General features: G+C 39.3%; 2 protein-coding genes, 2 long non-coding RNA genes, 1 other non-coding gene and 1 pseudogene across 8 annotated transcripts; 4 read left to right on the forward strand and 2 right to left on the reverse strand.

The window, feature by feature from the left end:
* Window positions 1-2649: 2649 nt before the first annotated feature.
* GALC (galactosylceramidase) lies at window positions 2650-127302 on the reverse strand. 4 transcript variants are annotated; one of them, XM_063793026.1, is made up of 17 exons: window positions 127290-127302; window positions 58087-58155; window positions 57776-57839; window positions 56100-56213; window positions 54003-54142; window positions 51823-51861; window positions 45960-46090; window positions 37941-38096; window positions 35119-35243; window positions 33006-33133; window positions 20311-20400; window positions 19497-19583; window positions 17382-17532; window positions 15204-15384; window positions 11040-11203; window positions 9549-9625; window positions 2650-4513 (listed from the first exon to the last, which is right to left on the reverse strand). In XM_063793026.1, the coding sequence occupies exons 4-17, from the start codon at window positions 56191-56193 to the stop codon at window positions 4367-4369; spliced, it is 1710 nt and encodes a 569-aa protein (XP_063649096.1). In that variant the 5' UTR covers window positions 56194-56213; window positions 57776-57839; window positions 58087-58155; window positions 127290-127302; the 3' UTR covers window positions 2650-4366. The 4 variants fall into 4 exon arrangements, with proteins under 4 accessions (XP_063649096.1, XP_016782020.3, XP_016782022.1 ...); XM_016926531.4 differs by lacking the exon at window positions 127290-127302 and adding an exon at window positions 62599-62975; XM_016926533.4 differs by lacking the exon at window positions 127290-127302 and adding an exon at window positions 61934-62616.
* LOC101059553 (shieldin complex subunit 2-like) lies at window positions 22259-24912 on the forward strand (annotated as a pseudogene).
* Window positions 65978-66081, reverse strand: LOC112205419 (U6 spliceosomal RNA). The gene has a single exon (XR_002939382.1). It is a non-coding gene; the product is annotated as a U6 spliceosomal RNA (small nuclear RNA).
* Window positions 74754-81713, forward strand: GPR65 (G protein-coupled receptor 65). The gene is made up of 2 exons (XM_054666206.2): window positions 74754-74869; window positions 80022-81713. The coding sequence occupies exon 2, from the start codon at window positions 80481-80483 to the stop codon at window positions 81492-81494; it is 1014 nt and encodes a 337-aa protein (XP_054522181.1). The 5' UTR covers window positions 74754-74869; window positions 80022-80480; the 3' UTR covers window positions 81495-81713.
* LOC129136997 (uncharacterized) lies at window positions 106490-169646 on the forward strand. Its single transcript, XR_010150994.1, has 3 exons — window positions 106490-106578; window positions 153575-153693; window positions 166101-169646. It is a non-coding gene; the product is annotated as an uncharacterized LOC129136997 (long non-coding RNA).
* Window positions 169647-202572: 32926 nt separating this feature from the next.
* LOC107968226 (uncharacterized) lies at window positions 202573-216522 on the forward strand. Its single transcript, XR_001709279.3, has 3 exons — window positions 202573-213330; window positions 214527-214650; window positions 216250-216522. It is a non-coding gene; the product is annotated as an uncharacterized LOC107968226 (long non-coding RNA).
* The last annotated feature ends 24878 nt before the right edge of the window (window positions 216523-241400 follow it).

The following is a 241400-nucleotide window of genomic DNA, read 5'->3' on the forward strand; positions in this document are numbered from 1 at the left end:
GAATGGGAAAAAACTGGAAGCATTCCCTTTGAAAACCAGCACCAAGGCAAGGATACCCTCTCTCGACACTCCCATTCAACATAGTATCAGAAGTTCTGGCCAGGGCAATCAGGCAAGAGAAAGAAATAAAGGGTATTCAGATAGGAAGAGAGAAAGTCTAATTGTCTCTGTTTGCAGATAACATGATTCTAAATTTAGAAAACCCCATCATCTCAGTCCAAAAACTCCTTAAGCTGATAAGCAACTTCAGCAAAGTCTCGGGATACAAAATAAATGTGGAAAAATCACAAGCATTCCTTTACACCAACAATAGACAAGCAGAGAGCCAAATCATGAATGAACTCTCATTCACAATTGCTACACAGAGAATAAAATACCTACGAATACAGCTAACAAGGGATGTGAAGGACCTCTTCAAGGACAACTACAAACCACTGCTCAAGGAAGTAAGAGAGGACACAAACAAATGGAAAAACATTCCATCCTCATGGATAGGAAGAATCAATACCATGAAGATGGCCACACTGCCCAAAGTAATTTATAGATTCAATGCTATTCCCATCAAACTACCCTTGACATTTTTCACAGAATTAGAAAAAACTACTTTAAATTTCATATGAAATCAAAGAAGACCCCGTATAGCCAAGAAAATCCTAAGCAAAAAGAACAAAGCTGGAAGCATCATGTTAGCTGATGTCAAACTATACTATAAGACTACAGTAACCAAACCAGCATGGTACTGGTACCAAAACAGACATATAGACCAATGGAACAGAACAGAGACTTCAGAAATAACACCACACATCTACAACCATCTGCTCTTCGACAAACCTGACAAAAACAAGCAGTGGGAAAAGGATCTCCTGTTCAATAAATGGTGCTGGGAAAACTGGCTAGCCATATGCAGAAAACTGAAACTGGATCCCTTCCTTACACCTTATAGAAAAATTAACTCAAGATGAATTAAAGACTTAAATGTAAAACCCAAACCATAAAAACCCTAGAAGAAAATCTAGGCAATACCACCGAGGACAAAGGCATGGGCAAAGACTTCATGATGAAAATGCCAAAAGCAACTGCGAAACAGCCAAAATTGACATACGGGATCTAATTAAACTAAAGAGCTTCTGCACAGCAAAAGAAACTATCATCACATTGAACAGGCAACCTACAGAATGAGAAAACATTTTTGCAGTCTATCCATCTGACAAAGGTCTAATATACAGAATTTACAAAGTACTTAAATGTACAAGAAAAAAACAACTCCATCGAAAAGTGGGCAAAGAATATGAACAGACACTATTCAAATAGAAGACATTTACCTACCCAACAAACATGAAAAAAAGCTCAACATCACTAATCATTAGAGAAATGCAAATCAAAACCACAATGAGATACCATCTCATGCCAGTCAGAATGGCAATTATTAAAAAGTCAAGAAAGAACAGATGCAGGTGAGGCTGTGGAGAAATAGAAGTGCTTTTACACTGTTGGTGGGAATGTAAATTAGTTCAACCATTGTGGAAGACAGTGTGGTGATTCCTCAAGGATCTAGAACCAGAAATACCATTTGACCCAGCAATCCCATTACTGGGTATACACCCAAAGGAATATAAATCATTCTGCTATAAAGACACATGCACACATAAGTTTACTGCAGCACCATTTACAATAGCAAAGTTATGGAACCAACCCAAATATCCATCAACCATAGACTGGATAAAGAAAACATGATACATATACACCATGGATACATATACACTACACAGCCATAAAAAAGAATGAGATCATTTCCTTTGCAGGGACATGGATGAAGCTGGAAGCCATCATGCTCAGCAAACTAACACAGGAAGAGAAAATCAAACACTGCATGTTCTCACTCATAAGTGGGAGCTGAACAATGAGAACACAAGGACACAGGGAGGGGAACAACACATACCAGGGCCTGTTGGGGGGTGGGGGGCGAGGGGAGGGAACTTAAAAGAATGGGTCAATAGGTGCAGCAAACCACCATGGCACACGTATACCTATGTAACAAACCTGCACCTTCTGCACATGTATCCTGGAACTTAAAGTAAAATAAAATTTTTAAAAAGGTGTAACTGCTCATGGATTTGAAGGGTCCATATTAGTCAGATATCAGTTCTCTCCAGATTTATCTATAATTTAAATGCAATCACAATGAGAATTCCATCAGGCTCTTTGTAGAAATAGAGAAAATAATTTTCAAAACTTTAAAAAAAAAAAACATGTATCTGGAAGATGTAAAGAGCTCTTAAAACTCAATGGAAAAAACAGAATTTTTTAGATGAGCAAAATATTTGAATAGATATTACATAAAACAAAGTACATAAATGTCCATTAAGTCCATGACATCTGCTCAATAGCTTTAGTCATCAGAGAAATGTACATACTATACACCCACAATTAAGGGTTAAAATTAAAAAGAATGACAACATGAAGCACTGACAAGAATGCAGAGTAACTGGAACTTTTAAACATTGTTGATAGAAGTGTAAAACCATACAATCATTTTGGAAAACAGTTTGGTAGTTTCTTATAAAGTTAAACATAAAATTAACATAAGACCCAGGAATTTCACTCCTCAGTATTCATCCAGAAGAAATAAAAATATATTTGACACAAAGATTGTAAATGTAGACAGTTTTAATTGTAGTATCAGAAACTGGTGGGGAGGAAACAAATTGTGGTATATTCATACAATGGAAAATTCTTCAGAAATAAGAAGGAACAAACCACTGAATCACACAACATGGACAAATCTCAAATCATTATGCTGACGGAAAGAAACCATTCATAAGAATACATAGTACATGACACCACTTTCATGATGTTCTGGAACAAAGAAAACTAACCTATAGTGATAGAATTCCTATCAATGGCTGCCAACAATTGGGAGTGAAAGGAACTGACTGAGCAGGTATACAAGAGAACCTTCTGGGGTGATGGAAATATTCTGAAGCTTGACTGGAGTGTTGGTTACATGGGTATATCCATTTATCAAAACTCACTGAATTGTATATTTAAAGTAGGAACATTTTATTGTAAATAAATTACACCTCTATAATGTTAGTTTTAAAAAATATTAGATACATCAGCTGGAAATCACTTGGTTTTAACAAAAAATTTTCTCTGTAATCTTATTTATTCTAGCACTTATCTTCTTGTCTTCAAAAGCAATGCAAAACTTCACTGTAGCTAAGCCTATGTTAGACTCTTACAAATTCCTAAATAGTAGAATTAGTTCAATGAGTAATTCTTATAAATAATTCTAGATTTACTTTACCTACATGAATAACTGATTTGCTACTTAGAGCCACATTAATGCTTAGTATAAATCATACAACATGATGAACATGCTCATGTATATTTAAATATAAACATATTTGGACTTTAAAAAGTAAGTACATCTTAGGAGATGATCCAATTCTGGGAGTTAGCAAATGTCTAAGTGCTCCCCTCCTTCCACACATAAGGAGAGAAAAGCATTCATCAGCTGTGTGAGTCTGTTACCAGTGCACATGTGAGGACAGACCACAGCACAGTGAGAAGAGGCTGAGGAAACGACTACAACAGCATTGGCTATATCAGGTTTTCTTCCTTCTTCCAGCCACCTGGAAAAACGTTCACAGAGAGTTATAGTGGTTACAAGACCAAAACTTGGAATCAAAAAAATTAAATAATGCAAATAACCCAATTAATCTGCTAATATCTATTACTGCAGAAATAGTGTTAGAGGTAGTTTATTAAAGAGGCATTTTTAAAATCATCCCACTCATCATATCCTGCATTTCAAAAGTATCATCTTAAAAAGGAAAATAAAAAAATACTTTTTAGAGCATAAAGCATAACAGGTTGAAGTGGTTTTCAAAAAGCTACTTCTAGTGTTCTACAGCTTTCTATTATGGCAGCATCATCTTGTGATGAAGACATTGGCTCACTTGGACACACGGTCAGCATGCATAAATACATCTCAGTGATGATCAAGTTACTGCCATCTACAGGACCGCTTGCAAATAAGATGAAGAGAGCTACCTCAGTGTTAGCAGCAAGGCTTCGAGGTCTGTACTACTCAAACCACTCCTAAGGGTATGGCCAATGCACAGTTTGAATGTTAGGGAACACACCAGGTAATGTTAAAGATTCACCAGTTTTCCCCTTGGAATTAATTCTAATAAAATCTTCCACAGGGTAAATTAAAAATAAATTTCTCTCCCCTTTTACTCTTCATTATTTTTAGCCCAAAAGCCTCATATACTGTTCCAATGAAACAAGAACTGGCTCTGAACCAAAACCAAAAAGAAGGGAAGAAAATCCAGAGTATTCTATGATGCCCTGTTAAGTATTAGCGTGTGGCTTCCACAAGAAAGTTGTCAAACTGTGCAAATTCAAAGGAGTGAGTTCCAATTGCAGCCCAGCCATTCTTTGGAAAATTCACAGGGATGTCTGTCCACAGAGACTTGTCATTCAGCATGCCAGAGGCGAAATGACCCTAGAGTAGAAAGAAACACATTCCTTGAAACCATATGAAAATGGTCCTCTGAAGTCTGTTTCTTGATCATGTATGGCCCACTACTTAGTGGAGCAAATGTACTACTCACTCAAGACTTAACCACAGCAAAACACAATTCCACAAGTTTGAGCAAAAGTTTAAAATACAGAAAAAAACTCTAGGAAGAAATTTTTATCTACCTACTTAAATCGTTCCCAACGTACAAGGAATACCTCAATATTTCCTGTGCTCCACCAAAATTTAAAACCAACAAAATGCAAAACTTTTCAGGCATTATTATAAAGTTTTAGAGAAAAGCTCATTAAAATTTAACAAAAGTTATTTATAAGTAGTCACATGTACAAGTGGTGTGGCTAACAGCCACCAGCTCTTCAGACATGACTGCTGGAGTCAAAACATCTGCTTCTACCTCATTGCTTCCTTAAGGTTTTCATTAAGGAGCCTCTGCCCAGCCAGAAGAAAAATAATTAACCTTAGTTTTTGTGTTTTGTTGCCATGAATAGAATATCACTTCAAAGCCATATGAAGCTCCTACCCTTAAGTTGGAAAAACAGTAACCATCAGTTAAAGTGATGATGGAGTAGGGTGCAGCGGGTGGAAGAAGGGAGGCATCTATAAGGTGTGACTTACTGGTCACTGACAGTGAAAGAAAAAATTACACCTTCCTCAGAATGTTGCCATTCTACTTAGCTCAGTGCCTGGCACATGGTAAACAATAAATCTCAGCTCTTATTATCTTTATGATAGTACATTTATGAGCACATATTCACAGCATACTAACTACAGTCAATCATATAAAACTAGCTACTCTCAGAAGGTGAAGAGCTCAAAACTCAAAGCACTGGGCCAAGAACCAGAATAAATCTGCTTTTAAGTCTTGGAAGTATAATGTAATGGACCTTAATTTAGTTCTTTTATTTTATGCATGGAAACACTGAGGCTTAATAGATTAAAGCTCAAAGTCACAGGTTTTCACTCCAAGTCACCTAGCTCCAAATTCAGAGCCACATTCCTATTACTACAGACTTGCACAGCTATCTTCAGCTCTAGAAGTGCTTACTGAACATCTTCTGCTGCCATCAAACACTCAATATTAACACCGAGCCAAGGGACTCAAATCACAGATCACATTAAGCACAAAACCTGTCTAACAGGACCTTATCTCTCCTGACTCCCCAGACTTCAGCCACCCCAGCCTCCAGGCTGCTCTTCACACAATGTCAGCTACACCTGCCTTTTGCACCTGCCACTTGGTCTGCTCAAATTGTTCTTCCCAGCATTCAGGTCTGCACTCAAGTACTACCCACTCAGTGAGGTCTTTCCTCACCTCCCTGGTTAGAGAATCAGGGTAACAGAGCTACTTTATCTCATGACTCTATTTTTTCTTCATAATCATTTATAAACTTATTTACAAGTTTATTATCTCAGGATAGGGCTCAGCAAACTATGACCTACATGCCAACCGCCCTTTTTTTAATAAATAAAATCTTACTGAAACACAGCCACATCCATTGTCTATGGCTTTTTTTCTCATTATTGTCTATTGTCTATTGTCTATGGCTTTTTTACTCATTACAATAGCCGAACTGGGTAGCCACAGCAGAGACCACATGGCCCACGAAGTCTAAAATATTTACTATCTGGCCCTTTACAGAAAAAGTTGCCAACCCCTGTCCTAGAAGAATATATGCTCTAAGAGAGCAGGAATCTTGTCTGTTTCGTTCGCTGCTGTATCCCTAGGACTTAGTAAAGTGCATACAGTAGGGGCTTAATAAAAATGTGTTGAATATAAGAATGAAACACATTTAACCCTCAAAACAACCTCACAGAAGTTATCTCCATTTTGCAGATAAGGAAACGGATACTCAAAGAGGTGGAATAACTTGCTAGAAGTCTCAGTATGTGTTAGTGAGGAAATATGAATGCTGGTCTGTCTGGTTCCAAACACTCCTACTCCTAAAAATATTAACTTGACTCATTAAGTGCTTACCACATATCAGGTACTACATATATATATATTTATTTTCTCATTGAATCTTCATAAGAAAAGTGTTCTTCATGATGTCATGGATGGGAAAATTGAAGCTGTGCAATATAAAATACTTGCAAGTAGAATATAGTAGACTTCAAAGTCCATTGTGCTACCCACCATGCAACAGAACTGGGACAAGTCACCTGACAAGTGCTGAGAAGAATTCAACAGGTGACTGATAGTCAGTGACAAAATCCTCACATTAGCTGTAATTTGGAATATGGGCAACATAGAAGATGATGTTTTGTTTTTTTTATTTACACAAAGAAGATTTATATGTCAAATACTGTTTAATGCACTGGGAATTTAAGATGAACAAGAAAGACAAGGTCCCTGCTCTTATGGAGCTTATATTCTAGTAGAAGGAGATGGACAGATATGCACACACACACAAAATGAGAGCTAAAAGATAAGTAGCATGTAAAAATTAAGCCAGGTCAAGGTGACAATGGGTGCCTGACAGACTACTTTAGTGCAGATAGTTACAGAAGACCCTCAGAGTATGTGGCAAAAGCTGAGATTCAAGAGGAAACAGAATGCCCATAGTTGATGAAACACAAAATAACAGGAGTAGGGGAGTGAGGTGGGTGCGAGCCAGCAAAGTCCTATCCATCCTAGTAGCAAGACAAGAGCCAATTTTTAAAAGTAATGAATCACATTATATTAAAGACACACCAGAAGAAACAGCTAAAATAGTGAAGAGTGGCTGTATCAGAAGTACAAGACACAGAATGGGGTCAAGAAGAAGGAACAGGATGTGAGGCAGGATGCCTCACATCCTATTGATATTTTAACCAGGTATGAAAAGTACCTGAAAAAAATTAAGAAAAATTTTAAAATCTCATTCATGATTTCAAAAAAACTCATAAAATTACTAAAACAAACCTAATCAAAAGTTTGCAAAAATAAAACTGAAGGACATAGTGGCAAATCTTAATAAATGGTGAAATATAGCATGCTTTTGTTCCTGTGTTCTCTCATGGGGAAACACATTATTGTTAAAAAAAAAAAAAAAAGTCATTTTTTCCTAAATTGATGTGTAAATTTAATGTAATACCAGCACCATTTTTCAAGTAACTGAAAGTTTGTTTTTTAAAAGTCAAATCGAATAATATATATAGTGGAATAGCAAAGATAATTTTGAAAAAGAAACAATGAGGAAGTTGCCCCACCAGATATCCATTCATTGATTTACCAAGTATTATTCGGACTCTTGCTCTGCCTGGCTGTCAGGCACTTTTCTAGGTGCTACAGAGCCAGCAGTGAGGAATATGGAGAAAAGCCTGTCACTAAAGGAGCTATGTGCTAGTGAAGGGAGTAGGAAAACACATGAACAATTAACAGAATATGTGTGATGTCAGCTTGGGATAAAACTTTTGGAGAAAAATAAAGCAACAGAAAGGAGTTAGAGAGTGAGATGGGGTGCTGTTTTCTATCAAGTGGTCAGGTAAGAAAACTCTGAAGGAAGCAAGGGAGTAGCTGTATCATCAAAGCTTTTAGAATGTGAACACCAATTAAAAGTGTGATTTTGGATAATAATAGACAAACATCAATATGGAGAACAGAAAAAAGTTCAGAAACAAGCATGTGCACATGTGCTGATTTGTTACATCAAAAAGGTAGCCTTTAAATTATGGGCAAAAGGATAGTCCATTGTAATAAATGATGGCTATCCATTTTTTAAAAAATTATATTCAATACTTCCCCTTACAATTCACAAGTAAATTTCTGACGTATTAAAGACTTACACATAAAAATAAATCCTAAACTTTGTTTAGCTTGGGGGAAAAATGTTCCTAACCTTGAGAAACAAGAAGGCCTTATTTAAAACATGAAACATAAAAGCAATGAATAAAAAGTGAAATATTTGACAGTACCAAAATGTAAAACTTACAATCATCAAAAATACCATAAGCAAAATTAGAATACACATGAGGGAAGAGCATAGTTGTGACGTATGTAACAGACAATGGGTTACTATCCAGAATACATACTAAATTCACACAAATTTGCCAGAAAAAGACAACACGATAGAAAAATGAAGAAAGAAGTGAACAGGCAACTTCAGAGAAGAGAAAATACAAATAGCCAGTAAACATTAGATGTGCAAGCTCCCTAATTATCAAGGAAATACAAATCATATCTATGAGTTTGGAAAAAATCTTCAAATTCAATAATAGTGAATATTATTATAATTGCTATAAAATGGCTACAATTTGGCTAGTGTGGTATAGTTAAATAATCTATGCTACATCCAAACCAAATCTTCAATATACATATTGTTAATGCTAAAAAATAATTAGTGCTGTCATTTTTGGTGGTTGAGAGAACAAATTCCAAAGTTATTGGAATCTGATTTTTAATTTCTATTGCACTCTAAACAAAATTGTGAGAGAGCTATCTTGGGAGAGACCAACACATTATACACAAAAAATTTATCTGCACAGCATCCCTTGGAAGCACTGTCGAGCAGTAACTCATGGTCACCCAGTGATTCTCAGGAACATTTTTATATTTCTATTATACTAAAATTAATCTGGTATTTTCTCTGACTAAAATATTCATGGAAACCAATTTCTAAAAATTATGCTTATAATTGAAAACCAAATTATTCTTAACCATCAAAAATAAATGTATACGGCTTTGCTTACATCTATAAGCTCCATGTACAGTCTTGGTTCAAGCAAACTTGAAAAAAATAGTTCAATTATTGACTCTATCAATTATGCCTCAGTTTAAAAAACAAAATAAAATTTTTTAAAAAAATAGTGACCTGATAAAGTCAACTGCTGATGGTTCTCACATAGGTTACCCTCACACATGTAACTATCCTAGGGATGAGTGGCTTCCCGGCACCAAGGCAGATTCTTTGTCTCTCTTCATTATATGTCACACTTTCCCCCTCCTATTTTATAACAGAAAATTATAGAAATGCACAACAAAAGAGCATTTTACCTCCAGACTCCAATCAGCAATACTTACCTTAATAGTCAACGTGAGTGTATACCATTTTTTTGCTGTAACTTCAACACGTCCTAAAGCATATATAATCCATCCAGCTGTAACACAAAAGTATTATCCCAATAGATATAATTTTGAGATCTCAATCACAGAATCATATAATTCAGTGGGGTTCTCGAGTGGCATCTGTATGTAGTAAAGTCAGCCTCAACAGAGAGCTATGTCCCTTCATTCCCAGATCTACAACTGAGTTAAGCCAAAACATTTTTCATTTAGCCATGCATTTAATAGCATATACTGAGATCCTACTCTGAGCCATATACTATATGTGAGCTCACAACAGAACCAGTGAAATAAACTTAAAAACAAGTGATAGTATGAGGTGTTAGCATCTGTAGTTCAAGTACACATTTATACATGACTGGATTGAATATGGAAGACAAGAGAGACAGAATATAAAATGTCCAGCCAGTCTAATTGGTCACATGGTAATAGTATTAACTTAGAGGGAGAAAATAATAAGTTAATTTTTGGAATTAGTGTTATTTGAGTGCCTATGAGAACCCCAGGACAAAATTTCAAGTAGGCGGTTTAAAACAGACAATAGGGACTGCAGACACAGATTTAAATTCCTAGTTCCAGTTCTGCCACTAACTAGCTTTGAGTCATTAGGCAACTCAATTAACTTCACTGGTTCTATGTTTTCGATTTCAATATCACTGAGGTAAGTTCAGATTGGTAATGCTATGAATATGTAACTCTTGTTCTAATATCCTTACTACCTACTTCCTCTTTAATTTTTATTTTATTTATGGAGTCAAAGCAAAGAGCAGAAAACTATAAAAGAGATATTTTTAAATTAAGGTAAGACGAAAGTCAAGAGACTGAGAATCAAGAAAAGTCACTACCAGTAAGGTCTAGCTTCAAAGGAGTGGTGTGTATCAAAACCAATCTGAAGTGGATACAGTTCAATCTGAACATATTTGAAGCACCTATTCTGGATAAAATATTATCCTACCTAACACAAGGGCTGTAAAGATGACTGAGAAAAGTCAAGCTATTTTCAAGTATTAACTAAATTCAAAAATGAGATTTTTCCATTTTAAGCCGATCAATTCCCCTCCTTATATTTCTATAGGTACAGCAGCAACAGCCTTATACTCTTGCTTTTATTTATGATGCCTCCTGAGCATTCTCTCCCTACCACCACTACCTCAGATGGTTTTGATACTATCTATGCAAATCCTATCCTCACAGCCCAGTTCAACTCTACAATACCCTTAAAAGCTTTGTACAATTATTTTCCCTTCCACAGAGCTGCCCCCATCTCTAGGAATTAAATAACTTTCTATAATTGTAAACTATTTGGTATTTGCTTACATCCCTTCCCAATTAGACGTCCAAACACCTTGGGTTGAATTCTTTTTATCACTCCCACAAATAACAAGTAGGTGCTCAAAATAACATAGCCCATAAGTCATATGCTATTTAAAAAAAAAAAAAGTCACTTACCTAAATCACCTGTAACCCTGTAAGATCCATTTGCAAAAATCCAGAAGAAAATTCCTCTGGCACTTCTAATCAAAATACCACCTTTATTTACTCTTCCTGCAATGAACACACCTCCTGTGTCAGGGGTCTCTATGTAAACATCACACTTTATAGTCAGATTGGTCCTGCAAAATAAAACAGTTGATTAGTACTCTTTAAAATATGCCCTTTGTAACATAGTACAGATATGTCATTTCACAGCACATGCTTCCAAACTTCTAATTGAGGTGAGAATGTGATTTGCTAAGTCTAAGCCTGTAGCAGAGATGGGCTTCAAGAATCTTTATTGACAACAGTTTTAAATGTTACATGACTTAAGTCATTTCATTGCCTCTTTAAATGATTACTGGACAATAACAGTTATGATTTTTAAGTTTCCTGAGAAAATATTTTTTCTACAATAAAACAACTTCTCATCTTAAGAATACAATATTTTAAAATGCCACTACTGTCTATGAACACATTAAAAAGTAAAAAGTTCCACACAATTCTGAGGGAAAATGTTTATTCAAACTTCCATCAACAAAGAGAGGCAATGAAGGCAATGCTAGGAGCCTTTGGGAGAACATAAGCTATTCCGGGGCCAACTTTTACATTTAAATCTAACAAAACTTTAAAACTCCAGAAGAAAAGATCTAAAATTATTTTTCTGCAAAGACCACAGAGTTGACTCTCTAGGAGGGCTTCTCACACCTGAACAGCACTGAAATCACCTGGAGGGCTTCTTAAACTCAGTTCACTGGCCCTACCCCACAGCGTGATTCAGTACATCTGGGGCAGCCCCTTGAATGTGCATGTCTAACAAGTTCCCAGGTGATGCTGATGCTGCTCGTCCAGGAATGCCACTTTGAGGACCATTTTCCCCTATGAAGTATCTGTCTATAAGGAAGCAATAAAATCCTGGTTCTAGGCTCACTGATCCACAGCAGTCTATCAAAGATGGGAAAAGATTCAGCTGTCCAGGGACTACCAGAGCTTTTACAGTGAGCTCTCCTCCAGGTTTCCTCTTACAAATGCTACCAGGTACAACACTTTCCTTCTGGAATGCTACAACCACCCCAAACCAACATGATCTCTGAAAATATTTCACTTCCTACTCAGTATCTAACTGCAAGTGGGAAGAAAAAGAAAGCCTGCACATAACCAAGTCATAAATCAAGCAATATATCTCACATAAAACTGGAAACATCAAGAAATCCATTCTGGAAATGGGCTGGGGGGAATGAGATCTAGAATTATGTGGCTTTTACATTTCTGTGTCTTATCAGTGAATTTTGCACAGTGAAATTTTACTACATAAAGGAAAATATTACAGAAGTACCTACATCAGCTACACAGGGAGGACAATCCACACTTAATTATCTAAGCAGAGCTGGACTACTTTACAGGAAGATAAATGCTAAGTAACTCAAGCCCAGTCTCTCTTGTATGTCCTCTGACATCAGAGGGAGTTTTCTCTCCATAGATTATCACCAGCATGAAACCACTGGCAATCAACACTGGTACTTACATCCCTTACCTCCTTTCTGGTTCATCAGAAGTTTGAAAGTGCTACAAATACCATCAGCACCATAAGATTATTCTATTTAGAGTTGGAATGAGAGAAGATCAAACTTTCCTTTTCTATATACCACATTCCAGAATAAGTGATTCTTGCATCAGAACTTTCCAGGCAATTTCACAGATAATGAATGAAATGGAATAAAAGTGTGGTTTATTCTTCCACAGCCACAATCTCTCAGTAATGCTGAAAGAACAAAAACTAGCCAATACATACGGCAAATTTGATCAAAGAGAGTTCAGCTGTGTGCAGGGAAAGGTAATTTTGTGACTGTCTTTAAAGGATTCCAACCAATGCTCACTATCAAGATAGAAGTAGCCAGTTATAGTACAATCTATCCCATATAATCAAATTACTGTGCTGGTAAATTACTAAATCTAGGTATAAGAGAGGAAGTTCTACTCAAAACACAAGTCTGAAAACTGTGAGTAGTGTGCACACATCGAGAGCAGATTTACTAAAATAGCACTACAGATAAACTAAACAAATTTCCCATTTCCTACCTTTAGGAAGAAGATGATTAAAATGAGGCTGTGAGATGTACGCCAAAGACAATGGGCTACTCAGTCACACAGACCCGGCTTCTAGCCCTGGTTCTGCCACTTACAAGTGAAATATTGGGTAACTCTTATTCCAAAGATGCAGTTTCTCAGTCTGCAAGGTGGGGACGATGATATCTCCACCATAAAGTGGTTGTGTGGGAAATCCATCAAAGTGCCTACTATTACCCAATTTTTATTCCCTCCTTTTCCCACAATAAGTGGGCACAGCAGCCAGACAACAGAAATGAACAAGGGATTTGTGTGGATCTCTGAGCAGATCTGGCTGCCTCAAATAGAGGGTGGAGTACTGGAAAATAACACATAATAGATGAGACCAAATTATAAAGGGTCTTGGAAATCAAGCCTAGAAGTGGAAAACACAGGTAGCAGGAGAGAGTCACTGCATCTTCCTGAGCAGGGGAATAACATGATGAAAACAGGGCTTCAGAAAGACGAAGGCAGGCCTTTCCTGACACGCAAAACCGCAACCTCCCGGCTCCCTTCCTTTCAGAATATGTCACTCTCTTCCCTTCTACACCCTTCCCCATCCCTCGTCCCCACCTCCTTCCCCACTGCAATAGATCCTAGTAAAAACTGAGTATTGCTATTTAAATTGTGAAGATGTATATGAAGATTCAAATATATGAAGATTTGGGGGAGTAAATCTTTGGATGGTGTTATATCTCACTTCTATACTACAATTAAGGGGCTTCTCAATCTTTTTGGAGACCCAGCCAGAAATAAGATTGAGTTTGAGTTTAGAAAGAGCCCTCTATGGTATTCAAGTGCATGGGGTATAGGGGATGTCACAGAAAAAAAAGTTTCCTATACGGCGACTTCAAAACTGGAGATCAAAACAATGGGACCCAGGCCTTGGACACTTAAACCCAGCCACTGGACTTACAATAAGACCATCAGTCATAAATAAGGATGCCACCAACTCCACTGCCATAATCGGAAAATCTAGGTAAAGTTTCCACCTCAGAGACAATGGGACAAGCAGAAATTCTGTGTAAAAACACAAGCCACAAATGTCATCCTAAATTAGGAAAGAATTCTTCACTGCACCTCAATAACTCTTCATAGTGTTATAAGGGTTCCAGGGGCTCTGGATAACTAAAAGTTTCTTAAGACTTATGTCACAGCTTGGGACTAGAATCAGGATTTCTAACTGGGAGTAAGGCACTTCAGGAGGGATAAACACTTTCTGCACACTCCATAGACAGGCAATTCAAGGCTCTTTTCAGAATTCTTTTCTCTTCCCTCTCCAGTTTCCAAGCTTTGGATATGGCTTTTTGGTGGCTTGGTATTACTAGTACTAGCTCTAAACCTGGAATGTTTATGTGTCTTTTTTCCCACAGTGGAATCATACTAGTTATAGGAAAAAATGAAAAAGAAACACATAAGACAGGTGGAATAAGTCAGCACACAGAAATTCTGTAACTAAAGAGGAAGGGAAAGTTTTAGTTTGGCATTATATTTTATGTGAATAATATAACTTGTCTCTTTACCAGATGACTAAATAAAAAGTTAAATTCACTAGGCGACTAAAGCTGATTAGCTTTTTACTATTGCCATCTACTGTCACCTGGTAAATAGATTTTTTAATAAGGCTAAGACGGTGTAATTCTAAGACTGGTCCACTAGATGGCAACACCAGATCAACAAATCAACTCTCCAGCGAAACTAAAACTTAAAAATACCTCACAAATCTGTCCATTTATAAACAAATATTAAATTATAATTGGGTCCAAAAGTCCTCAGTTTTTATACTGGAATCAAATTGTTCCTGTAATAATCACTATTAAATAGGGCAAAGATGAGGGAAGGACACTGGGGCAGCAAAACAATTTGCAGCTTTGTGGTCATCACCATACTATTCAACAACCCTTAATATTACATATTACACATCTATTAGGTTCTTGAAACAAGAGGACCATTGAAAACTCTTCACTTCAAAATGTACCTGACAATATTACAAGGGTATTTCAGCCAGATCCACATTGAGAACATCAATCTTACCAGTTGTAGTCTCCTATAATACTGATTGTGTTGGATGCATCGGCAGCCCACGTAATGGGTCTCTGGTTGAGAACTTGGCGTAGCGTGAAGTGATGCTCGCCAGGGTCTTCAATATTTGTAAAATATTCAAATACACCAGTTTGATCAGCAAAGTTTGGAGCTTCACTAAAAAATGGGTAATCTGTTCAGAATATAAGAAATTCTCTGTTTAGTATCAAATCCTTCAGAAGCTCTCCTTGCTGATATTTTATAGTATGTCTGAAACACTTCTGAAAGCTTTTAAATAAATAAATAAAATCTAAACCAAAGTTTAGGGCCTAGGTCTAATAAAGATACATTAATTTTTGTATCATCATTACTAAATATCAAGATGATGAGTTCGACATATAGATGCTGCATAATATTTAATCCAGGCATCTGGTGTAGAGGAAAGGTCATGAGTTTTGAAGTAAGACCTAGATTCAAATTCGAGTTCAGTCTGTCGCCCTGGACAAGTTATTTAACTGCCCTGCATCTAAAGTTTCTTCATTTCCAGGTTTGCAGGAGGACAAGAGAATTAAAGAAAAGATAACAGGTACATAAGCCAGCACCTGGCAAGGGCTCAATAAGGGATAGCTTTATTATTTCTAATATCTGTCAAGCAAGGTTCCAAATCATGCGTCACAATCATCTGCCAAAAGAGCATAAGAAAGGTTTACTATATCAAGCATAAAATTTACAAATTTTCTTCTACTTCTAAACTGCAGCAAAAACCAGTTTTGGGCCTAAGTTATCAATCCCTTTTTAGTTTTACTAAATTAAATTATAGTCTTACAATAATGAATGCTGTAGAGGAGAAATTTTATATATCTTATAGCTCTTATACCTCATGCTTTTCCAAGTGTTTTTGCATTCATTACCTCATTTGAGACATTTAGAACCCTAACAAGTATCTCCAGAGCCCAGCTTATAATATTTAACTTTAGTTTTAAATTTATATTGTAGCTCATAAAGTATTACATTTTATATTTGAAGGTTTGAAATTGCCTCTTAGTCTTCAGGGTCACAAAATATTGGTCTTGGTGCTGGCAGAAGTTCTTCAATCTCATTATCTAGGCAATATCCCACACACATTCCTCACTTACTGAAGGCAAAAGTCACTTTTGCTAACAGAGAACCAAGCGAGCAACAGATTTTAAGACCCTGTGTTTCACAAAATTAATGGGTTTATCTAAGAGGCCATTTCAAAGAGCTGCAGAAAAACAAACCACCAAGCTCCCCCTGAGGATCACTGTTGTCTGTATTATAGTTGAGAGGACTCCATTACACAGTCCAAAAGGCCTTACACTCCAGCCAACTAGATCATTTCCTGAGAAAGGGAGGTGAGACCCTGTAGCAGTGACTGGGAAAGGGTGATAGGAGTGTCCATCTTTGGTGGAACAAGCAGCTCTGCAGCAAACAGGAGCTTCAAGTGATGCTCCAGCAATGCCAGCTCCCTCCCTATTACTCTCCTGCTGCTATAGATTTTAGGAGCAGATTACAAAGCCACCTGACCCTGTCTGTGAGACCCATAAACCTACAGAACACCACCAAGCAGTCAACAAATTTTGTTACTTACTCACTGGGAATATAACTACAATGACCATGTCTTCTAACTTTTTTCCAAGTGGTTTTCCTAAATCACCTATAACCAAAAACTTTTCTAACAACTTTAGGACAGATCTTCCTAGAAAACCAAGAAAGCTCAATTAAAAAAAAAGCACGGGATGGTATATAATGAGTTGGATCACCCAAGGACAACATAACTGCCCATAAGCACTCAGTTCACTAGCACTGCAGAAAGACAGATATGAATGTGTCTTAACCTCCACACAGAAGGAAGATGTCAGTAATGGCTAATGGGGCAGTAGCAAAGTTACAAAGTTTAAGTTTCACCAAAAACAAATTAGAACTATAACTTTCATTCTAACAATGAACCCTATATTTTTTTCTGAAACTGAAAAATACAGGGTCCTCAAATTTAGATTTACCATAAAGTAATGCAAAAAATTAGCCCTCCTTTTACCACATATGAGATGTAGGAGGTAAATGAATGTGCTTTTGACAGCCACTCCATCATGCACCCAGTTTGACAGGTAGAAATCAACACACTACTGTTAAATATAGAGACCAAGTTAAGTTTTAGTGAAAACTACTCACCAACATTGAAATCATCCTTATAGGTACTTGGGAAGGGCTGGGATTTTGGAGGAAGCGGGTAGCTGCCTTTGCGACCAGTGGTGAGAGTGGTGAGTGTGAACAGCTCATCTTCATGCAGGCTCAGTGTGAAACTGCCATCGCTGTCAAGGAGCTGAAAAAGAAGACACTACTGTATTCAGGACCAGGTACTATAGCTCATCTCATGTGGACAAAATAGCTTTAAAAAAATTAGCTTAAAGAAAAGTCCAAATCATTTCTGTTAGAACTTCCTAAACATTTGTGGAAAACTCACCAATATCAAGGCCCTTGGAATCTTTTTTTCCTAAGTATTTTAGAAAACTTTATAAAATTATGCTTTATAATTTTAAACAACCTTACTTCATGGAAGCAAGGACTAAATAATCTCAAAATCTATTTCTATTAGCCTATTCTTTTCCACTACACAGTAAGCTCCTTAAAGCTTGGATATATTCGATACATGCAACTAAGAGACCTGCTTTTTTCTCTCAGTAATTTACTAAGGTAGAGAAATTCATAAAATATCACTGTCGACCCAGCTGTTAATCACAGAAATCCTTTTACAATTAAGAGAGAAAAATCCTGCTCATTTTATGATCAATATATATTTCAACTAGCAAGTTAGGCTTATGTCACACTTACGATCTTGGCAACTTAATCTCTTTAAGTCACAATCTCCTCATCTACAAAATGAGGAAAAAATACATACCTCATAGACTGCTGTGAGGATTAAACCAGATAATGCTTTTAAAGTGCTAAGCCTAGTGTGTGACCAATGGAAAACGCTCCCAGTTTCAAAGTTGTTCTATGCTAAATGTAGATCTCTGAAGACACTGGAATCCTTTTATGAAATTTGAACAGTTTTTTTCTATTTTGAATAAAAGGAGTTATTATCCTTGTTTTAATGGTAAATTGATGATCAGATCTATGAAATACCTGACGTTATATTCAGGTTGAAGAATAACCCCAAATGACATTATTTTTCTTATGAGGAAAATCAATTTTATTATGCCATTCCTAGCAATTTGTTACAAAAAAAGTATGAACTTTTTTTCAGAACTTAATATATAATAAGGTGTTTTATCACTGTTAGTGACTAGTTGGTTATCAGAACATTAATAATAACCAGAAAAAGTGGTAGACTTGTGTCAATTAAGTGAAATAATGTGCTTGTTTGGGCCAATTCGTTCTTTGAAACCTTTCCCCAGAAAGCACCATGGATGAAGCACTGTGGGAAGCACCTGGGATATAAAGCTAAATAAGGCAAGGCTCAGTCTTCAAGGTGTCCAGTGGCGCAGCAAAAGCATTTAACTAGGTAAGCACATGGCCCTAGGTGAATATGAGCTAAGACTGGTGAGGAAGCGTCAGAGGAAAAGACACTTGAATTGAGCCTCAAAAGATGACAAAGATGAGGAGAGGCCATTCTAGGTGAAGAACACAGTATGTGCAAAGTCACAAAGGTAAACAGACAGGCATGCAATGCTTTGAAAAATGTAAGTTTAGTATGTGAAGAGAGGCCAGTTTAGTAGGACACACCTCTAGGAAGAAGACCAGTCTTCTACCTTCTGGGAGGATAATGAGGGCCATGTGCTACACTAAGGAATGTTAACTTCTAAGAAAATAATCACTGAGGTCCTCTGAGCACAGTGGTCACAAAAATCAGATCTGCATTTTTGACATTTCACTCTGTAGCAGTGTGATGGGTGACCTGGAAAGTCAGACTGGAAAAAGAAGAGGCAGTTTCTGAAATCCAGGAGAGCGATAATGAAGAACTGAAACAAGAAGTAACGGTGGTAATGGAGAATAAGGAGTGAGTAAGAGAAATGTGTGGATACAATCGTCTATACTTGACCACTGGCGGGATACAGAGGGTGAGTGGGAAAGACAGAGAGTCTCAAATGGGACTTAAATTTCCAACCTGGGAAGCCAGGTGATGGCGTCACCATCCACCAAGACAAACTAAATGTCTAAGAGCTAAACACATCTATAAACACACAAACTTATAAAAATAAAAATTCTTAATTAATGACATTTCTGTGCCCTTTTACTGTTTTACTGTTGGAATACCCAAAATATAAGAATTTACTTTAAAATTACCCATAGAGAATCCAGCTGCTTAAAAAGAAATCTTTCGGATGTTTTTCCAAGTTTGGTATACCATACCTGTAGCTCTGGTATTTCACTCTGTAAAGAAAAGACAAAAAAGCATGGCTGAGTAATGCATCACATCCTCTTTGAGGATTTCCAAAATCAGTACCAGCAAGAATGTACCAATGACAATATTATCTCTAGTTATCAGGAGAAACACCTCAAATATTAAATAATAATATTTTTAAAAATAGGAAAACATTGTTCAAGCAAATACTTTATTCTCCAAACACTAAAGAATTTTGGCAAATGATAAAAAAATTACAGTGTCTTTGCTTCAAAAACATTCATTACTGTACCTGTGTAATAACTTCTAAATTAAAATAACTTTCTGGTATTAAAAAACAATTCTTATGCCATTAGTAATCAGAAAGGGTACTGCAGTTTCTCAATTCAAACCTAACAATTCACAGAAATAGCAAGTATCTGGTACTTTTAAACAATATTTTTGGCATAGTATACTGTAAATATCAATGCTTGAAAGTTCCCTAGACCATAAAATGCTTCTACCACCAAGAACAACTTTCTTGCAAGTGACTTTTGTAAGTGTTCCTCAAAGTCACAGAGCATTTTACCTCCTACTGGCTTCTGTCCTGTTAGATTAAAGCAAGTCAGAAGACAGAAGACACCAGGGCCTCTGTCAATTCATATGCAAACTGTTAAAAGTTCATAATATAAGGCTTCACTTAAGAACTACTGGCCTGTGACAGAATATATAAATTCTTAAATCAAAACCAAAATAAAGTTAAACATATTTACTTACAAAAGATCCCTTAAGAACAAAGGTGGCAAATTGTTGTGACACATTGAAATAAGGAAGAAATGGCCGTATGCACTTAGAATGTTTATGACTCTGAAAAAAAAAAATCACATACATTATCCAAATGATGTATAAGCTACCTTAGGGGAAAAAAAGTTCAATAGTTAATGCCCAAGATTAACAGAAATTTACATATACTAGATAACAAATATGAGTTTATTTCACATTTTTAAAGACTTTTTTATAATATAATCTTTACTGAATGTGTATTGTATGTTCCTAGTCAAATGCAAAGGTCAATGGCGTTTCAACTGGATCAAATTTTGAATTCATAGCTAAACTGTAGAGACATATATGGCATACAGATTAATTTTTTGTTATAACTGTTTTCCAACTAAAATACATCAAATAAAAAGCAAAAGTAAGGATGTTTTCACTGAAAAGACATCTCATCTAAATATAACTTTCGTTCTCATGTAAGAAGTAAAATATATATATATATGTATGGGTGTGTGTATATATAGTATATATAGATATCAAATATACACTAAGGTCAGCTAAATATATGTAACATAGTTCTCACATTGCCATCACTGTTTACTAAATAGTCACAACTATGGGCTGGGATCAAAAGAAGTATGAGACATAATCCCTACTTTAAGAGATTCCACAGTCACAGAATACTTACAGTACACAGTTCTATTTCAGGCTTTGCAGACCATTAAAAAATTACTTTCATAATCAGAGATTTCAAAATCCATCTCTTAGTAATTGATAGTACAACTAGATGGACAATCAGCAAGGATATAAGAGATTTGAACAACACTACCAAACAACATGCCATCTATAAATGCCTCCATCTAGCAACAGCAGGATGCACATTCTTTTCAAGCGCACATGGAACACTGACCAAACTACACCATACTCTGATCCATAAAGCAAGTCCTCATAAATACAGGAAGATTCAAGTCACACAAAGTACTTTTTTAACCACAATAGAATTAAATCAGAAATGAATAACTGAAAACCTTCTGGAAAAGTCAAAAATATTTACAAACTATCAAATTTCTAAATAATCAATGGATCAAAGGAAAAATAAAAAGAGAAATTAGAATTTTCAGCTTTATGAAAATGAAAACACAACATATCACAATTTGTGGTATGCCACTAAAGCAATACTTAGGAGGACATTTACAGCGCTAAATACCTAGATTAGAAACCAAGAAAGGATTTGAGAGTTCAGCTTCTGTCTTGAGATACTAGAAAAATAGGAGCAAATTTTAAAAGATTACAAATTGGGTTCAATGTATACTGCTGGGGGATGGGTGAACCAAAATCTCACAAATCACCACTAAAGAACTTATGTAACCAAATACCACTTGTTCCCCAAAAAACTGTGGAAATAAAATTTTTTTAAAAAGTAAAAATAAAAATAAAGAAAAAACCAAAATAGGCAAAGAAAATAATAATGAGCAAAGAAGAATTAAACAAAAACAAATTTAAAAACCACAAGAAAATAATAAAACCAAAAGCTGATTCTTCGAGAAGATCAATACAGTTGAAAAACTTCTAGCCAGACTAATAAAAAATCAGGTTAAGAGAAAACATACATTTCAACAATAAGAAAGGTGACATTACTAGAGATTATAGAGATTTACCTAGGGGGAGAGGCAAGGCATGAAATAGCTTCAAACCTTTTCTTAAAGGAATTGATATTTGACACAGAGCATAGAGAGGTTTAAGACTAATGTTGTTCTAAAAAATAATGGAGGTTTTGGTGAAAAGAAAAAAGAGACCAGTGGCTTCACTATAGGCATAAGCTAAACCACAGCCCTGCCTAATATCCTGTTGAGAACCACCCAGCCTAGTATCCTGTTGCTCCACTAAAAATGACAGTATCACAAGACACAGTTTCTTTAATGTCCGTTGCTGACCCCTAGAAAAAAATTCAGCTTTCATACAGTCAACATTCTTTATATCTGAAGGATGAAAAACAGCACAAAAATCTTGAAAACTATGAAGTCCCAGAATCTATTGGTTCTCCAGATCTTAGTGGTCATTTCTTACTTAGCAAACTGTATGAATAGACATGTTCATGTGAAAGATGACTGTACATTCTGTTTCTGAAACACAGAATATAGAATCCCAGAAGATTCACTCCTCTAGACTGAGTGAGGTAACGAGCTCTAATATGCAAATATGTGGATTTGAAAGCATAGTTCTGCATTTAACTGAAAAGTATCAAAAGCTTCTCAGTGAAAATAAAATGATAGATGAACAGCCTAAACATCAGTCAGATATATGTGGTCAGAACTTTCACTCAAATTTGTTTCAGTTAGGCCACAAATGTGCAGCTATGTTGGATTTGGTTTGTAGTACTAAACAAATTAATATAGGGCCTGAAGTGGTATAAAGAGAGTGTGTGCCAACAGAATATCATGAAATACAAAATCAGTGTTTGCGATTATTTTCCTTGAACACAGTAGATAAGCCAAGGTCTGAAGCAGCAGTTAGGAAGGTCTCAGACCTTAAAATGTCAACTGATACGGAATTTCTCTGTATAATTATCTCCAGCCAGGTTGCTTTTTTAGCTCAAAAGAAAGATAAAGGGCGGAGTCCTATAAATAAAGGGAATGTAAACATGGAGACTGAACCAAAGGCAAGTTACGGGAAGATAAGAATATCTGAAGAGAATTCCATTCAACTTGATGATTTTACAGAAGCATATGAAAGTGGACAAAACCAAGCATATTCTCTTGAACATTTTAGTCCTGTTTGTCCTAAAACAGAAAATAGCCACATTCACATAAACTCTGACAAAGGTCCTGAAGAAAATACAGGATCTCAAGAACTTTTCAGTTCTGAAGATGAACTGCCACCAAATGAGATACGTATTGAGTTGTGTAGCTCAGGAATACTGTGTTCCCAACTAAACACCTTCCACAAAAGTGCTATTAAAAGAAGCTGCACCTCTGAAGATAAAGTGGGCCAGTCTGAAGCTCTATCTAGAGTCCTTCAAGTAGCTAAGAAAATGAAGTTGATTTCTAATGCAGGAGATTCTGTTGTAGAAATGGATCAGAGGAATGTGTCTGAATTTAAGGGTATTTTAAAAAGTCATTAATAAAAAACTGTGATTCTAAAAGCCAGAAGTATGATTGTTTAGTCATGGTGCTATCTCCATGTCACGTGAAGGAAATAAACATAAAATTCGGACCAAATTCTGGCCCTAAAGTGCCTTTAGCAACAGTTACAGTAATTGATCAATCAGAAACTAAGAAGGTTTTTCTGTAGAGGACTGCAGCATTTTGGGCATATACAGTGTTTCTTGGAGATATAATTTTACTCGCAGATGTTGTTATTCATGAGGACCAATGGGTTGGCGAGACAGTACTACAATCAACATTTAGCAGTCAGTTATTAAATCTTGGGAGTTATTCATCTATTCAGCCTGAAGAATATTCCAGTGTAGTTAGTGATGTTGTACTTCAAGACCTACTGGCACATGTGTCCTCAAAACATTCCTACCTCAGAGATCTTCCTCCGAGGCAGCCTCAGAGGGTGAACAGTATAGACTTTATAGAATTGGAGCACCTTCAGCCTGATGTATTAGTCCACACAATACTAAGAGTTGTTGATTTCACTATACTGACAGAGGCAGTATACAGTTATAGAGGACAGAAGCAGAAAAAAGTTATGTTAACAGTGGAACAGGCCCAAGATCAACATTATGTGCTTGTATTATGGAGTCCTGGAGCAGCCTGGTACCCTCAACTTCAAAGGAAAAAAGGTTATATTTGGGAATTTAAATATCTTTTTGTTCAGCGCAATTACACACTAGAAAACCTAAAATCGCATACAATGCCTTGGTCATCCTGTGAGTGCTTGTTTGATGATGATGTAAGGGCAATTACATTTAAAGCAAAATTTCAAAAAAGTGCACCCTCCTTTGGGAAGATATCAGACTTAGCAACACACCTAGAGGATAAATGTTCAGGAGTGGTTCTAATTAAAGCCCAGATTTCAGAGCTGTCATTTCCTATTACGGCAGCTCAGAAGATAGCTCTAAATGCTCACAGTTCTCTGGAGAGTATTTTTTTTCTTCTCTTCCCAACATCATATATACTGGCTGCGCAAAATATGGATTGGAACTAGAAACAGATGAGAACAGGATCTACAATGTTTTAGCTGCTTGCCATTTACTATGAAGAAAATATACTATAGGCCAGCCTTAATGACTATAGTTGATGGAAGACATGATGTTTACATCCGTGTAGACTCAAAGCTGATAGAGAAGATTCTTCTCAACATTTTTGCAGACTGCCTCAACAGAGTGATAGTTCCTTCCTCAGAGATCACCTATGGGATGGTCATGGCAGACCTGTTACACTCCTTGTCGGCAGTCAGCGCAGAACTTTGTGTATCAAAGATTCAGAGCCTTTTTGTGTTAGATGAAAGCAGCTATCCATTACAACAAGATTTCTCCCTCCTGGATTTTTATCCTGACATTGTAAAGCATGGAGCCGATGCCCTTCTCTGAGGCCAGAGGAAGAAATTGCAGGCATTTCAAGGAAGAAGTACTGAAATGCTTTGTCTTTTGAAGTAAATAAATGATAGGGTTTTTGCTTTGGATTTTTTATTAAATACATTTTACAAAGAGAATTTCAATGAAAACTTTTTTCTAAGAAAATCCTGTGAGGTTTAAAAAGATCATTTTTGTTTTTTGGTTTCTTCCTTTCTTCTGGAGAAATGATCTACCAGTCAAGGCAATATGTAGCAGATCCCTGGGAATTAAAGGTTTGCCCATTTGTTCACTGTATTTAGTCCCTGCTACGTTCCAGGCATTGTACTAAGTATGAGGAACCACAGGGAAGACATTGCCTCAGAAACTGCTGCAGTGCTTTTACTTATCCCTACCTAAAAAACCGTCAATGTGAAATCATTTCCTTGATTACAACTATACATGATAATGGATTAGTTTATATAAACCTCTGTTTAGACAAGTTCAAGACAAGCGTGTCTTTCTATAAAAAGCATTGAAAACGAAGGAAATGAGATCATGTTTCAATTTATTAAAGCGGGGAAGAGCGTTCTGTGGTTAGTTCGTGTCTAGGATTTGAGTGCCTTACTGAATGTATTTACCAGCAAACATGTAGCAATCTGTTCTCTCACTGTGATTGTAGAAGAAGCTCATGTAAAATGATAGTCATTAATGAGGAAGTATAGAGTGGTACTTATTCTGTAAGTTCAGAGTATGCCGAGTATTAATAGATTATCATACTGCCTGAAAATAAATTTATGATGAAATGAAAAAAAAAAGTGACAGTTTAAAAAAAAAATCTCCTGTGGTCAGAAGCAAACTAAAACACTAACTTCAAACCACCCCTGAAAATGAGCTGGAATTTAATTGGATCAGTCTTTGGAACAATTTAAGTCCCCAGGGCATTGTTTAAAACGATACAGAAATCCACCAGCAATTAGTGTAACTTACAGTGAGGTGTGATCAAGGAACCAGACAGAGTCCTGGAAAAACAAATGTCACCCCAGGGTGACTGTGGATATGCCCAAAGCCACATTCTCCAAGGAGCAACATTTCAGGCTTTACAGTGTGTGGAGGGGAAGAAGGAGGGAACAGAGTTAACTAAAATACTCCAGCAAATCACTAAGTAAATAAACAAACAACAACAAGCCTCAAGGGGGAGAGGATCAATGCCCAGAGTTGATAGCATATATTATATACGAGTTGCTACCATATATTACATATAAGGTCCAGTTTCCAACAACACACACAAAAAATGAGACATTCAAAGAAATAGGCATTATTTCATTCTTTCTATGCTGAAGAGTATTTCATGATGTGTGTATATATATACATACACCATAGATATATATACACGCACCATATATATATACACACACACCATATATATATATATACACACACACGCACACACCATATATATATGGTATATATATATTTCCTTTATCCACTCATCAGTTGATGGGCACTTAGGTTGATTCCATATGTTTCAATTGTGAATTGTGCTACACAAACATATGTGTGCAGGTGACTTTCTGATACAGTGACTTCTTTTCTTTTGGGTAGATATCCAGTAGTGGGATTGCAGGAATGAATGTCAGATCAATCAATTTAGTTCTTTGATAAATCTCCACATTGTTTTCCATGTAGGTTGTACTAACTTCATTCTCACCAGCAGTGAATAAGCATTCTCTTTTCACCACATGTATACCAACATCTATTGTTTTTTGATGTTTCTTAATGGCCATTCTGACTGGAGTAAGGTGGTATCTCGTTGTGGTTCTAATTTGCATTTCCCTGATGATTAGTGATGTTGAGCATTTTTTTTAACTGTTTTTTTGGCTATAGACATATCTTCTTTTAAGAAATGTCTATTCATGTCACCTGCCACTTTTTAATGGGATTTGTGTTTTTCTTGCTGGTTTGAGTTCCTTATAGATTCTGGATGCTAGTCTTTTGTCAGATGCATAATTTGTAAATGTCTTCTCCCATTCTGTAGGTTGTCTGTTTACTCCAATGATTCTTTGCTTTGCAGAAGCTTTTTAGTTTAATTAGGTCCCATTTATTTATTTTGGTTTTGTTGCATTTGCTTTTGGGGTCTTAGTTATAAATTATTTGCCTAGGCCAATGTACAGAAGAATTTTTCCTAGATTTTCTTCTAGAATTTTTATGGTTTCAGGTCTTAGATTGAAGCCTTTAATCCATCTTGAGTTAATTTCTGTATACGGTGAGGTGAGAGGTAGGGATGCAGTTTCATTATTCTATATGTTGCTATCCAATTTTCCCAGAACCATTTATTAAATAGGATGTCCTTTCCCCAAATTTATATTTTTGAATGCTTTGTCAAAGATCAGTTGGTTTTCAGTATTTGGCTTTATTTTTGGGTTCTGCATTCTGCTCTGTTGATACATGACTGCTAGATCTGATAAATGAATTCAGTAAAGTTTCAAGTTACAAAATCAATGTACACAAATAATGTATATAAATCAGCAGCACTGCTATATACCAATAATGACAAAACTGAGAATCAAATCAATAACTCAATCTCTTTTAGAATAGCTACAAAAATATATAAGAATATACTTAACCAAGAACCAATAGTTCTAAAAGGAGAACTATTACACAAAACATGGCTGAAAGAAATAATAGATTATGCAAACACATGGAAATACATCCCATGCTCATGGATTGGAAGAATCAATATTGTGAAAATGAGACCACAATGCCCAAAGCAATCTACATATTCAGTGTAATTCCTATCAAAATACCAACATCATCTTTCACAGAATTAGAAAAAACAATCCTAAAATTCATATGGAACCAAAAAAGAGTCCAAAGAGCCAAAGCAATCCTAAACAAAAAGAACAATCTGGAGGTATCACATTATCTAACTTCAAATTATACTACAAGGCTATAGTAACCAAAACAGCATGTTACTGGTTTAAAAACATATAAATTTATGTATAAAGTAACAATGTCCTATTGAGTTCGCAGCACGCAGTGTTGTGACATGTGTGCTAATAATAGAACAAAAGGAGAAAGGGAACAGAGCAACAAGGGAATTCAGCATAATCTACTGTAATACGGTTAGTTTAAATCTGAAGTGAGTCCAATAAGTTAAGATGCATATGGTAAGCCCCAGAATAATCACTAAAAAAAACTCACAAAAATATAGTGAATAATTAATATTGTTAACACAGCCATATTACCCAAAGCAATCTACAGATTTAATGCAATCTGTATCAAAATGCCAAGGACATTCTTCACATAAATAGAAAACACAACCATAAAATTTATATAGGAACACAAAAGACCACAAACAGTCAATGCAACCCTGAGCAAAAAGAACAAAGCTGAAGGCATCACACTACCTGACTTCAACATATACTAAAAGGCTATAGTAACGATTAATAAAACAGCATGGTTTGGGCTAAAAGCAGGCAAACAGACCAATGGAACAGAATAGAAAGTCCAGAAATAAATTCATGCCCTATGACCAACTAATTTTTAACAAAGGTGCCAAGAACACGCTAGGAAAAAGGACAGTCTCTTCCATAAACAGCACTGGGAAAAATGGATAGCCCCATGCAGAAGAACAAAACTGGACTCCTATCTCTCACAATATACACAGTCAACTCAAAATTGATTACATACTTAAATATAAAACCTGAAACTATGAAACTAGAAAAAAAACAAAGGGAAAGTGCTTTATGACAATGAGCTGGGCAAGAATTTTTTAAATAAGACCTCAAAAGCACAGACAACGCAAAAATAGACAAAGGGGATGACATCAAACTGAAAAGCTTTTGCACAGCAAAAGAAACAAAGTAAAACAGCCTACAAAATGGGAGGAAATATTTGCAAATTATACATGAGACAAGGGGTTAATATCTAGACTATGTAAAGAACTTAAACAACGACAACAAAATAGCCCAGTTTAAAATTGGGCAAAAGACTGTAATAGACATTTCTCAGAAGAAGACATACAAATGGCCAATGGGTACATGAAAAAATACTCAACATCACTAATCATCAGGGAAATGCAAATCAAAACCACAATGGGATATCACTTCCCTCTACTTAGAATGGCTATTACCAAAAAAACAAAAGAAAACAAGTGTTGGTGAGGATGTGGAAAAAAAGAAATACTTACTTCATGTTGTTGGGGTTGTAAATTGGTACAGCCACTATAAAAAACAGTGTGGAGATTCCTAAAAAATTAAAAATAGGCAGGGCACGTGGTGGCTCACGCCCATAATCCCAGCATTTTGGGAGGCTGAGGCGGGCAGATCACTTGAGGTCAGGAGTTTGAGACCAGCCTGGCCAACATGGTGAAACCCCGTCTCTACTAAAAATACAAAAATGAGCCAGGTGTGGTGGCAGACGTGTAATCCCAGCCACTTGGGAGGCTGAGGCAGAAGAATCACTTGAACCCAGGAGGCAGAGGTTGCAGTGAGCCGAGATTGCACCACTGTACTCCAGCCTGGAAGTGCAGAGTAAGATTCTGCCTCAAAAAAAAAAAAAAAAAAAAATTAAAAGTAGAACTACCATATGATCCAGTAATCCCACTACTGTGTATATATCCCCCCAAAATAAAATATGTATGTTAAAGAGGTATCTGCACTCCCATGTTTATTAAAACACTATTTACAATAGCCAAGATATGGAATCAACCTGAGTGTTCAACAATGAATGCATGAATAAAGAAAATGTGATATATATATACACAATGGAGTACTATTAGTCATAGAATGAAATCCTGATATTTGCAACAACATGGAGGAATTTGGAGGATATCATGTTAAGTGAAATAAGCCAGACACAATAAGACAAATACCTCATGATCACACTTACATGTAGAATTAAAAAAAAAGAAGAGTTGATATCACAGATGCAGAAAGTAGAACAGTGGTTACCAGACACTGGGGTGGGGCTGGGAAGGGAAGGACAGGAAGAGGTCGGTCAACGGGTACAAAGTAACTATTGGACAGGAGGTGTAAGTTGATATCACAGATGCAGAGAGAAGAACAGTGGTTACCAGACACTAGGGTGGGGCTGGGAAGGGAAGGACAGGAAGAGGTCGGTCAACAGGTACAAAGTAACTATTGGACAGGAGGTGTTAAGTTCTGGTGTTTTCTTGCACATTAGGGTGAAGATGGTTAACAGTAAGGTTTTGTGTATTACAAAACAGCTAGAAGAGAGGCTTTTGAATGCTTTCATCACAAAGGAATGATAAATTCATGAGGTGATGGGCATACCCTGATTTGACCATTATACCACATGTATGTATCAAAACATCAAATTGTACCCTGTGTCAATAAAAAATAAAAATATGACAAAGTTGAAATACTCACATTTCCTCACTTCAAAATTTATCAGACAGCTACAGTACCTAAGACAGTGTGGTGCTCACGTCAGGACAGATATATAGGTCATCAGAAAAAAATTGAGGTTCTAGAAATAAACCCTCAAATTTATTGCCAATTGATTTTCAACAAGGATGCCAAGACAATTCAATGAAAAAGGAATAGTCTTTTCAAAAAATAGTGCAGGGACAACTGGATATTAAAATGCAAGAGAATCAAGTTGGACACACATATAACCCCAGTTAAGAAAGAAAATGGACCAAAAACCTAAATTTAAGATTTAAAACTCTAAAACTCTTAAAGGAATACATAAATATAAATCTTCAGAACCTTGAATTAGGCAATAGCTTCTTAGATATGACACCAAAAGCACAAGAAACAAAAGAGAAAACAAAGTGGGCTTCATCACAATTTAAAACTTTTTTTAATTCAAAGGGTACCATTAAGAAAATGAAAGACAACCCATACAAAGGGAGAAAATATCTGCAAATTATATTTCTGATAAGGAATTTTTATATAGAATAAAGAACACTTATGACTCAATAATAAAAACACAAATATCCCAATTTAAAAATGGGCAGAGTTTAAATAGACATTTCTCCAAAGAAGATATACTACTAGCCAATAAGCACATGAAAAGATCCCCACATCATTAGTCCCTAGGAAAATGCATATCGAACTACAATAACATAGCACTTCACATTCACTAGGATGGCTATAATCAAAGGCATGGACAGTAAGAACTGTTAGGGAGAATGTGGAGAATTGTAAGCTTCATAAAACTGCTGGTGGCAATGTAAAATGGTGCAGTAACTTTGGAAAACAATTTGGTAGTTCTTCAAAATCCTAAAGACAGAGTTACCATGTGACCCAGCAATTCCACTCCTACATACATACCCAAGAGAACTGAAAACACGTTCACAGAAAAACTTGTACACATATGCTAATCCACACCATTAGTCATAACATTCATGATGGGGTTCAAGACACACTCCCCGCAAATATTTTAAAGTGAAATAATTTGAGAAAAATGTAGAAGCAGGAAGTTTACTCTCTGACCTTCTCCTTTCTCCTCTGAAGCAGGTCATAAGACCCTCACTCAACAGGTGCTCTCCCTATATTCCCTATCTCTGAAGACAGTTTCTGGTGAAGAAGATGAGATGCCTACTCACTCTAAGAGCCTGCAGATGAGATCCTGAGACACTGACAAAAAGGTGGCAGAAAGGTTAAGAATTCTCACCAAGGCCTGCTCTTCTGGATCTCTGCCTGAAGTACCCGATCGAGAGAAGACAATTAAACAAACAAACAAACAAACAAAAACCTCCTCATCCCTTCCTCTCCAAATGCAGATTCGCAGAAGAAAAACATTCGTTTGGTTTGTGACTCCTGTATAAATTTAGTTTTGGGTGCTCATTACCTGTAGATCCCTTCCTTCCCAGGGTCAGCTATTGCTTTCCTATTTGTCTCATTTTGTGTACTGAGAACCTGGCTTGACTTCCCACCTGTTAGGGATGTGTGAGCTGTCAGTTTTGTGTATGCAGGCAGCCAACTTCAAGTTGGGGGCCCCAAGAATATAACCAGACAAAAATGTGATTTGCACCCTATTTGCAGCTAGTTTACCAACTATCGCCAGCTCTGACAGGGAGTGGGGAGTAGGGAGGTTATCTGGGTCTTTCTTTTGACTATCCTTGGGAGTGGTTCTAGGTCTTTGGAGGATCACTTCTCAACCTTTTGACTATGATGAAGTGTAGATTCTGGGAGGGCTGCATCTTTTTACACCCTCTTTTGAGGATCCTCTTCATCCATGGTAAGACATAAAAGGCTTATTGGTTTGTGTTGTGAGTCACTTAATAGACACCTTTGGTTTGAAAAGATCAATACTGCCAGGAATATTTACTGTTTGTCCTGGCTCAAACCTGATAGTAGGATATTTGAAAGAATTTGTTTTTTAAGAGTCTATGGTCAGGAGATGGCCAAACTGTAGGCTGACATTCAGAACCTGATATGATACACACACACACACACACACACACACACACACCATTTTTTTAAGGCTACTCTGTTCTCTGTTTTGGATCTTGCTTCTCCCATGGGAACTTAGTTGCTAGAAATCCTTCTTCACAAAGCCCTGCTGACTATATGCACTTCCTATTCTGTCTACCTCCTTCTTGTTGGAACTTCATTGACCTCTTTGGGAAGCTTGAGATCTCCCCACACTGGCACCTCTCAGACTTCTTCTTCTCTCCACTGGCTTCTGCTTCTGCTTCCATGTTTTTTCACCTTCATTCTTTCATTCAGTTCCCTTGAATCCTTGATATGTCTGCTTTCAAGCCCCTACCTCCTCCCATGCCTCTGTCCACCTGTCAGACCTATTCCCTTCCTACTCAAGCCCCTCAATCACTTGAATTTTAAGCTCGTTGCTCTCAACAGACTTAAGGTCTCCCCAAAACAACCTGAGGATGAAAAAGGAAAAAGCCACAGCCTCCATAAGGTTACATATCAGGGCAAGGGAAGGTCGTCTCCACAAATATTGGTACACAGGTAACCTTAATTTTATCCCAACTGCCAGGAACAAAGTGGAGAAAAGATGAGAGCCAACTATTTTGTACAAAGCAGTGAGTTGTGTGCTATGTTTTACGACTCATGGTTAAAATTTTTTAAATGAAAGCCATAAGATCTTGGCATCTGTCTGTATGCTTATGTATTTACATGTAAAACAAAAGTATTCAGTTTTATATGTTATTTTTCCAATAGTAAAGAAGTGAGTTAATCCAATAGCAACAACAAAAGTTTACCATGGTTTCAATGATGATGGTGAGGTTCCCTAAGCCATCAGTCAGAGCTACGTAGCTTCCTCCTTTCTCTAAATGGCCAACTGTCTTCAGATAATACCAGCCAGGTTGAGTAAACTGAGTGGTATGAGCTATAGAAAAACAGAAAGTTCCAAATAAGACAAAAATGGTAATAATATTATTTCTTTTGGAAAAAAAAAAAGCTGTATATCAATTTGACTCTGATTCATCCAAACAAGCTATTTTCTATTTTGGAGGAATATATCCGTCAACCTCATGTTTAAATTTTTAAATAATTAATCTAGATAAATGGTACAATTGCAAGAAGATTCCTGGAATGATGGGTAAAAATAAATGAACCTGTCAGTTCAAGAATATGATCAGTCTTTTTTTTAAGAATAAAATAGTTATTCCCCCCCAAACTTGGTTCATCACTATTTAACCCATCCTAAAATAGCTACCAAAAAAAGGTTTAAAAAGTTAATAATGAATTTCAGAAACTAACTTTATGGTTTCAAACATATTTATTTCCACCACATGTACATTTATTGGTCACCTCCTAAGCTCGTCCTGAAAATGCACTAAGCAATATACCATGTCCCAACCCTTGGAAAAATCACAAAATTAAGAGTACATTAGTTCATCTAGATAATGTGGGGCCGAGAATTTCAACATTCAAGGGGCTGATATACAAGTCTAACCTTAATTTTCTCATATAATTCTCAATATTAGAATGTACAAGTCCAATATACAAGTCTAACCTTAATTTTCTCATATAATTCTCAATATTAGAATATACAAGTCCAATATACAAGTCTAACCTTAATTTTCTCATATTTTTTGGAGGACAATTTAAGGAGTTTAGAATAATATCATGATTACATGATTAATATGATTACAAATCTGTCTTAGGAGAGCACAACTAAAAGGGAAAACCACCAAATTTAAGTTTAAAATAAAAACAAATTCACTCCAAATTCATAATTTTCTTCTGAAAGCATTTTACCTTTAAAATTAGCTTTTTAGAAAGATTGTTAGAATTTTAAAACAAAATGGTAATAAATGTTTATAATCTTTTACAAAAAAACTGCAGAAAAAATTTCAACATTATTCAGCAATAGATTTGGTTATTTTGTTTAAAATATAATCACTATTAGTATGGTTATTATCTCCTCATGAAAAAGTGACACTATGCCATCCATCCCTGCATAATCTCAATTTCCCTTGTGACTAATGAATGATACTGTAGTAAAACTTTTGTGTTTCAATAAAAACGGATGTATTATCTACAGCCCTGTTCATTGTCTCTGAGCTATGTAAATTATGTCTTGTCTGGTAGAAATTTAATTAATTTCTTCCCTGTTGTGGGAAACCCAATTTGCCTCCATTGACAATTCATCTCCAATTCCCTTACACTACGAAAATTTGTGCTATGTTGACTTTTCATTTCAACTGTTTCTAACATCTGCCATCTGCCAGGATCCTTCATATCATATGAGTAACATAAAATCTTCAGTACGTGCTCACTTTTAAAATCTTTATGAGCTTTACATTGTTACCTATTTTGAAATTTACCTTTTCACAACCCACACTTCACAGATTTAGGGGACAATATAAAGCCATATTTCACATAACTTTCATATTTACTTATTCATTTGATGATTCAATAATACAGTATGTTTAATCATCTCCCTTTGATTTTGCTAGCATACGATTCTAATTGAAACTCTATTAATATAAGAGAACAAAATGTCTTCAAAGCTAATCTTAAGACTTCTACTCTGTTTATAAATACATAATCTTATTAGCAATTATCATCATTTGTAATTATATCCTTAGATGATTATTTATTTCTGTCTCTATCACTACACAGCTCCTCCTTTTCCTCTCTCTCCCCCTCCTCTCCTACACTTTTCTAAAAGCCTGGTCTTAGAATAATCAGAGAGTAGTCTAGTTACCCAAAATATTCTTATAAAACACTGGCAAATCTTGCTTAAAACTTAAATCTATACTTAAAACACGCATAGACACACAGTTTATATAATCTTCTCTAAGTTTTTTCTGCTTTGTCTCTTAGAGAAGAATTTAGGGAGTGAGAGATGGAACTGAACCATACCTGATACCCAGACAGGAGATTCTACCACGTAGTGCCCACTCCATGGCTCCTGGGCCGTCATCAACCCGCATCTCCCATAAGGCAACTGTTCATAGTAACTAGCCACTAAATTCCATGCGATTGTGCTAAAAGATTTGATAAAAAAGAAACACCAAGACAACTTGTGATAAAAATGTAAATGTCTAAAAACCTGGAGTAAAAAGACTTTATCATAGTAATACACATCTACATAAATGACAATAAAAGGATCACCCAAAATAAGAAAATATAAGTTGTCTAAATTTATTCACATTTTGAAAAATCCAGTGTGGGGTACATTGTAATATTTTTAATGGTGAATCACATGATAAAAAATACAAATGTATTATGTGCAAATTTTTACTGAACTGTGGTATAGCCAGAAGACGAATCATGCCTTACCAATACCCAACACATCACAAATTTGAGTCAAATACAAATAAAGGCTTTGTGCATACCTACTTTCAACAGTCAGCCTTCTTAATGCCCCAGTTTTATGACATAATTTTTATGAACTTGACTCTGAACTGTTTCAAAGTTTTACAATTGAGAATTATTAGAGTCAGACTGCCCGGGTTTAAACCATGGTTTCACCACTTAACCTCTCTGTAAAATGAGGATAATAATTATATCTCTCTCATGTGAGTTTGTAAGGATTAAATGTACTAATGCATAGGAAGAGTATGGAACAAGGTCTGGGCTGTAGTATTGCTATTAAATATGATTCCACTTCATCTATAAGTAGTAATTGGATCTGATTGCTGATCTGCTTTGTGGCCCATTCTTTCTCAGATGATCAGGCCCTAACAGTCCAGAGCAGGTGCTAAACCCTAAAACTTTGACTCTCTGCTTCTCAGGAAATCCAAGGACAAAAGGGAAGTTCTTGAACTTGGTATTGTTGGGTCCCTCACAGATTAAAAAAACAAAGCTTACCCACAGAATTTTATTTTTCCTATCAAGTCCTCATCCAGTATAAAAAAAGAGACTGACATTCTTAGCAAATCAAAGCCTTCTAATTCTATCAGTACAAAGTAGAAATAATAGTCCTAATTTTCAAAACACCTTACTACTAGTGAATATTTTAAGTTCTTATAATTTTGCCCATGGTTTGCAAGATGTGTGGTATCCCTTCTGGCTAGTGATAGATGTATAACTCAAGACAAGCTTTCTGGAGGGCATTTTGTAAAATACATACAAAACCCTTCAAAATCTATGTATTTCTGACCATTCCATTTCTAAGAATACAGCCTAAGAAAATAGTCATGGGCATATACAAAGATATTTGTATACAATTGATCATTTCAGTTTGTACAAAGCTATTAATTAAAACATAGACAACTTCCAATTCTAAAAGAGGAGAATATTCAATAAGCAATAATATATTTTCCACATCAGTGTTTCCCAACTTGTGTGGCATCAGAATCACTTGAGGGCACTGACTAGATGGACAGAATACCAGGAGCCTTCCCTGTAGATTCTGATTGACAATGTCTGGGCAGCTGTCAAGGAGAAGGTGTAACAACAAGTGTCTCGGGTGCTTCTTAAGGCAAGTCTGGGAAATGGTGCTTTATGTAACAAAATATTTTAAAATGCATTAAAAATGATGAAGTAGAAATATAGGTAAATGTGAGAAAAAGTTCCTAATGTCGTGTCAAGTGAAAAGCAGTTTTTTAAACAGATTCTATAGTATGGTCTCAATTTTGTATTTAAAATGTATACATGCCAATATAAAACAGGAGGACGTTCACTAAAATTGTTAAGGATGGTTAGCTCTGGATCATAAGACTGTAGGTGATTTTGCTTCTTTCTTTGTACCTATCTTCAGTTTTCTAAATTCTCTGCCATGAAGATGCCTTACCTTTAAGACCAAATTAAGTTATAACCAAACTCTCCTAAGTGTCTTTTCTTTCACAAAGAGAAGAAAAAGGACAAATACAATATACAGCAACCCACATTAACATCACAACAAATATATAAATATTGGTTTGCTTTTGTTCTATTTATCATTGTTTAAGAAAGCTAATTGGAATCTATTCACAATTCAAGTGTTTTTCAAAGCATTTAAGAAATGCTTCCCTTAGGAACAAAAAAAGTTGTGTTCTCCCTTAAGAACATCTGTTTTTTAAACAAACAATTACACATATTAAGTGATGCCATGAGGAATCAATCAGACAGGCTGGGAAGCAGACAGTCCACAACACAACCAGCCTGGTCTTTTCAACAGATCACTGTCATCAAAAAGGAGGAATAAGGAAACCACTCTAGATTAAAGGAGACTTGAGGGGTGTAACTTTTAAATGCAATATGTGTGTGCTTGACTGTTCCTTTTCTTAAAAAAAGCTACAAATGACATTTTTGGGAAACAATTAGGAAAATCTGAATATAGACTGAGAATTAAAAACACTCTCATGTATGAAAACATGATACTGTGATCATGTAAAAGAATATCCTTATGTTTTGGAGACACATGCTAAAATATTTAGAGATAAAGTGTCCTTACATATACTATTTACTTTATAATTATTAAAAATACATGTAGCTTGTCAAAAATCAGAGAGCTGCATGTATTTTGCTACATATAAATTATACCTCAATAAACCTGACTTTATTTAATATAGACTATATTCAAATATAGAAAATTAGATATAGATTAGGTATAGGTATAAAAATAGAAGACGCTAATAAGGCAAAATGTTTACAATCATTGAATCTAGGCTGGAAGAATAAGGAATTCCATTTTTTTCTAACTCTTATGTTTTTAAATTTTTTATGATAAGAACTCTAAAAGGTTTTTAATAACTTACGAAGTCATATAGCCATTGATATAATTCTGATTTAAAATGCGACCCCAGCAGCCTGCACCCATGTCACTATTTAAAGTGCTAAAGTCTTCAGAAGACCAAAGCTTCTTCCCAGTCAACTTTGCATCTTTTGCTGAATGGGTTCCAGGATAATGAGCCCTAGAAAAAAAAAGGGTGGGAGTCAATGAAAAAAGGTCACGACGTGGCACTTATATACATATAGATTTGTTGAGTATATAAAAATACGAGTCTTCTCCAAGGTTTTCTATTTTAAAACAGTTGGGTAGCTTCCAGGTAGATAATGAATCTAAGCATCTGCTTTATGCCCTTTTGTCTCAGCATGCCATTAAAATGACAGCAAAGAAAACAAAAGGGGATAAACCTACAACAGCATACAGGATAGGAAGGAAAATCATCAATAGATAAGAAATTTCAATCTATTTCTGGAGCTCACAAGATGGATGGAAGCATGTTGAAGGATGGAGGTAGCAGAGAGGGCCACAGCCTAGAACACTCCAAGAGGAGAATGAAGTAAAGATAAGATTCTGACTTCCCAGGGGAAGCTAAGGAGCTTGGGACAATAGTAAACGAGTGAGGAGGAGGCCAAAAATAAGACTAGTGAAACCTTTATATAAAGTAGTACTCTCCCCACTACTCCTGTCCTTAGAACACAGAAAGATAGCTTGGCATTTACTCCCAGGCCAAAAACAAAAAACAAAACCCACACATGGTTATTTCTTGAATAAAAAGAATAAGCTACCTTGGGAAAACTAAATTACTGTATCAGAGCAGTGGCGGTTCTCAACCCAGATGATTTTTGTCCCTGGAGGGAATATTTGGCACTATCTGTAGACATTTTTTTCAACCGTCCCACCTGGGGTCAGGGATATTTGCTACTGGCATCTAGAGAAGAGAGGCCAAAAATGCTGCTAAACATCCCACAATGCACAGGACCAACCCCTACAACAAAAAAATTATCCATTGAAAATATCAATAGTGCAGCAGGTGAGAAACTGCCCCAGAAAATGAATGCCTCCTTCACTCTATCATTCGATGGGAGGGGAGTCAGTTGGTGGAAGTATAAATGCATATTCATTACTGCAAGAGTAAAATACTCCCATAATGATGATTGTGGAAGACACTGATTATAGGAATAAAAACAATAAATTTTAAATGTAAAATAGAAAATAGATTGACAATCCAATAAGAGAGCACACTAGCTAAATAACTGTAGGAATAAGAGCATCTACTTTTTAGTTTAAAAATTATTTACAAAAAACAATGCAAGCAAAATAATGGAGATTAAGTTATATCATAATTCTAATCTTTGTAGTTCGGTATAGTAGTATTTATAACATCAAAAGAATGATTGTGAATACTTGTTTTACTTTTTAGTTATTTAATTCCCTTTTAGGTCACAAATCTTTTAGGAAAAAATCCTATTTGGTAATTCTTTATACCTAGTGAAGATGAATTAGGGCACAATATCAATTTGGCATCCCAGGATTTCATGAGTAAGAAAATAATATACAATATATACTGGAGAACATAAAAAGAAGTATTAGAGAAAAATGAGGTTCCACTAAGATTTTACTGAGTCACTAAACTCAGGTGAAAGCAGGCATCTATTCAATATTGCAAATCTACACTACAAAGATACCAACAGAAATCTAGCATCTAACAGGGTTAAGCAATCATTGTTCTGGAACTATAACGCCCAACCTGAAAAATCTGGCTACTAGTCTTTTAAATAATATAAATTCAAAAAATTACACTTTAGATTTATTCTTCTATCCCACAACTCCATTCTATTTCCATGAAATTCAGCTTTGGTACCTCAGCCAAATGTTAATTTTTAATACTCATCTAGTTGTCATCCAGTTGTCTAGTTGCCAAATGCATGTTTGGTGTATTTGGTTAAAATATATTTCTGTATTAAAGAAAACACTGTAAAGTAATATGCTAGCATGTTACCAATAATCAGTAGATGTTAGGATTATGAGTAAATTCTATTTTTATACTTTTCTACATTTTCCAAATTTTCTATAATGAGCATATTATATTTATAAAATGAAAAAGTAACTTTATTGAAGTTATAGGAATAGGTGATATATCCTTCATTCAGAAAATGATGAAACTGTTACCACATTCAAAACCCAAATGATTTATTACATGATATGAGCAAAGAAAGGCAGAACTAATACTAAAATCTGGGTCTTTCTTAATGTATAGATTTATTACTAGTACAAAAAAATGTAAAGGCTCTTTAAGAATATAAATTTTTATTGGGAGGCCAAGGCGGGCGGATCACGAGGTCAGGAGATTGAGACCATCCTGGCTAACATGGTGAAACCCCGTCTCTACTAAAAATACAAAAAAAAAAAAAATTAGCCAGGCGTGGAGGTGTGTGCCTGTAGTCCCAGCTACTTGGGAGGCTGAGGCAGGAGAATGGCGTGAACCTGGGAGGCAAAGCTTGCAGTGAGCCGAGATTGCACCACTGCACTCCAGCCTGGGCGACAGAGGACAGAGTGAGACTCTGTCTCAAAAAAAAAAAAAAAAAAAAAAAAAGAATATAAATTTTTAATGTATATAAGTAGGCAAACATTCTCTATCATTTCACAGCATTATTTTTCAAACTTCAATAACAGACAAAATTAAGATCATTGAAAGTAAACCAACTTTATAGTTTATCCTAACAGAGGAACATATTTGTACTTTAAAAAATTAGAATTTCTGGCCAAGGCAGAACATGACAGCAGCCCAGTTTCTGAAGCTCCTCAGTACTCCTCCTGAAACCAAACTGACCAACCAGATAAGGGAAAGGAAAAACTCACAGATAACACTGCCATCAAACCAGGTGACAGGGACTCTCCCCAGGAGCCTCGCAGCATCAGAAACGGCCCAGGATCAGCAGATGGTATATGGAAACTAGAAGTGAAAGGGGACTGGCCGGTACTCACACAAAAGGAGTAGACCCTACCCTAAGGGGGAGCATAGAAGACCAACTCAGGAAGATGGGAACATCTTCACAGGCTTGAAGTTAGGGGTCAATGCTCAAAACAGTGAATTCATTAGGAGATCAAACCCAATACTGTAACAGTTCAAACCAGATTTGTCTGGTAGAAATATGATATGAACCACACATAGACAATTTTAAGTTGTCTAGCAGCCACATTAAAAACCAGCAAAGGTCTTTACCACAATAAAACACATAAATGGAAAAAATTTAATTGAATTTACAAAGCAGAAAAACATGGAGAACATAATTTTAATGATATATTTAACCCAATATATCCAAAATATTATCACTTAACATGTAATCAGTGTAAAACAATCGTAAATAATATTTTTATATTCAATTTTCAAAACCCAGTGTATATTTTATACTTATAACACATCTAAACTCAAACTAGCCACATTTCAAGTGCTTCCTAAACATATGTGTCTAGTGGCTACTGTATTGAACAATACAGGTTTAAGCAATAACAATTTCAGGAGAAGGTAGCAAATAATCAGGAATGGTAGAGCTTCAACATGAAAATAAGCTGTTTGAAGTAGAATCCAAGTTGAATAAGGCAGGAACACTTTGTTTGAGGGAGAACAACTTTCAGTCACTAAGAAGAATGGGGCCCAGCAGAAACAGACCCTAGAAAGTACTGTAACTGTAAAATAAAAATCTGCAGATATAGCACAGGCCAAGCACAACATGAATGAGGCAGGGAGGAATAGTCTTCCTATGAAGATGTGAGCCAAGAAATATCTCCTGAACAAAATTCCAATAGCCAAAAATTGGAAACAGTCTAAATGACCATTAAAAAATAATACACAGATAAGTTGTGGTATGCTACATTTAGCATCCAACAATTGGATGCTAAACAATAAATATGAACTACCTCTATATATAACAACATGCATTAATCTCACAAATTTATATAATATTGGCTGAAATAACAGCTACTATAGGATGCCACTTAAATAAAGTTTTTAAACCGGCAAAATTAGTCCATGGTGTTAGAGGTCAGATTAGTAGTTATCTTTAAGGCAAAAAGAGAGCTTAATTATTGGAAAGATTTCCAAGGAAAAATCTTCCCAAGAGGAGATATCAGTAACCAAGCTTCTTGGGCACTGATAATTTTCTGGGTGGCTGTTACATAGGTACGTTCACTTTGTGATAATTCATTAAGCTATTATCCGATGATTTTTGTACTTTTACATATGTATGTATGTATGCTGTACTTCAATTAAAAATTTTAAAGATGAATTGTTAGCAATATAGGAAACTAAAATGAGAGAATTATAGAAGAATTATTTTTAAAAACACACTTTGGAAATGAAGGCTAAACTAGAAGGAACATAAGACAGAACAGACACTGTGGAAAACAGTGAGGAATATAGGATAGTAAGGATAAAATAATAGAAAACATAAATGAAGAGATAGAGAAAAATTCAGAGAAATACAAAATAAAGGCATATGCAAATAAGACCAAAGTATAACTGGTGCTTCTAAAAAGAAAACCAAAGTAATGGAGTGGAATAATGATTTAACTTATAACTTAAGTAAACCTTATTGAAATAAGAAAATACTTAAATATAGACATTAAGAGAGCATATACTATATATCTGGAAATGGTAAAGTGTATACAACAATTAAACTTTAAAGATGAATAGAAATATTCTTTGGGCATAAAGGAATTGTGTCAAGTTACTTATAAGGAAAAGGAAATATCTCTGGAGTCAAAATTCTCAATAGCAACATTTTATGTAAATAACTAATGGAGCAAATTTTATGATATATTTACACATATTTGAGAATTAAAAAAGGATTATATCCAGTCAAACTGTCCTTCAAGTATAAAGGTCATAGATAAACATCAACAAACATCTGAACACATCAAGAAATATTGTTTCCATTAGCACTTTCTGAGACATTTAATAGATAATTACACTTCTGATATCCAAGAAAATGAGGGAGAAACTTTGGCAAAAGACTTGAAGGTGAGCATTTAATATGTTTAATGGTAGAGCGAGATTAAAATAAATAGTAATTAAATTATATATATAACTATTACACACTTGGCTAAAGTACAACTAATATAGCTACATGAAATAGGACAAGAGGGAAAGAAGGTGAAATGTAAACTAAGTTTGCAGATTATTTGGGAGTAAACAGTTAAAACTTGTAGCTGTCAAATCAATATAGTAGAAGCTTAAGTTCATGTAAGAGTACAAAAATTAAAACTAAGATAATTCTGGTAATTAAAATTCCACAGTACGGGAGAAAAAGGGAGGAAGAAGTTATCAAATAATTTTAGTATTGCTCATAGTAAACCAACAGACAATAACTAAACCAAGAGTATTAGTATGAAGCAGTTCCTCAACCTCAGCACTATTAACAGTTTGGGCTGGATCATTTTTTGTTATGGGAAAACTATCCTGTGTACTAAAGGATGTTTAGAAACATTCGTGGCCTCCATCCATCGGATTCCAGTAGCACCCCCCTACCTATTTGTGGCAATTAAAAATATTTCCAGGCATTGCCAAATGTCCTCTGGGAGGCAAAATTATTCTCAGTTGAAAATACTGGTATAAATCAGTATAAATGTAATTGATAGAACAAAAACCAAACCTTGCTAAATAACAAAAGAAACACCTCCTTAAATAAGTGCAAAGTAAACAAATCACATAGCAGAACAGCTTGTATTAGTACATGGATAGTATAAATCATTCAATAACAAAAGACAATATAGTAGTATAGAAAACACAAACATCAGTTATATTTAAAAATGAGTTTAACTCATTCATTAAAATATAAAGATTTTCAGAGGAACTTTAAAAAAGCAAAATCTAACTCTATGCTATATGCAAGCAATGCACATAAAAGAAAACGGCCTTGAAAGGTAAAGAATAAAAGGGCAAAAATATATTAGGCAAATCCTAATGAAAAGAAAGCACAGATCTCTTAGTCACACGGAAAGCAGAATTCAGGCCAAGAAGCTTTAAACGAGACAAAGAATGGCATTTTCTAATGATAAGAAATAAATCATAATGAAGATAAAACATTCATCAGTATTTACGTACCAAATAACAAAGCAGAAGCTTCCAGTATTTACGTACCAAATAACAAAGCAGAAGCTTCCACACAGCAAAAACTGCCTAAGATTGAAAGGAGAAATAGACCCCACTAACATAAGGAAACAAACACACCTGGGTAGCCCTGAACAGTTCAAGTGGACAAAATCGTTAAGATACAAAATACCTGAACAATATAATCAAAAAGGTAGATGTTATAAACTCAATTCTGTATCCTAATAAAGAATACATCTTAATAAATCAAAATATGCTCTTGAGATAGTCAAGAAAAAAGCGAAGGTATTTTTTCAGATTTTTTTTTAATAAGCTCCTGAGAAATTTCCCAAAAAAATGTAAATAATACATTTGGTATTAAATGGCCACAATGCAATAAAATTAGAAATTAATGATAAAACAGCCCTATGAGATAAAACTAAAGCAGTACTCAGAGGAAAATTCATTACATTAAAATACCTACATCAATAAAAAAGAAGTACATATCCAAGTCCTTCATGAAGATACAGTAAAACCCATATTTTCATGTAATATTTTTATAAGAAAATATATTTAAGATTAACACAACTTTGTTTTCCTTCAAGACTTCAACTATTTATGAAAGCTTTAACAACAGCAAAACTTTCATTTTAATTTCAATGTATAAAATGTTTAAATATAATTAAGAAATTTTATCTTGCAAAAAGAAATTAAGCCTAAATCTAACCTAACCTAAATCTAACCTAAACTACCAATTTCAAAAACCACTGAAAAAGGATAGATGAGCAAGTTATATTAAACTGTAGGGGTTGAAATCAGTAAAATCCAGACTGACACAAAGTTTGTAAGACAAACAACCCCGTTCTTCAACAAATTAAAAGAAAGAAAAAGAGCAAGAACATAAAGATTAGAACAGATTTAAATATCAACCAATCACAATGCATGAATTTTAAATGGATCCAGATTCAATCAACTAAAACTATAAGATAATAATAATGGATATTTAATATCAAAAAACTATTACATTTTAGGTATAATAATGGTATTGTTTATGGTAAGTAAAAAATAATCCTTATCTTTGGAGACACATACACAGTAATATTTTTATGGAAGAAATAATGTCTGGGATTTCTTTCAAAGTAATGTAGGCAGGAAGGGAAGAGGAGTAGATAGACGCATGGATGAAGAATTGGTCATGGAATCACAGTTCAAGAGGTTGAGTGATAAGAACATAGATATTCATTGTATTATTCTGCCTATTTTTGTGTACATTCAAAATTCTTCATTAAAAAAATAAAGCACATGGAGAGATCAATCAGTCTTCACACTGGATAAAGAACAAATTCTACACACATACATACACACACACACACACACAAACATACATATCCTATTTTTCAAATGTTTATATCCTGTGTCATGGTAGAAAAAATGTAAATTCACTTTAAAAAAAAAATGAACCCAATGAGGTCAGGGCCCAGAGTGCTAAAAGGCAGAAATGGAATAAAGAGTAGGCGTCAAAACTATACTACTAAGGAGGCATGACAAAAGTTATTGTCAGTGATCACAATGAACCATTTACAAAAGTGTTCATGCAAGAACTTCCAACCACAGAATATCTGAGAGTTTGAAACTAATTTCACAACTTTGCCTTTATAATTTCTAAAATTAAATACAGGTATTACTCTGCCCCTTAATCTAAAACAAAGCCCTGTTTTATTATTCCAAACATCAACATGCTTTTTAAAAGCTATCAATACATGTTTGTCATAGAAAGATCCTAAAATATATTTAAAAGAGAAAATAATGAACTATGAGCCATGCATGCTTCAGGTAAGTAAATACAGGGGAGCTACCTTCTGAGAATGTAATCAAATGGGGAGAAGGCAAGAAAAAGATAGTCGATACACAGAGCAAGCAATCAGAAACTGCTAGTTTTCCAAGTAAAACATGCCTTACCCTATAACATCAACCACCTTGAACAGTTCGGCATCAAGGAGCATGGATGCAGAGATGGACTCCCAGAGATTATCACTTGCTATGATTTTCACTCGCTGGAGACCTTGATAATTCAGCATTTTTCTTAATATCTTTTGGAGTAAGAAACAGAACATATGAAAGGATACAAATGAATTTTTAGCTGTTGAATCTATGACCAAGATAGATAAAGTTATCTTTACAAATCAGCGTTCTGGATAATAGCTTCTTTTGTTTGTTTGTTTGTTTTTCTCAGACAGAGGCTTCTCTGTCGCCCAGGCTGGAGTGCAGTGGCAGGATCTCAGCTCACTGCAACCTTTGCCTCCAGGACTCAAATGATTCTCCTGCCTCAGCCTCCCAAGTAGCTGGGATTACAGGCACGCGCCACCACGCCTGGCTAATTTTTGTATTTTTTAGCAGAGACAGGGTTTCACCATATTGGCCAGGCTGGTCTTGAACTCCTGACCTCATGGATGATAATTTCAATACTATATTTTCTCAATAGAAATATCCCTCCTACGGAAAATAAAAGCATTACCCTTAAGATAACCTACTTCACTAGGAATGTAAAAAGAAAAAAAAACACAAGGGGTAAAATGTTTTAGAGGATTTTCACTTTGACTTTAAAATTACGTTTAACCATAGAAATATGGGGGGGGGGGGATGAAACAAAAATAATCAAATGGTACTACCCTGAAATAACCACTATTATTTTGCTATGCATTCTTCCAGGAAGTCTTCTATGCAGACACAATAATAAAATGGGTAACATACTAATCATACCATTTGGAAAAATGCTTTAACTTATCATTTTAAGTATTTTCCACAGTCTTCAAATATTCTGCCATTATTAAACAGGAGAGCAAATAAAATTTACCTGTAGGACTGTCCACCCACAAAAATTAAAAGTAACAAGCTAAATTCTAACAGGAAATAAACAAAGCACAAACAGCACCTACTTTACTACTCAGTACTATGCTTGGGTCCCATGAGGACTCTAAAAGAAGTATGAGAGGGAGCCCTCACCCTTAGGTGGCAAACACACTCAACAGGACACCAAAACTAACAAGGCATACTAGAAAATCAAAAGGCAAGTACATACCAAAATGTATGGATTGCCTATATGTAAATCAAGAGCAGAGAAAAGGAGACATCATTTTACTCAGGATCAGGAAGATCAGATTTCATACCACAAGCAGTTCTTGATGAATGGATACAAATAAGCCCACTACTATAGCCCCCAAGGACTCGGAAATCTCTGGCACATAGCAGCAGATGCTCAATACTACTGGTGAAGAAATTAAGAAAGAACAAAGAATTTCACAAGCTCTCTCTTCACATTCCAACTTCTCTGAACTAGGGCAATTTCCAATTAATGTGCTCTTTTAGGACGCAAATAATAAAAGCTCCAATTAAATCCATGGTATACTTTTCAACAGACGGTTTCTTAAAATAGATATATTATAGGATTTTAGAAAACGGGGTGAAAATTAGAGGTGGCAGTCTAAGTTCATCTTTCAAACTGGATCAGTTGAGTCCTAGGACACCCTAGAAGTCTACAGCATGAACAGATCCTTCGTAGCAAACCGAGACCAACTCTCAAGATTCAGTAGGATTGAGAATCCCTATCCCCCTAGCAGGCGGATCAATCCTGAATTTCATCACCCTGAAGTTCTTCCTTTTCTTTGAGACGGAGTTTCGCTCTTGTTGCCCAGGCTGGAGTGTAATGGCATGATATCGGCTCACTGCAACCTCTGCCTCCCAGGATCAGCAATTCTCCTGCCTCAGCCTCTCGAGTAGCTGGGATTACAGGCATGTGGCACCATGCCTGGCTAATTTTGTATTTTTAGTAGAGACGGGGTTTCTCCATGTTGGTCAGGCTGATGTCGAACTCCTGACCTCAGGTGATCCGCCACCTTGGCTTCCCAAACTGCTGGGATTACAGGCGTGAGCCACTGCACCTGGCCTCTTTATTCTTAGAGAAGAGGAAGAGCAACTTAGTCAAATTTGCATTTTTCACTACGGATGGATCTAGTCTTTCTAGTCCTAGTCCTAGAAAATCCCAGTAAGACTGCTTACTTTTTTATACAGTGTAGTTGAATAACATTCCAAAATTTACAAGTCTACATGCTATGATTTCTAAATAAGTTTCCATCCATAAGTCATTACGAACAGCAGCATTCTTTCGAGCGGTTGTATCTAACATATTTTCAGATTATGTTTTTGTTTTGGAACTTTCTCATCCAGAAAAAGCTTAAATATAAGCTCTATCTATAAGATAAATGGAAATGAACTTGTTCTGGTTGAAGTGAATGAAGGTCCAAAGACCCACACTTCCATTTCCATCCACTATCCTCAGATCCTAGATGAGATTTTCCAGACACAATTTAGAAAACTTAAGAACACCACTGAAAACCACGATAAATCATACATATCAGTAGCAAAAAAAAAAAAAAAAAAAAAAAAAAAAAAAAAAAAAACTTTAAAGAAACAATACCCTTGTCATCTTTATATAAATTGCTCCTTTGTATTATATTTATTTCTACTATTAAAAACAAATCCTTATTCTTTCCAGGGGTCATCTTATTATCCCATAAAGAATATATATTCATTAAGGTTATCCAATCTGAGCACCTATATTCATCATTATTGAACTCTTTGTGATAGGCATTTCTTTTTTTTTCTTTTCTTTTCTTTTGAGACAGAGTCTTGCTCTTTTTGCCCAGGCTGGAGTGCTCACTGAAACCTCTGCCTCCCAGGTTCAAGCGATTTTTCTGCCTCAGCCTCCCAAGTAGATGGGATTACAGGCGTCTGCCACCAAGCCTGGCTAATTTTTTTCTATTTTTAGTAGAGATGGGGTTTCACCATGTTGGTCTGGCTGGTCTCAAACTCCTGACCTCAGGTGATCCACCTGCCTCAGCCTCCCAAAGTGCTGGGATTACAGGCATAAGCCACTGAGCCTGGCCTGCAATAGGCATTTCAACAAACGGAACACAGATCCCAATAAAATCTTGCTGGAAAAAAATGGCAAACACAAAGTAAAAAGTTTTTGTATCCTGAGAGATTTTACTGCAAGAAAACTGAAGGTTCAAAAAAAAGGAAATGAAGTCTGAACTGTCTGAAACACTGAAAATATGTCTTAGAGCAACAATTAGTCTTTCAAACCACGTTAGTTGAATTAGAATGCACCGGAGTCAGCAACAGACTCTTAACAGTAAAAAAGTTCAAATAAAATAAAATATAGCCCTGTCTTATTTCATTAGTTTAAAAGAAAATGGATACCGTAATACTTTTAATGTTTCCCTCAAATGAAATGAACACAAGAGAGACACGTGTACAATCACAAGAAAATAAAACTTAAGCTCTGAAATGTCAAATTTGAGTATTTAAAAAGTTCATCACCTTCCACTATGAAGATGCTGTAGCAACACCATCCACCTCATTACAGAGTTATCCACTATACATGCACCAACTTGGCTTCTGCTCTGTCCCCTTACTGCTCTTATCAGACCTGTGCTCACAGCAGGCATGACTTTCCACTTACAATCCCTGTGCTCCAATCTTATTAATAGCTCCACTGCCCCACCTCCCCCACCCATCCTGCTCCCACCACCACACTCCCATCAGCATACCTCAACCTGGAATTGCCCTTGAGTACCTAGCTCTGGCTGCAATAGATCTTCTCAATCTATGCCTTCTCCACGCCTACAACTACAGATTAATTAAAATATGCCATTATTGGCTGGGCGCAGTGGCTCATGCCTGTAATCCCAGCACTTTGGGAGGCCGAAGCGGGCGGATCACAAGGTCAGGAATTCAAGACCAGCCTGGCCAAGATGGTGAATCTCTGTCTCTACTAAAAATACAAAAAAATTAGCCGGGTGTGGTGGTGGACACCTGTAATCCCAGCTACTCAGGAGGCTGAGGCAGAGAATTGCTTGAATCCGGGAGGCAGAGGTTGCAGTGAGCCAAGATGGCGCCATTGCACTCCAGCCTGGGTGACAGAGTGAGACTCCGTCAAAAAAAAAAAAAAAAAGCCATTATTCCAGTGAATACATTAGCTTACTGATGGGGGTCAGTGCCCCCACTCTTCCTCCATTGTCTAATCCATCTTTCATGGCTTGTTTTTCCCCCATATCCCTTTACCTCTCAATCTTCAGTTCTTTGCACATGCTATGCCCCTGCCTTAGCAAAGTGGAGAGTTCTATCCATCCGTTCTTGAAGATTCAAACTACACATCACCTCCTCTAAAAGACTTCCCTAATCAACCCAGGCAGAGGTGTCATCTCCTCTGTGCGCCTTTTAAGAACGCTGTAGGTGTATTATTCCATTATTTGACACATTCCAAATTATGACACATTGTAATTGTCTATATCTGACTTTATAACCACCCTCCCCAATACAAAAAATCCTTTTGGGCAGAAAACAGTATTCTCTATCCTTATATTATAACCATACACACAATGCCTGACAAACCAGTGTTGAGCAAATAAATGCTCTATGATTAACTGAATGAAGAGATGAAAGAAATGTATTGAACCTTATCTACTTAAGAACATAAAACATCCAATTCAAAGAGAATTTTTTTCTATAAACACGCATGTGCAAGTATCTTTTTTGTATAATGACTTCTTTTCCTCTGGGTAGATACCCAGTAGCAGGATTGATGGATTTGTGAAAATATGGAAATAGCCCAAATACCCATCAATCAGTATGAGTGGATAAAGAAACTGTGGTGTATGTATACAATGGACTACTACTCAGCCACAAAAAGGAATGCATTAATGGCATTTGCAGCAAGCTGGATGGGATTGGAGACTATTATTCTAAGTGAAGCAACTCAGGAATGGCAAACAAAACATCGTATGTTCTCACTCATAAGTGGGAGCTAAGTTACGAGGATGCAAAGGCATAAGAATGATACAATGGACTTTAGGGACCCAGGGGGAAAGGATGGGAAGGAGGTGAGGGATAAAAGATTACAAATTTGGTTCAGTGTATACTGCTCCAGTGATGGGTGCACCAAAATCTCACAAATAACCACTAAGGAACTTACTCATGTAACCAAATACCACCTATTCTCCAAAAACCTATGGAAATAAAAAAAAATTAATATAAAAATTTTTGAAAACTTGAAATAAAATACTGTCCCAAAATTATATTTCTTAGAGAAAAGATACATACAAGAAGACAAAAGGAAGTGAAAAGTAAACTAGAGATTAGCTCCACCTGAAAAGTGAAACTGCCATTTTTTTTCCAATGGCAGAAGTTATTATTCTGTTTTTCCTTTCCTGAAAAATAGCAATTACAGTAGTTACCTCATAGGTAAGGTTGTGAGAATTAAATGGAGATAAATAGGAAAAGTGGAACAAAAATAACACAATTGGCAGATGTTACTGCTACCTCTTTGCTAATCACAAAGAGAAACATGTACTATAACACACTCCAATAGAAAACAAGAATTAGAATATATGCCATAAGTTTTGACAAAAGACAAAGAAAAAAAGCTACATTTCTTGAAGTTCTAAAAATCTAAAATGATAATTGTTTCATAAAATTTATCAGAATTCCAAAACTAATGAATTTTAAAATAGAAAACTTCAACACAACTCTTTAGACAAAGGTAATTCGGGGCTCACAAAGAATTACATATGCTTTAATATCAGGAATATAAACATTGTTAAGATTTTGCTTGAATTTTATGTCACAACCAGCAAAATAAATAACTGTAGTATAAAAAATATCGTGTTTCCAACACAAATTGCCTACTATTTTCTGTGTTTGGAACCATAAGGAATTATTCACTAAAAAGTTAAAAACAGAAAGATACTAAAGTTGTACACACCTTAATATAATTGGCATTATATGACCTCTCATTCCAAATCTGCAAAACAAAAAGTCAAAAAAGTCTGAATTGAAAGTTACAAAATGTCAGAAACTAGATTATCGTTACGATGCCATTTCTCTCACCATCTTTCATATTATCTGATAAGCCATTTTTTAACTTTATGGGATATCCTGCCATAGAATTTATAGATAGTTATAAGATAGCACAACTTTTTAAAAATTAAAATATTATTTTTAAAAACCTTAAAATATTTAGTGGGTATTTTTCAAAAAGTAATTTATTCCAAAGATTTTCAACAATGGAATATTCATTAATTCATTCAACACATACTGACAGTACAATGTGTGCCAGAAACTATACTAGGCATTGGAGAACTAATAGACAGGGAAACTGTTACAACAATTATGACAAGATCCCTGAAAGCCAAGTATTAATATGTATACTGTATAGAAGGCATATTTTTAAGCATACACAGAGAATCACAGCAATACACTAGTCACAAAAGCAACTCTGAATGAGGATGGATAAAAGGAACATATATACATCTATTAGGTTTAGAGTCATGAAGCATGGGGTTTTAGAATTGAAAGAACTTCCATAACTCCACAGTTGAGAAAACTGTTAATAACAAGAGATGATTCTAGAATCCAGGTGCAGGTCTTTTTACTCCAATGATACAGGAAAGAGTTTATCAATGAACCTCCTCATCATAGCATTTGTTATCATGAGTCTAAACAAGATGTGAATCACCCATTACTTGTGACTGTAGCATAAGAGAAAGCTATTAGACCAAACCTACATTTAGTCTCACTACAGGTTATAAATGTCCTGACATTTAAGAAAGTTCTCCAGCCAGGCGTGGTGGCTCATTCCTGTAATCCCAGCACTTTGGGAGGCCGAGGCAGGCGGATCACGAGGTCAGGAGTTTGAGACCAGCCTGGCCAACATAGTGAAACCCCGTCTCTAATAAAAAGAAAAAAAAATTAGCTGGGTGTGGTGGCGGGTGCCTGTAATCCCAGCTACTTGAGGCAGGAGAATCACTTGAACCCAGGAGGCAGAGGTTGCAGTGAGCCAAGATCACAACACTGCACTCCAGTCCGGGCAACAGTGTAAAAAAAAAAGGAAAGTTCTCAAATATAAACTAATTTTTCAGTCATAATTTGGAAAAGGATAGCAAAAACTAGTATATTCTTTCTTCTGACTTCCTGCAGCCCTTGGCTCATCCTCATGCCCTGTATCATCATGTAATATTGCAGTTTATATGTTCCAGCATCTACTTCTCTTACTGAACACAAGAGCTTATTAATCTTAGTAGCCCTCAAATATTACAGTCACAGTTCCTGCAACACAGTAGGAACTCAATAATTGTTTGCTGATAATCTAAGTCATGATTGCATGAAAATGTTTAAGTATTAGTTTTAACTGATGGTATATTAATAAGCAAATGATTATGGAGACCCACTATGTGTGTGTTAAGGCTCTGTGGGGTACGACGCAGCCTGGGGCATGCCTTCACCCAGCCAACAGACAAGCTGGACATGATATCATTTTTCATACTTTTCAAATCCTTAAAAGGTGTTAACTACAGTTTGTGACAGGTGAACGCAGATTTCAGCCAGCCTGCCAAATCTGGCCCATCATCTGTAATTTTACAACTTGAGAGCTAAAAGTGTTTTTAGTTTTAAACAGTTACATTTTAAATGGCTATATATTTACCTCAACATCCTCAATATTGCCTTTTGGCCCACAAACCCAAAACTATTTATGCTCTGGCCCTTTAATAAAAAGTTTGCCAATCTTTGGCTTAAGACAACAAGAGGATAAAATGAGACTAACCCATAAGCTGTATAGGAAACACAACACTGTTGTAGGAACCAGAGAAAGTAGGGAAAGCTTTGAAGGAGAATTTGAGTTGGGTTGATACAAAAAAAAAAAAAAACCCAGCTCAGAGGAAGGAGGTATACACTCAACAGTTTTCAAAAGTGGGAACACTGGGATGGGCAAAGGGGAGCAATTAAAGGTCACAGGTACTTAGTTTGTGTTATTATCAGACACCATTAGAACAAATTAGCCTCATGACATACAATGGTTAGTCAAAAAGTACCACAGAATCAAATTATTTTTTAAATTACAAATAAATGTCCAGAACTGAATCATATTTTAAATATATTACTAACTCCAATATAATCAATGTCCAAATCATGGTAACGCTTGGCGCCCACAATCCAGGTCACGACATAATAGGCAGTCAGCTGAAGATTGACATAAGGCCAGTCGAAACCTTTTCCCAGCCATCCAGGGAATGACCATGGCAACCCTGCAGAGAGAAGGGAGGAGGCAAAGGTAGAGGAGGTATAACGGTGCTGGCGCTATTGAAAATAAAACAAATTTTTTTTAAGAAAAGCATTCAACTAGCAAAAAACCAATACAGATCTGACTAAAGGAAAGTTTATATACCATATAAAAATTATTGAAATCCTTTCCAATCTATAGACACTATAATTCCTTATTGATCCCTAGAGTCAGGTCCCATAATTTCAAATGTTCTTTCCAAGAAGAAGAAAAATAACAAATACAAACACCTCTCTCCAAGACCCTTACCAATAGAAAGAAATGTACCATATGTTTTAACTTAACATGTCCACTCACTGTTGGAATGTTCAATATTCAACTTCTGTTCTTTGAGGTCAAATCAAATAATTCTAAAAGGCTTATGCCAAACTACTCCTTTGAGTTATGTATAACACAAATTTATCATTCAATTGTACATCTTCTTACAATTTAGGGTCCTTAAAATATTAATCAGTCAGGCAATCTAATTTAGCAAAACTAGTTTGTTCTTATATCACTATAAATGACAATGACTCCATAGAGAAATATACCCTTGTTAAGTGATACGCATCAAATAAGTCCATATTCTTCCAATAATTCTGATTATGTTTAAGTAAAAAAATGAGAAGAGTAGAAAAGTACTTATTATAATTCTAAATTTAACTTGCTACTAATATATTAAAATAAGCTCAACAGTTAAGTTCCTCAGCAATAAATATATTACCAAACTAGTTCACCACTGAAAAAACTAAAAATCGAAATGACAAAATGCTTATTTTCTAAACTCAGGAGGAACACCCAAGTGTATTACATAAGAAATGTGACATTAAAGTAATAGAATTCTTGAAAACAATGAAATGCTAAATGCAATCTGAAGGCCTACCAAGTCTTTGTTAGGACATGGTTTAGCATGCCATATTTTCTACATTTAAATGAGGTCTGACCTTGGAAGCAGTCTAGTGGATATGTGCTGAATTCAGTGATGCTTTTACTGCTCACAGCATTTCTGGAATCTCTTACAAAAGCCCATTTATAAAGAACATACTTACTCCTAATTTCTTTTAACTTAGAAAATATTACTTTTCATTAACTTGATTGTTGAGAAAATTATTTTTTAAATAACTAGAAATCAGGTCTTTAAAATGAATCATTAATTTCATTTAACTTAGTTTGAATTTAAGCCTGTTTCAAAAAATCAAATTCATTTCAAATGATGAAAGTATCCCATCACTCTGGATGTTTGAAATACTTCACAAGCTCTGTACACATTCTCACAGAACTGTGAAATGTACATAGTCCCATTTAAGCAACTAGCCAATGATCCTCCCAATAGAACCTAAGCCCCACAGGTGCAGGAATTGGGGACGGGATTGGCTTCCTGAGTCCCAGAACAGTAACCAGCACATTATTGAAGTTCAAAAACTAACTAATAAACAAAAAACACTTTTGTATGTACCTTTTCTAAAAATAGGGTTCACTACTACATGCAATATACAATTTTGTAACTAGTTAGGTGTACTACTGCATGTAATATACATTTTTGTGAATAGTATTACCCTTTTACAAGTACTGATGACAGATCTTGTGAAGGAAAGTAGTTTAGCATCATAGGAAACATGGAATTAGGTGCGAACACCGATTTTGCCATTTACTAACTGTCTATGACCTTAGGTCAGTGGCATAATCTTTCTAAGCTTCTACTGCTTCTTCCTGTAAAATGGAAAGAGTCATGCCTTACTCCACAGGTATTATAAGGATTCAACATAATATACAAGGGCAAAGAAAGGATCACCCCTGGCACATGCTTTGCTGCTGGTAGCATACTGGTAGCATTAATGACATTATGAGTACTTCCGTATTAATAGAGATTCCACCAATACGATTCAGAATTTAAAAGTTAAAGGAAAAGAGACTGAAGAAGCATTGCAAACTTCATTTCTTACCAATGAGTGTAATATTGGGATTCCTCTTCTTAGCTTCTTTCATCAACCACCACTCATATCCTCGGAAATAATTCTCATCTAGTGCATAGTGCATGTGGGAGGGCTCAGTGCCGTCTGAATAGAGGAGAGCAAAAACGGAAGTAATGATCCATGAATGGTACTTCCTAGGACCATCTCACTCCCCACCCCCACCCCAGACACACACTTCACAAAAGCAGTATTCCAGTTCTAATCCTGAAGTTGGGGAAATCATAATCTTACACAACTAAAGGATGGATGATAAAAGCATATCATTTCATCCTTTTTTCATTATCTTAAGCATTGTAAAAGTCTTAATAAAACCACAACCTTCTATTACAAGCAGTACTGAGAGAAATGTTATCACCTCATATAACTAAAAATTCCCAGTATTCACGCTTCTGGGCTTTTGATCTCTCTGTAGTTTTCAAATCCCCATGTCCAACTTTAAGTTCTGATTACCTCAACTTTCAGCTTTTCAACGCTGGATATGAATCCCTGGACTCGTGAGCCCTGTTCTCAGAACCCACACCTTTAGCCTATAATATGTCTTGATATAGGAAGAGTTTTGAGAAAAAAAAAAGGAATGAGTATACATATCCACTCTAAAAATAACAAAATTCTATACTAACATCTGCAGTTAGTAGAGGTTACATTGTCTTAGCACTGAGGTAGGTAATTGCTATCAAAGTCCTCGTATATTCCCACAGTTCACCAACATCTGCCCTTGCTAAGTAGGGCCTTCCGAGAGGCCCTTGCCCATTTCTTCTTAAAGGTAAACATCAGAATTCACAAGAACTGCCTGTTTATGTATCTCTACCTCTAATTTAGCTTCAGCAAGTGAAATTAGCCCATCATTGTCAATTCTGCCTAAAAGGTTTTAACAGTAAAACGCAATAGCTTGAAGAAAGTTTCTGTTATGGGGGTTTCTTTTGTTTTTGCTTTGCACTTTTTCTTCAACATAAACACTAATACCACCACATAGACATATCTGTTCAACAAAGAGTTACTTCCAAATCACTAGCAGGAATACAAGTAATACTCTAGAGTTCATTATAATGGAATCTGTTCTGTAAATAATAAGCTATATCTAATCATAGAGAGAATTTCTTTTCTTCTTCCTGGAAACAAAAGGCCTATAAACTGCCAGTTGATAACATGGACTACATAAAGCCAATCAAAATAGTGACAATGAAGACTGAAGATTTAGTGATTAAAGATAAGTTTTGTTTTTAAAAGAAAAAAAAGCTGTATCTCTGAAACACTGGTTACATACATTTTTACCACATATTTTAAGTTAATAACACTTTTTTTGTTCTATACGAAATTAAAATCTTTCTGACTGCTCAATAAAATTCAAAACTGTCCCTATGCTCTGTCCTGTAGATATAGGTTTTAGAAAACTGTGGATTTGTTTACTACCGATTACTTCAACTAAATAAGCAATTTGAAGTTTGAATATTGTTTTTGATGGACCAGTCATATTCTATATAATATTTTTAAATAATTACAGTTAAAAAATGAGGAAAACTCTAATAAGCAACAATCAATCTCAAAAGTGTTGGTATTGTTTACACATATTCTGAAATCACAGTCCATATGCTGAGGTATAGATTAAAATGTTGATGGGAGAAATCCTATCTCCCAAATTCTCCTACCTGTTGTCTGCCCATCACCACCTATTTCCACTTTTAAAATATGCAAAGAGGCACCAAAATTCGGCTGTGAAAAGAAGTAACAGTATTAACATAGTGTTGTATTGTATGAAGCTTCAAGACAATTACTAATTACTGCCTTAGGTTTTACAGACGCAAAAACAAAAGCAAAACTTCAAATAGCGATTTATTCCAAAAGTAATGTGCCATTTTTTCAAAAACTAGAATTGTGAGGCTAATAAATTCTATGGTGAAATTCACCATCCAATTTCTAAAATATCACAGGTACCATGAAATAATTATGTTTTCATTACCTTAAAGAGATAATCCAATATCTGAGAACGATAGGGCTCTGGGTAATTTACTAGAAGTCGGGAGGTTGCCTAAAAAAAAAAGTTTTCAAAAGTATGAATAAAAGAAATCCAATCATGAATATTTGTCTACAGTGTTCATGCACACCACCTGGTATACACATATTTAGCCTCAGGCAAGGTCAGGCTGAGGAAAAGTTCCTCACAAGTTGTCTGTCTGCCCTTTCTGTGCCAATCATTGGGCAAGTAGGGCTGCTGTCTGTCCTACAGCTAAAAAGTTCTCTTCTTCTGGCATGAGGGCTAACTGGGAGGTAAGCTTGCTAACCTCATGATCACAAACTTATCTTGAAACTCAGGTTTTCTATCTTGAGACCACTTGGCAACAATATCTCAGGACTAAAATGGGAGGGATGAATGTCAGGTAATTTTTCCCCTTAATATCTTCTGGAAAAACATCACAAGCAGCAATGCTGAAAGGAAGCACTACTTTCCCCATCCTCATAAATTCTACCTGTTACTATTAAGAATAACTAGCAATAATCTCCAGACCAGGCTGTACTAAGAAAACTTAACACAAGAGTGGCATCGGAATGCATGGAAAGACAAGGGTAGACAGCGCAGGGACCAATACTGGATCATGCCAGGACCATGGCATACAACTATTTGAAAAAAGAAATCACAAAACCAGTAATTGACCCATAATCTATCCTTTGGGAGGCAATATAAGCAAAAAATAAATAAAAAGAGGCCGGTTTTTGGCATGAAACAGTAGCCTCAGGCTTGTAAACCAGACAGTCCTAGGTTCAAACTGCTGACACTTTGCCAGGTCTATGTATGATGGTTGGGACAAAATACTTTTATGGGGTTCAACTTTCTATTTTATATTCTCATATATGCTACTACTGACATTCTGGTAAGTGCCCATATCTACTCTGTCACACCCAAAACATCCCCAGTCCCTACCAGTGAGGCAAAGACCCATGGAGCTGCTCTCTAGCCACTCTTCCCATCTACCTCAATATATCCCAAACCAAACATAGCACTTTTGCATGTATCTGCTCCTTTTCCTGAACTTGCTGTCTCAGTAACCAACACTTGCCGAAACCATAAACTTGGGCCACCTTTTGTCCAAACTTCCCATGTACCCTCAGTCACCAAGATATCCTTAATAGCTCTCAAATCCCTCCTCTACTCTTCAACCCCACTGACTTACCTAGGCTCTCCTCACTTACGAGAACAGCATAAGTGGTCTCAGGACATCCCCTCTGCCTCTCCCTGTATTCTATCTTCCATGCTACTTACGAGAGTAACCTTCCCAAAATACAAATGTAATCACGAAACTCTTCTGTGTAAACATGCTAAGACCGTCCCTTTCCCAAAAGCTTTCAGGATAAAGTTCAAATTGCTCAATTTTGCACCCAAATCCCTTAATTATTTGGCTCCTAACCCTGATACTTTATCCCTTATCACTCTCACACCTTCTATCTAGATGTATCAAACAACGTTTTCTATTCTTATGCCTGGAATGCACCCCACATCCTCTCTTGGACAACTCCAATTCACCTTTCAGCTCAAATTCCACCTCTGGAATTTGAAGGAAGGATGCCTTCTGGCCCTGCTCACTGATTTGATGTAAGCGCCTCTCCTTTGGCACCAGGTCCATATCTTTATTACAACACTTTGAACCCTGGCACTCCTTTACTTTTCTGACTCACCTCTTAGTTCCTTAAGGACATGGACTGTATCTTATTCAAGTTTGTATCCTCATTCTTTGTTATTCAATAAACACTTATTAAATATTTTATGGGTCTTTTGTTGCACTGGTACTGGCAACATAAATAAGAGTCTTTGAGTCAAATGGAGTTTGTATCCTGATTTCATCATTAATAAGCTATGTAATCATAGGCAAATTATTGTAAAGTGGGCTATCTTACTCATTCAACTGCTGTAAGACTAAAATTAGATGTATGTAAAGGACTTGGCACATTACCTGGCACATAGTGAGTTCTCAATAAAGGCAAGTGTTATATACACAAATTTTTTAAAATACATATTTCTCAAAGAGCTTACAACCTAGCAAGGGCTCCAATATTAAAATAGGCACTCTTTAAATGAACACTGTATAGGCACACTAATATATCCTTGACCCTAGGTAAACAATGCTTCCTGTCCTACACTAAGCCATTAAAACTGTGCGTTTTGCGGTCTAGGGTTTCTTTTGCCCTCTATGCACTCCCACATTTAACAGAGAAAGTATCGGCTTTAGGCAAACACACCAATCATGTTATTGCAAACCTATAGCCGCACCTAACACAACAGCATAAGTCAAAGGCAATATAACCAAATGTTAAAATGCACCATCTAGCAATAGCAAATCATGGGATTACTAACCACACTGCCTGAATGAGGCCTGGAACTGTTTACAGGCCCAGGAAAAAGCCTTGGGGACATTTCATCATTCAGTGGCCTTGAAATAACTTCCTCCTCCCTAATCCCTGAAAATGGTTATTAACCAAAATTAGTAACGGGCAAGACATCATCCTAAGTACTTTAGGTCTATCCTCACGGCGCTCCTACCATGCAGGTATAACTGTATCCCAAAAAAAGAAAGTGAGGCAGAGAGGAGTTATAATAGATAACCCGCCAAGGCCATACAGTGAAGTGGCAGAACCCAGAAGACACTCTTGGCAATCTTCTCTTTAGTCTACATTCTTTTTGTTTTGTTTTGCTTTGGTTTGGTTTTTGGGTTTTTTTGTTTGTTTGTTTTTCGAACGGAGTCTCACTCTGTCGCCCAGGCTGGAGTGCAGTGGTGTGATCCCGGCTCACTGCAACCTCCGCCTCCCGGGTTCAAGCGATTCTCCTGCCTCAGCCTCCCGAGTAGCTGGGACTACAGGCGCGTGCCACCAAGACTGGCTAATTTTTTGTATTTTTAGTAGAGACAGGGTTTCACCGTGTTAGCCAGGATAGTCTTGATCTCCTGACCTCGTGATCCGCCCGCCTCGGCCGCCCGAAGTGCTGGGATTACAGGCGTGAGCCACCGCGCCCGGCCCTACATTCTTAACTACTTACTGTACCATACCGCTTTCCCTCTCTGACATGAAGAATAAATGACAGCACTCTAAACACTTACTGCCACAACCTGGGCTAGGGACCGAGGACTCCACAAAGAAGTTTAAAGTGGTATGCAAATATAATGTTGCAAGAATTTTCATTATTTAGTGAGTTCCTATGAGGAGTAATGAACTATATAGGGATACTAATAATTGTATATTCTATCAGATTAGATAGGAGTTTCCTACTTTGAATTACGAAATGATTCTTCTCATCTTAGTAAGTTTAAACTGGGCTTAATAAACCTAATGGAAACAAAGACTTCCATTTTTCGGTAAGCTCTTACCCTAGATATAGTATCACAAGTAAAGCTATAAAAAAGATGGGGCCTCACTCCATGAAATATTGGCTGTTTCAGGTTTAGCCCAAAAACATAAAAAGGAGAATAGTAGTAGCAAAGAATAAATGCATTAACTCATCGGCCCACAGGTTTCCCCTGAAATACACATCAGCACGGCTGGAGAGATTGCAAATTAGGGAATGAAAACATAAAAACCAAAAAGGATCAGCTAACTCCAGGGGGAAAAAAATTTCCCCTAGCAGAAGGTTATATCTTGTGGTCACATACAGACCAGGTCATCCTTGCAGCAGGCATTCAAGCTTGTTCTGAGTTGAATGTAAGGATGCAAGCTCCATCCAACTCAACCCCAAAAATCCGAGTTCAACCTTAACATTTTCAAGAAACATTAGCCCTAGATGTAATTTCGGATACAAAACCAAAAAACAAAAACCTTCTCACCCAAAGGTCGGCCACCATGAAGCCCATGGGCCCAGAGGGAGTACCCGGTAGTTTCAGGCCGCTCGCTTATCTTCCTTTTAAAGAGACCTTGAGGCACCAGTCCTGCCTCCAAACGAAATCCTATTCGGCGCTACCCTTTCTGGAGGAGCCCATCCTTACCCTGCACTAACAACTGCACGCGACTTACGACTCCACCACCCACCAACTCCCCCTAAAGGAAGAGACACAGCCAAAGCATCCCACTGGGGCGTTCTCTTTCGCACACGGACGCTCCCGCACTCCCTGGCCCTTTCTGGAGCGACGCTCCCCGACTGCCATCTCCGCGATGAAGACAGCCTGTGCCCCACTGCCTGGGACGAGGGTTCCAGCCCCGGCTACTTCACTACTTAGACCTGTCACTTTACTCTCTGCACCTATACTCTCTGGACCTCCGGATCCTCATTTGTTCAAACCTAACTGCCTGTCTGGTTCGTGTTAAACGAGAAAGCACCCGCCCCAGCCCCGCAGCGGGCCCGCCCCAACCGCCTGCTGACTGGCACCCTAGGGGAATGCGGCGGAGAGTGGAGCCGGTGGAAACGCAGGGCAACGCCGCGGGGGCTTGTGGGGCTGGCCCCACGGGGCGGGCTCTTGCCGCCCCCCGCGTATCCCCGCAGCTTGCCGCTCACCCCGCCGCCGCTGACCGCGCCGATGCCGTCGAACTCCCGGCCCAGCCCGTCGGAGTCGTCGAGCACGTACGCGCCGCCGGGCGCCAGCAGCGCACACAGCAGCAAGGGCACCGCGGCGCGGCCCGCCGAACCCGCGGCGGCAGTCATAGCTTTCGCTCGGCGTTGCCAGGAAGCCGAGAGTAGCCACTCAGCCATTGTGTGGGTCACATGACTCCGGCGCCCAGGGAGGCGGGTCCCGTCGCCGCCACGATAGATACGGGCAGGAGGCCGCTGATGCTGACGCCGCCGCCGCCATTTTGAGTGCGGGTCAAGGGCCTCTGACGCAGCTGGCGGAGTGTTGAGGAAAGAAGCAGCGAGCTTTTTCTTATCGCTCGCGTGTCTGTGGTCAGCTACTGGATTTCACATGTACTTACTGCTGGCTTCTCTTCCGGCGTCACCTGGGGGAGCACTTTAACGCAGGGAAGGTGGATTCCAAGGTCCGCCAAAGGAAGAGGGCCATGAGTGGCCCTACCATGGCTCTTCCTCAGCATCTCAGGGAGTATCTACCTCGTGCGAGGACCAGGCTTGGACCCCAGGTCCCGATTCCATTGTCATCTTGGTGGAATCACTTTGCTTTTGGAGCCTGAGTTTTCTCTTATGTGAGATGAGGCGAGAAGAGCAGCAAGCAGAGTGAGGGACTGAGAGAAAAGTTAATAAGCACTCAGTACATTTGAATGCATTCCACAAGTGGCAAATAGCTGAGAAGGTTCTCCAGTCTGGTAACTACCCCGGCATATTCAAAGCTTTTAGCCTTGAAGGAGTTAATAATATACCACCTCAAAATATGCTGCTGTGGCATATTGACTATTTTAAATTAAAGGCACTTAAAAACAGCAGGTGCAAGATCACTGTCATGGATATTATGTGTCTTAAAAGGAGGAGATGAAATTCCCATGTGAAAGATGTCTTCCCTATAAAATAACATTGTTATCTTCAAGGACAGAAAGTTGAAGTCGAGGGAAATGTGTCCAAACAAAATTTGTTAATCCCTATCTTTCTAGTCGCTTCTTTACCCCAAGCCCCTTCGCCTTATCATGTTTCACAACTACTATTTTTTGTCCATTTCACTCTATAAGCAATTGGCTGTTAACTGCTGCTTTAGGTCTTTTTTTTTTTTAATGAGGGCCCCCGTGCTATGTAAAATAAACATTTGTGTGGTTGTCTCCTGTCAGTCTATTAATATCTTAAATCAATTTAATACTAGGGCCATGCTGGGACCCTACAGGGACGAAGGTGAAATTTTGCCTCCCCTACAATTTTATAAACTATCTTCCACTGTCAGTTGAAGTGATTCCAGACAGGTAACTCTAAATTGGTAGGAAAGTTGTGAATTGCCCTGAATTTCTGCCACATCCAGCACTGTCCTGAGATTTCTGATTTCCTTGTTATTGAAGTAAATTAAAGAGACTCTGAAGAGCTGCAGAGAAAGATTTTCTGATCCCCAAATTTCTCTTAGCAGAAGTATGGAACTGGTTATCATTGCCTACACAAGCCCCTGAGATACCACAGTGGCAAGGAAAAGACCCAGAGACTTTAGGACCTGTGGGATTTGTCTGCAGAACCCTATTTGGAATCTGATTATTTTGCCCCTTAACCACAAACCTAAATCTAAGTTTCAAGAACTCAATTATACTTGAAGGTCAAAGCTCTGGGCAATCCAATAAATATGCACATTAAGAACCCGATATCCCTGGGTTCTTAATGTACATTAGATATGTTTGTTCTTTCTTTCTTTTTAAATTGACTCTACGTCTATCCTGGTTTACTAAGGACAGTCACAACTTTTGTCTAAACATAATTACTGATAATGCTCCTTTCACCCTCAGTAGTCTTCTGGCTTGGATCATTTAAATAGTCCCCTGTGTATGAACCACTTATTTTCTTTGGTTTCTTCTTTCCGCAGTACAACACGAATCTGAACTCTCTGCCTTGCCACTGCAACCAGTTTATGATGCAAGTCAGTAATTTTCAGTTCTGTGGATTTACTGTTACAGAATTCACTCTGATCCATTTGTTCTAACACAGTATTTTAAGCATGAGCTGGAGCTCCTGTGGATACAAGCCATAGTAACCATTCCATCAAGTGAATGTTAAGCTTCTCTTACCAGCTCTTAACAAGCGCATAAGACCCACTTAATACCGTGACTAGATGGGAAATACCAAGGTGATGACAGAGGAAACTACCTTACACATAAAACTAGGAAGTTGCATGATGATGTATGAATACCCAGCATACACCATCCTGTAGCACGTCATTGTGAAACGGGTCAGTGGTCAGTGGTCTCGTTGTCCGAGGTGTTATCCAAGCTTGTTGTCTCACAACCAAGAGAATTAAGGAGTGTGGACACCAGAGTGAGGTTGAAGAGGAAGTTCATTATATGAAAGAAGAAAGCTTTCTTTCTTTGCCATTTTGCCACTTTTACAGTTGAATCCAAAAGCTTTTATAAGAAACTCCTCTCATCTCTGTAGCTGTTTGCGTAACTTACTTGTAAAGCTGTCTGTGCAGCTCCCCTTATCTGTGCAGCTGTGGGTATGTCTTGGGTAAGGATAAAGTTCAGCTTCTCTTGTTTGTGTAACTGTGGGTTCTAGGTAATCACCCTCTCCACCCCCATGCAAGTTCCCACAGAGCCCACCATGTATGTGCCTGAAAAGGGGAAGAAACTTTTTCCTGGGAACCTGCTAATCACACAAAGAACAAAAGGCTTCTATGTTGGGCCTTCCTTTCTTATCAGGGCAGCTGTTGCCTGAGTTTTCCCCAGGCCACTCTATGTGTGCCTGTAGCTTGATTTTTCAGGCTGTCTTTCTGTTTAAAAGAATTTTACCAAAGACCAACTTTAGCTGTCTGCCCAACTAAGTTTTCCCTTTTCTCGTCCCTCAATTGCACCTTGTAGTTGGAATGCACGCCACAAATATTTGAGCAATGTGTGAAATCTACAAAAGAGGAAGCATAAACTCTAATGGAAAAGGTAGCGTCACTTCCAGGAAGTCCCAGTAGTTCCTATTAGTTCAGTTACCAAAGAAATTGCTTACCAGATAAATATTTTTTGTTTCTAATTTCTGATCTATATTCATGAGAGCAGACATGAGGTAAGAAAGTTTCTAATAAAAGGCCAATAAATACATGCTGACAGAAATCCTTGGAGTGCTGGGCACGGCACTCAAATGTGCTCAAGATGTGAGATAAAGAAAAATGACAGTTACCCCACAAGTGATCATATGCTTAGCTTCCCTTGTGTCTGTGGATCAGGGTCAGTGAGATAAGACGGTAAGAAAGGAAGGTCCCAGTTTTCAGATTTTAAATGAGTTTAAAAAGTAATGACAGTGTTTCTCTCTCTGTCTTTTTAATCTGAAACACTTCAAGAATTTGCATGTCATCCTTGCTCAGAGGCCACACTGATCTCTGTAACATTCCAGTGTTTGTAAATGTGCTGCCAAAGGAAACATGATGATTTTTCTCTTAAATAACAGGTGTTTCTAAGTATCACAACTATACTTCAGCCACCCCAAATCTCTCCTTTTTCTAAATAAAATAATGTGATCAAAATCAAATAGTCTCTTGAGAAGGATCAGAGATCTTGCCTTTTAATGAAAATTTATTGATAAACTCTAATAGCAGTCTGGATTTTTTTTTTATTTCCCCAAGACTATCATAAAACAGTATGATAGCAGTCTGTTGTCTCACTTCAGGAAAAGGCTTTACTTTTATAAATCAGTCCACCTCCCCTTCAGTCTACCATTGATGGGCATTTAGGTTGATTCCATGTTTTTGCTATTAGGCTGTCAGAAATTCCAGGGCAGAGGCCAAGTTTATTTCTTCTTTGTATGTCTTAAGCACAGTGCCCAAACTGTGCTAAGTACTCAATAAATATTAGTTGAATTGAACTAAAAGACAAATCACTGAATGGTCACATAAGGGGATACGAAGAAAGAATTATTTACAAAAGGATTTGGAAACATTTCTTAAAGTAGGAATCCCCTGGGACATAAGAGTGTGGAGTGTTTTCTTGAACTGTCCTGTAACATCTGCTATATTTTTTAACTTTTATTTTAGGTTGAGGGTGCATGTGCAGGTTTGTTACAAAGGTAAATTGCATGTCCTAGGGTTGATGTACAGATTATTTCATTACCCAGGTAATAAGCATAGTACTCAATAGGTAGTTTTTTGATCCTCCCCCGCCCCCCATCCTCCACCCTTAAGTCGGCCCCAGTGCCTGTTGTTTCGTTGTTGTTTGTGTCCATATGTACTCGATGTTCAGCTCCGTCTTATAAGTGAGAATATGCAGTATTTGGTTTTCTATTCCTGTGTTAGTCTTCTTAGGGTAATGGCCTCCAGCTCCATTCATGTTGCTACAAAGAACATGATCTCATTCTTTTTTTTTTTTTTTTTTTTTTTTTTGAGACAGAGTCTTGCTCTGTCATCCAGGCTAGAGTGCAGTGGTGCGATCTCGGCTCACTGCAATCTCTGCCTCCCAGGTTCAAGCGATTCTCCTGACTCAACCTCCTGAGTAGCTGGGATTACAGGGTGTGCCACCACACCTGGCTAATTTTTGTATTTTTAATAGAGACGGGGTTTCACCATGTTGGTCAGGCTGGTCTCGAACTCCTGACCTCGTGATCTGCCCGCCTCGGCTTTCCAAAGTGCTGGGATTACAGGCCTGAGCCACAGCACCTGGCCTGTCATTCTTTTTTATAGCTGCATGGTATTCCAGGTTGTATATGTAACACATTTTCTTTATCCATTAATAGACCACTGATGGAGATTTAGGTTGATTCCATGGCTTTGCTATTGCAAATAGTGCTGAAATGACCATCCACTTGCATGTGTCTTTATGGGAGAATGACTTATATTCCTTTCAGTATATATCCAACATCTGCCATTTGTCTGGTCTTTCAACTCTGGACATGTTTCTTGATGGCAACTGTTAGTTATACTGCCCTACTGAGTGACTTCTCTCTAAAATATGTTATAAGGCTCTATTCATTCAAGATTTTATATAAACAAAATGAAAATAAGTCAAAGGACAGAATCCACCTAATGAAATAAATTATAAATTGCTTACTGAACATTTTCTTAAGTATAACTACAAATAAAAACTTCTATAGCAAAGAGCAGTGTAGTATAGTAGTTAGAATACTGGCTCTGGAGCCCCAGGTTTCCTGGCTTCAAATCTTTCTCCTATTGCTTAGCAGCAGTGTAATTTTGGTTAAGTTATGTAACTTCTTTGGGCTTCAGTTTACCCATCCATAAAATAGAGATAATGATGGCAATACATTAATGTGAACATTGGACAAGCTAATATTTTTATAGCACTTAGAAGAGTGACCCACACATCCTATGTGTTATATAAGTGCTTATTATATAAATAATAACATAAATGACATACCTATATAACTATCGTACAACTTTTGAGTTTACTGCTTTCCCCACAATTAATTCTGCAAAAACAGATTATTCCTGTCTTTGTATTGGTCTCAGTTTTTCTTTTTGCTGGGTTGTTGTCCACAGTCATCCAAATCTATGTCGTGTGTGGCTGATTCCTCATAGTGAGAGTCTTGGTGTGAAAGAGAATTCTGCCTCCTTCAGAAGTTAAGGAACCAGATCCTCTCTCTTACTGTCCTTATCAGTACAGTCTCTGACAATGACCAGGCTTTCTCAATCAGTTTCTTGAACCTGCAAATTTGACCTTGGAAGAGTAACTAGATGTATGCACAGTTGAGAAATCCCACAAGAGCCATATCAGAGTCCAGAGGAGGCAGCTGCACAGAGGCTCCATCAGAGGTGGCCTCAGATACCTAAAGTAGTGGGATCAAGCAGTGCCATTCTCACCTGAATGCTCAGACAGAGTGACCTGGCTATCTTTTTGGTCCTTTGACTCTAGCCCATTTTACAAGTCTTATTCTGAAGTTTCTGCACCAATTTGTTCCATATCCTCATTTCTTTCTTTCTAAGTCATTCATTTTCTGCTCAGGTAACCCACAGATGGTTTCTGTTACCTGCAGCAAGGAACCCTGATGGACACACCCGGTTATAATCCAAAGCTGATGTGATAATTGTAAAGAATTATCAGGCTCCATGTCTGCATTTCTCCACTGTAAAAACTGCCTTCACCACCTGTAGTCCTTTTGCTGGTAATTGTTACAGCATAGATTTGCTCAAATAAAGGAATTCCAAGAAATTGTACTGTCCTCCTATGCTTTACCTGTGATGTTTCTACTCTTCCTTGTATTGCAAATACTCACTTTATTGCACTCCCGCCAGGAAAAGAATTTTAGAGTCCACCTAGCGCCAGGTCTCAGACATGAAGAAAATGACAGTACAAGAGGTTCTCACCACTCAAAATATTTTTGAAACATCTATCACAATGCTCTTCAACAGAAATATACCCAGTAGTGAGACTGCTGAATCACATGGTAGTTCCATTTAGTTTTTTGAGGAACTGCCAGTTATCCACAATGGCTAAACTAATTTACATTCTCACCAACAGAGTGCATGGGTTCCCTTTCCTCTACATCCTTGACAACAACATCTTCCTCTTTTTGATCACAGCCATTCTAACAAGTGTGAGGTGATATCTCATTATGTTTTCAATTTGCATTTCCCTTATGATTAGTGATTTTGAGCATTTTTTAATATACCTGTTGGGCTTTTGTATGTATTCTTCTGAGAAATGTCTATTCAGCTCCTTTGCCCATTTTTAATCAGGTTACTTATTTTCTTGCTATTGAGCTGAGTTCCTTATTTATTTTAGATATTAACCCCTGAGATGTGTGGATTGCTTGCAAATATTTTCTCTCATTGTGTAGGTTGTCTCTTCACTCCGTTGACTGTTTCTTTGGATATGCAGAAGCTTTTTAGTTTAATGTAATTCCATTTGTCTGTTTTCACTTTTGTTGCCTGTGCTTTGGGGGCCATATCCAAAACGTCATTGCCCAGACCAATGTCATGGAGTTTTCTTCTGTGATTTCTTCTATCAGTTTTACAGTTTCAGGTCTTACATTTAAGTCTTAACCCATTTTGAGTAAATTTTTGCATATGGTGTGAGATAAAGGTCTTATTTCATTCCCCTGAATGTGAATATCCAGTTGTCCCAACAGCATTTATGGAAGAGACTGCCTTTCCCCATGTGTTCTTGGCACCTTTATCAAAAATAATCAATTAACTGTAAATGTGTATATTTATTTCTGAACTTTTTACTCTGCTCCATTGATCTATGTTTCTGTTTTAATGCCAGTACTCTTTTGATTACTGTGACTTTGTAGTAGGTTTTGGAGTCAAGTAGTGTGATGCCTCCAGCTCTGTTCTTTTTGCCCAAGATTGCTTTGGCAATTCAGAGTTATTTTTTATTCCATATGAACTTTATGGTTGCATTATCTGTTTCTGTGAAAAATAGCATTGGAATTTTGATAGGAATTGCATTGCATCTGTAGGACATTTTGACAATATGGACATTGTCATTTTAGACATTTTGACAATAGTAATTCTTCTAATCCATGAGCATGGGACATATTTCCATTTATTTGTGCCTTCTTCAATTTCTTTCATCAGTGTTTTATAGTTTTCAGCATACAGGTCCTTCATCTCCTTGGTTAAATTTATTTCTACATATTTTTGTAGCTCTTATAAATGGCATTGTTTCCTTGATTTACTTTTAGGATAGTTCATTGTTAGTGTATAGAAATGCTGTTCATATGTGTGTTGATTTTGTATCCTGTGACTTTACTGAATTTGTTTATTAGTTCTAATGATTTTTTGGTAGAGCCTTTATGATTTCTTATATATAAAATTATGTCATTTGCAAACAATTTAACTTCTTCTTTTTTAATTTGGATATCTTTTATTTCTTTCTCTTGCCTAATTGCTCTGGCTAGGACTTCCAGTACTATGTTAAATAGAAGTGGCAAGAGTGGACATTCTGTCTTGTTCTGATCTTAGAGGGAAAGCTTTCAACTTTTCACCATTTAATATGATGTGAGCTGTGGGTTTGTCGTGTATGGCCTTTATTATGTTGAGGTACATTCCTTCTACACCTAATTTGTTGAGAGTTCTTGTGAAAGGATGTTAAATTTTGTCAAATGCTTTTTATGCATGTATTGAGATGATCAAATGGTTTTTGTCCTTCATTCTGTTGAAGTGATGTATGGTGAAAGATCCTGTTAATGTGCTATTGTATTCAGTTTGCTAGTATTTTGTTGAGGATTTTTGTATCTTATGTTCATCAGGACATTCGCGTGTAACTTTTTATCTTGTAGTGTTCTTGTCTGGCTTTGCTATCTAGGTAATGCTGGCCTCATAAAATAAATTGAGAAGTATTGCCACTTCTCCAAATATTTTGGAAGAGTTTGAGAAGGATTGGTATGGCTTCTTTAAATGTTTGGTAGAATTCAGCAGTGATGACTTCCTGGGCTTTTCTTCGGTGGTAGAATTTTTATTACTAATCAGATTTCCTTACTTTTTATTACTCTGTTCAGATTTTCTGTTTTTTTTCATGTTTCAGTCTTGGTAAGTTGTATGTGCCTAGGAACTTCTCCGTCTCTTCTAGGCTATCAAATTTCCTCTTCCTGTAAGGACAGCAGTCAGATTGGATTAGGGCCTATCCTTGGGGCTTTATTTTAATTTAATCACCTCTTTAAAGGCTCTATATCCAAATGCAGCCACATTCTGAAGTATTGAGGATTAGGGCTTCAGCATATGAATTTCGGGAAAGGACACAGTTCAGTTCATAACACCAGCTAAGATTTAGGGACTTTTCATGTTGCCAGGACTGGAAGGTGGCTTGACCCTTGGTTCTCAGAACTGCCCTCTATCAATGCTGGCATCTCCTGAGACACCCCCTTTCCCTTCTGGTCTTTGGTAGTTAGCCCAGGTAGTATTAACCTGAGTTGTCCCTCATCCGTGACTACAAAGTGCCACACTGGGCCACTGAAAGTGCTGTGAGATGGGCTGAGGCTTCCCATCACTTCTTTGTGCCCCTCATTCTACTCCACCTGTGCTATACGGGCACAGAGGGACTTGATGAGTGTCTTAGTTTGTTTTGTGTTGCTATAAAATAATACCTGAGACTGGATAATTTATAAAGAAAAGAGGTTTATTTAGCTCATGATTCTGTAGGCCAAGAAATTCAAGGATGTGGTCCCAGCTTCTGGCAAGGGATTTCATGCTGCATCACAGCATGGCAAAGAAAGTCCAAAGGAAAGTGGACACATGCATAGAGGGCCGGAGAGGTATCCAGGCTCTTATAATAGCCCACTCTCTCGAGAACTAATCCATTCCTGGGAGAACTAATCCAGAAAGAGAACTCGCTTACTACCTCAGAACAGCACCAAGCCATTAAGGAGGGATCTACCCCCATTGCCCAAACGTCTCCCACTGGGCCCCACTTCCCACTACTGCCACACTGGGAATCAAATCAACACCAGCTTTATAAAGACAAACAAACCATACCCAACTATGACAGTGAGGTCTCTCAGGTACATACTCCTGAGTCTCTCCTTGGAAATGAGGCACAGGTTCACTCTCCTCCCCAGATCACACAACTCATCTAGGGTGTTTGTCACCCACCCCTACCTCAGGGCTTGCTTGGAAGTGAGTACAGCAATCAGGATGCAGGGCCCCTTTCTCAAGCACTGACCACATCTAACTCTTGAACATACTTCCTCTCTCACAACGTTAAACCCAACCCCCGCCAAGCAGGACAATCTTTTTCAGTTTTGGGGGCTGGGAAGCTTTACTTTATTTCAGCACATATTCTCCCAAGCATAGTGTCTGTGCCTCAGTCTTTTCCAAGGCCTTGAATTTTTAAAAGTCAAAACTCACATTGTCTTCTTTTTTTTCCCCGCTTGTGCCAGAAATTTCCTTGAGGCAATAAATGCAAAATGGCTCACTGATTGTGTAAGGGTAGGGCTAGAGTGAAAAGAAATGTGGCTGGGAAAATATAGCATTATTTCAAAATCTTACCCTGCCATATTTAGTTGCCGCTTTAGCTAGTGAAATTACACCTAGCAGATAGTGTGGCCTCACAAAGGACCCCTTCATCAGTAGAACACACTCTTGCACTGTCTGCCCAATGGAGAAGTTGGAACCAGGTAGATCCACAATCTCCTCCCCATTACCCCATGAGTAGCCCAACTGGCCAGTGTTGGGTCCCCAGATGGTGACCACAGAAAACCAAATAATTGACTGGTCAGAAATGCCAACCCCGTTAAGGCAGTGTTCTGAATAACAACTAATTGTCTTTATCTCATTGTTATGTTGTTAAAATGTCACAGTGACTCAATGATTTAAAATTTCTAACCGTTCATTATAAAAGATAGCCCTATAGTTGAAAATACAGTATTGCCATATTTTCCATATTAAGAAGCAAATTTCTTAAAAGCTGGTAAATTTCTTATTGTGTAGAGTTGGCAAGGTTTTAGCATAGGTCAGCTCCAGCTTTTTCTCCTGTTTAATCAGAAGTGAAAGTTTGTGTTTCTTATGTTTCTTAATTATAATCTTTTTCTTTTGAAAAGCAAAATACATGAATATTAGATATGGACATGAAAATACCCTTTCCCTAAAAGCAGAAGTATAGTCTATTCAGATAAAGTAAGAGATCATCAGAGTAATGAAATACCTACGTAACAATGCACTTGTACCCCGAACTTAAAAAAAGATATATCATGTATAGAAACCACAGATAAGCAGATGTACGAAACCAAGCAAAAATGAGAATTTTGAATTACAGTCACAAGTAAACTGAAATCGTTACTTTTCATTTTTGTAAAACTTCAAGACATTTATTGTTAATTTTTTACTTTATACTTAATTTTTATTATTTCAGTAACAATATATTGATTTATAATTTACTATATGCTAAATTACTTTATAAACTTTCCTGTGCTTTATAAATGTAAGGTATTAGTTTTATTATTCTCAAAGAAAGACCTACAACGGAAGTATTGAAAATCTTTACATTCCTGATATACCCTGATCAACTTCAATATGGAAAGCCTTGCTTATATACAGGCTAATCTTTTCTATCTCTGGGTAGGGAGAAAAAAACAACAAAAAAAAAAACACCAGCAACAACCCTTGATGTCCTTTAACAAACACAGATTCAAAATGTCCTGATTACATCTTTAAAATTAAGTCAAATGTTTTCATCCCAAATAAATTCTGTTCTTTCAAATAATATTCTCCCCTCATTTCTAATAAAAGTTTATGAGGGCAAGATTCAAAAGTGATATTTCTGACTTTTTTATATATCAATAGTAAGAAAGTTATAGGAGCTAATTTCACTTCATATTAAACCACTTATAGATTTGGCATTAACTTTAACTTGCTAAAGTACAAGAGTTTTTATAATAACAATGTAAGTCTTTCTAAAATAAAATTTTCAAGTTTCATAAAATTATTTGTCTCAGCTAGTTAATTCAACTGGTTTTTAGCCATCTCTGTTTCCAAGAGGAGAGAATCAAAGGAGAAAATAGTTCTACAATCAAATACTATATATCTAATCCCATTAGTCTCTCAAAAAAAAAAAAAAAAGAAAAGAAAAGAAAGACGGTATGAGGTTGGCTACCTTAACCCCTGCCTTAAGCAGCACAATAGCCATCATTAAACCCCTCAGCCTCAATTCTCCCTTTTCTGTTTTTGTCCCAGGAACTTTATCACCCTGAATCTACCTACAATATCCTCCCCTATCTCACACATCCAAATGGTTCATTCTATTTTATCTGTACCCCTCTTGAAGTACTTCTTCATTTTGCCATTGCATTACAATCATTATTAAACATGTCTTTCTCCTTTACTAGGTAAAAAAAGCTGCTTTTGGTTGATAGCCAGTTCGTATACATCTCCCCGTACACTGCTGGCATGATGAGTGAATGAATGAATGAATGAATGAACAAATAAATAAATAAAATATTTAACATATATTCCATTAAGTAAAGGGCATATAATATAATATCAGTACATACTTGTAATTAAGATGCAATGAGACAAGTGAGTTATAAAAATTACAGTACAGTAAACAATAAATAAAAACATCTTTAAAAGTATTTAAGAGACTTTTTTTGTTCAAACTTGGATAACGCACATCCTTCTCATTGAGATGCTGCTTCCTCATTGGTTTGTGCTGAAATATGAGTGCAATTTCCTGTCCCCTCAGCAGTGTTGGTTTCTCTTCTTGACTTGATGCAGGCACAGATTTATCAAGCTCCTCGGTCAACAAACACATCACCGGAAGAAACATGGGTAAGTATAAGATTAAAAAATAAAATAATATTTTAAAGTAGATAACATGCTTTGGCATAATTGTCAGCGATGTTCGCAACATTCTACCTGGTTTAGGCTGTATAAATGTGGTAATGCAAAGCATGATAAGAGAGAAAGAAATGAGGAAGACACATGGTTTCCTCTACTTTGAGCAGTGGTAAAGGGCCAAACTTTAAATTTAGAACTAATTAGGCAAAACCATAGATATAGAAAAAGGGGGTTGTTCATACTTTATTTTCTTTTCAGGAAACAGTGCTTTGGCAAACTTCAGTCAGTATTTAGGAAGAAGCCTACCAGCCCCTGGCTTTAGAGCTATCTGGCACCAATCCCTCATCTGTACAATGGTCCAGTAAATACTTTTTATATCCATCAGAAAAAAATGTGATATTAGGAAAGAATATTTCCAGTATTAATAAATGTCAAGTAATAATTATTAGTTAATAAGTGACTACCACAGTGCCTGAAATATATAGTAGAGTCTTAATAAGTAACTATTAAACTGATAGATGAAAGCAAGCATTTTCTATAACACTGTAGGAAAATATTGTACTTTTGGTCATCGTCATCAATGATTTGTACTATTTTTAGATCTGTTCAAGAATAGATATACTTTAATATACTGTAGATTGTCTTTTTTGTCATCTGGTAAAAATTTAAAAATTAAAAACTCACCAAAATTTCTCAGTGCTTGTTCTAAAAACAATTTTCTCAAAATTTGATTAAAGGAGGCAAAATAATATCTGAAAAAATATGTGAATACTGTAATAGGAATTATATACAGTATTCCACTAAAATCTCAGATCCACCCAAATTAAATGAACAACTATTATCTGCAGAGCCTAGTATTATACGTGAAGTGTTACCATATGAATTACACTCTGAGCACCTCCAGCTTTTCTGCTATGCTCTGGCTAGATGACTAAAGATGATTTCTTTTCAGAAAATGTAGGGGACAGCACAAAGATTGGTGCAGACTACCAATGTCATTAAAACAATATTACCAGCTAACGTACAGTGAATGCCTACCATGTGCTAGGAACTTTGCTTCATATGTCGTTTCATTTAACCCTCACAACAATCTTAGAAACTGGGTACTAACTTACACCTGTGAAAACTGGAACTTAGAGAGGTGAAGAAACACCAATGGGCCCAGAGTGCTGTTGAGAGGCATTCGAATTGTCTCCAGAGCCCACGCTCTTAACCACAAGCCTGTACTGCCTCTGCGTCACTACAAAGAAGAGGGCCTCTGCTTCATCAACCCATCCTGTCTTGTGGTTAAGTCAAGGCAGGAAATGCTTTTACAGCTAGAGAAATGTATTCCATTGAAAACTTTATAAACCTTTCTAAAAATCATTTTTTCATTTAATCTGTCATACCATTTTTAAAGAAAATGATGACTATCTATTGAGTAACACGGACAAAGGAGGAAGAGGCACATGCTGCCCATTACCCGACTTTCTCGGTCCTGGTCTTAAGGGGAGGATGTTTTCATGGTTCAGGTGTTCTTCCCAAGACACATGAGCCTGGTGTTGGACGTGTTGTGTGTGCATCAGAGTCCCATCCGCGGGGGCTGATTCAATCTTCCTGCATCTCAGACATTACCCTAGTGTCCTTTTCCTACTTCAGTTATATCCTTTAGAAGTTTCTTTAGTGGGGATTTTGGATGTAAATGTTCTGAGTGGTAGTTTACCTGAAAATGCCCTAATTCTTGCTCTGGTCCTTGAAATTTAGTTCTGTTGAGTATATAATTATAGAATGACATATATTTTCTTAGCAATTTGGAACTTTTAATCTTCTGCTGTCTGTTATCGCTGTTGAGAAGTCTTTTGTCCGTCTAAATTCCATCCTTCATAGGTAGTCCATCTTTCCTCTCTGGCTCTGTTTTCCTTAGTCTTTGGTGAACTGCAATTTTATTGCAATGTGTCTAAGTATAGGTTTCCATTTTTGTGTTTTTAATCCTATTTGGGATTTTCTAAGCTTCATAAATCTGCAGATTTCATGAGGATTGAAGATGCATGAGGATTCTTCATCCATCCTCAAGATTCCTTCATCAGTTCTAGAAAGCTCATCATCTTTGTGAATATTGCCTTTTCAACATTCTCTCTTTTCGATCTTTATGGAATTCCAATTATGTATATGCTACCCTTTTCACCTTTTCTCCATATCTCTTATATTTTCCCATGTCCTTAACATGCTGATAATTTTGTGTTCTTTCTTTATCTCTATCTTGCAATATACAAATTTTCTCTTCAGCTGGATCTAATCAGTTGGTTACTCCGTGTTTATTTTTAAATTTAAATTATTATTATTTTTATTTTTAGAAAGTCTTTTTCAATCTTTCTAAAAATATGGCTTGTCATTTTTTAATCTCTTCCTCCTTACTCATGTGTTTAAATCCCTTCTTTTGTTTCTTTAAACATATTAAACATATTTTGTGTTTTTTATATATATATATAAATTTTATCTCTAAAGTTTTGTGGATCTGGTTTACTTTGTTGTTTCTGCTCAATCTGACACGTAGTTGCTTATTACTCTGTGTGTGTGTGTGTGTGTGTGTGTGTGTGAATAAGGTCATATTTGTTAGAACTCTATCTGTAGGATTCTTTGAGGCCTGAGTTAAAGAGGACTTGTTCAAGGGGGGATCTGTGTCAACTTCTTCCAGGAGCCTAGAATTTATTTTTTCATATATAGTTAACCTTTATTTTTGGTGAAGTTATTTTCATAATTAGGTAAATTATTTATTTATTGTTTTCTCTCAATTACATTTTATATATGAGGATAGAAATAAAATCAGATTTCTTAAAAAGGCATATATGTTCCATCTGTGGGTAAAACAGATGTTTGTTTGTCAAGATGCTCTACATGCCATCTCACACAGCCTTTTGATTCCACTCTTTAATGTTTCCATTGCAATACAATACACATGCAGCAAAATGCACATATCCTAAGTGTACAGCTTGATGCATTTCTACAAACTGAGCATGCTCATGGAACCAGCCACCCCTATCAAGAGATAGAACATTGCCAAATCTCAGAAGTCCTCCTCATGCCCTCTTCCAACAGTACTCAGCCTTTCCCCAGAGGTAGCCACTACCCAGACTCCTAACATCATAGATTAACTTTGCCTGGTTTGTATCAGATAATACATACTCTTTTGTGTCTTTTTTTTAATCACTCAGAATTATATTTGTGATCTTCAACCATGCGATTGCATGTAGCGATAATTTATTCATCTTCATTGAGGTGTAGATTTCAGTGGTGTTACTATATCCCAATTTACTCATCTATTATACTGCTAGTGGGCATTCTAGTTAAGGGATATTACAAGTAGTGTTACTGTGAATATTCTAATTCTAGTACTTGTCTTTTGGTTAACATATGTATGCGTTTATGTTGAACAAATACCTAGAGGTGGAATTGCTGGATCATATGGCATGCATAAGTGCCTAGTGTTTTTTTTACTCAACAGCATATGAGTCAAGATGTTCTATTTCCTTCCTAACACTTGATATTTTGTCTTATTTTCATTTCATTTATTGTGTTGGGTGTGTAGTGGTATATCATTTTAATTTTAGCTTGAATTCCTCTGATGACTAATGAAGTTGAGCATGTAGGTTGGCCTGAAGTTTGCAGGATCAAACTAATAATGTAGACCCAGACCTAGTTTCCAAGTGATGACCCCACAGGCCACAACTACTTAGGGTAGAATTTTTTATTGTAACTCCTCACAGAAACCAAGCAGAGGCAGGGAAATTGCCATCTTTTCTCTACTGTCTGCAAACGTCTGTGGAATTTATTTTATTTTGTTTATTTTCTAGTTCACCCTTTCCCTGACAGCAGAGGTTCTGGATCCCATGTGTTTGGGATGGTCAAGGACCCCTTCTTACCTGCATAGGCCCAAGTTTTGTCTCTAGTTTCTCTGATCCCTAGTGAGTTCCTCCAGATCTACATATGTCTTCAGGCCATCCAGAGCTCCAGCGCTCACTCACCTCCCTGATAGCAGCTCCCACCTCCTTTCTTCCATCACAAATTTTTCCCCCCTTTGGAAGCTTCCCTATTTATTTAAAAGGCTGTTTTTCACATTTTATTCCTGTTTTTTAGGTTGATAAAGCTAAAAGGTTTCAGGAGTTTTAGTTACCTGTTTAAGAGTGAAATATGATACATTTTCCCATATGATTTACTCTGCTAGTAGAATTCTTGTGACTTGTGATGGCAGGTCTTTTTGTGCTCAGGATTCATCAACAGTTGGGAGGGAGTGATTCTGGTGCCCTGAATAGTGTTTCTAGAAAGCTTTCTGTGAAGGTATTCACCATGTAAATAATCTCAGCCACCAGTAGGCCTCAGCAGCAAAGGGATATAGACAAAGTATTTCTCTACTCCAGTATGGAGAGAAGGATGGAACCTTTACTCTTATGTGAATCTATGACATCATAGCTTTAAAAAGACACTAACCTCTTAAACCATCAGATATAAAGGTGGAAATTAATGATTCCAAGATTTTACCCAGAATGAGAACATTCTGTCCTCTCATTTATAAAAGTATAAGAAAAATAAAGTGAGTTAGTCTACAAAGGAAATAAAAAGATAAACAGAAGTAGGATTGTCTAATTATATGCTAAGGCTTAACAAACTGCTACATTTTAAAATTCTAAAACTTTATTGTATTTCTATTATAGTATTTCTTTGGATAATAAGGTGATTTTTGAAAGTGCCGTACACCTAGATTGCATATGAAATTAGAAATTTGAAATCATATAACCATACAGTTGATCACACATGCAAAAGTATTTACCAATCACAGACAAATAACAGAATTTTTTATCTTTAGCTGCTGAAATGACTTTTTAACTTGAGTTTTGTGTTCTTGGGTTATATCCATTGAGAAATATAATTCGCTCTAATCTAACATGCCTCAGGTAATTCTTATTTGATATAAGTAAAATGTCTTGACTTGATTTTATTTACTGAAGTCAATAAGATAATTTTCCCATTTTAAACACCTTCACTGTAACTTAATGCATTTTCAATATCTTCAATACATGAAACAAAAAGGGATTATTTCAAAATCCTGATTGTAATGAAGTCATGCATCTTAAACATCTAAACAATTTTAATTCATCTTTCATTACAGAGGGAAAGGAATTTTAAAAGGAAATACCAATCTTTGTGCAAACAAAGCCTTGTATATTCATGTTTGCACCAATCTACTGTGAGATTTATGAAGAAAAACAAATTGCGGACAACTCTCTATGTACACTTACAAATGCCTCAGTTGATCCTTGTGGGCTGTTTGTCAGCGTTCTGTGATAATGAACACATGGACTTCTGTTTATTAAATTCAGTTGACCCCTTTAGCCAATTGCCAGGAGCCTGGATTTTTACTTCCAACTGCTGATATCTGTGTAAAAATTGATCTACATCCACCCTTTAAAAGCATTGATGAATTAATTAGAACTTTAGACAACAAAGAAAAATTGAAAAAGAATTCTCAGTAAAAGCGAATTCGATGTTCAAAACAAACTACAAAGAGACAAGACTTTTCTGTTTACTTTCTAAGAACTAATATAATTGCTACCTTAAAAAGGAAAAAATGAACAGCACATGTATTGAAGAACAGCATGACCTGGATCACTATTTGTTTCCCATTGTTTACATCTTTGTGATTATAGTCAGCATTCCAGCCAATATTGGATCTCTTTGTGTGTCTTTCCTGCAAGCAAAGAAGGAAAGTGAACTAGGAATTTACCTCTTCAGTTTGTCACTATCAGATTTACTCTATGCATTAACTCTCCCTTTATGGATTGATTATACTTGGAATAAAGACAACTGGACTTTCTCTCCTGCCTTGTGCAAAGGGAGTGCTTTTCTCATGTACATGAATTTTTACAGCAGCACAGCATTCCTCACCTGCATTGCCGTTGATCGGTATTTGGCTGTTGTCTACCCTTTGAAGTTTTTTTTCCTAAGGACAAGAAGATTTGCACTCATGGTCAGCCTGTCCATCTGGATATTGGAAACCATCTTCAATGCTGTCATGTTGTGGGAAGATGAAACAGTTGTTGAATATTGCGATGCCGAAAAGTCTAATTTTACTTTATGCTATGACAAATACCCTTTAGAGAAATGGCAAATCAACCTCAACTTGTTCAGGACGTGTACAGGCTATGCAATACCTTTGGTCACCATCCTGATCTGCAACCGGAAAGTCTACCAAGCTGTGCGGCACAATAAAGCCACGGAAAACAAGGAAAAGAGGAGAATCATAAAACTACTTGTCAGCATCACAGTTACTTTTGTCTTATGCTTTACTCCCTTTCATGTGATGTTGCTGATTCGCTGCATTTTAGAGCATGCTGTGAACTTCGAAGACCACAGCAAGTCTGGGAAGCGAACTTACACAATGTATAGAATCACGGTTGCATTAACAAGTTTAAATTGTGTTGCTGATCCAATTCTGTACTGTTTTGTAACCGAAACAGGAAGATATGATATGTGGAATATATTAAAATTCTGCACTGGGAGGTGTAATACATCACAAAGACAAAGAAAACGCATACCTTCTGTGTCTACAAAAGATACTATGGAATTAGAGGTCCTTGAGTAGAACCAAGGATGTTTTGAAGGGAAGGGAAGTTTAAGTTATGCATTATTATATCATCAAGATTACATTTTGAAAAGGAAATCTAGCATGTGAGGGGACTAAGTGTTCTCAGAGTGATGTTTTAATCCAGTCCAATAAAAATATCTTAAAACTGCATTGTACAGCTCCCTCCCTGCGTTTTATTAAATGATGTATATTAAACAAAGATCAATATTTTCTTAATGACTCAGGGTCTTTATTGTTAATGCCAATTGTTTTTGTATCTGTGCTATAATCCCTTAGAGTCAGTAAAGTATGTAGGACTGTTTCTTCCTTTGTGTCTGGGTTTATGATTTTTCTCACTCTTTCTTTGGACTCCAGGGTGTCAGCCATCAGTTCTCCTAATTTTGTGTACCGGTCTCCAACAACCCCAGCTACTGAATACTGCTTCTAATCTCCTCATTCATTAACAAATCTTTATTTTTTTATCTTGTATAAAATAACTGCTTTATTGACACAAAATTTACATAACTTAAAATTCAACTTTGTATTGTGTACAATTCAGTGATTTTTTGTATATTCACAGAGCTGTGCAACCATCACCACACTCAAAAAATTTTCATCACCCACCAAAGAAATCTTATACTCTTAGCAGTCGCTCCCTGCTCTCCCGTCCATGCCAGTTATTAATTTACTTTCTGTCTCTAAGGATTTTCATTATTCTGAACATTTCATATAAATAGAATTATACAATATGTGGCCTACTGTGACGTATTTCACTTAGTATAATGGTTTCAAGTTTTATCCATGTGTAGAATGTATCAGCACTTCATTTCTTTTTATGGCCTGATAGTATTCTGTTGCATGGTTATACTCCATTTTGTTTATCTAATCACTTGGCTTCATTAACAAATATTTATTGAATCCATTCCATAAACTAGGTTTTGAGTTAAGTACTGGGGCTATGAAAGAAATGGTCCCATGAAGCCTCACGAAGTTTACATTAGTTCAAAAGCCTAGTCACCGAGCTTGAAAGATTTCTATATAAAGGAAAAGGAAATAGGGTCTGAGTTTTATTTTGATCTCTTTTTAATTTATAACTGGGTATAACATAGCTGAAATTACCAGAAGTTTAATGCATAGACAAATAAATAGTTCTATTATATCTTTCTTTTTGGACTTAGAATCTTAGAATATTTTGAGAGTTCTTTTTTTTTTTTTTTTGAGTCAGAGTCTTGCTCTGTAATCCAGGCTAGAGTGCAGTGGTGCAATCTCCACTCACTGCAGCCTCCACCTCCCAGGTTCAAGCAATTCTCCTGCCTCAGCCTCCCAAGTAGCTGGGATTACAGGCACCCACCACCATGCCCAGCTAATTTTTTTATTTTTAGTAGAGACGGGGTTTCACCATGTTGCACAGGCTGGTCTCGATCAAACTCCTGACCTCAAGTGATCATCCCACCTAGGCCTCCCAAAGTGCTGAGATGACAGGCGTGAGCCACCATGCCTGGCAAAGAGAGTCTTGATACAACATATTCTTTTGAATCCTCATTGTGGAAATTGCCTCGTTGTAAATAGGCACTCAGTAAACATTTTCCTCACCAAAATATTTTAAAGGATTTTTCTACCCTTCTCCTTTTCTCTTTGCTTTCCTTTTCTTGCCTGTTCTTTCCACTCCCCCCAAAATGATCAGCTAGCAAATGTCTTGATAACATGAGGTGCCCTCACATTAAAAAACAAAATATTGAGCCAGGCGCGGTGGCTCACGCCTGTAATCCCAGCACTTTGGGAGGCTGAGGTGGGCAGATCGCCTTAGGTCAGGAGTTGGAGACCAGGCTGACCAATATGATGAAACCCTGTCTCTACTAAAAATTCAAAAATGTGCCAGACCTGGCCTGGTGGCATGTGCCTGTAATCCCAGCTACTTGGGAGGCTGAGTCATAAGCCTGCAATGGGAAAATGGATCGAATCTGGGGTGAGGGGGAAGTGATGTGGGGGTTATGGTACCTCTTTTCTCTTCCAAAGATGCTGTTCTTACTGCATCACTTGTGGCTGGCCAGGAAAAGCCATGCAGGAGTTTTGTTTGTGGCCACTAGGTGACGATCGTGTTCTGTACGGGACCTCTTATTAATAGTTCACCACTAGCCGCCACTCCAGAAGAGCGGAGGAACCCAGGATAGTATTTTGTCAACCAAGAAACAAGAAATCCCTCCCAGGAACTGGAAATGAATGGGGAAAATGCTGAAATCTCATTTGCACTATTCATTTCTCTTCTCTCTGGAAAGCTCGGCAATCATCAGGTCATTTCATTTGGCTTAAATTCCATGTGTCTTTCCAAACTTTTAAAAGCTGGTGAAAATTGTTCCACCCATATGTAAAAGAACATAGGCTAAGTTGTCTAATTCTTGCAGGAATGTGGATATAGCATTAAAAATATGTCTTTGTATACTTATCTTACCCATGTAAGAAAAGAGTGGCCAACTTTCATATAAATAGAAAGAGAACATTTAAGCTATATGCAGTTTGCATTTTTGTCTACTATTATGAAATTATTATCTATGAAATTCAAGCTGTAACTCAACATATGTAGAATTTTAATTTCTAATTTATTGTTAGATCTCAGCACTTAAAAAATTACATCTTGTATTTGAATTGTTAAATCTGTTCCCTGCAAAGAACAGTAATACAATCATGTTCTAATTTACTAGCATTTGCATATCTTAGAAATATAATGGCCTGTAATTTACTTTTCTTTTGCCTATAATTTTCTGAAGCTCTTTATGACGCACCGGTGCATTTTTATTTAAAAAATAGGTTGTGACTCCTCAAATAATGTTACAATTCGATGTTCAAAAAGCAATCCAGGTACATAGCCATAAAGGGATGAGCTAGAGAGGTCTCCATATTATCATTCAATGTGAGCTCTAGAATAAAAATATAAATTTCTTTATCTAGGAAATGTGTGTTCATTGAACTTCAAATCTAACACAAGCAAGAAACCTTACCCTGCAATGACTTGATTTGCCAATACTGTTAAAAATATTAACTTCAGTTCTCAGCATTTCATTGAAAGCTGTTAGATATTTGCTTGGGCTTGTAAGCATCCTTCTAAAAGAATTATTTTCAGAATTACTCTAGAATTTCTGGTATTGCCTCCAAGACTGTTGACACTAACAAAAAATTTAACTTGGAAACCTCGATTGAAAATTTAGAAACAATTCTTGTTCTGATCCCCAGAAAGGACAATTTTAAGGGTATTCTCACTGGTAATCACAATTGTTTGTTGGATAAATAAATAATAAGTTAATTAATCAAACAAACTAAAAATGCTGCAATTTTACAGTTTGTCCTAACCTCAGGATTCAGTTCCTAAAACCCTTAGGGCTATTTGTATTCCTGGTTGAAAAATTTTAAGATTATATGGGAAAGTAAGGTTAAAGAGAAAGAGTCTCCCTTCAGGAAAGCTGTTATTAATAATTTTTACATTTGCTGAACTAAAATAGTAGGAACAAACATTAGCAAATGACATTTTATTCATCTTAAATTAGTAGTAACAAGAATTGTCATGTTAATTTCCAGCTATCATTCCTTGCTCATGAGAAATGTTTTTAGGATATCCCTTCCTTAAATTTTTAGTAAGCTGTCCATCAGTTGACTTACTTTTGTTGCAGACTACACAGTGGCATGAATCTCTGTTCATGGAATCAGTGCTGCGAGAAAACATTGTTACATTTTCTTTATCCGCTTAATTGTACATCCCAGCCCACATACCACCAAGCTATAGGAAATTCCATCTCAGGCATTATGGGATTGTCTTCCCCTTTTTGGCTTACACCAGAATCGGGAGGTTTACATGATGCTAAGAAAATGAAAGGGGTCTTTGATTTATAGTCACCAGTGATGGTAATATTGCCTAACCTTCTAGTAGTTGCTTGATTCCTTTACGGCCTCCCTGAATCTCTTGGGGCACAGGACAGGACCTGATAGGAGCCCAGTTAATGGCCCAGATTCTTGTGCATCAGGTAGAGTTTCCTTCAAAATGTCGTATATCCTCATGCGAACTAAAAATAAAATCCTAAAATTCTAAGCCCCCCAACTGACTGAAAAGACCCCTCTTGGCCGGGGGACCCCAGAGAAACCTTAAAAACTGAGTTCCTAGCCATGACAGAATGGGAGCTTGTACACACTTCATTGCACCCACTCTGTTTTACAACTTAGACACAACAACTGACCAGTGTTAATGTTAAAAAGGAGATCATAAGACTGACAAAATGGACTCTTTATGGCTATAAGATACTAAATTGTAAACAAGACCTAAGGTCACGCCAAGCAAGAGTTAAGTCACGTACCCCCGTACTTAAAGAATAAACTATGTTCCACCTGCCACAAGATTTTTCTTTTTCTCTAGCATCTAAACAAGCACTGGCCTCGAGATAAGAAATATTGAAACAATTACAGCTCACCAATTGCCAGATGCAGCCTGATTTCACCCCTCTGTTCCACAAGCCATCACTACAGCTCTGATGTGACAAGAGGTTGATTTTGGTAACTTTCTCTTGATGAAAGACCACCAACCATGGACTGGTTCTGGCTGGTTTACAGAGGCTGCGCACTTGAATGCCTCTGTGTCTCTGCTTCACCTTTTGACATACAAGGCCTAATTGTAATGCATTTATATGTTAAGTCTCCACACAAAAGTGAACATGCAACATGCATGTTTATTCAGTGCACATGCGTTAGGACACCCTTCATGAATATTTATAGCTACTCTTATAACCTGCTAAATATGTATACTTGGCTAACCTGTTCAGCATAAATCCCTGTTCCATCCTCCCCTCCCTCAATGTACCTGCCTTCTGGCTTCTACCAGAGGCTACGTTTCCCAGCCTGTCAAAATGACCACTCTGCAGGCTGTAACCCTTTATGAGAAATCAACTCTCCATTCTAAATGTAACATCTCATAATGTTTCAGCTGACACTTCAGAGCTGCCTCTTTTTAGGAATGCCTGACATCCAGACCTACATGGTTCTTGGCTTTAGCAATGGAGCATGTAGTACCTAAATAAGTCAATCAAAGCCACAATGATTGGTTCAGTGGTGGGCATGTGACCGAACTTGCTTAGATTCTGGGACAAAGACTCTTTCTTTTAATCTGGATGTGGTGGTATGTGAATGAGATGCCTGGAATCCTTGTGGCCATTTTGTTAACATGAAATAGCCAATGCATGGGAAAAAGGAGAGCTCAGGGAATCACACAACACTGGAGCTGTGTCCTAAAGATACGGAGAGTCTTGAATATTGCAGGTACATGAACCAAATACACTTCCTTATTATTTTAATGTGAATCTGGTATTTTTGTTCTTTGAATCCTGAAGGATCCTAATGGAATTTGGAACATGGAAGTGAGGGTGATGTTACAGACTCCAGACTGTTGAACAGGCAGAGCTGAAGAGCTACAGTGGAGAAGGCAATGCCAAGATAGAGCTAGCTTGTGATGTTAGCAACCCATGTTAAGTGGTAGCAAAATCTCTGGTTAAACTATTTCCTGCTATATCCCGAGACTCAGATAATGTCCACCAAGGGTCTGGAATCAAGACTTTGGAAGGAAAAATTCAAAATGTTGGTGTTTTTTGGCTTCCTCTTATAGCTTTCAATAAACTGCCACAAAAGACAGATAAAATAATACAATTTTTTGAGAGCTTTTCTGTTAAATTTTTCAAATCCAGAAAACACTGCTGCCCTGTGGGGCCTACACACAGAAACAGTGTGTTTTATGCTTCAGGAAAAGGGTAAATTTTAGCTAGAAAAAGCAAGTCAGCATTGTTTGTGAGTCACTAGTGAGTGGAGTCTCAAAAGCCAGACATTATGGGGAAATAAAAGAACTTTTTAAACCTCTTAGGCTCCCATCTCATATCAAGAAGTAGGCCTGGCTGACTTAAAATTGGAGTTTTCTCTATGCCAGGGGGTAGTGAGAACCAATCATGATGTAAACGAAGCTTCTATTATTCAGGGAAATGAAAAGGCCTGGGCTCCTGACCGCAGTGGTCTAAGGGGAGGAGGCAAAGAAGAGTTAAAATGAGGATGTCGGAGACAAATGTTGATCCTCATGGCCTGAGATCAATAGAATTTCCAGAGTTGCCAGGATGGTCAATGCCAATAGTCTGCTTTTCCTGAAGATAGCTGCAAGCCTCTGGGGAAAACCCCATATTCAGCCTTATGCATGCACTTTACTGTGGTACAAAAATAGAGACTGGCATACAGTTGTGCAGGTTGAGTGTTGCACAAGAAATCCATGTCTAAGAGGGCACCATTCATTTAACAGACATTGAAGATTTGCACATTTATTATGTCCATTTTAAAGCACATGGCAACAAGATGCTTGCTCTAATAAAAGCAGCATGACAACTTTCCAACAACTGGAAGGAAGGTATCATAAGGAAGACACATCTTACTTTTACAGAATGCCCCATAGGCAGCATAGCCCTGCCTCTGCCCTGCTACCATAAGGTCACGTAAGCCTCTCCAACCCCGGAACCACCATGGGAGGAGCTAAGGTAAGTGGAGTATATCTGAAAGACTGAATGTTTAGCCCAGAGTAGCTGAGCTAACCTAAAAAGACAGTTTAAGCAAGAAAACGTGGTGATATCATTAATTCACAAGTAAAATAATTTTTTGCACTGATACCCAGTAGGTTGGTAAATCAGAAAGAAGAATAAGAATAAGGAGTAGAAGAAGAAGAAACAGTCAGAGAAAATAAGCTACTGTTTTAGGTGCACATGCAGTTGAGTTGTTGTGTGACCACTGTCTCTCAGATGTCCCAGCTTTGACAGGAGGTGGCCTCCCTGGAAAAGAGACGAAAACATAACTTTTAAGAAAGGATGAGTTCATGTCCTTTGCAGGGACATAAATGAAGCTGGAAACCATCATTCTCAGCAAACTAACGCAAGAACAGAAAACCAAACACCACATGTTCTCACCCATAAGTGGGAGTTGAACAATGAGAACACATGGACACAGGGAGGGGAACATTACATACTGGGGCCTGTCGGGGGTTGGAGGGCTAGTGGAGGGATAGCATTAGGAGAAATACCTAATGTAGATGACGGGTTGATGGTGCAGCAAACCACCATGGCACATGTATACCTCTGTAACAAACCTGCACGTTCTGCACATGTACCCCAGAACTTAAAATATAATAATAATTTAAAAAATGATACTATCCACCTATGATCTAGAATCCAGGTTGAATATAGGTCCAATCACCTAGTGCAATGGTTCTCAAACTTTAATGTTTATAAGAATTAACTAGGAATCTTAGTTTAAAAGATTCTTATTCAATACATCTGAAGTGGGGCCTGAGATTCTACATTTCTAAGAAATTCTCAGGTAATGCCAGTGCTGCTGGGCCCTGGGTGTGGGTGTGGAGTTACATAATTTTAGAGTCTAGAGAAGAGGTTCTCAAACTTTAGTATGGATGAGAATCACGTGGAGAGCTTGTTAAGACAGAGCGCTCAGACTGTAGTCTACTCTTGTGTCATCACTGAGTCTTGGCCAATCAAAGGTGACCAACTGTTCAAACTGTGTTCAAATGATGCAAACATCAAGTAGCAACCCATCTGGTTGTTTCTGTACCTCACACCATTTTCTGTATGTCACTTTCTTTCTTCTATCTATAAATCTTCCACCATTTGGCTGTGCTGGAGTCCCTGAGCCTACTCTGGCTCAGGAGGCTGCTCCATTTGCAAATTGTTCTTTGCTCAATCCCTCATCCCCAGAGATTCTGATTCAGCAGGCCTAGGGTGGGGCCTGAGAATTTGTGTTTTTGACAAGTTCCCTGATAACACTGATGTGAGTGGGACACACTTTGAGAACTACTGCTCTCAAATAGAGTGCAGCCCTTTCCTAAGTACCGCCTATTAATTGCCATCTACCAGAAAAAAGGTACAGTCCCACCCAGTGAAGAGATGGATCCCTCCCACTCCCAAGTTCAGGCCCAACCTGATGTTTGCTGAGACAGAAATTCTCAAGCTAAGGTCTAGGCTCAAAGACTCCAGCTAATCAGGTTTCTGGCTGTGGTCTCTAACCTGCAGAATTGAGAAGAAGCAAACTGAAAGCAGCCAGCTTTTTAAGCGATCTATGTGATCTTTCACCCCTGTCTGATCTCATCACCCAGTGGTGCAGGCCACATTTGGTTCTTATGCCATGACTTGGCCAATGGTGTTCATATCCATCTCTTCCTTCAAGTTAAAAGCTATTTAAGAACAGAAATCATGTTTAATTCACGTCTTAATTCCCTCTGACCCTATCCTCAGCTCCCTTCCTAGAAACTAGCAGAGTTTTACATATTCTAGATGTAACAGGAATCCTATTTAGAAGACATTAAGTTGTTACATTTTCCATTCCCGTATAAGTGATTGTTCTCCCAAAGGCTTTCCATCATTAAAGCCCAGTTTATTGCCCAGGAAAAAGGAGGAAAGTATCAAAATGCCACAGTGCATGAAGGAAGATATTACTTGGTGATGCCCTACTGGACAGTGTTAAATCAAGTTTAGCTTAAAGCTGCCTCCTTGTGTATTTTAAGTTCAGCCTAAAGGTTTCTGTGTACATCATGAACTATAACCTAAATGGAGTTGCACTCAGACTGTAGTCTACTCTTGTGTCATCACTGAGTCTTGTCCAATCAAAGGTGACCAACTGTTCAAACTGTGTTCAAATGACGCAAACATCAAGTAGCAACCCATCTGGTTGTTTCTGTACCTCACACCAGTTTCTGTATGTCACTTTCTTTCTTCTATCTATAAATCTTCCACCATGTGTCTGCACTGGAGTCCCTGAGCCCACTGTGGCTCAGGAGGCTGCTCAATTTGCAAATTGTTCTTTGCTCAATTAAACTCTGTTAAATTTAATTTGGCTAAAGTTTTTCTTTTAACAACAAAAAGATGAAGTAGATATACCTTCTGATTCTACGAAGAATCCATGAGGTACAGAAAGCGAGAGCAAGAGACAGGACATATTTCCGGATTCATATTAAGAGAGATCAGCAAGGAAACCCAGAAGCAGAGTGGCAGAGGGGACTCATGCCTTGTTTGGGGTTCAGGGAGGAGATCACCTTTTAGGGCACCCCTGCATTAGTAAAATTGCAACAGAACAGAAAAATAGACATGGTGGTATACCATGGTGGTGATACTTAAGAAGAAAAGATAACTGGGAATAGGTCCTCTGCTGTGGGATAGGGAAGGAATCCAAACATTGTCACTTGCTCCCAGAGGAAGAAGAGTATGGAAGAGAGATGAGGGCCAGTGGGCCTCCCATGGATCCCAGTGGGAGGGAAACTTGACCCCATGGCAGAGGCTGCTGGGTGGACAACCAAGGCCCAGGGTGGATGGAGGAGGCAGCTGAGACCATGGGGAGCTGCTGCTCTAGCAAGAACCAAGACAAGGGAGTATAACAGGAGGGGACACAGTAGACCCCCAGCAGACCACCAGATCACCAATTATACTGACTGTGGTCTCAGAAGCTTCTGCCAGGGGGATGCCTAATGGACAGACAGGACATCATCTCAAAGGCCAGAGGGGACCAGAAGACAGTATGAGGAGCAGCAGGTTGACATCCTCACAGCAAAGAGGACAGGTAAGCTTTCCTCTCCATCCAGTTGCCATCTTATGGAAGACTACATCTTGTGAGAGGCACCTCTTGTGGAAAGTGCCTTCTAGTGAGTGGCTCTCCAAGACGAGAAACAGTACTAAGAGGGGCATGGAACTTAAACTTGATTGAGTCTTTATCCAGAAGACATAAACAAGTCTTTAAAAGACTATTTAAGCCAGCAGACATGGAAATATCTTCTATGCACAAATTTAGGGGTTTTTTTCCCCCACCAATGGTGGGAATGAGTTTTTCAGGGCGCAATGATGATAGTTTCTTTCCCACATCTAAATGTAGTGTGCAAATATGTCACCTTTCAACTCGTCAAATGCTTGGCAAATTATGCAGGATTGTGCTATTACATTGATTTTACATAAGCCTAGTTTGTTTAAGCTAAATTTTCATCAAATAAAAAACAATAGCAGAAAATAGAGCTACTGTGAACAGCCCAGAAACAGTGCCTTGGTCATTGGATAGTGGAACAATGAATGGATGAATAATGAGGAAATTAAGTACTTTTAAAAATTTTCCTTCACCTTTACTTTAAAACTCATTTGTTTTTCTGGCATCCTTTGATGAAAATAATTTTCATCAAATGGATGCCAGAGGAAAGTATCAAAAAGCCACAGTGCATGAAGGAAGATATTACTTGGTGGAAACTTGGAGGGCTTGGAAGGGTTTTTTGAGTCCCTTTCAAGGAGGATAGACATAAAGATGCAATGCTAACAATCGCCAGAACTATCACCACATTTCACTTCTGGTAAACATTGAATATTTCTTTGGACATTTGGTGTGCTGATTAGATTTTAAGAGAGGTATTATGAAAATTATACAGTGTATTTGGTTAATTGGATTGAAGTGGGAAGATGGTATGAGCTCTCCTGGGAGTTATCAATAGGGCTGACCAGGGCTGGGTAGGGCCCTTATTTGTAATGATGTCTGTCCTTTATTGGGTGGACAGCAGTGCTGCAGTGAACGTGCTAGGAACAGAGAATGAGCTCACTTTGAGGCATAACTTTTCTTTCAGTTCTAGCTGACCTGGAAGATTGGCTACTGTTGATCCTTGTCCATGTTCAGCTCTAGAAAGGCATTTGAAGAACATCCAGTACAAAACCCTCATTTTATAGGTGAGGGATCTAAGCCCAATTCCAAGTCTCCCAGTTCATAAATTTTTTCTTTACTGTAGATTTTTCTGGATAAAGGTGACAACAGATCACACACACACACACACACACACACACTCACACAAAGATTATTGGTCCAGGGGAGAAAAGTGCAGGGACACTTTCAGGTATGGCTGAATTCAAATGCTCAACCTCTGTGGCCAGGAGGACATTTTCACCATCTCTCAGTTCCACCTTTTGCTATTTTATTTTGGCTTTTATATGATGTCAAAGATGGTTAACAGCATCTCCAGGCCCAGGTTCCACAGATTAGAAAATCCAGCGGGAAGAGAGCCTCTTTCTTGGTATCTCTGGAAAATGTAAAGTTTCCCCTGCCCTTGTTCCTTCCCATCTTTAAACTGATCACTGTGGTTAGGGGTGTATAGTTTTCTCATAAGCCAGGGCAGGGCCCCATGCCTGCCCTGGAGAGTAGGGTCGGTCCCACCATAATAACAGAGACTGTAAGGAGAAGAGAGGATCGTTTCTCAAGGGAAAATCAGGATGCTGTTACCAAACAAAGGAGAGAAAAGAGTCTGCTTCTATGACTACATCTTTCTGGGCTGTGTGGTCCAAACACACCTGTGACACCAGACATGTCCCCTACATTATTTTCCATTGAAAACGATGTTTATTTCCTTTTATACATGGTGAGAAATTGAGTTTCTTTGCATAGAGAATAAACTCCTTCAGAAATATTCATTCTGGAAGGTAATGTCAGGAAGGATCCTGGCAGGCAATGGAGAGATCACTCAAATTCAGGTATTCTGAGGAAAGTTTAGTAAAGAGATATTTACAAAGGATGGGCAGGGTACAGGGAAGCCACAAGGATGATGCGGGAACTGGGGATAAGAACATCTGGGCACCCTGAGGCCCCTGGCTCTGAGAGGGCAAGCAGAGGGGGTGGTTACCAAAGCTGGAGGCACAGAAGTCTGTCTGCAGACCCCCAGGCATAGCCAGCCTATGGCCAGGCATTAAAATGAGAACTAGGGAAAGAAACAAAAATCCATACCTGCTTCTCCTCCCTCCCTCCAACTTGCTGCAGGAATTCCCTATTGAATGAACCACCAGGAAGCCAGTGAGAAATCTCTTTGTTGTAGGTCCTAAGATCAGCCTCCCAGGGCACAACGGGAGAAGGACAAAAAGTGGGAGCAGAGAAACAAACAGGAATTCAGTTTCTTATCTATTTTTACACTCTATTCATGGGCCCATTCAGGGAAATACCCATAAGATGTCTAAACACATGCCCTGGTCTGATTTCCGGTGGCATTGACTGCTAAACATGTATGTTAAAAATGGCCTGTGTAAACATCAAAATACATGAGACGGTGAACATATCTAACAGCAGTATCAGTGTGGTCCCGTGAGGCTTCCTCTTGATTTGGAGGCATGAGGTTTGTTTGAACTTTTGTTCTTTCATTTACAGGCTATGTGACCTTTAACAAATGAGATAACCTCTCAGAGACTGTGTCCTTGTCTTTAATAGGATATTTCCCCTGCCCACCTAATGGTATCTGTTATTCAGTGCAAATGAAATATTGGGTATAAAAGTATTTGAGAGTGATAAAGTACTAATGTTATATTGATCTTTTCAACCTTAAAATATGAGCATAAGAAATACAGATTAATATTTTTATGGGTATGATTTTTTGCAATGTTTATTTCAGAGCTCTATGTGGGGAAAAGAAAGAGAGATCAGACTGTTACTGTGTGTATGTAGAAAGAAGTAGACATAAGAGACTCCATTTTGTTCTGTACTAAGAGAAATTCTTCTGCCTTGAGATGCTGTTAATCTGTAACCCTAGCCCCAACCCTGTGCTTGCAGAGACATGTGCTGTGTTGACTCAAGGTTTAATGGATTTAGGGCTATGCAGGATGTGCTTTGTTAAACAAGTGCTTGAAGGCAGTATGCTTGGTAAAAGTCATCACCACTCTCTAATCTCAAGTACCCAGGGACACGATACACTGCGGAAGGCCGCAGGGATCTCTCCCTAGGAAAGCCAGGTATTGTCCAAGGTTTCTCCCTATGTGATAGTCTGAAATATGGCCTCGTGGGAAGGGAAAGACCTGACCATCCCCCAGCCCGACACCCGTAAAGGGTCTGTGCTGAGGAGGATTAGTAAAAGAGGAAGGCCTCTTTGCAGTTGAGATAAGAGGAAGGCATCTGTCTCCTGCTTATCCCTGGGCAATGGAATGTCTCGGTGTAAAACCTGATTGTATGTTCCATCTACTGAGATAGGAGGAAACCGCCTTATGGCTGGAGGTGAGATATGCTGGCAGCAATACTGCTCTTTAATGCACCGAGATGTTTGTGTACATGCACATCAAGGCACAGCACCTTTCCTTAAACTTATTTATGACACAGAAACCTTTGCTCACATGTTTTCCTGCTGACCCTCTCCCCACTATTACCCTATTGTCCTGCCACATCCCCCTCTCTGAGATGGTAGAGATAGTGATCAATTAATACTGAGGAAACTCAAGAGACCAGTGCTGGCGCCCGTCCTCCGTATGCTGAGTGCCGGTCCCCTGGGCCCACTGTTCTTTCTCTATACTTTATCTCTGTGTCTTATTTCTTTTCTCAGTCTCTTGTCCCACCTGACGAAAAACACCCACAGGTGTGGAGGGGCTGGTCCCCTTCAGTTCTAAAGCCCACTTGGCTCATTCCACATGTGGCAGTATTTTTTTACCATGTGAACACCAAAATGAATTCGTGACAAATGCACCTCCCGTTTATTGCAGGCTTGCGTGAAGGAAATGATTTCCTATGATTCTGCTTACTGCTTAAAAAAATTAATCAAGTTTTCTGCCTGACAAGTAAGTAACTGTGTTTATTTTCTGTTCATGACTAGGCAAAAGCACATAACATCCCTATGTGTCCAGTGAGTTATGAAAGTTCTTTAAAAGCAGTGCATTAGCCATGGATCTTCCTGCTATCTCTCCCCTGCAGTTTGCTGAGAATGTTTTCCATAATAGAACCAGGCTTATCACAATTTATTCCTGCCTTACTGACTACTAGGTCATTGCCTAGAGTTCTGAACCCCGGGTTGGAAGCTGTTAAAATTTAATAAAAACTACTTTAGAGAAAATGGTCACTCTCCCTTCATCCTCTCTCACCTCCCTCTGGCTCCTTGACCCCCATCCCTCCCTGAAGGTGCTGGTCCCTAAGGCTCTTCTAATAGACTTCCTTATTGTCCCAGGTTTCTGGGAATTCATCAGTGATAGCTGCCATGGGTATGTTGAGAGGATACTATATGCCGAGAACTCCACATCTGATATTTTACTTAATTTCCCCACAATATTATGAAGTAGATGTTATTTTCCCCATTGTACAATAAGAGATGGAAAGCTAGAGAGGCTAAAAGCAGAACAAGAATTTGAACCCAAATGCCTGTGACTGTAACCACCATACATATAGCCTACCTGTTTCCATGTTGTTCTAGCAGGATCCTTGTTTTCTTCCTTCTTACAGTAAAATCTGACTGATCACTGTTGAGTAACGGATCTTAATTAGGTCGAGATGCGGAAGGAGTTTGCTCCTGTAATTTCAGGAAGTCTTTGCATATACCTATTATTGCAAATAGATTTCGCTTTATTGGAAAAAGGCTATCAGTATTCCCTGGGGACTCTATTTTTACAGCTGAGACTGCTGCTCTCTATCAGTCACTATGAAGTAGAAATTCTGATTATGATATCACATAAGATTCAAGGCCACTAGTGATAAATGTTCAAGAGGAGGTGTGTTCAGCTTTGTGATACACTATTGTGATAAAAATATGGCACAGGATTTTAAAAATATGAAAATGTAAAAGGAATACGAATATGGTAAATGATTATAAGTCTATGTATGGAATTTAATCTATTTTTCCTAAATGCTGACTGTAAGCGGTTTAGCCCAGTGATATAAACTGTGCCTGAGAAAGGTCCCAGTCAATTTCATGCTGTTCATGTGCCATTTATTTTTACTTTTTAAGTACATTGGGAAAATACATAAGAAAAAATGTACATTCATCTTTTTAATGATATTATAAAAGATGGTGAACAAGTTAATCAGAAGAAAAGAAAAACAATTCATCTAGACGTTCTTGCAATGAATTTTTGCCAAATGCTTAATTTTTACTAGATGCTAGGAGAATTGGGAAGCCTTAAGTCTGACACAGGATCCAGAGACAAAAATTACAAAGTAGTGAGTGCTATGGTAAGAGTTAAGTAAGAAGGTTGGATAAGATGTCCACTACTAGCTCAATCTTGAAAGGGTCCAGGACACTTGCCTCTGAGACCTAAACGACTGAGTGGGCATTGATCAAGAGTGGGAGGTTGTTTCAGGGTCAGCACATGCAAAGGACAGGCTCCATTTTAGGAAAATGAAAGTAGTTCAGTGTTATTGAAGCTGATGGTGAGGGAGGAAGTGGCAGAAGATAAAGGCTGGAAAGAAACAAGTCAATAAGAAGCCACAAAAAAGTTTTAAGTAGATGAATGACATGATCCAATTTGTGCTTTAGGAAGATTACTTTTGTCTCAGTGTCCAAAATAGGTGGAGGGAGGCAAAATGAGAAGCAGAGAGTTATTTGATGGTGGAAAGAGAGAGCTGTTCAAACAAACAGGCAAGATTCAGTGGAGACCTGAACTAGGCAGGTGGCATCTTGGGTTGCAAGAAATGGACAGATACAAAAGATATTTAGAAGGACAAGAAGGTATTTTAGTTGGATGACGTACATTTCAAAGGAACAAGGAAGAAGAATGGTCTGGGAATAGTATTGGTGAGCCAGGAGTCTTCATTTGAGTGGGCTGCAGGGAAAGTTGTGTCCTCAGAAGATGCCACATTTCAGTTATGGTACAATGGGAGGGAACGTTCACTGTGGCAGTGGAATCACCAGAGGGCCACAAGTGGATCAGATTGGGAAGTGGGATAATATTCCAGCCTGAATTAGATTGTACAATCCCAGGGAGCAGGAATGAGGAACAAGGGAGTAGAATAGAGAAAGAGGGGGAGTAATATGAGGATGCATTATAGGTCTAACTGCTTCCAGGTATGACTGATTGCTCAATCCCATAGGACCATCTTCTAAGAAGTTGTAATAATTTAATCACAGAGAAAAGTGAAGAATTTAGCCACTGGCTGCAGCCTCCAATTGGTCAAAGGTTTGTCTCACAGAGCATGAACCTCCCTGCACCTCCATATAACACATATTTGAGTGCAACAGGGTTCTTATATAAGTATCATCAGGGTGGCCCCAGGGAAGGAGGTGAGAAGTTGCAATAATGTCAGGTTGCGCTTGCATGCAAGTGATCAGAATATACCCTAAGAGCAAGTTATCTCAGTGGCAGCTTGAATGAAATCGGTGAGCCAAAGCATATAAATTAGCACATAAAAGGTGCATAATACAGTCCACCTTCTGCACTATTCAGGGCCACTTTCCCCCATCATTATATCCAAATTGCATACTACAATATAGGCCCCCATTTTTGTGAGAATAAGTTGTCCTTATCTATTCTACAAGAGAGGAAGCACTCGTCCAATCTGTCACAAGGTCCCCTTCAAGGGAATGGTCCACCAGAGTCTGGTTGAGGATAAGTAAGACAAACTTCTGTTCCATAGCTGGACCTGGATCTGAAGTCATAAGTAATATTTATCTCCAACCTCTTCCAGCAATTCTATATTTCCCTCACTATGGGCCAGCACATTAGCTATCTGTGTTGGTCTCCGGGTGGGATGACACAAACATTCATCGTTGAGAGGCTTGAACCTTTATTTGCCTTATCCTTTTTGGGCCATAGTTGTTGCAATACAATTACGCATCAGCTTTTGACAACACAATTATGTAGGTACAATACAAACTATGTACAAATCTGTTATCACTGGACACAGGAGCACCAAGAGATACCCTTGTGAAACCCTTGGGTTCCAGATGTGTTTCTTCTTGTCCTCACTGGTAACAGCAACTCTAGCTATTCAGCAGAGTCAGGGGCTATTACTTTTAATGATGTGCTAACTATTTATTCCCTGCTGGCCCATAAGCGTGAGGAGTTCAACTGATATTTTCAGCTTCAAATTCAGGGGACCCTTACATTTTATCTGGCAGAATTATTCTCTTTCCCATCCACAGTCACAATTAAGATTTCTAATCCAATAGAGGCTAAAGTTGCAAGATGGAAGATAGTAAACACAAATTCCATAATCACTTGGTTCCCAGTTTTATATAATTGAGCTACTGGGGATTCAAAACCATATATTGGTCATTGGCTTAATGTATATGCCATATCCTGGAAGATCACATTCAACCCTGCTAGATGTTGTCCCCAAGCTGGGATCTTAATGAACCTTTAATATGATTTCTACCATTCTCTTAGGATGGCTGCTTCTGGGTGATGGGGAACAAGGAACAATTATTAGATTCTGTTTCATGCACTCATTACCTTGATTCTTATAAAACAGTTCCCTTGGTGTGTGGCAATGCTGTGTGAAATATGTGTTGATAAGTCAAGCATTCTAAAAACTTTTGGATGGTAAGCCAGTGGAGGTACTACAGACAAGGAGGGCAAACCCAGGGTCTATTCACATTAAGGATCAATTCCTACAAGGACAAATTTCTGTCCTCCCCAACCCCCAGGGTAGAAGATGTCTAATTGTAATCTACCTGATACCAAGAGACTGGCTCATCTCCTCAATCTCTGCTGTTGACAAATTGAGCATTCAAGAGTACCATTAGCTAGACTAGAAGGAATTCATGCAAACCTTTATCTCTGCCATGAGACCACCCTTTTCTTGGGCTCACTGTCCAGCATAGAAGCAGTCAATGAGAGAGAGATGAAGTGACATACATGATGAGGTAGCCTTCCCCACTGGTTGCTGAGAGACCTGTTGGTGGTAGATGTTCTCTGGTAGGTAGTAATAGCTGCAAAATCTGTGTCCATTTTTATAGGTCAATCTATATGCCTCATCCTGTGACATCATCATTCCCCAGTTTTCTATTTGATTCCTTCCAGACTCCTCACCAGTTATTCATGTCAAGTGGATGACAAATTTACTGCTCACCACTTTCCCACTGGCTAATTTACTTTAACCGCTGCTCTTTAGAGATACCACTGAGTGGATCTATAATATGTCAGCAGTGTATTTTTGACTAGCATCTGTTGACACACTTGTGAGCCAGGCGTGAAGTTTTTTTTCAATCTTCTATCAGTTGGTCATAGGGAATCCCCTATAAACCATAAGTGCAAGATGAGATAAAAGGTATCAGAGTGATAGAAACAGATGACATGCAAATTTGTGCCACCTCTTTGTGCAATTTACTCTTGCCTTTTGGACCTGCCTCAGTCCCATTTCCAGGCATGACATTCCATAATGTAGATTGCTGCTGTGCTAACCCAATCTATGATTTAGTGGATCTAATCATACATAGCTTGCTGTAGTTCAGATATTTGCTCCTTTCAAATCTCATCTTGAAATTTGATTTCCAATGTTGGAGGTGGGCCCTAGCGGGAGGTGTTTGGCCCACGAGGAGTGGATCCCACATGAATAGCTTGGTACCATTCTCTCATTAGTGAGTGAGTTCTTGCTCTTTTAGTTTCAATGACAGCTGCTTGTTAAAGAGTCTGGCACCTCCACTTCTCTCTCTCTCTCTTTCTCTCTCTCTCTTTCTCTCTCTCTCTCTCTCTCTCTCTCTTACTTCCTCTCTTGCCATGTGATCTCTGCACATACTGGCTCCACTTAGTCTTCCACCATGAGTGGAAGTAGCCTGGGCCCCTCTGCAGAAACAGAAACTAGCACCATGTTTCTTGTACAGTTTGCAGAACAGTGAGCCAAATAAACTTCTTTCCTTTATAAATTACTCAGCCTCAGCTATTCCTTTATAGCAATACTAAATGGACTCAGAAACAGCTCACACTTGGTGTCTTGTGATGTTATAACTAGGCATTCAATCTCTACAAATATCCGGTAGCAGGCCAGGAGCTGCAAAAGAAATTGCAGTCTGCAAAAGCCAGATAACTCTTTGTCAACTTTGAAGGAGATTCTCATTTCCTACAGTTCCTTCATCATGGAGAGCTCTATCACGATTAGATCTATTGAGTTTTATAGTTCAATAGTCTGGCTCTGCAGAAGGCTCCTGCAGAGCCTTCTGTTAACTATGGCCCAGGCAAAACTTCCATATCTCCCAGAATATAGACCAAAGCAGTATTTTTAAATGCAGTCTATTCTTCCACCAAATTCAAAAAGGCTCACCAAGCAGTGTACCTCTTTCTTAGTGGTAGGAGTTGCAAGTAGAACAATGTGCTTATTTCTTTGTAAGAATGTCCTAGCATATTGTGGATTGCTGGATATCTACTAAGTTGACCAATATCATGGGAACCTGAACTTCATTGGGTTTATCACCTACCCTCTGATGTGCATGTATCTTACTGGGTCACCTAGGGTATTAACATTTCCAATAACCATGGCATCATCAATACAGTAGACAAGTGTGATACCATGACGTTCTGCAGAAGGCTAAGATGATGGAAATACCTAGCTATTATGTTGTGACAGGGAACAGGATAGTTAGCACAACAGTGAGTATGTAGAGTTGCCCCTCTAAATGTAAAGTCAAATTCCTTTTGATCATTTTTGCTGATGGAAATCTAGTCAACAAACATTTTCTGTAAAGGGTCATACAATAAATATTTTTAGCCACGTGGTTCTGTTATAATTATTCAACTCTGCTTTTGTAGTCTGTGGTCATATTTGGCCCATCAGCTGTAGTTTGCCTACCCCTGACTTAAAAACAAAGTGTTTTCCAGATTAGTAGCTGCATAGACCATGTTGATCTTTTTCATGAAAGGTACCACATTTTGTCTGCAATGACCCATATGTTTTTTTCAGGATACAGATAAACCAACTGAATAGGGATATGATGAGACCACCACAACTTCATCCTTTAAATCTTTAATGTGTAATAAAGATTTACACATTAAAAGAATTACACATTGTGTGATTCCTTTTAGGATGCAGATTGCTTCTTATTTACCATATAGGGCATGGATGTGTACATAGGGGTGTGTGTGTGTGTGTGTGTGTGCGCGCGCATTTGTGTATATGTGTATGTGTAGGAGGAGAAGGAATTGCAGAAATTTCAGGGGTTTCCACAGAGCCCTTGCTACCATAATGGCCCTTAATCTACAAGTCGGAGAAACAATGGGAGGGTTCTGCCAGATGCTTAAAATAACTGTGTATTTGGAGACTAGAAAAATAACTGAGAATTTTTGTCCTTGCGATTGAACAATGAGAACACATGGGCACAGGAAATGGAACATCACACACCGGGGACAGTTGTGGGGTGGGGGGAGGGGGGAGGGATAGCATTAGGAGATATACCTAATGCTAAATGACGAGTTAATGGGTGCAGCACACCAACATGGCACATGTATACATATGTAACAAACCTGCACGTTGTGCACATGTACCCTAAAACTTAAAGTATAATAATAAAAAAAAGAAAAAAAACTGAGATAAACTTGAGCTAACATTTCATTTATCACCTAGCTTCCATATACCCACTCTAACTGGAATTCCATGATGAAGATTTGAGTCCACTAGCATCAGAAAACTCGTATCCCATATTAACAGTGCTCAAAAACAAATATATGTACTGCCTTCCCCAGTGTACAATAGTCTATCAATGGCCACAGGTCCCTTTTGGGAAGGATTATAAGGAATATTTCATATTTATATATATTTTTTCAATAGCATTACAATGTTATTCCTTAAGGGAACTCAGTCTCCCTTTCAATTAGTGGGTTCTAGGTCTACAAAATAACTTAAATTTTGAAACTGGAAGAAAGACTACAGATTTCATTGTGGTGACTGATGTTAACACTTCTATTCTGTAGTTCTCCATTTTTTAAAATAAAATAGTGCAAGTCAGCAATCCTTGTCAGCAGTCTAGCTATCTCACACCTAAGAACACCATGGTCTATTAGCCAACACCAAAGATCCCCATTAGGGCATTTTGATTGACAGCCTGACCTTAGTGCTCATTATAGACATTATGTCCACCATGTTTCTTATAGTTCAACTATCAGAATCCCAAGCTCTGCCACTCTGGAATCCTGTCATCCCTGCTGATAATATACAGCCCAATTTAATGGCAGCATCTCCAACCCTCAGTCCTTTTACAAAGACAATTTCCATTAAACTACTAAACAATTGTCTGTACCCTCTGACCACTGCATTCCTTATTTCTTTGGTTAATGGAAGATATTCTGTGTTCCCTCAATGAACACAGCCGGGTGATATGTTTTTAGATGTTACATAATAAATTAATTCTAACAGCCCCATCTTTAGGATCCTTCTGATCCTTTCTTCAATACTATACATCAAGAAAGTCCTAGCATCTCTACCTCATTTACTGAAGGCCATCATCCTGTATAAGCTTAAAGAATCCATCCAAACAGATTTTCAGAATCATCTTGAGATATTTCCAAAGCATTGAAATCCAAGTGATGAATGAGCTCTCCCTTGTCGAAAATGCTCCCTACGCAGCCTTATATCTGTCTTCCCACTCCAGGCCAATGCCCTCTAGATCTACTTCCACATGTGTTCCAGGTCCTGAAAATCCTTTTCAGTATAGACTATTCCTCCTGGGGCAGAGGTTGTACTTCCCTGATCAGACTGTGCTGAGACCTGACTCTGGTCATTGGCCTGAAACTAATGAGAATTGGATCTGGAAGAGAACTAGTGCCATATTGTAAAGCACCTGCCTTAATTGGTGTCATTTCATTGCCTCCAGAAAAGGGGAGACTGTTCCCCTCAGGCAAGTTGGAATCAGTTGCTTCTGCCATCCTGGGGAGTTCAGGGACATCTCGGAGTTCAGAACTCTCAGGATAATATACCCAAATATTCCTAATACAAGTTAGGGGTCCCACTCTTTTCCCATCAGGGCAATAACTTTGACAGATGAGATCTGTTGGGGCTATGCCTTGAGTCACCTGTGCAGCTCTGCTACACTGAAAACTAGATGCTGGGCCTGCTTTTCAGCAGTCTGCAGGAAATAAGAGTCTCCTTCAAAGTTGCCATAGAACACTTTGACTTTTTAAGGGTGTCTTTACTTGGCAGTTGGCTGTCATGAGCTTCTCGTTTTCTTGTGCCAAGTCTTTCATTGCAGTTAAGAAACATCCCACTCAAAATTTTGTGTAATTATCATTGCCCTCATAACATTCAATTACAACATATCCCAGTGCCACATCTTCTGCCTGCACCTCACTCCCAATTACTCTCGGGTCAAGGGCAAAAAATTACATGGAGGTATGGGGTAGGAATGCAAGAAAGGAAAATGGCCACATGCAAATTGAAAACTTAGGCCTGCTGAATAAATTGGCCTAGAGATGTATTTTGTTTGGCAGGCTCAACTTCCAGAAAAACTTCTGAACTTAAATATCTTTAGGCAGAGCATGCGGTTTTCCCATTTGCCACAGTTCCTACCAATCACGATGATGTTACTCCACATATTCTCCTTCCCTGCCTGACTTCTGAGGGCATTTGGGCTTAGCATCTCTGGGTGTCAGGATCACATCTGGTAAGAAAGCATAGTGGATTTAGCTAGCTGAAAATTTTCAAGAGGAGTTACTCTCAGCAGCCTCCAGATAGGAATGCCCCATGCCTCCTGAAAACAAGTGAGCAAAGGCCCAGATTCCCTGAGCTCCTTTGAGATTTCCAGCACAGGTGAGCAGGGAAGCAACAGGGTTAGTTGATTCCCAGAACCCTGGGCACATGTTAGAAACAGCAGCAATCTCTTTTTAAGAAAATGCTTAACATTTTCAGGGGATGAGAAGGCACTGAAGTATCTTTATGCAGATGAGGTTTCATCTTGGTTCTGATTAAACAAAACGATGTTGTACCTGGTTCTCTTCCCTACCATTTTTTAGTGGCCTTCAATTTAGTCATCATTTTCCCCCATTCTCAAGTGAGATAAGAGTTAGAGTTGTTATATATCCCCGAAGCAGAGCTTGAGGTTGATTGTCTGTGCATACTGATAATATGGTAATGCCATTCTGTTAAGTGAATGATCTAGATTTGTAAGAGATGTTGAATTTCTTAAATTCACTCTGAGATAGACAATAGATACCATAGACATTTTATTAGAAAATTTATATCATAGACTTATTTATTGAGGCTCACTCTGTGCCAGGCATTGTATTGGGCTCTGTTGATGCAAAGAGAGTTAAGATATGGGTTGCCGCTCTCGGGGAGTTCAGAATCTAGTAGGAAAACACATGATATCATGTGAAGTCTAAGCAGAGTATTATGGAGACACCAAGGAGGGAGAGAAGGCTTCACTGAGGAAGTGACATTTGTCCTCAATCTTGAAGGATAACTTGCTCCTGAGGCAAAAGTGGGAAGATGGGATGGCAGTTCAGAACAGTGAGTTGGGGACAAGATGTGGGACTGCTTGCCCCTGTCTTACTGAGCTGCCTTTACCCCATCACTCCTGTTCAGCACCTCACTTTGGTACTACTGCAGCTACCTTCATGAACAATCTCTGATAGACTCTGCCTCCCCACACCTCTGAGATGAGCAAATTTTACCAACTGCCTACAAGCAGCAAGCCAGTCACTAGTGCCCTCGACTGGGCACATGGGAACTGGCTGAGAATCCATCCCCAGCTGTAAATTTTAAGTGTAACATTATACAAGGACATCTATCAGTAAAGTGCCTAGACATTCCTTATTTTCCCATTTTCACAAGCTTGGAGATCAATGGGCAGGAGCAGGAATAAATTACTATGTTATCACACTTTTCTGAGCATCTGGAAGAAAAGCTGTATCTGAAGAGCTGTGGGTGAACAGAATAGCTGAGTGGGTACTTGGGTGATCAGGTGTATTATCAGTGGAATAGTTATTTCATCTTTATGATGATTTGATAGTGAATGGCATTTTCTACTTCCAATGACTCCATGTTCTCAATCAGTTATATTGTACTCTGATATGCACACAATGGGATTGCCTTGGTGCTTAAAAAATAGATGCATGGATTCCACCGTTTAAATCAGAATCTCGGAAATTGGGGCCCAGATATCTGTATTTTGAAGGCTGCTCACAAGGTTGTCATGTGCAACCAGGGTTGCTTAGCACACTTCTAGACCAACAGAGAGATAAAAGATAGGGGAGCTTACACTCAAGGAGCAAGGACCCTTACTGGCATCTTCCCACTTTATATAGATATAGCTTCCATAACAACGACATGGGAAAATGTAATCAGGATTCTTCTTGGAGCAGCATTCCACTAGTTTGACAGAAATACAAAAATACTTTGATAAGCTGCTGGGGATAAGGGGTGAGTCCTCTCAGGGGCATGCTTAGGAAACAAAGTAGTTCCCAAAATCTATGCATATGACAGAGAAGAATTAGATGGCCTTTGAAAGACCCAGAAGAAAATGCAAAAAGGAATAGGGAAAAAAAGGGCAAAGCAACCTGCTGTGAGCCTCCTAATCTTCCATGGCCTGAATTCCCAGCGCTTGAGGTAAGGATTTCAGTGCTGAGGGTGAATGGGCAATGTGAAGCAGGAGCCAGAGGATCAAGATTGTCTCTGCAGAGGTCTGGGTCTCAACCATGGTGATGGCTAATATGCATTGAGAGTTCTTTACACATTCAGGAGTAGGGGGAAAGTGGAAAGATACTGTCACATTGTGACAAAAGAGAATTTGGTGATGTCGGTGGTCACCTTGGTGACAGGCTCACAGCTAGAACTGCATTTATGAGGTTCTACAGAGAGCCATTGTAACCAAAAATCCCCCTCCAGGGTGTTAAACTCCTGGAGGATACTCATAAGCCAGGACTTCCCAAGAGTGTCCCATGGAACTTGAGTTCTAAGGACGGTACATGAAAAAAATCAACATGGGTTCCATGATCAAAGAAGTTTGGGAAATGGGCTAAATGAAAGGACTTCCAAGGCCTTTTATCTGCTAATGAGAAAGGTGATGTTTCTAGAGGCAAGAGACAGACTGCAGCTCTCTCTGCATGCTCTCATGAAATATCTCAAAGAAACAGAATTCCTTAAGGGTCCCTTTGGGAAACACTACTGCCGGTCTACGTATGAATGACTGGAGCCACATAGAATGTTTTGCAAGAAATAACCAGGACACACAAATGTATAAGAATACATACCAATGCATTTTAAATTTGCCCACTTTTTCGATCAAAAACAAACAAGTGTAAGTTGTTTTCCCTTTCCATGTCCATTTCTAGAACAAGCCCTGTGAAAAACAAGCTGCTGTCCCTGCTAGAGGCATCCTGCAATCCATGGATGTTTATCACCAAGCCATTGTTAACATGAGGTAACAGCTATGCAGGATTTGTTTCACTCACCCCTTGGAACTCAGATTCCCTGTGGAGAGTTGGAGTAATATATATGAGGACAATAGGGAGCCTGAAAGTTAAGAATTCATCCTGTTGTATTTCTCCAATGGCACATTCACGATGTGGCTCCATGGTTTAATGCAGACTGAAAAGCAGTTGGCATTTCACAGCAGGAGGTTAGAAATAGAGTGTGCTACTGGGTCAGGGTAGCTTGACTGGATAGAGGTGTGTGTGATGGATGCTGTAATGAGGTGGGAGGCAGGTGACCTGAATTTTAGTCCCAAAGATACCACACTAAACTCTTGCTATGTGACCTTAGCCAAATTCTTAGTTTTCTTCTCTGTAAAATGAGGTTTAGATGGTCCTGAAACCACCCACTCATGCTCCTCCTCCTCCTCATCTTTCCTGGCTGACTGGGATGATGACCATGAGGCAATGTTGGCAGCCAGGAGTAGAAAATGACAGACTCACTAGCACACCTGAATCCCTGAAAAACAGTATCGCTGTTGCTGCTGATTAAACCTCCCCCTTGAGAAAGGAAAACATTTTTTGTAAGCTACTGGATGTTTTGGGTCCCTGTGTTTGCCATCTTCCTTATTTCATATGAGAACTAGTACCGAAAAGTAAGCACTATAACAAACATCTAAAATGGAAGGTATTAGCTTAGCATTCAGACTGAAGGCAGGAATAAAATGGTTATGAGTGGCTAGAAAGTGAAAGCCTCATGTTATCCATGGATAACTTTAAAAATTATCATCTATGATTATTTGGAAGGTAGACCAAGAACGTATTGAGTCTGTGGCTTTAGGGAAAGCAGGTGAAAAGAGTAGGAATATTAGTGTATGTCAACTGCTATTTGTTGTTTTTAATCAAGTGCTACAAGAAACAGATAAACTCAAGCAAGAATTGGTTAGTTTGCCAGCCAAAGTGGAACTGGAAAAAAAAAATACAAAGCTTCTTGGGGCTGAAAAAACTCTTGGGTTCTATACCTCAAATACTAAAAGATAAGATTTGCAGATCAAAAAAAAAAAAAAAGAGAGAGAGAGAGAGAGAGAGAGATCCAGCCAAGTGGCAAAGATAATATCAATAAAGTTGCTTTGCCACCCAGGCTATTTTAGACTTCAATGTGGATTCCATGATGGTGGAATAGATGGTATGATCCAGGAAGACAAACCTTAGATCAGGTCTAGAAAAGAATTTGGGGGTTATTTACGAGCACATGAAACTGACTGGAAACAAATAGTTCAGATACCTATCGAGTTTTTGAGGAAACCGTAATGCCCAGGAAACCACAAGCTTGAATCTGTAAAATTACCCTCATGTAACAGCAGAAAGTGGGCTCTGGGAGGTGTGCAACTCCTAGTAACATACTCCTCAATATTCACCGTATAAGGGTCCATGGAGGCTAACGGACAAAAATATTCTCCAGGAGGTCAGAGCCAAGAGACAGAGGAAAATGAGGAAGAAACTTCCTTGCAGAGGACAGACCCAGGGTCTATCAAAACATTTTCTTCTAGGGTTTGGGGATCTTTGCAATACCTACCCTACAGGATTCAATTATTGCTCTGGACCAGGGAATTCTTTAGGCATTTTTATTGTGGTTAGCCAGTCCACTTTTGTGTATTGAATAGGCAGATGGAGCAAAGATAACGGGTCTTTTAGTTCAAAGGATGCTGAACTTTAAGGAACTGTATCTGGACTTTCAGAAGAGGCCAGAGCATCATTTGGAGATCCTAGACTTTGATATCAACAAGTAGACAATTCAATAAGTGGATAAAATATTGGGTTTTCTCCCCAGAGTAATATGTACGTATGTTTTATGTAAAGGATGATAGCAGCGAAAGGGGCTAACTGTGATAGAGGTTGCTAGCTGCCTACTAAAAATCCATTCTCCCCTTCTTACTGGCACAGAGCTAAACTGCATTACTCAGCCTCCCTCGCAGTGAAGTGGCCAAGTTTTCTTCAGTGAAACATGATTGCAGTGACACATGTCACCTCTACGTTTGGCCCATACAAACCTCACACTTATCCCAATATGTTCTTTCTTTCTACTGGTTGATTGGTGTGGCAAAGCTTTGTATAACTTCTAGATGCCACATATTGAGGATGGCAGAGCTATCCCCAAATGGCTCTATAGGGACCACTAAGTGACTGTGGAGGAGAGCTGACATCAATCCAAATCCTATTATAAAAACTTTTTGTTTTTAAGCCACTGGAATTTGGGTTTTATTTCAACTGCAGTTCAGAATACTCTAACACATCCCTGTAAAAGTAACAATGTCTATTTATGCAAAATATGCCAACTTTTCCAAGGAAGTCCACAGTTGATCTATTGAATCTAAGAGTTTTACACTGTCTAATCTGATCATCACTCTTGGTCAGATTAGATTACACGGTCCCTTCTTATGACTATTTTAAATAAATACACTCAATCTCTTCTCTCCCATCCTCTCCTCTCCTCTCTTTATCTCTCTTCCCCGACTCCCCTGTTGCACTCTCCTGGCAAAACCCCAGCTCTGGTTTCATCCAACTCTACCTATGTCCACACTCACAAGTTTCCTGTGGCTAGTTTCACTTTAAACTCATGACTGCTGATGCAAAATAAATCCATAGTGCTGCCCAATAATCTCACTACATTTCCATAATTCATTCATTCATTCATTCAATCTCATGCACAGCTATTTCATACTTTCTCTTCTCTCCACAACTGTCCAGTTCCTCCCCACTCCTCTTCTTTCTCAGCTGATGAGCTAGAATTCTACTTAAATAAGAAAAAAGAAGCAATCAGGGAGAAATTTCCGTTGGTTCCCAACACTTCCTCCACTGCCTACCTGCATCTGTTCCTATGTAGTTTGCCATCCCTCCTGGGTGAATTGTCTGTGCTCCTTTCTAAAGCCAAAACCTCCATATGTGCACTGGGCACATTTCCTCTTATCTACTTAAGAATCCTACTCCAACAATTCTCTCCTCTCCTGCATCATCAAAATTTCCCTTTATGCTGGATCTTTCCTTAACACACAGAACATCTTAATATATATCCCATCTCTCAAAACAACAACAACAAAAACCCAAAAAATTGACTTTGCATTATCTTGCAACTACCGTCCTATTTTGTTGCTAGCTTTTATACATATATTCCTGAAAATAACTGTCTATATTCACTGTCTTCCTTTCTCTAATTTCTTTCTCTTTTGAGCCTACTCCAGGCAGGTTTTCATACTCACCATTTCACTGTGTTCCACCTATGATCCCAGCTACCGGGAAGGCTGAGGCAGAAGGATCGCCTAAGCCCAAGAGGTCAAAGCTTCATTGAGCTGTGTTCGTGCCACTGCACTCCAGCCTGGGCAACAGAGCGAGACTCTGTCTCAAAAAAAATTTTTTTTAAACCAACTTACATCAAGATCACCAGTGATCCTCATCTTACAAAATCCGGTGGCCAATTACTAATCTTCAGTTTAGTCATCCTGTCAGTAGTATTTGATACAGTGTATCCTTCACTTCTTGAAACACTTTTTTCTCCATGGACTATTCTTTCTTGGTTCTTTGCTTTCCTTACTGGTCTCTCCTCCTCATCTCCCCAACCCTTAAATGTTGGAATGCCCCAAGCTCAGTTCCTTATGTTGATTCTTTCCCATCTGCACTCATTCTCCAGAAGATTTTGTCAAATTTTATAGGTTTTCATACCAAATCTATGCAGATGGATCCCAAATTTCTAGCTCTAAGCCAGACGTCTCAGTTGAACTCTGGGCTTGCATATCCAACTGCCTTCATGACATCTCTACTTGGGTGTCTCATTATTATCTTGAAATTAACATTCTTCAAAATCAAACTCCTGATTATCTTTACCCTCAAGGTTGCTCCATAAAAGTAGCTCCATTTCTCATTTATTTAAGCCCGAACCTTCATGATCTCTAGCTGTACTCTTTTCCTTACATCCTACAGCCAGTGCATCATCATATCCTGTTGCCTCCACCTCAAACCATATCCAGAATCTGACCATTTCTCATGACCCCCTTACCATCACCTCCCACCTAGATTACTGCAATAGTAGCCTGTGGACAAAACTACTTGTACCCTCCCTATATCCTGTGCAAATACAATTTTCATCTGGGTACTTGGTCTTCCAGAATGTAGATTATATTTCCTAACATTTCCTGTAGCTTAGTGTGACCAAGAGGATGTAATCTGAAATATCTATAGAGCCTTCTTTAAGAGATAGCTCCAAGGTATCCTTTCTTCCTTTTTTAAAATCTGTTCTTCCATCCTGTTTTTCAGTACAGAGATGACCACTTAGACCACAGGGATACATCCTTATGTTTATTCTTTTCTACTGTACTCATGGCAGTGAGTTGGAAGGTCTTGGGGTCCCTGAGGACTTGGTGAAACAGATCTGTCATCTACTTTTGGATTTTGATGTCTGAATCTATAAATAAGAGAGAAACTAACTTCTACCTAAAGCCACTGTCATTTGGGTTTTCCTCTCACCACTGAACTTCATCCAAATCCATACGCTTTCTAACTGGTTCTCTTCCTGCTACTTTATAAATGATTCTCCCCACAGCATTAGCAAGAGTAGACCCTTTAAGACTCAGACTGGCTCATGCTACTCTTGTCCTCAAAGCCCTCTGGTAGCTCCTCTTCTTTCTCCCATTGTGCTCTCACCAAAGCCATTACTGGACATCTCTGTTCTTCCATGCTGTGTTGCCTGCTCCTCCTCTCCTCTCATCCGTGTCCACTCTTCATCCCTTTCCTTCCATTCCAGGGCAATAATCTATGCACTGCCTTGCAAGCACATTCCTGCTGCAGGGCTATATAATCCTTTCTTTTTCCTGAAAGCCTCTTGGCCCTGTTATGTTATGACCCACTCACTCACTTTCCTCAAGACTGTACCCAAATATTATCTTATCAAACAGGCCTTTTCCACCCACTCAGTCTAAACTATCACCGCCACCACCAGAACATAGTCTGTAAAAATCAGAAGGCTTAGCTTCTTTAGAGAAAGCAACCACTATGATAAAACTGGGCCCAAATTCTCAAAGGGCAACAATGGACTTGATCCAGGGAACACCAAGGTGGGGCTTAAGGCAGCTCTAGTTATTCTTTCCATATAATTTCCATCAGGACTCTGTCCTCATTCCTTGGTATGGAGAATGGCTGTTGTGTTATATTTTTTTAATGTAAACTTCTATGCAAAGTTAGCTTCGAACACCAGTACCCCATCCCATTCTCTCCATTCCTCTTCTGCCAACCCATTCCCATTCCTGCCCAGCTAGATGGCCATCCTTCTAAATGAAAAGCATAAAGTTGCTATTGGCTAGAAATTGGATGGCACAGGTACTTGAGAGTTTACAGTACCCCAAACTCCCTGTTTCCATGTACCTCTCTGCTTCACTAATTCATCTTTGCCTGGTTTCTAAAGGCATATGATTAGCAGATAACACATTAGGATATTTCAGTCCTCCCAGGTTCATAGGAGAAAAATCAGAAGATTAAAAGGCACTTCGAGACCCCAAGGAATGACTCATCAATATGGAATTCTAGATATCAAGAGACAATCATTCCACATAGTAACTTTCTTTTTTTATTATTATTATTATACTTTAAGTTTTAGGGTACATGTGCACAACATGCAGGTTTGTTACATATGTCTACATGTGCCATGTTGGTGTGCTGCACCCATTAACTCGTCATTTACATTAGGTATATCTCCTAATGCTGTCCCTCCCCCCTCCCCCCACCCCACAACAGGTCCCAGTGTGTGATGTTCCCCTTCCTGTGTCCAAGTGTTCTCATTGTTCAATTCCCACCTATGAGTTAGAACATGCAGTGTTTGGTTTTTTGACCTTGCGATAGTTTGCTGAGAATGATGGTTTCCAGCTTCATCCATGTCCCTACAAAGGACATGAACTCATGATTTTTTATAGCTGCATAGTATTCCATGGTGTATATGTGCCACATTTTCTTAATCCAGTCTATCATTGTTGGACATTTGGGTTGGTTCCAAGTCTTTGCTATTGTGAATAGTGCCGCAATAAACATATGTGTGCATGTGTTTTTATAGCAGCATGATTTATAATCCTTTGGGTATATATCAAGCAATGGGATGGCTGGGTCAAATGGTATTTCTAGTTCTAGATCCCTTAGGAATCGCCACACTGATTTTCTATACTTTCTACTCTTAAGACTGAACTCCTTCTACCAGATTATTTTACAAAGCCAAATGGCTCACTCCTGGAGAGTTGTTTGATTTGGTTCAGAATCCAAGTCTGTTTTCTTTTGAAATGTCAACACAGGCCAACCAGGTTTTGAACACGTGCAAAGATTATTGAAAACAGATTAATTTTTCCTAAGAAAGGATCTAGCCTTGTACGAAGGAACTACTATTTTAAATGACTAAAAGAAGAATTGCATTGTTTAGCTTGCAAATACTATATTTAAAAGTTACTAAAGATATAAATTCGAATCATTGCCAGGTCAAGTGAAGTTCAAATCTGCAAAGTGAATAGCTTCTAAGAGGTTTATACAGAGCTTGGTAGTTCCCTGTTACATATTTATGTTGCATTTTTATTAAAGAAAAGTGTTGGTAAAATTAGCATGCTTCCATGTTAATTTTACCATGTCTTTATAAATTCTCTCAAAACCAGATGCTTGGAAATGGTAATAAAAACTACTTTGGGCCGGGCGCGGTGGCTCATGCCTGTAATCCCAGCACTTTGGGAGGCCGAGGCGGGCGGATCACGAGGTCAGGAGATCGAGACCATCCTGGCTAACACGGTGAAACCCCGTCTCTACTAAAAATACAAAAATTTAGCCGGGCGCGGCAGCGGGCGCCTGTAGTCCCAGCTACTCGGGAGGCTGAGGCAGGAGAATGGCGTGAACCCGGGAGGCGGAGCTTGCAGTGAGCCGAGATCGCGCCACTGCACTCCAGCCTGGGCGACAGAGCGAGACTCCGTCTCAAAAAAAAAAAAAAAAAAAAAAATACTTTGAATGGAGTTTATGGACTTTTCTTTTTAGCAGTTTGTCCAGGATTAAGCAATTTTTGTGAAATAATCTCAATAATTAATTTTTTCAGCAAAATCATGCAACAAATATTTGCACAGTGACTAAATGCTAGTCACTGTTCTGTGCTCCCTGTTCACAGGGGTAAACAAAGGGCAAAGTCTGTGCTCTTTTGGAGATATGGTCTGATTGAGGGGAGAGGTGATTAACAATTGTGTAATATGTGTGGACTATGAGGAAAAGTGTTAGCAAAGCAAACAGGGATGGAGTTTTATTCACATTTGCATCACCAGCATCTGGGGCTTGGAAAGGGTCTTAAGGGATGAATGGATTAATGACTCAATATAAACTGTACCTGCAGAATCTCTGATCAGACAGAACATTTGCTCCAAAGCCATTGAATGGGCTGGGATGGAGCATGCATGGTTTTAGCTCCATCTCCCACAACTGTGGCTTTGTTATGTGTTGGTGGCAGGTGGTTTCCAAAAGGAAAAGCTTTGGGAGATAGAAGTCCTCGTTTTGACCTCTGCCCTCCTTGTACACCAGGAGCCAGAAAAACTTCATCTCTTTTACAAGAAACATTGAGATTCCTGTAAAATTAAGAAATCACACAATTTGATGGTCTACATTATCTAAAGCAAATGAGACTTCTATTTGGAACAAAGACTACCTTGTTGGGAAATGAGTCTGCAAGTTAAAGTGTTTTCTGGTAAGTTTCTTTGGTCCTTAGCTTCCTTAAAGGGGAAGTAATCATTGCCCATGGGCCCCTTTTAATTTCCCCAAGTTAGTTTATCTATTGAGTCATTTATGGTAGTTTCGAATTGCCTCATAGAACAAAGTCAGCACTTCTTGTTTACGCATACTGTGCGACACTGGCAGAGTTATCTGGGTCTTCTCTCTCTCAACATTTCCAGAAAGATGGTATCTGTATCATCTAGACTGTGTTTGCCTTGAGGAGAAACTAAGACAGACATGCCCAAAGGCTGAACTCAATATCTTCGTAGAAATTATTGAAAGCAATATCACCTTTAGCCTTGTCAAGAACTTCTAACAAGACCTTTTCAGACCAAAGTGCCCTCAATATCAGAGCATGTAGTCACCCACCCCAGGTTGACCCTGGAAGTATGAGAGAGCTAGGGTGGGAGCCAGAGGCTGAGAGAAGAAAGGGGGTGACCTAGTTCATGCCAAATGAATCTCACAAGCAAGACTAGATTGTAAAATCAGCAAAGTCACTCACAGCTGCATTATGTCCTCCCTGAGCTCTGGGCACTTTTGCCTTTGTGACCTCCTTCCTCCAACAATTAACATTAAAAATTGTATTTTATTATAAAGACAAACATAATCATGACTGAATTTATTATTACAGATATGTTATGATTAGAGTAATTTTTGTTCTAACTTTAAAAGAAATGAAAATTAAACATTTTTGTGGACCCCAGGCACTGTACCTCCTGTGGCTTATGGAAAAGTGTGCCTTAAAGTTGGTGCCTTAGCATCTTTGCCTCCTCTTATTTTTCCTGTGTGTGTCAACTGTCACTTTGCCCTTCTTTGGGACACCACTTTTTACAAACGAATGTCTCAGGTATCTAATACATTTGTGTTTCCACTGCCTCTCCTGCCCGCTGACCCGACTGAAATATTTTGGCCAGCAACAGAGTTAGGAGGGGTGTGATTCCCAATGCACTTCCCATTTCTACTTCCTCATTGCCCACTTGGCACTAGCTTTTGCTGCCACTTCTCCACTGAAACTGCCCCTGTAAGGTCATCAGAGTCCACTAGATTGCCAAACTCATGGATGATGGGCAATCTCTAACTTTAGACCTTCCTGTTGCATTTGACACTATTCTTCATTTAACTACTTTTTACTGAGTACCCACAATGTTTCAGGCTGTGTGCCAATTTGGGAGGCATAATTATCAAGTAATCAGACAAGATTCTGGCCCTCATAAGGCTTTTTGGCTAGTAGGAGACACAGATAAATAAACAGCAAGTAGAATACATTTGGGGATACTATAGAATCACCTAATTGGAACTTGAGAAATCAAGAAATGCCTCCTGGAGATAACACTTAACCTAAGACCTGAAATATGAATAGAAGCTACCCTGGTAAGGGGAGGAAGAGTGTCCTAGGTGGAAAAAGCAACATGCACAGAGCCCTAGTGATAAAAGGAATAGCTGCACACTCTGGTAATAGAAAGTAATTCCACATGGCTAAGGCCTAGATATATATGCATGAGAGGGGAGTTTGTGTTGGGTAGTGTCATGAGCATATTGACATTATATGAAGATGGCTCTAGTGTCAGTGTAGAGAATGAATTGGGTTGGAGGTGACACTGGGGTCAGTGAGAGCCACCAGAGAGCTGCCAAAGGGATGTGGTGGCTGGAATGTGGACAGGACATGGTAGGGTTCTGAACCAGGGAAGCAGCAGAGGAGAAGGAGAGAAGTGAACAGATTGAAAAGATCTGTCTTAGTAATAAATTGGATTTGGGGGTGCAGGGGAAATAGGAATCAAGGACAGCGTCTGTATCTGGGCTGTTAGTGGCAAAAAAACAAAAAAAAGAATCCCTTTGCTGATTAGTCAGAAAGGAGTTTGAGGATATTAAGAGGCAACTCAATCTTTGGGAAGGGCAGAAAAAAAAAACACCCAGTTAGGAAAGCTCACATCCAGGACCACCGTAGCCAAGAGCAAGCCCGGCTGAACACCACACCACTGAGCAGAATTATTCTTCTTGTTCTTTGGCTCCCATAATACTGGGAACTGGACACCAAGAGCTTTCCTGCAGCTATCTCAGAAGAGCCTAATTCCTCCACATTTGCCATTGTCACAAGAGGCTACTTCCCCTCACCCAACAGCAGGTCCTGTTGCTCACTTCTGCCTTCTATATTTGTGCAGGTGCGAATGCTTGACCAAACCTGGGTCCCATGTTGAACCAAGTGGTAAAGAAGCTTGGAAAACATGGTTCCTAGCTTTCCAGGGAGGCAACTACAGAGGAGTTGAGATGGATGCTGAATTCTTTATTGTATCAGCCATGATTGGTGGCTCTAGGGCCAGGCACATATTTTCTGGGGTTCTTCCCTGAGTCACTTCAATCATATACCATCTGGGCCATCTAAACTTGAAGCTCCCTCTGCTTCTGGCCCTATGTTAATTTTTGAATTGTCACCAAGTAGTGTTTTTGAACAGAAGTTCAACATATTCAGACTCACTGAGTAATCCATGTTCACAAGGCTCTCAACCTCACCAGCATATGAAACTTCCACAGTTAACCTGCCCTGCATACTTTTCTATTTATTATTAAAAGTTGCACACACGCACAAAGCAGAGAGAATGGTGTGATGAGCCCCTGTGCACAGCAACCAGCTTTGACAATGATTTGCATTTTGCCATTCTTGGTGTCCAGCATTCTTTCTTCTGCCTAGATCCAGACTCCTTCCATGCTGGGCTTTGTTCAATCCCAGTTCTCTGTTCTGTCAACTTCATCCTCCAACTCAGAAATCCTCTCAAGCTGATGATACCACGTGTACACAAAGTCCTCCTACCCCAGCTTTTTCCCAAGCAGCTGAAATACATTCTACTTTGACTGTGGCTCCCATCCTACCAAACTCATCTTTCTCATTTATTAAGTAAAGTGGTATTGTTGGACCAGATGATCCTTTTCCACAACAAAATTCTAGGATGGAGTGTGAATTTTCACTTTTTGGCTTTAGACTCAATAACAATGTTGAATGATTTTAATTGGATTCTTGAGAGCCAGGACTCATTATTTTACAATTAATACTCCTCCCCATCCCCGTCTTCTGGGAGCCTCTACCAACCGCATCAAGCAGCTCCCCCGAACTTGGCCAGGCACCCTGTGTCCACCTCTTCCACAATATTTAGTACTCTCATTTGCATTCATATTTGTTTCCCAACAAAGGCACCTGTGCAATTGTTTCCTACTACCCTGCATGCTGCTTAAGTCTGATGAAGACATTCTTCTTTGGAGTCTGACATTAGGTAATAAGGACACATAAGGTGATTTGAGTCCCTAACTGGACTCAAAAATGAGATGGCTTTTGTTTGGGAAATGCTTTCACTTCACACCAACCAACCTACTTACAACAAATGATATATAGCAGTGAGCACGTGAGCCAGAATCCACTAATCCTATCATACACCACACCACTTAGAGCAATGGGACAGCTCTTTAAATGTGCAGCTGAAGCACCGGATTGGAGATAATACCCTGCCAAGTGGGTGCCATCCTCCAAGATGTGGTATTCTCCCTAAATCAGTGACCATTAAATGGCACCATGTCCTCAGTAGCTAGAACACACAGGTTTGCGTACCAACAAAGAGAAGCAGGAATGCCCTTGCCTTACCATAACATCTGGGGAAATTTGTGCTCTTGGCCTTGGTTGCCCAGGGCAGTACTTAGTCATTATCTTATTCCTTCTTGGCTTCCTCCCTCCTCTGTGTCACTTCCTAGTACCTCACCGTACTCTCCTGACATTCCCTCCAAAATAAGCTACTTGCACCTGAATGTATGTCTCAGAATGTGTTTTGGGGAGATCCATGCTGAGGTGTGGGGTTAATGCTAATATTCATCTCACAGATTTGTTAGGAGGAACAAATGGAGAATGTACCAAGCAACACGTCTGGCTTTGAGTAAGTGCTTGGTAAATGACAGTTATCATTGTTGGTGACATCATTATCATTATTCTCTCACAAAGAGAGCTGAGGCTGGGCTTATTCAAAGTTCTAAGAGAGGCAACATTAACACACCAGCTTACTCTTTCCACATCTTCCCTCCAATAAGTAAATTATTGATTATATTAGTAGCTGTCTTTTGTCTACTCTGCTAGGTACTGGGCTAATTGCTTTGTATGAATTATTGCAGTACAATGTTGTCTCAATGGCCTTACCAGATTACAATAATCAGGAGTATAATTGTAATCCTCATAATAATAGACAACATGTGTTGAGATTTTTCTATAAACTGGAAGAATCTTCTGAGTGTTTCACGTGTATGTAGTACTGTAGTATCTTTCTATTTTACATGTGTAGCAATAGGCTCAGAGAGGAGAAATGGTTTGCCCTTGGCCACACAACCTGGACAAGGAGGAATCTGGATCGGAACCCAGACCTAACTGACTCCAGAGAGCTTGCTCTTTTTAGAAGACCATGGTCTTATAATCACTTCTTGTATTTCTCTAGATGTGACTGTATATTTGTGTGATTTAAACTTTTCAGGGTAATGAAACATTGTCCTTCACAGGAGCTAAAAAGAAAACTACCACTCAACATAGACAAGCAAAGTTCACAGGAAATCTGACCCTGTGACAATAATTTTAAGGAACAAGAAGGCATGAGTCACAATCCAAAATAGCAAGAATAAAGCATAGGATTCTGCTTATGCCAAAATATTCCTCTGTGATTTAAACAGATGCAGGGACTTTGTTTCAACCATAGTGGATATGGGAGGGAGAATGTCTACTGTAAGTTGGGAGGTCTACAGAAGAAATGGATATCCAAGACACAAAGAACTATTTTTAAACAAGTACATAAAAGACAGGGATGTGTCTATTAAATAAATTCTTATCATTTTCTACCCTTAGAAAAGTTTTACTTAATCAATAATTTATGCTAATGTGGAATTATTCTTAGAAAATTAAAATTCAACCTTATGAAGTAATCCACTGAAATCTTCCAAGTTAAGATTACACGTAATACAAAAACATTCTTACTAACTACAATTACAGAAGGAAAATGGAGTCATTTTACCAGCTCTTCGAGCTATAAAAAGTACATTTGATAGATTCTCCCTGCCCTGTATTATTTTCAGTCATCACAATGGGTACTATTTTTCAGAGGCTTGTCATTTGCTGAGAACTGAGTTAAGACCTTTACATTATTTCATTTAATTCCTATAATAACCCTAAGAGGAATATACTATCATTATTTTCATTTTACACAAAAGGGAACTATGGATTAGAGAGGTTAAAATCTTGCACAACATCACTCAACTAGTATGTGGAGGAATCAAGACTCAAAATATGATCAACCAATGTTATTGACTGAAAGGATTATTCCCTCATTGTTCTTTCTACGTAGACCCAAACATCTAAGTTCCACAATGGCTGGAATCAGGGTAGACAAAAGTACAATGACAAAAGACACTGTATTACTGAGTTCTGAAAATAAAGATTCAAGGCCCTTCTAAAAGTGACATCTTAATAAACTGCTCCAAGAATTGGCTTTTCTTGGGGACATGCAAAGAGCTCACTTTTTGGCACTGTGATTTACAGATAAGTAGCCTCATTGTCAGGCTGTGGCAGCCATCACAATGAGTCAAAAACACAGGCTCAAAAATGTATACTTCTCCAAAAACAGAGTCAGAATTCACACTCACGGTACAAAATTATAAACATCCTGCACCACCCAGTGACCCTGAGCCAACTTGGTAATCAAAGGTGATTCTGAATTTAGTAGGAACCAAGAAGTAAACTCTATTAAATACTATAATTTCCTTAGTCCATCTGTTATATGCAAATACTAATAGTAGTTTCCAGGTTGATTGTTGAAAACCAAAATGAAAATTTGAAGAAGTAGAGGCAAGGGACATATAATGAATGTGTCTTCATCATAAAGATCTTCAATTCAGCCTGATCTATGACAATGATCATAGATCATTATATTGAGATATAATTCACATACCATAAATTCACCCATTTAAAGAGTACAATTCAATGGTTGTTAGCATATTCTCAGAGCTGCACATCCATTACCACAATCAATTGTTGAAATTTTCACCACTCCAAAAAGAAACCCCATACCCTTTAGCAGTCACCTCCCATTCTCCACATGCCTTCAGCCCTAGGCAAGCCCTAGGCAGTCTGCATTCCATCTATATAGATTTGCCTATTCTGGATATTTTATATAAATGGAATCATATACGTAGTATTTTGTGGCAGGCTTCTTTTACTTAGCACAGTGTTTTCAAAGTTCACCTGTGTGTTGCAGCAGGTATCACTATTTCATTTATTTTTATAGCTGAATAACATTCTATTGTATGGATATGCCAGATTTTGTTTGTCCACTCATCAGGTGATGAACATTTCAGTTGTTTCCACCTTTTGGCTATTAGGAATAATGCTGTAATAAACTTTTTGTGTACAAGGTTTTGTGTAATATGTGTTTTCAATTCTCATCAGTATATACCTAGGAGCGGAATTACTGGGTCATAAGGTAACTCTATCTTTACCTGTTTGAGGAGCCACCAAATTGTTTCACATTTCTGCCAGCAACATATTAAGGGTTCTTATTTTCACATCCTCATCAACATTTGTTATTATCTATCTTTTTAAATTTTATTTTTTATTCAATAGTTTTTTAAGGAACAGGTGGTGCCTGATTACATAAATACGTTCTTCAGCGGTGATTTCTGAGATTTTGGTGCACCCATCACTCAAGCAGTGTACACTATACCCAAAGTGTAGTCTTTTGTCCCTCATAGTTTAGCTCCCACTTATGAGTGAGAACATACGATGTTTGGTTTTCCATTCCTGAGTTACTTCACCTAAAATAATAGTCTGCAATTCCATCCAGGTTGCTGCAAATGCCATTATTTAATTGCTTTTTATGGCTGAGAAGTATTCCATGGTATGTGTGTATATATACACACATATATATATATGTGTGTGTGTACACATATATATATATATGTGTGTGTGTGTGTGTGTGTGTATATATCACATTTTCTGTATCCACTCATTGATTGATGGACATTTGGGCTGGTTTCATATTTTTGCAATTGCCAATTCTGTTGCTAGAAACATGCGTGAAACATGCATGTGTGAGTATCTTTTTCATATAATGACTTCTTTTCCTCTGGGTAGATACCTAGTAGTGGAACTGCTGGATCAAATGGTAGATCTACTTTTAGATCTTTAAGGAATCTCCACACTGTTTTCCACAGTGGTTGTGTCAGTTGACATTCCCACCAACAGTGTAGAAGTGTTCCCTTTTTACCATATTCACACCACCATCTATTATTTTTTAATTTTTTGATTGTGGCCATTCTTTCAGGGGTAAGGTGGTATCACATTGTGAGTTTAATTTGCATTTCCCTGATAATTAGTGATGTTGAGCATTTTTCCATATGCTTGTTGCCCATTTATATATCTTATTTTGAGAACTGTCTATTCATGTCCTTAGCCCACTTTTTGATGGGATTGTTTGTTTTTTTCTTGCTGATTTGTTTGAATTCTTTGTAGATTCTGCATATTAGTCCTTTGTTGGATGTATAGATTGTCAAGATTTTCTCCCTCTGTGGGTTTTCTGTTAAGTCTGCTGATTATTTATATTGCTGTGCAGAAGCTTTTTAGTTTAATTAAGTCCCATTTATTTTTGTTTTTGTTGCATTTGCTTTTGAGTTCTTGGTTACGAAGTCTCTGCCTAAGCCAATGTCTAAAAGGATTTTTCCAATGTTATCTTCTAGCGTTTTTATGGTTTCAGGTCTTAGATTTAAGTCTTTCATCCATCTTGAGCTGATTTTTGGATTTTTGAATAAGGTGAGAGACAAGGATACAGTTTCATTCTTCTACATGTTGCTTGCCAGTCATCCCAGCACCATTTGTTGAATAGGGTGTCCTTTTCCCATTTTATGTTTTTGTTTCCTTTATCAAACATCAGTCAGCTATAAGTATTTGACTTTATTTCTCAGTTCTTATTCTATTCCATTGGTCTATGTGACTATTTTTATGCCAGTACCATACTGTTTTGGTGACTATGGCCTTGTAGTATAGTTTGAAGTTGGGTAATGTAATGCCTCCAGATTTGTTCTTTTTGCTTAGTCTTGCTTGGCTATGAGGGCTCTCTTTTGGTTCCATATGAATTTTAGGATTGTTTTTTCTAGTTCTGTGAAGAATGATGGTGGGTTTTGTTTTTTTTTTTTTTTTTTTTTTTTGAGACTTAGTCTTGCTCTGTTGCCAGACTGGAGTGCAGTGGCGTGATCTCGGCTCACTGCAAGCTCTGCCTCCCAGGCTCATGCCATTCTCCTGCCTCAGCCTCCTGAGTAGCTGGGACTACAGGTGCCTGCCACCACACCTGGCTAATTTTTTTGTATTTTTAGTGGAAACGGGGTTTCACCTTGTTAGCCAGGATGATCTTGATCCGCCTGCCTCAGCCTCCCAAAGTGTGATGGTGATATTTTGATGGGCATTGAATTGAATTTGTAGATTGCTTTTGGCAGTGTGGTCATTTTCACAATATTGATTCTACCCATTCATGGTCATGGGATGTGTTTCCTTTTGTTTGTGTTGTCTATGATTTCTTTCAGCAGTGTTTTGTAGTTTTCCTTGTAGAGGTCTTTCACTTCCTTGGTTAGGTATATTCCTAAGATTTTACACTTTTTGCAGCTATTGTAAAAGGGGTTGAGCTCTTGATTTGATTCTCAGCTTGGTCGCATTGGTGTATAGCAGAGCTACTGATTTGTGTACATTAATTTTGTATCCTGAAACTTTGTTGAATTCCTTTACCAGTTCTAGGAGCTTCTTGGATGAGTCGTTAGGGTTTTCTTGACATGCAATTATATAATCAGCAAACCGTGACAGTTTGAATTCCTCTTTACCAGTATGGATGTCCTTTCTTTCTTTCTCTTGTCTGATTGCTCCAGCTAGGATTTCAAGTACCATGTTTAATAGAAGTGGTGTAAGTGGGCATCCTTGTCATGTTCCAGTTCTCAGGGGGAATGTTTTCAACTTTTCTCCATGCAGTATGATGTTGGCTGTGGGTTTGTCATAGATGGATTTTATTACCTCAAAGTATTTCCCTTCTATGCCAATTTCACTGAGGGTTTTAATCATAAAGGGATGCTGCACTTTGTTAAATGTTTTTCTGCATCCATTGAGATGATCATGGGATTTTTGTTTTTAATTATGTTTATGTAGTGTACCACATTTATTGACTTGCATATGTTAAGCCATCCTTGCATCCCTGGTGTGAAACACACTTCATCATGGTGGATTATCTTTTTGATATGCTGTTGGATTCAGTCAGCTAGTAATTTATTGAAGATTTTTGCATCTGTGTTCATCAGGGATAGTGGACTGTAGTTTTCTTCTTTCGTTATGTTCTTCCCTGGTTTTGGTATTAGAGTGATACTGACTTCGTAAAATGATTTAGGGAGGATTCCTTCTTTCTATATCCTGTGGAATAGTGTCTATAGGATTGATAGCAATTCTTCTTTGAATGTCTGATAGAATTCAGCAGTGATTTTTGTCTGGTCCTGAACTTTTTTTTGGTTGGCAAATTTTTAAATTACCATCTCAACCTTGCTGCTCCTTATTTGTCTGTTCAGAGTTTCTGTATCTTCTTGTTTCAATCTAGGAGGGTTGTATATTTCCAGTAATTTATCTATTTCCTCTAAGTTTTCTAGTTTATGTGTGTAAAGGTGTTCATAGTAGCCTTCAATAATCTTTTGTATTGCTCTGGTATCAGTAGTAATATCTCCCTTTTCATTTCTAATTTATTCAACTCCTCTCTTCTTTTTTTGGTTAATCTTGTTAATGGTCTACCAATTTTATTTATCTTTTCAAACAACCAGCTTTTTGTTTCATTTATCTTTTGTGTTTTGTTTGTTTGTTTGTTTGTTTCAATTTCATTTAGTTCTCCTCTGATCTTCGTTATTTCTTTTCTTCTGCTGGGTTTGGATTTGGATTGTTCTTACTTCTCCAGTTCCATGAGGTGTGACCATAGATTGTCTGTTTGTGATCTTTCAGACTTTTTGATGTAGGCATTTAATGCTATGAACTTTCCTCTTGGCACTGCTTTTTCTGTATCCCCGAGGTTTTGATAGGTTGTATAACTATTCTTGTTCAGTTCAAATAATCTTTAATTTCCATCTTAATCTTATTGTTTACCCAATGATCATTCAGGAGCAGGTTATTTAATTTCCATGTATTTGCATGGTTTTGAGGATACCTTTTAAAGTTGATTTCCAATATTATTTCACTGTGATCAGAGAGAGCACTTGATATAATTTTGATTTGCTTATATTTGCTGAGATATGTTTTGTGGCCTATCATATGGTCTATCTTGGAGAATGTTCCATGTGCTGATGAATAGAATGTATATTCTGCAGTTGTTGGGTAGGATGTTATGTAATTATCTGTTAAGTACGTTTGTGCTAGGGTATAGTTTAAATCAATTGTATCTTTGTTGACTTTATGTCTTGATGACCAATCTAGTGCTGTCAGTGGAGTATTGAAGTCCCCCACTATTATTGTGTTGCTGTCTGTCTCCTTTCTTAGGCCTAGTAATAATTGTTTTGGAAATTTGGGAGCTCCAGTGTTAGGCACATATATATTTAGGATTGTAATATTTTCCTGTTAGACTAGACCTTTTATCATTATATAATGTTCCCCTTTGTCTTTTTTAACTGCTGTTGCTTTAAAGTTTGTTTTGTCTTATACAAGAATAGCTACTCCTGCTTGCTTTGGTGTCCATTTGCATGGAATATCTTTTTTACCCCCTTACCTTAAGTTTATGTGAGTCCTTATGTGTTAGGTAAGTCTCCTGAAGACAGAAGAAACTTTGTTGGCAAATTCTTATCCATTCTGCCATTCTGTATTTTTTAAGGGGAGCATTTAGGCCATTTACATTCAACATTAGTATTGAGATGTGAAGTACTATTCTATTCATCATGTTATTTGTTGCCTGAATACCTTGTTGTTGTTTCTTCATTGTGTTATTGTTATATAGGTCCTGTGAGATTTATCCTTTAAGAAGGTTCTATTTTGGTGTATTTTTAGGATTTGTTTCAAGATTTACAATTCCTTTTAGCAGTTCTTGTAGTGCTGGTTGATAGGGGCAAATCTCTCAGCATTTGTTTGTCTGGAAAACACTGTATCTTTCCTTCATTTATGAAGCTTAGTTTTGCTAGATACAAAATTCGTGGCAGATAATTGTTTTGTTTAAGGAGGCTAAAAATATTACCCTAATTCCTTCTAGCTTGTAGGGTTTCTGCTGAGAAATCTGCTGTTACTCTGACAGGTTTTCCTTTACAGGTTTCCTGATGCTTTTGCCTCACAGCTCTTAACTTTAGATAACCTGATGACTATGTGACTAAGCAATGATCTTTTTGTGATGAATTTCCCAGGTGTTCTTTGAGCTTCTTGTATTTGCGTGTCTATATCTCTAGCATGGCCAGGGAAGTTTTCCTCAATTATTCCCTCAAATATGTTTTCCAAACTTTTAGATTTATCTTCTTTTTTAGGAACATCAATTATTCTTAGATTTGGACACTTAACCTAGTTGCAAACTTCTTAGAGGCTTTGTTCATTTTTAAAATTATTTCATCTTTGTCTTTGATGGATTGGGTTAATTCAAAAACCTTGTCTTCGAGCTCTGAAGTTCTTACTTCTCCTTGTTCAATACCATTGCTGAGACTTTCCAGTGCATTTTGCATTTATCTAAGTGTGTCCTTGATTTCCAGAAGTGTGATTGTTTTTTATTTATGCCATCTATTTCACCAAAGATTTTTCCTTTCATATCCTGTATCATGTTTTTTATTTCCTTAAGTTGTACTTCACCTTTCTCTGGTGCCTCCTTGATTCGCTTAGTAATTGATCTTCTGAATTCTTTTTCTGACAATTCACAGATTTTGTCTTGGTTTGGACCCATTTTTGTTGAGCTGGTGTGATCTTTTGGGGGCATTAAAGAAACTTCTTTTGTCATAGTACCAGGATTCCTTTTCTTGTTTCTTTTCATTTGGGTAGACTATGTCAGAGGGAAGATCTGGGACTCAAGGGCTGCTGTTCAGATTATTTTGCACAACAGGATGCTCCCTTCATGTAGTGCTCTCCGCCTTCCCCTAGGGATGGGGCTTCATGAGAGGTGAACTGCAGTGATTGTTTTTACTCTTCTGGGTCTAGCCACCCAGTGGAGCTACCAGCCTCCGGGCTGGTACTGGGGAGTGTCTGCAAACAGTCCTGTGATGTGAACCATCTTCAGGTCTTGCAGCCATGGATACCATCACGTGCTCTGGTGGAGGTAGCAGGGGAGTGAAGCGGACTCCGTGAGGTCCTTGGTTGTATTTTTGTTTAGTGCACTGGTTTTGTGTTGGTTGGCCTCTAGCCAGGAAGTGGTGCTTTCAAGAGCACATCACCTTCAGTACTATAGGGAGGATGCAAACTTGCCCTAGGGTCACCTGGTTACGTATCCAGGTTTCTCAGGTGGCGGGCAGGGCCATAGAGCTCCCAAGAAATTATGTCCTTCATCTTTGGCAACCAAAACTGGTAGAGAAAGACCACAAGATTGGGGCAGGGATAGGCATGTCTGAGCTCAGACTCTGCTGGGGTGGGGCTTGCTGTGGCTGTGGTGGGGGGTGGGGGTGTTGTTCCCAGGCCAATGGAGTTATGTTCCCTGGGGGATCATGGCTGCCTCTGCTGAGTCATACAGGTCCCCAGGGAAGCAGGAGAAACCTGGTAGTCACAGACCTCATCCCACTCCCATGGAACCTGCAGTCCTATAGGCTGTATGGAAATCAATCTATACATCTACAATGAACTCATTTTTGACAAAGTCACTCATTTCTACCATGCCCTGAAACGAGGGAGCACCAAGTCTATTTCCAGGCATCCAGTGACCAGGGAAAAGAACTTGCCCCAGACCACCAGCCTCCCCACTGAGAAAGCAAGCAGACTCACAGTTTTTCGGCATCTCAGGGAGCCTGCTATGGCGATCCAGTTTCTTCAAAGGGTCTGTAGATTCTCTCAGCTTTCCTTGTAGGTTCCTTTAGTAGTTCTTGAAGCAAAAGATCACAATGTGAGTCTCCACATGCTGGCTGCTCTTTCTGTCCAAGCAGGATCTGCAAGCTCGTCCTGCCTCCTATCCACCATCTTAAACCTATCTCTCACCACTGTTATTCAACATAGTACCAGAGGTCCTAGGTAGACCAATCAGGCAACAGAAAGAAATAAAGGGTATCCAGATTGTAAAGGAAGCAGTCAAATTATCCTTGTTTGCAAATAATATGATCTTATAGTTGAAGAAACTTTAAAACTCTACCAAAAAACTATTAGAACTGACAAATTCAGTAAAGTTGCAGGATATAAAATCAACATACAAAAATTAGTTGCATTTGGCCAGGTGCGGTGGCTCACACCTGTAGTCCTAACACTTTGGGAGGCCGAGGCAGGCTGATCACCTGAGGTCAGGGGTTTGAGACCAGCCTGGCCAACATGGTAAAACCCCATCTCTACTAAACACACAAAAATTAGCCAGACGTGGCAGCTCATGCCTATAATCCCAGCTACTTGAGAGGCTGAGGCAGGAGAATCTCTTCAACCTGGGAGGCAGAGGTTGCGGTGAGCCAAGATCGTGCCACTGCACTCCAGCCTGGGTGACAGAGTAAGACTCTGTTTAAAAAAAAAAAAAAAAAATTAGTAGCATTTCTGTATGCCAATAACAAACAAACTGATAAAGAAATCAAGAAAAAAGCTCACTTAAAATAGCTACAAATACAATAAAATATCTAGAAATTAACTTAAAAGAAGTAAAAGATCTTTGCAATGAAAACTTTAAAATACTGATGCAAGAAATTGAAGAGGACACAAAAAAATGGAAATATATTCTATGTTCATGCACTCGAAAAATTAATATTGTTCAAATGTCCGTAGTACTCAAAGCAATTACAGGTTCAGTGGAATCCCAATCAAAATACCAATGACATTCTTTGTAGAAACAGAAAATCCTAAAACGTATATGGAACGATGCAAGACCCAGAATTGCCAAAGACATCCTGAGCAAAAATAACAAAACTGAAGGAATATCATTACCTGACTTCAAATCATACTACAGACTATAGTAACCAAAACAGCATGGTACTGGCATAAAAGCAGGCACATAGACCAGTGGAATGGAATAAAGAGCCCAAAAATAAATCCATACATCTACCATGAACTCATTTTTGACAAAGTTGCCAAGAACATGCATTAGGGAAAGGGTAGCCTCTTCAATAAACGGTGCTGGGAAAACTGGATACCCATATGCAGAAGAATGAAACCAGACCCTATCTCTCACCATATTAAAAAAAATCAAAATAGATTAAAGACATAAATCTAAAACCTGAGACTATGAAATGACTAAAAACAAACACTGGGGAACCTTTCCGGGGACATTGGTCTGAGCAAAGATTTCTTAGGTAATACTGCACAAGCACAGGCAGCCGAAGCAAAAATGGATAAACAGGATCACATCAAGTTAAAAAGCTTCTCCACAGCAAAGGAAACAATCAACAAAGTGAAGAGATGACCCACAGAATGGGAGAAAATATTTGGAAACTATCCATTTGACAAAGGATTAATAACCAGAATATATAAGGAATTCAAATCTATAGGAAAAATATCTAATAATCCAATTTGAAAATTAGCAAAAGATCTGAATAGATACTTCTCAAAAGAAGACATAGAAATGGCAAACAGGTATATGAAAAGATGCTCAACATCATTGATCATCAGAGAAATGCAAATCAAAACTACAATGAGATATCATCTCACTTCAGTTAAAATGGCTTATATCCTAAAGACAGGCAATAACGAGTGCTGTCGAGGATGTGGAGAAAAGGGAACCCTTGTACACTGTTCATGGGAATGTAAATTAGTACAACCACTATGGATAACAGTATGGAGGTTCCTCAGAAAATGACAAATAGAGCTACCATATAATCCAACAATCCCACTGCTAGGTACATACCCCAAAAAAAGGAAATCAGTATATCAAACAAGTATCCACAATCCCATGTTTATTAAAGCACTATTCACCATAGCCAAGATTTGGAGGCAACCTAAGCATCCATCAACAGATGAATGGATAAACAAAATGTGGTGCAAATACAAAATGGAGTACTATTCAGCCATTAAAAAAAATGAGATCCTGTCATTTGCAACTACATGGATGGAACTGGAGGACATATCGTGTGTAATAAGTCAAGCACAGAAAGACAAACTTCACGTGTTCTCACTTATTTGTGGAAGCTAAAAATTAAAACAATTGAGCTCATGGAGATAGAGTAGGAGGATGGTTACCAGAGGCTGGGAAGGGTAGTGAGGGGAGGGGAGTGGCGATGGTTAATGGGTATGAAAACATAGTTAGATAGAATTAATAAGATCTAGTATTTGCTAGCACAACAGGGTGATTACAGTCAACAAAAATTTATTGTACATTTTAAAATAACTAAAAGAGTATAACTGGAATGTTTGTAACACAAAGAAATGATAAATACTTGAGGTGCTGGATACCCCATTTACCCTGATGTGATTATTACATCTTGTATGCCTGCATCACAATATCTCATGTACCCCATAAGTATACATACCTACTATGTACCCATAACTATTTTCAATTTTTTAAAAAAAGAAGTTGTTTGTGGAAATCCAGGGAGTGTTTTGTCCCCTCCCCTTTTTCCTTCTTAAATTGTTGATTAATAACTTGATCCCATTCATAGATTTGCCACCTTCTAAGAAACAAAAAAAAAAGGGAAAATAAGCATCCTTTCAAATATGTATGATGTGGTTCTTAAGATGTATGAGTCTTAAACCAGAAGGACGTTAACAGATGATCTCATGAGATAGTACTTACCAGAAATAGGCTGCTGACCAGCTGGCCACCATCTGAGTTCTATTCCTTGGTTGAGTGCCTTCTCTAAGAGCTGTCCTGTTGTCTTGCTAAATCATCAAAAACACCTGGGCTACATAAGCTTTATTCTGGCCGAAATACTTCCCTTAGCTTTCGATTTATTTTGAGGTCCTTGGCCATAAGGAGAATTTTTCTGCAAGTTGTAAAAAAGTAAAACTGTTGTTGACAACCCTTTCAATGTCCTTCATTTAAGAATGCATGTTTTAAATTTCTCTTACGATTTAGGGAGAGAAAATCATTTAATACAAATGAGTTTACAATGAAACCAAAGTGTTTCTCTTGGTTTTCAGAAAGATGAGAAACAAAAATCAGTAAGCATTTTCTTCTGCTTAAAATAATTATTTGCGGCCAGACGCGGTGGCTCACGCCTGTAATCCCAGCACTTTGGGAGGGCGGATCAAGAGGTCGGGAGATCAAGACATCCTGGCTAACACAGTGAAACCCCGTCTCTACTAAAAATACACAAAATTAGCTGGGCGTGGTGGCGGGCGCCTGTAGTCCCACCTACTTTGGAGGCTGAGGCAGGAGAATGGCGTAAACCCAGGGGGCGGAGCTTGCAGTGAGCTGGATCACGCCACTGCACTCCAGCCTGGCGACAGAGTGAGACTCTGTCTCAAAAAAAAAAATTATTATTATTATTATTATTATTATTGTTATTGTTACTTGCCTGTTATCCTGAATGATTTCCAATTTTCCTTTTATTTCTATTTAACTGTCTTTTATGTATTTTATATATAAAGTACATGTTTCTATGGCATACATATATTTTTTACAAGTCTTTACAAATCCTTCTACAAATGATAAATAAATACATATCTAGATACCATATGTAGAAGATAGTTCACCGTTAAAACTCCAGAGGTGATAGAAGCAACGACTATTCATCCAGGTCTCTAGAGCTAATTCAGCTCTTAAGCTAGTGTCAGGTAAACTTGTGAAGGAGGCGAAGATGTTCTGAATCCTAGCCTCTCCCAGGCCCCTTGATTATCTACTGCTGTATATCAAATCACACCCAAACAGTGGTTTAAAAACAATAGCCTATCACTCATTTCATTCATGAATCTGGAGGTTCACTGGGATCAGCTAGCCAATAGTTCTCAAATACGAAAAACCACTTTTTCCCTGAAGGACATTTGGAAATGTCTAGAGACATTAGCTGGTGTTAATGAAGTGGCACCATCAGATAGGTAAAAGCCAGCTAAAACACAAGATTTAAATAACATGCAGTCTTAAAGCAAAATATCCCAAATGTCCAAGTTTCAATCAAAAATCTCATATACCAAGAACTATTAGGAAGATCTCAAATCAAATGAGAAAAGACAACTGACAGAGGACAACACCCAGATGACACAGATGTTAGAATTATACAATAAGGATTATAAATCATCCATCACAAAAATGTTTCAACATGCAATTATGAAAATGAGGAAAAGATAGAAAGTCTCAGCAAAGACTTAAGAAGATATCAAGAAGAACAAAATACATATTTTAGAACTACAATAAAATACAAAAACCAAAATTAAAAAACTAAATGTATGACCACAACAGAAGAATGACTGGAACAGAGGAAAGAATCAGTAAACTTAAAGATACCTAATTTGAACAACAGAGAGAAAATAGATTGAAGAAATGAGCAGAGCCTCGGAGACGTGGGACTATAACAAGTTTCAGGAGAGCAAAAGAAGGTGGGGACTGAAAAAATATTTCAAGAAATAATGGCTGAAAAAGTCTCAAATTTGGCAAAAAAAACAAACCAACTACAAGTTCAAGAAGCAAAGTGAATCCCATACAGGAAAAATTCAGAGAAATCCACAGCAAGACACATCAGAGTCAAACTTCTGAAAACTAAAAACGAAGAAAAAATCTTGAAAATAGCCAGAGAATAACAATACATTATCAACAAGGGAAAAAACAACTGGAAGGACAGTGGATTTCTCACTAAAAAGCATGGAGGCCAGAAGAAAGTGGCACATTTTTCAAATGCTGGAAGAAAAGAATTGTCAACACAGAATTTCACATCTAGCAACAGTATCCTTCAAAAATGAAGGAGGAATCAAGATACGCTCAGTTAAAAGACAACTAAGTGAATTTGCCTTGCCCCCAGCACACATACATTAAAGAATGGCCAAAGGAAGTTCTCTAAACACAAATTATAAAAGAAAGAGTCATGGGGACGTCTGGAAGTAAGAAAGAATATTATAATAGTAAAAATATGGTAAATAAAATTTCCTTCTCCTCTTGAGATTTCCAAATTATGTTTGATGACTGAAGCAAAAATTTTAACACTGTCCAATGTGGTTCTCAATGCATGTAGATAAAATATTTATATTATTAATGAGAGAGGGTAAAGGGATATAAATGAAGGCAAGGTTTCTAAACTTTACTTGAACTGGTAAAATATCGATGCCAGTAGACTTTGATAAGTTATGTATGTAATACCTAAAGCAACTACTTAAAAAGCTGCTCAAAGATACATACTGAAAAACACTAGAAATAAAAATGGGATTCTAAAAATGTTCAACAAACCTATATAGAGCCAGAAAGAAAAAAAAAACTGAATTTATTGCTCACTATAGTAAGGGAGAGGTAAACCGGTTAGACACAGTTTCTCTGAGCAAAACAAAGCATTGATTTCATATTGGGTTTTTGGGAAACATGGAGTTCAAGGCTCGGCAGACTTTAAGAGGTGTGAGGGGTTAATACCATTTGTAGAAGCACGATTACTGGGGTGAGACCCTTGTTGATTGATGTGCTGTCCCTGGCGTGTTTACAGGAATGAGTCCATCACTGATTGGCGAACTTTTAGAGGCAAAGGACTGACACTGATTGGTTGGCTATATGCATGTTTAGTGAGATGAGTTGTCTTGTCTGTGGAACAGGTTTAAAACTGGCCGTGGTAGCTACTTCTTACCACGGCTAAAGAAAAATCCATCTTTCCCTAACTTTGTAGCAAATTTTAAATTGTCGCTGGTATTGCTATTTGAAAGTATGTATTTTAAACTTTATTTCTATTATTTCAGTTTTTTGTCCCTCACATATGGTAGAGTGGGGAATGTTTGTGAAAAAAGATTAAAGCATATCCTTTCTTCTTGCCTACTCATAACCAACTTTTCCCCTTCTGATAACAATATTCATCCTTCCACCCACACTCATCTGACAGATCTTTAGGGAATTCTTCCTTTCCTACGTCAACCACGTGGTTCTGATGAGGGCTGACATTGTCCCAGCCACATAAATGGACATGTGATCCAGACCTAGCCAATCAGAATACCACACTTCCTTGATTACAGTGATTGGTCCAGAAATGAGCATATGACTCAGGTTAGGCCAATCAGTATTTTACCCTTGGAATTTTAAGTAAAGTTTCCTTTTACTCTTGAATCACTAGGCAGAAATACAGTAAGACCCAAGCTATTCGTGATAGTGTTTACCCCTGCAGAAAGAAAGCACATCTGCAGGAGAAAAAAATGAAGTTACCAGCAGAGAAAAACGGAGATGAGAAATGGGGTGGGGAGAGGTGGGTGGAGAACAGCGTCCACAGCATTCCAGACCCTGTTTCCACATGTCAGAGGCCAGCTCCACCCATGCCCTTCTTAATTTCATGGGCCAATAAAGTCATTATTTGATTAAACTAGTTTAAAAGTGAAGGAATAAGGAAAGGCTGGAAAAAGAGAAAGCTTCAAGGGTGCCTTGAAATAGAGGAGGACAGGCTGGGGACAGTGGCTCACGCCTGGAATCCCAGCACTTTGGGAGGCCAAGGCGGGCGGATCACTTGAGGTTAGGAATTTGAGACCAGCCTGACCAACATGGTGAAACCCCGTCTCTACTAAAAATACAAAAATTAGCTGGGCGTGGTGGCACATGCCTGCAATCCCAGCTACTTGGGAGGCTGAAGCAGGAGAATCACTTGAACCCGGGAGGCGGAGGTTGCGGTGAGCCAAGATCAGGCCATTGCACTCCAGCCTGGGTAACAGAGTGAGACTGCGTCTCAACAACAACAACAACAACAACAACAACAACAACAAGAAACAGAGAAGAACAAAGCCAGCACTTGGTCCAAGTGAACATGCCATCCACATAGAACTAAAATAGCTTTTAAAAGATACTTTGGGCAGCAGTAATGAGAAAGCTATTTTTTCAGTAGGTAGTTGCCTTGGTGAGAAAGGTCATTGCGAAGAGTTTAAACCACTGAGTCTCTAGACAACAAGATTATCATGGTTTTTGCTGTGTGCAGACTTTCCTGTCAGATTATCTCTCTCACACTCAGCTACCCTATGAGAAAAACCTTTAGAAGCAATATTTATTGGCAGTCATGTAATATATGAGTCACAAGCGGGTGAGACCATTGACCTCGTTCATCTTCGACCACATGGTAAGGTTTTTTGAATAAAACCAGTCCTCCCTGCTCTAGAATGCTCTGTATTTTTCTCTATCATATCACCCTGTGACACTTCATTGCATGGATATTGTTCTGTGACTGCCTCCCCCAGTAGACTGAGTTCCTGGAGGGCAGCGACCATGTCTGACTCATTGGTGTATATCTAGAGCTTATCATCATGCTATTAGGTGCTCAATTAACATTTCTTGATTGCAGGAATAAAGGCATGAATGGGCAATGGGTCAATAATTGGGTGAATACTCAGCTATTATTTGTGAAATAAACAACAGATGTAGAAACTCTTAGAAAATCTAGGGTAGGAAGATATTTAGGAGGGCTCATCACCCAATAACCAGTATTGCAGAGATTGTAGCCCACAAGTGATTAGGTTCAGGAGCTGACCATTTATAGTTTTTCTCTCTAAAAGGAACCACCGAAGCCCTTGTCTCCTATGGGGCATGGAGCAGGCAGGGGAGTAGTGCTTAGCTGCCACAATCAGATAGCCTCACATTTGTACAGAATTTTCTAACTTTCACAATGCGTTTTACTTTGCAGTCCTTCATTTGATAGCCTGTGCAATTGGAAGGACATTCCCAATTCTTCTGATACAGCCACTTCGGCAGCTTGCTCACACTCATGCAACTAGCACAAGGAGATCAAGTCTCAAAGTGGCTTTCAACAAGTCCTTCTGGAGGTTCACTGTGTACCACACATGGTGCTAAGTCCAGTGTGTTTGGTTTTTGTTGTTGCTGCTGTAACAATTACTATAAACTTAGTGGCCTAAAACAGCACAGATTTATTCTCTTACATTTCTGGAGATGGGAAGTCTGAAATCACTTTCACAGGGCTAAAGTGAAGAAATCATCAGGGTTCCATTTTATCTGGAGGCTCTGAGGGGGAGAATTCATTTCCTTGTCTTTTACAGGTCATAGTGGCTGCCTGTGTTCCTCGACTTATGACCCCTTCCTTCATCTTCAAAACTCCTCACTCCAATATCTGCTGCAGTCATCACATTGCCCATTGCCTTTTCCTCTGACTCTGACTCCTCTGTGTCCCTCTTATTTGGATTCTTGTGGTTACACGGGGCCCACCAGGATAATCCTGGATAACATCCGCATCTCAAGATCCTTCACTTAGTCACATCTGCAGAATCCCCTTACCGGGCAAAGTAACATATTCAGAGGTTCTGGGGATTCTAAAATGAACATATTTAGGGACCATTATTCAGCCTACCATATCCAGTAAGCAAGTAAGTCTGCCCATCCTGAAGCCCATACATGGGCTCCTCTATGACCCCAACCAGATACCAAGGGCTTGGGTCTTCATCTCAGCAGTTGACTTATTTCTTCTGTATGTGCCACACGCAGGTTTGCCAAAATCAAAAGTAGTGATCCCAATTGGTGGTCTCTTAAACACAAGGGGACGCACCATTAGGGTAAAATACCAAAGGCACCAGAAGAAGACACAGCTCTGACTGCAAGTATTATCAGAGCCTTTCCCACCCTCCCCAAGAAACCCCATCCTGTTGCAGTTGCTAGAATGGTGAGGCCAGTGTGTCACCCAAGGAGAGATATTGGGGCTGCTGAGTCAAGTGGATGTCAGCCAGCTGTGTCATGTGGGACAGCTCTGTACTTTCTGCAGACATTAGGGCCAGTGCTCAGACTGCCCTCTATTTATATCCCTTAGTAATTCTGAGCATGGGATACAATTGCTCCTCTAAGAACTCTTGAGCAAATAAAGAGGTAGTAACATCAATGACCAACTGGGTAGACCTCAAGTGTCAGCAAAACTTTGTAACTGGCTGCTACCCATGCCATATTGGTGTGTCCCAGGAAGGCTGAGGGAAGACAGCAAAGATATAACTTTCTAGGACCTAATTCCTACTGAAAACTCAGAGTAAGGATTGCAAAGTTAGGCTAACAAGAGTCCAGTAACTTAGGTCCTAGTAATCTTGAGCAAGTCACTTAACTTCTGTGGTCCACAGTGCCTCCATCTGATAGTCAGTCCTTTTCATCTCAAAAACCCACCATTGTACTGCCTCTAAGTTTCAAGATGGGAAAGCAGGTCCAGTCTCCAAGGCTGGTGCCATGGCCAAAAGGTCACCCCAAGTCTGAGCAAGGTGGAGTTCCTTTCCTGCAGGCTTTTGTTTCGTCTCCTATCCTTAGCCTCTTTTAACAGAATGTTCAACGGTTGGGGCATGAATTGAGTAAAAGCTCCCAGTAATTCAGGATCTGTCCACTTTGGAGAACATCGACTCCAAAGTCCTTGACCGTGAGAGATGCTACTTTAGAATTGATTGAGTACATCAGTGACTGCCTGGCTTCCACAGGAAAATGTCTCTGTATTCAGGATGTTTCCTTCAGATTCTTTCTCATGAACTTTGAGTATTTTCCTGAATGTACTACACAACAGTATTACTGGAAGTGTAATGATAGAGGATTTGGAAGTCTTTGATGATGTATTCCAATAAATGATGATGATACATAATAATAAGGTTCATGTTTGATGACATTGGCTGAAAATATAATTATGATGAGGAATTAATAATGCTGACAGAAATTATTCCCTCTAATAACTCTCTAGAAGTTATTAAAAATGTTATTTTTGGAAAGCATGATGAGTTTAAAGTCTTGCCTTCTATACTTCCTTCAAACACATAAAATGTATTCCAAATTTAGTTTTCATTCCTGATAAGAGATTGGTTTGTTGGGAAAAGAAGTGCAATGTCACAAAATCTTGGAGCAAAAGAATTCTCAGGAAAAATTAAATTCAATATTTAATTTTGCAAATGAGAAGACATGTTTATAATGGACATTATGTGAGTTGCTCAAAGTCACACTATAGCTGTCAGGACTAAACATGACTCTCTCTATACACAATATGTCTCCATATCTATGTCTACCTATATCCAGGGCTTTGTATCTACCCTGATACCTACTATCTAGTAGATATATATATTCATTGCACCAGTATTTTCCAGATTTCAGTACTTCGTAATTCTCAATCTGTACCATATGTACTCACCATCTTCCTATTATTTGTTTCCTTCAAGTCAACTCAGATTTTCCCTCAAGTTTATTTAAAAACAACATTTGTAACACCAGTGTAAATAAAAAACCAGTTTACTTACCATAAAAGACTGGCAAAATAATCAATTTTTGTCTATGTACTAGAAGAAGTTTATTTTCCAAACCTTGTGAAAATCTGTCTCCTCCCAGGGTGCCTTGCCTATGAAATAAATAGAACATCGAAATTCTTAAAAGACTAGGAATCACTGGCCTAAGATAAAAGTAATCAACAAATAAACTTGTAGGCTTGAAACAGTTCTAATGTACTGAAATATCACAGAAAATTGCTATTTGTTTTATTACAATGTCTTGCCTTACCAGTTCACACAATTTTCACTTGGCTTATAGGGATGATATTGAAACACTTCATTGTGTGCAACAGGGAAAAGTAGGTCTTAGGGAGAGGTAGATATTTCACAAAAGAAAGCTGAAGCTAGTAAAACATCTCCAGTTGGAACAATTATGCTATCTGTGTGATATTAGACTCATTTTAATGTCTCAGAGCCTTAGATTTTTCTCATTTTAAAAATGTGAACAATTGGTACATTTCAGAGTTATTGTAAGGATTAATGAGAAAATATAAATAAACACACAAAATAATTAGCACACATAAAACATAAACACAAATAAAATAATTAGCCTGGTGTAAAGAACAAAATGGAATTTCAATACATATATTTATATGGCAAGTTGGGTTGTTTTCCCTGTTCTCCCTTTTCTGGAGTCTGATTCCTTTTATGGTTTTTGTAATGTAATTCAAAAATGAGAAGCAGAGAAATATTGTTTTAACATCATAAGGTATAGTCATTTTTATTTCATTTTTCAGACAAAGAAATTGAGATGTAGAATTAGTTTAAGTAATGTGTCTATCCAGGTAGTAAGTTCTGAAGCCAAAATACTCTCCATCTTCAGAGCTTAAGCTCCTAACAATCTATACTATCTATTGCATAGTATCCGATCTATACTATGAGTCATGGCAGATTAAGATGACCACAAATTCATTTGACACTCCTCCCACTGAAAGATGGATTCTATGTCTCCTTCTCTTAAATCCAGGTTGGTTCTCTGATTATCTAATGGAATATAAAGGAAATGATGTTGTACCAGTTTGCTGGCCCAGGTCTTAAGAGACTAGTAACTTCAGTGTTCTATTTCTGTAATTACTTATTCTTAGAGCTCTGAGGATGCATGTAAGAAATCAGACTATCCTGCTAGAGAGACTATGTGCTCTCCAGTTCAGGGCACAGGCTTACCAAAAGACTGAGACCTAGCCATAGGACTATGGAATGCTTCCCACTCCCCAACACCTTGCCAGTGCATTACTAAAGGCCTGTTTACCACAATTCTTCTTACCCAGTACACATCATGTTCACCTGCTATGGTTTTCATGTTTGTCCTCTCCAAACCTCATGTTAAAATTTGATCCCCAATGTAGCAGTGTTTTGAGGTGGAGCCTGGTGGGAGGTGTTTGAGTCATAAGGAAGGATCCTTCATGAATAGATGAATGACCTCCCTTGGGGATGAGTGTGTTCTCCTTCTAATAGTTCCCAAAACAGCTGGTTATTAAAGATGCTGGCACCTTTTACCACTCCTTCACTCCAACTTCCTCTTTTACCATGCAATGTCTTAGCATACACTAGCTCCATTTTTCACTTCCATTTTTCACTGTTAGTTGAAGTGGCCTAAGGCCGTCACCAGATGTAGTTGCCCAATTTTGAACTTCCCAGCCACCAGAATCATGAGCCAAATAAACCTCTTTTCAAAATAAACTACCCTGTCTCAGGTGTTCTGTTACAACAATGAAAAATGAACAAAGACACCACCTTTCATTGAAAAATTACAAGGCTAAAGAAAACATAGTTTGAAGAGTCTAAACAAGCATCAGAACTAGAGTCAGATGTACAGAAATACTGGCATTATCAGACTAGGAAATTAAAATAACTATGATTAATATGCTAAAGGCTTTAATGCAAAAGTAGACAACATGAAAAAACAGATGGATGATGTAAGTAAAAAGATAAAAATTCCGAGAAGGAATGAAACAAAATGCTGGAGATGAAATACAATGTAACAGAAATAAAAAATGTCTTTGATGGGTTCATTAGAAACCTAAACATGACTGAGGAAAGAATCTCTGCTGTTAAACATTGGGTGTACATGGACATAAAGACAGGAAAAATAGATACTGGGAACTACCAGAGATGGGAGAGTGGGAGGGAGGCAAGGGCTGAAAAACTACCTATTGCATACTATGCTCACTACCTGGAGTACATTCATACTCTAATCCTCAGCATCATACAATATATCTTTGTAACAAACCTGCTCAAGTACCCCCAATTCCAAAATAAAAGGTAAAAAAAAATGAAAAAAGGATCTCCGAGTTTGAGGATATGACAACAGAAACTTTTAAAACTAAAATGCAAAGAGAAAAAAAGATTGAGAAAAAACAGGACCAAATAGCCAAGAACTATGAGAAAACTACAAATGGTATAAACTACACATACTGGTAACACCAGAAGGAGAATAAAAAGAGAAAGGTACAGAAAAAAGTATTTGAAGCAATAATGACTGAGAAATTCCCAAATTAATGTCAGACACCTAATCAACAGATACAGAAAGTTCAGAGACAATCAAGCCAGGTAAATGCCAAAATAAAGTACACCTCGGTACATCATATTCAAACTTCAGAAAATCAAAGATAAAGAAAAAATCATGGAAGAAGTCAGAGGAAAAAAAATCTTACCTATAAAGAAGCAAAAATAATAATTATATTTGACTTCTTTTTAGAAACCATGCAAGCAAGAGAGCGGAAGGAAATATTTAAAGTGTTTAGAACCAAAAAAAAAAAAAAATCCACCAACTTAGGATTCTGTATCCCATGAAATTATCCTTCAAAAGTGAATGAGAAATAAAGACTTTCTCAGGCAAACAAAATTTGAGGGAATTTGTTTCCAGTAGATCTGCTTGCAAGAAATGTTAGAAGTTTTTCAGAGAGAAGAAAAATAATGTAAGTCAGAAACTCAGACCTACAAAAAAAAAAAAGCATCAGAGAAGAAATAAGTTTAGATAAAATGAAAACATTTATGTTTCTTAATCTTAATGGATCTAATAGATAGCAGTTTGTTCAAAATAATAACAAAAATGTGTTTGATTACATATGCTCGTGTGTGTATGTTTATGTGTAAGTGAAATGAATGACAAGTTACAAAGGACAGGAGAGAGGAATTAGGAATATTTCGCTGTCGTTATTATAAGGTACTTGCACTACCTGTGTAGGGGTGTAGTGTTACTTGAAAGTGGGGTTGGATTATATATGTACGTTGCAAACTCCAGGGCAAGCACTAAAAATAGTTTTTTTAAAAAAGCATAGGGGCCAGGTAGGATGGCTCACACCTGTAATCCTAGTGTTTTGGGAGGCCATGGTGAGAGGATCACTTGGGCCCAGGAGTTCAAGGCTGCAGTGAGCTATAATCACACCACTGCACTCCAGCCTGGGGGAGCGCAAGGTCAAACAAACAAACAAAAACCATAATTGACCATAAGTGATATGCTAAGAAAGGAGATAAAATTGAATCTCATACAATGCTCAATTAAAACCACAAAAGGCAGAAAAAGTGTGGAAGGCAAACTAGGAAGAAAGAACAAAAACACAAATAAAAATATTAATGAATATGATATATATTAATCAAACTATATCAATAACCATTTTAAATGTTAATGATAGAAATATACCAATTAAAAGACAGAGATTTTTAGAGTGGATCAAAAACAGGACCAAATTATATGCTGTCTAGAAGAAACTCACTTTAAATATAAAGACACATGGAGATTAAAAGTGATGGGGGAAAATATAATATGCAAACACTAATTTAAAAAAAGAGGAAGTAACTATACTAGTTTCAGACAGAGCAGACTTTAGAGCAAGGAATGTTATCAAGAAGGAATAGAGGTATTACATAATGATAAAGGAGGTAAATACTTCATGGAAACATAATAATCCTCAATATGTATGCACTTAACAACAGAGTATCAAAATATGTGAGATAAAAACTGATAAAACTGTAAGGAGAAATGGGTGAATCCACTGTTAGGGTTAGACATTTTAACATGTCTTATTAGAAATGGACTGATTCAGGCAGAAAATCAGTAAGCACATTGTTGAACTCAACAGCACCATCAATCAACTGGATATAATTGAAATTTATAGACTACTTCATCCAACAACAGCAGGTTACGCATTCTTCTCAAGCTCACATGGAACATTAACCAGGATAGACCACATTTGGGGTCATAAAACATGCCTTAACAAATTTTTAAAGATAAATATCATAAAACATCTACTTCCAGACTACAGTGAAATTAAACTTGAAATCAGTAACAGAAAGACAGCTGCAAAATCCCAAGATAATTGAAGATTAAACCGCACTTCTAAATAACACATGCCTCAAAAAAGAAATCTCAATTTTTTAATTTGGAACTAAATGAAAATACAACTTATCAAAATTTGCAGGATGCAGCAAAAGCAGTGCTTAGAGAGAAATTTATGGCATTGAATGCCTATATTAGAAAATAAAAAGTATCTAAAATCGATAGTTTATGCTTCCACCTTAGGATACCAAAATAAGAAAAGCAGCTTAAATTCAAATTAAACAGAAATAAATAAAAGAGCAGAAATCAATAAAATTGAAAACAGGAACTCAATATAGAAAATCAATAAAACTAAAACTAGTTCTTTGGAAAGATAAATAAAATTGATAAGCCTCTAGCCAGGCACCAAGAGTAGAAGAGAAGACACAAATTGCTAATATCAGGAATGAAAGCGGGAACATCACTACAGAACTCATAGACATTAAAAAGATAATAAGGAATAGTATAAACAACCCTATGGCCACTACTGTGATACCTAGATAAAATTGACCAATTCCTTGAAAAATAGAATATACCAAAACTCAAACAAGAAAAAAAGACAATCTAAATAGCCCTACATCTGTTAAAGAAATTAAATCAATGATCAATAACTTCCCAAAACAGACAGCACCAGTCCCAGAGCAATCACTGGTAAAATCTACCAAACATTTAAAGAAGACACTATGCCAATTCTCTACAATCTCTTCCCAAAAAAAGCAGAGGGTATCCATCCTAATTCATTCTACAAGGCCAGCATTACCCTAATATCAAAACCAGACAGAGACATTTTAAGAAAATAAACTATAGATAAATGTATTTTATGAACATGAGAGATGAGATGCAAAAATCTTCAACAAAGACTTAGTAAGTCAAATCCAAAAATGTGTTAAAATAATTGTATACCACTACCAAGTGGAATTTATCTCAGGTATGTTAGGCTAGTTCAACATTTGAAAATGAATTAATATAATCCATCACATCAAGAGGCTAAAGAAGAAAAATCACATTATCATATCAATAGATGTAGAAAAAGCATTTAACAAAATCCAATATCCATTTATGATTTTTTAAAAATCTCAGCATGCTAGAAATAGAGGGGGACTTCCTCAATTTGATAAATAAAATCTACTAAAAAAAAAAAAGCCTACAGCTAACATCATGTTTAATGGTGAGAAACTCAAAGCTTTCCTGATAAGATCAGAATCACGACAAGGATGTCCTGCTGACTACTGCTTTTCAACATGATACCAGAAGTTCTAGCTAATGTAATGAGACAAGAAAATAAATAAAGTTATATCAATGAGGAAGGAAGAAATAAATCTGCTTCTGTTTACAGGTGAAATGATTGTCTATATAGAAAATTCCAAATAATTGACAAAACTAATAAACAATTATACAAAGTTTGCAGGATAGAAGCTAATATATAAAAGCCAATCACTTTCCTTTATACCAGCAATGAATGAATGAAATTTGAAATTAAAAACATATTACCATTTACATCAGCATCCTCACAAAAATTCTTAGATATAAATACAGCAAAATATATACAGTATCTGTCTGTGGAAAACTAAAAAACTCTAATGAAAGATACCAAAGCAGAACAAAGTAAATAAAGACATATTCTATGTTCATGGACAGAAGACTTAATATTGTCAATATGTCAATTTTACCCAAGTTGAATTAGAGATTTAATGCAATCTCAATTAAAATCTCAGCAAGATATTTTATAAATATCAACAAATTGAATCTAAAATGTATATGGAGAGTCAAAAGACTCAGAAGAGCCAACTCAATATTGTAGAAGCAAAACAAAGTCAGAAGACTGACAGTACCTGACTTCTATATTTACTACAGTAATTAAAACACAGTAATTAAAGCTACAGTAATAAAGACCATGTGGTATTGATGAAAAATTAGAGCAAAACAACAACAACAACAACAATTAATGGGATGAGTAGAGAGCCCCAAAATTGAACTGCATGAGTATAGCCAACTAGCTTTAACAAAGGAGCAATGGCTATTCAATGGGAAAAAATATTGTGTTTCAATGAATGGTATTAGAACAACTAGACATCCACATAAAAAAACAGAGACACAGACCTTACACTCTTCTCAAAAATTAATTCAAAATATATAAAAGACTTAAATTCAAAACTGTAGAATTCCTAGAAGATAACATAGGAGAAAATCTAGGCGAACTTGGATGTGACAATGACTTTTTAAATACAACACGAAAGGCATGACCCATAAAATAAATATTCGATAAGCTGGACTTCTTTGAAATTGAGAACTTCTGCTCTGCAAAAGACAATATCAAGAGAATGAGAAGACTAGCCAGAGACTAGGAGAAAATATCTGTGAGACACACATCTTATAAAGGACTAGTATCCAAAATATACAAAGAGCTAAATTCAGCAATAAGAAAAAAAACAAGTTGATTTTAAAATAAGCAAAATACCTGAACAGACACCTCACCAAAGAAGAAATTAAAGTAAACATATGAAAAAATGTTCAACATCAAATGCCATTAGGGAGTTGCAAATTAAAACAATGAGATACCACTGCACACCTATTAGAATGGCCAAAATCCAAAACACTGACAACGTCAAATGCTGGGGAGGATGTGAAAGAACAGGAACTCCCGCTCATTGCTGGTGAAAATGCAAAATAATACAACCACTTTGGAAGACAATTTGGCAGTTTCTTACAAAACTAAACATACTCTTACTATACAATCCATCAATCAATCATATTTTTTACCCAAATGACTGAAGGCTTATGTTCACACAAAAACCTGCACTTGGATATTTATAACAGCTTTGTTAATGATTGCCAAACCTTGGGAGCAACCAAGATGTCCTTCACTAGGTGAATGAACAAATAAGCTACGATACATCTAGACAATGGAATACTATTCAGAGCTAAAAATAAATTAGCTATCAAACCATAAAAAGGCATGGAGGAAATTTAAATGCATATTACTAAGGGAAAGGACACAATCTAAAAAGGCTGTAAACTGTGTGATTCCAACTATATGACATTCTGGAAAAGGCAAAACTATGGAGGCAGTAAAAATATTAGTGGTTGCCAGGGGCTACAGGGAGGGAGGGATGAATACATAAAGCACAGAAAATTTTTAGGGTAGTGAAACTATTCTGTATGATACCACAATGAGGAATACATATCATTATACATTTGTCCAAACCCATAAAATGTACAAAACCGAAAGTAAATGCTAATGTAATCTATGGACTTTGGGTGACAATGATATGTCAATATAGTTTCGTCAATTGTAAAAAAGGTACCACTGTGGTGTAGGATGTCCACAGTGGGGGAGCTTGTGAATGTGTGGAGGTAATGGGGTATGTGGGAACTCTCTGTACTTTCTACACAAATTTTCTGTGAACCTAAAACTACTCTTTGAAAAAAAAGTTTATTAACTTGAAAAACATTTAATGAAAAGACTTTTAAATTCCTTCAATAAGGTCTTTCATTTCTTGAATACTTTTATTAAACATCTTCTCTGTGCCAGTGTATCAGTTTGGGTCCTCCGAGAAGCAGGCATCAAGACAAGACTAAATGTGCAAGAAAGTTATTAGGGGAATGTCTATGAAAGAAATTGGAGACTGCCAGGAAAGGCTGAGAGAACCATTAGACTGTGATGTAGGTCTGACTTTGAGTAAAGAAGAGAGAGAAGGAAGGAAGGCTAGGTAGAAGCTTGCTAGATCGCTATGCAGTCTAAGGAAAGTTGGACAAGGCCATTGCAGAGCTCTCGAGCCAAAATTGCCCATCAGTGGAGTCTTGCATCTCTCAGAAATGGGTCTGCTTCAATGTCGCTGCCGGGCACAGCCAATAGCTGGGAAACATGGATTTGACACAAACTCAGTGATGGATTTCACAGCCAAGCAGCTGGAGCCCTTGGTCCCTACAGTTGGAGATCTGAGAGGCACATTCTCATGGCCACCACAGAGAGGAACTTTTTTATCCACCAAAAAATGAGAAGAGAGGTTCTAGTGTGGAAAGGAGGGGAGGACTTAGCCTAACCCTGCTTCTAACCCAGTAGCTATCCCCTAGAAGCCATTCTGGTGAGGCAGCAAAAGCCTTGGCCTTTACACCAATTCTCCCAAATATGGAGAGATGCAGACAGAGCGAGAGGATTTTGTCTAAGTTTATTCAATCAAATTGTTGATATATTTTTGGCTGGTTTGTACTCTCCCCTGCCCCCTATTTATTAAGTATTGGAGAATAGAGATCCTGTGAGTTCATTTCAATTCACTATTTTAAGTCGTAAGTCCTCCATTAGCTTTCTAATATCACATCAGCTACTATTAGGGGAATGGACTGAAGCAAAGAGACAATTAGGAGCCCAGACTAAAGTAGTGGCAATGGAGGTAAAGATAAAAGAATTGGGCTGGACACAGTGGCTCACGCCTGTAAATCCAGCACTTTGGGAGGCTGAGGCAGGTGGATCACTTGATGTCAGTACAAAAATTAGCTGGGCGTGGTGGCATACGCCTGTAATCCCAGCTACTTGGGAGGCTGAGGCAGGAGAATTGCTTGAACCCGGGAGGCAGATGTTGCAGTGAGCCGAGATCTTGCCACTGCACTCCAGCCTGGGCAACAAGAGCCAAACTCCAACTAAAAAAAAAAAAAAAAAAAAAAAAAGAGAGAGAGAGAAGAGAATTGATTGAAAATATATTTTGGAGACGTAATCAACAGGATTGCAGGTAGATTAAATGTCCCTGTCTTCAAAATTTGCACACTTGGACAGACTGCTGAAGTATAGACAGTCAAAAGGCCATTACAATGTGGAAATATTAAGTGCCGTAACTCCTTAGCTTCTACCACAATCTTACCATGGAAAAGCCATCTCAAAGGATGCTTTTAATTGCATCATTTCCTATCCTCTTGTGATTCCCACACAAAAAAGACCTATCACTGTCATTTTCATTTGCTAATATTGTGTTTAAATTTTCTTTTCCAAATGAACTCATCTACTAAAAGCAAATGAGAACTCAAAACCATTTTATAAAACCATCTGGGTAATAATGTAAGAGCTCAGCAATTTTCAATTAGGTGGAGACAATGTCCCCAAATAGGAAATTCGCCTGAATGTTGGAAGCAGGGTATTAAACAGCACATACCAAACATCTTGTGAGCCTTCCGTATCTAACACCCAAGAGATCATACTGCATTTTTCAGTGAGAACCCAGGATTACTCTAAGAAGTTGTCTTTGATTTCTTTTCTGAGCACAATACCTGCTTTAATTAGCCTAAATGAAAGTGTCTTCTATTAGACCACGCTCAATCTCTAAACCTGGCTACTGACATTCTTGGAAGAAGGGTGAGTGTACATGAATGTAAGCAGCCTTCCCATGCACAGTGACCTCAATGCCATGCTCTTCACATGGGGTCTCACTAAAGTGCGTTCTGAGGAGGGGTATGCAAGTTTGCATCCAGAGAGGAGACAATGAGCACCATGAGGGAGAGTAACCCACCAGCTCCACAGAGCTGGTGAGATTCAGAAGGGAAAAGCACATCTAATGAGGCTGCTGAGGTGTGATGTAAGTGGGCCCTGGGAGATATAAGTCCCACTTCCATATCACCTACGAATTCTTCAGTGACACCTACATCGTACATGGAAGCATTTTAATGAATAGTCTGAACTTAGTAAGAATACAAACAGTAATAGTTTTATTTTTCTCTTTCCACTGCTTTCTGCATATTCTGATGGATCGCCTTTCTCTACCTTTTAATGACATCCCAGGTAGATGCAGTGATTATCTAATCCCTTTTGTTTTTTTACAATCTCCTTTCTAAAGGAGATTTTTACATACTCTAACATTCTGTCTAATCTAAAATAAAACTTGAACCTCACATCTAATTTCAGGCCCTTTCCCTTTCTTTTCTCCTCACTACCTTCCTCCATTGCCCACTCCTTCTCCAGTCAGGCTTGAACTTGGCTTGGGACTTGAAGTAGAGGTTGAGCATGACCTGTTCTTCCACCTTCTTCCCTCTCTTCTGCCCTTTTTGGGGTCAGTGCATGAAGAGGGATTAGAGGAAGAGGCAAAAGTCTCTTTTCCCCCTTAGATAGTCACTGTTATCTTTCTCCCTTGGCTGACACTAGGTGGCCCTTCTGTGTTGCCCACTTTCAAATGCTGGCTTCTTGTGAGATGTGTCTGAGTTCTCAGAGTCACAGTGGGAACTGCCTTACTGTTCAGGTCCTGGAGGGGATGGTGTGCTCTCCAGTTGCTCTCTTTGGACCATCTCTTAGCTCCTGCCCCCCACCATGGTACTTTCCACAGTTGAGTCCCCTCCCACATGTGCTGCCCTCTTAGGAAGATGCTTTCTAGATCACTTAAGCCTGGCCAGCTCCTGTGGCAAGGAAAATGCTTGCCAAATGCGGGCCCTCTTATCCTTTTTCTCAACCCAGCCATTGCAGGCTGCACCATCCATCCTCATACCTCCACAATCGTGCAGGTTGTAATTATGCCCCATTCTCTATATGCAGGGATCACTCTAAGCTCCAGTGTTAAGGAGTCAAGTCCTTCAGGAATTCTCTGCCTCCACTCCCTGTGGCAGAGCTAGAGTGGCTGCCATGCTTCTGAGCTCAGCCAGCATCCAGAGAGAGAGTGAGATACAGCCTCCTCTTCTTGAAGCACCCACTTCTAAACTCTATGACAGTTTTCTTGGAACTCTGTTATGTGGGTCTGGAGATGACAATGTCACAGCACTCCCCTCTAAGCCTAAATTCCCCCACATCGATGAACTATTAGGTGAGTTTCCTTCAAATGTCATGTCTTCACTTTATATAGGATAGTTAGGATGTGGTGGGCGGTAGTGATAGTCAGAGTATCAATAGATTACCCAGAAAGCCATAGAGGGCACCTCTGCCAGCTTCCTGACACTGTAGTAAAAATATGGGGGAACTTGCCTGCTCTCTTCAGCTTTGGGGCTTTACAAGAAACTCTGAGAAAATAGGGAAAGTCTCATGCATAAGCAGGTTATGCACACTATTGCATTGGTGTGAATGGGTCATTCACTGTAAATATAAGAGCTGTGGAGGACGTGCGTTCAAGATTGGTACTAGGTGAGAACCAAAGCCTCTGGGGTGAGGGGGCACATATAATGCATATATACAAAAAGGTAATGTTATAAGCAGTTTCTGAGCATCCTGTGCTGGGTGGACAAAAGCACATCAGAGACTGCATAATGAGGGAATTTCTAATGAATCAGCAAATATTAACAAAACCCATCAATGTGCCAGGCAACTGTGACAGGTGCTAGAGATATAGAAATGAATAGAACCCAAAGGTGGTGGAGGAGTCTCACTTGAAAAACATTGTCCAGGCACCTAATGGTTAGGTGAATACAAACAAAAGTCCCAATCACACTCTTTCCTAAATGGATTTGTAATTGCCTCCATTGGGAGCAGATTGCAATGTCAATAACTACAGTATAATGAACTAACTTGCTATTCCATTTTCATGGGGAACTTTGCAGTTTCTCCACTAAGCCATGAATCATGTTTATTTGAAGACCAATTTCACCCCCACCCAGTATCCACAGGAAGAAGTGCACTCATCCCAGAGGCTCAATTACTCCCTCCCGCTTCCCAGCACTAGCCTGGAGAAAGCTCCGAGAATCATACATTATTGCCTCTGAACTGTGGCTAATTTCTTAGAGTGTTTAAGAATTTGTATAAATGGTTATCTTTAAAGATGCATCAAATTAGAGGAAAAAAATAAATAATATCCTGAAGTTTAGAACTTCATCAACTCAGCCAGTGAGCATTTCCTTTTGCCAGTTAACTCTTCAGTTACTGTGATTTGTACCTTCCAATTTGTATACATAATGACAAAGTTTCATTGGCTTGCATAAGTAAATGGTTTTTGTTTTGGGGTTTTTTATCTACATACAATTACTATGTATTAAAATCTTCCAGGATGCTAGGAACTTTGTATGGATTAGTTCTTACAACAACTGTAGAAATAGGTAGTGTTATCCCCATTTAATAGGTGATTAAATGAGGCCCAGAGCCATTAAATAATTTGCTGACACTCATGCAATTAGCAATGTGGACAGAGAATTTCAAGCTAGGTTTCTCTAAACCAGATCTTAGAGTCTTCCCCTACTGCATCTCTCTAAAGAAGATTAAAGAAAAATATTCTGAGAAATGTGGCCAAGAAGTGAAAAGAAAAGCTTATGCATCTCTACTAAATAGGTCAACAGTAGCAACACACCACCTTGGATATGCTATGTGCCAAATACTCTGGAGTCCTTGTCTGAAAAGCTTCAAGAAGAGTGACATAACTGTTAATTTTCTCTACCTTAGTGGTGTAACACCAAAATGAGAATATCCACCGCTCTCATTACTGCCACATTTCCCCAAATCTCCAAAGGACATCTAAGTGTCATCTGGTCCCACGGTCCCTCCCTAGACCCACCACATTTGCTCTGAGAGGTCCTCTAGTCCCTACTGGAACAGAGTCGGGAATGGGAACTCACGGCCTCCCCAGGCAGCCCCTTCCATCTTTGCGTGGCTCAGAGATAAAATTATTCTGAGCCTGGATCTCATGCCCTGTGGTTTCCGCTCATGGTTCTGCCTTTCGAAATTCAGAATAATTTTAATCCATCTTTTACATGACAGCTGTCATATATTTGAAGGCATCTCTTATATTCCCAGTTGAAACATCTAAGCATCTCCTGGCTTTTTAAGTATAAATACGATATGATTTTAAATTCCTTCATTATTCTAGTCATTCACCTCTGGTCTTGACTGCTACCTATATGTCCCACCTGGACAATTGCAGTAGCTTCTTGGCTAGTCTTCTTCTTTCATTCATAAACTATAGTCTAAACTCCACTCAGCACCTGGGATATTTCTTTAAAATGTATGATCCTGTCTTTCTCCAGCTGAAAAACTTCCAAAAGCTTCATTTAGAACAAAAGCCATACTCCTCACTTCAGTGCATTAGGCGCTCACTGTTTTACTCTCAGAGTGACGGTTAACTGACCTGAAACAATAAAACTTCATCCTTGCTGGATGATTTTGCAACTGCTCTGTATTTTATTGACATTCAGATAAATACTCATATGAAATATGTTCCGAGCAGATTCAAGGGTACATTTAATTTGTCATGAAATGCAAGCATGATCTGAAATGCAAACGGGTCCTAAAGTAAAATACCCTAACCTCTGACCCTGACGCTTGGAATATTTTATGAACTTTTCAACCTCTTATAGAAGCTAGCTCTTCTGACACAAACTCTAGCTTTTATGTTATTATAAACATCTAGGATGTAGAAGGTTTTTTATCTTCTCATCAAAGAAGGACATTCCATAGCCATTCTAAATAAATCCAAAATAATATAACTAAAAATATAAGTGCAGTATGTTTTATGCTGTAACACCTAAACTAGGTGTTCTTGATCTGGAATCCATGAGGCTCTGAAATTCTCTCTCTCAGTAAATTTTGATTTTAAAACGTAATCAGTGAATGAAAGGGAGACTCCTCTTTGTAGAAATCTCTGCGCGAACCATAGAAGCTGGTTGGCAAGATCAGATATGTTGATGTTAACCACTCACCTATGTCTTCATTCCACTATAACTGTTGCCTGTTGTCTTACTGAGAGCCAGCACCAAGCTAAGTGCAGGGAATCAGTGGGGAGCACTCAAAGCAGAGCACCTGGAGAGGATGTGGAGAAATAGGAACACTTTTACACTGTTGGTGGGACTGTAAACTAGTTCAACCATTGTGGAAGTCAGTGTGGCAATTCCTCAGGGATCTAGAACTAGAAATACCATTTGACCCAGCCATCCCATTACTGGGTATATACCCAAAGGACTATAAATCATGTTGCTATAAAGACACATGCACACGTATGTTTATTGCGGCACTATTCACAATAGCAAAGACTTGGAACCAACCCAAATGTCCAACAATGATAGACTGGATTAAGAAAATGTGGCACATATACACCATGGAATACTATGCAGCCATAAAAAATGATGAGTTCATGTCTTTTGTAGGGATATGGATGAAATTAGAAATCATCATTCTCAGTAAACTATCGCAAGAACAAAAAACCAAACACCGCATATTCTCACTCATAGGTGGGAACTGAACAATGAGAACACATGGACACAGGAAGGGGAACATCACACTCTGGGGACTGTTATGGGGTAGGGGGAGGGGGGAGGGATAGCATCGGGAGATATACCTAATGCTAGATGACGAGTTAGTGGGTGCAGCGCAGCAGCATGGCACATGTATACATATGTAACTAACCTGCACATTGTGCACATGTACCCTAAAACTTAAAGTATTAAAAAAAAAGCAAAGCAGAGGACCTGTCCTCAGAGAGTTCAGTCCACTGTTGAAGACATATGTTAAATCAATAATCATAGAAATATGCCATTACAAACTGTGATAAATGCTATAAAATCAAAATGCTGGAAAACCTAATTTAATGACAGAGCCTTGGACAGCCATCCTAGGGAAAGTAATGTTTTAGCTGAGAGCCACAGGTTGAAAAGTAGTTCACCAGTAAGGAATTCCTGCTAGGCCCAGCACTAAAGGTCTCCAGTGCTTCTCTGTGGGTATGTTTCCTGGGAAACTTCCCAAGGGGTTGGTATCTGTGTAGTAGTTTGTCTCCAAAGACAGCCCCCATCCTATTCCTAATGGGTTCCTCTTAGTACCTACAGGTGACTCCAATCTCTGGGTGAATTTGGGTTGGCCTTTCGCTGTTTAGAACAATAGAACATGGCAGAGGCGATGCTGTGCCATATTTGTCACATGGAAGGGCATTAGGGACCGGACATGTGAGTACCGAGGCCAGGCTGATGTCTATTTCATTTAGGCCTTCTGATGACGCCAGCTCCTGCAGCTATCTAAGTGCAACCATGTGAGACAGCCCAACAAGAACTGCCAAGCCAAGCCCATCAACCATCAACAGAGAATCATAAGTCATTATTTCAAGCCAACACATTTTGGGATATTTGGTTACACAGCAAAAGATAAGCAGAATACCTGCCCATGATCTTGAAAGACTCTTTTGGGGGGCTTAGCCTAAGAGAACTAAGTTTAGATCAGCTGACAGGGCCTCCTGAATAATGTTTATTTAGATGTTCTTACTCCAATGGCAGGAAAAAAGTGTTTGTCCTCCCAGTGGACCCAACCCTTACCTCTCCACATGCCAAGCCTCCCCTTGTTCAGGTCTGGAGGGAAGTGACCCAGGATGTCTCTGACAAGACCCTACCCTAACACTTGACTGGACTGTCCGTGAGAGCCTTTACCAGTTTTGTCTAATTTCTTCCAGTTTCTGCACTGCCATGGTTTCCAAACCTTTCATAAAATTCCAGCTCCAAGACAGATACAAATGGTGTTTCTCTTTCTCAGGATGGGTAATTTTATTGTCATTGTCATCTCTTGCTTTTTTAGGATCCAGTATCTGCTGGAGGAGCCCCACCTTCTGCTACTATTATGTTCTTCAGATGAGTAGAAGAGAGTGGGGAGGCAGAGAGCAGGAAGAAGAAAGGAAGAATAATGTCTCGAAATTGGTAAGAGCGTTTTTGTTTGCACATCCTGCATTATTAATATTTATTGTTTAGCATAATTAGCTACCCTCTCAAGCTTACACACAACCTGCAGTGTTTATGCCTTCCGTTGATAGCTAAACCATCAGCAAAGCAGTCCAGGTCCCTGAAGGCTGAATGCAGGTGGTTCTGAAGGCTGCAGGATGCATTCAAAAAGCAGGATACATAAGCTTTAATTGTTGCTAAAAATACATTCACTAGAAGAATCGGACTCCTTCTATCTGTCTGGAGTGGATAAAAGCCATCTATGGATTCAGTAGTCTTAAGAAAGTCACAGAAGAACAAAGAAAAGGTAGACAAATGGGCCCAAATGAACTTCATTAATGAGAAAAAAAGATAACTAATATAAGACAATACCACTTCTCTTTATTCAAATAATTGGCAGTCAATTTTACTTGGACAATAACTATGGCCTCAAATGTGATTTCAGGCTCAACAAAGCAGTGCAATTTAAGGTCTATCATGCCTTGTTGTCATGCTTCACACAGCCTGGAATAAGTAATTCAATACCCCTTACAGGATCACCAGCTATTAAACCAGGATAAGAGCTTAGAGGCAGAATTACACATTCTATGATATATTATTATTATATAATGTATTATTTGTATTCTATTATTACATGTATACTTCAGTGGCCTGAGTTAATATTTTTCCACCAGCCACTAATTCCATACTCAAGAGTTATTCATGAAAGAAAAAAATGAACTATTTTGACCTGTTAGAAATGGGTCAATATGAAAAGAATGTACACGTATGGGAGTGTGTGGAAGTAACTGTCCTCAATTTGATTAGCAGAACATTCAGCAGGAACTGTGGAAATCCAAGTCAAGTAATATTCTCAACAGGTATTAATATAGTGCTAATTATTTGCTAGATACTGTTCTCAGTCTTATCTATACATTAATTCATTCAATCTTGTAAAAAATCTCTTTGAGGTAGAGACTTGACTAGCTCTCATTTGTTAGATAAGGAAATTGGGACATGGAGGTTATATAAATCACCTAAGTTCACATCATTAATATCTGCTGGAGTGAAGGTTTGGACCCAGGCAGTCTGGTGCAACCATCTGTGTGTTTAATCACCACACTAAATTGCCTCCCAATTCAAAGTTGAATGTTTCCATATTTACAAGTTATCAGGCTTATTTACCCTAAAACAAGTCATTCCTTCCTTTTTAGTGTACAGAGTGCTTTCACATATATTTTTTCATTTGATCTTTGCATCAGCTTTGAAAAGTAAGCATGGCAAGAACGATTATCTCGATTTACAGATGAAGGAACTTAACAAGCATCTTCCCCAATTCCTTATACTTCTGGCAAGAAAAGTAAAGCTGAATGTCTAAATAATGCCTACACATAAATATTAAAATAAGACAAACAATTCAATAAGAAATAGGGAAATCCATGGGCAGATGTTCTGCAGATGAAACACATGGCTTGCAAACATTCAAAGAGGTGTTGAACGTTATCAGGGAGCCGGGAAATGCAATTAAGGCCAGAATGGGGTACCAATTCCCATGGCTTTTTCAGGCAAAAATGTAAAAATCCATCTATGCCAAGAGATAAAATAGAGCCTCAGGATCTGTATGTTGCTGATAGAAATGTGAATTTAGAAAAATTTGACATTCTCTACTAAAGTTGAAATTAATATATCCTGTGACCCAGAAATTTCACTCCTACATATATCCTCAAAATGTATTCTTATACATCAACAAGAGACATGTGCAAAAATGTTTGCATCAGCATTTTCACAGTAGCAAAAAATCTAGAAACAATTCAATTGTCCATCAACATGAGAGTGAATTAATTCATCGTATAAAAATTCACTTAATGGAATATTAAGTAGAGTTTAAATGAATGGATTATAAAAACATATGTCAATATGGGTGAATCTTAGCAGTATAATACCAACGGACTAAAAAGCAAATCTCAAGGTAAATAAGTTGATAGAGAAAGGAAAGCAAAGGAATGACGAGATTTGGAGGGAGAGAGTCAGGAGTGTGGGAATTTGGAGGAATTCCATAGGGGTAGTGTGGCAGGCAGAATTCTTAAACGACCCCCGGTGACCCACACTCTTGTATAATCCCTTCCCCTTAAGTGTAGGTGGGATCTGTAACTTTCTCCTAACCAATACAATGTGACAAAGGTGATGGGATATCACTTCTGTAATTAAGTCCTGTTATATGGTAAAGATGAAGGAATTTTGAAGATGTAATTAAAGTCCCTAACAATTGGATTTAAATAATCAAAAGATAAATTACCCTGGGTGGGGCTTACCTAATCAGGAGAGCCCTTAAAATGAGTTTAGAAGTCAGGTACTTAAAGCAGCAGAAACTCTTTCTCTTCATTGCTGATTTTTTTTTTTTTACTTTTAATTTAAGTTCAGGGGTATATATGCAGGGGTGTGATATAGGTAAAATCGTGTCACAGAGGTTTGTTGTACAGATTATTTCATCACCTAGGTATTAAGCCTAGTATCTTTTAGTTATTTTTCCTGACCCTCTCCCTCCTCCCATTCTCCATACTCCAGAAGGCCTCAGTGTCTGTTGTTCCCTTCTATGTGTCCATGTGTTCTCATCATTTGGCTCCCACTTGCAAGTGAGAACATGCAGTATTGGTTCTCTGTTCCTGTGTTAGTTTTCTAAGGATAATGGTCTCCAGCTTCATCCATGTTCCTGCAAAGGACATGATGCTGACTTTGAAGATGCAAGCTTCCACATCTACAGCCTCAAGGAAACAAATTCAGCCAACCAACTGAGGGAGCTTTCCTTGTCCTGCCTCAAGATGAGATCACAGTCTGCCCAACACCATGATTTAAGCCTTGTGACACCTGGTGTGGAAGACCCAGTTAAGTTCTCTCCAAACTCCTGACCCACAGAACCTGTGAGAAAATATATGGATATTATTTTAAACTGCTAAATTTGTGGTAATTTGTTATGCAGCAATAAAAAACTAATGCAAGGAGATATCGATTATTGTAAAAATCTTAGCTTTTGTTTTAAAATATAGTTCACCAGTAGTAAGTTACTAATAAGTAACTAAACAAATAAAAGCAAGCCATTTACAAATCAATAATAAGAGTAAGTCATGAACTAAAGATTGTAATTAATCAATTTCTGTACGCCTGTAATGAAAATAAAGAAGGAAAAGAAAATGAAAGAAAAGAGACCAGGGACCCGCTCTCTTCCTTTGTCAGGGAGCTGAGATTAGAACTTCCAGTCCAGTGCTCTTTTCTACTATAATTGGTTATCTCCTAATTCAAATTCTAAACACCTAGAGTCACTAAAAAGTGTTCAGAAATCAATGGTTATGCAAAAATTATATTCAACCCATGAAACCTTGAGTGAATCAACCCATCTTTCCCCACGCCAAACCTTCCTATGCCCTGTCTTCTGCTACTATTCTTAGAGAAGAATCTATGAAGAAGACTACAGTCTCCATACTTGTTCATAACCAATACTCTGGTCACAGCAGATTGAACCAGAGTAGCCACTGATCCAAAGGCATTTAGTGATAGGCTGGCCAACCACCTATGAAGAAGACTGTGCAATGTTTAGACTAGATGTGAGAGTTGAAAGATATCTTTGGGTACATGTCCAAAGCTTATTCCATTTTCTTTTGATGATATACAGGAAAAGAAAAGGCATACATTGAATATCCCATTCAAACACTGAATATCCCATGTCTTTGGTTATTATGAAAACAATTCAGACTTCCCCTCACACTCATAGGATATAAAGAGAACGAATAATGAGGAGAAAATAATAGGGACAGCATATCCAAACTCCCTGCTGACCATGGCTCCTGCTTAGAGAAACTGAGTGAGAAACTATATGGCAAAGAGTCTTTGAAGGTGAGACATATCCTGCAGCACTCTTGGTGATCTTGAGAGGCTGGGCAGACTCTCCAAAAACGGTGACTGGCTCAAAAGCCTTACCCAACTGGACATTCAGTACTGGAAGACAACTGGCTGATTTCATCAGTCCTCTGTTTAGAGAAGACTATTTATTGTTAATGGAAAATAAGATAAGCAGAAATGTGTACACATTGAGAAGACAAAATTAGGAAGCCACGGGTAGCAGAAGACATGTATAAGATGTCATATGGTAACTGAGTAGAAACAGCCAATAATTGAGCGAAATAAAGACGAGAAGCCTGAGAAGTGGTGATTGGCAGCAGTAGGAAGTGACTGAGTCACCATATTGGCGCCACAAAAGTAGCTACCAGCTCATGCAGCTGAGGAGATGACCAGACACCAGGGCATCTCAGGTGATCACTAAGACATTTTTCTCATTTTTCTGACCTCTCCATTGATTCTAAATACAGTCTTCCCTTACTTGAGGTAACACGAGAGTGTCCGTTCCTGTCTCTCACAAGACACTGCGTAAGGTAGCAATGAAAAGCAGGAGCTCTGGAGGTAGACAGCCCAAGCTTTTACCCAAACTCCATTACTTCCAAGCAATGTCACCTGGCGCAAGTTCCCTAACCTGCCTGTGCCTCCGCTTCCTCATCTGTGAGATGATAATATTATTAGTGCCTAGCTTATAGGATCACTATGAGGATTAATTTAATTATTGTAAAGTGCTTAGAGCAGTGTTTTGCACATAACAAGTGGCATATAATAATTTGTTGAATGAATAAACTTGTCAGAGGGGGAACTCTCCTTCCCTACTCCCAACTCTCCCTTCTGTGTGGAGGGATATCAATTAGTGTAATGTTCTGTCTGGAGGAGATGGAATCATTCATTTGATTGGAGAGTATATAGGTTAAAATAGGACCCAGCCTTAAGGGACAGGAAACTCCAAATAATAGTGACTTAAACAAGATAAAGGTCTTCTCTAGCCAGGCACAGTGGCTCACACTTGTAATCCCAGCACTTTGGGAGGCCAAGGTGGATCACTTGAGGTCAGGAGTTCAAGACCAACCTGGCCAACACTATGAAACCCCGTCTCTACTAAAAATACAAAAATTAGCCAGGTGTGGTGGCGAACATCTGTAATCCCAGGTACTTGGGAGGCTGAGGCAGGAGAATCACTTTAATCCGGGAGGTGGAGGTTGCAGTGAGCTGAGATCATGCCACTACCCTCCAGCCTGGGTGACAACAGTGAAACTCCATCTCAAAAAAAAAAAAAAAAACTAAAAAAGGTCATCTCTCTCCCATAAATAAACGTTGAGGTAAGCCATCTAGGGATAGCATGATGTCTCCAGGGCCGCAGGTTCTTTCCAATTTGCTTGTCATTCACAAATTCCAGTTTCCATTTCATGATCCAGAATGGACACCCCAGATCCACATTCTTGTCAGAAGAAAGAATAAAAACTAGGGAGAAAAGCATATGTCTTTACTCTGCCTAAAAATTGAGCACAACATTTCCCTTACTTCTGTCCACTTAAACTAAGCCGTATGGCCACACCTAACTGCAAAGGAGACTGGGAAATGTAGTCTTTATTCTGGGGAGCTGCCATGCCCCACTAAAAAGTGGAAGTTGTATTCCTGAAGAAGAAGAAGAAGAAAGAAGAAGAAGAAGAAGAAGAAGAAGAAGAAGAAGAAGAAGAAGAAGAAGAAGAAGAAGAAGAAGAAGAAGAAGGAGGAGGAGGAGGAGGAGGAAGAGGAGGAGGAGGAGAGATTTGAGGGAAGAGGTAGCAGTCCCTGCCATGGTGAGTTTGTAAGGAGAAACTGAGCATGCTTAATTCATGCACTTGCTAGGGAACAAGCTTATCCTAATCTAGCCTGGCTGGGGGATGTCTGTCTAATTCTAGGGCTCAATACTAGGAAGCTGCCTTGGCCACAAATGTAAGCCATACTTTTCCATATTATCTTTCACACCAATAAAGTTGATAGGCTTATCTCCATCTGCTAAACAACTTTGTCTTCTTTTCAATTGTTTCAGAGCTCAGATGGAAAAGAATGGTGTTACTGAGACCCTTCAAGATTCCCAGTGTAATTCAATAAAGAAAAGGCAACACAAAGGAGTTGTATAGAATTCCCCACATTATGGACCCATGTCATAGAGAGAATCCATGGTGCATTTGTTAGCTGCATTTAAATTACAACACTTTCAGATCCAAGATTTATTTGGTAGGCAAATATATCTGGATGCAGACTTTTAAACAATGCCATTTCACATCTTCCATTCTGGAATGGTTTTATACTGAGTGGGATCCAAAGCTTTAGTGTTTATCCTTTAGTGGAGTGAGGATTTTGGGATCTAAGTTGACTATTCTCTAACATGTACTGTTTTAACATTTAGAAAGTGTCCATTTTTAGCAAAATCACAGCTGTGTGAATGTAACATATTGGTATGGAGGAGGGTTACATTTCAACTTGCTATAATATAAAAATAAGAAAATTACTAACTTTTAGATCTGGAAGAAACTTACAGATTATTGAGCCAACCCTCCTATTAAGGATGAGAAAGCTGAAGCCCAGAGAGGGAATGTGATATGTCCTTGGTCACTCAGGCTAATAAATTATAGGATGGCATGAAAGCCCAGTAACTGCTGGTCCAATATTCTTTCTAGCATATGACACCATGCAAAACTCTACTTTCCTCTCTTTCACTGTCCACTGCTCAGTAGCAAGCACGGTACTGAGCTCTGAGGATATCCGAGTTGAATCTGATCATGTTCATGACGTGAAAGAGATGATAAGTACGTGAACAGATAAATGACTACATAATATATTAAAGGCAAAAATAGGCAAATGCACCTATGAGGTGGCAATGAGTGACCAATTAATTATCTTGGTTAGTGGTGGGAGATGGAAGGTTAACAAAGACTTCCTGATGGAAATGACTTCTGAGCTTAGCTTTTTAAGTCAACTAGAAATTCATCAGGTGGAATACCATCCCTAAAGAAGCAGTAGCATGTACTAAGGTGCTGAAGCAAGAAACCCCATTTTATTCACTAAAAAATACCGGAGTGCAGTTAGAAAGTAAGGTACCAAAGGGACAGAAATAGGAGGCAGCTTGGGCAGGAACCAGAACATATAGACCATTCAGTCCACCCTGGGAGCTAAAAGTTTATCTGTCAATAGAGAGGAGCTTGTTGAATGTTTTTGAGCAGACAAAGGTATGACCAGATTGCCTTTGTTATGAGTTGAGGAAAAGGGCAAATTAGTTGAGGCCAGGAGCAGGGAAGCCAGTTAGGAGATAAGGTTGAGGGTTCAGGCTGCCCACCAATATCCATTCTCTCTTCTTCCATAGGGATAAAAATTTACCTGGATGCAAGGCTATTCAGAATGAAGATTAATGATATGGTTTGGCTGTGTTCCCACCCAAACTTCATCTTGAATTCCCACATGTTGTGAGAGGGACCTGGTGGGAGATAATTGAACCATGGGGGCAGGTCTTTCTCATGCTGTTCTCATGAGAGTGAATAAGTCTCATGAAACCTGATGGTTTTATAAGGGGGAATTTGCCTGCACAAGCTCTCTCTCTGCCTTTTGCCATCCATGTAAGACGTGACTTGGTCCTCCTTGCCTTCTACCATGATTATGAGGCCTCCCCAGCCACGTGGAACTGTGAGTCCATTAAACCTCTTTCTTTTGTAAATTTCCCAGTCTCAGGTATGTCTTTATCAGCAGCATGAAAACAGACTAACACAATTACATTTCCCAGCTATCCCCTTGCACTGAGATGAGCCATGTTACTAATCCTGACAAATGGGATGTGAGTTTAAATTACATGTGAAACCTCTGGGTTTCACAGGAGGAATCTGAACCCCTGCAAAGAAAGAGACCCCAAACAGTCCTGGATCATTATGTGACAGAGAGAATCACTTCTATCTTGTGTTTTAAAATACTGTTATGTTTAATCTCTGTCATGGCAGTAAAACCTATATTGGAACAAGTCCCTGAGGCTGCCTAGGTGAAAGGCGATGGTCTGAGGCAGGAACAGGGTGAATGAATTAATGGGGATAGTAGATCTGAGAAAAGTTGTTGGACTTATTGACAGGAGGTAGGAAACAAGAGAGAAGAAGGTGTTAATTGCACCCTCCCGCCCCATATGCTTTCACTCCAAGACTGGGTAAATGGATGGTGAAGTCATCAATGAAAAAAAGAGGATGTGGGAGAAGTAAGATTACTTCCAAACATTTTAGAGGAGTTGGAAGTTTGCTGGGAAAAACCTGTTTTCAGTTCATTTGTTCATCGATTCAAAAAATTTTTACTGACCTCTTACTATGTGTAAGGAACAAAGGATATTTTTACCAAAAAAAAAAATGTTCATTAGCAATAGTGTAGGTTTTTATTACAAAAACAATAAAGATGGGAACCTCAGCTGTAAAAGTAGTAAAAATACAGAACTCTGTAGATTATGCACAGATTTGTCAGGCCCTTCATTGCTTGAGCTGTTTACAGATCATCTAACATCTCACTTAGTGTTGTCTCAGGTTTGCACAAACAGCCAGCCTGGACAAGGGAAGTGTGTGAGGCACACTTTCAGCTTTAAGATTTTATAAAAGTCCACCTGTTTGGAGCTGAGGTTCATATAAAAAAGAGAAGCCCCCTACAGTAAGAAGAATTTCACATAGCCACTCATGTAGTTGTACTGTAATCCCAAATATCCTTAGGGGAGTCATTCCAAAAAAACATATGTACATGTACATTCAGGGCAAAGAGTATGTGTATGTACATTCCATACACTTCAAAACACAGTCCTGTTTAAATCATCTCTGCACATTTTCATAGCAGACTTTCTTTTTGCCCTATTTATCCTCCTACATAAGCAGTTTAAATAATCACCCTACATGATATTCTGAACTTCCTGAGTAGAATAGTTTTTCTCATATTGACTAAAAATTCAAAGTATGTCTATATATCAGGAAAGTCATTTAACATTCATGTTAACAGTCACAAATGTTAGGCTGCTTCAAACATATCCTACCATAGATTTCTTAAACATAAAATATATATGAAGGAAATCAAATTTCTTCACTCTCAGTTTTTTAACAAATGGTCTGGGATCATGTTAACTCCTTTGATCTCTGCTTCCTGCAGGGTGGTCTGCTGCTGATCAAATGAAAGTATTCCCCAGCTAAGTCAGACAACAGGAAAGCATTCATTTAATTAACTGGCATTCAAGGCAATTCAATGGGTTATTTCTTAAACACCTACTATGTGTCAAATCCTGTCCTATGCCTAGGTGGATGCAAAAGTAAGTAAGATTTAACATGGCTCTGACGCAGGTTCATCGAAGAGCCCTAGGACCCTGAAAGGAAAGATTAATTTCTTGTGATTGTGATGAAAGGAAAAAACACTTTAAAGATTCCTACGTAAGAGCTAAACTTAGAAAGAAAGAAGGGTGGGAGTGAGGTCTCAGAAGAAACAACTGACACCTTGATCTCAGACTTCTAACTTCCAGAACATTGAGAAAATATATTTCTAATGTTTAAACCGTCCAGTCTGTGCTACTTTGTCATGGCAGCCTAGCAAACTAAGACAAGGCATAACTCTCCAACATTTGTAAAGGAGTGTCAAATACGTCACTGTTGATCTTCACATTAACCCTGCAAGGTACATATTATGCACATTTAAGGAAACTGAGGCTCATCAGATAAGTAACTTGCCCAAAATCACACATCTACAAGTAGCAGAAAGATACATAGAGAACTGGGAGCATACTGCACATATTTTTATCTGCCATTTTTAACTCAGTTGTTTTATCATGGACATTTCCCATACCACTGAAAATCAAAGTATGTCAATTTAGGTTTGCTTATCTCAACTTTGAATAAGCTGCCTAGGGAATCTATGTAACAGAGGAACATCTTGAAAACTAACATTGGAAAAAATAAAAATGAAACATAACTTGTTAAAACCAGCAAGGAATTTAGTGATCACCCAAGAAGGCCAAACACTATGACAGGTGACAACAAGGCTATGGCACATCCTGGGTCCTAGAAAGGCTGTCCTAGTTTATGTGAATATTCTGGGAAGGACTTTCTCATCTTCCTTGACCCCAAGAACTATGGAGGGCTGAACAGGCAGGTTGATCCCTCTCTAGCTCTGGGTCTGATAGAGCAAAGAGGATGATGTTTTTAGGGTTCACCTCACAGTGTATTAAAGGAGGGAAAGATTTAAAATGGTTTACAGTGAGGTTTGGGAAACATTAGCAATGATTTCTGTGATTTAGAAGATAAAAATAAAAAATTCTATTCTTGCTTTTTATATATAGATTATCCAGTTTATTCTTGATAACCATTTTCAGAATGACATGGATCATCACTGCAAGACCGTAAGTGTACATCCAGTAGAACTCGGGGAAGAACCAGTATCACGGAAGAAGAAAGAGAAGAAAATTGATGTATTCACTACCTCTAGAAGCTTACTATCCAGTTGGGGATATGATAAATCTTAAAAACAAAAATTGGAAAGAAAAAAGATAAGAACTGCTTAAAGTAGCCACCAATTGTTTTTAAAAGACCTAATAAGAATTTATGTGAAAATACTTTATAAATTTTGAAGCACTGTAACAGGTTCTTAAACTACTACATGTTTTAAAAATGCTGATTTTTTTCTGAGTTTCAGGCACTATTTTGTAATTATTAGTAACTAGTGCATGTAAGTTAGCATAGCAGAGTTGAAACTGAGTTAGTAGTTGCCTAGGAGACCTAAAATAAAGAAGCAACTCACGAGAGTTGGAGGTTGCCCTCGCTCACACTGCCACAAACATTTTTAAACACCACCATGGTTTACGGACAAAGTAGACACGGCACAGGTTTAAACTCAGGGCTGGGGCTGGAATCCCAGCTCCACTACTTAGTAGTTATTTGACCTAAGATAAGTCATGAAAATGCCATTGATGATAATAGACCTTGAAGCACTCTTAAAAGATTTCATGATAATGCATGTAGAGTACCTGGCCCACAGTCAGGGCACTATAAATTGAAAATCTTATTACTCTTAGGAGCTATTATTAGTTTTCTAGGGCTGCCATAACAAAGTTCCACAAACTGAGTGGCTTAAAATAAGAGAAATTTATTTCTCACAGTTCTGGAGGCTAGCCATCCAAAATCAAGATGTCAGCAGCGTTGGTTCTTTCCGAGGGCTCCCAGGGAGCATCTGTTCCATGCCTCTCCTAGCTTCTGGTGATGGCTGGCAATTCTTGGTGTTCCCTGCTTGTAGAAGCATCACTCCAGTTTCTGTCTTCTTCTTCATATGGTGTTCTCCTTGTGCCTCTGTGTCTTCACATAGCCATCTTCCGTCTGTTTCTCTCCTTTTCTTATAAGGACACCATTTGTATGGATTAAAGGTCCACCCTACTCCAGTATGGCTTCATCTTAACTAATTATATCTGCAATAACCCTATTTCCAAATAAGATCACATTCTATAGTACTGGGAGGCTGGACTTAAACATATCTTTATGGTGGCAGGGGCCACAAGTCAACCCATAACAACAACTTAAGTTCAGCTTCTAGTCCCACAAACCAGCCAGGTGACCTTGAATGAAGCACTGCCTCTGATACTCAGTATATTCAGTATAGTCATTTATAAATTAAGACAATAGTGTCTCTTTATAGAATCTCCCATAGAGTCAAAAGAGACTATAAGTGAGAGTGCTTTGTAAACTATAGAGCATTATATAATTTAATTATAAGCATTTCTGTAAAGAATACAGAGTATTTTGATGCCCATTTTATTCTTAGCTCAGCTCCTATAACCCCTCTGAATCATCCATTGCCCCACAGTTCCTTGCTTGCCTTCAACAAACTCAAATAGGACATTTTTTAAATGATTTGTCCTCTTAACTCTAAGCGAACTAAATTATGCCTGTGTATTATTGGGCTGGGGCAATTGAGTTACCTGACCATTTCCATGAAGTCACAGTGCTAACCTAATGCAATGTGACAGCTTTTTCCTGTAGCACATTCTTAAAATTTGATTATTCTGAGTAAGAAAATATTCATTGAGAGGCTCACCAGGATTGCACCAGGCCTGTTTAGTATCCATATGTAAAGGTTAAGCTCCAGGAGTGAGAGCCAGAGGGCAGCTGAGCTGCCATCAATCATCTTTCTCAGGCTCCAAATTGAGGAGAATTAATGTGTACCTGCTTCTGTAACCTTCTGCTGCAGAATTAGACCATGAATAATAAAATCCATGATTAGTCATAAATTGGAAGAGATGGGTTTTTTGTACTGCAATAAAACAATTGAAAAGTAAACAGGCCTTTTATACTTTCATAAAACAGGCACATTAGAGCATCCAAAATAGCCTTCACTTGGGTTCTTCATTACACTGATAATGACTGCCTATTGCCAGTATGTGCCCTCTTAGTGAATAATTTTTTAAGGGCAAAAAACAGAGTACATAGGTATTTGGTTCATTCTCATTAAGTTTTGTACTGAAAAATGTAACCTCTTTTTTCTATTTTCAGATGATGCATATCATAAATTATTACTCACCCCATGTTCCCACCCTCGAGAGACCTCCAAACAATCACCATGCCACAGTGAACATTCAGTAACAAAAATTCAGCCAGGGTTTTCACCAGCATGAATGGCAGTGATTCCAATTAGGAAAACAGAAAGAGGAGAGTTCAGAGCCACCTAGAATGGCTCTTGCAAGATAGGAAATCAAGGCAGCAGCAACAGGGCTGAACATTCCTCATCCCTAACTCTCCCTTCACCAGTAGGAAACCCAGGATAACTGCAATCGCCGCAGGCCCATCTGGCCTGAAGTTCTACTACTAGTAGCCCTCCATGGGACCTTCTTAAGGAAGCATGTCAACTCAGGTAAGGGATGTAAGGGGATGGATGACCCTTTGAGACCAAAGTTGCAGCAAAAAACACCAGATGTTCCTGTGTACTGCTCCTAAGAGATGGTTCTGAAGACCAGTTCGGGGAGAGGTCAAAATACTGGACAGAATCTCAGCAACATGGAACCTCAAACTAAGTGACAGTCACAGACAACTCTTCCCCAGAGAAAATAAGCACAGACATGGTTTGTGGTAAGCAGAATTATAAAGATGAATTCCCATCTCCCTGTCAGATTACCAGTATGGTAAATTACCAGATTACCTGGTTATTTATTCAAACACTAATACAGTTATTGCCTTGATGGAAACATACAGATGCAATTAAAATCCCAAGTACCAAATAAATTGACCTTAAGACAAAGACTAAGTAAATCACATGAGCCCTCTACAAGCAGAGAGTTTTTCTCCAGCTGGTAGCAGAAGCCAGAGATTTGAAGCATAGGAAGTATTCAACACATTATTGCTGGCCTGAAAATGGAAGGGGCCACATAACGAGGGAAACCGGGGGCCTCTAGAAGCAGGGAGCAGTCCCCTGCTGACAGACAGCAAGCCAAGACCTCAGTTCTACAATTGCAAGACACTTAATTCTGCTAAGGACAAAAATGAGCTTGGAAGTGAACTCTGAGCTTCAGGTGAAAACACGGCCAAACAACACCTTGATTTCAGCTTAAACAAAGAATGCAGCCACTCCATGCCAGAATTCTGACCTGTAGAAATTTGAGCTAATAAATAGATGTTTTAATAGCTTCATTGATACATACTTCACTTACTGTAAAATTCATTATTTTAAAGTGTACAATTCAGTGGTTTTCAGTATATCCACAAAATGCAACCATCACCACTATCTGATTTCAGGATTTCTTTTTCTTTTCTTTTTTTTTAATCCCATAAAGAAAATCCAAACCAATTAGCAGCCTTTCTTCCTTCTCCCTGCTCCCAGACCATGAAAACCACTAAATTACTCTCTGTTTCCATGGATATGCCTATTCTGGATATTTTATATAAACCAAATCATGCAATATGTGGCCTTTTGTATTTGGCTGCTTGCACTTAGCATAATGTTTTAAAAATCCATCCATGTTGTAGCATTTCTCAGTATTTCATTCCTTGTATAGCTGAATAATATACCACACAAATATATCACATTTTGTTTGTCCATTCATCATTTAATAGATGCTTAGGTTTCTCCATTTTTTAACTATTATAAATAATATTGCTTTTAATATTTGTGTACAAGTTTTTCTGTAGGCACAGGTTTTCATTTCTCATGGATATACACCTAGAGTGAAATTGCTGGGTCAAATAGCGGCTCTATGTTTAACAATTTGAGGAACAGCCAAACTGTTTTTTGAAATGGCTGCATTATTTTACAATTCTGTCAACAATGTATGAGGGTTCCAATTTCCTGACGTCCTTGCCAACACTTGTTAATGTCTGCTTTTGTATTTTAGGCACCCTAGTGGGTATGTCATAATATTGCATTGTGATTTTGATTTGCATTTCCCTAATGGCTAATGTTGTACATCTTTTATATGTGCTTATTGGCCATTTGTTTATGTTCTTTAGAGAAATGTTCTGTTCAAACACTTTGCCCAGGTTTCAACTGGACTAATTATCTTTTTATTGTTGAGCTGCAAGAATTCTACATGTATTCTGGAGTAGTTGTTTATCAGAAATACAATTTGCAAATATTTTCTGTCACTGTATAGGTTGTCTTTTTACTTTCTTGATAGTGTTCTTTGAAGCAAAAAAGTTTTTTTATTTTCTTGAACCCCAGTTGATCTATTTTTTTCTTCTTTTGCCGCTTGTACTTTCGGTTTTATAGCTAAGAAACCATTGCTTAAATCAAGGTCACAAAGATTTACACCTCTGTTTTCTTCTAAGAGATTTACAGCTTTCTTTTTTTTTTTTTCTTTTTTGATAGAGAAAGGATCTCACTATGTTGGCCAGGCTGTTCTCAAACTCCTGGGCTCAAGTGATCCTCCTGCCTCAGCCTCCCAAAGTGCTGGGATTACAGGCATGAGCCACAACGCCCATCCAAGTTTTATAGCTTTAGATGTTGCATTTAGATCTTTGATCCATTTTGACTTTATTTTTATATATGGTGTGAGATAGAGGTTTGGCTTTATTCTTTTGCCTGTAGATATCCAGTTGTTTCAAGCCACAATGAGATACCACTTCACACCTACTAGGATGGCTACAATAAAAAAAAAAAGACAGTAGCAAATATTGATGAGAATTTGGAGAAATTTGAATCCTTCAATTTGCTAATAAGATGTAAATTAGAGGAACCACTTTCGAAAACATTTTGGCAGCTCCTCAAAATGGGTATATACCTGTAATTTTATGTTTAAAACATAACTAATTTTATGTTTAAAATTACTGTTTGACTCAACAATTCCACTCCTAGGTATATACCGAAGAGAAATGTAAACAAAGGTTTACACAGAAGCTTGTATAAAAATGTTAACAGCAGCATTATTTATAATAGCCAAAAAGTGGAAACAAGCTAAATGTTCTTCGACTGACGAATGGATAAAGAAAATGTGGTATATCTATATGATGGAATATCACTCTACCATTCAACGAAACAAAATACTGAATCATGCTACAGTATGGATGAACTTAAAAACATTATGCTAAGTGAAAGAAGCCAGACACAAAAGTCCACATATTGTGTGATTCCATTTATATGAAATGTTCAGAAAAGGCAAATCTATAGAGACAGAAAGCAAATTCGTGATTGCCTAGCGTGGGGTGCAGAAAAAAGTGGGGATTGGAGGGTGATAACTAAGGGGTGCAGGGTTTCTTTGGGGGGTGATGAAAATGTTCTAAAATTAATTATGGTGATTATGGTTACACAGCGTTATGAATATACTAAAGACCATTAAATTATATACTTAAAATGATTGTATTGTGTGGTATATGAATTATAATTCAATAGAATAGTAGAAAAAAACAGGTGACGGAAAGCATTTGCCTGCAGTCTATAGTTTTTCTACTCCTGGTATAGGAGAACAAGAACAAAGAGGTCACTCAGATTGTTTTAATTGCCTTTGTACTAAGGAGAAAAATAAGACCTATGTCAGGCACATGGGTAGATGGTTCCTCATAAAGTCTTAAGACAAAACCCAAGTAAATAAAAATGAGTTTGTATTTTTCTGATGAACCTTTTTGTGTATGTTTTATGTGAACTCATGTGAGGCAGAGGCAGAGAGTCACCATACATGATTTCTAGATACTGGCCATAAAACTTTCTTTCTCATCGTTGCTAATAGGAGAATCAGAGAGCATATAGTTACAACTAGTTTTTTAATTCAATCTGGCAATCTCTGTAGTTTAATTGAAGTTTTTTATAAAATTTATACTTAAGGCCAGATGGGGTGGCTCACGCTTGTAATTCCAGTACTTTGGGAGGCCGAGGTGGGTGGATCACGAGGTCAGGAGTTCGAGACCAGCCTGGCCAAGACAGTGAAACCCCGTCTCTACTAAAAATACAAAACTTAGCTGGGTGTGGTGGCAGGCAGCTACTCGGGAGTCTGAGGCAGGAGAATCACTTGAACCTGGGAGACGGAGGTGGCAGTGAGCCAAAATTGCACCACTGCACTCCAGCTTGGTCAACAGAGCCAGACTCTGTCTCAAAAAAAAAATTATAGTTAATGTAATTTTTAACATACTTTTGTTTTAAACCACATATTTTCATCTAGTTATTTATCCTTTCTATTATTCTTGTGTTTTAAACCCCCATATTTCCGCCTAGTTTTTGTTTAATCTCTATTTTTTCTTCCATTTGCCTCTTTTTCTGCCTTCATTTGGATGATTATTTTATATTTGATATTAGCTTATTAATGACTATGCTTTCTATTATTTTAAGTGGTTGTTCTAGGTCTTAAAATACATATATTTGACTTCACATAGTCTATCTCCAAATATTACTTTAAGCGCTTCACGTATATTGTAACAACTTTACAAGGGTGTAATTCCATTTTCTTTCTCCTGTCCTTTATCTTAATATGTATACTTCTATATGTGTTATAAATTCCACAACACATTGTTATTATTGTTGTTTCAAGCAGTGAATTTTTTTAAAAAAATTTAAAATTAGGACAAAAGTCTGTTCTATTTAACCAGTATATTTACCTGTTCCAACATTCTTCAATTCTTTGCATAGAGCCAAATTTCTTCCATTATTTTCCTCCTGCCAAAGACCTTTTCATAGCCTTCTTACATTGGAAACCTGCTGGTAATGAATTCTTCAAGCTCCATTTTTGTATTAAAAAATTCCTTTTTAAAATCATTTTTATATTATTACATGTTATTGAATTATCATTTAACAGTATTTTGTTTGTTTTTGTTTTGTTCCCTCCACCCCTTTCTCATGAAGTAAAAATGTTTCTCGATTTTCTTTTGATTTGCATAGTTTCTGATTTAAAGTCTGGCATCAGTCTTATCTGGTTTGTAATGTTTATTTTTCTCTGGTGGCTTATAAAATTCCCTTTATCACTGATTTTCATCAATTTGATTACAACATGGTGGTTCTTTTATACTTATTCTGTTTGGGATTCATTTATCTTTTTGGATTGCTTTATAAATTTCATCTCCTACGGAAAATGTTCATTTACTATTTCTTCTCATTTTTTTGTTGTTTTTTCCACCCTGGGACTCCAATGACATATATTTTAGACCACTTAGTGCTCTGTTTATTCTGTTTTAAGTATTTTTTTCTCATTATGCTTCTTTTTGGATAATTCCTATTGCTATACCTTTGGGTTCACTTATTTTTTATGGTATCTAATCTGCTGTTAATCTCATCCAGAGTCTTTTTTATTTCTATTACATTTTTCATCACTAGAAACTCTATTTGAATCTTCTTATAACTTCCATTTCTCTCCTCATTGTGGTTATGCTTTACTGATTTTTCTTAAATCAATGAATGGGGCATGTTTATAAGCTGGTTTAATTTTTTGTTAATTTCATGTTTTATATCATTTCTGGGTCTGTTTTACAGACTAGGTTTTTTTCCTTGCTATGGACCTTATTTTCCGAAAATACTTGGTAATTTTTGATTAGTTGATCAACATAAATTTTAGGTTTTGAGGTGTGATATTTTGTTTTATTGCTTAATATTATATTGAACCTTATTCTGGTTTGCACTTATTTTAAATCAATTTGATCTTTTTCAGACTTGCTACCATACTATGTTAAGGTTGATCCAGAGTAGCCACTATTTTAGAGCTAATTCAGCCCACTACTAATATTACACCCTTCTGAGGATTCTATCCAATGTCCCATGTATTATGATACCTTCCCATTCTCAGTGATAGCAACGTAAGCTTTTCTTTGCTATGTGTGAATTCTAGAAATTGGTTACATTAGTGTTTTCTGGTGTTTTTTTCCTTGACCTAGGGTAATTTCCTCTGCACTTACGTGCAGATTAATAACCAAAGGCCAGGTGCGGTGGCTCACGCCTGTAATCCCAGCACTTTGGGAGGCCGAGGCAGGTGGATCACGAGGTCAGGAGATCGAGACCATCCTGGCTGACACGGTGAAACCCCGTCTCTACCAAAAATACAAAAAATTAGCCAGGCTTGGTGGCGGGCGCCTGTAGTTCCAGCTACTTGGGAGGCTGAGGCAGGAGAATGGCATGAACCTGGGAGGAAGAGCTTGCAGTGAGCTGAGATTGTGCCACTGCACTCCAGCCTGGGCGACAGAGCGAGACTCCATCTCAAAAAAAAAAAAAATTACTCAACCAAAGATACAAGGGGACTTCTCTACAGATCTCTGGAGCTCTCTATTGATCTTCCTTGTCTCCAAATTCTAGCCTCATTGGATTCCCAAATTCTTGGCCCTGTGTCCTTCACTCAGCAAGACAACCAGGATTTGGGTTTGAGTTCCTCCATCCTGTGCTGCAATCTAGAAACTGTATCTAGAAATTAAACTGAAATGATTATAGGGCTCACTTTATTTGTTTTTTTTTCTTGGAAGTTCGAGTCCAGTGCTGCCTCTTTCCCATTGTCATAAATTATTGTATTACAGAGTGTGTCTTCATTTTTAGTTGCTTGAAGTGGGAGGGTAAATTAAATCTGTTATCCCATCATGACTGGAAGCAGGAGTCCAGTTTTGCCTGTTTTTGAACTTTACAGAAATGGATCTTTGCAGTATGTTTTCTTTTGCCTCTGGCTTTTCTTGCTAAACATGATGTTTGTGAGTGCTAACCATGTTGTTTCAGGCAGCATTAGTCCATTCATTTTTACTGCTGTTCTTTATTTACAGTTCAACAAAGATTAATTCATCTTTTGCTATGTGTGCTAAGAACTGTGTCAAGTTCTAAGGATACAAGTTTTATCAAGATAGGCGTAATTCTCACTCTCAAGAAATGTATAATCTAGTGCAGGATTCAGCAATCTGTAGCTCATGGGCCAAATGCAGCCTGCTACCTGTTTATTCAGTAAGGTTTTATGGGAACACAGCCACAGCCATTCATTTATGTATTGTCTATGGCTGCTTTCATGCTACAGTGACAGAATTGAATAGTTGTGACAGGAACAATATGGCTCACAAAATCAAATATATTTACTTTCTGGCTGTTTAAAGAAAAAGTTTGCTACCTGTATTAGTCTGTTTTCATGCTGCTCATAAAGACATCCTTGAGACTGGGCAATTTACAAAAGAAAGAGGTTTATTGCCCTTGCAGTTCCACGTGGCTGGGGAAGCCACACAATCATGGTGCAAGGTGAAAGACATATCTCACATGGCAGCAGATAAGAGAAGAGAGCTTGTGCAGGGAAAGTCCCATTTTTAATATAACCATCAGATCTCGTGAGACTTATTCCCTATCACAAGAACAGCACAGGAAAGCCCTCCCTCAGTGATTCAATTACCTCCCACCGGGTCTTTCCCACAACACGTGGGAATTCAAGATGAGATTTGGCAGGGGACATAGCCAAACCATATCACTACCCCTTATCTAATAACTAATATTAGTAACTTCTTGCTATAATAGAGTACAAATGTGGACAGACACTGTGGCTTAGAAAGAACAAATTACTTACTTAAAATTCTTGTAACTTAAACCTAGATCTGTCCAGCAGTGTGCTGGTAACTGTTTTCTAAAAAAAAATACGTATATTATACATTGTATCTTTATTATAAATTATAAAAGATATGTATACCACAATTTATAAATAATAAATAAAAGCATAATATTCTTTTTAACAGCTTTATACAGCACTTCTTTTGCTGTATCCCATAGGTTTTTGCAAGTTGTGTTTTGATTTCAAGAAATCATTTGTTTCTTTTGTTTCATTTGTTTCAAGAAATTTGTTTATTTCTTCCTTAGGTTCTTCCTTGACCCGAAGGTTATTCAGGAGCATGTTGTTTACTTTCTATAGATTTGTACGGTTTCCAAAGTTCCTCTTGTTTTTGTTTTCTAGTTTTATCCCACTGGGGTCTGAAAAGATATTTGATATAATTTCAAGTTTTAAAATTTGTTGAGACTTGTTTTGTATCCTAACATATGGTCTATTCTGGAGAATGTTCCATGTGCTGATGAGAAGAATGTGTATTCTATAGCTGTTAGATGAAATGTTCTGTAAATATCTATTAGGTCCATTTGGTCTAATGTGCACCCGAAATCAATCATTTCTTTGTTAATGTTCTGTCTACATGATTTGTCTAATGCTGAAGACGGGTTGTTGAAATTGCCAACAGTTATTGTATTGGAGTCTTTCTTTTTCTTTGGCCTACTGTATCTGAATGTCTAAATCTCCTGCTAGACTTGAGAAGTTTTCATCTGTTATTTCGTTATGTAGTATTCCTAACCTTTTAGTTTCCACTTCAGCCTCCGGGTCACCAAAAATTTGAATCTTTGTTTGCTTTATGGTGTCCCATATGTCACATAGGGTTTGCTTGTTATTTTTTAATCTTTTTTATTGTTTTTGTCTGACTGGGTTATTACAAAAGATCTGTCTTCAAGTTCTGAGGTCCATTCTTCTGTCTGAGCTAGTCCATTGTTGAAGCCTTTGAGTGTACTTTTATTTTATTCAATATATTCTTTAGTTCCAGCATTTGTTTGGTTCTTTTTTGATGTCTATCTCATTGACAAACTTCTCATTCATATCCTGAATTATTTTTCTGATTTCTTGGTATTATTCTTTAGTATTTTGTTGTATCTCACTGAGATTCTTTAGTACCTATTTTGAATTATTTATTTTTCTGGGATTTTATACATTTATTTTTTATTGGGATCTTTTACTGGAGAATAATTGTGCTCCTTTGGAGGTGTCATATTTCCTCGCTTTTTCATGTTTCCTGTGTCCTTACATTGATATCTACACATGTTGTGTAACAGTCCCTTCTAATTTTTGAATTTGCTTTCATAGAGAAGAACATTTTCCTGGAGATGTATCTATGGTACTGGTTGGGTAGGACCCTTTGGCTTTGATTCTGAGTGTGTACAGTAGTGCAGATTTGTTTGATTTCTTCAGCTATTTATATTTATTAGCAGTGGCTGATATTTCCTTGGTAACTTAGGGTACAGTTGTTAGTAGAGGCTGTAGTGAAATTTTGTTGGGGACTGGGATGCCAGGTCAGATAGTCTTTGAGCTTCATTAGTGGCAACAGTGGACTAAGCATGGCTATCCTTGGGACCCAGGGTGGCATACACTAGCAATGATGTTAGTGGTTCCAAGCAGGCCCATTCTTGGATCTCCAGGTGTCTTGTTCAGGTGCCAGCAATGGCAGTGGTGGGCCAAGTGGTGGGTGGTTTATCAAGCCCCTGGGCAGTGGATATAGTATGGGAAATGGCAGTAGCAGTGGTGGTACAACCCTCTGGGACCAAACCAGTCTGTGCCATTGTTGTGATGGCTGCAACAGACTGGGCAGGCCAGTCCCCAAACACACAGGTAGTGTATGTGGGTGGGTGTCAGCTGTGGTGGTAGTGGCAGTTTGAGTGGGCACAACTTCAGACCCCCCCACCCCACCCAGGAGGAGTGCTCAGATGTCAACAGTATTGGACTGAGCTGCGTAATCCCAAGGCCCTTGTATGGCATATTTGGGTATGAGAGGGTGGGGGAACTGGGCTGGGTTGACCTGCCCTCAGACCCCTATGCAGCTTGCAGGTGCTGGTTGTCATAAGCCAGGGTGGGGTGATGCCCAGGCCCCTGGTGGAATGCTCAGGTAGGGGTATCAGCAGCTTGCCATAGCCCTGCTACTGGGGAGGGTGGTTTGCTTTCAGTGGGAGCAGCTGCAGGCAGGTGGCAGAAGGGTCCATGCTTATTTTGCATCCTGGCCATGCGGCAGCCCACAGTGGCAGTGGTTGCAGGCAGTGGAATTTGGGGCATATGAAAATATGCAGCCGTTTCTCTGCTTGGGGGTGGAGTGAGGTTCCTGCCAGTGATCCCCACCCCTTGGCAGTGGTAACTGCAGGTGGGGAATGTCAACGGGGTTCTAGGAATGTGGAGATGCAGAAGTTGTTGAGCCCTAAAGCAAGACACAGCCTATTGGGGGGCCAGGCTCTCAAAATGGCATGGTGCTGCAGCTGCTTAGGACCCAGTGTGAGCTCTCTCTCTCTTCGAAGCAATGCCTTCACATGGACTGTAAGTAGCTCACTATGTTAGCCTCAGGGCCTGCAAGGGCCAAGATGCTATCCTGTGGCTAGGATTGTAGAAGTCTACATTTGGGATGTGGGCCTGTGGGAGTTTCTTATTTACCCTTTCCCCACATGAGGGAGCCTCTTCAGACTCCCAGCAGATCCTGGCTGAACAGACTGCCTCGCTTTTCTCTCCTTCCTTGCTTTCGTCACTTCCCGTCAATTATCTGTTTAATTCCAGTGTTCTCCCTTAGATTATCTATTCAAAGTGTGATTATCTACTTGCTATTTTGGTTCCTCTCCATGGAAGAGGCAAATATCAGATGCATCTAATCAGCCATCTTGAAGCCCCTCTTTCTTTATCACTGTTTAAGTCTAGACCAGGGATCAGTAAACTTTTCCCTAAAGGGACAAATAGGAGATATTTTGGGCTTGTGGGCCAGTTTACTGAATAAGGTTTTACTGGAACACAACCATAATCATTCATTTGTGTATTATCTGTGGTCTCTGTTGTAACCACTCAACTTTCCCACTGTAACATGGCAGTAACCATAAACAATAAATAAATAACATATAGTTATTTATTTAACATAACATAAACAATAAATAAATAACACAACATAATAAATAAATAACATAACATAACATAAACAATAAATAAATAAAAGGAAGTGGCTGTGTTCCAGTAAGTAAGACTTAATTTACAAGAACAGGTGGTAGGTCTGCAGGCTACAGTTTGCCAATCCCTGGTCTAGACAATCAACAAAACAAACCAAGACCTAACTTTTAATGTTTACCAATTTCTGGGGTGTAAATACTCCCACCAATGCTACAAGGATTTCAAGCTATCAACATGACATCCCTGAAAGCAGAATTATCAAGACAGGCACAGTAGCAAACCATTATATGGCATTCCCATCGTAGTTACATGAGGATATAAATAACTTCAACAACAAAAATAATAGAAAATTGAGATAAAATAACTAGGAAACAATACGTTTATAGTAATTCTGACTTTTGTTTTTAATGTAATTTATTTAATTATAAGTTTATATAGTTTAATTTTTCTAATGCTGTGTTTAACAACTAACTCTCAAAGTTCCTGAAAATTTAACAATCAGCTCTAATAGCTGATACAGAACAGCACTAGCACATTACTGGATCTGTCTGATTCCACAAACTGAGGTTTTAACTACTGATGTAACTAAGAGCTAAAACACGAGAAAAAAAAGTTCAAAAGGTCACATAAGGCTTCATTCCTGCCTTTTCCCTCCTCATACAAGATCTGACTCCATCAATGATTCTCCCTCCGTCCCTGGACTGTTTTGCATTGCTGGTTCCTCCTTCCCTGGTTTCTCACCCTCTACCCATGCACATTTTCAAAGCTACCCCACACTAGAACATTTCCCTAACATATCTTAAATTCAATATTCCCTCTCCATTTCTACTAACACTAATCTAGATAGAGTCTTCATCTTGTTCCAAAATTATTTCAGTGAGATCTCAATTGATATTAGATTTCAGCTCTCTAATCCATCTTCCATACGCACTACTGCCTTCTGAAGTTATTCTATTCCTTGATTGTTAAGCCACCTGCTTTAAAAACAAACAAACAAAACAAAAAATGAAACCTTCAAGCTCCCCAGTGTCTATGATGTTGATTCGCTATTCTCTACCCTGGCATTCAGAGTCCTTCAGGATGTGGTTCCAATCACCTTTACCATGATAATTTTTGAAACTTAATTTCAAGCCAGATCCACCAAACAGTCTAAGGCAGGTGAGCCTCTCTATTCCACAAGATCCCAAGGGGACGCAGGTATCCTCCATCTTGTTGCTCAGTCATCTTCTAAGGATATGATCAAAGATTTTCTATGATCCAAAGTTGTTCGCTACCATGTCTGCCTTCCAACTGACGAGAAGGAGAAAATGGGGACATAGAGAACAAGTAATTTCCTTTAATGGAGGTGACACAGAAATTGTACGTATTCCTTTTGTTCACATTGTGTTGGGGAGATCTTATTCACATGGTCACGTCTAACTTCAAGTGAAGCTGAGAAATACAGCCTCCATCTGTGCATGCATTGTTCTTCCAAAATTCAAGGATAGGAGAGTGGCATGGTATTCTATTAATGAAAGGAAGACAAAATAATCAAGTATTGAAAGTATAGTACTTAAGATATGAAATCCATGGAATTTATAAGGCATCTATCTTCCTGCATCATTATTGATGATCTTTGTTCTAGCTATTCTCTCTAAAGATAATGTATAAGGAAAAAGAAAATTTTTCTATGTCTTCATTGAGCTAATAAACTTCTTGATTGTATAATACCAAACAACATTTTAAGTGGCTGAAGATATTATACTTTCTAGTTCATAACAATAAATCACATATACTTCTCTAATTAATTTACCTGAGATAATTCTGAAATCCACTGTCAGCTACAATATTCAGACTAAATGTCCTCAGTAATTCAACAACATAGTTTTGGGGAATAATTTTTAAATTGTAACCTAAAATATCATAATATATGTTGATAATATATATATCTAAAACTACTTGATGCAAATTTCTTATTTATTTGCAAGAATTTGATGAGCACCTACAAGGTGACAGTCACTGTAAGTGATGTGAAGGAAACAGATGAATAAGACGTGCCCTCTCTCCTTTCAATTTCCACTTCTAATTCCCTAGTCCACGCCCTGGGCACTCATACCAGGAAGATTGCAATTGCCTTCCGATTTGGGTGTGTGAGGTTGGTGCACAAGTAATTGCAGTTTGCGGTTTTTGCCATTACTTTTAAGGTCAAAAACTGCAATAGCTTTTGCACCGACCTAATAACACCACTTCTTACTCTCTTCATCTTACCCTGTATGCGATCTGGTCAATATTCCTAAAACACAACTTTCATAATATCACTTCCATGTTCAAATACTTTAACATCTCCCTATACTACAATAAACCACAACTGTCTTAGCCGGGCATTCAAAGTCCTCAACAGTGAAGCTCCTTTCCAATCTCGTCTCCCACTTCACGCATTTTGATTCCAACTAGTCCTTGACCATAAATACATCTTTGGAATTGGGGCCACCTTCCTTCTGATCATCTCCTTGCCTGGAATACAGTACTCTGCAGCCAAAGAATCCTTCCCATCCTTCTAGGTCAAAGCTTTATTCAAGCTTCTCATCTTACCTTGCCTGTCTATAAGGATTTCTCTAGCTCTGACTTCCTGTCATTTGATCCCTACTATTATCTGTGCTATGCATGGAAAAATTAGCTTGGACTATTAACTGTATCAACTGTATTAGTCAGGACTCTGTTGAAAATACAACTCAAGCAAGCTTTGACAAAGAAGAATGCTATTTGTTGAAGGAATACCAGGGTAATTTATATTACTAAAGGATTCAATATTCAAATGGCAAGATCAGGGGTGAAGCTGGGCTTCAAAAACAATTTAAACTGAGTATTTCCTGGGCTCTTCTCTGTATCTTGTCTCTGCTTCTCATGGGTGGGCTTGGTTTCCTGTCAAAGCAGATGGCTTCCTCCATGTGCCAGGAAATAGGGCATCCAGCAACGTTGAATACCCCACCTAGTAATGTCTCCTTCGCCCAGACTAGAAAAACAAAGTTATTTTTGTATACTTCCAGCTGGAAAAATCCTGGAGAAACCTTCAAATTGGACTGACAAAGGTCATATCTCCATTCCTGAATCACTCAGCTGCAGCCAAAGGAGCAGAGTTATTCAGTATACATGTGCCACTGATAAACCATCTCCTATAGAGTAAGAGTTGTTCCCAGAGTAAAAGGATTATTTATCAATGAGACACTAATTCCAAAGTGTGTCTTGTACATTCTAACCCTTATTTTCCTAGCATTAAATGCATGTTCACACACACACAAACACACACATAGACACACTGATTTCAGGAGACCTGAGTGCCATTGCCATAAATGAGGAAGCCAGAGCTCTCACTGAAGTGCGTGCAAATACAAACACATCCTCTGGAGCTGAGGTAGTTATCAGGATGTTCCACAATGCCCCAGTGCCATTCCCATGATGCCATGTGTCAATTTCCTCAGATCCCTGAGAGCATAGCCACTGCTGCACACTCCTGCTTCCTCAATCTCTGTGCCCCCTACTCCTATAAAGCTCTAGGACCTTATCCCATGAGCCTTACTGGGGCCATGACTGTCTTTGATCCCATGCTATTCAGAGCTACTGGATAACCCTCATTTCATCTCCAGGTCTGATCTCCAAGCTGCCCATGCCCTGTGAGACTGATCTGGATGGACTGAAGAAAAGGATTGCCTTTCCTTCTAGCTTCTAGTTTATTACAGCTAATGGGGGATGCCTGCAGATGGCCAGATAAATAGAGAAGTCAAGTCAGAGTATCTATTCCCCAGCTCCCTTCCTATGGGATTGCCATAGGCTGACTGCATTTGTTGGCTGAAGGACGCAGTTCCTTTCTGTCCACAAAACCTCTCTCTCTTCAAGTTCCACTAACCTGTCATAGTTCTATTCTCATTTCCCAACTCTTGTCTTGGGTCATGCCATGTAACAAAGCTAGAATAATATAGTAGCTTTTGGCAATTCCACTCAAGGTGGTGGGGGAATCAAAGATTCTTTGACCATAATTCGTTGGAATTATTAAAAGAGGAGGTTCATGTTGGCAATGTCAAAGTGCTGTTTATCTTATAGTTCTACCCAAAGGACCTGAAGAGCTCTCCTCCTGCTTCACAACCAATCACCATCACCATTTCATTCTCATCCAGAGGAGAATCAAGTAGAACTGAATGACTAGCCTGTGACTGAGAAGAAGATGGGGTAGTTTCCTGCAACTGAGGAGACTAGTAAGGAAGAAGCAGGGGTATAAAGATGAGGGTGGTTTTCCCAATACACTTTAAAGGGAATGAACATCAGGGACTGCCTATTGGACTGAGTACATAGGACTCAGGACCATGGAGGAGCCTGGGATGAATTGGATAGAACAGGAACCACCTGAAAATCCTCCCTCTCAGCATAGACCAGGAATAGACTCAAGAATGAGACTTGAACCTAGAGTAAAGTGCTGTTTTGAATGTTTTTCTGAACTCTTGTGTTATGATTGACCTCCAAGGAGTTGAGGCTGTTTAATAATGTAGTATTCCATTTCTCCCTTCCATTGCGAAGGACCTAATGCTCAGTTAAATAATGTTGAGTCCAGGTTTAGTGGACTCATTTCCCAGAGCTGTGGCCACTAACCTTCCAGAAAAGTAGCCATCCCTGAATTTTTAGGCCATTAAATAATAAATAAGAGGACTTCTAAAATTAATCTCCTTGCATTTTGCTTCATTTCAATTGAATGCTACTAGAGTCATTACAATGATGACACAAGAGGCCCACAGTGTGACTGAAACATGGACAGTTGTGTTTTTCTCTGTAAAGACCACTTTCCTAGGTGGAATAAAATAGAAAGTTAACACACCAACAAGCCAGTTGCAGGAGTGACTCTTTCTTGAAAGCTAGGAGGCATATATTCATTTTTCTATTGCTGCTGCAATAAATTACCACCAATTCAGTGGCTTAACACCACACAAATTTATTATCTCATGAGTATGTCATTCAGAAAACTCACTGTTCTGTAGGACGGGCTCGACTGTCTTCTTTCCTCCCAATCTCAAGGCCAAAATCAAGGTGCTGCCTGGCCTTGGCTCTTCTGTGGAGGCTCTGGGAGAGAACACGCTGCCTGGCCCATGCAAGTTGTTGGCAGAGTTCAGCTCCTTTCAGCAGTGGCACTGATGTTGCCATTTCCTTGCTGGCTGTCAGTCAGAGGTTGTTATCTGCTCCAAGAGCCTTGATTCTGGATGCTGTCTTCATATTTAAAGCCAACAACAGTGACTAAAATGCTTCTTATGCTTCAACCCCCTCTATCTTCTGATACATCCTCTGTCAACCAAGCTAGGGAAAGTTCATTTCTTTTAAAGGCTCACGGGATAAGTTTGGGCCCACCTGAATAATCAAAGATAATCCCCCTATTTTAAGGTTCATAACCTTAATTACATCAACAAAGTCCCCTTTACCATGTAATGTAACATATTCAATTTCCAGGGATTGGGGCATGGACATATTTGGGGGTCATTCTGCCTGCTGCAAAAGACATTGATGCCAGTTTATGGCCAAGTGCAGAGAGGAGATAGCTTAGACCAACTGATGGCATTTTTGCATGTGATTTTTTTTTTTTTAGTTATCTTATTTAATTCAGTGTACTTGGAAAATGCTATGAAAATAAATTGTTTCAATATGCTTTTTCTAATTACATATGTAAATATATGATATGCTGATATACATGTAGAATATATATATATAGTCAAAACCTTGGAGCTACATATTTAGCTCATTCAGTTTATAAAAAAAAATCTACCACATAGCCTCGTTAGCAAAGCCAGTACTCCTTCTCAAGATAATCAATCAGCTAAATCAGTCTGACTCTCAGAAAAAAAGACACTGAGTTAATTTTTTATCCAAAAAAATGAATTCTAAAATCCACTGGAAAAGGCATGAATCATATGATAACTTTATAATACCATAATACAAATTACTAGAAGTTGTTAGGATTAAAATGATATTGATCTAATGTAATTAGTTACACATTGTAATTATAAAAATCATTCATATTATAATTTTTATAAGTTATAAAATTAAGAATATATGTATATGCTGTTTTTCATTAACTTGCAATGGTGTAACATTTAATATGTGGTTAAAATGATAAATTCTTTACTAAAGGGGGCCTAGAATGAAAGGGAAGTTACTCATTGTTAGGCTGGTGTGCGTGTGTATACTAAATGTGGATGTCTGGCTTTGGGGAATGTTGTGGGGAGAATTACCTTGATGCAAGGGTACCCTCCAAGTATGCTCTCAAGCAAGCTATCTCAAAGGCCATGGAACAGAAAGGCTCACCAACCAAATTTAAATACTTGAATCACATGAGCTATTTAATCAATTTAAAATATAGCAAGAGGCAAGGGAAAGAGATGGGTTAATACACTTAGGATAGGGTATAAGAAGGTTGAACCAGGGTCAGCTTCTCCCCGAGGCACCGCAGACACACTGTCCAGGGACCATCCATTTTTAGGAGCCCACAAAACTGTTTTAATTTTTTTAAGTCAGAAAAAAAGAATGAATGTAATCTACCCTGGATTATACTAGTCTTCATATTAATTCAGTAAATATTTTTAATATTTCTTCATGGAGGAAGAGCCCCAGAAAGGCTAAAATGCCTAGAACCCAGACAAGACATCCCCATACAGACAAGGATTGGAAGACCACACTATCCAAAGTTTGGGGGTCACACAGTGTTCACATAGTGTCTTTTCCTGCTTCAAACTCCCCCATGGGTGGTGAGGTTATGAAGACCAGAGCTGAGGTTTGAACACGGGGTTTAGGCCAGGTGCAGTGGCTCATATCTGTAATCCTAGCACTTTGGGAGGCTAAGGCAGGAGGATCACTTGAGAGCAGAATCTGAGAGACTCAGGGCCAAGTGTGCCTGGCCATAGCTAACACTTGGGAATTAGCCAGCTCAACAGCTTTAGGCTTTGACTGAATTTCTTAGGCAGAGCACATGTGGGGCCAAAATAGGGCCATACTGGGAGTCGCCAGTGGATGGACAATTTAAGTATGACATAGTTGTCAGGCCAGAAGTGGCGGCATCATATTTTATGACTTGGTCTTTCCGTATCTTTGTATCTGTAAGTAAATCTCTTGTTTTTTCCATCATGCATTCCATTTCTTCTGCTTAACTAGAGATGGGGTCCTGCTATTTTGCCTAGGCTAGTCTTGAACTCCTGGCCTCAAACAATCCATATTTTACAGGTTACTACTATTATATTTAACATACTTATGGATTTTACCTGTCTCACAAGATATTTTTTGGCCATTATCTATTCTTAACATGTCCTGCGAATGTTGCCTGCATCTCATAAGCTACTAGCTTATCAGAAAAATTAAATAAGAATAATGTATGAGATTAAGAAATTTCACCATTTACTTCATTAAATGTAATCGAACCTGTTTTATGTAAACAAAGAGAAAGTTATATACCATAAAAAACTGTACTTCATTAATTTTTCCTCATGCTTTCATCATATTTTTATTTTATATCAAAAAGTAGAAAATATTAAACATTTTATAAGGTGAAATTAGGTGAATATTGTAATTTAAATATATGTTTAGTGTTATAAAGTATATTTAAAGTAGAAGGAATCACATATAAAAAAATTTATTAATAGGCTTTCTCCAAGGTAACTTGAAAATTCGATAGTCCCTAAAAATACTCCAGTTACATATTTTAAATTAATCATCACTAACTTATTCTACCTGCGCTGTTAACAGGGGCTTTTCTTTTTAGTTAGTGACTTATTCTAGGGATAAGCATTGGGATGTAGAAAAAATCAATTTCATGAAATATGTCTGCAGGGAGGTAGAAAGGGGGAAGCCATTTTTAACTTTCATTGTTTCTTAACAATGCTTTTTGCTTTATCTTTGTCAAACTCTCAAGAGCTGTGGATTTCTTGATAATGGTGGGGGATGAAAGAGTAGGTCATTAAATGAAAGTTAGGCCCATGACTACAGTTAGTATTTCTGACTTCAGAACACACAACAAAGGCCAAAATATCCCCATTTCTAATACTTCATCTTTAACAGAAATACGTTCAAGACAGTAAAAGAAAGATTTTGAGAATCTTTGATTTCATCAATTAAAAGACCCTTCTTTCAAGTCAGTATTTCAAATTATCTGTGCCCTGGGAGACCTTACAGCCCAGAGCAATGAGCCACAGTAAGAATTGGAAAGGTGAAATGTTTACCTTTCTTAGATGAAGAGGTACGCTATAGAAAAAGGAAAATGGGAAAAGAGAACTCTGTAATGCCAGGAAAGAAGACCCCAGGGGTCTAAGCACCCCAGTTTGAAAGCAATGGTCTATTCTTCACAATTCAACTGATAATTGTCTATTGACATCATCATCATAAAGTATTTTAATTTTATGAGATTTTAAGAATCTTAAATTCAAGGTCCACTTCTTATATTCACTCATTACCTAACTGTGCTCCACATGTAACAGAGGCTCCATAATACCTCTTTGTTGTTTACCCAATTGTTCATGCCTTTGTCAAGGACCTACAATAAATCGGGTACTGAGATGACAATTAATCCAAGGAGAATTTACCATCACAGACTCTGTGACAAGCAGTGTACTAAACACTGGAGATAATAAACAAAACCGTTTCTTTGAGAAGTTAACTGATTAATACCTGTTATTATTTATAGACTCAATACCTGGAATAAAGTCTCCTTGATTCTGATCTCACTACCACTTTTATGCTTTATATATTAATTGAGAAGGGCCAAAAGTAAAGCCATTCGTAGAGCTTGCAGATCACACACAAAAAGGAGATGGGCCAGATTTGGCCCATGGCCATAGTTTGCTGACCCCTGATTTAAGAGAAAGAGGTGGGGAAAAACAGGGTAAAGTGTTCTACAGCAGCAATGATCTGTATGTGCTGAAATACCGTGACTAGTTTTACAAAATTGTCTGAAAAGACAGGGAGGAACAGCAAGTGTGCTTTTTGGTTTATTCAAGAAGAAACCATGGACAGGAACATCATTTTTTGAGCCATCTGTTTAAGTCAGAAGGTGTACAGGAAAATGGAACAATGTAGATAAACAAGGTAATGAGTCATTTGACTGTCAGGACTTTTTTATACCTCCAACACAACCAGGTTTATTTCTCTCAATGGGATGGCTGAAGAATGGCTACCATCAAAGCCACTGTCACAAAATTAACCATTGAAAGCAGTTTGTTTTGTTTTGTTTTGTTTTTTGGTTTTCTTGAGATGGAGTCTCACTCTGTCTCCCAGGCTGGAGTGCAGTGGCACGGTCTCAGCTCACTGCAACCTCCGCCTCCTGGGTTCAAGTGATTTTTCTGCCTCAGCCTCCCAAGTAGCTGTGACTACAGGTGCGTGCCGCCACCCCCGGCTAATTTTTGTATTTTTAGTAGAGACAGGGTTTCATCATGTTGGTCAGGCTGGTCTTGAACTCCTGACCTCTTGATCCACCTGCCTTGGCCTCCCAAAGTGCTGGGATTACAGGCTTGAGCCACCATGCCTGACCTGAAAGCAGTTTTATCTAAAATTTTTTTCTCCTCTGACATGAAAGAATGTCAGAAGAGAAGGCTGACTATATTATCTCCACTACAACTACAAAGAATGCTAGGATATGTAGTCTTCTTGTGTGCTGAGAAGAGGAAATCGTGTGGTAAACACATAGAATTGTCTCCGACACAACATACCTTCCTATTTCTCACATACTTTTTTCTTGATGCTACGCATCTTTCAGTAGCTTCTTGAGAGGGTTAGATAGAGGCAAAATGTGGGGACTCATGTGTCTTAAAATGTCTTTATTCTAGCTTCACATTAACTAATAGCATGTCTGGGTATAAGATTCTTGGCTAGAAATTTTGATTTCCTTCGGAATGTTGTAGCAATTGCCCTAAAATATCTAGCTTCCAGTTTTGCTGTTGAGAAGTATCTCATCATCTGGATTCTTTTGTTGCTGTTCTTCTTCTCTCCCTTCTCCCTGGAAGTTTGTAGAAATTTCTCCATGGTGCTCTAGTAATTTGATATTCCACATAGGTTGTCTCTATATGGATCTATTTTCATTCATTTTTCTGGATAGTGGTGAACTTTTCAATCTGAGAACTCATGCCTTTTCATTTTGGAGATTTTTCTTGAAATTATTCAGTGTATCACATTCTCTCATTTTTGTGTGTGTTTTTGTCCTTTCTGAATGCCTTTTATTCTTTGGGACTACTTTTATGATTTTTTTCTCACCTATATGTTATATGTTTACCTTTTTTTTTTTTTTTTTTGAGATGGACTCTCGCTGTCGCCCAGGCTGGAGTGCAGTGGCACGATCTCGGCTCACTGCAGGCTCTGCCCCCCAGGGTTCATGCCATTCTCCTGCCTCAGCCTCCCAAGTAGTTGGGACTACAGGTGCCTGCCACCTCGCCGGGCTAATTTTTTGTATTTTTAGTAGAGACAGGGTTTCACCGTGTCAGCCAGGATGGTCTCGATCTCCTGACCTCGTGATCTGCCCACCTCGGCCTCCCAAAGTGCTGGGATTACAGGCGTGAGCCACCGCTCCTGGCTGTTTACCATTTTATTCTACTTTCTGAAGAGGTTTCCTCAATGTTATTTTTTAACCCTTTCTTGGAATTTTTACCATCGAGTTTTAAATTTTTAATTTCCAAGAGCTCTTTTATATTCTGAAAACATTTCCTTTTATGGAAGACTGTTCTTTATCCACAGGTGCTATCTTTTTTAAAAGATTTATTTAAGGATATTATTTCTTTGAAGTTTGTTTCATGTGCAATTGGTTTCCTACAGAAAGCTTTATTCTTCTTTTCTTTTTAGAAGATTTCTTCAGACATCTGCTAATCGTTGGTTGTAGAACACTAAAAATCTGACTGGAATTTTTAACCAGATGAGGGGAGCCTGTTGACTGCAAAGATCTGGTCATGTTTTCCAGAGAAGATGTAATGTTTTGCCTCACTACAAAGCTTCTGAAACAGAATGGGGGGAGAGGACTGGAGGTACAAGTGGGGTCTCCACTTTCCACAGACATAGCTTGGTTTAACTCTCATCTTTTCAGGTGGCACCCCGCCTTCGATCATGCCTGCCAGGCTCCTCCTGGTCCACAAGACTTTTTCCCTGTCCAGATAATAAGCTTAGTTGCCTTCCTGAGTAGGAAAGGAGAGGTTTTCCTACAAGTACGGAGTAGGAAAGAGGAACTAGGAATCTTAACACTTCTTAACCAACTCTCAACCCTTCCTTCTTATTGGAAAGCCTCACTTCTGGAAATTCCTGAAACTAATACCCTCCTCCCAATTCCAGAGTCTTAAGGATTTTGTCATGTAAACCAGGTTGGTTCTTCCCTTTCCCCACTGTTGTTTGATAATTGAGCCTTTTTGTGTCTGCCAAGTCAGTTACTTCTTATCCATTCATTTTCCAGTTTCAGAAATTGTGTTCCTTTGGACTCTAGTTCTTCCTATCAGTATCAACTCAGATCTGGGCAAGAGGGGGCCTAGCTCTGAGCTGCTCCCATCATATGGAGGCAAAGATCTCTTGAAGCAATGGGTATGCCCACCTAGAGTCTGGACCATCCCTTTGGGGATCACATTCTGTTTATAAAAGATTCCCAAATTCCCTTTCCAAGCAGTCTTCAGGACATCTAGGAGCCTGCAAGGATTTCTTCCTGGGGCAGTCAAGCAGACTGCATTGCCCATGTGTACACTCTAAGCCTGAGGGATGGCCAAGAAATGACTCTCTGCAAGGAGTGGGAATCAGCTGCAGCATGCTGGGGTTGGGATGCTCATGTGTGTGCACCACCACCTCTTCCCAAAGCAAGTCACAGCTTTGACAACAGTAAAATAAATTTTCAAGTTGCACTCTCCGCATTTATTTGGTATCAACTGGTATGCATATGTACATACATATTAGTCAGTTTTCACACTGCTGATAAAGACATACTCGAGACTGGGCAACAGTTTCACATGGCTGGGGAGGCCTCATAATCATGGTGGAAGGCGGCGAGGAGGAGCAAGTCACATCTTATGTGCAAAAAGAGCTTGTGCAGAGACACTCCCATTTTTTAAAACCAGCGGATCTTGTGAGACCCGTTCACTATCACGAGATCAGCATAGGAAAGACCTGCACACATGATTCAATCATCTCCCACCAGTCCCTCCCACAACACGTGGGAATTATGGGAGTTACAAGATGAGATTTGGGTGGGGACACAGAGCCAAACCATGTCAACATATATTTCAATGTTGTCATTATGAGGGTATATTTGTCAAAGTAGGAGGATATACTACAACAGTTTGTGGCCAGGCATGGTGGCTCACACCTGTAATCCCATCACTTTGGGAGATGAAGCAGGAGGATTGCTTGAGCCCTGAAGTTTGAGGCCAGACTGTATAACAAAGTGAGACTTTACCGTTACAAAATTTTTTTTAAAAAAAACTAGCTGGGCCTGGTGGCACTTGCCTGTAGTCCCAGATGCTTAGGCTGAGGTGGCAGGATCACTTGGGAAGCTGCTACTAATCCTTTAACATATTTGTGCAAAGGTGTGGATAATCTATCAAGTTCAGTGGTGCTCGAGGACAGTCTCCCAATCATTGTGGCACATGTTGTCCATGCTCCTACCCTTGCCACAGAAGCACATGTACCTGCACTACTCATATTTTACAATGATGATGTTAGACATTGCCATTCTCCATTAACTATTTATATAATTATAGTATGCTGTGTTATACCCTCATTAAGAAAGCATTTCCAGGCCAGGCACAGTAGCTCACGCCTGTAATCCCAGCACTTTGGGAGGTAAAGGTCGGAGGATTACTTGAGCCCAGGAATTCAAGACCAGCCTGGGCAACATGGCAAAACCCATCCCTAACCAAAAGAAAAATAGAAAAATTAGCCAGGCGTGGTGGCGCATGCCAGTAGTCCCAGCTACATGGGAAGCTGAGGTAGGAGGATCACCTGAGCACAGGGAGGTCAAGGCTGCAGTGAGCCATGATAGCGCCACTGCACTCTAGCCTTGCAGCCTGGGTGATACAGCAAGACCCTGTCTCAAAAAACAAAAAAGAAGAAAGAGAAAGCATTTCCCTGTACTGACTCACCTGAACAAACCCAACAGAACTCCAGTCACTTGGCTTCCTATAAGCTATGGAACGGAATCATGTCAAATTGTACTGGTCACTGGCGATGCAACCCACCACCTTGGTCTTTATCATGCTGCAATGAACATCATGATAGTGTCTTCTGTGATTTACAAGATAATTCACGTATAAGAGCTACTGAGAACCATTTCAAAAAGTACATACTGCTGCAGGAGTTAGCATATGCATGTCAATTTCTCACAACTTGAGGTCTCAACATAGGTGTCTAAGTTGGCAGGATACAACTGGTGTCATCAAGCCCTCATAGGAATTCTTTCTACAAATGTTGGAGGGTTTGAGCAACCATTCATGGTTCAGATTCATCTTGTCACATGAGAATTACAGATGACTACAATGATCAGCATTGTATCAGCAACTTTCTGTGAAACTTCAACTCTGCATTGATCCTCATTCCTGGGGTAATTGATGAGACACCCCAGTTCAGAGATGCATGCCTCAAGAATGCAACTGGGGTGAGCTGAGATCGCGCCACTGCACTCCAGCCTGGATGACAGAGCGAGACTCCGTCTCAAAAAAAAAAAAAAAAAAAAAAAAAAAAAAAAAAAAAGGGTGGAGTGGCTCACACCTGTAATCCCAGCACTTTGGGAGGCCGAGGCGGGCAGATCACGAGGTCAGGAGATCGAGACCATCCTGGCTAATACAGTGAAATCCCGTCTCTACTAAAAATACAAAAAATTAGCCAGGCGTGGTGGCAGGCACCTGTAGTCCCAGCTACTCGGGAGGCTGAGGCAGGAGAATGGCGTGAACCCGGGAGGTGGAGTTTGCAGTGTGAGCAGAGATCGCGCCACTGCACTCCAGCCTGTGCGACAGAGCGAAATTCCGTATGAAAAAAAAAAAAAAAATGCAACTGGGCCTGAGTGGTTCCTGTATACAAAGGCAACTTGTCATCCTGATGCTTCCAAGATCATGACAACAGCATTTCCGCTCCTCGCCATAGTAGCCCTGTATCATGCAGCTGAAACTAGTTCAGCCATGGGAAATTATAGACAAGGAATGCCAACACTAGGAAGTATTCCTGAAACTCAGCTAAGAGATGCATACAGAAAAAAGGTTGAAGCGTTCTGGTCAATCCGCATTTACTGATGAACAGTGGGAGATTCTCAAGTCCTACAGGATAACGCATGAAATGGTTCAAGCAACAGTGGAATCCAAGAGAAAAAGAAGAAGCAAGTCTCCCACATCGATGACAGGAGATACTCCCTAAGTACTAGTGAGAATAAAAAACTGAACTTGATAGACCAAGACAAAGACACCAAAACACCGGCAGAGCCGTTCAGATGAACACTCGAGTTGTCACAGCCAATGGATGCAAAAGAAGCTACTCCACACAAAGATTAAGATTACAAGACGCCATCAATCTGTTGGAAAATCTCCCTCAGGAAGTACTTGTTCCCACTTTGTCGCTGGCTATGTCTTAGGATGAAACTGGGATGGAAGCAGATTCGACAGAAGAGTGGACACTCAAGATGTTTGCGAATGAAACAAAAAAGATGATTCCAGCAATGAAAGCAATGACGTGCTAAATAATATTCAGGTAGTGAGACATCAGTTGGCTGGAAAAATTTATGCCTTGCGTGACGCTACTGAAAACTTAACACAAGCAGTTGGAAACAGATTCAAAGTGCTCGATGCCAAACTTGAGGAATTGCAAATGGATATCTCTTTTATGCACTCTAGATCCACCGAAAGCAGGCCACCTATTGTGAAGCTATATCCCACTTTTTTCCCTGATGCCTCTAATCCACCACCAGCTGTTGCTGTGGCTTCAGCTTTTCCTGCCTGCATTTATTCTCATCCAAACAAGGAATGGAGTGATTGGTGACTGTGACACTATGACACAAGTATTGACGTATCCTACAAATGAAAAATTGCACAAAATCTACCTCACTGGTGAATTCTTTGTGCTGACAATCTTAAATGGAAAACTGATTTATAGCATCATTGTGAAAACTACTGGGACAATGCGCTATATATATCAATGGAAAAGTCCCTTTGCCTTCTGGAGCATTTACAATGAATCTTGTCTAAGCTCAAAGACAATTGAAAGACCAAAACATGTTTACACATTACAGACCCAAGAAGACCACAATGAATGTGACCAGAAGCACCATGACCACATCAATTCAGAACGAGTGCTGAGTCCAGCCCCATGGGCAGCCTCAATGCACAGAATGCCAAACTTTACAGCATTAGTCCTTTCACTTGCCTAAAAAAAAATTACTTTAAAGGCTCACCATAGTAGACTTTTTTATTTTTTTATTTATTTTATTATATATGTATTTTTCATTATACTTTAAGTTCTAGGGTACATGTGCACAATGTGCAAGTTTGTTACATATGCATACATGTGCCATGTTGGTGTGCTGCACCCATTAACTCAACATTTTCATTAGGTATATCTGCTAATGCTATCCCTCCCCACTCCCCCTATCCCATGAGAGGCCCCGGTGTGTGATGTTCCCCACCCTGCGTCCAAGTGTTCTCATTGTTCAATTCCCACCTATGAGTGAGAACATGCGGTGTCTGTTTTTCTGTCCTTGAGATAGTTTGCTCAGAATGATGGTTTCCAGCTTCATCCATGTTCCCACAAAGGACATAAACTCATCCTTTTTTATGGCTGCATAGTATTCCATGGTGTGTATGTGCCACATTTTCTTAATCCAGTCTATCATTGATGGACATTTGGGTTGGTTCCAAGTCTTTGCTATTGTGGATAGTGCTGCAATAAACATACGTGTGCATGTGTCTTTATAGCAGCATGATTTATAATCCTTTGGGTATATACCTAGTAAGGGGATGGCTGGGTCAAACAGTATTTCTAATTCTAGATCCTTGAGGAATCACCACACTGTCTTCCACAATGGTTGAACTAGTTTACAGTCCCACCAACAGTGTAAAAGTGCTCCTATTTCTCCATATCCTCTCCAGCATCTGTTGTTCCCTGACTTTTTAATGATTGCCATTCTAACTGGTGTGATATGGTATCTCATTGTGGTTTTGATTTGCATTTCTCTGATGGCCAGTGATAATGAGCATTTTTTCATGTGTCTGTTGGCTGCATAAATGTCTTCTTTTGACAAGTGTCTGTTCATATCCTTTGCCCACTTTTTGATGGAGTTGTTTGATTTTTTCTTGTAAATTTGTTTGAGTTCATTGTAGATTCTGAATATTAGCCCTTTGTCAGATGGATAGGTTGTAAACTTTTTCTCCCATTCTGTAGGTTGCCTGTTCACTCTGATGGTAGTTTCTTTCACTGTGCAGAAGCTCTTTAGATTAATTAGATCCCATTTGTCAGTTTTGGCTTTTGTTGCCATTGCTTTTGGTGTTTTAGTCATGAAGTCCTTGCCCATGCTTATGTCCTGAATGGTATTTCCTAGGTTTTCTTCTAGGGTTTTTATGGTTTTAGGTCTAACATGTAAGTCTTTAATCCATCTTGAATTAATTTTTGTATAAAGTGTAAGGAAGGGATCCAGTTTACAGCTTTATACATATGGCTAGCCAGTTTTCCCAGCACCATTTATTAAAAAGGGAATCTTTCCCCATTTCCTGTTTTTGTCAGGTTTGTCAAAGATCAGATGGTGGTACATGTGTGGCATTATTTCTGAGGGCTCTGTTCTGTTCCATTGGTCTACATCTCTGTTTTGGTACCAGTACTATGCTGTGTTGGTTACTGTAGCCTTGTAGTATAGTTTAAAGTCAGGTAGTGTGATGCCTCCAGCTTTGTTCTTTTGGCTTAGGATTGTCTTGGCAATGCAGGCTCTTTTTTGATTCCATATGAACTTTAAAGTAGTTTTTTCCAATTCTGTGAAGAAAGCCATTGGTAGCTAGATGGGGATGGCATTGAATCTATAAATTACTTTGGGCAGTATGGCCATTTTCACAATATTGATTCTTCTTATCCACGAGCATGGAATGTTCTTCCATTTGTTTGTGTCCTCTTTTATTTTGTTGAGCAGTGGTTTGTAGTTCTCCTTGAAGAGGTCCTTCACATCCCTTGTAAGTTGGATTCCTAGGTATTTTATTCTCTTTGAAGAAATTGTGAATGGGAGTTCACTCATGATTTGGCTCCCTGTTTGTCTGTTATTGGTGTATAGGAATGCTTGTGATTTTTGCACATTGATTTTGTATCCTGAGACTTTGCTGAATTTGCTTATCAGCTTAAGATTTTGGGCTGAGACGATGGGGTTTTCTAGACATACAGTCATGTCACCTGCAAACAGGGACAATTTGGCTTCCTCTTTTCCCAATTGAATACCCTTTATTTCTTTCTCTTGTCTGATTGCCCTGGCCAGAACTTCCAACACTATGTTGAATAGGAGTGGTGAGAGAGGGCATCCCTGTCTTGTTCCAGTTTTCAAAGGGAATGCTTCCAGTTTTTGCCCATTCAGTATGATATTGGCTGTGGGTTTGTCATAAATAGCTCTTATTATTTTGGGATGCATCCCATCAATACCTAGTTTATTGAGAGTTTTTAGTATGAAGGGCTGTTGAATTTTGTTGAAGGCCTTTTCTGCATCTATTGAGATAATCATATGTTTTTTGTCTTTGGTTCTGTTTATATAATGGATTACATTTATTGATTTGCATATGTTGAACCAGCCTTGCATCCCAGGGATGAAGCCAACTTGATCGTGGTGGCTAAGCTTTTTGATGTGTTGCTGGATTCGGTTTGCCAGTATTTTATCGAGGATTTTTGCATCAATGTTCATCAGAGATATTGGTCTAAAATTCTCTTTTTTTTGTTGTGTCTCTGCCAGGCTTTGGTATCAGGATGATGCTGGCCTCATAAAATGAGTTAGGGAGGATTCCCTCTTTTTCTATTGATTGGAATAGTTTCAGAAGGAATGGTACCTCTGAAACTCTTTATACCTCTGGTAGAATTTGGCTGTGAATCCATCTGGTTCTGGACTTCTTTTGGTTGGTAGGCTATTAATTATTGCCTCAATTTCAGAACCTGTTATTGGTCTATTCAGGGATTCAACTTCTTCCTGGTTTAGTCTTGGGAGGGTGTATGTGTCCAGGAATTTATCCATTTCTTCTAGATTTTCTAGTTTATTTGCATAGTGGTGTTTATAGTATTCTCTGATGATGGTAGTTTGTATTTCTGTGGGATCAGTGGTGATATCCCCTTTATCATTTTTTATTGCATCTATTTGATTCTTCTCTCTTCTTTATTAATCTTGCTAGCAGTCTATCAATTTTGTTGATCTTTACAAAAAACCAGCTCCTGGATTCATTGATTTTTTAAAGGGTTTTTTGTGTCTCTATCTCCTGCAGTTCTGCTCTGATCTTAGTTATTTCTTGCCTTCTGCTAGCTTTTGAATATGTTTGCTCTTGCTTTTCTAGTTCTTTTAATTGTGATGTTAGGGCGTCAATTTTAGGTCTTTCCTGCTTTCTCTTGTGGGTATTTAGTGCTATAAATTTCCCTCTACACACTGCTTTAAATGTGTCCCAGAGATTCTGGTATGTTGTGTCTTTGTTCTCGTTGGTTTCAAAGAACATCTTTATTTCTGCCTTCATTTTGTTATGTACCCAGTAGTGATTCAGGAGCAGGTTGTTCAGTTTCCATGTAGTTGAGCGGTTTTGCATGAGTTTCTTAATCCTGAGTTTTAGTTTGATTACACTGTGGTCTGAGAGACAGTTTGTTATAATTTCTGTTCTTTTACATTTGCTGAGGAGTGCTTTACTTCCAACTATGTGGTCAATTTTGGAATAAGTGCAATGTGGTGCTGAGAAGAATGTATATTCTGTTGATTTCGGATGGAGAGTTCTGTAGATGTCTATTAGGTCTGCTTGGTGCAGAGTTGAGTTCAATTCCTGGATATCCGTGTTAACTTTCTGTCTCATTGATCTGTCTAATGTTGACAGTGGGGTGTCAAAGTCTCCCATTATTATTGTGTGGGAGTCTAAGTCTCTTTGTAGGTCTCTAAGGACTTGCTTTATGAATCTGGGTGCTCCTGTATTGGGTGCATATATATTTAGGATAGTTAGCTCTTCTTGTTGAATTGATCCCTTTACTATTATGTAATGGCCTTCTTTGTCTCTTTTGATCTTTGTTGGTTTAAATTCTGTTTTGTCAGAGACTAGGATTGCAACCCCTACTTTTTTTTGTATTCCATTTGCTTGGTAGATCTTCCTCCATCCCTTTATTTTGAGCCTATGTGTGTCTCTGCATGTGAGATGGGTCTCCTGAATATAGCACAGTGATGGGTCTTGACTCTTTATCCAATTTGCCAGTCTGAGCCTTTTAATTGGAGCATTTAGCCCATTTACATTTAAGGTTAATATTGTTATGAGTGAATTTGATCCTGTCATTATGATGTTAGCTGGTTATTTTGCTCTTTAGTTGATGCAGTTTCTTCCTGGCATCGATGGTCTTTACAACTTGGCATGTTTTTGCAGTGGCTGGTACTGGTTGTTCCTTTCCATGTTTAGTGCTTCCTTCAGGAGCTCTTGTGAGGCAGGCCTGGTGGTGACAAAATCTCTCAGCATTTGCTTGTCTGCAAAGGATTTTATTTCTCCTTCACTTATGAAGCTTAGTTTGGCTGGATATGAAATTCTGGGTTGAAAATTCTTTCTTTAAGAATGTTGAATATTGTCCCCCACTCTCTTCTGGCTTGTAGAGTTTCTGCTGAGAGATCCAATGTTAGTCTGATGGGCTTCCCTTCGTGGGTAACCCAACCTTTGTCTCTGGCTGCCCTTAACATTTTTTCCTTCATTTCAACTTTGGAGAATCTGACAATTATGTGTCTTGGAGTTGCTCTTCTCAAGGAGTATCTTTGTGGCGTTCTCTGTATTTCCTGAATTTGAATGTTGGCCTGCCTTGCTAGGTTGGGGAAGTTCTCCTGGATAATATCCTGCAGAGTGTTTTCCAACTTAGTTCCATTCTCCCCGTCACTTTCAGGTACACCAATCAGACATAGATTTGGTCTTTTCACATAGTCCCATATTTCTTGGAGGCTTTGTTCATTTCTTTTTACTCTTTTTTCTCTAAACTTCTCTTCTTGCTTCATTTCATTCGTTTGATCTTCCATCACTGATACCCTTTCTTCCAGTTCATTGAATCGGCTACTAAAGCTTGTGCATAAGTCATGTAGTTCTCGTGCCACGGTTTTCAGCTCCATCAGGTCATTTAAGGTCTTCTCTATGCTGTTTATTCTAATTAGCCATTCGTCTAATCTTTTCTCAAGGTTTTTAGCTTCTTTGCGATGGGTTCGAACATCCTCCTTTAGCTCGGAGAAGTTTGTTTTTAGCTGAGAGAAGTTTGTTATTACCAATCGTGTGAAGCCTTCTTCTCTCAACTCATCAAAGTCATTCTCCATCCAGCTTTGTTCCATTGCTGGTGAGGAGCTGTGTTCCCTTGGAGGAGAAGAGGTGTTCTGATTTTTAGAATTTTCAGCTTTTCTGCTCTGGTTTCTCCCCATCTTTGTGGTTTTATCTACCTTTGGTCTTTGATGATGGTGATGGACAGATTGGGTTTTGGTGTGGATGTCCTTACTGTTTGTTAGTTTTCCTTCTAACAGTCAGGACCCTCAGCTGCAGGTCTGTTGGAGTTTGCTGGAGGTCCACTCCAGACCCTGTTTTCCTGGGTATCACCAGTGGAGGCTGCAGAAAAGCAAATATTCCAGAACGGCAAATGTTGCTGCCTGATCCTTCCTCTGGACGCTTCCTCTCAGAGGGGTACCTGGCTGTATGAGGTGTCAGTCGGCCCCTTACTGGGAGGTATCTCCCAGTTAGGCTACTTGGGGGTCAGGGACCCACTTGAGGAGGCAGTCTGTCCGTTCTCAGATCTCAAACTCAGTGCTGGGAGAACCACTACTCTCTTCAAAGCTGTCAGACAGGGACATTTAAGTCTGCAGAAGTTTCTGCTGCCTTTTGTTCCACTATGCCCTGCCCCCAGAGGTGGAGTCTACAGAAGCAGTCAGGCCTCCTTGAGCTGTGGTGGGCTCCACCCAGTTCGAGCTTTCTGGCCACTTTGTTTACCTACTCAAGCCTCTGCAAGGGCGGGCGCCCCTCCCCCAGCCTCGCTGCCACCTTGCAGTTCGATCTCAGACTGCTGTGCTAGCAGTGAGCGAGGCTCTGTGGGTGTGGGACCCTCTGAGCCATGTGTGGGATATAATCTCCTGGTTTGCCGTTTGCTAAGACCATTGGAAAAGAGCAGTATTAGGGTGGGAGTGTCCCGATTTCCCAGGTACCATCTGTCATGGCTTCCCTTGGCTAGGAAAGGGAATTCCCTGACCCCTTGTGCTTCCCGGGTGAGGTGATGCCCTGCCCTGCTCTGTGGGCTGCACCCACTGTCTGACAAGCCCCAGTGAGATGAACCCAGTACCTCAGTTGGAAATGCAGAAATCACTCATCTTCTGCGTTGCTCACACTGGGAGCTGTAGACTGGAGATGTTCCTATTCACCCATCTTGGAACCTTCCTTGTAGATTTTTTTTAAGTACATAATCTAAATAGCGGAAATTCTGCCTCTGCACAGATTCCCAAGAGTAGAGGCCACCTAATGGAAAAATTTCTGAAGTTCTCAAAAATTACTGTTCTCAAAAAATTTCTTTCTGGATGCATCCCCTATGTGTCACTACTCTAACGGAAGTAACATTAAGGCATACTGTACACCTTTAGCTGTAGCCTACTGGGAACAGAGAAGCTAGCACTGTGAAAACTAGGGGAACTGACTTGGTTGTAGAGGTCAAGACACCCTTAACAAGGGACTCGAAACTGCAGCCAGAAGCTAAGACACAGCCCCCAGAGGACATGATGAATCCAGGAAATGTTTCAACTAGCATTAATACTTAAAGCTGTCAGACATGTTAGGTCAATCATAGGAAGAAGTTTTCAGAGAGCATGACAATTGGAATTCAGAAAGCCAGCAGTGGAGTGAATCTAGGTCATCTATTGTTTGCAATGGGCTACTCCAGTGATCACTTGGGGATATCTGGATGGGTCTGCTCTCCCAAAATAAAAATATCTAAGAAAAGTGTCAGCTAGCCAAGAAAGCTGCAGGCTCAATGCAAGATTCTGATGCCAGCAAGGAGACTGGAGGTGCTTGTCATGAATGCAGGCTGACTTCTGCCTTCAGTGACCTTTGCCCCAATTTCTTGGCTACTTGAGAAGTCTCTATTCGAGACTCACTCCCTCATGGAGTACCTATGTTTCAACTTCCCCTTCATTCTCAGTTGCTTAAAACAAAAGTAGCAATCCCAACTCCCTGCCTTTAAAAGTAAAGGAGATGTACTAATTTGAGCCAAACAGGAGACATTTGCTGCAGGAATTTTCAGTATCAACCAAAGCCAAATCTAGGTATGAGTTGGCCAACCAGGCCTCTTAAATTAAGGTTGATTTTTTGGTGGGATGGGGAAAAACAGACCTTGAGTGCCCAAGCAAGAAAGTCCAGTTTAAAAAAAAAAAAAAAAGAATTTGCAGGATGAGGAAAAACAGACCTTGAGCCTTCAAGCAAGAAATTGCAGTTAAAAAAAAAAAAGTTTTTACAAGTTTTATCCTATGGTTCCTGCAAAACCAGGAACTGCCAACCAAGATGACTTCATCCATTGTCTTTTCTGGCCACACATTGCAGTGGTTCCTCCAGTTGCTAAATTTTTCTACTTTTGGGAGCCGAGAACATGCTTCCCATGCTTTTTCCATATTATTTTAAAAAATAGTTTGACTCAACCTTTAAGAATTTAAAATATTGCATTAGTAATGAGAAATCTGACTAGTTCCACAGAGGAAAAAAAAAATGAAATGAACAAAAGCCAGATTTTAAGCATTTTAAATTAAGAAAAAAACTTTATAGACTAGAATTTGGGCGTTAGGAACTGACTTCTTTCAAAACAAGAGGGAGCATAAGCATAGCTTCCAGGAAGGCTCTGAATGCCCTCTATGCAGCAGCTCCCTCTAGCTTTAAATTACTCACGGCTATACTTGGCTTTGAGCCTTAGGTTTTGTTGGAAGTCCTTGGCAGATTTGGAAAGAGAACTTCGGATTTCTCACTTCTGAAACCCTGCTCATCTGTTTCTCCTGCCTCTGCCTCTGCAAGGAGGAAGCATGACTCAAGCAACACTCTGTCATCAACAGAAGAGAGGACTGACAAAGAACAGCTCCAATAAGTCCCTGGGGACTTGAACAGTGCCTTCCTATTCTTTAAAAAAAATATCCTCTTAAGACATTTAACGTGGAGCCACCAGCACACAACCAAAGAAAATGGTCTTCAGGTTGAGATATGGTCAAGTGAAGCAATTTGTGGGAGAGGAAGAGACCCAACCGTTAGCACAAATGATTTTGTCATTCAGGAAGGAAGCTGTGGAGGCTTCCTTATTTCTCATTTGTCTGGGTTTAAGTATCAGTCTACTAAATGCTCGTGGAGTGAAACCCTGCCTGTTTTTGGTTCTTCGTATGAATATAGATAATGAAAGAGAGTTTCTAGATTATTTTCAGGAGTTTTCAATAGAAGATGTCAGAAACGTTTCCAAAGGCATAATAGGCTTGTGGCTGTCCATGTTCCGATAAGGAGCTCAACTTGATCCTTTAAAGTGATTCTTCCTGTGAAGAAAGCAGGCTCAGCAAGCACTGGATTGGTCACCCCAGTGGAGACAAAGGGGGCTACATAAGTCCATGGAGAAGGGATGAAAACTATCTTGGAAAAAATTCAGCCAGAGTGCAAAGAGTCTTCTCCTGGCTTTGCAGAGGGCAAGACCATCTGTAATGGAACTTCCTCATGATAATTTTGCCTTGGAAAGCATTATGTTTCTCTCCCCCTTGGGTGAATTCTTGCCTACTTTTAAATATCAAGAGTGGAGATAGACATTTTGTGCCTGAAATTACTGCTGTCTTGGTAAGTCTTCAGAATTAAACCAATGTAGCTAAGGGAGTAAGAAAGCTGCATTGGTATATTTGGAATGTGGATTTTTATCAGATTGGTACAGAGTTTAACTGGGTATGATATAATTAGGAAATATTTTTATTTTTTCCCACCAATGCCTAGGACAGATTGCATCACTTTCAGTTCCATTTTAGCCACTAATAAGTTGTCCCATCTTCAGGAGTTAAAAAAAATCTAATCCAGATCATTCTTTATATATATACATATATATGTGTATATATATATATACATATATATGTATATATATATACATATATGTGTATATATGTATATGTATATATATATGTGTATATATATATAATATATACTTTAAGTTCTAGGGTACGTGTGCGTGTGCACAACGTGCAGGTTTGTTACATATGTATACATGTGCCATGTTGGTGTTCTGCACCCGTTAACTCGACATTTACACTAGGTATATCTCCTAATGCTATCCCTCCCCACTCCCCCTACCCCATGACAGGCCCTGGTGTGCGATGTTCCCCTTCCTGTGTCCAAGCGTTCTCATTGTTCAATTCCTACCTATGAGTGAGAACATGCGGTGTTTGGTTTTCTGTCCTTGAGATAGTTTGCTCAGAATGATGGTTTCCAGCTTCATCCATGTCCCTACAAAGGACATGAACTCATCCTTTTTTATGGCTGCATAATATTCCATGGTGTATATGTGCGACATTTTCTTAATCCAGTCTGTCATTGATGGACATTTGGGTTGGTTCCAAGTCTTTGCTATTGTGAATAGTGCTGCAATAAACATACATGTGCATGTGTCTTTATAGCAGCATGATTTATAATCCTTTGGGTATATACCCAGTAATGGGATGCCTGCGTCAAATGGTATTTCTAATTCTAGATCCTTGAGGAATCGCCACTCTGTCTTCCACAGTGGTTGAACTAGTTTACAGTCCCACCAACAGTGTAAAAGTGTTCCTATTTCTCCACATCCTCTCCAGCACCTGCTGTTTCCTGACTTTTTAATGATTGCCATTCTAACTGGTGTGAGATGGTATCTCATTGTGGTTTTGATTTGCATTTCTCTGATGGCCAGTGAGGATGAGCATTTTTTCATGTGTCTGTTGGCTGCATAAATGTCTTCTTAAAAATCTAATCCAGATCAGTCTTAATCAAAACTTTAACCCTGCATCCAATTAAAACTTCTTTCCCCACCCAGCTCAGTCTTGCTTGGAAATTAGCATCTGGGGAGGAGTCATTGTCTTTTCCTATCACCTCACTCTACTCAGTGCCTACTTCTGGGTTCTCTAGGTACAAGAGTGATGACAGATAAAAGATAAAAGAATTTTTACTTCATTGGTGCTGTTTGCAGTGTTCTCTTGACTCCTGAAGAGCCTCTATTGTGTAAATACTGGCTTATTTTGTGAGAGACAGTAATGGGTACATTGAAGACCACTAAGGAGACCTCCTGTGGTACCATCTCTTAACCCAAACAATGCTTCCTCTGGTGAAGTATGGTGACCCCAGCCCCTTCAGTTCCTGCCCCATCAGTGTAACTCTGGGGACCCCCCTACGCCAACCAACAGTCTTTCAAGACAACTTGATCCTGGAACCTTTTACATATTTGTCTGATGCCTTGCAGGGCATACATTCTTGCCCCTCAAAACAATGCAAGGGAAGCTTACCCAGCCACTACCCCCGTTCTTCTTGCCCTACTACTGTGCACTGCCCCAGCCAACCTCCCACATTTAGACTTCTTCAGGGGACTCCTGTGAAGCTTTCTAGTGAACTTGGCTCTTACAGCAGCCCAAGGCAAGCTAATGAGTTTCTGAACCCCAAAAGACATTCAGCTAGGGAATGTCATGTGACATGTTTTCCCCTTCAAGCAGACAACCCAAAGCCCATGAGACGTTATCGTGGTATAACCCCAAAGTCTATGAGAAGTTATCATGGTTTTATTGCATCCTCTTCATTTGGCTAATGAAGGAGAGCAAAAAGAAATAACAACCTTTCCTCTTCTCTTGTCTCCTCCAAGTGGACTTGGATGATGGGTGCAGATATTCCAAGGATAAGTCTGGTTCCTCCTGGAAAGTCCTGAATGCCGAGTTACTTTTCGCCCATTGCCCTTGATACTGAGGCAGGTTCATTCTGCTCATCATCTAGAAAGCCAATCACTGAGACAACAAGTTTTGCAGTATAGAAAATATTGATTCACGGGGCAATCCAGTATGGAGATGAGAGAACAGCTCTCAAATCCACTTCTCCAAAGATAGGGTTGAGGGATATATATGGGGTAAAGAAGTGGATTGGTCTAAGACATAGGGAAAGGTGAACAACAGTGGGAAAAATGAGGTGGTCTGTGATCTGCCAAACAGTCAGGGTTCATGGCTCTTCATAAGACACATGTTCAGAAAATGGTGGTGTTAGCATGATCTGAGGGAGGAGTTTTTGGCTTTATGACATCAAAAGGCCGCCACTTGGGCATTTGCACAGGCCAAGTGGTCTCAGCTGGCTCAAGCCGGACAAGAGCTGACCCTAAGTTCCTGAGAAACAACTTAAGCAACCATTACATCAATACATCAGAGGTATTAATACATTAATCAATACAGCAGAGGTATTATCTATAAGGAAGCTTGTGAAGGCTAAGTTACAGCATATAGCAGCCTGCTTTTCAGCAATGTAGGTTAAAAAATCAACAAGAAGCAAGTAACTAAAAAGATTAGACCTTGGTTTCACCATCAGCTTTAAGGCTTTAGCTGAAGTTGCAGTGAAGACAGAAAAATATCTTTCCATGGGCTGTTACACAGATTCTTCCTCTTTATGAATGAAGATTTACCCCAACTAGGACAGAAACATAAGAAGATGAAGTGACGGAGATGTCTGCTTCAGTGGTGATCTCCCCATCTCTACTGGATTTCTCTTTGGCTAATGCCAAGGGGTCCTTAGCTCTGGCCCTCCACCCAGAGTGATGTGTCTAATCCCAACCTTGTGTACCTTGATCCCTCTGCAGGACATTGGGTGTCCATTCCCCAAAGAAGCACCAACCAATTTTCAAGGGGCTTTTACACCACTTGGATGGGTCTTCAAGACTTTACTTCCATAAGACACTAAAACATTACATTATGAAAACTGGCTACATAAATACTAGAAATTGAAAATCCATAACCAGCAACATACATTCGTTCATTAAACATAAAATGTTTCTTTTAACTCCAAAAAACATCATCCGAAGCATTCAACCTAAAGCATACCAAAAGATGGGAGACAGTGTTGAACTTTATAAATGGCATCCACTCTCAGTTACCCCCATGTGATTTATTGAGAGGAAAATGTTCATCTTCTCCCAGTTCAGTTTGTGCCTGGCTCACCTGCCCCTTGTGTTGGTGTGACATTAAGGAATAAAATCTAACTCAATATCATGCCTCAGAAGGAAGTAGATGGTTGATCTGCTCAAGGAAAAAGCCACATAAAGCACCCTAAAGCCAAATACTTGTCATTTCCAGGAATTTTTAGTAGAGAAAAGATTTATTCACAGTGCAGCCCAGCACAGAGATGGGAGCAAAGCTCTGGAGGAATCCTCTGACATTAAATTGTCTGTGACATAGTGAATTTGATAGGAAAAACCAAAGCAGTCATATGCTTGAATTCTTATACACATCAAACCTATTGAAAGTTGAAGGGATGGTTATATGTCATAACCACAGCATAAGGCAAGTTTAAGTTTGACCATTTCTTTTTCACAGTTCCCAGCACTGACAAAATAGGCATACACATGAATTATCAACTGGGGTTCATGCTACACACTCTCACAAGAAATGGGGACCATGACAAGGATATGGTGAATAGGAGGGCAAGTAGAGGAGCTGAGCCTCAGCCAAGGTACACCACAGGACACTTTTCAGTCTGGGCCAGCCCTCTGGTATTAGTGCTCAATACCAGGAAAGGAGGAGAAGAAACAGTTGAGAGGGCAGGATACACAAGCTCTACCTAGCATCACTCAGTGCCTTCAGAGAGATCAGCTAGCTCCACCAGCCATATGAGTGGCAACAGGTTGCCTCAAGCCATTTGCACTATGGCTCTGCTCATTGTCCTCACTTGGGTACCTGCCTGGCCTCAGAACTCACAGTTCCAATCTGTCCCTGAACCCTGGCCTGGTCTCACTTTTCAGCCCACTCCCATTCCCAGGTTTCACATGTCAATGTGTTCTTCACACTGTTCTAAAGCCTTTTAGAAAAGGCTTTAAAAGGCTCAAATTCACTAGTGCCTACTTGGAGAGGTCTAGCCAATTTCCCCTCACCATCCTATCCCCCTTTTTATTGACTGGGACTGACCCCATCTGGGAGTGTTTTCTCTGTCTCATTCACATCCTTTAAGATGCTATTCGTTTCCCAATTATTCTAAGCTAGGTGGAGCTGATGTTCAAAATATTTAACAACTGGTATATGGTACAGGCACCGACCTATCAGAACAGATTCTAACCATAAACAATCATCAGGGAAGGGGAGGCACACATCTACTAAATATATAGACCCCAAAGAGAGGACAAAGAAACTTAGGCTTGTGTTTGTGCCCATGGCTTTTCTTCTGCTGTTTTTCAAGTGTCCCACAACTGTGTAAAATTACAGCTAGCTTGACCAAGCACATCATTCAGAGATGAAACTCTGTGTTTGTGGGAAGAAAAAGCATTATATCTATATTTTTAGGTTTGGGGTTTTGTTTTGGGGTTTTTTTTTATGTTTAGGTAATATAACTCCTAAATATGCATCTTCACACGTAGAAATGTCAATTTTAATAACAAAAGACAAACCCTGTCCACATTGTCATCATATCATGAAGCTACTAGGATCTCTCAAGAAAATCCATCCTCTGAATTGGGGTTTTGTCTACATTCAGGAGGTCAGGAAGAACTACACTAGCCATCATAAGTTGTCTTCTTTACCACTCTGAGGGAACTATGCTAGCTGTCTTATTCCTGTCCAAATAAGAAAGTCTGATTGCTATCTGAGGAAGAAGCCCCCATCAAATAAAGATTCTCAAATATAAATTCTATTTTAGTGGGCAAAGGCTGCTTATCTGAGCAATCACGATTAAAGCAACAGCATTTCCTGGAAATAAAAGCGCATGCAGAGGTGTTTGGGAGCCCAAAGCATTATTGACACCAGCCGGAAATTAATCTCTAGAGAAAGCTCTTCTTCAAGTGTCTCTGTTAAGGGCTAAACACACCCTAAATGTAACTTCAGCATAGCCATGCTAACTGTTCCTCACACTCCCTGGGCTACCAGCCTGAGACAGGCATCAGCCCAGCAGAGCTTGGCATTATAGGACATCCATGGAGGCAGGGCCTGACTCTATTAGGTCATCTGCCCAACTTCTCCAGACTCTGCATATTTAAAACACACAAATTTCCTTTCCCTCCAAAAAAAAAAATCCATGAATTTCTTGAATAATATTTACTGGAGAATAGGTATAGCAAAATATGTATAAATCAGGCTACTAATGTTAATCGTAAAACTGAAATTATAAACTTCCCTGTTTTTGCCATAGTGTTTTGCCACCTTTGAAGCTTTGATCTGAAATACACATATACACACATATATTTAGTCAGAGTATTTGAATAACCCAAAAGACAAAAGACTGCCAGTGGACAGCAACGTCTCACTAGGGCTATAGAGTACGATGCCTCTATCAGAGACCGAGGGCCTTGCTCATTCAATTCAGCATTTTGTGGGCATCTCTGGGGTACAATTAAGCCAATTTAGTCTGAAAGGAAAGCTGTTGGATCAATTAAAGGATAAGAATAAACTAACACATAACAAGAGTATTGGAAATGGTTTTGATTTTTTGGAAAACACGTAAGTGTATAATCTGAGGCTGGCAAGAAAACAGCCACACACGGCAAGAAATAAGAAGGAAGCCAACCACCACTGGAACCTCAGACATGAAGAGAAATGCTATTTCATACCAGTTTTGTTTGAATCGATGGGCCAGATTTTATACAGACTCCAAGAACCTGATACTGCTGTTAACAAGCTGCTTGTATCCATGGTTTTCTAAGAAATGCTCTGGCCCTGAATTTAAATCTCACCCAAAAGATAATTATTATTCTTAGAACTAACTCCCTCTTCCTCATAAGTGACTCATGTGGGCCAGGTATGCAATATTTTGCTCTGAATATTTACATCTTCCTCTGGCAGAGGTTTGACTTTGGCCTTGGAGAAACGCCATTGATGAAGTTATAACCGAGAGCACAATTTGGATCAGAGGTAGGTTTGGCCAAGCTGAGTTCCAGGGTCAAGTGTCTAGGAGAGGCAGGAATAGAGAGATAGATTAAACAGTGGTCAGGATGGGAGGGAACCAAGGATTCAAAGGCCTAATTCTCATAGGGCAAAGCTCTGGAGCCAAGTATCAGGCCAGATTGCAAGATGCACAGGGTACAAGTAGAAATGGGCTGCTTGGATGGGGTGGGTTGGGGGGACCCAAGGTAAAGAGGCAAACAATTGTGGATTGAAGATAGCCCACCAGCTTCCACCATCTCCTAGGAGGCGTTCTAAGTAAAGAGAGGCAAACAGCAAGGCAGCAAACCCTGGGATCAGACTGGACAGACGGTTTGCCACTTGTCCAAGTTTGATTGGGTAAACTCTGAAAAGTTTTCTTCCTTTTGCTACTGCTCAACTTTATTATCAACCTCTACAAATACATCAAGCATCTATCTCTACATCACTGTTTTCATACAGTTTGACTTTCACCAGAGAAGTTTCCTGCTTTCCAGAACACTGGTGTGAATAACCTCTCAGTGCATCCACATTCCTATGCCAGCTCTCCATTTCGCCTTCCACACTCAGGCTCTCCAAACCCTAGTCTAGCTCCAAACCAAGCCAGGCCTGAAAGAAGGAAGTGGTTGAGTTACTTCAGTTCACCCTCCTGTCCCTTCTGACCCCATCCCCCATCTGGTAGGGCATAGTGTTAAGCTGCCTGCCTGGAGACAGATGGAGGAGTGGTGCCCAGGCCACAGCATTGTGCCTGGATCCATGCTGGCTGCTATTCCCTGAATTTCCTTGAATTTCCCTGACCTAGATACAACCTCATGATAAGAGTTTGCTGAGCCTTCCAGGAAAACTGTGCCCACCTACATAAACCTCAGCTGCAAGGATCTGTGGCTGGACTCAATGGTCCATAGTCTACCCTACCACACAGGTGATATTGGTGAAGGATCTACCCCTTCAGACACTCCCTACTGTGACCATGTCTTACAAAGTATAAATCGCCTGATCGTGCTACCAAATTCTAATGTGTAACCCATCACCCTTTTAAGTCATGGCGTAAACTAGTACCATTTTTGTAGAATGGCATTGACATGTGTCTCCTTAAATAATATTCCAATAGCAACTGACTCCTTTTTCAGAAACAACAAGTTCACAGGCTCTGGAAGAGAAGGGAGGAAGAGCAAAGAGGAGTATTGTATAAATCATTCAACTAACAAGTGCCAAAAAGCTTTTTACATTCTTAATCACTGAACAGAAACATATGCATAGAACTTGCATTTAACCATGACTGTAGACAGGTTTGGGTGTATTTTGGTGTATTTGTCTCAGTGCCTCATGAGAGCACACAGATGAATAATCAGGGAACTTACTTTAGAAAAGCACAATTTATTTGGGAGAAATCTGGAAGGGCACCAGCGTCAACGTATGGGACCCCTCCTCCCATGCTAAGCTTTCCAGAACAGTCCCGATTTCAAATATTCAGTCCTGTTGTATAACCAATTGATACTTCAACACTTTCTCATCCAAACTGCATCTCCTGACCATCTCACACACATAGGAGTCCATGTATCCTGATTTAGAGAGTTGGAAAAAAAATAGTGCCCATGGATACATTTCAGTAGAGATGTTTCTCCAACTTTGGGCTTTTCTAGCTAAAGCTGCACTCTCTGCATAAGACTCTTCACTGCACAGATAAGAAGAGAGCTTCTCAAGCTTTTCTGAGAACCCTCAGAGAGCCGGTAGAAAACACCAGTCCTCTGACAGGAGTTGGGAGAGCATTAAAGCAGAAGGCTCTAGCGAGCACTCACACCAGCAGAAAGTGGGCAGAGGATGTGTGCCCTGGCACGAGGCTTGTCCAGGGGGGCAGGAAACTGGAAGATACTTTGAACACTGGTAAGCTGCAATCATTGACAACTCAAATGAGACTGCCTTCTAGGGCCACTAAAAGCCTCCTTTTGACAAATTGGAATCAAATTATTTCAAGTGTGAAGTACTAAACTGTCCAATAGGACGTATCCACAGAGTTTCCAAGTTGGCTCTCCCAGACACACAGGATACTAAGAGAACCATGTAGAAGGGTGAGACTCCCTGGCTCTTCCTTTACTGACCACTCAGCAAGATCCTTGACCTTGGCATTATCTGTATTATTGCAGTCTATCTTCCCAAGTCACGAATTTGCTACTTTTCTCATTCTGGGTCTGGGTGTAACCTTTTGGAGGTGCTCCTCTCAGCTTTGTAGTCTTCTCTAACTCATCCAGCAGCCACAGGGCCAGGTGAGAGGTGCTCCACTTTCCGTCTATTTCTGTTGGAGTTCACTCTGCTGGTAATGTGGCACCAGCCACTGCTACCTAGTTTGACAAGGAACTCTCCAATATGCATTCACCATACAGCTAGCATATCTCCAACCTTAGCATCCAATAGGTATCACAGTTTTTGAGGAGCTATTAAAGGCATCTATCTATCCACTGTCCTCCACACATGGTGCAGAAGACAGATGGTACATGTTCTGGGGAGGGAAGAGTATCTTGCAAACAACAAACCAGGTCTGCCCACGAATAGACTTTTTGCACAACTCGCTGGATTTCTCCACCCAGAACATCCCTTCTGACATCAGCTCCATCACTTCCTAATATTCCCATTAACACTTCAACAACTGGCCAATACCTTAGGAGATTCCTAAACACCTCTGCTGTGCCAAAAAAAAGGTGAAAGTCAGTGGTCCTCAAATCAGGACCCATAGGTGGGCATCAATGGGTTGCTACACACACTGAAATGGTATGCAATGTTTCTCATTTTTTTCTGCAAAAATATTCTATAGCTTTCATCAGCTCTTATAGGAATCCATGACCCAAGTGATGTTAAGTTCTACTGCTTATGATATATTCCAGTCATGTAGAAATTATCCTTTTTCTTTTTATGGAAAATAGGAGATACACCATTTTCCTGTGCCTAAACTGGGAAACCACTGCCAGAAGCCTTTTGAAGTAACCTAGGTCATAACCGCATAGCCTTCCAGTTCTGTCAAACTTTCTTCACAGGCACAGTCCTGTGACCAGCTGTCCATGGGTGCTGCTGTGCCTGATTCAATTAGTTCCTGGCTCTCTGCCCACATCTTCCGGTTACCCAGCTTGGGGTCCTAGATTTCATCACTAGGGAAGCATCTGTCTCCATGGGCACCATGGCCAACTTTGGTACCTACTTCCACCAGGAATGGCATAGACCACGAATTTCTGGGTGGTCTCTTTCCCATCTCTAGCACACCCTTCCATCAGGGGATACAGGAGCAGCCTGTTGTGATCGTTAAGTAGGTTACTTAAAGGTAAGAGAGGGGTCAGCCCTGTCCCTGAACATTTAAATACAGCAAAGTGCACCTGTGCATTCCTCTTAAGAATGCATATAGAAGACCACTGCATGCAAGAACAATACCGCATTAGTGGATTCACCCGGTGATAGCCTCCTGCTTAGTCCTGCCAAGACCTAACTGACTAATCATTTTCCCCTTCTTTCTGTGGCTCTTGATATCAGGCAGGGACCCATTTCAATCACCTTATCTGGCTCAACAACCCATTCTGCTCTTGCCTTGCATGTTTCCTAGGTTTAGGCCCTGGCAAAGCACACTCTCTCAAACATTTTACCATATAGGAAATTCCACAGCCCAATCCTTCTAGACTCCCTCACTTCCCACCCTCTTTCCCCTCAAATCTACCTAGGAAGGTTTTTGAAAGAGTTTTCGTATTTATATGTTTTTCAGATACTTAGACCATTTAAGAGGAAAGGAGGGCATTTCAAGCATCAGTCCAGGCAGTAGATTTGCCCTCATTTTGCCATTTCAAATTTTTAAAAGCAAAGAAACTGAGTATCACGCTGAAGTGATTATTTTTTTCTTTTTCCCTGATGCAAGGTGGGGCTCTGGCTCTCGTGGGGTGGATGTTCAAATGCTTCCTTTTGATGTTGAGTAATGCAATGTCCAGGGAAGGCCTCCCTGTCCCCTGCGTTCTCCAGACCACCTAGCAGGCCAGACCTCATCCTGAAGTTGCTTCTTTCCCATATGGCTTTAGTGGCTCAGGATGACTGGTGGGACACCTATTGAGAGATAATTCCTAGCCATGCGGCTTTGCCCCCACATGACTGCCTGCTCCCTCTCACAGAGCAGAAATCCCCTGTGGGCCTCTGGAGTGCTGTCCCGGGTCCTGGTCTGCACATTCTCCTGAGGCACTTCGCAGCCCTTCCTGGGAATCATCCAAAATGAGGTGATTCCAGCCAGTTTAAGGTGAGAGCAGCCAGCAATTCAATCTACATACTGTTTCTTTGGAAATTAAACATGTATATAATTCAATGAACTGATCCTGAATAAATAGCATATTCTGATATACGCTACGGAGGCAGAGGTGGAAAAGAAATCTCTGACTTAGCCCTGAGTTTTGATTTTTAGCCATTTGTTCTGCAAATGGAATTGAGTATACCACAAATTCTGTTCCCTCTCAGAGGCACCTTTCCTCACTTCCACCTCACAAAAGGATAACTGGGGCTGCTCTTGATTTTGGCTCTTCCTGGTCAGCGCATGGGGTTATCATTGCTCCAGCAGAGGCTGTCATGGTTTCTAAGAAGTTAACATTTTGCTGAATGAAACCATGGCAGAATTCCATCTGGGTGGCAAATTAAGCAGCCTGTGCATCCTCAGGGTGGGGGTGGGAGGGTCTAATTTCCATTGGCAATTTATGAAATAGCAGGAAAGAAAGATTACTGGAAAGTAAGCCTTACAACAGATGCAGAGTTGATGGAGGCTGCAAAAAAGAAAAGGAAAACCACAACTCTCAAGCAGCCTTTTATTCCTTATTTTACTCACTTAGGAAAAGTTACTGTCACTGGCATGCCCAGCACTGGGTCCCTGCTCACACAGTGAACAGGCTCCATAGAGAAGACATTTTGACGGTAACATGTGAGAAAGGAGGCAGAGAGGAGGCAGGGGTGGGCTTGTGACATATGAGGCCCTGTGTATGAGAAGAATCTCTTGGGTAAAGGGTCACACTTATAAAGCGAAGGCTACTGTATTTGAAACACCATTTCCCTTTTTGCTAAGAACTCACCGAAGGTCATGTTGAACAGAAGTCTTGAATGATCAATTCCATGAAATTTCCCAAGTTATCTATTTGAGTAGCACACTCACCACCAACACACAGCAAAGGTGGTAAATCCAGGAGAAAACCTAACAAGAGCAATTCATAGTCTCCTGGATCCTAGCAGAGCTGGGAGCTGGGTGCACACTCCTCTAACCTTTGTATTCTTTTCATTCTTTCATGCCCAGTCTCAACATTTGAAGAAGGAAAAGAAATGTTATTTAAAATAATGGGGGATTACAGTTGCTTGTCTTCAAGGGGACATGGCATGATCCATCTCCCCATAGGTGGTTTTTCTGTACAGCTACCAATTTGGTGGATCTTGATGGAGCTTTTAGGATGTGAGAAGTTAAAGCCACTGAGTTAGTCTAAATGGGTGTTGATGGCAGTGACTGCTGCTGATACGGAAGGGAAGTGCTGGGAAGGGAAGAGTGTGGTCCCTTTAAATGATACAGAAGAGGGGAAAGGAAGTGCTGGCTAGAGGAGGGCATGGTCCCTGGCTAGGGCTCCACCTCTGGGCCTGTGCCCATGGACCTAGTTGAGGACAGGAATTTTTGTTTTCCTGCCCAAATGTTGCATTTCCCAAGACCACCCTGGCCTACCATGACCCCATCCTGTGCCTATAAAAACCCCCGAGACCCTAGCGGGGAGACACACAGGCAGCTGAAGTCAAGAGGAGCACATCAGCGGAGGAACACACGGGCAGCTGGATGTTGAAAGGAACACACTGACAGGCACCAGCATCCCAGCAGGCCACCAACTGGCAGAATGACGACAGAGTTTGCCTGGGGAAGTTGGAGGAGAGCTCTGGGGAAAACCATCCCCGGAGAGACTCCAGGGGACAATCCATCTCCCTTCTGGCTCCTCCATCTGCTCAGAGCTCTTCCTCCAGTGACACTTCTCAGTGAAACCCAAGTGATTCTCCAAGCCCATGTGTGATCCAATTCTTCCGGTACACAAAGGCAAGAACCCCAGGATACAGAAAGCCCTCTGTCCATGTGATAAGGCAGGGGTCTAACTGAGCTGACTAACACAGCCACCTATGGACCCTAACAGAGTCTACTGTAACACATGCCCACTGGGGTTTCAGTTGTGAACACTCAAGCCCTAGACGTTGTCGTGGAGTCAGAGCCCCACAGCCTGCCCGTCTGCATGCTCCCCTAGAGGCCGGAGCAGCAAGGCACTGAAGAAGCGAGTCATACCCCATCACATGCCCTGCGAGGAGGACAAGGAAACTTCCCATTACAACTGGGGATCGTCTGGGATCGCAGAAGGTAAGTGTGAGCAAACGTGAAACTGTCAGGTCTGCCTTTCTTTCAAAACCCTGCCACCTCTCTCTCTTTCCTGCAGGTAAGAGGCTCTGTTTTTCTTTCGTCTCTTTCCTCTCTCACACACAATTTGAAATGGCTCTTATCTCTTTCTTTACAATGTTAAGAGTTTTGCTACAGGCTGCAGCAATGTTACTAAGTAAAATAAGTGTTTGGCTCAGCCACAAAGGTGCAAATCAGACCAATTTTTTCTAGAGGTGCCATGTATGCCTCCACCTTGGCAGCTGCAGGCACACACGGTTCAGGGCACCTCTTCTTACTCTTTCCCCTCCCAGCTTGGGCACCTGGGTGTGCCCACAACAGGCAAAGGCAGAGTCCAACAACCACAAGGGGGGCGGGAGGAAGCCGAGGTGATAGCCAGGACCCTACAGGGTGCTTCTTGCCCACTGAGTCAATGGGAACCATCCCTCCCCTGGCCAAGAAATTCAACCTGGTCTGAACTGGGAAAAGGATGGGAAAGTTATAAGGATTAGAGGGGCCCACTTGCACTAAGCAAGGGGTTCTTCCCCAAGCATTCTCCCCTTTTTTGCCCCTTTAACTGTTTTTCTCTTTTTTTCGTTTTCTAAGTGAGAGGGCCTCCCCCCGCCCACAACACTCTGTTTCTAATAGGGAAATTAACAGAGGAGCAACCCCTGCTGGCTATAAGAGCAAATTCTGCAGGGCTTATTTGAGACACTAAGTGGATACAAACATCCTCCGAAATGACTTTTTAGTCCCAAACTCAATTCCAAGCTTAGGCTGAGGCCCTAGAAAGAAAGAACAGGTCTGAGGAATCCAAATTCAGGCAAACAGGCACAATGTAAATGAGCAGGACCAATTCCTGCTGACTGAACCCCACCTCAAGGAAGAAGACCATGCTTCATGGCATAAACAAGCCCAGGGAACTCGAAGTTTGCCAACAGCAGGGAGAAAGGAAGACACAGGTGAGGGTGGTTAATTCCTATTCTCCAGGTTTTCCCTGCTTCATGGGTACATACTACATTGTTACCCGGAGCCAGCCAGCACCTGCCAAGGTCGCCGGGGCTCAGGGACAAGAGGTGGAGAGTGAAAGGAGGGTGCTCGCGTTCTCTCTCCATCACACCCTGAGTTTTCACTGAAAGAAGGAAGGGAAATGAGGGACATCTCTATTCTCTGTCTTTCAGAATGTGCAACCAGTTCTCTTCACCATCCCCAGCTTATACTCCTCTAAAGTGTATCCTGAACAATTGGGACTGCTTTGATCCTCAGAATCTGGAGGAAAATGGCCTCATAGCCCTCTGCACAAAGGTTTGGCCAAATTATGATTTACAGGAAGGACTGGCTTGGGCTCAGGAAGGAACCGTTCATTACAATAGCATTCAGCAATTAGAACTCTTCTGTAGATGTGAGGATAGACAGTTCTGAGGCCGATATGTACAGGTTTCTATACCTTGCAAGGCAATACAGACCTTTGCCAACAATGTAGGATTGATCTAGCCCTCCTGTTTGCCATCTCAGGAAAGGCTGCAAGGGGCAAGCCCAGGGAATTAATTAAAGATACTAGTCCCAGAGGCACTCCCAGCAGAGGAGCCAGCTCCCTCAAGCCCTGCTCCTCCGGGTCCACCCCAACCTGCCTATCCAGCCTCAGCCTCTCACTTGCCCCCTCATAGAAATCCCAAATTATGATTTACAGGAAGGACTGGCTTGGCCTCAGGACCATTCATTACAATACCATCCAGCAATTGAAACATTTCTATAGATGTGAGGATAGACGGTTCTGAGGCCCATATGTGCAGGCTGTCTATACTTTGCAAGGCAATCCAGGCCTTTGGCCAACAATATAGTATTGATCCAGACCTCCTGCTTGCCATCTCAGGAAAGGCTGCAAGGGGCAAGCCCAGGCAATTAAAGATACAAGTCCCAGAGGCACTCCCAGCAAAGGAGCCAGCTCCCTCAAGTCCTGCTCCTCTGGGTCCACCCCGACCTCCCTATCCAGCTTCAGCCTCTCACTTGCCCCCTCCAAGAAATCCTCACCCTAAACAAGCCCCAGTCTCACTCTTGCCCCTGCAACAGATGCCCAGTGAATTTAGGCCCAGTGATGTCCGGGTCCCCTTCTCCCTACAGGACTTCAAGCAAATTAAGGGGGATCTTGGCAAGTTTTCAGGTGACTCTGATAGATATATAGAGGCTTTAATGGCCACCATGCAAGCCCACAAACCCCAGAATTCCAGGGAGCACCTGTTAACTGCTAAAGATATGGCAAAAGCAGATATCTCTCCTCCAAAGTTTATCTGCTCCAACACAAGGTTTAATTTCCTTCAGCAGGGTGAAACAGCCTGGGGCACAATGTTGTTGTTATCTCTGTAATCTTTGGCACTAAATTCTTTCCTTGTATAATACACATGTTGAACCCACGCATACTTAACCTTATGAAACTTTTTTTTCCTCTCACTCCTAGAATCCATTGGCTCCCTTTGCTTGGAACCCTTAGATAGACCTCTGGGAGGAATCTGACTGCCGTTCTCCCCAAAAACAAATGCCCCCTGTCTGTGGGAAGCACTTAGGACTAACCATCATCCATATTCTAATGGCAATTAGGTGTACCTCTTCAGAGGGTAGAAATGATCCAGAAGGGAACTGCTGGAAATGAAAGAGCATGGTCCCTTTAAATGATATCGAAGTGGGGGAAGAGAAGTGCTGGGTAGAAAAGGGCATGGTCCGTGGCTAGAGTTCCATCCTTGGACCTGTGCCCACGGACCTAAGTGTGGACAGGAATTTTTGTTTTCCTGCCCTATGGTTGCATTTCCCAAGACCAACCTGGCCTACCATGCCCCCATCCTGTGTCTATAAAAACCCCTGAGACCCTAGCTACTTCCACTCAATAAAACCTGGCACTCATTCTCCAAGACCCTAGCAGATAGACACACAGGTGCTGGACATCAGGAAGAGCACCACCAGTGAAGAAAGACATGCACACGGGCATCGGGACATTGAGAGGAGCACACCGACAGGCACCAGCATGCTGGCAGGCCACCAACCAGCAGAACAATGTGGAGTTTGGCTGGGGCAGTTGGAGGAGAGCTAGGGCCACCAACTGGCCCAACTCCAGGGAAAAATCATCTCCCTTCTGGCTCCCCCATCTGCTGAGAGCTACTTCCACTTAATAAAACCTTGCACTCCTTCTCCAAGCCCACATGTGATCTGATTCTTCCAGTACACCAAGGCAAGAACCCCAGGACAGAGAAAGCCCTCTGTCCTTGCGATAAGACAGGGATCTAATTGTGCTGGCTAACAGAGCTGCCTATGGATGGCAAAACTAAAAGAGCATCCTGTAACACACACCCACTGGGGCTTTAGCTTTAAACATTCACCCCTAGACACTGCTGTGGGATCAGAGCCCCACAACCCACCTGTCTGTATGCTCCCCTAGAGGTTTGCGCAGCAGGGCATTGAAGAATCAAGTCACACCTGCATCACATGCCTTGCGAGGGGGGACAAGGGAACTTTTCCCATTTCACTACTACCATGCTGGCTGCAGCAGGGAGTTGCGACTCAGCCTGCACACTCCATGGAGTTCCCTGGGCACCACTGCAGGAGTCCCAGGCCTCCTGGTCTATGGGCCAAGCTGCAGCTGCAGATCCAGGCCTCCTAGTCTATGGGCAGCCGCCCAAACTACAGCTGTGGGTCCGAGCCTCCCTGTGCTCTTGTGGGGAACTGGAAGCAGGCAGGATCTGCCCTCTGGGGTGCAGCTTCAGCTGCCCAACCAGCAGCTGCAGACCTGGGCCTCCCACTCCATGGAGCAGGCAGGAGCCAGGGACAATCGGGAGCTCTGCCCCTTCCAAGTTGGTGGGGTGGGAGCTCCCTGGGTGTAGCTGCAGCTGCCCTCCCAGGCACGAGACCTAAGCATCTCTGTAATCTGCCTCCTTGGGGGTGGGAAGGCCCTCCCCACTGATGGCCCTGCTGGCTCTGGGGTGTCTGCTCCCACTGTCTGGCCTCGCTCCTCTCCTGGCACCTGCTTCCGTCCTGGAGTGAGGCTGTGGCTGAGCCCTGGGGCCATTAATACCAGCAGGAGGCAGATTGATTCCTCGGTGGGAAAGGGTTGGTCTCCAGTAAGGCCCCACTTTCAGGCCAGGAGGTTGGGGGCTGGGCTGCCAGTCCCACTGACCAGAGTGGGGTCTCATAATACCTCTTCTGGACCCACTCATGGCTGCCCATGGACCAATCAGCAGACACTTTTTCCCCTCTGAGGTCCATAAAAGCCCAGGGCTCAGTCAGAGTAGGGCACAGGATGGCCTGAGTCAGAGAGACAACTGCAGAGGAGGACCAGCTGCAGAGAGGAGGTACCCTCTCTGCTGAGATCAGAAGAGACATCAGGATGACCAGCGAGCAGAGAGGAGCTACCCTCTCCAGGGCCTCTGCTCTGCTGAGAGCTGAACACTCCACAGGACAACCAGCCTATAGAGAGGAATTATCCACTCTAGGCCTCCTCTGAGCTGTTCTAACACTTTATAAAGCTCATCTTCATTTTGTTCACCCTTCACTTGTCACTCTTCATTTATCTATATACCTCATTCTTTCTGGATGTAGGACAAGAACTCAGGCAAATGCACCACTGGCGACAGAGGTTTCTGGCCAGAAAATTGATGCCCCAAAGATCCCATAACAGTGTGGTTTCTTGTGGAAGCCAAAGAGAGCTAAACTGCTTTGCTTAATGGAGCAACCAGAATCTTGGAGCTGTCTGTAGATGCCACCAGTTTGGGGAGTAGTGGGTGGAGTAGGGATCTTAGAAGAAATGGATGAGGTGGACAAGTAGTAAGGAAAACAGGAATGAAGGACACCTAGGGAGAGTGCCAGTTAAGTCCCCATAGCCTGAAATAATTTGTGAATTTTGTTTTCTATTCTATGCAGTGACAAAAGCCCTTCTGTTAACCCAAAACCTTCAGCTACAGACAGAGAAGTAGCTTTTTCACTCTGGGATGACAAGAGCAAAAAACAAAGAGCTACAAGGTGCCAGGAAACTGAAAAAGGGAATTCAGTAGGATCAGGAAAATGGATAAATGAAAGAACTGGAGAAATTCAAGGCTCATAAGAAGTCCTTGGACGCATTTGGGAAGACGCAGTCTCTGCAGGGTCCAAGAATGGGGGCTCCAGCCAGGCAATTTTGTTACTATAGGAGAGAACTGTTGACCTGGAAGACAGGAAGATCCAGGGCCTGAGTTACTAAAACATGAAAGTTGCTAAGTGCAGTGAAGGTTCTCCCTGCTCCTTTCATCCAATTCTCATGTTGCTTCTGCTGCTTCAATCTAATCCCTTATCCTCAACCTAAGTCAGGGGCCCTCTTTCTTTAGTCCATTCTTCTAACATTAAATCAACATGAGGATCATTTCCTAATTTGGGAAAGACAGTGATTGGAAATCAGCATTACTCTTTTCATCCCCAAAATATCACATTCTACTCCATCCTTGGATATTAATGCCTTCCTTGCCTTCTGAGGTACTTGTCCTTGCACCATTTCTAATCCACATATTCTCAGATTTCTCTCTTCTCCCTTTTCTTCCCTTTCTTCTTTCATTCTACTATCCTATTACTAACTATATTCAGAGCATAGGACCTCAATGTATCCTTTTGTATGACTTTCCTGTTCAATGCAATTTGATTATAAAGACTTTCATTGATGTGAAACTTCTATCTTCCCACAGACCTATTAAATGGTGAAAACAAAAAAGATTGATCTGGTATCTAATGCTGACTTTCTTTTAGAGTATGTAGGGGAACATTACTGAAACAACCATTTATCTTTTTCATTCTAAGGCTTTGTCCCCTGAATATCTGACATTCAGGCTGTCTAATGACTATACAGACTGGATGGGGCTAAAAGTCACCAATTCAGGGCAACTTTTATGTCTGAAGTCTTGATACATATTTTTTACCAGCCTACCCCAGCTCTGCTCTGAAGTACTTCCATAAGCCTGTCATTTCTAAATATTCTGATTCACCTAGGCAAGGTAGATTCCACAGAATTCAGGGCTGAAAATGACATAATCATAAGTGTCAGGAAAGACTGAAAACCCAATATTGCTCTGAATAAAATCTAATTCTCCAAAATGCCCATTTGCTTGCCCAACCTGAAACCCAGCATGACAGTTTTACTTCCGTAGTCAAGGCACAGAAGCAATATGAGAGTGTCCCCAAAAACTGTTCTGGTGTCAGGCAGACAAGGATGCTGCCACTTCTTGAGCTGTGTTTACCTTGGGTGGGTCTACTTATCCTCTCTGAGCATCGGTTTCTGCATCTGTAACACTGAAATAATTAGTCTTCTTGCCAAAGTTTGTATAAAAGTTGAATTATATAATATGTGTCAGGTGCCTAGCTGAGTGTCAAGCAATGAGTGGCTCCTTAACAAAGGTGACAGTCCCGCCCTCTACCTCCCCTCCTTCTTTCCTGCTAAATAGACTGTTTCCTTTTATCCTTTGACATAAGGATCATTTCCTACTTTGGAAGAGAAAGAGAGAGAGATTAGAAATCAGCATTAGTCTCTTCTTTTCATCCCCCAAATACCACAATCAACTCTATCCTTGGATACCGATGTAAGGAGATGACTTTAGTGCTCCAAATCCCTCACAATCAGTAAATGACCTTATCTTCTAGCAAATGGCAGGTGCAAGAGTCAATCCTTCACTAACAATGCTGTCCATAGCACATGAATTTCCAATTAGCTTTAATGGCAGTAGCGCTCTCTGGCTTCATACAACCATGATGATTTGCCAGCCTCTTCCTCCGGGAAGAATAAGTTAACAGAAACGCCAATTCCTTTATTCAATCATTTGACAGTAGGCCTTTGGGTGTGCAGAGAAGCACAACAATTGTAGACCCCTGTGAAGCTCTGGAAAATTTGAGAATTTGTGAAAAGTGGAAGAGTAAAGTTGTTAGTGTAGTCAACCAGTCACATAATGAGAAACCCTGGACCCAGTTATTCCTAGGCAAATATGGCACAAATTAACATAAAACCAAACAGAAAGGAAATACTCTTGGTAGGAAACTTAATGGGTCAATTCAGTAAGTATTTTTTTAATTTGTATACATTTATGGGATACAAGGGCAATTTTGTTACATGGATGTATTGCATAGGGGTGAAATAGGGCTATTAGTATATCCATCACTGGAATGACTACATTGTACCCATTAAGTAGTTTCTCAACATCCACCCTCTCCAACCTCCAACCCTTCCTAGTCTCCATTGTCTGTCATTCAACACTCTATGTCCATATGTACACATTATTTAAGCTCTCAATTATAAGTGAGAACATGCAGTATTTGTCCCTGTTTCTGAGTTGTTTAACTTAAGACAATGGCATCTAGTTCCATCTATGCTGCAAAAAACATGATTTCATTCTTTTTATGGTTGAATAGTATTAATATATTATATATATATCTTACATTTTCTTTATCCAATCATCCATTGATGGACACTTAGGTTGATTTTATGCCTTTGCTAATGTGAATAGTGCTGCAATAAACATATGAGTGCAGGTTATCTTTTTGTTTTAATGATTTCTTTTTTGGGGGGTAGACACCCAGTAGTGGGATTGCTGAATCAAAGGGTAGTTCCATTTTTAGTTCTTTTAGATACTGTTTCCCATAGAGGTTGTACTAATTTACATTCCCACCAGTGGCATATAAGTGTTTCCTTTTCTCTGCATTCTCTCCAACATCCTCTCCTACATTTTTGTCTTTTTAATAATAGACAGTCTGATGTAAGTTGGTATCTCATTGTGGTTTTAATTTGCATTTCTCTGATAATTAGTGATGATGAGCGTTTTTACATGCTTGTTGGCCATTTGTTTGTCTTCTTTTGAAAAATGTCTATTCAAGTCCTTAGCCCACTTTGTAATGAGATTATTTGGGTTCTTTGTAGTTGTTGAACTTTTTTAGTTCCTTGTAAATTCTGAATATTAGTCAGCTGTTGGATATATAATTTGCACATATTTTCTCCCATTCTGTAGGTTTTCTGCCCACTCTGTTGATTATTTACTTTGCTGTGCAGAACCTTTCTCAGATAATATAGTCCCATTTGTCTATTTCTGTTGCCTATGCTTTTGAGATCATGAATTCTTTCCCTAGACCAATGTACAGAAGAGTTTTTCCTAGGTGAGGAAACACCTAAAAGGTGTGTGTGTGTGTGTGTGTGTGTGTGTATGTATGTATATATAGTTTCAGGACTTACATTTAAGTCTTGAACCCCTCTTGAGTTGATTTTTGCATATGGTAAGCAATGGGGTGCAGTTTCATTCTTCTGCATATGCCAATCGAATTTTCCCGGTGCCATTTATTGAAAAGCGTGTCCTTACGCCAGTGTACATTTTTGTTGCCTTCGTGAAAGATCAGTTGGTTATTCATATTGGGCTTTATATCTGGGTCCTCTGTTCTAATCCACTGGTTTGTTTGTCTATTTTTATACCAGTACCATGTTGTTTTGGTTGCCATAGCCTTCAACAAATATTGCCTACTTTTTCCTTCAGCCTTGAGAATATAAAAAATAAATCAGGTAAGATTCCTGTCCTCATGCAGTGGCCTTTAGGGGAGACCATAATGTAAACAAAGAATGAGAATGACAGTACTAAATGCATTCATTAAGTAGTAGAAAATAGAATTAGGAAAGGCTTCCCAGAGGGAGAAACTTCTGAGTTCACTCATGAAGGAAAAAAAAAAAAAAAAGAGGGTTTTCTAGGCCCAGAAAGTTGGGCAGGTCATTTCAGGCAAAGGGAAAGCCAAGTACAAAATTTCAGCAGGTGACACAGCTGTACATATTTGGAGAACATAAGGAAGTTTATATAGCTGAAGACCCGGAGCCAAGGAGTGCAGCAGGAATGGAGGAGGCAGGGGCACCAGGCAGAGGCAAGGCCACAAGGCAAACTAGCAACTGTGCCCACAAGAAAAGACTTGGTGCCATAGATGCTGGGGAGCAGTTAGAACTGCTTCTCCTCATCTTAGCAGAAGTGTGAAGTGTGAAGAATGAACTAGAGAAAAGTGAGAGTCAGTGTGCCCCCTGCGAGTTCATGCTTCAGAGCAGGAAAGCTGGAGAACCAATGCCAGGAGTGGCCTTGCTCTGTGACACTGATACTATGATCTTCAGAAAATAAGAAGAGTCTACTTTGCTGACTCCTCTTAATCTGGAAGAGTTGCTAGAGGGTAGGTATACAATTTGTCCTCAAACTAAAGCTTTGATTGGGAGCCTTCCAGATGATGTGGTTAAACTGACATCTGAATAATTCAGATGATGCCCATATTGGCAAGACCAGCATGTTACCCATCTACTTGTACACTTCAGTCCAACATGAGTTCAAAAAATCCAATGAGGCAGTTCTTGTCTCAGTGTTCTTGGGCAGGAGGGAGAGAGGCTTTGCCTGGCCTCCCAAGTATACTAGTATAAAGTGTAAAAATGAGGGAGTCACTGAACATCTCTAAGGTCAGAAAAGTGAACCAGAGAAACAGGAAGCTCTCTCCATTTCCAAGTTTATTATCTATCTGTATGTGTGCTGAGAGGCCAGAGAGTGATTTCAAATTCACAGAAGTGGTTCTCATTAAAAAGTGCTGCCTGCTAAGAAATGGGGTGGGAGGAAACTTGGAAAGAGAGAGGAATCCAGGTGCCCTGCCTGAGAAGGCTGCCAAGAGGAGGCCTGGGTAAGGGCGATAGGGAGAATCTTAAATGCAGATGCCAAGTCCTTTATATCCACTGATTTCTCTTAAAAGTGGAATACTGATGCTGACAGAAAAGGAGGAAGGTTTGAGGTCATTAATACTTGGAAGGCAGAAAAGAGTTTTCTTCCCTCTAAACCCAAAGGGCTTGTCTGGGCCTCTGGCTTTCTCTCTTTTTCCACTATCCATAGTGAATTTTCTGTACTCTCAACATTTATTCTTTTAGCCCCTTTTCAGGGAAAGGAGGCTCCCAGCAATCCATCCATATTTAACAATCTGCCCATCTTGCCAAGGGCTATTCCCACCCCGCCCACTGTGAGCACTACCATAAGACTCAACAAGGTTGCTAAGGGGTCTTGGCTCTACATCTCTGCTCCTATATGAAGCCTCTATTGTCAAGAATCTCCCAGTGAGTTGCCCCCAAGCCCGCTATCCCCGGAGAGGGCAGAATCTCTTTATGGGAATGTGTGGTCGTATGTAAGTTTGCATCTGGTAGGACATTAGCAATAACTATGCCTATGCCACTAGCAGCTTGCTACAAACAAGAGTCCCTACTACCCTATTGTCCAGGTGCCTCAATCCATTTCATTAGACACACAAAATCAGTAGCATGGCCCCATTGTTGGGGTCTCACAGTTTAGCTCTACAGATGTTCCCTGGATTATGAAATTCCCATGAGCAAACTTCCCCTTAACAAATTGTTCTCAGAGGCACTGGATACAGTTTAAGAGATGGGTAACAGTATACTTTACTCAAGTAGACATAAAGCACTCTTGAGCATAGATGAAAACCAAAGAGAGGAGGCAGGAGCAGGAAGGAGGAGAATTTTGCATCCAGCCCCACGTTTCTGAGTCATCTAAACTTTTCCTTCATCAGCTCACATTATTTCTGTGTTTGTGTTTTATCCCTCTCCATCTATCCACATGCATACACCGTTGTTACATTTTCATTGTGATTGGAAGCTACAGTTCAGGCAAAGGGTACAAATCTCTTTAAGAAGATAAGAAAGAAAATGCAGAGATCGTAAGTCAATGGGTGGCTAGCCATGGCTGACACAAGAGATTTAAAACCCATGCTCATCTTTCTGTTGTCGAAGTGATTTGTAAGGCTTTTGGGCTTCTGTGAAATGAAAGCAAAGAAATATATCCTTAAGCCCTTTCATCAATATATGGGAAATCTGACTTGTATACGAAAAGAGTTATTGCTTCAAGTGGGGATGCGTCTGTACACAAAGGCATATAACCAAGTGTACACACATAAACATGTAATCAAGTGACAAAAGTACATGAGGAATACCAACTGGGAGAGGCCCATCTGCGGCAGTATGCTTCCTGAGTAGAGAGCCTGTAAGGCTGTGTGGCTGCAGGGAGGAACTGAGTCTTGTATAAGGATGATTGGGATTTACAAGGGGGAAGGGAAAATGGGGGCTACTACTGGAGAAGGAGGTCTGCCAAGGATTTCTGTAGACAGAGGAGCTAGTTTCAGGGATATGAATGGGCCCATTTTCATGCAAGATCGATGTAGGCAAGCACCATAAAATCAGGGTAGACACATGGGGCGGGGCCGTGTGCTTTGATGTTTCTCCAGTGAGAAGTTAGTGGCCAAGTTCAAATGTTCAGCAGGAGAGATTCATGACAGCAGCTGTGCTTCTGCAAGGCTCTCTGGCATACCTTACAGTCATACAGTCCCAGGCTTTCAGAACCACCCAAAGTGAATGCAGAGAATAAGAGATAGTAAATCATCTTTACCAACTGAGATAAGAACTAATTCTCCTTCTCTTTGCTGGTTCCTCTCCCTACTCCATACTAATTTACATAGTTTAGTCTTTGTACCTGTATTCTTTAGGTACTTCTAGAGGCAGACAGAGAGCAGGAGGTAAAGACCCCTGAGAGTCTTAGAACAAGAAAACGTTCATAGCCCAAAAGCATTTTCAAATGAGACGGATGGAAGTAGCAGGAGGTGATAGTAAGAGACCACACAAAGACCACACTAAGAGTAGGGTTTACATGTGCATTCACAAGATGCTAAACAAGAAACGCAATTGCCATTCAGTCATATGATATCCCAGTGGAAATGAAATGTATTTAGTGAACTTCAGTGTTCCTGGAACTAGGGGATTTTTTGGTTCTTGTTCCCTATTTTAATTAGACCGATGCCTACAGTTATTCTCATTTTTTTTAGCAGATCCAAACGACATAAGGTGGTTTAAAATCTAGTTAAAAATCATCTAGAGATCTGCCTGAGCAACATAGCATGACCCTGTCTCTACCAAAAAAGAAAAATTTAATTAGCCGGGTGTGGTGGCATGCGCCTATATTCCCAGCTACTCGCGGCAATTGAGGCGGGATCCCTTAAGCCCAGGAGTTCAAGATTACAACACTGCACTCCACCCTGGGGGATACAGTGAGATCCCGTCTTTTAAAAAACATCATATAGAAAAGGGCATTTATTAATGTGACAACATGTAATGCATCACTAAATGCAAAAGCAAGCAAGAGAACAGTCTACACATAGTGCAGTAACATTACACAGTATTGTAATTATCACATAGTGTGCTAATAGTATGGAAACAATATCTACAAATACTGTATGTGTTTATGTGATTTTTGAGAGGGAGATGCTATATATAACCCAATATATTGTTATTTTTGGATGGAGGTGACTGCAGGTGATTTTTTGTTGTTTTTCTCCCCTTTAATACTAGTCACATTTTATGCTGAACATGTATTTTAAAACTAATCAAGGACTGTGCTATTTCTCAAAACTGCATAGGAAATTGGGGTGAGACAAGCTCCAAAGGTTATAGTTCGGATTACAGGAGATTCCTGAGTCTTTTGCCTTTCCTTCTAAGAAATTTGACAATAGAAAGAGTCAAAAGAAATCCCTGGTTGATTTAAACCTGTTATCAGTACTCCACTACTGCCAAGACAAGCATTTTTACAGTTTCTCTCTGGGAGATCAAGAATCCAGGCATTTTCACAAGTGATTAAATGTATCTAGCTAGGGTGAGAGGGAGTGTGATGGATACCAGTGGGATAAAAATAGATATTTTTACAAGAAGACAAATGATACATTATTCAAAACATTTAATTCAAGCTTTTTGTATGCTCTCACATGCCCCCAAACACCTAGTCACTTCCAAGGACTAAGTTAATGGCCACCAAAGTGATGTGCATTTCATTTAAATGATAGATCACTTATTTCCCCCATTTTCCAAACAGAAGCAGTTGCAGTTAATGCATTTCACCACACTATAATGCAATGCAGAAGAGAAGGGCTTCTTGGGGAAAGCCTGTCCTATTTCCATCCTGGGCCATCACCTGTGTGGGCTCTCAGTAAGAGACCACAGATGAGGCGCTGCCTGCTGCTAGAATGCCATAAAACACACTAGTGTTATTTCTCTTAATGGCTTCCTCCCATTCCTGTCCAAAATGAACTTGCTAATATATCATAGGAGTTAGCAAAACAGGTTTTTGTTTCTTCCTTAGTACTTGAAAATCCATTGGCAATTACCATTACGGGGTTGCATTTTGCATCTGTAAGTCTTAGGATGAAAACTAGAGCTCCCTCACATGTTTTCTATTTACACATTTTTCTTTTCTCAGAAAACTGGGCCACATGCATTCACAAGAGGTGGGCAGCAGGATGACAGACTCCACACCAAGCAGATGAGACATATTCCTATAGTCCCATGACCTCCAACAGGGTTCCCTTTATCTGCAGACTCAGTAATCTCCTTTTCTGTCCCTCTCTGAAAGAATGAAAAGAACCCAACCAAACAATCTCTGTGGTAGTTCAACCCTGGCTATCATAAATCAAATAGGGTGAAGGATAAAACTGTGTACCTGAGGCAATGGGTTTCTTTGGAAACCTGCTAAGATGGAGCTGTTACATACTCGTCATCTAACTGATGCTTTTCAAACTTTAATGTGCTTATGAGTCACCTGGGGATCTTGGTAAAATGCAGATTCTTAGCCCCAGGCTGGGGAGCCCAGGAATAGGGATTTCTAATGAGCTCCCAGATGATGCTCAAGTGATGGCTGGTGCTTTCCAGTCCTGGCATCTTCTGGATACCATTGGTTGAGATAACCCATTAAAACCAATTTTGCCTGATGGTGATCCAAGGTAAGCAAAATTTAATCTGGTGATGAAGGGCTCACCCCTGATCAGGGAATATTATAAAAGAAGCCCAAAAGTGTAAGAAGCTAAAAGAGTTTTAAAAAATGACACATTCTTCATTGGAACCAAAGAAAACCAGGCACCAAGACAACCCCAGAGACAGAACCAGAACAAAACTGAAACAGAACTACTGGTTTTATTAACCACTTTGTCTTGGAATCCAAAATGTTGAGAAAATGAGGAAAACTTTTTCGGAGGAAAAACGAGGACCATGTTGCCACTGCCTCTGTAGGTGATTTATGCCTGCTGAAGGCATCAGGAAACCAGTAGCCAGGCTCTCCATGCACTTAACGCTAGAAATGCAATTGTACAAACAAATGAACTACAGGGCAGATTAATTAAGTAGGCTACAGTAGTGAGACTCTTTCCTTTCTAGTTTCCAAGTTTTTATGATTCCAGGACATACACAAATTAAGTACACCTGGGAAGATATATTTACATCTTTTCTAAATGAAATATTGCATCCACCTGTTTCCTGAGTCTATCAAAGAAGCCCATACTGCCATGGTTTCCATTTATATAAAATGAATAAGAGTGTACAGGTGTGCTCAGACATCCCCATGCTATAGCCTTGCAAGGTTAGAAGGATTATACTCCCAGACTCTCAGGTCCACAGAAGACTCTGAGGCCCATAGTGACTTGTCTAAATCCAACTCCCAGTTGGGAGAATATTCTGCCATACTAGGAAGAGGGAGTCATTCATGGAAGAATCACAGAGGCTCCAGACCATCTGGATGTATAGATTCATCTTGACTCAAATTCATAACTCATTTTTAATTCCATTGTCTTTCCAAATTGTGAGCTACCGGTAAGGAGCAAAAGGCCAAAAAGAGAAGTTGATCCAAAATGTTTACTCCCTCTGCAATGACTGCTTATAGAAAATAGCAGATTCTCCAAAAGAGGTGCAGAGTCTGAGAATCCAGATATGTATGATCTTCCAGAGGCAAGACGGGTGGCCAAACTGAGGACCAAATTATATGTCTCCATGGCAGATAAAGAGGCCACTTCCAGCACCTGTGTGAAAGATGGTGCTTTCGCTTATAGGATATTCTTTTTATTGTCCAAAATTAGCATAGCCAGAAACAAAATCTTGGACCTGCCTAGCTGGGCAAGAATCTAATAATGAAGGTAGAGGGAAGTACTTGCATATATTCAAGGTCTATAACTTTCTGTAACTGTCTTCTTGTAATTATTCAGTATCATAAAAGGAAAGGAAGAGAGAAAGACAGAGACTCATACTCAGAACCCCTAAATACTAGGGAAGAAAAATAGTTTTGAGTGCCCTAACCTTCATTATCATAATTTCTTGGGGATGTAGATTACTCCATCAAGATTTAGAGAACTATAGTTACAGTACTGAATTGAACAATAAGCAAGCCCAATAAAGGTCTGCCGAAAAATTCACAACTCTATTCCTCCAACAGCCATACTCCCTGTGTAGACCTTGCCACTCCCTATCACAGCACTGCCTTGGAAATGTCAGATTCCAAGACCTGGCTACCTCTCATTAACCGTCCAACTCTTATTTCTTTCCTCACCTTACAACAGGTCTTCAGGCTCATTGATCCTATACTTCCCTCCATACTTCCCAGCCAATCTCCCTTTCTGTGGCTTCCCTTTTTATTTCAGAAGGACCCAGAGTGAGACCCTTTTCCATTCTTGGTGAGATCCTCAATTACCTGGCCCCTTCTATTTCAGGCCCACCAGCCCTATTACCGATCTTGGACAGGTCCAAACCTTCTCCCTCTCCAATGCTCCTACACCTGCGCTGCTGAACACTGCTTGAGAAAGTCATACACAGGGCCTCCAGCCTCTCCCGGGATCACAGCATCCCGTAATAACCCTCACCCATATCCCACCACAGCTATTCCAAACAGTTACCAGTCTTACCAAATCCCCATCCCATCCCCACTTCATGCCTCAGGAAGTTGGCCTTGCCTTCCACCTCACTGAGGAAAACGAAGCCCTCAAAAGGGCCACGCAAGGTCCCCTAAGCCTATGAATGGGTCTAATTCTGTGTCTGTCTCCTCCCCATCCCCTTTGGTGAACTTTGTTTACACTCAAACTCAAGTTCAAGGCAATCCCACTACCGATGCTCTGCAAATGTCCCCCTCTCCCCTTTTCTTGGCCCAAGACCCTGTTTTCTGCCCAGTGTTTCCTTTCCCTTCTGCGTTCTCACCCTCTCTCATCAGGCTCTCTTTGTGCAGCTTATGAAGGTGCCCCAGAGCCTGCCACAGTTGTGGAGGAAGCAAAGGTCTCCCTTGACCTTCCGTCGTCTCTAGCAACTGCTCCATCTTCCTGGCCAAGCTTGTTAAAGAAACCTAACTGGGCTTGCTCCCTTCACTGGGAGCCAAAGGTCTCACTTCTTCACCACTGAAAATGCTCTGGCAAAGTTTACAGTAGGTCACCTTCTGGATAACAAACCCAGGCTCAGTGGACACCTCTCAGAACTTATCTAATGTGAATGCTCTGCTACTCCTCTCTCAAAAGTCCCTTACCCTGTTCTTAGCCCTGGCCTCTGGCTTCTGCAACGTCAATCTTGCATTCTTCTTCCCTTACCCTTCCTAAGTTAACTTCCTCTGTTTTCCTGGTTTCCCCGGTTTCCCCTCTTCCTTCAGGATCCCCCAAGGTTCTGCTCTTTTCAGTCCACATGCTCAGGTAGAGAGCTCTTCCCCGTGCTCATGGTTGTATCCCATGGATAGACAAAATGGACCCAAAGTAACCAAGTCCTTTTTTAGCCATCTACTGGCTGAGTTTGCTAAAGAACCTACTGACACCTCATTTCCTGACTGATTCTCCCTTCCCACAACTTCCAAGTCACAAAGGGAAACTCACTAAGTCTAGGTGCCTTCATACAAGAGGAAGTTAGAAATTTTGAAGATGCAAGAAAAACAGGAGAAAAATATCTGTTCTGTGTGTCCAGCCTCAGGTTTGCCTGGTTTGTCTTGGCCACAAGGGACATAGGAGACCTCTTCACCATTGAGCTGAGCCCATTGCATTCTTCAGAGATTCTACACAATTTTCTGGCATTTCGGCTGTCTCTTGAGCCGAGTCCTGCTGTTCATTTGATTTTTGTTTCATTTGTTTCTGTACACATGCTTTCAACACGCTAAGCTCCTCTCTCCCTCTATCCCTTCCCTCTCTCCTTTCCTTCCCATCCTCCCTTCCTTTCTTCTGTCAGTATTCATTGACTGCCTACTACTTGCCAGTGTCCACTGCGGCACTAAGATAAATTAAGTTGCCCATAATCAAGTGGGAGATGAACAGGAAAAATGAGTAGTGACTGTAGAAAAGTCACGTTCACTTGGAGTTTCAGTGTGATCAAAGTCCAAAGCCCCCAAAGACCCTCTCCCAAGATTTGGGGGTTGCTGTGGCACCTTGCCTTTGCCAAAGTTCCATTCAGTTAAACTGCCCTTTGGGCCATTCCTCTTAACACTGCACTTGAATCCCACTCAGAGACACAGCACTAGCTTGTCTCTGTTGAATCTCGGGGTTAAGATCTAATTTTTCCAACTCTCTCATCATTTTCGTTTCCTTCACAAGTGATTCTTATGGGTTTTGCTGCATCCTTTAGTGTGAATTTCATTCTTCAGTGTGAATTTCACAATGACTTGGGGCCACAGGTTTTCCCTTCCCTCCCTCCTGCCATTCCTCCTTTCCTTCCCATCCACCCTTCCTTTCTTCTGTCCATATTCATTGACTGCCTACTACTGGCCAGGCTCCACTGGGGCACTAAAATAAATTAAGTTGCCAATAATCAGGTGGGAGATGAATAGGATTTCAGGGGGACAGGTAACCTATTCTCTAATACAAGCTTGAGAGAAAAATGACTTGAAGAGTTGGCAAAAATGTGGAGTTTTCTAGGCAACTTGTGGGTGGGTAAGCAGAGCCTGAGGGGATACAGGAATTATAGTTCTTGCCCTGTATATCACCCCAAATTTTCAGGTCTAGTTGGAAGCAACCATTAGGCAAGGTGAAAAACAGTAGAACATCAATATAGCGTGCCTCAGTTAAATATTTTTTGAACTGTTTTTGCACTGCAGAAGTGTTTGTTGAATAGCTAACAGAATCTAAGTTGAGAAGTAAACTTTAAGAAATTGGACTAATATTGTGATTTTTTATATTATTGGTCAGAATCATTTCCCATTTCTCATTATAATAGTTAAAGCAAGTACCTGATTTCTTAGTTTTTAATTCTCCTATAAGAAGTTAACCTTGCAGGAGAGGTGGTTTTCAGTGGTCATTCCCTGAGGAAAAATGCCTTCAGCCCAACCTCAGTATATACACATGCGCGTGCACACACACACACACACACACACACACGCACACACCACTCCACCATATACCCACCAACTATCCCTGAACCATCCAATGTATTTTTTGCTGGTCTTATTTCCAAAGCTAAGCAAAAGAAGAAGAGATTGCTCTCCTGGCTGATAGAAAATCATAGTAAGTTTTGAGAAAAAGCCAAGTAAATAATTTTCTGGAGTTCCTATTCCATCTCCCATCCCAAACCTACCGTAAGAATCCAAAAAATTATAGAAATGGCTGGGATTTTTAATTTCAAAAGTCAGTGATGTGAGTGAAAGGCTGTGATCAAGATTAAGCTTCAGAAAAGTATCTCCGAGCTCCCAGAGAGTTGCTGTAGTGAGTGCTGAATGTCTATGGCACTAGTACTGGAAAGCAATGTGGAGTGCACAAAATTCCCTCATCACCGTAGACAGCTGAAATGCTCAGAAAATTTTGGGGAATCTCTGAAAAATGCAATGGGCTCAGCCCAATAGTGAAGAGGTCTTATGTGTTTCTGGTCTTGTAAAGACCAGAAATGAAATTTAACATGCATATTTTTAAACACATCGTTTAGAAGAGAAATACTACTGAGCCAGATAACTATTGAATTTTATGAGTCCTAATAAAAAAAAGGAGGAGGTTGGCTATAGGAAAATAAGATTTTTTGTGCTTATTCTATTTTGTGACGGTCCTTCCTTTTTTCCTTCTACTCATATTCATATTCGGAAGTTTGTGAGACTTCTCAATTGCCCTTCTCTCCACCTTGGCATTTTTCTTCTCTCTAGGATCCTGATGTATTTCTCTCGTGCCTCAGGGACGTTGACTTTGGAGAGAGCTGTTTTGAGTTTGAATCATGATTTTGGCACTTACTGGCTTTGTGACTTGGGAAAATTCTCTTGTTTGGCATGTATTTTCTCTTCCATAAAATAAGAATTATCATCCTTACCTCACAGGATGGTTATGAGTATAAACCAAGCTAATATATGCCAAGTGCTTCATACTTGCTGGCACCTATAGACACTCAATAAATATGAGTTTTCTTTCTCAGAAGATTAACTGTTGTTTTTTATATTCAAAGCTATATTCTCTGTCAGTGTCCTCAATAGTCCCAAACTGGGCAAACCCGGGGACACACAGAACACTGTGCCCTATCCTTTGTTCGCCTGAGAGCCAGGGCCAGAAGTTAACACACAGCTTAGCAAACAAGTATTTTCTTAAAAAAAACAAAATGTGGAGTGACTGCAAAGCTCATCTCTAAGGCTCTTTTCAGCTGACATTATGACATTACGGGACTCTGCCTTCTAGGATCTCCCATGGCAGGCAAATACCTCTGACACACCTCCACCCCATGCATACATCTGACAAAACGGAAAAGAATAAAGCTGCAATTTGGAGGCCAAAGTGAGGCAAAAAGAAAGGCTGACGTTGAGAAGCAAACTTACTGTTCCAGCCTGGGGTCCTCTCTGCTATTTTTAACCAAATTGATGTTTTCTTTGGAAGACCACTCTGTCAGTTGATGGCAGTGGACACTGTGTTGGGAGAAGAGTCAAGATTCGACATCTACCTCCTGGTTACCTACTTGATTGATGGTCTACACCACAGAAATGTCCCACATTTTTCCCACACCACAGCCCCTCATAACCAAACTCTCTAAAGAGGAGGACTAGCTCCCACCCTCAGGCATATTTTCACTCTTCATCCCATTCTCTTCTCTTCTTACGATGGAGCCCAGTCTGTTTGGCCTTGCCTAAGTAACAATGGCATAGAGAAATCTCTAAAAGGTCAGGGGTTCCCTTGGTGGAAAGAATTACTGATGAGTTTTTGTTCACATTGATGAATGGGCCGTCAATCCATATGAAAGGAAGGGAGGGAAGGAGGGGTAAGGAGAAGACAGAAAGGGAGGAAAGAAGGGCTTGTAGACAGTAACTGATGAGCATGTATATAGTTGCTGATGAAATGAGGACTGAAATGTGCTAGCAGCTCCTGTCTCAAATCCACAGCTAAAAAAACCCAGAAAATTTTGTAGAATTTGTTTCTGAGAAACAGAAGCCACTGAGTCAAAGTTCAAAATAACTAGGTTTGCATCTCTGAAAAGCTGTTTTCTAGCTGGGCGAAGAAGTCTCTTTCACCCAATCGTATGTATGAACTCTTGCTTTCCTCCCTGACGGGACTGGAAGCTCTTTTTACAGTCACGATGTGGCTCTGGTCTGTGGTCCTAGACCAAGTTTTCATGGGACTCCCCTCTTTGGCCTCACACTTCCTCACGAAACTTCAGTGCTGCCTCATGGCCTGCAGGATAAAGTCCAAGTTCCTCAACATGGTATTTGAGTGGCCATGGGCCTGGCTACCCCCGCACCCTTATCTTGGTCTTTCCATTATAACAGCTCCCCATGGCTCATAGTTCACTGCTGCATCTCTGTGCTTTTGCTCATGGCTCCACTCTGCCTAGAACCCTCACCTACCCATACCCCTAGGCGAGCTGCTACAAGGTTCCTGCCTCCTTCCTCGGTGTGTGACCTCTGCCCCAACACTTGGCATCCCTCTCTCATTGCACTGGCCACATCCTGTAACATTGATCAGCTTCATGGTTTTACTCTCACTAGACAGTGAGGTCCTTTGGGGAGAAACACTGTCTTACCTCTCTCTCTGAATCTCCACCATGGAGAACCACGCCCAGCACACAGTAGGCATTCAGTAAATATGTGTTGGGTGAAGGGGTAAATGCAGGAAATGTCCATGTTCTCCCTTCAGTTGAAACTCAAATGTCCTTTAGAAGATTGAACACTAAGTTTGAAACCACCCTGACTGTTGCTGCCTCCATCCAACCTCTTGGCAGGTGTATATTTTGTGCCTTTTATCCTCGTAACCTCATTTCTCTTTTTATTCCCCTCTGTCACTTCAATGGCGTGCCAACCTCCATGCACTGAGCAGCTGATAAGGCTGGAAGCCTGGCAATGGTAACTACCAGAAAGTTTCGACTCCCAGAGATGGTCATGGACTTTCCCAAAATATGTTCCTGGGGCCCCAAAGTGTGTGGTGGGAGACAATGCTTTCTATTTTATGTAAACCAAGGAGAACTTGGCATGCAAGTGTGGGGGTGCCACAGCAGGAATATGGAATTCCATCCCAGACTCTTCTCACTCAGGTTGGAAATGTGCAAACAGCAGCTAGAGAAATATCCATCTGGATTACTGCAGACGCGATCAGGGCTTTGTGTGGAAGGTTAGGCTAAGTGACCTCAACATTCTCTGTCCCTATATTGGCAGGTCTCGGTCTTTGAGTTCAAATTTGATAACCTGCAGTGAGTTTTTGTTGGGACTGTGATTTGGACCCAATTATCTCATTTCCCATTTCTTCCCTCCCCAGTGGAGACTGGAAAGAGTCTGAACCCCTGCACATCCCTTCTCCTGGCTCTTCACTACAGAGGGCTTGAGGCTTCTCCTCTCCTTGGTTCTTCCAAGGTCCAACCTATGAAAACAAAAGTGAAAATTTGAGTTATAAATACCGTCACCAAAATGTAAATGACTAGAAATAGCCACTCTTGAGTCTTACTGACACACATACAGAAAATATGTGACATCTCCCTGGTGACTCAAGGCAGTGTGAACAGCAGCAGCAGCGGGCTTGATAGTGATGCCTTACATGCCTTTGGCACAAGCACCTCCCTGGAACTTAGCTAGGCGTCTGTAGCTAATCTTCAGCCACAGGACCTTCTGGCATCTTCCATGGCCTACCTGTCAGTTTGAAGATTGACAGCAGCTTGGAGCCCTCACCCAGACGAGCAGCAAAAGAGGAAAATAATGAGTAATTCATGAAAGAGTCACCATCAAGGGACTCTTGGGACTATTTGAGAGAAACCTGGGCTTGGGGGAGGGGAGTGCTGGAGCCCTACAGAGCAGCAGGGGGCAGTGCCAGAGAAATATTATTTTGTGGCTGTTCCCACAATTCTAAGCCACAGCGAAATGGATGGTTTCCCTTTATTGTTTTGTTGCATTCAGACAATCTGGACTAAGATGGCTGGTTCCTGAGGAGGAGTTTGGAAGTAAAGAGGAATGGTGATTTGGGACTCATAAAGACATCCCGAAAGTGGGGGTTGGGAGAGCAGGATAGCAGAGACCTGCCACTGGCAATGCAGGGCTCTCAGTGGAGTGTCCTGGCAGACTGTGAGGGCAGGGAGGAATCTGTTGTTTGACAGCAGTGAAGGGGGCAAGACCCCTTTTATTGTAATTATCCAGTGGCTGACAAAGGAAGGTTTTCTTGACTCATGTGAACCCAGGAAATAGGGCCTTCGAGTCCTTTGCCTGGCGTGGCAGGGCAGTGGCACAGGTTCTGCACAAGGCAGGAAAATGGGACCTGATGCCACTGCCTGTCACATCTGTGCTAAAGAAAGGCACAATGCTCAAGGCCCATCGCATGTGATGCCCATTTCTGCACCATTACTACCCACCCCTCCTATACCCTGCAAGACTCATGGGATGGACCTTTTAGGGAATAAAAAAAAAGGAAAGAAAAACTGTAAACATTCACAAGGCATAGAGAGACTGAATCCCAAAGTGCACACAAATACCATTAATACCCCCAGCTCCCAAATCTCCCCCAGGCCAGTCTTCCTGGCCTCCCAAGACCAGAGAGAAGTGGCCTCTCTCAATGTGAAATGATCTCTAAATGCCAAGAGGTGTTTTTGAATAGAATCGTGCAAAACTTAAAAGGGTCCTCATGAAACAGATGAAGATGATGGATACAACAGTACCACCTGCAGTCAAACCCTCTCAACCTGCAAGAGGAGCCTCTGGCTAAAGGTCAGTTATTTCGCAGGCTGGAGATTAATCAGAGAGCTCAAGAATATGAAAGCAAAGAGAAACAGAAAGGAGGGAGAGGTGGAAAAGGAACCTGTAACCTCCATTTTCTCTCTCTGGGAGCCACATATAGTGAAGAAGAAGCATCAGGGTTGGGAGGTCTGGTGTGGTTGGGAGGTCCAGTGTGGTTGGGAGGTCCAGTGTAGGTGGTATTCTAAATGTCAACATAAACGGTAAGTCCACCCACTTCCCTCTACCAGAACTTTGCCCTTTACTGCTTCTAAAAAGATGGGTCATAGGGAATAAAAGAGGGAGACAGGATAAGAGGAAAGCAAAGACATGACCTCGCCTTTTCCCTTTAAGACCTTGGGCAAGTCACACTGCCTATCCTGGGCTGCCTGACATGCTAGCTGGGAATTTTCTGACTTTCCCTGGCATCACTGTAGTATTACAGCCAGATCATAACCTGAGAGCTGATGCGCTTCCTCACCTAAAATGGAACCGACGGGAGGGAGGGTGGAATGCTGTTTGTGTCCAGGTATGAGTCATTACCATGCATCCCACTTCCTTGAACCTGACTCTTAATTGCATGCTTTAGCCAAGATTCAGCAAAAGGAGAGCTTGGGAGTAAGTCTCCATTGGCAGAGAGCACCCATGTTGTTTGCTGCTCATTTTTCTACCCATGGGAAAAAGAACTCCTAACCTCTGGAGTCAGTAGTCTGGCCACGAAAACTCATCCAAGTGACTTGGGGAAGAGATAAGATTCCCTGGCCCCAGGTGGTGCAGAGAAGTGGGTGGTACCTCCTGGAGTCCCCATTCCTTCTATTATATGTGGTTTTCATAGTGGATTAGAGGCTTCATGGCAGTGAAGTGCCAATAAGAAGAAGGCGAGATCTGGAGTTAAACATGTCTTGATTTTATATCCCAGCCCCATCACCCACCGCTGGTGGATGTGACCTTGAGCAAGTCACTGAAGTTGTCTGGTACCTAGGATGCCACACCCACACACACACACACACACACACACACACACAGAGCAAAGAGTAATTGCATTTTGGTTCTGATGCACATGAGAGACTGGCAGGTTTAAACTCCTCGATGGGCCAGCAACTGTTGAAAGGCTCTTCAGTTTCTCTTTGGAATAAAAATAAACAAGTTCAAAAAGAAAAGAAAGCAAGTTGAAAAGGGACATGTATTCTTTGAGGAAGCAGATTTGCCTTCAGTGGCCAAACAATGAGTTGTGAGGTTTTTCCACTGGATCATTTATACTTTTTTGTATAGATAACAGCAGAGGATAAAACTAGTAATAGTAGAAATAATTAAATGTTTACTCTTTAATAGTAAATAATAAGTAGTTAAATATTTAAGAATAGAGTCATTAATTTTGTGTGTGTGTATGTGTGTACCTAACACAGAGGCAAGGGCTTCAGATACAGTATCTTTGGGGGATTCTAACCCAGAAAATTCTAACCTCTTGATTTTTTTAAAATCTTTTTAAGAGGCCTCCTCTTACTTTGTTCTAATCGCCTTTGGGACATCTATGGGTCTCTTTGTCAGAAAAGACCCAGAAGCCTGGGCTTATAGTATAGAAGTGGGGAGAATCCCCTACCACTGTAAGCAACGAGCATTGTTTTTATTTAATGGGAGTCACATCGTGCTGTCTTGCTGCACGGATAGCCAGTTCTCTACATCTTATAACACAATAAACCAGGGAGGAGAGGGGAAGGGAAAGTACAAGTCCCCTTTGGTGAAAAAAAAAAAAAAAAAAAAGAACACACTGGGGTGATGCCAGTTGCTAAAGAGGGCAGCACCAGGGACCAGGGACAAACGTGGAGAGGGCGTCATCTTCCGCTCCCCCTGTCCACCGTTGCAGTCACAGCAGAGGCTTTCCCTGATGGGGGCTGGCGTGAGTGCACTTAGAGACAGCCTTTCCAGGGCTCTTTGCAGCAACGGTACCCCTGTTAAAAGTGAGCCCATGATACCCAGGCTTGCATGAAGGGCGGGACCTATCTCTCTCTTCCTATACAGAGTGGCAGCATCCCAGAAATGGATGGCAGACAAGCTGCAGCGCTGTCTGTCCTAGACTGGGGGAAGAGGCTCTGTCCCAAGCCCATTTCAGTGGTAGCCACCAGAGGAGGATTCCTGCAGACCTCATTCACACTGCAGCCAGAAGCTAAAGGACAACGTCTATACAAACGGAAAGTCTTGAGCCCTGTGACAGGCGCATGATAGGGAAACAGATTGTGTTCTTGCCTGTCCAGGGCAAGGAGCTGGTGCGGCCCCCTACCCCTGCCCCCAGCCCCGAGACCTCAACATATCCCAGCACAACTCCCCCACCACCCCCTCACCCCAACTCCACTCCACGTAAGGGCAGATGCCTACACTCATCACCAGGCTACTCAAGGGTTAGCCAGCTTTTACTCTTTAGTGCCACCTACTGGCATGGAGACCAAACAGCACCACCAAATAAGCCTGCCAGAAGGGCACAGTGCTAGCGTGGGAGACAAACTTCCTAACATCTGCACACTCCCAGCCCTGCAGAAGATAGTGTGTCAATATGCATCAGTCCTGTGTGTTATAGACCCAATACATCACTCCAACAAGCAGTATTTGAAAAAACCACTGCATAAAAGCTTTCCATAACCAAGGAACCCATACAGAGACTTGGTCCCCTGAAAGCACCCAGAAATGAAACCAAATGGTCATACACAATATACAACACAGTCATACCTTCTAGGGAAAATAAATTTTTTAAAAGTCTTAGCCAAACAATAGCAAATTCAAAAGTTAGAAGCGACAGTTTCTTTAGTTGAGAAGGAATCACCTCAAGAACTCTGGCAGTACAAAAAAACAGTTCTGACACAAAGGATCAAACTAGCTTTCTAGCGATGGATCCTTACCAACATGAAAATTCTGAAATGACAGAGAACTCAACATATGGACTGTAAGGAAGAGCTCAATGCAATCAATGAGATCTAAGAGTAAGTTCAAGGATCAATGAGATCCAAGAGAAAGTTGAAAACAAACATAAAGAAATCGGAAAAACAATTCAACATATGTATGTCTCGTATATGTTATATATATATATATATACATATTTGAGACAGAGTTTTGCTCTGTCACCCAGGATGGAGTGCAGTGGCACGATCTCGGCTCACTGCAACCTCCACCTCCTGGATTCAAGGAACTCTCCTGCCTCAGCCTCCCCAGTAGCTAGGACTACCGGTGCAGGCCACCACGCCTGGCTAGCTTTTGTATTTTTAGTAGAGACAGTTTTACCATGTTGGCCAGTCTGATCTCAAACTCCTAAACTCAAGTGATCCGCCTGCTTGGCCTCCCAAAGTGCAGGCATTATAGGCATTAGCCACCACATCCGACTGAGGTGGCTATATTTAAAAACAAGCAAAACCTCTGGAAATAAAAAATTTCCTAAAGCAATTTCAAAATACAGTTGAAAGCTTTAACAATAGACTAGATCAAGCAGAAGAATTTCAGAGGTTGAAGACCAATCCTTTGAATTAACTCAGATAAAAATAAATAAACATATTTTTTTAAAAAAATGAACAAAGCCTTCAAGGAATATGGAATTATGTAAAAATGACCAAACCTATGATTTATAGGCATTTCTGAGACAGGAGAAGAAGAAGAAGTAAGCAATTTGGAAAAGATATTTGAGGCAATAATTCAGGAAAATTTATCTGATCTTGCTAGAGAGGTAGACATTCAGTTACAAAAATTTCAGAAAACACCTGCAAGGTACTATATAAGATGAATATCACCAAGGCATACAGACATCAGACCATCAAGATCAATGCTAAAGAAAAAATCTTAAAGTCAGCTAGATAAAAAGGTCAAATCACCTATAAAGAAAATCCCATCAGACTAACAGCAGACTTCTCAGGAGAAGCTTTACACATCAGACGACATTGAGGGCTTATCTTCAGCCTTCTTAAAGAAAAAAAAAAATGCCAATCAAGAATTTTATATCCTAATAAACTAAGCTTCATAAACAAAAGAGAAATAAAGTCTTTCACAAACAAGTAGATGCAAAGGGAGTTCATCACCACTAGACCTAGCCTACAATAAATGCTCAAAGTAGTTCTAAACAGAAACAAAAAGACAAAACAATACTCACTACCATAAAAGCACACATAAGGGCAAAGTTCACAGATCCTATAAAGCAGTTATACAATTAAGACTACAAAGCAACTAGCTAGCAACACTAAGAAACAAACCTCATGTGTCAATATTAACAAAGAAACAAACCTCACATGTCAATATTAGTCTTGGATGTCAACAACCTAAATATTCCACTTAAAGTATACACATTGGCAAATTGGATTTAAAAAATTAGACCCAACCATCTGCTGCCTACAAGACACCCACTTAATGTATAAAGACACCCAAAATATCAAAGTAAAGGGATGAAAAATGTTTTATCACTCAAATGAAAAACAAAAAACAGTAGGGAATTGCTATTCTTAGATAAAACATACTTTAATTAGAAAAGAAGACTTAACTATCCTAAATATATACACACCCAACACTGGAACACCCAGACTTATAAAACAAATTCTGCTAGACCTAAGAAAAGATATAGACAGCCATACAAAAGTAGTGAAGGATTTCAACATTCCACTGACAGTACTAGATAGATCATCAAGGCAGAAAACTAACAAAGAAACTCTGGAATTATACTGGACTCTTGACAAAATGGACCTAATAAACATCTACAGAACATACCACCCAGCAACTGAAGAATATTTTTCTCATCTGCATATAAAACATTCTGTAAAATTGACCATATCCTTAACCGTAAAGCAAGTCTCAATAAATTCAAAATAATGAAATCATATCAAGTATCTTCTCATATCACAATGGATTAAAATCAAATATCATTACCAAAAGGAATTTTCAAAACCACACAAGTACATGGGAACTAAACAACTTGCTCCTGAGAGACTTTTCAGTACACAATGAAATTAAGAGAGAAATCAGAAATATTTTTGAAACAAATGAAAATAGAGACACAACATACAAAAACCTCTGGAACAGAGAAAAAACAGTATTAAGAGGGAAGTTTATAGCTTTTCATGC

Source organism: Pan troglodytes, chromosome 15 (assembly GCF_028858775.2).
Source record: "Pan troglodytes isolate AG18354 chromosome 15, NHGRI_mPanTro3-v2.0_pri, whole genome shotgun sequence".
Lineage (NCBI taxonomy): Eukaryota > Metazoa > Chordata > Mammalia > Primates > Hominidae > Pan > Pan troglodytes.

Excerpts from the sequence above, each read along its gene's own strand:
- GALC (XM_016926531.4), bottom strand. The coding sequence starts at position 62,793 with ATGGCTGAGTGGCTACTCTCGGCTTCCTGGCAACGCCGAGCGAAAGCT. Across the intron at positions 58,156-62,598 it reads GCGCGGTCAGCGGCGGCGGG|GCAACCTCCCGACTTCTAGT; the intron begins GTGAGCGGCAAG and ends TTTTTTTTTTAG. Across the intron at positions 51,862-54,002 it reads TGGACATTGATTATATTGGA|ATTTGGAATGAGAGGTCATA; the intron begins GTTAGTAATATA and ends TTTGTTTTGCAG.
- GPR65 (XM_054666206.2), top strand. The coding sequence starts at position 80,481 with ATGAACAGCACATGTATTGAAGAACAGCATGACCTGGATCACTATTTG.